General features: G+C 42.5%; 3 protein-coding genes across 6 annotated transcripts; 1 reads left to right on the forward strand and 2 right to left on the reverse strand.

Annotated features, from left to right (window-relative positions):
• Nucleotides 1-4,667: 4,667 nt before the first annotated feature.
• On the reverse strand, nucleotides 4,668-24,543 carry KCTD10 (potassium channel tetramerization domain containing 10). 2 transcript variants are annotated; one of them, XM_040351823.1, is made up of 7 exons: nucleotides 24,211-24,543; nucleotides 20,176-20,389; nucleotides 16,112-16,281; nucleotides 14,225-14,314; nucleotides 11,022-11,074; nucleotides 9,220-9,415; nucleotides 4,668-5,201 (listed from the first exon to the last, which is right to left on the reverse strand). In XM_040351823.1, the coding sequence occupies exons 1-7, from the start codon at nucleotides 24,211-24,213 to the stop codon at nucleotides 4,983-4,985; spliced, it is 945 nt and encodes a 314-aa protein (XP_040207757.1). In that variant the 5' UTR covers nucleotides 24,214-24,543; the 3' UTR covers nucleotides 4,668-4,982. The 2 variants fall into 2 exon arrangements, with proteins under 2 accessions (XP_040207757.1, XP_040207765.1); XM_040351831.1 differs by having other exon boundaries at nucleotides 14,225-14,311; nucleotides 24,211-24,537.
• On the forward strand, nucleotides 24,493-106,632 carry UBE3B (ubiquitin protein ligase E3B). Of its 3 annotated transcripts, XM_040351794.1 has the most exons (29): nucleotides 24,497-24,721; nucleotides 44,979-45,047; nucleotides 48,777-48,885; nucleotides 48,990-49,158; nucleotides 49,277-49,397; nucleotides 54,054-54,113; nucleotides 60,320-60,424; nucleotides 60,544-60,640; nucleotides 61,437-61,522; nucleotides 65,580-65,662; nucleotides 66,965-67,070; nucleotides 67,152-67,272; nucleotides 76,575-76,752; nucleotides 77,744-77,913; nucleotides 86,139-86,306; nucleotides 86,966-87,137; nucleotides 87,372-87,490; nucleotides 88,485-88,599; nucleotides 90,349-90,448; nucleotides 91,990-92,109; nucleotides 96,530-96,706; nucleotides 100,350-100,460; nucleotides 100,544-100,681; nucleotides 101,718-101,783; nucleotides 102,136-102,194; nucleotides 103,653-103,835; nucleotides 104,157-104,268; nucleotides 104,358-104,450; nucleotides 105,051-106,632. In XM_040351794.1, the coding sequence occupies exons 4-29, from the start codon at nucleotides 48,998-49,000 to the stop codon at nucleotides 105,240-105,242; spliced, it is 3,213 nt and encodes a 1,070-aa protein (XP_040207728.1). In that variant the 5' UTR covers nucleotides 24,497-24,721; nucleotides 44,979-45,047; nucleotides 48,777-48,885; nucleotides 48,990-48,997; the 3' UTR covers nucleotides 105,243-106,632. The 3 variants fall into 3 exon arrangements, with proteins under 3 accessions (XP_040207746.1, XP_040207728.1, XP_040207736.1); XM_040351812.1 differs by lacking the exon at nucleotides 48,777-48,885 and having other exon boundaries at nucleotides 24,493-24,721; XM_040351802.1 differs by lacking the exon at nucleotides 44,979-45,047.
• An 8,348-nt stretch (nucleotides 106,633-114,980) lies between these two features.
• On the reverse strand, nucleotides 114,981-236,173 carry MYO1H (myosin IH). The gene is made up of 32 exons (XM_040358597.1): nucleotides 235,718-236,173; nucleotides 220,265-220,426; nucleotides 216,586-216,701; nucleotides 213,820-214,018; nucleotides 213,650-213,730; nucleotides 207,447-207,626; nucleotides 207,267-207,365; nucleotides 204,991-205,104; nucleotides 201,001-201,072; nucleotides 194,003-194,122; nucleotides 190,704-190,771; nucleotides 185,687-185,792; nucleotides 177,890-177,970; nucleotides 164,569-164,660; nucleotides 163,197-163,291; nucleotides 156,254-156,300; nucleotides 154,609-154,689; nucleotides 153,137-153,242; nucleotides 150,041-150,158; nucleotides 138,645-138,758; nucleotides 138,465-138,541; nucleotides 135,143-135,211; nucleotides 134,305-134,389; nucleotides 130,293-130,452; nucleotides 129,471-129,554; nucleotides 129,275-129,368; nucleotides 127,675-127,730; nucleotides 126,977-127,112; nucleotides 121,075-121,145; nucleotides 118,565-118,662; nucleotides 117,210-117,306; nucleotides 114,981-115,629 (listed from the first exon to the last, which is right to left on the reverse strand). The coding sequence occupies exons 1-32, from the start codon at nucleotides 236,171-236,173 to the stop codon at nucleotides 115,606-115,608; spliced, it is 3,558 nt and encodes a 1,185-aa protein (XP_040214531.1). The 3' UTR covers nucleotides 114,981-115,605.
• Nucleotides 236,174-288,358: the final 52,185 nt, after the last annotated feature.

The raw sequence follows: 288,358 nt of genomic DNA on the forward strand, positions 1-288,358 counted from the left end.
AGTTATCAAACACTTTAATGTTGGGGCATGCTAGAAAATATCCCTAACCCACATTTGTGGGGTATAGTGTGCTTTAGTTTGTCACCAGAGCACAACCCCATTTGCTCTCTGGCCACAGGTCCACTACCTTCTGGTTATCCTTGCCCAGAATGGCATTTGCACTTCTGGTCATCCCCAATTCCAGGTGGACAATCATACCCACAAGACCCCAAATGTATCCAGCCCCTGTGGGCAAGCCCCAAAATTGGCTTCCATGACCCACAACACCATCCCCACCCTTAACTTTTGGACCAGCTCCAGTTGGCCAATCACACCTACAACACCCCCTTGTATCTGGCCATCCTTACCGCAGGATGGCCCAGCCCAGGTGACTATTGGACCAACTTTAGTTCACCAATCCTTGTATCTGGCCATCCTTACCAGCCCTATCCTTGACCACCCCACAACACCGCCCTAACATGGCTCTGTGGCCACCATTACCCAGAACACCCGTCAGTTGGCCAGTCATACCTACAACACCCCTTGTCTTTCACTTACCCCAGGACGGCCCAGCCCTGATGACTATTGGACCAGCTCCAGTTAGCCAATCATACCTACAACACCCCTTGTATTTGACCTTCAACACCACTTGACCCCCCTTCCTTGGCCAGCCCTTGTGCCCACTCTTAACCTCAGGACCAGCTCCAGTTCACCCTTACCCAGAATGCCACTTGCACTCAACCCTTCTCTAAGCAGGGTTAACTCACCCTTACCTTCAACACCGATTGACCCCCCCCTTCCTTGGCCTTATTCTTACAGGACCACCCCTTCTGCCCACTTTTAACCTCAGGACCAGCTCCAGTTTATTATAGTGGAAGGGTTCTTTTTCCCAATTGCCGTTTTGAGATCTCTCCACAGGTGCTCTATGGGATTTAGATCTGGACTTATTATTTCATGATGCCATGCACACGGTCAAGATATCCAGGGCCTAAAGCAGGCACTAAAACCCCAAAACATCAGTGAACCTCCACCATGTTTTACTGTATTCTTTTCTTTAAAGGCCTCGTTTCTTTTTCTGAAAACAGTAGAATGATGGGCTTTACCAAAAAGCTGCAATTTTGTTTCATCGGTCCGCGGCTCATAATTATTTGGGATGATGGTATTTCCTTCAAAACACTTCTACATGGTCCACAATTAAATTCAATAAATCATCAATACAAAATAAATGAAAAAAAAAATGTAATTGTAAAATTTTCACTTACCCTCTTAGAGCCCTGGCTGTGTGGTCAATTTTATTTGGGTGCTGCTGTATTATAGGGAGGCCATGCAGGATTTAAAATCATCCCTGTGACACTACTATGGGCCCTAACCCCTTGTGACTGATGCGACACCCCACTCTTTATCATCTGTGTGTACAGCGCGCTGGTGGTGGTTGCCTGCTGCTCTTTGGAACACCTCATTCTTTTTGTAGGCACCCTTTCCACCTCTAAATCGTTTACTGACCCACTGCTCTTCATGGGTTTGTACTCAGAACCCATATCCGACAGCGAGAGCTCACTCATGCTCTTATCTGTCACGATAACAATGTGAAATTACTTCTTGCTGGTGTACACATTTTTTGAACATGGCTTTCAGGTTTTTGCCATCTGGTGACACTATACTTGTTTGATGGTGATCAATTATTGGTGCGACAGTGTAACACGATGATAGATATTGATAGTGCACTGGGGAAACTAAGACAGATGTTGATCCTGCGTTGCAATCAGGATCTGTAGAGGCGTGTGTTTTTGGCACTGAAATAACTATACAATTATAGATCACTCACAGATTGTCTCTAATGAGATCTCTGTGTGAAGACAACGTCGATACACCAACTTGCGACTTTTGTTAATATTTGCGATCTACTGTGATTGTACACAGCGATCACATGGTACAGGGCCAATAAAAGATCACAACTTTGCACGGCCTCAAGCCTGTACGAGAGCACCAAAAGTGGAAGGACGTGTGGGTGCATCCTCCCAGAATGACACTGCTTTCACTTGGCTGCATATCTGCAGTGGCTAGGTGCAAAGTGATTTATAAATCAGCCTCAAAAGAGAACTTTATACAACTTAGAAAATGGGAAGCTATTTGGCACATTTGGCGTGTAATACTTCATAAATATTATTCACCGAGACATTAATTCTATCCCCATTACAACAGAATAATTTGGTTAAAAACATTTTCTCCCCATGACTTGCATATGAGGTACAATATAGGAACTACAGTGCCTTGAAAAAGTATTCATACCCCTTGAAATTTTCCACATTTTGTCATGCTACAACCAAAAATGTAAATGTATTTTATTGGGATTTTACGTGACAGACCAACACAAAGTGGCACATAATTGTGAAGTGGAAGGAAATTTTTTTTTTACAAATAAATATCTGAAACCTGTGGCATGCATTTGTATTCAGCCCCCTTTTACTCCGACAGCCCCAACTAAAATCTAGTGAAACCAAATGCCTTCAGAAGTCACCTAATAAGGTAATAGAGTCCACCTGTGTGCAATTTAATCTCAGTATAAATACAGCTGTCCTGTGAAGCCCTCAGATTTTAGTGAGAGAACCTTAGTGAACAAACAGCATCATGAAGCCCAATGAACACACCAGACAGGTCAGGGATAACGTTGTGAATACATTTAATGCAGGATTAGGTTATAAAAAAAAAATATCCCACGTTTTGAACATCTCACGGAGCACTGTTCCATGCATCATCCGAAAATGGAAAGAGTATGGCTCAACTGCAAACCTACAAAGACAGGACAATCTACCTAAACTGACAGGCCGGGCAAGGAGAGCATTAATCAGAGAAGCAGCCAAGAGGCCCATGGTAACTCTGGAGGAGCTGCAGAGATTCACAGCTCAGGTGGGAGAATCTGTCCACAGGACAACGATTAGTTGTGCACTCCACATATCTGGCCTTTATGGAAGAGTGGTGAGATGAAAGCCATTAGAAATACCATTGGCAGTTTGCGAGAAGCCACGTGGGAGACACAGCAAACATGTGGAATAAGGTGCTCTGGTCAGATGAGACCAAAATGTAACTTTTTGGTCTAAAATAAAAACAAATGCTATCACACTGAACACACCATCCCCCACCTTGCAAACATGTCAGTGGCATCATCTTGTTGGGAGGATGCTTTTCTTTAGAAAGGACAGGGAAGCTGGTCAGAGTTGGGAAGATGGATGGAGCCAAATACAGAGCAATCTTAGAAAACCTGGACTGGGGTGGACCTTATACATACAGCCAGAGCTACAATGGAATGGTTTAGAACATGGGTCTTCAAACTACGGCCCTTCAGTTGTTCAGGAACTATAATTCCCATCATGCCTAGTCATGTCTGTGGATGTCAGTGTGTTATGCCTCGTGGGATGTGTAGTTCTACATCAGCTGGAGGGGCCGTAGTTTGAGGATCCCTGGTTTAGAACTTTAGATCAAAGAATATTCATGTGTTAGAATGGCCAAAGTCCAGACCTAAATCCAATTAAGAATCTGTGGCAAGATTTGAAAATTGCTGTTCACAGACGTTCTCCATTGAATCTGACAGAGCTTGAGCCATTTTCCAAAGAAGAATGGGCACAAATTTCACTTTAGATGTGCAAAGCTGGTAGAGAGATACCCAAAAAGACTTGTAGCTGTGATTGCAGCAAAAGGGTGGTTCTACAAAGTACAGACTCAGGGGGCTGAATACAAATGCAAGCCACATTTTCAACGTCACACTTTTCACATATTTATTTGTAAAAAAAAAAAAAAAAAAAATTTAAAACCATTTATCATTTTCCTTCCACTTCACAATTATGTGCCACTTTGTGTTGGTTTATCACATAAAATCCCAATAAAATACATTTACGGTTTTTGGTTGTAACATGACAAACTGTGGAAATTTTCAAGGGGTATGAATATTTATAAGTATACAAACAAATTCAAGATTAAAACAAAGTCGGTAGTTAAATTTATTAAAGACATGGGGCAATATAAATTATTTAATACACATAAAGAACCGAGGCTACGTAAAAACAGGAAGGAAAATATACAGATTATTAGTTTTGACATAAAAAGAAAGTCAAATACTTAAGGTGCATTGCTTGTGTGGGCGATTAAGATACATCCCAAAATGATTGCTATAAAGCCACAAAAAGGTTCATAGTCGACTTAAAATTCAAAATATTAAAAAGTAACAAAAGGCATCTGTGTACTGTACATGTGTTAAAGTCAGAGATGAACAGTAATGCAGCAGGAACAGCTGAATACAAACTGACTAATAAAAGGGAAACCTCCACAGAGCTAAGTACAATATTGGTTTGCTATACAGTAGAGCTGCACGATTCTGGCCAAAATGAGAATCACGATTACTGTGCTTAGAATGAAGATCACGATTCACACGGCGTAAAATCTTTTACATTTACACACGAAAGACTTGGCAGATTGCCCAGACTTTGACTTTTGGCTGAGAGTAGAGAGGAAATTCTTTGCATACCAAAGTGCAGAGAGAAAATTATTTTCATGTCAAAGATCATAAAACCCTGTGTCAAGAATCGCAACAGAAAAAGATCGCGATAACGACGATTAATCGTGCAGCTCTACTATACAGTATAAAGACAACATGTACCAATAAATATCAAGCAATGCTTTGACAACATAATCAGTCCATTTGAATAAGGTTTTGTCTTTATTTCCACATCTGTAATACCCTATGTTGCCTCTTTATTTGCGGGTTTACAACGTTACTACCAATACCAACTTAGAACTGATGAAATCCCCACACAAGCAAATACTAAAATTCATTGTCCTTTCAATGCGATTTAAATAAATCACCATAAAGTATAACAGTTTTGTCTGGTCTTTAACTTCCAAGCAGGTGACGACCTCAACAGATCTTCTTTTCCCACATGGGTTTGGGCTTAAAGAAAGCAGACAGATCTCTTGTGGACGGAAAAAAAAAATGCAATGAACAACAAGTCCTACTGATGGAGATGCGCTCTATCATCCGGCCTTTTGATGTGGATTCGCCTAACTCTCTCAATGCGATCCCGTTCATCATCATCATCTAGGTGATGGGAACGGCCTGCTGCTCCTCCTGTGGCCTCCAACAGAGCATTATCTGGTCCCCGTCCATCTTGTGCTTCATACAGCAAAATGTTTAGCGTCTCTTCATAGATTCTTGCCTCTGGAAACTCCACCTGAACAATAGCACACAATAACTTATTTGCATCCTTGAAAACTACCACAAAATAAAATGCATTACATAATACAGCGTCCATCAAGATTAACCACTTCGTTACCGAGCCTTTTTTTCAGATTCAGTGTTTACGAGACTAAAACATTTTTTTTTTCTAGAATATTACTTAAAACCCCCAAACATTATATATATATTTTTTTCTAACACCCTAGAGAATAAAATGGCAGTCATTGCAATACTTTTTGTCACACCGTATTTGCGCAGCGGTCTTACAAGCGCACTTTTTTTGGAAAAAATTCACTTTTTTAAATTAAAAAATAACACAACAATAAATTTGGCCCAATTTTTTTATATATTGTGAAAGATAATGTTACGCCGAGTAAAATGATACCCAACATGTCACGCTTAAAAATTGCGCCCGCTCGTGGCATGGCGTCAAACTTTTACCCTTAAAAATCTTGATAGGCGACGTTTAAAAAATTCTACAGGCTGCATTTTTTGAGTTACAGAGTAGGCCTAAGGCTAAAATTATTGCTCTCGCTCTAACGATCGCGGCGATACCTCACTTGTGTGGTTTGAATACCGTTTTCATATGTCGGCGCTACTCGCGTATACGTTCGCTTCTACGCGCGAGCTCGTCGGGACGGGGCGCTTTAAAAAAATTTTTTTTTTGCTTTTCGCATTTATTTTTAATTATTTTACAATTTTTAACACTGAAATAAAAAAAAATAAAAAAATTATCACTTTTATTCCTATTACAAGGAATGTAAACATCCCTTGTAATAGAAAAAAGCATGACAGGTCCTCTTAAATATGAGATCTGGGGTCAAAAAGACCTCAGATCTCATATTTGGGCTTAAATGCAAAAAAAAAAAAAAAATTTGGAAATGTCATTTTTTCAAATGACAAAAAAAAAAAAATTTCTCTTTAAGAGGCTGGGCGGGACTGACGTTTTGACGTCACTTCCGCCCAGCAGAGCTATGGGGGACGGGCGAAGGAGATTTTTCCTTCAGTCTCGTCCCCGCTCAGCTGCCGGATGGTCGCGATCCCCTCCGCCGCTACCGACGGCTCCGGTAAGCGGCGGAGGGCGCGGGACAGCGGCGGGAGGCCCTCTCCCGCCACCGATAACGGCGATCTCGTGGCGAATTCGCCGCGGAGACCGCCGTTATCGTGTACAGGACCGTCGGCACTAAAGATGGATACCTCAGTTGTGGCAGCAGTTGCTGCCGTTACTGAGATATCCATCTTTAAAAACAGGACGTCATTTGACTATGGGCCAGTAACCAAGTGGTTAAAGTGGTATTAAACCCAAAAGTAAACATTATATTACGGCTTGACAATTTTTAAGCCTGGTACTCACTACATTTTTCTTTTTGTGCAATCCAGCGGGTTGCACGAAAAATAAAAAATAAATCTGTCAGCTCCGGTTGGAGATGGTGTACTAATGATCCGACATTAGTGCAGCGATCTCCCCCTCTGAGCCATTGTGTTGTGACCAAGGGACAGCTCCCCCGCAAGAACAATCCGATCAGCGCTCTCTGCCATTAGTAGAGAGCGCGATCAGGGAGTACGTTTTTTTTTTTTTTTTAACTGGCCAAGGTCTCCTGAAATTCAGCCCATGTGTACCCAGCTTTAGATGTGGTGGCTACATTTGTTTTTAGGTTTTCTTTCCCTTATTTTCACCTAGTGATCTGGCCAGTAAATCTTTTTTTTTCTTCCCCCAACACAAGCTCTTCTGCAAATTTATCAGTTAAGAGTGTCAAGACAAAACATTTACCACTGACAGGGGTGCTTCAACTTTTTATTTATTCATGTAAAACCTTTATATTCCAAAAAGAAAACATTGCTGTAACTGCTCAGATTAACAATGCTGCGGTCCATATGTGCCCTCTGTGCTTATTCATCCAGTGTGGGGGCATTCTAATGGGGGGTGGGGTGTTACTGGCCAGATCACCAGATTAAAGAAAGAAAAAACGTATGCATTTACCATACCTAATAATTGGTAAACTGCAATACATTACATTTTTGGTGTTGGGTTGAATACCACTTCAAAATAATAAACAGTTATATGTTTAGGGGAAACATATTACAATACATAAATGGATAATTATAACGTATACGTATACCCAGCTGCTAAAATCTGAACGTATAGGAAATAGCTACAGACATTATGCCAGCCAGCATGGTGATTGCACAATTACAGGTAAAGCACCAAATGGTTGTAACAGTATGCATTTGTATGCAAATTTGTTATATATGCAATAAAATGAAAAAATAATGTAAAGAACAGCACAACACAATTGAGTAAAAGGTCAATACAGTTCTGAGGTTACAATTACTCAATTAATTGGTTTGGATCATACCAGTCGAGCAACGGTTTCCAAAGTAGACTTGGTATCTTCCAGAAGGAGGCAAAGATCAACTGGTAAGTGGCGTGTGTCTTGGATTATTTTGGTAACAGGAGGATCTTTCTAGTGTCTGGCCAAGGATAGCCGGGTTGCTATTAATATGTGTATTATTGGGGGGTTTTGTCTTTGGTGGTATAGATTCAAGATCTAGGGAAAAGAGTGTTGTACCTGCTGAATTTGGAATTGCCAGCCTGAAAATTTTATTGATTGATCAACCCAAACACCTCAATCCAAAAGGGATGAGACCTCTGGGAATGTCCATATGATATGATGGAGTGTGCCTATGGCTCCACATCCCCTCCAGCATAGCGGGGAGGTCTGTGGAGCAAATTTTGAGATTGTGTTTGGGGTTAAATATTAACGCAGCAGCAGCTTCTGAGTCATTTCCCAAAAGGTTAATATTTTTGGTGGCAGTATAAGTTGAGCATAAAGCTTTTTGCCATTTTCAGAAGGGTATGTTTTTCCCCAAATCAATTTCCCATGCATTAATAGGCATGTATTCTGGAGATACTTAAATGTCTCTAGTATGATTGCCACGTTCACACAGACCGTTTTCAGCGAAAGTGCACTAAATCACCAGCTTTTCAGTCCTTTACCCGATTTACGCTTAGGCCTGGTGACAGTATTGAGTCAAACAGGCTCAAATTTCAGTAGGTAATAACATTTGTAAAGTTTATGAAGCAATATTTTAAACCTAAAATTAGATTGAATATTCTTCAAAATGTAAAAGTCAGCAGCTACAAATACTGTAGCTACTGGCTTTTATACACACACACACACACACACACACACACACACACACACACACACACTTACCAGTCAACAGGTATAAAAATTGGCAATTCTTGGCACTACCCTTTCTCTGTATATACATTTTTCAATTTTTCTGTTGGAGGCATGGGACGGGAGGAAGCAGCCAAAATATAAGAATTAAGCCCCGCTTTCATGTATCAGCTCCATGTGAAAAAACACACTAAAAAACACGTAATGGCACTCAAAACGCCACAGGAACATGCCAAATTGCTAGGTAAACAAATGTACCATGGTCTTCTGCAAAAGGCACAGGAGCTACTTTGGCATGTTTGGGCAGCCCATTCAAGTTACTGGCCTGCCCTATGCTGTCGTGGGAAAAAAAACAAAAAAACAATGTGCAGATGTGAATGCAGCTTTAGGGTTTGACTTTGGTCTTTGAGTTTTACAAGGATGTACAGGACAGCTAGCTACAAATAAGCAGGTACAACTTATGCAGGAGGATTTATTTAATTGCTGTATCACTTGAGACATTCACTTCACTGCAAAGCACCAGCTTTTTTTATTCTTTAAAAGTAGTGTTGCAAGTGGTTTGTCTGAACTCCTATTTGGTTTTTTATTCACCCAAGAAATACACACAAAAACAAAGCCAGGAATAATTGCCTATACTGCCATGCAACTTAAAAATACAATTTGCACCGACATCTATTGATTTTATGTTATGTCCTCTCAGATCCGATTGAACCTGTAACTCTGTCCAGAGATGTATTTCTACGGCACTGTTCAATCTGTCCTATCTGTACTCTTTTTTTTTTCAACTTTTGACAAAAATATTAAATGAAAATAAGTTTGCCACTATACCTTGGTTTGCTTCTTCTCTGTTGCATATACAATGGATGTACAGCACACCTCTGCGATTTTTCGACCTTGACCATAGAATGACCAGCAGCATATTTCATCGCCAATTACATCTTTAATAAATAAAACCCTCCCATTAAATCGTAAGGACAACTTATCAAACAGCTCAATGTTCTTCAGCATGTTGTCATCAGAATTGCTGAAAAGATATATAATTTAGAATTAATCATACTGAAGCAGAAGAAAAAAAAAATTATATAATAACCAGTTATCATGCCTTCTTTAACAGAGATGCCTTAAAACACATTTTTAAAAATAGGATAGAGACTATACTGTATAACTGTTGACATTTACCCAAATGACTAGTACACACCATTAGTCCCCCCCCCCCCCATTAAGCTCAGCGTGCTGAAAAAAAAACAAAAAAACACTGAAGAGCTCGGGAAGAGATTCTGTACTAACTATCCAATGTTAGTACATCAATCTCCCCCTCTGAGCTATTACAATCTGACAGGGGGACTTGTCCAGAAAGTTATAAATATAGATGCACCGAAAATTGTGTCATCGGCAGAATGTCGATAAGTGAAAATGTGTCAATAGTGGCACCGAAAACGCACCACATTTTTGCTGCAAATCATTAACTTTGTATTGACACTTCTAGCAATTCGCATATGGCAGTGTGAACTGTCAGTTCAGACTTGAATCGGATTGCATAGGTGTGCTGGATTTGCATTGCACCAGTGTGAACCGAGGCTTAAAGGAGTTGTAAAGGAAAACATTTTTTTGCCTAAAATTAATGTCTGCAAGGTAGACAGACAGAATAGTGTAATGATTCTGTTAAAAAACAAGTAAATTCCTTCATCTATATCACCTCCGGCATTCTAGTTTCTGTTCTCTCATTCACTTCCTGGTTTGCGGCGCTCGTTCATGTAAGAACTACATTTCCCAGTATGCATTGCGGCATGCCCAGTAATTCACACCTCCTTGAAGTCTCTAACTCGTAGAGAGCGTCCTGCCACACAGATGTAGTTCCCAGGAGGGGGTGAGCACGTCACTGACCATCGCAGTAAAGCCTCCCATCACGTGGTCAGTAAAATCAGACAAGCAGGAAGTGAAAAGAACAGAGAAGAAATAGAGCAACTTTTGAGCAAATACGAACAATGAGGAAGTGAAAAGAGGAATGTCTGCAGGTAAAGGATGCTTATTATGAAAAAAATGGTTTTCCTTTACAACCCCTTTAAGGTGCCAATAAATTCATACTAAAAATTTAAATTGATGACATTAAAAAGGGGTTGTGAAGGTTTGTTTTTTATTTTCTAAATAGGTTCCTTTAAGCTAGTGCATTGTTGGTTCACTTACCTTTTCTTTCGATTTCCCTTCTAAATCTTTCTTTGTCTGAATTTCTCACTTTCTGTTCCTCCTCAGTAAGCTGTTCTGGCTGACTAACCCCCATGGATGATGGGGGCAAGCTTACTGAGGAGAAACAGGAAGTGAGAAATTCAAACAAAGGAAAAAAAAACATTTAGAAGGGAAATCGAAGGAAAAAGGTAAGTGAACCAATGATGCACTAGCTTAAAGGAACCTATTTAGAAAATAAAAAACAAACCTTTACAACCCCTTTCAATAAAAAGTTGAATACAAGTATATATAAAAATATATATATATAATTTTTTTTTTTTTAAAACACATTTTCAGTTTCGGAACCAAAAACTTTCATTCGGTGCACCTCTATTGGGATATTACAGATTACATGCATTTTAAACAGTTTTAACAAGGACCCATACTGGGAATAGGACCAACCATACCTGGTGTACGAGTACTTGTTATTGCTTCTGTTGTAGAGCAACTTGACTGCTGGCTGTGGGAAGTAAAACAAAAATCAGGTCACTGGCTTTATCAATGTAGCTATTTTACAAAATGAAAAATGAATTAAAAGCAAATTAAAATGTTATATAAAAACTTACTGAACAATCTTAAAAGAGAAGTATAGTTTTTTTTTTTGCCCATCATACTTACCTAGGTGGATGCAGCATCAGTCTGATGCGGCATCTGTCCCCCGCTGCCTCTTCACTGAGAACCGAGCCACTGGACATCCCTACTCACCTCCCCGAGTAGAAAGCTGCTGCCTGTCAATCAGAAGCTCTCCTGCTCTGCTCCTCCTATGCTGTTATCAGTCCAGGCACCTGGCGGATGCAGAATTCGGAAGTCGGAATGACGCTGTGCCTGGACTGATTGATCCTGGTGATGTCAGCAGACAGCGGACTTCAGACCGCTCTCTGCTGAAAACGGGTGACAGGAGTTCAAAACTAATTGCATTCCTGTGACCCATAGGAGAAGCCCAGCCAAACGAGCTTAGGCTAGGACTTCTCCTCCAAGTAAGAACAATCTTAAAAGGAGTTGTAAAAGGCAGAAGTTTTTCCTATCTTAATGCATTCTAATAATTATTTTTTCCCTACTGTATATACTGACCAGTACATCGCCACCCACTCAAAGGGCTTCCAGGTGCCTAACAATAGAATCTTAAACTACTTCAACCCCATAGGACATACCTGTATGTCCTCAGGTTGAAGTGGTTATAGAGGGACAAAGGCTGCAGCCATCATCCCAGTACCAACATTTTCAGTTGGAAATGGGCGTTACTTTAGAAGTGATCACTTCTACAGGGCACAAAAGGGGGCCCTCCAACATTTATTGGGCTCTCCGAGATCTGAGAGCCCAGTACCCCCACCGCTCAAATCCCTGGTGCACTGAAAAGGGGAGAAATCTACATCTGTACCACCTGCCTTCTGTGGTGTAAGAAACTGGCAATGACAAAGAGAATAGTCACTTCTAGTTTTAGCTTGATGTTTACAAGCCATCGCTGACTTGTAAAGCACGTGATCGATCCAATCTGATCAAATTTCTGAGGGCAGGGCAGAGGAGAGATCCAAGACACCCCAGATCCTTCCATAAAGAGAACCTGTCATGGCCCATGCCATCACAAGGGATGTTGTTAATTACAGCAATAAAAAGTCATAGCTTGTACCTCAAAGTGCAGGGGGAAGGAAAATCCTCAGCGGTCTCTGCTGCAAAATCAGAGTCCTCAATACTTTCCTCCAAAATATCCTCAAGGTTCAGTTTCAGGAGGAATGGAGGATGTATTGTGTCTAGGGCTTTTGTTGGAATTGCAGAGTTCTCCAAAAGAACACAGACATAGACTTCTTCTGCTTCACGCAAACCGAAAGAAACTCTAGGATGACATGGACGCCACCACCCATTCTAGGACAAACCATCACCCCTAGCACCAAAGTCAAATGTCTAGAAGTCACCTTTGACTCTGACATGACAATGGACGCACAAATAGGATCAGTAGTCAGCGGATCTCACCATCTTCTCCGCCTGCTACGAAGACTCATCCCGGAAGAGGATACAGCAGTAGTAGTTGGAACAATTATCAACTCCAGGCTCGACTATGCAGGCTCGACTATGCAAACTCCCTCTACCTCGGACTCCCTAAATACCAGATTTCTTGTCTACAAGTCGTCCAGAACACGGCAGCCAGACTGATAACGGAAAAAAAAAACCTGGGAATCAATCACCCTGTCCCTGAGGACCCTTCATTGGCTACCCGTAAAGAACCGAGTCACATTCAAGGCCCTCTGCCTCACTCACAAATGTACACAAGGAATAGCCCCTCAATATTTATGCGAGAAAATAAAATACTACAACCCCAATCGCGTTCTTCGATCAACCAACCAAAATCTACTTCAAATCCTCAAGTCCCGCTACAAGTCAAAAGGAGAACGAAGATTCGCAGTCCAAGGACCACGGCTGTGGAACGCGCTACCACCTAACATCCAAATGGAAGAAAATCATCGGGCCTTCAGAAAAAAAAAAAAAAAAAAAAAAACTCAAGACCCACCTCTTTTGAAGGATCAGGACGACAATGGATACCAAGCGCCTTGAGGCGATTCAGTTCGCATTTGTAGCGCTATACAAGTTATTCACTCACAGGGTGGATAGGCTGGGTTGTGAAATCACAATATCTACCTTGTCTATTAAAAAAAACATTTAGCATGTGCTAAAAAAAAATACAAGGCTTTCACCGAATGGCAACAATGTACAGCGAACACTACCCTGTGGTTACTATGGAGAATTGCAACCACGTGGCCCTGGATCTGGATGACTGCTGCTATTAAAGCGGCGTTCCACCCAAAAGTGGAACTTCCTCTTTAAGTACTCCTTACCCACTTACATGCCACATTTGGCGTGTAATTTTTTATTTTTTTTTGGGGGGGGGGGGGGGGGGGGAGTGGGGGCTTCGGTAGGAGTGAGACTTCCTGTCCCACTTCCACCCAGGGACCGCCTAGGCGACTCCTCCTCTCGCCTTAGGCGATCTCCTGGGACACTCGACAGGTCCCAGGAGATTGCCTGTCCACTTCTAGAGCGCAGCGCGACTCGCGCATGCGCAGTGAGTGCCCGGCCGCAAAGCCAAAAGCCGTCACGGCCAGGTGCCCACACTGTGAATGGAGGCGCTGGCGGAGGTATGCTTAAACTGGTCTAAGCTAGGCCAATGTACCTATGCAATAAAATTCACACCTAAACTTCAGCTTTAATTTTAAGAAATAAAACCGTCATCTGAGATGTGCTTACCACAAAAGCCCCTTATGTAAAACACCTTTCCAACCACAAATGTCAATTTTGAAACATCTTGGTAGAACTGGATCTGACTTTAAAACCAAGAATATTTGCCAGGAAACATTAATGAACAAATGGTTCATTACATTAGCTTATAAATGACTCCCCTACAAAAAAAGGTAACAATGCCTAACAAGTGGTATACAAATACAGGTGTTGATAGCAACTACGAAGATGTTTTTCCCTTTCAAAATACCCACCTGACCATTATCATACATAACCATGTTTATACAGTATAATGAAATTTAAATCTATTACATCAAGACAAAAAAGGGTAAACTCCGTTTTTATTTTTATTTTACTTTCATATTACAGTATACAAATTTCTTACCTTATTGGATGTGGCAATAAGCTTCTGCTCCTCTTTTGAAGATGTGATTACGGGAACTTTGCAAAAAGGTTCATAAACATCTTTATTCTGCTGAGATAAAAACACAGTTATAAAAGAATGGAATTAAAACATAACAAGAAGAACCAAACTGCACATGCATCATTGCACACTCCCAATAGTGACCCAAGATCAGTACCGATTATGAAATAGATGGATTGCCCTCCAAATGTTTACAATTATCTTTTGTTCACGTCCTACTACTAGGTCTACCACAGTGAAGTGACATACTACTCACCTTCAGGTAGGTAAACCATAAGACACTCTCCTTCTTCCACAATTCAGCACCAATAGTGTTCTAACATCCAGGGCCAAGGAGCATCATGGGCAAGGGAGTGGGGATTCAGCAGCACAAGGGTAGGTGCCACTGGCCTGAAGAAGTCTGACCAGACCAAACACAATCCCACTAAAGGATTTTTAATCTTCTATGACAGCCAAAGAGGTCAGTGGGGAGTAAACAGAAGTGGGGGCAGGATTTTACATACATCAGTTAGACCCCATACACACTATTCAATTTTTGTTGTCAGATTTCCTTTAGATTTACCAAATCCATGTAGTGCAAGGGCCTGCCTGATTGCATACAAATTGAAACTCTTAAGGTTTGACCTCATTATATGGTTTTGGTAAATCTGACAGAAAAAAAACAAATACAGAAAATAGTTTGGTGTGTACACAGCTTAAGGTTCACAAAATAAATGTTTCCGTTTGGTGGTTAATGGTGAAGCATATCTATGGTAAAAGAGTATATATGGTCAACATTTTAAATCATATATTCATTTCCACATTGGATTACAATGATCTCTAGCCTACTCATATTAATTTGAATGATCTTAAAGTTTGTGAAGATCCCCACACATTTTCTTTTTTTAATTCTGCAACACGTATTCACTATGCCCAGTGAGCAGACACTGCTGTGGCACACATTTTACAAAGCCTGCCTTCTGAGCTAGAGGTGCTGAGAGAAGGCGTTTCAAGAGGCAGAGGCAGTAAAGGAAGGACTGCTTGCAGTCAACAAGGTACCATGGGATATGTAGTGCTTAAATATTGAATTGAAACAGTATAGGAGAAGTTGCAAAGCGTGCAGGGAATCCAGAAGTTGTGGAAAGAAATGGCCAGCAGAAAGGCAAAACTCACAATATAAAAGTCTTTAAATAATGTCACAAAAGAAACACACTTACCATAAACCATGGCATTTTAAAACTAGACTATGAATGCAAATACATTTAAGCTGGCCATAGATGTATAGAATTTCAAACAAAAATTCTAAGCCAAAAAATAAATAAACTATGTAAATTTCGTACAAAAAAAAGAAAAGTCAGAACATTCACATTGTGTTTGAAAGATTTTGTTTGCTTTTAAAGTGGTATTAACCCCCCCCCCCCCCCCCCAAAAAAAAAAAAACAACAACAACAATTGGGCCCCTTGCAGGGTTATGCAATAATGTGCTAGTATGCACCGTTAGTGTCACACTCCCCGACGCTTTCATCTTTGCTTGGTCTTACTTCCGGGTTCAGAGGCTTTGACTGTATGAATAGCCAGGGCCATGACAACTTCACTCCCGCACATGTGGGCAGGAGCCCCAACATTTTGACAAATGTATGAATAGAAAAATGAACAAACTTTCTTTATATTGTGCATTCTTTTACTAAGAATTTTCATTCAAAATTCTATGCATCTTTACATAAAATGATGTTCGAGAACAGAAGAAAACAAAAAAAACAGGTGTTGCTCCCTGAGCGATTTACTAGAACATGCTTCATCCTGTAAAATTCATATAAAAATAGTATTGCTTCTTGCTACTCAATGCTGAGATCTCTACACAAACGCTACCTGGAGAGATGCTTGACATTCATCTGCCAGTCCTTGCACCAAGTAATACTTTGCTTCTGCCAAGAGTTCCTCAATCTCCCTCCGACTCTCTGGAAGAGGAACAGCTCCATCACGCAGGTAGTTTAATATGGTCCCAAAATGTTTGCCACACCGATCAATTAAAATCCAACCTGCACAAAACACAACAAATATTTATGGGTGGACATCCTATCATTCGTCAGCTCCTTTAATTACAGAAATAAATAAAAGCTGACATAATGGGGTTTGACAAAAGCTGGAGAGTGCAAAATCTGTCTCACTTTTGCATAGAAACCAATCAGCTTCTAACCTCAGCTTGTTTAATTAGGCTTTGGCAATAAAACCTGGAAGTTGATTGGTTTCTATGCAGAAGTGAGCCTGATTTTTCACTTTCTAGCTTTAGTAAATAAACCCCAATTTGGCTTCCAATTCCCTTGTAACAGCATTATAAATAGTTTATAAAAGTATTCAAATTGATCAAATTTTATAATAGGCGTGGAAATGCTCATACACCACAAAAATGACTGTAGTATGTCACCACATAGCTGTCCTCTACCCACTGCCTTACCAGCCTTGAAGTGCTGTTAAAGGCTCACTTTCTTTTCTCCGGAAAAATAAAGGGGGGGTTATACTTACCTTCTCTGCACAAGACTATTGCACAGAGCAGACTTACCGCCTCCTCTGGAGACCCCTGCCAGCGCTGTCCACTTCATCTCTCCTGAGTGCACCCCCATAGCAAGTCGTGTGCTATGGTGGCACATGTGCAGGCTTGCCCCTGAGCTCAGCTACGTACATCTACAGTCACACACATAGTGTGGCTCAGCCATGCCCCCAGCTCCCTCCACACTGGATTTGACCGACAACTGCAGGAAGCATTGCTCTTGCTTGGTCTTGTGAAAACAGGGAGTGTGAACAGCGCCGTTGCAGATGGGTACAGTGCTTGATCAAGAGAAGAAATGCATGGAGGTTAAAAAAAAAAAAAAACTTTTGACTTTAGAACCACTTTAAAGAATTTTGCCCCAATTCAACCAAACCGATTAATCATAAACATAAAAATTAAAGGCAATAACAGAAAAGTATAACAGCACTGAAACAGTCACCCTTCTGCACAGTCATTAGTTGCAACAGCTCCGGAACACAAATGGAAAACTTGGATTTAGCATCTTGTAAAACCCCTATGAGCTATTTTGTTGCTGATCTAAAAGCAGTAGATACCATTTTGTGAATGGAGTTAGTTTTCACTAAAGCTTTTTGTATCACATAGCAGACCTTTTTGTCCCCTATGTGATTGATATAAACTGATTCGTCTTCCATCTATTGAAGCCAATGGAGCGCAGGTAGCGCTCCACTGCTTTAGGTATTTTTGTTTAAGCCAATAGAAACCGTACCGACAGGTGCAAAAATGCTGAAATACACATAAAGAATACTTGATTCAAGCATTTCCAGGGATCCATTGAAGTCTATAGGGCCAAAAATGCACAAATCTGCCTAAAAATAGCTCATGTAGCTTTTGGAGCTTTAGGCTTCAAGCCACAGGAACATGAACATGATACAGTGCCTTGCGTAAGTATTCGGCCCCCTTGAACATTTTGCGACCTTTTGCCACATTTCAGGCTTCAAAAAAAGATATAAAACTATTTTTTTTTTTTTGAAGAATCAACACAATCATGAAGTGGAATGAAATTTATTGGATATTTCAAACTTCAACAAATAAAAAAACTGAAAAATTGGGCGTGCAAAATTATTCAGCCCCTTTACTTTCAGTGCAGCAAACTCTCCAGAAGTTCAGTGAGGATCTCTGAATGATCCAATGTTGACCTAAATAACTAATGATGATAAATAGAATCCACCTTTGTGTAATCAAGTCTCTGTATAAATGCACCTGCACTGTGATAGTCTCAGAGGTCCGTTTAAAGCGCAGAGAGCATCATGAAGAACAAGGAACACACTAGGCAGGTCCGAGATACTGTTGTGGAGAAGGTTAAAGCCGGATTTGGATACAAAAAGATTTCCCAAGCTTTAAACATCCCAAGGAGCACTGTGCAAGCGATAATATTGAAATGGAAGGAATATCAGACCACTGCAAATCTACGAAGACCTGGCCGTCCCTCTAAACTTTCAGCTCATACAAGGAGAAGACTGATCAGAGATGCAGCCAAGAGGCCCATGATCACTCTGGATGAACTGCAGAGATCTACAGCTGAGGTGGGAGACTGTCCATAGGACAACAATCATATACTGTATACTGCACAAATCTGGCCTTTATGGAAGAGTGGCAAGAAGAAAGCCATTTCTTAAATATATCCATAAAAAGTGTTGTTTAAAGTTTGCCACAAGCCACCTGGGAGACACACCAAACATGTGGAAGAAGGTGCTCTGGTCAGATGAAACCAAAATCGAACTTTTTGGCAACAATGCAAAACGTTATGTTTGGCGTAAAAGAAACACAGCTCATCACCCTGAACACACCATCCCCACTGTGAAACATGGTGGTGGCAGCATCATGGTTTGGGCCTGCTTTTCTTCAGCAGGGACAGGGAAGATGGTTAAAATTGATGGGAAGATGGATGGAGCCAAATACAGGACCATTCTGGAAGAAAACCTGATGGAGTCTGCAAAAGACCTGAGACTGGGACGGAGATTTGTCTTCCAACAAGACAATGATCCAAAACATAAAGCAAAATCTACAATGGAATGGTTCACAAATAAACATATCCAGGTGTTAGAATGGCCAAGTCAAATTCCAGACCTGAATCCAATCGAGAATCTGTGGAAAGAACTGAAAACTGCTGTTCACAAACGCTCTCCATCCAACCTCACTGAGGTCGAGCTATTTTACAAGGAGGAATGGGCAAAAATTTCAGTCTCTCGATGTGCAAAACTGATAGAGACATACCCCAAGCGACTTACAGCTGTAATCGCAGCAAAAAGTGGCGCTACAAAGTATTAACTTAAAGGGTCACTAAAGGATTTTTTTTTTTTTTAGCTAAATAGCTTCCTTTACCTTACTGCAGTACTGGTTTCATGTCCTCATTGTTCGTTTTTGCTTTGAAGTAGCTGCTGTGATCTCCACACTTCCTGGTTGCCTGTTTCCTTATAACCATGGTACTGGGAGATTTTCACGGTGGTCTAAGCTGTCATTACTGTGTGTCTAAAACTCTTCAGAACCAATCAGATTCATTTTAAAAACAAAACACTGCCCTGGATTTGTTTGTTTTTGTTCTGTGAGTCTTCCCGACTCACCTCTCACCCGGAACTTCATGCATGTACCTTTAAAACCGAAAGTGAAACTAGAGGCACATTATATGATAGATTAAATTCAATTTTTAATCATTTTTAAAAGGAATCAGTTAACTTTTATGTCTCTATACCCAATAAACAGTCATTTCAGCAAAGAATTTTTTTTCCTTTAGTGACCCTTTAAGGTGGCTGAATAATTTTGCACGCCCAATTTTTCTGTTTTTTATTTGTTAAAAAAGTTTGAAATATCCAATAAATTTCATTCCACTTCATGATTGTGTCCCACTTGTTGATTCTTCAAAAAAAATTACAGTTTTAGATCTTTATGTTTGAAGCCTGAAATGTGGCAAAAGGTCGCAAAGTTCAAGGGGGCCGAATACTTTCGCAAGGCACTGTATTTGAACAGTCATTGTAATACATGGGATTTTGGATGTTCAGCATTTTGAGCTTGAAGATGCAAAAAAATCACAGGTGAAAAATGGGGCCTAAGGTCTGTATGTGCAATGATAAAACAATACAATGGAACCTTGAATTACGAGCATAATTTGTTCCAGAAGAATGCTTATAATCCAAAAGCACTTGTATATCAAAGCGAGTTTCCCCATAGAAGTCAATGGGAACTTAGATAATTAGTTCCGCAGTGACTTCTAGGGTATGCAGTACCTCATGTGGCCAGAGGTGGGGCGCCGACGGAAAAAAACAAAGAAACTGTTTATTACAAAATACCTTTATCATAATCATCCACTGACAAAGCACTATGGAACACACTGACAATAGCAAGGCAAATGGGATTCATGCTTTCATACCTTCACTGTCTGTTAATACTTCCATTCTCCCACTGAACATTGCTTTCAGCATTGTGTCTTGCTTGGTGAGTGTCTGCATGGTGGTGTAGTACAGCGCACCACCCACATTCAGCTTCACATACTTTGAGCTGGTGCTGGCACATTTAAATGAAGTGGTCCTAGTTGTAGCTGCTGGTACCACGGTACTCACCACACTCTCTCCTGACATTTCTTCCTGCAAGAAAGGGGACAGAATTCAAATAAAAGATAAAAAAAACTGGCAACAAAATACAAAAGATAAAGTTCATAAATTGTGCAGAGATAAATTAAAGCTTTGCGTGATCACCGACGCGATTCATCACCAGTGCAAGATGGACTCTTAGCAAAGTTTCAGGACTCTATTACAGAGTCAGATGCGCTCAATATGGTGTATCATCAGACATCACATATCATTCAGGGACAGACACGTTCAGTGCTTCCAGTATGTCTTAACGGACGTAGGAAAAATTATTTCCACAAAAGCCTCAAGTTCGCACCCCCCCCCCCCCGGAGGATTTGCTGTTGTGTTCAGTTAGTCTTGTGATTCACACCACTATGCAAACAACAAAACCAGGCAGTTGACAAGCCTATTTTCCTCTTCAATACAGTTCATGTTAATGCATTAAAGGGGTTGTAAAGGTTCTTTTTTTTTCACCTTAATGCATCCTATGCATTAAGGTGAAAAAACACCTGGCAAGCCCTGCCCCCCCCCCCCCCCCCCCCCCCGTTTTATTTACCTCAGCCCATTCACCTCAATCAAATCCAATGATGCAGGGGCCGACTCATACACTTGGCGTCTATGGCGTTTATTCAGCATGAAATGGAGTTATGTAGCATGAAGCTGTATATTCTGCAATACTTACATTTTTGGTAAACTCATTCAATGAATCCAAGCACTGGCAATGTTATTGTTTTAATCAAATAAAATACATTTAAAATCTCCAACTATGTGTGATTAACTCATTAACCTAAAATCTGTTCTGCCATCGTTTTACTAACCCGACAGCTTATTATTCTAAATAGGAAACCTTCATTTTGGTTGCAAATATTAAAGATTTGAACTACCAGCAAGAATAAGTCCTTAGATTTAAAGAGAACTGTATTTGCTGGCGTATAAGACTACCCTTTATAATTAAAAATAATGGCCAAAAAGCAGGGGTCGTCTTATACGTCGGGTCAGCTGCTCGAATGCCTGCTGGATGTGCGGTAATACTGTATGTAGCTTCGGCTACATACAGTATATACTGCTTAGCCAATCCCGGAGAGCGATGTATTCAAATGAATACAGAGCCTGCTCGGACTGGAGTAACAACCTCTGCCAATTCGAGCAGGCTACATACAGCAGGGTTTGACAAATTTGCTTGGAATCTAGGAGCCAGCTAAAAAAGTTAGGAGCCAGAAAACGCACCCCGTCACGACGAGCTTGCGCGCAGAAGCAAACACATACGTGAGCAGCGCCCGCATATGTAAACGGTATTCAAACCACACATGTGAGGTATCGCCGCGATCGTTAGAGCCAGAGCAATAATTCTAGCCCTAGACCTCCTCTGTAACTCAAAACATGCAACCTGTAGAATTTTTTAAACGTCGCCTATGAAGATATTAAAGGGTAAAAGTTTGTTGGCATTCCACGAGCGGACGCAATTTTGAAGCGTGACATGTTGGGTATGAATTTACTCGGCGTAACATTATCTTTCATAATATTAAAAAAAATGGGGATAACTTTACTGTTGTCATTATTTTTTAATTTAAAAAAAGATTTTTATTCCCAAAAAAGTGCGCTTGTAAGAATTGCTGACAAAAACTGACACTTACCTGCTCCAGCGATGCTCCTCTCCCCCCCTCCCCGGCCGGCATCTTCATTGTCACTGTGGGCACCCGGCCGTGACAGCTTTCAGCTTCACGGCCGGGCACCCACTGCGCATGCGCGAGCGGCCCGGCGCTGTTTGATTGGACAGGCGATCGCCTGGGACCTGTCACGTGTCCCAGGCGATCGCCTACAGGGAGGGGCTGCCAAAAGGCGATATGACGTATCGCCTTAGCAGCCCCTCGGCGGAAGGAGGGAGTGGGACAGGAAGTCCCCTTCTCCTGAAGCCCCCACTCCCCCCCCCAACAAATTACATGCCAAATGTGGCATGTAAGGGGGAGAGGAGTGGGTTAAGAGGAAGTTCCATTTTTGGGTGGAACTCCTCTTTAACTTGCAATGCCAACGGCCACCACCAGATGGCGCCAGATCACAGAAGGAAGAGCTTGGAACTTCACAAGGCCGCGGCCTCAATTACCGGCCGTCGCAACGGCGGGGGTACAAGGAGACACAGGATCCTGTGCCTCCGAGCGCCCCCGCCGCGCGATCTCGGCGGGCCCCGCGACGGCCGGTAATTGAGGCCGCGGCTTCGTGGCCTTGTAGGCCGCGGCCTCAATTACCGGCAGGCGCCAGGTCACAATTTCTTGTCGCAATTGCGACCTGGCGCCCGGATATTGTCGACCCCTGACATACAGTAGCCTGCTCGGATTGGCTTTGAGAGTCAGAGAGGTGTGGGCTGAAGTTACAACCTCTGCCAATCCAAGCAGGCTTTGTATTCATTAATAGAATACATTGCTCGCCGTGATTGGCTCCAGCAAAAAAGAAGAAGAAAATGGCTCCAGAAGAAAGAAATATGAAGCCTCGAAAGGGGGGTCGTCTTATACGATGAGTACAGGCAAAAAAAAATGTTACTTGCCTACACCTATACACTTATCTGTAAAGGCTGTACACACGATCGGATTTTCTGACAGGTATTGTGATGGGAGGCTGTTGCCAGAAAATCCAACCGTTTTATAAATCGGACAATTGTCGGATTTTCCGATCGTGTGTACAGACCGTCGGACAAAAATCCAAAGTACAAACACACACGTTTATAAGCAATGTTCACCATAACACAACATTAGCAGAAGTTGCCCAAAATGTGGCGCTAAAGAGCTGAAAAATCATGTAGTTTCGGGTTTGTTGGCTGACAATTCTTTGCCGTTTGTATACAATACAAGTTCAAGGGCAACGCCCTTCGGACAAAAGTGCTACACTTTGTCCGCGGAAAATCCGATTGTGTGAACCATGCTTAAAGCGGAGCTCCACCCTAAAGTGGAACTTCCGCTCATTGGATTCCTCTCCCCCTCCGGTGCCACAATTGGCACCTTTCGGGGGGACAGGTATCCTTTCCCACTTCGGCTGCCGGGCTAATAGGAGAGAGGAGCGGGGCCTCGCGCATGCGCAGTAGGGTTCCCGGCGTGAAGCCGAAAGGCAACACTGCCAGGTTCCCTTACCCACAATTGCGGCGGCAGTGTAGCCTTTCGGCTTCACGCCGGGAACCTTACTGCCGACGGCGCTGGACTCCAGGACAGGTAAGTGTCCATTTATTAAAAGCCATCAGCTGCAGTATGTGTAGCTGCTGGCTTTTAATATTTTTTTTTCCCCCCAGACCTCCTCTTTAAGGATGAGCTCAGCCGTGTTCGCAGCTCCACATGCCCGAGCCCGCCAGGAAGCTGACACGACGCAGTGCTAATCACAGAGACATTTCCTGATCTGTGCAGCCAGGGATCAGGAAACGTCTCACTGCCTGTTATTAGCGTCGCACAGTGTCAGCTTCCTGGTGGAGCTGCGAACACGCCAAACCCATCCTTACTTATCTGCATGGGCAATAAATGTGAACTAACCTTTTAGTGGGGATTTGGCTAGAAGGGAAAGGAAGGTAGTGGGGAGCATAGTAAATGTGACCATATACTATACAATCGCCTTTAGATTTACCATGGACTATGTAGTACAAGGGCCTGCCTGATTGGATGGCTTAGGTGCCCGTGTTATATGATTCTGCACTCAGCCCACTATATCACTATGGATTGTTTATCTCATCTGCTCCTGCATCTCCCATGGCTTACAGGAGGTCTATCTGGTGACCCACGCCTCAGGGAAACACGCCGGCTATCCTCCTAACCACCTAGCCCTGTCACCACAAATACATTATTAAAGGGCTCTATACTCACCATCAACCCCGATAAACTTCCCTCAGGCCAAAATTCGGGAGCCACCCAGTCCAGCTCAAACACTTCCGCCCGTCACTGACGCACTTCCGCTACGTTCATCCCCTCAGCCCCCTGGGACCTGCAAACTTCCCCTTTCCTGCTTAGAATAATGGCATGACGCTGGAACAAGGACAGGCCGGCAAACACGCATAAACCAAATGATTAGAGGGCCAAAGACATGTCGGAGACGCCCGTTCAATCAGATACACATCACTAGTCACCTAAGCGATGTTAGTCACGAATAAAGTTTCTTTGACTAGAAGCTGCGCCCACAACAATGATGGCTTCTACTTCACTTCCGGTTGGTGGTACTGGGGTCCGTGCCAGTTCAGCTTTTGTGTTCTTTGACGTATTTCCGCCCTCACTTTGTGCACTGGCGAAAACAGTCCGATGAGAGGCAGCTGGAGTTGTTGTCTGCAGCCGGGAGTGGCTCTTGTTTTGGGAGATCTAGGACATTTTGTGCCCCTCTAAGGTTAGAAACCCCCCTGTGACCCTTAACCCTGCCCTTTCCAGAGCTCTTTATTAAGCCTGAGCTATGCAGTACAGGACAGATAAACCGTGCTCGTCTGATGCTATAGTGGAATAGGGATTAGACAGCTCAGGTGGTCTTCAATAAACATATTAAAGTAGGGAATTCATTACATGCTGGTGCAGGGAATGTCTTTGGGAACTGATCAGACACTTGTACTGTAGTACTCAGGGCTGAGGGCAATGTTTTCTACACTGTCTGTACAGGAGATAGTGGAAGGGAATTCCTGATTGAGGTTATATGAATAGGTGAAAAGAGAACCCTATAGTCTGACTATATACATTATAACCTGATTATATACATTATTACCTGACTATACACATTATAACCTGACTATACACATTATAACCTGACTATACACATTATAATCTGACTATACGCATTATAATCTGACTATACGCATTATAACCTGACTATACACATTATAATCTGACTATACACATTATAACCTGACTATACACATTATAATCTGACTATACGCATTATAACCTGATTATACGCATTATAATCTGACAATACGCATTATAACCTGACTATACACATTATAACCTGATTATACGCATTATAATCTGACAATACGCATTATAATCTGACTATACACATTATAACCTGATTATATGCATTATAACCTGACTATACACATAATAACCTGACTATACACATAATAACCTGACTATACACATAATAACCTGACTATACACATTATAACCTGACTATACACATAATAACCTGACTATACACATAATAACCTGACTATACACATTATAATCTGACTATACACATTATAATCTGACTATACACATTATAATCTGACTATACACATTATAATCTGACTATACACATTATAACCTGATTATACACATTATACACATTATAACCTGATTATACGCATTATAATCTGACTATACGCATTATAATCTGACTATACACATTATAACCTGACTATACACATAATAACCTGACTATACACATTATAATCTGACTATATACATTATAATCTGACTATATGCATTATAATCTGACTATACGCATTATAATCCGACTATACGCATTATAATCCTACTATACGCATTATAACCTGACTATACGCATTATAACCTGACTATGCGCATTATAACCTGACTATGAATGAATGAATGACTTGTATAGCGCTGCACATGCGAACTGAATCGCCTCAGGGCGCTTTTTCCAGCCAGAGTCTGCTTGGCTGGTGCGGTCATTTTACCCCGTAGGATCTCGACACGCTTCGGACACACAGTCATACATACAGATATATATACGGGGCCAATTTTTTTGGTCCAATTTACCTACCAGCATGTCTTTGGAGTGTGGGAGGAAACCCACGCAGGCACAGGGAGAACATGCAAACTCCAAGCAGATGGTGTCGTGGTCGGGATTCGAACCAGCGACCCTTTTGCTGCTAGGCGAAAGTGCTACTCACTGCACCACTGTGCTGCCCTATACGCATTATAACCTGACTATACGCATTATAACCTGACTATACGCATTATAACCTGACTATACGCATTATAACCTGACTATACGCATTATAATCTGACTATACACATTGTAACCTGACTATACGCATTATAACCTGACTATACACATTGTAACCTGACTATTTACACATTATAACCTGACTATACGCATTATAACCTGACTATACACATTATAACCTGACTATACGCATTATAACCTGACTATACGCATTATAACCTGACTATTTACACATTATAATCTGACTGTATACCTTATAACCTGACTATACCTTCTTTTGCTCTAGCAACAGCTTTATAGTATGTGGGCCTGTCTGGTTACAGAAGGAATGAATTGTCTATAATTCTATCATTTTTGGGTTTGTTTTGATGAAGTAAAAACAGTTGACGCGTTTCAGCCTATAAAGGCCTTAGTCTTTGTTTCGATGATATCAGTTCAGTTTGAGACTCTTCTGAGATCATTCACAATCCACTGACAGGTACATTTGCAGTTGACCTCCTCCAGACAGGTTTTACATTCCCATAGACTTGTAAGGGGATGCAAAACCCATATGAGGCCAGCAATAGCCCGCTGATACAGTCCCTAAGTTCAGACATTGCACCGCATTGCTGTGCAGAACACAGGCGATGTCTGCAAATTGTATGGCTGAATTCACATCGCATTCGGACCAATCTCATACAGGACCCTTTTTTTTCATCTGCACCAGAACACCCATGCAACGCGATTCCTGTCCTGTCCAAATTCACAGTTCGCACTGCAAACCAATCTGGAGGTGTCAATAACTTTATATTGACACTCCCAGTGGTTCGCATAGGGCAGTGTGAACCGCTATTCAGGAGCGATTAGTGTTGCCACCTGTCCAGGATTCACCCGGACAGTCTGGGTTTCAGTCCACCTGAAACCCGGACACACCATACAGACTGGGTCCCCAAGTATCCAAATCTGTTGCCGTTTGGGGGAAGGTTTGGCATCACTGAAGGGTGGGGGCGATGATTTCAGCAACTCCCCAAGGTAATACATAAAATCTGGCTTGTTAGTGGGCCCTGAGGATAGGGTTGATGACCATCACTTTAACTGACAATTGCACCCAAACAAAATCGACGTCCTTTTTTTCCCACAAATATAGGTTTCTTTTGGTGGTATTTGATCGCCTCCTGCGGTTTTTACTTTTTGCGCTATAAACAAAAAAAGACCGTCACTTAAAAAAAAAATAAAAAAAATAAAAAATGTTTTAAACTTTCTGCTATAATACATATCCCAATATTTTTATATATATATATATATATATATATATATATATATATATATATATATATATATATATATATATATATATATATATAATTTCCCAAGGCGTCTTTCAGGACAGCACCTTGAGATATCATGATCCTCCCACTCCATCAGGAAACACCTTCTTTCATCCTTTTAAAAGGAGGCCCCTCCTTGCACTCCTCAGTTTTTGTGTTTCCTCCTCCGGAGGGAGCATCTTCTTGGGAAGGGTCTGATGTCTCAGGTGCTGCCTGAAAAACGGACTCTTTCCTCTTACCTTTTTTTTATCTTTTCAGGGACTGTCCGCTCTCCCGTACCACCCGCGCGGCGGTGATGGTAGTCGGGCTCCTCTCTCTCCCGGTGCTCAGTGGAGCCAGCCTTCGGCGATCGAGAGGTGCCTCGTTTTGCGGGGCGCCGCCATTTTGGCGTAGCCTGGTCGCCGGAGAGGCACGTCATTTCCGGCGCGCCAGGAGGAGGGGTAGGGCGGACGCTGGAGCCTACTTCCGCTTCCTGGTCCGGCGCAGCGGCGCTATTGGAGTCCGGGAAGCGCCGTGGATGCCACAGAGAGCGCTGATTCCTGCGATGGATACTGCAGATGCATCAGCGGTGGAGACAGGCACGGGCACCAGCAGGACCTCGGCGGGAAGCAGCAACGTAAGTCTGTTTTTCCCTAGGGGTGAGGGTTCTCTCCTTTTGGGATTTCTCTCTCGGTCTCTTCACTTTTTTTCCCTCCAGTGGCATGGGGGCCTGTCAGGGCACGGGTGGACACCTTTTGCTTCCTAAGTGCACCTAGGTGAGGGGGGTCCTGTTTGTTTATTGAGACCGGGTCTCATGCTGGATTCCCCTATTTTTTCTCTTCTCTCCCTGTTCCTTTTTTAGGTCAAACCTGAAAAAAAGAGATGCCCTTCTTGTAGGGAGAAAATGGGGGAAAGTTGGAAGAAGCCATGGTGTAAGGCATGTATTGCAGCCTTAGTACAGAAGGAGTCAGCCTCAGTCAGAGAGGAATTGATGGCTTCTGTTAAAGATGAGCTTTTGGCCACCTTTCAGACCATGAGAGAGTCGATAGCTCCTGTCACCATTTCTCAGCCCTCCACATCACAGTCTTCTCAGGAGGCAGGATGGGCTCCTAGGCCCTCTGATAACAAGGGGTCCAGGGATAGTCAGCCTCAGGCCCTCTCTAATGAGGACTCAGAAAATGAGGAAGAAATAGAGCCTCCCTCAAAATTTAAGTTGTCCCTGGAGGATGTGGATGGCCTCCTCAGGGCTATTTATGCCACTTTAGGTCTCAGCGAAGAGAAGAGGGACTTAAGCCTGCATGATCGGGTGTATGCCGGTCTCTGCGAGCCCAAGGGGCGTACATTTCCAGTTCACTCGGTTATTTCCGAAACAATCTTGCGGGAATGGCAGGACCCAGAAAAGAAACCATTTTTTTCTAAATCCCACAAAAGGCGGTTTTCCTTTGGAGAAGATCCATCAGTCGTGTGGAACAAAGTTCCTAAACTCGACGCAGCTTTTTCCCAGGTGTCAAGGTCCACAGATTTATCCTTTGAGGATATGGGAATCCTGAGGGACCCGATGGATAAGCGTATGGATCTTCTCCTTAAAAAAGCCTGGCAGTCTATTATGGTTATCCTCAAGCCTGCCATGGCTACCACCTGTGTGGCACGCAACTTAGAGTTCTGGTTAGATAAACTCAAAGCTCATATTGAGGCAGACTCCCCAAAACAGGACATTTTGGATTCTTTTTCTACCATTTCTGCAGCTGTAGCCTATATGGCAGATGCCTCGGCCGAGGCGATCAAAATGTCCGCTAGATCCGCTGCTTTAACCAATTCAGCCAGAAGGGCTTTATGGCTCAAGACCTGGCCTGGTGACACAGCCTCTAAAAGCAAGCTGTGCGGAATCCCGTTTTCAGGGGATCTTCTCTTCGGTCCTGAACTGGATAGTATCCTGGACAGGACGGCAGACAAGAAGAAGGCCTTCCCGGTCAAGAACAAGAACCCCCCTCCCAAGCGTTTTTTTCGGGCCTTTAAGCAGCAGGATAAGGGGAAAAGACCGCAAGGAAAAAGGAATTGGGCAGCGCAGAAGGGCAAAGGAAAGGGAGTCCTTTTCCATCCTCCTGCGCCGGCCAATAAGCCGCAATGACTCGACCCTGAGGGTAGGCGGGAGGTTACAGGGGTTCCTCCCGCAGTGGTCAGCTGTATCAAACAACCAGTACATACTGACCACTCTAGCTCAGGGGTACGCTATAGAATTCTCAGAAGCCCCGCCAAAGAGATTTCTGGTCACTCAGGCCCCAAGGGATCCAGTGAAGTATGTAGCGTTAAAGTCCTCGTTGTTGGAACTTCAACAGCAGGGGGTGTTGGTCCGGGTTCCCCTAGCAGAACAGGGCAGAGGGTTCTATTCCCATGTCTTCCTAGTAAGGAAACCTACGGGAAAGTTCAGGCTGATATTAAACTTAAAACCCTTAAATAGGTGTGTCAGGTACAGGAGATTCAAAATGGATTCAATATTCTCAATCAGGAATCTTCTGACGCCAGATTGCTTCATGGCGTTGATAGACCTGAGGGATGCGTACCTTCACTTACCTATCTCCCCTCAGTCCCAGACGTTTCTCAGACTGGCGGTAGAGATAGGGGGTCAAGTTCAGCACTTCCAGTACAGGGCCCTCCCCTTCGGGCTGTCATCATCACCTCGGATTTTTACGAAGGTGCTGGCCGAGGCCTTAGCCCTGTTGCGTCTACAAGGAATAGCAGTCATCCCTTACTTGGACGACCTCCTCTTCTTTGCTCCCTCAGAGGAGAAGTTGTTGAGGGATCTTTCTCTGGCGCGAACCCACTTGGAAGCCCTAGGATGGATTTTAAACCTTCAGAAATCCGCCCTGGTTCCTTCTCAGAGGATTCGTTTTCTGGGATACCAGGTGGATTCGCGGAACCAGAGAATTTTTCTCCCCCCAGAAAAAGCATCCAAGGTCTTGTACACTGTTCGGTTGCTTCAGTCCCATCAGTCTTTGACGGTCAGACAGGTTATGGCATCCCTAGGAATTTTGACCTCCACCGTGCCGGCGGTCCAATGGGCGAGGATGCATTTCAGGCCCCTGCAGGCTTTTCTTTTAAAGACATGGGATCGGAAAACCAGTTCTCTGGACACCTGGGTAAAAATTCCAGCCCGGGTAGTAAGATCCCTTTACTGGTGGAAAAACCAGCGAGTGCTTGCAGAGGGTCTGGAGTGGTCCTTCCCCGTGGGACTAAGGCTCACCACGGATGCCAGCGCCTGGGGATGGGGAGCTCACCTAGAAGAGAAATTTTCACAGGGAAGGTGGTCAAGGGAGGAAGCCCTGCGTTCCTCAAACTGGAGGGAACTAAGGACGGTGGCCCTGGCACTAGTGGAGTTTGCTCCATTTCTCAGGGGCCATCATGTTCAGGTCCTGACGGACAATGCTACAACAGTAGCATACTTGAACAGGCAGGGGGGTACAAGAAGCCTTTCGCTTCTGTCCCTGGCCACAGAGATTCTCTCCTGGGTAGAGAGCAATTTGCTCTCCTTGACAGCCCTACACCTAAAGGGGTCCCTGAATACGGTGGCAGACTTTTTAAGCAAACACCAGATTCGGGAGTCGGACATTGGTGGTGAGGTTTTTTAGATCTCTTTTGAGGTCTAGACCACCAAGGTTAAAGGGTTTCCCGAAGTGGGAACTCTCAGTGGTTTTGAGATCTTTGGCAAGCAAGCCTTTTGAACCCTTAGGGGAAGCTTCAGTTAGGAACCTTACCTTCAAAACTTTATTTTTAATCGCTATTACCTCAGCACGTAGGATCAGCGAATTGCAGGCCCTGTCAGTGAAGGAGCCTTATTTATGTTTATTTTCAGATAGGGTAGTGCTTAAAACTGACCCTAAGTTTTTGCCTAAAGTGGCTTCTAACAATAATCGTGTACAGGACATCGTACTTCCCACTTTTTGTTCTAACCCTTCGGGTGAAAAATAATTATTTTTCCATATGTTGGATGTCAGACGGGTCTTGTTATATTATTTAGAAATAACAAGCCCATTTAGGCGTTCGGATTCCTTATTTGTCATTTTTGGGGGTAACAAAAGGGGTCAGCAGGCATCTAGGGGAACACTAGCTAGATGGCTGAAGCTGGCTATTAGGGAGGCTTATTTACAGGCAGGCCTGACTCCGCCAGAGGGTATCCGTGCCCATTCGACCAGAGCTCTCGCAACTTCCTGGGCAGAAAGAGCTGGTGCCACGCCGGAGCAAATCTGCAGGGCAGCGACGTGGTCAAGTTTCCACACGTTCGTGCGACACTATAGGTTGGACCTTGCCTAAGCTAGTGATCAGGCTTTTGGCAGGAAGGTCCTACAAGCTGTCGTCCCGCCCTAAGGTAGTAAGTCTCTGTTGTCCTCTCAAGGTGCTGTCCTGAAAGACGCCTCGGGAAAATTCAAGTTAGGCTTACCGGTAACTTGTTTTCCAGAAGTCTTTCAGGACAGCAACGACCCGCCCTATTGTTTGTGATGTACTATGCTGTGACTAACATATATGCTTGTGTGTTCCAGCCAGGGCCGGAGGTTTCTCTATAACAACTGAGGAGTGCAAGGAGGGGCCTCCTTTTAAAAGGATGAAAGAAGGTGTTTCCTGATGGAGTGGGAGGATCATGATATCTCAAGGTGCTGTCCTGAAAGACTTCTGGAAAACAAGTTACCGGTAAGCCTAACTTGAATTTTACTCATCAGCCGATATATATTCTTCTACATATTTTTGGTAAAAAAAATCACATATATTGATTGGTTTGCGCAAAAGTTATCGCGTCTACAAACTACGGGATAGATGTAGGGACTTTCTTTTATTATTGTTCTTTCTTGTAATGGCGGCGATTTGCGTTTTTTAGCGGGACTGCAACATTCCGGCGGACAAATCTGACCCCAAATGACACTTTTTGGGGACCAGTGACATTATTACATTGATCAGTGCTATAAAAATGCACTGATCAATGTACAAATTACACTGGCAGGGAAGGGGTTAACACTAGGGGGCGATGAAGGGGTTAAATGTGTTCCTTGGGTGTGTTCTAACTGTAGGGGGGGTGGGCTGCCAGGGACATGACAGAGATCACTTTCCTGATGACTGGGAACAGAAGATCTCTGACATATAGTTAGGCAGAACGGGGAATCAGAAAGGCGCACCAGCCTCGTGTACTAACGTTTGACAGTTTTAATGGAATAACATAATAATGAAAACTACTCACAAACAAAGAATGATAAAAGGCTTGTCAAACGATAATTAAAATACCCCTCGACCCACACTCCGGAATGTAGGGGGGGTGGGCGGGGTGCGTTGCTGCTGGCTTACGCGTTTCGAGGTAACAGAGACCTCTTCCTCAGAGCCCAGCAGTGCATGCCCTTCCACACACACCAATTAAATAGAAATACATGTAGGCCCAGGCACCGCCCACCACCGACCACGGAAACACCCCCAGGGGCCGTCCAGACTCCACCCCTTCACACAAATAAAAAATGAATGATGAAAATAAATAGAAATAGTAGTAGTAATAGTAATAGTACCACTATTGTAGGTGAAACAGGGGGATGAAAGTGCATAATAAAAGTAGTAATAGTAGTAATACCAATAATGCTAATAATGATGCTAAAAGAAAGGCTGCTCATAAAAATGAATATAAATAGAAAATGAATATAAATACAAAATGGTAATTATTTTATTTTATTTATTACTATTTATTTGGGAAGCGCGCATATACCACCGGTCGGTGGTGCCAAAGCGCTTTGTGACAAAATAGCCCGGATGTTCTGGCGTGGGGAGCATAATTAAAAGAGAAGGGAGAAAAAAAAAAAAAAAAAGAAATCAGCGAAGAAAAATTGGCCTAGGATTGAAATGCTTGGCAGAATAGCCAGGTCTTCAGCTTCTCCCTGAACGCATATAGGCTTCGGGAGATGCGAATGTTAAGCGGGATTTGGTTCCAGAGAGTCGCCCCCGCGGAGCCAATCCGTTTTCCTCCTATAGAAATTAGCCTGTCAGTATTGCCAATGAGTAGAGCTTTGTCGGCTGAGCGAAGACAGCGTCTAGGTATATAGTGTGGAGTCAGATCTGATAGGAACTGTGGGCCCAGCTGGTGGTAATGATAGACCATCACTATTTGTAGTGACGGTAGAGAGCTGATACAATGCACAAGGTGGAGAAGGTGCACTGTAAAGACACTCGGGCTCCGCAAATATGGCGGTGATTGAGCCCTTGTGTCTACAGCATGCCCTCTGACGGTTCGTCAGAGAAGCGGGCGACGGCTGATGACGCGGCATGACGGCGCGCCAGCCTGTGGAGTGCAGACGTGTCTGTTTGCGCTCCATTGCACAGCAGCATATGTTGATTGAATCGCCCCTCGCCTGGCAGCTTCGGCAGCGGTGACGGCTCTCCAGCAGGAGTGACGTTCGTCCATCGGCCCCATAGATCCTTTATGATCTTGGTGTAAGCCATCCATGTTTGTCCTTGTCCATCTCTTTTCTTCCACCTCCTTCTCCTGCGAGTTCTGTGAGTCTCCCCTCACATTCCCCTCTCACCACTTCAACATATCTTTCTCCTTTGCTATCTGCGATCACTACATGTACTCAAATGCTAGGACTGTGAAGTGTAGGGGGTGCAATAGTGGTCCTCATCGTCGGATCTACAGTGCACCTTCTCCACCTTGTGCATTGTATCAGCTCTCTACCGTCACTACAAATAGTGATGGTCTATCATTACCATTTTGTATTTATATTCATTTTCTATTTATATTCATTTTTATGAGCAGCCTTTCTTTTAGCATCATTATTAGCATTATTGGTATTACTACTATTACTACTTTTATTATGCACTTGCATCCCCCTGTTTCACCTACAATAGTGGTACTATTACTATTACTACTACTATTTCTATTTATTTTCATCATTCATTTTTTATTTGTGTGAAGGGGTGGAGTCTGGACGGCCCCTGGGGGTGTTTCCGTGGTCGGTGGTGGGCGGTGCCTGGGCCTACATGTATTTCAATTTAATTGGTGTGTGTGGAAGGGCATGCACTGCTGGGCTCTGAGGAAGAGGTCTCTGTTACCTCGAAACGCGTAAGCCAGCAGCAACGCAAAGCCGCCCACCCCCCCTACATTCCGGAGTGTGGGTCGAGGGGTATTTTAATTATCATTTGACAAGCCTTTTATCATTCTTTGTTTGTGAGTAGTTTTCATTATTATGTTATTCCATTAAAACTGTCAAACTTTAGTACACGAGGCTGGTGCGCCTTTCTTTCTCCCTTTTTGTCTTCTACCAGGATTTCCCCATCCATGAAGGGCAGCAAGGCCTCAGTCACTACGGTTTTTTTGACTTTCAAGGAGATCTGTATGTAGATATTTGATCAATCATCAAGGATCCCACTTGTGCGCAGGAGTTTGTGTTTCTTGTTTGTAGAACGGGGAATCACCTTGTTTACATAGGCAGTTCCCTGTTCTGCCTCTGTACACAGCGATTGTGGGTCCCCGGCGGACATTGCTCCTCCTTGCACAGACCAACGTACGCATACGGCAGTTTGCGCAGAAGAGTCAACCTGCTACATAGTATAATGACGGCGGCTGGTTGGCAGAGGTCAAAGTGGTTGTAAACACGCAGTGAAGTGACTGGCATCAGATGATACACAGGGATGAAAGAAATCCTTCTACATAAGTTGTACCTGTTTATCTGTGGTCTTCTCTTCTCTACACTTGTTCAAAGTCCCAAAATTTTAGAACTTGTCTGAACTGTCCAAAATAAGGGGCAAAGAGCTGAAATTACACTCTGCAGAGTTCAGTGAGGAGAGCTCTGAGAGCTGATTGGAGGGAAGGGACACGTTTGCATCAGGAACAGAGCTGAGGCTGTCAATCAGCTGGATCTCCCTCCCCTGTCACCTTTTTTCTCTTGGTGTCAGGGACCAACCAGTAAGTCTGTTATTTTTCAACCACCTTTAGCAAAACAAGCAATCTAAAAAAAGTGTCAGTTAGGAGGTTGAGACAAACCATTTACCATTGGCAAGGGTGCATAAAGCGGAACTAAATACATTGGTTTAACAGTTTAAAAACAGCGCTGATAATGTAACTGTCACATTGGTTGTGCTCTCAACCAAACTGTCAAATGACTGGTGTCATAACTGATCACATGTGCAGCACTATGGCAGTTGAAGATCAAACAGAAGCAGCTTCCCTGGCTAAAAATGATAGGGGGGTTTCATTATGCTTTAAGTGATCAGCGTTTATTTACGTAAAACCTTTATTTAAAAAAACTGTTTGCTGTAACTGCTTATAAAGTGTTAATTGGAGTTCAGCTTCAATCTAAGTCTGCGAGTCTAACACCCCCTCCCCCAGATTGATAATGCTGCTGTCTTAAACCCTTGTGTTTTTTCACCTTAATGCTTCCTATGCATTAAGGTGAAAACAATTCTGACACTGAGCAGCCCCCCCGTTTTACTCACCTGAGCCCGTTCGTTCTCTCGGCGGAATCACACTCTACCTCGCTTCCCGGGGGTTCTGGGCTCTTGATTGGATAGATTGATAGCAGCGCAGCCATTGGCTCCTGTCAAATACAGGTATTTGCTCTCACTTCTGACGAAAGAGCGCTGCAGATTCTGCGGCGAACTACGCCATGTCCGGCCCCCCGCTGTCTTCTGCGAGACACACAGGTCCCAGAAGACAGCAGGCACCAATCAGAATGTGCAGCACGACTCGCGCATGAGCCGCAAGGCTTCACTTCCTGATTCCCTTATCGAAGATGGCGCCCCCTTCACCCCGAGGGTCGGGTCAGGTGAGGACATCGCAGGCGCCCTGGACAGGCAAGTGTCCTTATAATAAAAATCAGAAGCTGCAGTATTTGTAGCTGCTGACTTAAAATTTTTGTTTTTTGCAGGCGGAACTCTGCTTTAGGGCCGAATGCCGAGCAACATCGGCCAGTTCAATTAAAACCTCTGAACTCTTGCTTGTGTATATGGCAGCAGGTCTGACAGAAGGCGGCTGTTCAGCTGGCTTCTGTCAGACGGGCATTCTGGGGAAAAAAAGCAGCCGACCAGCTCCTGATCAGCGCTCTCAGACAATGGCTGAAAGCACTGACCCGAGTGTTTTGGCGGAGGCTTATCCCCCTGTCAGAACACAATCACTCAGCAGGGGAGATCGCTGTACTAACATCAGATTGTTAGTACAAGGGCCCCGACCTGAGCTATCAGCTGTCACTGATAGTGTGTACTAGGCTTTAGTCAGAGGCTGCTGCAGGGGAAAGGAGGGAGTGCTGACAGTAACTGGGATCACTCTCTCACTGCTCTCGGAATTCCCAGCTGTTGGTAAGCGATCCCTCCTCCTCCTTACAGCTGCCACTCACTGACACAAGTGTACATGTGACCAGGGATGGACTGGCCATTGGGACTACAGGGAGTTTCCCGGTGGGCCGATGGCTCAGTGGGCCGGCTTCAGTGACAGCTGCCTGGGAGTTTCTCACTTCTGCCTAATCTTGTCCCATAAGGGGGGGGGGCACCAAACTGATTCTTTGCCCCTGGGTGAAATAATGTCTAGCTTCCCCACTGGTACTGCCTATAAGAGTACCAGTACCAGCCGTTCTACTCTAATAAAGAGTGGCTAGTGAAGAGGGAGAGGGTGCTTGGGTGGCCGGGGGGGTGCGGGAGTTGTCCGACCGCTGTGGGAGAGACCTGTCATAGTGGGCCAGTCTGGATGAAGTCCAGGGCAAAATTTTTGTCCCAGTCCAGCCCTGCATGTGACTGGACCAGAGCAGACTGAAAATAGGTCAGTATATACACTTTGGGCTTGATTCAGAGAAAGTTACGCCGACGTATCAGTAGATACGCCGTCGTAACTCTGAATCTACGCCGTCGTAAATTTAAGCGTATTCTGGAAACCAGATACGCTTAAATTAGGCTAAGATACGAGCGGCGTAGGAGACTCCTACGCCGTCGTATCTTAGGGTGCATATTTACGCTGGACGCTAGGTGGCGCTTCTGTTGATTTCAGCGTAGAATATGCAAATGAGCTGGATACGCCGATTCAGAAACGTACGTGCGCCCGGCGGAGTTTTTTACGTCGTTTGCGTAAGGCTTTTTCCGGCGTAATGTTACTCCTGCTATATGAGCCATAGCCAATGTTAAAGCGGGGGTTCACCCTAAAAGAATTATATACAATTACATCCAGCATACTTCGGATATGTAAAGTATGCTGGACTTTTTTTTTTTTTCGGGGCACATACTGTTTAAAAGTTATTTTTCATCCGACTTCCGGGTTCTCTCTGCTGCGGGGGAATAGGCGTTCCTAGGCAGCAGTGTAGATGATTGATGTGCTGTTATGGCGCGTCACCCTTTCCGAAAATATCCGAGCTGGACTCGGCTCTGTACGGCGCCTGCGCAGTCAGCTCTACACGGCAGGCGCCGTACAGAGCCGAGTCCAGCTCGGATATTTTCGGAAAGGGTGACGCGCCATAACAGCACATCAATCATCTACACCGCTGCCTAGGAACGCCTATTCCCTGCGGTAGAGAGAACCCAAACAGAACTTTTAAACGGTATGTGCCCTGAAAAAAAAAAAAAGTCCAGCATACTTTACATATCCAAAGTATGCTGGATGTAATGGTGAATAGATGTTTCTCTTTCGTTCATAGACGGACACAGCATCCTTTGACCTTAGGGTTATGCTTCTTCCTACCAGGAGATTTAGGCAGAATTCTACAGCACTTAAGGTGTTAAAAACTTTCCTTCATGCCGCTCCTCCCAGGGGGCGTGGCTCCCCCAGGCATAACCCCCACTCTGCTTTAGCAGCCTCAGTTTGTTTCTGCCTAACCGTCAGGAGAGTCAGGCTCTCTCTGGAGTCCTGGACTCTGGAGTTTTTTCTTGCAAATTTTTTTGCATTTTGCGAGTTTTTTCCTCGCTTTTTTATTTTATTTTTATTTTTGAATCCTGCGATTCTTCTATCAACAGCCGACTGGGTGACAGGCTGGGTCCTCGACCCTTGTAGTCCCCCCAGGTTCGGCCTTCGAGCGTGTGCCGGCCCTCAGCTCCGCTTTGGGACGTCCACGACAGGCCCCATTGCTCCAGGGGCGGCCGGGGAACTTCGGTTCTAGGGCACACATATGACCGGTCTCTATGGCCTTGTCACAGTGTGTCTGGCTGACAGCCATGCCGTTCGCGGACGTTGGTTCTGTCTGGGATACCTCCAGCCAGGTAGTCGCAGGACAGGTAAGTAGTGGCCCCTTACTCAGGTAAGTGGTCTGGCTGGAATGTTTTCCCTTGGGAGGTCGACTGAGGGTTTTCCCCTGCTTTCCTCTCTCCCTTATTCCTCTCCCTCCTTTCCCCTTTGGGTGACGGCTGTGCAGGGGGTTTTTTCCCTGGGGCTCATATTTTTTTTTTTTTTTTTTTTTTTTTCACTCGGGTATGGCTGGGGCTGTTCTGTGTCACTGCAGGGGACTGTGGTGGACATTCTGGGCATTTTTGTGTGTGCTGTGTGCTGTTTTGGTGTACTGTCATTTTTGGGTACACTGTCTTTTTTAAAACTGCGCAACGGCGGCCATTTTGCCGGAGCCGCGCTTGTATTATTCGGCGGCCATTTTCTTGTGGCCGGCGCCATTTTCAGCACTAGTTCGGCCTCTAGTGGCCGTTTCGGCGGGGAAAAAAGACCGCGAATCATCTGAGGGGACAGACGCAGCGCTGCAGCTTCTCCTCAGCACACACTTGCCTTCACAGACCGCGCTGTACCAGGGGGTGGTGAGTCTCAGGGGGCCCCATACTGTGCTCTAGCGGCCGGGAGGTGACCTGTGGGGGACTTTTTTCCTGCCCTTGGCAGTAGGGGTGAAATGGCAACGGCAATATGGAGCCTGAATCAGGCCCCTCATTTCTTACAATGCCGGAATTAACCCTTAAGCGCCCCTCCCCCTGCCACATCTGTTGAATCGGTGTCGGCTGTCCTGGAGTCTTTTCTCACCAGGTTTGAAGCAGCCAGTGCTCGGTTGGGGGGTAAAAAAGCGCCCCCCCCCGGAGGCTGTTTCTGGGGATATCTCTGACGCAGAATCTGATGCTTCTGGTTCTGTCATGTCAGAGGATGCGGGCTTAACCCACATGGACAGCGAGGATGACTCTGCTGCGGAGTCTGCTGATAAGGAATTTGTTGGAGCTCTTATTACTGCGGTGCGTGAGGCTCTTCATTTAGAGGATTTGGCGGAGACACCAGCGGTGTCAGTCCTTTTGGATTCCGCAAACCACCGCGTACCGCTAAGGTATTCCCCTGTGTTCCTTATTTAGACAATATGTTGTATAAGGAATGGGATACACCGCAAAAGGCTTTTACGGTTCCTAAAAGCTTTGCTACCGTTACCCCCTGGAGGAGGACTTTTTTAAAAAAGTGGGTCACTCCTCCGTCGGTGGACCCTCCTGTGTCCAGACTGAGTAAGGCTACTACGTTGCCTGTGGAGGGGGCTCCTGCTTTCAAGGACCCCGCTAATAGGAGAGTGGAGGCCGTGGCCCGCTCCCTGTTCTCGGTGGTGGGTTCGGTGGTAAGGCCGGCTCTGGCCGGAGCCCTGGTAGCTCAGACGCTGACTGAAAGGGCGAAGCTCCTGCTGCAGGACCTGGAGGTCCAGGGTGCTTCCGAGTCCTCTAGGGACCTGGCTGAACAGTTGATTCAGGGTCAGAAGTTTCTCTGCGAGGCGGATATGGATTAGATTCCTTTGCTTTCCAGGGCTTCTGTCTACGCAGTGGTTCTGCGCCGCCTTATATGGCTGAAGTGCTGGTCGGCTGACCAGTACTCAAAAAAGGCCTTGGTAGATTTGCCCTTTAAGGGCGGACGGCTTTTGGGGGCATCCCTGGATGACATCATTAAGGATGCCACTGGAGGTAAGAGCACCTTGCTCCCTCAGTCGGGGAAGGGTAGGGAACCTCGCCGCAAGCAAGGTCCTACTTTTACTACCCCCTAAACGTTTTTTTTCGTGCGCCAGCGCGGCTGGAAAAGGTCCGCAAGGTGCAAAAGCCCTTGCTGCCGGGCGTAAGCGCCCCTGGTTCAAAAAACCGAACAAGCCTGCGGACAAGCCTGCTTCCGCATGAAGGTCTGCCCCCGCCCGGGTCTCGGGTGGGGGGACGGCTTCACGACTTCGTGGATCGGTGGAATTCTCTTCTATCCGACCGTTGGGTTTGCGAGGTGGTCGCCTCGGGGTACAAGATAGAGTTCCTTTCTTGTCCCCCAAACAGACTTTTTTCCATCCAACCTCCAGCTTCCTCCGGATCGTCGGCTAGCCCTGTCCGGGGCTGTCCAGGATCTTCTGGACAGGGGGGTGGTTGTGCCGGTCCCCTCGCTGGAACGGTTTCGGGGGTTCTACTCCAATCTGTTCGTGGTCCCCAAGAAGGGAGGGGTTCGCCCTATCCTGGACCTAAAGGCCCTCAACTCCTTTGTCAAGGTGCAGCGATTCAGGATGGAGTCGGTCCGTTCTATCATGGCGTCCCTCCACCAGGGGGACTTCATGGCGTCCTTAGACATCATGGACGCATACCTGCATGTTCCCGTTTGCACAAGCCACCAAAGGTATCTGCGCTTTGCGATCGGGGAGGACCACTATCAATTCGTGGCCCTCCCGTTCGGGCTGGCGTCGGCACCACGGGTGTTCACCAAGGTGCTCGCCCCGATCCTGGCCTTGCTACGGCAGCGAGGGATCGCTATCGTGGGATACCTGGACGACCTTCTCCTGAGAGCTTCTTCAGGCTCAGAGTTAGAGGAGGACGTGTCCATCACGTGTCGGACTCTGCAGGAGTTCGGCTGGTTTCTGAATCTCAGAAAATCAGTGTTGGTTCCGTCCCAGAGGCTGGAACCCCTGGGGCTGGTTTTGGATTCGGGGGAGACAAAAGTGTTCCTCCCATCGCAAAACCTGCTGACCCTGCAATCTGCAGTGAGACAGTTGTTGACCCAGAAGTGGTCATCTCTTCGCTTCTGCATGCGGGTTCTGGGTCTGATGGTGGCCTCCTTCGAGGCAGTTCTGTATGCCCAATCCACACCAGGGTACTACAGAAGGAGATTCTGTCACGATGGGACAGGGTCCCATCTTCTCTGGATCACCAGATTCGGTTGAGCCATCTGGCCAAGTCTTCCCTGGCATGGTGGCTGACGTCTCCGGTGCTTCGGTCCGGGAAGTCTTTTCTTCCGTGCCGCTGGACAGTGGTCACGACGGATGCCAGCCTCTTCGGCTGGGGGGGCGTCTGGGGCACCCAGTCAGCCCAGGGGCGCTGGACTCGGGAGGAGTCCCGCCTGCCGATCAATATCCTGGAGCTCCGAGCAATCAAGCTGTGCCTTGTCAGGTGGTCGCTGGAGCTACAGGGCCGTCCTGTCAGGATCCAGTCCGACAACGCCACGGCCGTGGCGTACATCAATCATCAGGGCGGCACAAGGAGCTCGGCCGCGGCGACGGAGGTCGCTCACATACTTCGGTGGGCCGAAAGGTCCGTTCCGGCCCTGTCGGCGGTATACATTCCGGGAGTTCTGAATTGGCAAGCCGACTCCCTAAGTCGCATGACTCTGGATCAAGGGGAGTGGTCTCTCCACCCGGAGGTGTTTCAGATCCTGTGCCAAAAATGGGGCACTCCAGACGTGGACCTTCTGGCGTCCCGTCTCAATCGGAAGGTACCACGGTTTGTGGCTAGGTCAAGGGACCCGTGGGCAGACGCGTCAGACGCGTTAGTGGCTCCCTGGGTCAATATCACCTGATTTACGCCTTCCCTCCTCTAAGGCTCCTACCCCGCCTGCTGCGCAGGGTGGAAGCCGAAGGTATTCCAACGATCCTGATTGCCCCGGATTGGCCGCGTCGCTCTTGGTACGCGGACCTGGTACGTCTGGTGACAGACGCCCCCTGGCGTCTGCCTCTGAGGGAAGATCTCCTGTCTCAGGGCCCGATCTTCCATCCTGCTTTACGGTCACTGGCTTTAACGGCGTGGCTGTTGAAAACCAGGTACTGAAGGACCGGGGCCTGTCGGGCCCGGTAATCTCTACCATGCTGCGTGCACGGAAGTCCACTTCTCGAAAAATTTACCATCGTACATGGAAAGCATACATCTCTATGTGTGAGGAGATGAAGTGGCACCCCCGTACTTACGTGGTGTCCCGGATCCTGCTGTTCCTACAGCGGGGAGTGGACCAGGCTCTTGCCTTGAGCACGATCAAGAGTCAGATTTCTGCTCAGGCTGTTTATTTTCAGCGTCCCTTGGCAGCGAATTCTTTGGTTCGCACGTTTGTGCAGGGGGTCCGGCATGTGGCCCCCCCGGTGCGCCCTCCGCTACCTTCTTGGGACTTGAACTTGGTCCTCTCGGCGCTTCAGCGTGCCCCCTTTGAGGACATTCGGGAGATCCCCTTGCTGACTTTGTCGCAGAAGGTGGTCTTTCTGGTAGCTATTACCTCTATCAGACGAGTGTCTGAACTGGCGGCCTTGTATTGCAAGGCCCCCTACTTGGTCATCCATCAGGATAAGGCGGTGCTGCGCCCGCAGCCCTCTTTTCTTCCGAAGGTCGTTTCGGCCTTTCACATTAACGAGGACATTGTTGTTCCATCATTATGTCCTCAGCCGAAGAACCCGAAGGAGGCCTCTTTACATTCTCTGGATGTGGTTCGGGCCCTTCGAGTTTACTTGTCGGCGACAGCTCCGTTCCGGAAGTCGGACTCGCTGTTCGTGTCTGTGTCCGGTCCCAGTAAGGGCCTGGCAGTCTCGTCGGCCACCATTTCCAGGTGGATCCGACAGGTTGTGCTTCAGGCCTACGCCCTGAAGGGGCGGGCGCCTCCCTTTCGGGTCATGGCGCATTCGACCAGGGCGATCGGGGCCTCCTGGGCTTCCGACACCAAGCCTCTGTGTTACAGGTGTGTAAGGCAGCGACCTGGTCGTCGTTCCACACTTTTTCAAAGTTTTATAAGGTGGATGTGAGTGCATCTTCTGATGCCTCCTTCGGCCGCAGGGTGTTACAGGCGGCAGTTTAAGGTTGGAGTTCCTCCGTTGAGTAACTCCGGTTTTGTTTGGGGTGTAACCTGTTTTTGCTGTGTTATTTTCCCACCCCTCGAATTTTTTTGACACTGCTTGGGGACGTCCCTAAGGTCAAAGGATGCTGTGTCCGTCTATGAACGAAAGAGAAAAAAGGATTTTTGTACTCACCGTAAAATCCATTTCTCTGAGTTCATAGACGGACACAGCACCCACCCCTCCTTTGTTTGTACTGCTTGTTACGAACTGAGGCTGCTAAAGCAGAGTGGGGGTTATGCCTGGGGGAGCCACGCCCCCTGGGAGGAGCGGCATGAAGGAAAGTTTTTAACACCTTAAGTGCTGTAGAATTCTGCCTAAATCTCCTGGTAGGAAGAAGCATAACCCTAAGGTCAAAGGATGCTGTGTCCGTCTATGAACTCAGAGAAATGGATTTTACGGTGAGTACAAAAATCCTTTTTTTTTAGGGTGAACCTCCGCTTTAAGTATGGACGTCGGGACAGCGTCGAATTTTGCGTTGTTTGCGTAAGTCGTTCGCAAATAGGGCTTTGCGTAAATTACATTTACGTCGAAAGCATTGACTATTTACGACGTGATTAGGAGAATGCGCACTGGGATACGTTCACGGCCGGCGCATGCGCCGTTCGTGAGAAACTTAGTTTACGTGGGGTCATGTTTTATTTACGTAAAACATGCCCACCTCTTGACAATTTAAATTCGGCGTGCTTACGCCGGCAGATTTACGCTACGCCGCCGCAACTTACGGAGCAAGTGCTTTGTGAATACTACACTTGCCTCTCTAAATTGCGGCGGCGTAGCGTAAATAACATATGCCACGCCCGCACAAATTTACGTCGCCCTACCTGAATCTAGCCCTTTGTTAACACAGGTGAGGCCGGCCATGCACGGAGCAAATTATCTTATGCTGCGTACACACGATCAGAAATTCCGACAACAAATGTTCGATGTGAGCTTTTGGTCGGATATTCCGACCGTGTGTAGGCCCCATCAGACTTTTGCTGTCGGTAATTCTGATCGTGTGTACGCGGCATAAGCGTACTCACCTAGCCAGCGGATCCAGCATTGAGCTGCTCTCTGCAGCTGCTGCACAGGTTTGGCGCCACCATGTTGCCTGTGACAGCTTCCGTCTCCTTTGTGTGCAGGCACCGCTAGGCCCGCCTCCCTCCTCCTTAATGGGACTGAATTTCCGACAACAAATGTTTGAGAGCTGGTTCTCAATTTTTCCGACAACAAAAGTTCTTGTCGGAAATTCCGATCGTGTGTATGCAATTCTGACGCTGACCTGATTGGAAAGCTTGTGTGAAACAAGAATCAAGGATACTTTTCTATGTACGGTATAAGAAGCTGGCACAGTTTATGTTTCCCCAATTGGAAGACAAGTGATATTATAGACATTATTTTTTCACTTTTTTTTTTGGTTTATTGTAGAACTTGAGTCTGAAGACAGATGGCAGGATGTGGATTACAAGCCAGATAATTCTCAATTAAAAGAATACGGTAAGCTCTTCTATAGCACATCCTTTGGGTGTTTTTGATTGTTTGTGCATAACAAAAGAGCTTTTCGTTTTTGTTATGACATTTTTAATTTTGTCTTCTATTAGAAAGTGGTCTTATACGCTGTATTTATTGGCATATAACACTCACTTTTTTACCCTGAAAATAGAGGGTAAACTGTGCCTGCGTGTTAAAGTTGGGGTGCGTGCTTTACGCCTGTGCGTGTTATACGCCGATAAATACGGTATTTATTTTGTGGGCATTGTAACACAATAGCATAAATGTAGTTTGGTGAATTCCGATATACAAAACTTTTGCTGCTCTTTCTTAATTTTGAGATTTGATTCTTTTAATTGTTTGCTTCAGGAACATGCCATAGTATTTTAAGAGAAGAGGAATCTCTTGATAGAACATGAATTAATGGGTCCTTTACTAATTGCAAGGGTTCCAGGCCATTAGGCAGTAAAGCATCCTTACTCTGTTATTTCCAGGTGACATTCCAGTGAGGATTCATTGACATATATGCATTTTTTTATTATGTTTCCAGAAAAATTACAGAAGCTTTTATTTTCCTTTTATTTTTTACTGTACTGAGGTCCGGTACCTTTTTGATGCGTTTTACTATGTTCCAGTACGATCCAGGGCAGGAAAAGTGCAGCATGCTTGACTTTGTTTAACTGGAACTGACGGCACTGGTATGAACTACTCAAAATCCTCAAACTACGGCCCTCCGGCTGTTGTGGAACTTCACATCCCATGAGGCATTGTAAAACTCTGACATTCACAGACATGATGGTAATTGTAGTTCCTGAACTACGCCGTTGGAAACCGTATAACCTACCGTGTTTATCTGCCTATAGCACGCACCGGCGTATAGCGCGCAGCCCTAATCTAGAAGGAAAATTCCTGGGAAAAAAATGAATTACTTACAGTTTTGGTGTCTTGCCCGGCGTCCATCGGCGGCCTTGTTCGGTCCCAAGTCCGTGCGCGGGGTCCGTCTGCGGCTTCCTCGCGGCGTCCATCCAGGTGTTCGTCTGCGGCTTCCTCGCGGCGTCTGTCCAGGTGTCTGTCTGCGGCTTCCTCGCGGGGTTCGTCCAGGTGTCCGTCTGCGGGGTCCGTCCAGTCCTCCATCCGCACGTTGCCCCGGGTTGCGGCGGTATTCGTTTTTGAATTAGGCCCCCGGATTTCCTGTTTGTTCGGCTCCTCTCGCGTGGCTGCGGGCAGAGCCGAGCCTACCCGAGTGTGCAGTACACTCGGCTCGGCGCCTAATTCAAAAAACAAACACCGCTGCAACAGTATCGGCGTATATCGCGCACCCACGATTTCCCCCTGATTTTAAGGGGAAAAAAGTGCGCTATATACGCCGATAAATACGGTACTTTCCATGCATTTTTTTTTATGCAGAAAAATACATACTGGACTGCATGTATGTGAACTGGCCCCGAATGTGGTGAAAGCTCACTTTGGAAAAACTGCCCGGTAACATGCAAGGAAAATAATAGAAATAGTATTTTTGCTTGCTTATGACCTTACCTTCACCTCATTCACTAATCTAAGGGATAATTCCCTTGCAAAAATGAACAGCCTATCTACCTGTAGTAAATCAACTCCCATGTCAGTATCCAAGTTTGCGCCAAACACTGTTAAAGTGGATGTAAGCCTTCACATATGCCCAGTGAAGTGAATAGCCTCAGATGATACACAGAGATGAAACGGCTTTCTACACTGTTTAGAAAGTAAAAATCTTGTTAGAAATTATTCTTCCTGTTCCAGCACTGGGTGTGGAGTCTTGGTATACACTGTGTGACAGCTGATTGGAGGAAAGGCACACCCCCTCCACATAGGCAGAGGAAGGAAGAAACATGCAGAGCTGTACTGTGAATAGACACGCTCTCTGCTAATCTATCTCTATGCACCCACCCGACACAAATTTCCAGCCGCTGTTATCTTGTGTGTGTCGGAGAGCTTGTCAGAAGTCACTCGTACTGATAACAGAGGAATGGAGCAGCAGAAAGACATGGGACTTAGAGCTTTGGAGAGAGATAATTAAACACTGCAGATATATGGGCCCAGGTCAAATTTCATGAATGGGGTTTACATCCACTTTATGGTATTTTTGGAGTGAACATGTAATCACTGAGGTAAACTGCTATTTTCCGTTTAATGTAACTCCATCGCTTTTTTTTTTAAAGCACTCTACAAAAAATAGTGTCTTGTAGTGACATGGGGGCCAGTGGGTGGGGTTCAGTTGGGTTATTGAATGTTCTTAAAACATAATCTTGGTAACATGCTGGCAGGGGAATCGACTGGGTGGGTTGGCATTTTCCAGTCCAGGTTTACATCTTTGCTGTGTAGCTGGGAAAATGGTGGGCCAGTAAAAAGCCTCAACGTCCAACATGGTAAATTCCCGACTTGCGTTGCCTCATGCCTAAAAAAAATTCTGCAGTAGCGAGTGACAGCTGAAGAAATTGGGTATCCTAGGAAGGACCAGGCCTTGTTCTGAGGGAGGGTCTATGTTTGTTTAAGCTGGAAAAAATCCCATTAAAGGTTTGGCGTTTGACCTGGCTCTCATTCCATGGCAGACTTTGTGAGGGGGGAACCTGAATTATTCCTCTCTGGAAGACTGTTATTGTGGTGGGGTGGAGAAGACTATGGATCATTTCTTGCTTCAGTGTCCCTTCAATACTCTCTAGGATTTTGATTTTGAGATATCTTTCTTAGTTGGCTTAGTATTTTTTTACTTCATGTGGAATCCACGGCATCAGGTACACAGTTGGAAAAATTTAATTTATGTCAAGGTGGTGGTTCACGGTATTCTGTGAGAGGGTGGAAAAATCTTGGGTCTTGATAAAAATAGATGGTAGCAGGAGGCCGGGACAAAGACATGGAAGAAAGGTTGTTTATTTGTAGCTGTCTCCTGTTGATCTTGGGGTGTGTGGCTTTTCTTTTCTGTCCTTTCTCACACCTTAGATTTTGGTAATGGTAAGTCTAAGACCTCGTACACACGATAGGTTAACCAGAGGACAACGGTCTGATGGACCGTTTTCATCGGTCAAAACCGATCGTGTGTGGGCCCCATAGGTTATTTGACCATTGGTTAAAAAAAAGCCAACTTTCTTTAAATTTAACCGATGGATTCCTAATCGATGGGAAAAAAAACGATCGTTAGTAGGCACAACCATCGGTTAAAAACCCACGCATGCTCAGAATCAAGTCGACGCATGCTTGGAGGCATTGAACTTCGTTTTTTTCAGCATGTCGTTGTGTTTTACGTCACCGCGTTCGGACACGATGGTTTTTTTAACCGATGGTGTGTAGGCGCGACGGACCATCAGTCAGCTTCATCGGTTAACCGATGACAACGGTCCATCAGACCGTTCTCATCGGATGGACTGATCGTGTGTACGAGGCTTAAGATTCCGAAAAAAAGCTGCATGCATGTATATGTTGGATGTTTGAGTTTTGGTTTTGAGGTAGGTTTTGTTGGTTTTTCTTTATAATAATGATATTAGCAAAGATAATAATAAAAGTAATCTGAGTTTGTATATTCTTTTATTATGTTTCTTTTGGGAAAATAGCAGTTTTTTATTTTTTTGTGTTCATTCTTTGCTGATGTAAGTTATGTATTTTTTGAATACAGTGTATGTATATTTTATTTATGTTGTATATATGTAAAAATGTTCATATGAGAGCCGCGCGTTTGCAATATTTTAATAAGACAAACCTTTCCAGTGGGAGGCCAGGCATCTAACACAAGCAGACATATATTGGATGCTGAAGATACTTTGGTGGATGTAGCTCTTCAGGAAAATAAAGGTGGGAGTCACCATCCGTCAGACAGGTAAGTATTAATAATATCTTTTAAAAATATGACAACTGAGTTGATTCAATCAGGTAGTAACATTGTTTTATTAAATGTTATGTGTTTTTTTTTTTCTCCCACAGTTTTAAACATGTTTGGGGCATCTCAGGCTACAAAGGATCAATTTTTAGACAAGGCAAGGCAGGCACGTGAAGAAAGAAAAGGCCTCAAAGAACGAGAGAAGGCTGCAATAAGAATCCAAGCTCTTATTAGACGATTCCTGTGCAGATGTCGGCTGCAGAGGGAAATCAGGTACTACTATTCTTTCTCATCAAAGAAGTCCTATGATAAGCCAGTGTGTAATATGGAGTTTATTATTACATTTACTAAGTCTTTCTGTTCTGTTTGTTTTCTTTTCTGCTGAACACAGACAAGAAGTGGATGTATTTTTAGAAGGCCTAGAAAATGGAACAGTCAAGACCAATGCTCTTTCTATTTTTCGAACAGCTCGTAAACTGTTGGTAATATTCCGTAAACAGGCGGACAGAATGGTAGGTGTTTTGGTTGCTTTAGAAGTGTATCTTTTTTTTTTTTGGTTATAACTCTCTCTCTGTTGAGATAGATATATATATAGGGCCAGATTCACAGAGACTTACGCCGACGTATCTGTTGATACGCCGTCGTAAGTCCAAATGTGCGCCGTCGTATCTATGCGCTGATTCTCTAAATCAAGGGACGCTTCCGTTGATTTACGCGTCGAATATGTAAATGACCTAGATTCAGGAACGTACTTGCGCCCGTCACAGTAAGCTACGCTGTTTATGTAAGGCGTACGTCCGGCGTAAAGATAAACCACCAAATAGCTGGTCCAAGTCGTGTAGGGTATGGACGTCGGAACTGCCGTCGGATTTTACGTCGTTTGCGTAAGTGGTACGTGAATGGGGCTGGGAGTAGGTTACGTTCACGTCGAAAGCATTAAGCCGACGTATCTTAGGGAGTATATGCAACGTGATTCTGAGCATGCGCGCGCATGCGCCGTTCGTTCGAGAAGTCATTTACATGGGGTCACGGCTAAGTTTAAAACAACACGCCCACTACCTTCCTAATTTGAATTAGGCGAGCTTACGCCGGCCCATTTACGCTACGCCAACGTAACTTAGGGAGCAAGTGCTTTGTGAATACTGGCCTTGCCTCTCTATTTTACGTTGGCGTAGCGCAAATGAGCTGCGCCCGCTCAAATGTACGCCGCTCTACCTGAATCTGGCCCATATAGTAGAAAGATAGATCTATTAGGAACAGAATGCAGAATAAAAAAATAAAGTAATAATTCTATCCACTATATCCCTGAATTGTAAGTAAATGTGTGTAATAGTGATCTCCCACGCTCAAAATAACAAACAAAATTACAAACAGTGCTGCTACTTGCAACCATAAATATGAAAAACCAGTGAAAATTAAATATATATACCAAAGCGCATATTGTATATAGCAAAATTCACAGTAGCGCAACAATAACACCTAGTTATTTCAGTGTTTAATACAAACATGTAATTCTCGAAAAAAAAAAAAAATATATATATATAAATATATATATATATATATATATATATATATATATATATATATATATATATATATATATATATATATATATATATATATATATATATATATATATATATATATATATATATATATATATATATATATATATATATATATATATATATATATAAAAATAAAATTAAAATAAAAGATAATAAAATTTAAATGTCATAAAAATAAAAAAAACATGATATACGGATATTGAGCCTCTGCCTTCTACATGAGAATACGACATTTATCTTCCGCTTATATCGGTGTCCTTGATTGTTGGGGTCAAGTTATCGGTCAGATTTAGGACCAGCTGTACCAGTCGAGTTGACTGATTTAGAAGCCTTTGCGACTTGGGAGGCATATGCCTCTCCAGGTCACCGTTATCTGGTAAGCCTCCTCCTAGCATTGGTGGTGGTTTTTTTGATACTTCTGTTTCCATCTAGACTAGAGCAGTGGTCTCAAAGTACCGGCCCGCGGGCCATTTGCGGCCCGCGGACCAGTTATAAATGGCCCTCAGGCAGGGTGGAAGTGAGGGGAGCAAAAAAAAAAAAAAATTTTTTTTTTTTTTGAGCTGGTGGTGAGCCGTTGGTATTACAAGTTATTACCACCAGATGTGAGCTGGCGCCATCTGGTGGTGGCCGTTGGTATTACAAGTTAAGCATTACAAGTTAAACAACAATTCTAATGTCATTTTACACTATTTTCACTGCCATATTCTTCCCTCTAATTAGAACCCCCAAACATTATATATATTTTTTATCCTAACACCCTAGAGAATAAAATGGCGATCGTTGCAATACTTTCTGTTACGCCGTATTTGCGTATTTACAAGCGCACTTTTTTGGGAAAAAATTACACTTTTTTTAATTAAAAAATAAGACAACAGTAAAGTTATCCCCATTTTTTTTAATATTATGAAAGATAATGTTACGCCGAGTAAATTCATACCCAACATGTCACGCTTCAAAATTGTGTCCGCTTGTGGAATGCCGACAAACTTTTTTACCCTTTAAAATCTTCATAGGCGACGTTTAAAAAAATCTACAGGTTGCATATTTTAAGTTACGGAGGAGCTAGAATTATTGCTCTCACTCTACCAATCGCGGCGATACCTCACATGTGTGGTTTGAACACCGTTTACATATGCGGGCGCTGCTCACGTATGTGTTCGCTTCTGCGCGCAAGCTCGTCGGGACGGGGTGCGTTTTCTGGCTCCTAACTTTTTTAGCTGGCTCCTAGATTCCAAGCAAATTTTTCAAACCCTGACTTACACCAGTGCTGGTGGTAATAATGCGCTCGCTGACACCAGTGCTGGGGGTTAATAATGTGTTCGCTGACACCAGTACTGTTGTTTTTGAAGTTTGAAAGTTTGCATGCGGCCCCCCATGGCATATGAAAACTTGTCTTGTGGCCCTCAGGTAATTTGAGTTTGAGACCCCTGCTCTAGAGGGTCACACCTGAGCTGGAGTCTTCTGATCTTTGAATACATCTATATTTTTTTGGACTTTGTTCACTAGTTTGTTTACTTATTACTTTGTTCACTTTGTTTACTTATTACGCATAATATGATTTTTACTGTTTGAGGTGTCATCTGTCATCTTTTCTGCACTCTGTGTAATTTTTGACATAGAGTTAATTCTCTGGTTATATTAAGTGTTTATTCAATCACTGTTATATATTCACTTATGTATATTTAAATAGCGCTACACTACCATTTTTTCCCGTCATATGACATCCTCCCAGAACAAGAGGGCTCCCGCCTGCCCATCATTTGACAATACGGCGGGCGGGAAGTGGTTAAAACCCTAGATCAAGCCCTCACAAAGCTTCTCACAGGTTCATTGGGAGTCTGCTATCTGACACACAAACTGCATGTCTCCTGCATCAACAATCACATTCATATATCATGCGTAATGTAATGAAAGAAAATCGCATAGCATGATACCACGTAAGTATTTATTGTAAATATAAAATTGAACATTCACATTTTAGAAGATCATCTTAGGCGTGACTTCTACATGAGAATACAACATTTATCGATCAGCAGCATTTCCTCACATTTCCTCACATTTCCTCACAGATAATCAGGGCACTGATTACCAGTGCAGCCCCATCAGTGATGCCAATCATTGATGCCTGTCAGTGCTGCCTTTCAGTTCCCATCAGTGCAGCCTCATCAGCGCACATCAATGAAGGAGAAAAATGTTTTATTTACAAAATTTTAAAACAAAGAAAAATTGAAAATTTTCGGTCTTTTTTTCATTTGTTTAGCAAAAAATAAAAACCCAGTGGTGATTAAGTACCACCAAAAGAAAGCTCTATCTGTCTCAAAAAAATAATAAAAATTGGATACAGAGTTGCACGACTGCGCAATTGTCATTCAAAGTGTGACAACGCTGAAAGCTGAAAATTGGCCTTGTCAGGAATGGGGTAAAAGTGCCCGGTAGGCTAGTGGTTAAAGATTATTGTAAACTGGGGGGCATGGCCTGACCACAGGAATAGATGGACTCTAAGGGGCAGATTCACGTACAGCCGCGCAATTTTGTGCGGGCGTAACGTATCTGATTTACGTTACGCCTCCGCAACTTACACGGGCAAGTGCTGTATTCTCAAAGCACTTGCTCCGTAAGTTGCGGCGGCGTAGCGTAAATCACCCGGCGGAATTCAAATTCGGCGGGTAGGGGGCGTGTATCATTTAAATCAAGCGCGTCCCCACGCCAAACGAACTGCGCATGCGCCGTCCGTAAAATATCCCAGTGTGCATTGCTCCAAATGACGTCGCAAGGACGTCATTGGTTTCGACGTGAACGTAAATGACGTCCAGCCCCATTCACGGACGACTTACGCAAACCACGTAACTTTTTAAAATTTCGACGCGGGTACGACGGCCATACTTAACATTGGCTGCGCCTCATATAGCAGGGGCAACTTTACGCCGGGAAAAGCCTAACGTAAACGTCGTAACTTTACTGCGTCGGCCGCGCATACGTTCGGGAATTCACGTATCTAGCTAATTTGCATACTCGACGCGGAATTCGACGGAAGCACCACCTAGCGGTTAAAAAAAAAATGCAGTTAAGATCCGACGGCGTAAGAGTGTCGGATCTAATGGATATCTATGCGTAACTGATTCTAAGAATCAGACGCATAGATACGACGGCTCGGATTCGGACTTACGACGGCGTACAAGGCACTACGCCGTCGTAAGTCCGATGAGAATCCGGGCCTATGTGCTGCTGCTTCCAAACCCCTGCCTCAGCCTACATAATATCCTGCACCCTGTATACCTCCTATGGCACTCCCAACCTCTGTAACACCACTTTTCACCATCCAAAATTTTGAAAATTGGGCAGAGCAAGTAGCAGAGCATGACAAAAATCATGGCCCAATTCTAGCAACCACAAGGCAATGCCACAGCAATGTGCACCAACTCTTGCTGTAGATAAACAGGACTCCAGCCCAAAACAAGAGAACAATTGTGGTAAATGGTGCTTCTTAGTAAGAATGATGAATTCTTTTCATGCTGATGCTAATATTTTATTATGTTTATTTACACGTTTGTACTCCTCATCAGAATCTGTAATCTTACAAATTTTTTGTAATTTTTACAGAGATTTGAAAAACTTTGTCGTTGTATTCTTAACAGTATGGAGTGTGAGAATGAGCCCAAGGTATGTATTCTATGCATTGATACTATTGTGACCCTTTGTAGCTGATTTATTGGAACTTGAGAAAATAAAACGTGTAGAAATATGGAGTTTTTAAAAATGACAACCAGTCGTATTTCAATTTTCATTTTATTGAAAAATGAAACAAGAATCTGGTTTGGTTGCTATAGGCAACAACTTTAGTTTTGTGTTTCTTTTTTGTTATCTGATTTAAATAAACCATTATTTATGTACGAGATTAAAGTATATCTATATCCAAAACCTTTTTTTTTTTTTTTAGAGGAAAAGATTAGAATCCTGTAATTTTACTTCTATCCAGGACACTTTCAGCACATTGTTAGTTTGGCACGCAGCTGTGCTCATTTTCACATTTTCACACTTTGCACATTTATTGCGCTCATCACTTTCATTATCAGTCACTTATGTATTCACCCATTTACAATTAGATTGAGCAGCATTATTTGCACATTTATCCTCCCTTTTATCATTATTTGAGTTCATTTGGAGGCGCGAGAGCTCTCAACATATTTTATCCAGGACACTGTTAGAGAGTTTTCCCCTCACTTTCTCTTTTGGAGACGGCCTTTTATCAGAGAAGTGAGGGAAAATCTTCAACAGACAATTAAAGACTGTCTAGAGCAGGGGTCCTCAAACTATGGCCCTCCAGTTGTTCAGGAACTACAATTCCCATCATGCCTAGTCATGTCTGTGAATGTCAGAGTTTCGCAATGCCTCATGGGAGGTGTAGTTCCGCAACAGCTGGAGGGCCGTAGTTTGAAGATCCCTGGTCTAGAGGTTCTAACATTCCCCTAAAAAAGCATTTTTACTTCTGTCTGTGTTGCTGTCAGGAAGATTTCCCTTCACTTCATGTCCTGGGGACAACCTTTTTACTGGAAAGGAACTTAGGGAATCTCATCAACAGAGTCACCATTGACATGAATTCTAATCCTTTCCCACTCTATTCCAAACTAAAAAAATAATTGAGCTATAGATGCACTTTAAATACACTGGTACTAAGAGAAATATGGAGGCGTCCATTATTTATTTTATTTTTTATTCGCTAAACTGGTTAAAGCATGCAGCAACGAGATGCAGGTTAAAGTCCAAACTTTACATCTGTATAATGTTCTGGGTCAGCTTCTAATGTTACTAAAAAAAAATATATATATATATATGTGTGTGTGTATATATATATGTGTGTATATATATATATATATATATATATATATATATATATATATATATATATACACACACAGCCCTCAAAATTTCTACTAGCATTTGGCGAGTGGATTTAAGCTGGGGGTGAGTGATGACAGGGCTGCATGACCAATCTCCCTCCAATCTGTGCCTACACTTAGAGTCGCGATGAGATTGGCGGCCGAAGAGGAAAGGTGCATGCTCGGGAAAAGTAGTCTGGAAAAGTAGCCGCGCACTGGCAGAGCAGTACACAGGTGCTCTCCTTACAATTCTCATTAAGCCATGGGACCTAACAGTATGACCTCTCTGAGCCTGCCCCCCTCCCCCGGGCCCCGACCAATGTGGCTGGAGAGCAGAAAGTAATGAGTGAGGTGGAGGATTGCAAAAATTACCACTCCAGTGCAGCGCTCACTGAAAGTTGCCCTGACATGAGAGCAGCAGCCTTCTAGTTTGTGCAGTTTTCTTCTCCTTGTGCTCTATGTAAGTGTCCAACAGTTCAGCCTGAGCACTGTGAACAGACTGGTCTCAATGTGTGCTGTGCGCTGTCAGTGTGCGCTGTCCTATGGTGTCAATGGCTGTGCAGTTGTGTGGATCTCAGCGCTGGATTGTACTCCCTCCCGCTGTGCTGCAGCTCCTCTCCTCTCTGCCAGCCTGAATAAAAGGGGGAAGTGGGGACATGCAAGCGTGGAGCCACACACACAGGCTCCCGATGATGAGATGAATGGGAGAGAGAGGATGGATGGGAGTTGCAGAGGAGACAGCAAGAGAATGGGGAAGAGACCCAGTTCTAGTGCCCTGTCCCTCTGGTCTGCCCCCAGTGCCCTGTCCCTCTGGTCTGCCCCTATTTTGTTAAACTTGTTGTTGGTAATATTTAATTTTGTAACTTGATTCTGCATAAAACATTGTCATTCCATGAGATAATCTACGAGGGCATGTTTACAGGTGCAATTAGGCGCAGGGCAGTGTATGAATTAGGTGGTGCAACTGGTGGCGAGTAACTCTTGAGGCCTGGCTAGTAGCTCAGGACTTGAAATTTTGAGCCCTGTGTATATATATATATATATATATATATATATATATCTATATATATATATATATATATATATATATATCTGTGGGTGTAAATACAAGCACGTATGCCCGTATGGCATTTAAATGTAAATGCATTTTTCCGGGGAGGATATTCATTTATTGTGGCCATTGGAATACATTTACACACATGTGCATATTTATGCGCATTTAGACACATATACCGGTATACCTGTTTTTTCTGCTTAAAAACTGCTCTCAAAATGTGTATTTGTCGTGTTTTTTTCTGCCTGTACACTATCCTCTTCAAATATGCATGTAAACGCATGGACACATAGACTAACATAGAGGTGTTTTTTCAGCCATAAAAAAGCTAAACTCCTGTAAGCGGCATTGTTTTAGGCTCCGTTAGCATGACGTCTACATTGTTAGTGTTAGGATGTCCCCCAAATGTACACACACATAAGAGACTGAACAATGTATTACCTTTATCCCCTTACAGAAACTATTTTATCAGATTTTGAATTATTAGAAGAGAAATATTGTTTTTCATAAAGTGGTACTAGTTAAATTATTATTAAAAACACATCAGTTGTAGCTTTTCATTTTAGTGCCAGAGGACAGAACATTCAACTCCTAAATGAACTTTGATGCTTGTTTTTATATCTATATACTAGCTGAATACCCGGCGTTGCCCGGTCTTCCTATCTTAACCTTTTGGGGAGGAAAATCATAGTAATATAAATATACCCATCTTTTATATAAGGGTGTAGGTAAGGGTTAATTTAACTGTCATATATTTTTATTTGGCATATAAGTAATATGTGTACCAGGTATTATTGAAATATCTCCAGGCGTACAGAAGTTATGTGGGAACATACATTTCCCATTGATTTGCATGGGACTTTAAACAAAAACCCCGACCCTCACAAATGGGGGTAGTTAAAGCGGGGGTTCACCCTATCGACGGGAAAAAAAATTTTATTTTTTTTTTTACCTTAAAATCAGGCATTGTAGCGCGAGCTACAGTATGCCTGTCCCGAATTTTTTCCCCCCATACTCACCTTGTAGTCGTCCATCGAAGATACCGGGGAATGGGCGTGCCTCTGGAGACGGAGGATGATTGACGGCCGGCTCTGGCGCGTCACGCTTCTCCGGAAATAGGCTTGGTCTTCACGACGCGTGCGCATAGCCTGTGCGCAGGCGCCGTGAAGAGCCGAGACCTACTCCGGCTGTCTTCGGGGAGAGTGACGTGCCAGGGCCGGCCGTCAATCATCCTCCCTCTCCATAGGCACGCCCATTCCCCGCGGGAGCCGAAATCTACGATGGACGACTACAAGGTGAGTACGGGGTTAAAAAAATCGGGACAGGCATACTGTAGCTCGCGCTACAATGCCTGTCTCGATAGTAAAATCATGGGATTGTGGGTGAACTACCGCTTTAAGGGATAAATTAACTATCCTATAGTTTAAGTGGACATATAAGTAACATGTGACCAAGTGTTATCGAAATATCTACAGCCGTTTGGAAGTTATGAAGTAACATGTATTTCCCATAGAGTTGAATGGGACTTTAAAGGAAAACCCCGACCATGGCAAATGGGGGTGGGTAAGGGTTAAACCACCTATCCTATGTTTGTTGCTGACATATAAGTAACATGTGTGCCAAGTTTCATGTTAATATCTTTAGCCGTTTGGACGTGATGCTGGAACATACATACACACGTTGAGTTTTATATCTATAGATATTTTAATGTCTTCTTTTTTTATGACGTATGCCTGCTGTACATATCAAAGTTATTCACTTAGCTGATATACAGCAATATGTTTCCTTGTTAATTTTATTTAATGCTAGATCTAAATATTATATATAATATTTAGATCTAACATTCAAAAAAATTAACCAATGGTAAAGGGATACTCATCTTGCCCTTTTTCTATCCATAGGGTACCTTTTTCTATCAGGGGTGCCCCTTGTCCCGTTACTTTTTGTTTTGGCTCTAGAATCGCTCGCAATAAAAATACGCAATTCTACTGACATACAAGGCAATCATGAACATAAATGTATCCTTTTCGCGGATGATATCTTAATGATGATCGCGTCGCCGATCACCACCATACCTAACTTATATGCAATACTCAAACCATTCACAGCAATCTCAGGTCTTAAAATAAACCACGATAAGTCTCAGGCCATGAACGTCTCGCTAACGGAAAGTACGCTCTTGACACTCAAACACTCCTTCAATTTCATTTGGCACACGGAGTCACTTCCATATTTAGGAATAAACCTCACCCCGACATTGCGCACTCTGTACTCCAAAAATTATCCTGCATTATTCCAATGTTTGACAGCTGACTTGGCCAGATGGCTAATTCACCCGCCGTCGTGGTTTGGCAGACTACACTCAGTAAAGATGAATGTACTTCCGAAAATATTGTATTTGTTCCGAATGCTACCAGTATCGATTGTCCGTTCGGAACTGCTGGCCTTCCAGAATAAACTTATATCTTTTATCCGGGGTGATAAGAGGCCTAGGGTGAATAAGCACACTCTATTTACCCCTTTTAAAGGAAAGGTGGACTGGGTACCCCAGATTTGCAAAAATACTATTACGCAGCACAGCTGGCTCAACTAGCCAGGTCTCACTCTACCAAGCCCCATCCTATATGGAAGCAGATGGAGGAATATGCATGTAAGGAAAGGCTGATATCGCATATTTTATGGTTATCGCCTAATGACCGGCCCCAATTCTATGCCCGACGCTATCCTCATCCCTGAACATTTGGGATAGATTGACAAAATCATACAAGTTTAAATCCCAGCATACTCCATTAGCCCCTATTTTTGGAAATTCAAATTTCACCCTGGGCCTCACCCCCAGAACATTTGCTTGGTGGACCATCAAAGGGCTTTTACGAATAGCTGATTTGTGCGACCATAAAGGTATACTGGCAAGACAAGTTTTAATGGAGAAATATCAAATGCCGCCCTCAGAATATTTCCCATGTGCTTAGATCTTGCACTTCTTGGGCACTTTGTTGCGAGGTTCTGATATAGCTACTATGTTCCCGATGGAGTACCTGTGTCAGATCTTCAAAAAATCTGAGGACATATCTCTGAAATTTATACTATCTTGACTAATTCCTCTATTAAACAGGCTTATATGGTAAAATGGGAGGCAGACCTCCAGGAGACGATTGATCTGGATGAATGGCATAGTATGGCTCAAGGGGCCTCAAAGTCGTTTATAAATACATAAATTATTGAAGCCAATTATAAAGTGCTTTTGCGATGGTATATGGTTCCTGCTAGGCTAGCAACATATGTGCCGGAAGCTTCCCCACTGTGTTTGCGCGGATGCGGACAGCAAGGAACCATGCACCATGTGTGGTGGCAGTGCCCTAAGGTACGGCGCTTCTGGATTAGAGTGTACAATTTTATCTACTCCCTCACCCAGGTCAATCTAGTGAAATCCCAGAGACAGGCTCTGCTGGGTAGTACGGTGGAGACGGCATCAAAATCTCAGAGACGTCTCATATAATTTATATTTATTTCAGCAAAAATTATTATTGCAAAGTCCTGGAAAACGGCAGCCTTACCATTTGCACAACTTAAGAATAAACTTTCCTGGATTATGCTAAATGAACGTATGTCTGCAATATTACAAGATAAAATGCAGATGTTTAAGAAAGTGTGGGACCCCTGGGTGGAATACCTGATGGGGGATCCAAGAACTTTACCCGATTAGAGCTGTCTCTGGCTGGTGGGTATTGGAGCACGGGGTCACTTTCCTCTCTTCTACTCTCTACTTCCTCTACTTACTTTCTTACTTTCCTCTTTTCCTCTCCCCCCCCCCTTTTTGTTTTCTTTTTTCTCAAAGAAAAATTAACAAGAAAACATACAGTTAAGTGAATAACTTATATACCGATATATCTTGTTAAAGAGACAGTTATTGTTCACCATTATTTGTCTTACAGGTGTGGTTTGTGTCTCTTGCACTGTCCAAAGACCTTACTCTTTTGTGGATAAAACAAATTAAAGACATCTTATGGATATGCTGTGAGTTTCTGAAGACATTAAAAGTGAGTCTTCTTGTCCTGAAATATATTTTGTATACATTGCAAAGCTACAAAAGGGAGTTTTTGATATGTGAGAGTATTTATCTATGAGATAATAATAGATTTTCTTAATCTTCACTCAGCCGGACATCATGCAGGACTCCAAGCTGATCACTGTCTACCTCACCATGCTTGTCAACTTCACAGACACCTCTACCTGGAAGATATTTAGAGGGAAAGGTGTGTTTTCAGTTTTTAACAATGCTGCCATTTTAGTGCACATGTAGTACTGTATATTCTCTGGTAAATACTGTATATCAACACACACCAAGTTATTTTTGGCATAAAGCTATAATAATCTCATAAAAAAAGCCCAGTTCCAGCTCTGTGGCTTAAAAATGCAGAAGGTGCCCTCTCTGCTAGGAGTAGGTGACGGGGGAGTGCGTACCTTTTGGTTTTCAGGTCTACTCACAGCATGAACTATTCACAACATATGAACAAATCAGGTTGGTAATTAGGTGACCATTGCCCCAAGCTGTGGTAAATATTCATATGCAACATTTTATATTTACCTAGACTAAAACAAAACATGAAAAACTATATGTTTTAGTCCTAAACATAGTAATTTAACAAGGTATAAAAGGTTATGTTATGGCCTAAGTGAGCCATGGAGGTAAAGGATGGGCCCTGTAGATAAAATGTGCATCAGAGGTGAAAGCTGTGACCACTATTGTCTGCCTGTTTAAAATTCTCAGGTAGAACAAGCCTCCTAATAGTGGCCAGGATTACTATGAACCCCCTTATGTCAAAGTGTGCGTATAGTTGGGGGCCCGCCCATTAGCACCTTTACGGGCTATAGTGATACTATAATATATAAGGGGCAAGTTCATCCAAACTATTTAGCAGAATATTCTGTTCACCTGCGAGGTTCACATTTCCATATAGTAAAACTGTGTCAGTGGCTAAGAAAACTCAAGGATTTGTTATTAAGATTATTTTTTTATTATCAGTGGTAATACATCTGTATTTATTTCAGGGGAAAGCTTGAGACCAGCAATGAACCATATCTGTGCAAACATAATGGGTCACCTCAATCAGAAAGGCTTTTACTCAGTGTTACAGGTAATTAACCACAGCATAGACCAGTGTTTCTCAACTGCATAAAATGATGCACCTCCTGTTTGCTAAAACTGTAACTGTTATTATGTGTGGAATTCTTCACAAAGTAAGGTTACAAACTTCAAGATCTTAATGTTTTTTAAGATCTTGAAGTTTGTAACCTTACTTTAACGTTAAGAAAGATATTTTTCACCATATGACATCTGCAGCTAGAACAATAATAGCATGTAAATTGAGAGAAAATAAGAGCCCAAACGTTGAAGACTGGATATGTGAAATGAACGAAATACAATATATGGAAAAACAAATAAGAGAAGAAGGATATATTAACAGTCAAATGCCAGTAATATGGCAAAATGGGATGAATTCAGGTTCTCAAAAGGAATGGAAGAATATTTATGAAATATAAATTGGGAAAAATTTGAAGGGGAACCATAAAGGAGAAGGAAAAAGACTAAAATCAAGTATGGGGAAAGAGAGAATAGAGGGGAATGATTTTTATTTATTTATTTTCGGTTGTATGTGGTTGAATGGGGATTAGGATGTTTTAACGATAATGAGATTTTTTTGTAGATTGATCAGGATTCTGTATATCAAATAATAAGCAAGTACAGATATATAATGTAATAGAATCCTGTTTAAATGTTAAAACTTTTTTTAAAAACTTAAAAAATAAATAAAAAAATAATAAAGACAAATTGAAAACAAACTTCAAGATCTATCAGAATGATAGTAGTGAGCTGGAAATAATTGAAATTAAATGTGGATCGGAATATAATGATTTTAAATTTTGACCATAGGTACACTTTACCACATTAGCTATAAGAACAAAATCCACTTTATGAAACAGTTCTGAAATGAATAATAATTCCTACAAAACATATCACTTAGATAAACATCCTTCTAGCGCTAATTAAAACAGCTAAAACAGTAATCTGATCACATTAATATAGTACTGTGGTCATCAACCCTGTTCTCAGGGCCCACTAACAGGCCAGGTTTGCAAGATAACTGAATTACATCACAGGTGATATCATTTGCTGCTCAATGATTGTAGCATTCTAGTCTGCATCTCTCAAAGGTAATACATAAAACCTGGCCTGTTAGTGGGCCCTGAGGACAGGGTTGATGACCATTGATATATAGTACATTATTATTTTGCCCTGACCCCGCTATTTCATGCCTTCTATAAAGTGTTTGTTGCCCTAAAAAAAAAAAAAATGGATCTTGTCCAGTGCTGGTACTGTGCAACTTTGCCCCCCCCCCCCCCCTGTATCACCTAAAACATCTGGCTGATTTTGCCTGGTTCTGCCCTCTCCTCTGTATGATGATTATAATATAACCGTGCTCCGTGCTCCAAACAGTTAAAAAAAAGTGCTTCAGAAAACATGCTGTGCCGTGTGTCACACTCCCCTCTTGGAGCACAGAGCACTGTTAGGATTTTCATATTATAATCATTGGACTGTTTGTATTGGTATTCACAACTCTTAATTGCAAGCGCTGTATTTTTTTATGTACCTACCGTATTTATCGGCGTATACCGCGCACTTTTTCCCCCTTAAAATAAGGGTAAAATCGTGGGTGCGCGATATACGCCGATACCCGCTTCCCACGCTCAGTTTGAATGCCTGCGCCGACGTATACCGAGTGCAGTACACTCGGCTACATTCGGCCAGGCTCGGCTTCGCTCGTGCTCACGCATAAACGTCACAGAGCGTGAGCACGAGCGAAGCCGAACCTGGCCGAATGTAGCCGAGTGTACTGCACTCGGTATACGTCGGCGGAGGCGTTCAAACTGAGCGCGGGAAGCGGCGATTCGACGGGGAGACAGCGCGGGAGAAGCCGGGAGGACACCACCGAAGCCGCAGACGGACGCCGGACCCGACGAGGCCGCCGATGGACGCCGCGCAAGACACCAAAACTGTAAGTACTAAAATGATTTTTTTTTACAGGAATTGCGGGTCCACATTAGGGGTGCGCGATATACGGCGGAGCGCGCAATACCCCGATAGATACGGTATTTCACGAGTTGTAGCACTGTACAGCAACTGCATGGTATTTTTTGTTGGTCACATTTTTGTTGCTCGCATAGCACGAGTAATATCACATTTATAAAATCTATAATATAAGCATGCTATCCCCTCTGTTATATAATGCTATATGCCCCTGTGTCTGTGCTGTATGAAAAATATGCAGATTATACCGTATATCTGAGCATCTCCCACCACTCACGTGACTCCTCAGCTCTCTTTCCTGCCCCGGCATCACCGGGAGTGCTCGGCCCCACCCACTATAGGTGTCAGCTGGACAGAGGAGAGAGCTGAGGTGTCCGGTGAGTGCCGGGAGACACTCTGGTATACAGTATAATGGGCATTTTTTTTTATACAGCACTGACACAGGGGCACATAGTGTTATATAACAGAGAGGATAGCATGATTATCAGATAGTGGGTTAACAACCACCTTAATATTTTGTCATCTATAAGAAAAAAATCGGCACAATGGACATAATTTACTTTTAGTGAGCTGTGTCCCTAAGGCTGGGTTCACACTGGTACGACAAACGCTCCGAAATTGGGAGCTCATGACGCATGACGTGTGAAAATCAATGTTTCCCTATGAGAGCCGTCTTAACTGGTCCGACACAAGTCGGTTTGACTTTGAAAATGCTCCCTGTACTACTTTGGTCCGACTTTGGTCCTACTTCAGCCCATTGAATATCATTGAAGTCGGACCAAAGTAGGATCCTTGTCCTTACCATCCGACTTTTGACATCCGACATGTGATTACAGCAGCAGTAAAAGGAATTTATCTCACTCTGGGATTGTTTTGATTGGTCAAAGAACAAGTCGGACTATCACAAAGTCGGATCAAAGTAGTATCCTGTTCATGAAAGTCGGATGGATGTAGGACCGATGTCGCAGAGCAAAGTAGGATGAAAGACCTACTGCTGTCCTGTAGTATAGTGTGAACCCAGCCTTATCCTGCTGTGTCATCCTTGAAGCGTAATCTATGCATGGAGGATGGACAGAAGATTGATATATCTGACCCCTATACTCGCAGATCCTGTTTCATAGAAGCTGTAATAGAATATTCTATGAATGGAGCAGCTGGGCAGAAAGGGCAGGCATAGTTGGGCAGCCCCTTAGTTTTTTTAACCAACGTAATTTTGCAGGGCAGTGGAGGCATTGGAGGAGGAAGATTTCAGCAAAAGAAGGACACAGAATGACAATAGACACATATCACGGTGTCCCTTGTGCTGTTTTTTTTTTGTTTTAGGTAAATTCAGGTTTTAAGTTTGTTATCCAACAGGGTCTGAATATGTTCATTCTATTAAAAGATGACATTTAATCTGCTTATATTTCTTCTTCCTTGGGCCTTCCCAACCTTTTATCAACATGCTAATTACCTTTTTAAATAAAAACTTTACCTTTTGCATTATACATCTTATATTGGACCCAACAACGCCATCACTTTTTTTTTTCTCTATGCAATGCAGGCAGGTTATGGTTTGTGGAAAGAGCCAAACACCCTGCCTCAGTTCCCCTTTTAAGAAATCTCAGCCCTGATGGAAGCAGTGGGCCGACTCTTGAGTAATTTTCATTGATTGGTGTGTGCAAGTCTGGAGTGTTCCTTGACAGACTCTACAAAATGCTGTCGTAGGCAAGGCTCACGTGTGATGCTGAATCCCCATGTTTGAAATTTTAATCCAGTTAATTTAAAGGGGTGGGCCAGGGACAGTCGTGTGATGCTAAATCCCCATGTTAAAAACTAAAATCCAATTAATAAAAAGGGAGGGCCAAGGATAGTCAGGTAGGGTGGCAAAGGGCTGTAGGAAACTCAGCGTGCATTGAAATCAGGCTAAGCATTTTCAAAAAACATTAGCCTGCAAACCTGTGCAAGGCTGAAGATAAAACTGGAGTTCAGCTTCATGCTAGTCATTGTAATTCTAGAGCATAATATTTATTACCATTTGATTATGTGATTGCAAATGTAAGCCATTGTAGATAATTGAAATCGTAGTGTAGAAAACAAAATTATATATGGATTGTTTTTTGCAGATCCTTCTCACAAATGGCCTGGCACGATCACGCCCATCTCTCTCCAAAGCCACGTTAACGGCCTTATTTTCCCTAGCATTGCGGTAAGATTAATGTGTTTTATGTGTTTTTGTTAACTGGAGGTGAAACTGTAGGCATTTGTTAGTACCTTTGAAACAATTCCAACACTTTGCTTTTTTTAAGGCCTTTATTTTTACTCTGAAAGCTAAGAATGTAGAGTTTGGAGAGTTTAGTGGAGTTTGTAAATGCTACTCACCTCTGGACCAGACTGATCCAGTGCTATGCAGACTTAGAACCAGCAGCTAGGGCTCTGTGCACTGACATCATACAATCCATTGACTTAGATACCCGGAAAGAGAAAACAAGTTGGCTACAGATTTTGGAATAAAATTCCAAATCAAATTGCAGCCAATATATTGAGTGGATCAACAGGTAAGTTGTAATATACACAGTTTAATAAACCCCCGTATCCTTCAGCTGTACACTGTCCAGTCCATTTCCTACACCTGTCTTCCAATTGTATTTACACAACCTTGTCAGTCCTGCCGAATCTTTTGATTATTTAGTTTTTGGAGAGGGCAAGATTCTCTTTTATATTTCAAGGTAACCTAAGTTGATGTAATGGTAATAATATTATGAAACATGAATTTTGTTCAGCTATTCATGCAGCACTTTGCCTCTGGGGCAAGAACTTGGTAAGTCCATTATTCCAAAGCTGTCCATAGATGGATTGAAATACGGCCAGTTGAGCAGGGAATGGCTGAATTTCGATCCATTTATGGCATTTTCTTGGCCATGGCTTGTTGGAAAATGTTGCTTTGATCAGAGCATGCAGCGATACTAAAATATAAAAGAGGCAAATGTTGACATTATTTTCCAATCTTATTATCTATCTACTTGTCTATCTACTGTATGTATCCTAATTCCCTTAAAAGACGAGTATGGCAAAAGCTTTTTTGGCCATATTTATCTTGTGAGTCACACTACTGCGCGTACTTTTGCTCTCCTGTGACCCAGAATCAGATGATAGCGGCTATAGCCCGATGTCAGCTGATGTGACGGAGCCACTCCAGGCTCTGGAAAGAATTTGTCCATTTTGCAGGGATACATCCAGCTGCCTGATTCACAGCTGGCTACCCTCTCCAGCCCAGCACTCCAGTAAGCACTGGAGAGGAGCAAAGAGGCGTGCAGTGTCCGACAGTCGCTACTCTCTGCTTTGAGCAAACTGTGAACTGAGCAATCAACGGTCAAGTGATCCCTCAGTTTTCAGTCTTAGAGCCTAAATTGGACAACTGCAGCTACAGAGTAGATGTGTTTTTTTTTTTTACAACCTCAATTTCTCCTTTAATTGTTATAGTAACATATTTATCTTTAATCTTTTCTAGTCCTGTAGTGGTTGCTCAGTTTTCTGACAATCTTCTCCGCTCATTCCTGATCCACATAATGTCAGTTCCAGCTCTGATTGCGCACCTCTCTAGCCTCACTCCAGATGTAAGTCCTACTAACATTCAGGAAAAATATAAATGAATAATAAAGTGATATTTACTTTTGTTACTTTGATTTTCATTATAGCGGATGGCTGTAGTAGAATCGAATGGACTCTTTCATAAATTCATTTTGTTCCTGAGTCGAGAAGAGCAGTGCAGAGATGTATGTGTTTGTCTGGAAGGAAGCCACACGCTGTGCTTGCTAGGTAATGGTCATTCGACATGTGTCAGTAACTGTATTTTTTTAGGGAGCATGCATTACCTCCTACTAGCTTTTTGTTGGTCCATTCTCTCCTCTTCACTTTTACTGTGACTTTTTCACACTCCAAATCTGTGGTCTATCCTCCCCTTGCTAGTGTGCTCTAGGTCGTGTGCTTTTCTGCAGTGTTGGCACTCCTTTACCCACATGGTAATGACAATATATCCATTCCCTTAGCACTCCTTCCTTCTCCATATTCTGTTTTTAGCATCTCCATGCCAGCTCACCAGTGGCGGCTGGTGCTCCATTTTTGGGGGGGGCGCAAACAGAACCCCAGCCCCCCCCCCCCCCCGGCCAACGTCACTCGCAGACAATGGGACCTGCAGACAGACAGACAGATATTCCGATAGATAGATAATTGGATAGACAGACAGATAGATAGAGCTATAGATAGAGAGATAGAGCTATAGATAGAGAGATAGAGCTATAGATAGAGAGATAGATACAGCGATAGATAGATAGATACAGAGATAGATAGATAGATACAGAGATAGATAGATAGATACAGAGATAGATAGATAGATACAGAGATAGATAGATAGATAGATAGATAGATAGATAGATAGATAGATAGATAGATAGATAGATAGATAGATACAGGGATATATAGATAGAGAGATAGATACAGAGATAGATACAGAGATAGATAGATAGATAGATACACACAGAGATAGATACATACAGAGAGAGATAGATAGATAGATAGACACATAGATAGATAGATAGATAGATAGATACATACATACAGAGATAGATAGATAGACAGATAGATAGATACATAGATAGATAGATAGACAGACAGAGAGAGAGGGGGGGGGCATATAGACACACAGAGAGAGAGGGGGGGGCATAGAGACACAGAGAGAGAGAGAGAGGGGGGGGACCAGATAGACAGAGAGAGCGAGAGAGGGGGGGCATAAAGACACACAGAGAGAGAGGTGGGGGGACCAGATAGACACACAGAGATAAGTGATCTGTTAAGCACAGCTGCAGGACACTGTATTCAGAGCCCGGCTGACACACAGACAGGAGATGTGTAAGGCTCTGATGATTGCTGGGTGAAGCACGGCACCCCCCCCCCCCCCTCCCTCCTGTCCACACTCAGTCCGATCACAGTGCAGGCTGAGCATACAGCACAAGCTGCTGCCTGGACATGATGGGGTGGACAGGACAGACAATGAGACAAATAAAGTATTTTAATAAGTTTCCTACCTTAGATTCCTCCTGGAGCCAAAACGAAAGTAACACTGCCCTGGAAAGCACCGCCAATTTCCTTTAGCAGAGAGGAAGCAGCAGGACCCAATTAGAGTGGAGACTGTGGAGACACTGGAGAGTGATTGGCTCGTGGCGCACAGCACATAGCCACAGAGCTTAAAAAAAACCTGCAAATGAAGCGTCTTGCCTGCTTGTATTGGCATGACGCTTCAATGACGCTATAGCAGCGCACTGTGACCGGCGCCCACCCTGAGCATAGTAGTGCTGTTAAAGGGCCTTTTTTTTTTTTTCTTAAAGGGCCAAAAAAAGAAAAAAAAATGTTTTAGTTTTTTTTTTGTTACTGCCTTTGGGGGAGGGGGGCGGCGCCCAGGTGCCCCCTATGGACGGGCCGCCACTGCAGCTCACTGTAACTTAATAGTGGTCTTATCTATGGCCCCTTCTTCCATCAGATCATGGGTGCCTTTTGTGTCCATTGAAGCTTTGCAGCCTTGCGGTCTTCTATTTTCATGCAACCGTGTCTTTCTACTGTGTTGTGCTTAGTGTTTACTCCCATCCTCTATCTAATTTCTGCTGGCCCATGTATTTCTTTGTTCCAGACTTTTTCGGGTTCTCTTCTGTGCCAGCTAGATGTATGCTTTTCCCATCATTCTCTGATATCCCTCTCTGTGCCCTCAGAGCTTCTCTACTCCCGCTAGCAATCTTCTTTGCTGCTTTTTTTTTACATTTTTGCCCCACTATCTCAAATAATACTATATTGCTGCATTTTAGGCCTGAATATTAAATACACCCCCTACAAATGACATGTTTCCTGAAAGCCACGACCCTGGAGAATAAAATGTTAGTTTTTCCAAAAAAGTTTTTTTGCATATTAGGCCAACAGTTTATTGAATGCAAGTTTTTTTTTGTTAAAAAAAAAAAAATGCACTACACAGTTATTTTTAGTGCACACAAATGCAATGTATTACACATTTTTTGTTAAAACGTAAAAGATAAGGTTGTGACAAATAAATAGATGTACAGCATGTGTGCGCCCTTGAAACAGTGACAATCTTTGGTACATAATACCTATTTCACATAGGCAACATTTTAAAAGCTCCTACAGGTCATCAGCTTAGCATTAATCATGGATAATGGCCCTAGAATTATTGCTTTCAGTCTGGCATGCATGGCAATATGTAATATTTGTAGTACAATCTGTGTTTTCACATGTAGGTGAGGGGGAGGAAGTTGTTTATGTAATTGGGTGTGTAGCGCCTGGTTACTTCCAAGTACCGGTGCTTTGTTAAATTTAGAGGGGAATCAGAAAGTTAGGTAGCTCTGATCCAGTTAATCTATTCAAATTGGGTCTCTGTCTCAGATTGGCTGTTCTGTGGGCTTACTCTGTTGTTCCTGGGGTGCTGTTGCCACCCCAGGATGAAAGGTGGCAGCAGTGGAGTCGAGGTTTGGGTGCTTTTCCTCAACAGCCTATCAGGAGGGTTTCTCCTCGCTGTGCATGCTGGGGGAGGGTATTTATGAGACAGACTTCATTGGTCTGGGTTCTTCTTCGAGTGCGGCACCCACTTTTAGGGTGACTGCATCACGGCGCCCCGGAAAAATGGCTTACCAGGTCGGGGTGCGCGTGCCACGTGGTGTTCCGGGACCATGTTGGCCCGGAACATTTAAAGCTCTGGCTGGGTCCCCAATCCTGAGAAGATCCCAAGCGAGATAGCTGTTCGTAGGGAGTCCATCTGAGGAGAGCCAAGAGAGGCTGGCAATCCAATAGGGTCTTGACAATCCACCGGGGATCAAGTGAACCGAATACTGAAAGGATGGACGTTGGTCACCTGTCAGTCGGTCACCTGTAAACTACCTGAAGGAGATCCAGGCCAAAGTCTTAAGGAGGATTAGGATTACCTCCGCTACCTCAATCCTAAGGATGGTCTGTGGCAGAGACTTTTCCTCTAAGTTCCGAGTGATACTCTGGCTGCCAGGTCAGTGAGAGAGGCCTGTCCAGGTACGCTATACCCACTCCGGCTGGAGTGGCAAAGAAGACTAAGTGCTATTTCTCCTTTAACTCTTCTATCACCACAAAGTTTTATTGTTTTTACCCGGCTGGGTAATAAAGAGCACAGAAAAAGACATTGTGAACATTTCGTTAATGCTACATCCACCATACACCCTTAGACGGCGGAGGAGCCATGAGGTAACATGCCACCCAAAACAAGCCAGCAGCTCCTTCGCGGGTAGTGCTACAGGTGCAACTATTTTTTTTAGACATTTTAAAAATACATGTTGCCTCAGTGTTTTCTCTCGCGTGATGTTCTCTGGTCTTCCTCTCGCCCAGCTACTCAGTGACGCACACCATGCTGGTCCTGGAAGCGCTGGGATAGTGGAGCCTGGGGAGTCATGCTGCGGGAAAGGCATGTTTCGGGGGGGTCCATGGAAACAACCCAGCTGCCGAAAATGTATACACTGTTCACAGTAGACATTACTGTAAAACCTTGTGGTGCTGACCTAATGCCCCGTACACACCATCACTTTATGTGATGAAAAAATACGACATTTTCTGTGAAGTAAAAAATGACATTTTTGAAACTTCAATTTTCAAAGACGAAGTTGCCTACACACCATAATTTTTCTCACAATGTTCTAGCAAAGCGAGGTTACGTTCCACCACGTTTTTCCATTGAAGCTCGCTTCATAAGTAGCTTCTGGGCATGCGCGGGTGAAAAAACGTCGTTTTAAACGACGTTTTTTGCTACACACGGTCAATTTCTGTGAAGTAAAAGTTGACGTTTTGAAAAACGACGCATAAAATTGAAGCATGCTTCAATTTTTTTTGGTCGTTTTTTAGAAGACATAAAACGACGTTTTCCCACACACACGGTCAATTAAAGTGACGTTTTTAAAAACGTCATTTTTTTTCATCACATAAAGTGATGGTGTGTACACGGCATAAGACTTACATCGGTGGCAGCAAAAGCATTAAATATTACCCACAACTGTTTGCCTTCTATCCTGCAAATTACATTTAGGGAGGTCAGATCGCTTCCCCAAAACGTCCTATGTTTGACCACACCCTGTAGTTTCTAACATTACATTGTCTAACATTGTTAGTTTCTAACATCTTTTTTTCAGTTCCCATATCTTTCTCCAGTCCCCGCAGCATAATATTCAATTAAGCTCTTATCAGCTAAGTTGTCTATAGGTCAGAAGTAGCCCTGAGTGTGTTTCCCCATGATTTTTATTATGTCCATCCCTGTTTGGTCCTGTACTGGTTTACACTCTGCAGTCTCATGCCCTACGCTTCTGAAACATCTTCCTTCATTTCCCATATTATTCTCCAGCCATCATAATCTCCAAATCCACCACGCTGTTGTCAGCTCATTTGTCTTCAGGTCAAAAACAGCCCTTGTCTATTGTGTGTTTCAGTCATCTGCATCCCATCATTACCTTTTTATTGCTCTCTTAATTATTTTTTTCTGCAGTGACATTTATGCAGTGACATTCAGCTCCCTCCTGCTCATAGCATGGCCATTTGGATCTACTGTGATTGCTCATATGCTACTGTTCTTATGAGACTTTCCTCTGTACACTGTGCTATCAAATCTCACTCCTACTGCTCCTGTTCCTATTATCGGACCACTTAGTGCTCTTTTCTTATATGTCTGTTTTTTACAGTATTGATCTATTATTCTGTACTTCTATAGCCCTGGCTTACAATTGTGACGGGAGTCACTTTGGGCAGAGGGCTTGTGGAACCCAGCTTACCTTAGAGAGGTTGGGAAACTCCTTGTCCAGGGTTTCTGTATGTGTGATGTGTGCTGAATGAATGAATAAAATGGTTCTTTCACTTGGGACAGTAATATTTCTAAACAATATCCCTTAAGGAATATATGAAGATAAATAATTTCACCTCTCAGACTGCTAGATCGTTTGAGGTGGGGTGGGGGGGTTGTTATGTGTTTAAGTGCCTGTATACCATTGTTCTATTGTTTCTGTCTGCCTTGGGAGCAAAATATTATGGGATGTATATGTGGATTGGCTTACATTTTACTTTAGGAGGTAAAGTCTACCCCGCCCTGTGTCATTATGCAAAGGAGGGGGGATGGTCCTCTGTTGCCTCGTACACACGTACGGTTTTCCTGGCAGGAAAACTGGCATGAGAGCTTTTGACCGGGAATCCCGGCCATGTGTATGCTCCATCGCAGTTTTCCCAACAGGAAAACCGACGGGAATCCCTGGCAGGAAAAAAAGAACATGTTCTCTTTTTTTCCCGGCGATTGGAGCATACACATGGCCGGGTTTCCCGACCAAAGCTCTCATGGCAGTTTTCCTGTCGGGAAACCCAGCCGTGTGTAGGGGGAAAAAGTTACCATGCTTTTACTCTGTTTTCCCGGCGGACTTTTTACCGTCGGGAAAACCGATCGTGTGTACAAGGCATGAGTGTATATCTCTTTGTGCCTCTGTTCAAATATACAGTTCTTATTCTGGTTTTAGTCCACAACTGGCATTGCCTAGTTCTTGGGGTAACTATAGCCAGATTCACTGATCTTCTGTTCCAAAGTTTGGGAAGCAATGTCTTGGCAGAGATACCCAGTCAGGGTGTCTGGATTCTGTCCTAGTCATAGATCACTCGTCTCCCGGCTTGGAGCGAGCAGTGGCCCTCACGGTCCAATACCTCGAAGTTCGGCTGGGTCCTAAATCGAGAAAAGTCAGCTTTCCTGCCCACAAGGCAGTTGGAATATCTCGGCATGAGATTAGACACAGAACAAAGAGTGTTTCTACCTCTGAGGAAGGTCAAAGCCATCAAGGAATTAATCCTACTGGTTCTAAGCAAGAAGGAACCGACTATTCGCCTATGTATGAGATTACTAGGCAAGATGGTGGCCACATTCGAGGCGGTACCATACGCCCAGAGCCACACTCGCATCCTGCAGGCAGCCATCCTGTCAGCATGGAGCAGAAGGCCACAGGCCTTGGATATCCCGTTGCCGCTCTCATCAAGAGTCCGACAAAGTCTGTGTTGGTGGTTAGACCCTCAGAATCTACTGAAGGGGAAGTCTTTCAGCCCAGTGGCTTGGAAGATAGTGACCACAGACGCCAGCCTGACGGGCTGGGGAGCAATTTTGGATGGTTGCACTCGCCAAGGTACTTGGGCAACGCCAGAGAAGCAGTTGCCCATCAACATCTTGGAGCTCAGAGCTGCTCGACTAGCCCTCAGGGCTTGGACGTCAAAATTGCAGGGGTTCCCGGTGAGAATTCAATCAGACAATGCCACGGCCGTGGCATACATAAATCACCAAGGGGGAACCAGGAGTCAAGCCGCTCAGAGAGAGGTGAGCTTGATTCTCCTATGGGCAGAGGCTCATGTGCCCTGCATATCGGCAATATTCATTCCAGGAGTGGACAACTTTCAGGCGGACTTCTTAAGCCGCCAGACTCTTTTGCCGGGGGAATGGTCTCTGCATCCACAAATCTTTCAAGCACTCTGCCAAAGATGGGGAGTGCCGGACGTGGATATCATGGCATCGAGACTCAACAAGAAGCTAGACAGGTTCATGTCCCGCTCAAGGGATCCGATGGCCTGCGGAACCGATGCGTTGGTTTGCCCTTGGCATCAGTTCAAACTTCTTTATGCGTTTCCCCCGCTCCAGTTACTACCCCGCCTGCGGCGCAGGATCCGGGTGGAGCACATACCAGTCATCCTGGTAGCTCCAGCATGGCCCAGAAGGGCATGGTACTCACTAATCTTAAAGATGGTAGTGGGAGACCCTTGGACTCTTCCTCTACGGCCAGACCTGCTATCGCAAGGTCCGATCCTCCACCCTGCCTTACGGCATCTAAATTTGACGGCCTGGAAGCTGAATCCCTGATTCTCAGGGGTAGAGGTCTGTCTCAGAAAGTAATCTCTACCCTAATCAGAGCCAGGAAACCGGTCTCTAGGGTGATTTATTACAGGGTCTGGAAGGCCTATGTAGGCTGGTGCGAGTCCAAGCGATGGCTTTCTCGCAAATTTACCATCGATAGAGTATTAAGTTTTCTCCAGCTAGGAGTGGATAAAGGATTGGCATTAAGCATAATCAAAGGACAGATTTCTGCTCTGTCAGTGTGGTTTCAGCGGCCGCTGGCCACCCACTCGCTGGTTAAGACCTTCCTTCAAGGGGTCTTACGTATTAAACCTCCAGTTAAATCCCCGCTTTGCCCGTGGGATTTAAACCTTGTTCTGTCAAGTTTACAGAAACAACCGTTTGAGCCGTTGGCTGAAATTCCTTTGGTTTTACTGACAAGAAAGTTAGTATTTTTGGTCGCCATAGTTTCCGCAAGAAGAGTATCGGAACTGGCGGCCTTATCCTGTAAGGAACCATATCTTATTTTTCATAAGGACAGGGTCGTTCTCCGCCCTCATCCTTCCTACCGAAGGTTGTATCCAGTTTTCATTTGAACCAGGATTTGGTATTACCATCCTTCTTCCCTAAACCTACTTCCAGAAAGGAAGGGTTGCTGCATACCTTGGATATCGTCAGGGCCATGAAGGCCTATCTTAAAGCTACAAAGAAGATCCGGAAAACAGATGTGCTGTTCGTATTACCGGATGGGCCCAAGAAGGGGCAGGCAGCTGCAAAGTCCACCATTTCTAGGTGGATTAAGCAATTAATCACTCAGGCCTACGGCTTGAAAGGGTTGCCTCCTCCAGTATCATTAAAGGCTCATTCTACTAGGGCCATGGGCGCCTCCTGGGCAGCACACCACCAGATCTCTATGGCTCAAGTTTGCAAGGCGGCAACCTGGTCTTCTGTCCACACGTTTACAAAGTTCTACCAGTTGGACGTAAGAAGGAAGTCTGATACAGCCTTTGGGCAGGCAGTGCTGCAGGCTGCAGTTTGAGACCCTCGGAATCCGGGGGCTCCTCTTTTTTGAGTTAAATTTAAAATTTAAGATTATTTTTCTCAACTAAGTTGGATTTATTATGATTTGAGTATTTCTCTAAATTAAATCCTTTTGTCTTGGAGATGTTCTCCCTCCCCTCATTGTGAGCATTGCTTTGGGACATCCCATATAGTAATGAATATGCCGCTCTGTGTCCCGTGATGTACGATAAAGAAAAAGGGATTTTTAATACAGCTTACCTGTAAAATCCTTTTCTTGGAGTACATCACGGGACACAGAGCTCCCACCCCTCTTTTTGGGGACCATTTTGGGAGGCATACTGCTTGCTACAAAACTGAGGTACTCCTCCTATGGGAGGGGGTTATATAGGGAGGGGCATTTCCTGTTTGAGATTGCCAGTGTCAACACCTGAAGGTACTCCATATAACCCCATATAGTAATGAATATGCCGCTCTGTGTCCCGTGATGTACTCCAAGAAAAGGATTTTACAGGTAAGCTGTATTAAAAATCCCTTTATTTTCCTGTCAATATTACTGTCCCTGTGTTCTGCCCCCCAGTAAACATTCTAAATGACAGAACCACAAATCAATGTAACTACATCATAACATTCTTGTCAAACTAAAAAAAATATATTGTTATACCTACACTAATGAAACTAGAAAGTAATTAGTGGAGATCTTTGTGCTTCATTTACATGTGCGGTTGGTGGGGGGGACGGCACAAGATGCATGGTGTAGCTGCATATTTGCCTCCTGCCACCCCCTTCTCTTAAGCCGCAGTAAACAGCGGACGACAGTGTTTACATGCCGCAGTTGTGATGCTTTACGCCCATGGCAATGTTTACCCAACATATAGCCATCAGCAGGCTTGCAACACACTCATTTTTATCAGCACAAATGGGGTTGAAACAGGCGGTGATTAGACATCACATCACTTCCTCACCATATGTCTGGCACTCTGAAGAGCAATCCTAAACCGGATGGTCCTTCTGAGGAATAGGGAGATTTATGTGCACATCTAAATCCACCCTTAGAGAGGAGTTATTTTTTACCTTATTGGCTATCAGCAGGTAGGCAAAGTTTGACTAAAATTGTCCTGCTTTTTTCCTTATTTTTTTTACTTTCCCATCTTATTCAGATCAGTAACGCTTCCAATTTTTATAGGTAACCTCATTCACCTTGGACACCTTACCGAGAAGGTGCTGGAAGAAGAAACGGGTCACTTTGTCAGTGTCCTCACTCAGATGTTATCATACTGTCAGCAGTATGTATCGCAGAAGAAATCTAATCTCACACACTGGCACCCTGTGCTTGGCTGGTTTTCTCAGACTGTTGATTATGGGTATGTTTTATAAAAAGTTTTGAGCTATAATAAAATACCGGTAATAGTTATCTTAAAACACAGACAAGATGTGTATTTTGGGGGTTGTCCTTTTTTTCTTACTAACTTTCTTCTACTTTTATAGGTAGATTCACAAAGAGTTAGGCCGGCTTATCAGTAGATAAGCCGACCTAACTCTGAATCTACGCTGGCGTTTGTTTAAGCGTATGCTCAAACAGAGATACGCTTAAACAAAGCTAAGATAGGCCGGCTTGCGCCGTTCTATCTTAGCTTGCAATGTTTCTGATGGCCGCTAGATGGCGCTTTCATTGCGGCCGGCATAGATTATATAAATGAGGAGATACGCCGATTCCTATGAGGTGGAATAACAATGTTAAAGTATGGCCGCCGTTCCCGCCGAGAGGTTCGAAATTTTTGCGTCGTTTGCGTAAGTCGTCCGCGAATCGGGAGTTACGTCGTTTACGTCCACGTCAAAATCAATAGGCCCGTACGGCGTACTTAGCCGCAATGCGCACTGGGAAATGGAGTCGCCCGGCGCATGCGTAGTGTCAAAAAACGTGAGGTCAAGCCTCATTTCCATACAACACGCCCCCCTCCAAGCAATTTGAATTAGGCGCCCTTACACCCGCTCGTTTTAGGCTACGCCGCCGTAGATTAGCAGGTAAGTAGATTGTGAATCACTACTAGCCTAACTAATTTACGGCGGTGTAGCCTAAACAGGCTAGGCTAGGCCGCCCTAAAGTTAGGCCAATGTGTGTGAATCTACCTATACGTTCCTTATTCTTCCATCCCATTTACCTTCTTGCCACTCTTCCATTCATTCCTCCTGTGACGCTGACTTTTTCTCTTCCTCGGGTCTTTTATTCTGCATCCGTTTAGTCTTTTTGTTTCTTCCTTTCCTTATACAATTCAACTCCATTTTTCCTGTTAAAATCAATGACTTTTAATTGTCTAATGGCACTTAAGTTTTTTTCCTGCATATTTTTTCCAGTCTCAATGAGTCCATGCCTTTACTTACCAAGCAGCTTCAGCACTTGTGGGGTGTCCATATGATCCGCATCTTGTTTCGGGAAGTTCTTAGCAAGAAGCTTGCTGAAAATCATGAGATGTCTATTGTGGCCACTCCAAGCTCATCCCCGCAGAACAATCTGCCCATGAAAAGTATGTTCACTGTTAAAGGAAGGGGGTTCTAGCTTATACTTTATAAATATAACTGTAAGAGGAAGCACTCAGATTTGCATATAGAATATGTAGGCTTTCTTCCTGTTTGAATAGCACTACCTAATGACCCATCTCAGTGCATGGAAAAAAGGCTGGCTGAAAAGAATTGACTCTTAGCCCAGGTTCACACTGGGCTGCAGGAATGAAGCCGTGCAAGTTCAGCTGAACTCGCATGATTTCACTCCAGCTTGTCAGCCCCGATTTCAGTCGCAATTACAGAGACATCTGTGCAGGTTTCTGCACAGATCTCAATGTAAATCACGGGCCGAAATCGCAGAATGTAGTACAGAAACGACTTTTTGAAATCGGTGCAGTACCGCAGATGCGGCGTCGCACTGATTAGGACGCTTCCATTGCTGCCGATTTGAACCAGGGCTTAGGGGTTGATTTATTAAAACTGGAGGGTGCAACATCTGGTGTAAGCTGTGCATGGTAGACAATCGGCTTCTAACTTGAGCTTGTTCAAATAAGCTTTGACAAAATAAAATGTAAGCTGATTGGTTTCTATGCACAGCTGCATCAAATTTTGGAGTCTCCAGTTTTAGTAAATCATCCCCTTAGGCTGGGTTCACACAGTTGTGGTGTATGCACACCAAGATGCACCACAGACCTGCCTGCACTATTTATTGTAATGAAAGGTAGTATGTTACCATGTGTTATGTGCTTTGCAACACACATATGTTGGCAATATTTACACATTAAATACTATATTATTAACCACTTGCCGCCCGCCAATGACAGATTGACGGCGGAAAAGTGGTTGTAGAATCCTGACTGGACGCCATATGACGTCCTCAGGATTCTGAGCCGCTGCGCGCCCCCGGGGCGCGCATCGCGGCGATCGTTGTTGCAGGGTGTCAGTCTGACACCCCGCAACACCGATCTAGGTAAAGTGTCTCTCACGGAGACACTTTACCACGTGATCAGCCGTGGCTGATCACAATGTAAACAGCAAAAGCCGGTAATCGGCTTTTCCTCACTCGCGTCTGTCAGACGCGAGTAGAGGAGAGCAGATCGGCTGCTCCTCTGACAGGGGGGGTTTGTACTGATCGATTATCAGCACAGCCCCCCCCTGAGGATGCCCACTGGACCACCAGGGATTCCACTAGATCACCAGGGATTTAAATCAAAGGTATGCCACCCTAGACCACCAGGGATGACACATAATGGATGCCAATCAGTGCCACTATGGATGCCAATCAGTGCCCACAATGGGCATCACTGATTGGCAGGCATTGTTTGGCACTGAAAAACAGCCTTTGGAATACAGAGTAAAAGTAAATAAATAGTATGAAGAAACTGTTTTAAATTTTTCTACAAATATATAAATATATATTTGAAATAAAAACTATTATTTTTTGGCAATAACTTGGTGTGGGTGAATTTCTCCCAGTCACAGGCTGTCACATCCCTCCAGCCCGAGTCTTAGAACAAGAGGGAATGGAAACCTCCATCATTTTACATGTAATATCCCTCCCCTATTGTGTTTAGCTGGTCAGTGGGCATGAATGAAGAGGGAGGGAGTGGGCTGTGATTTACTAATTTGTATGCGCCCACATGTGTGACGCTATAGTCACATGGGCTGCTCAGATGTGATAGGGAGGAAATGCTCAGCATAGAAACTCACTGAAAACTGAGCATGTGCAGAGTTGCAACTACAGCTGCAAAATCCCTAACTGAATTGGGGATATGAACAGAAGGTGGAGATAGAGAGCAGCAGGAGCAATCAGTTTTTTTGCAGAAAACAAATCTCATAGTGACTAAATGAGTATGAACAGCATGTAGCATTTATGGATAGTTGTTTATGCTGTGGGTTTAGTGACACTTTACAATTTATTGCAGTTGCTTTGTTAAACTGATTGTCACTGCACATTATTATAGCTGTCGCCTAATATTTCACAGGCTTTAATTTTTTTCTCATTGGACACAAATCATTGTTATTGTGGCTAGTAGATCTGGCTTCTACTAGAATTCTCCTAAAATATTCATGTCATATTTGGTACTTAGAATTTTTTTTATTGTTAAACGCCTTATAAGATCCTGTTAGATCCTATTTTGCTAATTATCTTTTCTTTCTCGTACATCACGGGACACAGAGCGGCATATTCATTACTATGTGGGTTATATGGAGTACCTTCAGGTGATGGACACTGGCAATCTCAAACAGGAAGTGCCCCTCCCTATATAACCCCCTCCCATAGGAGGAGTACCTCAGTTTTTTCGCCAGTGTCTTAGGTGTTGGTCATGGTTTAGCTTACCTCCACATCCTTGGGATTAAGGTGGGCTAACCGGTTCTGTCCAAAGGCCTCAGTGCTAAAGTGGTCAGCAACCGGACCCCAAACCATTGGGGTGTAGCCCATAATGCTTTCTGTTCAGAGAGCTGGACCCTGGGCCCAGAACTTAGAAACCTTTGGGGGCCTAATGTTTCTGTTGCCAGGGTGCTATATGGGCCCAGGACAGTGGCTCCTTCATAGGAACCCAGGGCCTGAAGGTCTAGACGCCACCCACGGAGATGGGGGAAGATTGGACCTCTTGCTGTGCAAAAGTCCTGCGGCATGGAGCAGGTAAGTATTGGGGGAGCTTGCGGAACTTGGTTCTTAGCAGGTTCCCTACAGGGGGTGCACAGGGGGACAGACCTGGGTATGCTCTGCATTGGCAAGGAATCACTATGTCTATGACAGGGACAGGATGATTCAATCTTTTTTCCCCAGTAATATGTGACCTCCCTGGTAAGTGTTGCTTAGCTGGGCTGCTGGCGCTAGGTGTGGGATCTCTGTAAGAGGGGAGTTTTTTTCCCATGCTAAAAGGAGGTCTGTGACCTACCTAAAGGGCTTACCTGCCTGGGTGCCTGCGCTGCTCCGTCCTCCTCCATGTGTGATGGCCCCCGCCGACGGGCGCGCGCCCGAGATATAAACGATTTTCGCGCCGTTTCCGTGGTGGGGGCGCGTCCCTGTGGGCGGCGAATTACAAATAAAGGAAGGGGAGGTCCTTCCATTAGCTGCCAAGAGCTCAGTGTCATCCTGAGCTAGAGGAGAGGAGGACACAGAGCGGAGCACGCCGAGGACACCCGGTGGCGAAAGGAAGAATTGCAGATTTTCTAAGGACTGTCAAACCTACAGATAGGTTTTCTTTTTCCTTTTTTCAGCAGATGGCTATTGGCAATACTTAGTGGGAGACAGAGTGGTTTCTTTTCCTCTTCAAAAAAAAAAAAAAAAGAGAAGAAGGGAAAGAACTGCTGATCTCCCTTCTCAGTTTGGGCGTTAGTCTCTATCGCTCCCAAACCGACAGATCCCCTTAGCTACGTCTGTGGCTGGGTGATAGCAGGTGTACCTCGGTATTGTACCATGCCTTCTGGGTCAGAGGGTACAAAGGGTGGGGATTCCCCCGCAAAATCCGAGGGCTCAGACACGGCTATGCCGCTGCTCTCCCCACAGGACATATCAGGGCACGCCTTGATGGGACCTGGGGGATCTGGTGCTGGGGCTGATCCAGGTCAGTCCAACCCCGGCTTTGTCACTGAGAGAGTTCTTGCTGTTTCTTTAGGTGAACTAGAGAAAAGAATGGCAAAAAGGATAGCTAAAGCTATATCGGGTAGAAAGCGGACTAGGTCTCCGTCACCCGAGCAAGAACCCTCAGACACAGAAATCCTTTCCCTGGGGGAATTGGATAGACTTGACGCTTTGGACCAGGGTGGTTCAGAGATCGAGGATCTGGATACTGAGGGGTCTGGTTCAGCCTCCCAAGGGGAGAGTTTGTGGGTTCAGGCCTTAACGGACATGGTCCATGAGGCATTTAAGTTACCCATACCAGAACCTCAAGTATCGGCGGTTTCAGCTTTAGGCTCTTTAAGAACGCCTCAAAGCAACGCAGTTTTTCCGGTCCATCCTCTACTCGAGGAGGTCATGTTTCAGGATTGGATTAAACCAGATAGAGTCTTTTTACCACCTAAAAAATTCTCTGTTTTATATCCTATGGAGGAGAAATTCTCCAAAAGATGGGCGCCCCCGGCGGTGGACGCAGCCATCTCCTATGTGAACAAATCTTTAACTTGTCCGGTGGAAAACGTACAGGTGTTTAAGGATCCGGTTGATAAACGCTTGGAAACATTACTGAAAGCCTCCTTTACTTCAGCAGGGGCGATAGTTCAGCCCGCTGTGGCTGCTATTGGAATTACCCAAGCATTATCAGATAAGACTAAGCAAATGCTTAAACTTATCCCTGCCCAACAGGCAGAGGAATTTTCGGATATACCGAGGGCTATACGCTTTACGGTGGATGCTATCAAGGACTCCATCCAGCAGGCATCACGTTTATCCTTATTTCTAATCCATATGAGAAGGCTCTTATGGTTGAAGAGTTGGGAGGCTGAGCCCCCATGCAAAAAGCTCCTGGTAGGGTTTCCCTTCCATGGAGGACGACTCTTCGGAGAAGATCTGGATAGATATATTCAGACTATATCAAGCGGCAAAAGCACTCTCTTGCCAGTCAAGAAGAAAGCCCGAGGGCCCGCGTTTAAGCGCCAGCCCCCTTCCCGGGACAGGGGCCCTCTAATACCAGACAGTATCGACGGCCTCCTGCAAGATCAGGCTTTAACAATAAGCCACAAGGCCAAGCCACTGGGGGCAAGAAGCATTGGTACCGCAAGCCGGCGAAGCCAGCCCCCAAGTCGGCCTTATGAAGGGGCGCCCCCACCCACGATGGTGGGGGGAAGGCTACGTCTCTTTGCAGAAGTTTGGGAGGCCAGCATTCCCGACTGCTGGGTACGGTCTTCCGTGGCCACAGGCTACAAACTAGAATTTTCAGAATTCCCTCCTCCTCATTACCAGGAGTCAAGAGTACCAGGCGACCCGGTGAAGGGAGCCGCGTGGATGGCGGCATTGAATCATCTGCTGTGCCAGAAGGTGATAGTAGAAGTACCAGTCCAGGAACAGGGCTTGGGGTTCTACTCCAACCTGTTTATCATCCCAAAGCCCAACGGCGATGTCAGGCCAATTTTGGACTTAAAGGGAGTAAATGCGTACCTAAAGGTCCGCTCATTCCGGATGGAAACTATTCAGTCAGCTGTCGCCGTGCTCCAGAAGGACGACTTCATGGCGTCCATAGACATAAAGGATGCTTACCTTCATGTGCCAATTTTTCAGCCACATCAGGTATTTCTACGCTTCTCGGTGGCTCAGCGTCATTTCCAATTTGTGGCACTCCCCTTCGGGTTGGCTACGGCCCCCGGGTATTCACGAAGGTCCTAGCCCCAATCCTAGCCAATCTAAGGACCCAAGGGGTCACGGTCCTGGCTTACCTGGACGACCTCTTGGTCGTAGACCACTCGTTTCCTGGCCTGGAACGAGCAGTCGCCCTCACGGTTCAGTACCTCGAGAGGTTCGGCTGGGTCCTAAATCGAGACAAATCAGCATTTCGGCCCACAAGGCAGCTGGAATATCTCGGCATGAGATTGGATACAGAACAACAGAAGGTGTTCCTACCTCTATTAAAGGTCAAGGCCATCAAAGAGCTAATACAAATAGTTCTGAGCAAGAGAAAGCCAACTGTTCGCCTATGTATGCGGCTACTAGGCAAGATGGTGGCCACCTTTGAGGCGGTACCATATGCTCAGAGCCACACTCGCATCCTGCAGGCAGCCATCCTGTCAGCATGGAGCAAGAGGCCTCAGGCCTTGGAGATTCCTTTGCCACTTTCACCAAGAGTCCGGCAAAGTCTATCTTGGTGGTTAAACCCTCAGAATCTCCTGAAGGGAAAGACGTTCAGTCCTGTGACCTGGAAGATAGTAACCACAGACGCCAGCCTGATCGGCTGGGGAGCAATTTTGGATGGTTGCACTCGCCAGGGCACTTGGGCAGCGGCAGAAAAGCACTTGCCCATCAATATCTTGGAGCTCAGAGCTGCCCGACTAGCCCTCAGGGCTTGGACGTCCAAACTGCAGGGGTTCCCGGTGAGAATACAATCGGACAATGCCACAGCGGTGGCATACATAAATCACCAAGGGGGAACCAAGAGTCAAGCCGCTCAGAAAGAAGTGAGCTTGATTTTCTTGTGGGCAGAAGCCCATGTGCCCTGCATATCGGCTATATTCATTCCCGGAGTGGACAACCTACAGGCGGACTTCTTAAGTCGCCAGACTCTATTGCCGGGGGAGTGGTCTCTGCATCCACAGGTCTTTCAGACACTCTGCCAGAAGTGGGGAGTGCCGGACGTGGATATCATGGCATCGAGACTAAACAAGAAGCTAGACAGGTTCATGTCCCGCACAAGGGATCCCAGAGCCTGCGGAACCGATGCGTTAGTTTGCCCTTGGCATCAGTTCAAACTTCTTTATGCATTTCCCCCGCTCCAGTTACTACCCCGCCTGCTGCGCAGGATCAGGGTGGAGCACATACCAGTCATCCTGGTAGCTCCAGCATGGCCCAGAAGGGCATGGTATTCACTAATCCTGAAGATGGTAGTGGGAGACCCTTGGACTCTTCCTCTACGGCCAGACCTGCTATCGCAAGGTCCGATCCTCCACCCTGCCTTACGGCATCTAAATTTGACGGCCTGGAAGCTGAATCCCTGATTCTCAGGGGTAGAGGTCTGTCTCAGAAAGTAATCTCTACCCTAATCAGAGCCAGGAAACCGGTCTCTAGGGTGATTTATTACAGGGTCTGGAAGGCCTATGTAGGCTGGTGTGAGTCCAAGCGATGGCTTTCTCGCAAGTTTACCATCGATAGAGTATTACGTTTTCTCCAGCTAGGAGTGGATAAAGGACTGGCATTAAGCACAATCAAAGGACAGATTTCAGCTTTGTCAGTGTGGTTTCAGCGGCCGCTGGCCACCCACTCGCTAGTTAAGACCTTCCTTCAAGGGGTCTTGCGTATTAATCCTCCAGTTAAATCCCCGCTTTGTCCGTGGGATTTAAATCTTGTTCTGTCAAGTTTACAGAAACAACCTTTTGAGCCGTTGGCTGAAATTCCTTTGGTTTTACTGACAAGGAAGTTAGTATTTTTGGTCGCCATAGTTTCCGCTAGAAGAGTATCGGAACTGGCAGCCTTATCCTGTAAGGAACCATATCTTATTTTACATAAGGACAAGGTCGTTCTCCGCCCTCATCCTTCCTTCCTACCGAAGGTTATATCCAGTTTTCATCTAAACCAGGATTTGGTATTACCATCCTTCTTCCCTAAACCTACTTCCAGAAAGGAAGGGTTGCTGCATACCTTGGATATTGTCAGGGCCATGAAGGCCTATCTTAAAGCTACAGAGAAGATCCGGAAAACAGATGTGTTGTTCATTTTACCGGATGGGCCCAAGAAGGGGCAGGCAGCTGCAAAATCCACCATCTCGAGATGGATTAAACAGTTAATCACTCAGGCCTACGGCTTGAAAGGGTTGCCTCCTCCGTTATCATTAAAGGCTCATTCTACTAGGGCCATGGGCGCCTCCTGGGCAGCACACCACCAGATCTCTATGGCTCAAGTTTGCAAGGCGGCAACCTGGTCTTCTGTCCACACGTTTACAAAATTCTACCAGTTGGACGTAAGAAGGAATACTGATACAGCCTTTGGGCAGGCAGTGCTGCAGGCTGCAGTTTGAGACCCTCGGATTCCGGGGGCTCCCTTTTGAGTTAAATTTAAAAAAATAAATTTTTCAACTAAGTTGGATTTATTATGATTTGAGTATATCTCTAAATTAAATCCTTTTGTCTTGGGAAGATGTCTCCCTCCCCTCATTGTAAGCATTGCTTTGGGACATCCCACATAGTGTCCCATGATGTACGAGAAAGAAAAAGGGATTTTTAATACAGCTTACCTGTAAAATCCTTTTCTTGGAGTACATCACGGGACACAGAGCTCCCACCCCTCTTATGGGGACCATTTTTGGGAGGCATACTGCTTGCTACAAAACTGAGGTACTCCTCCTATGGGAGGGGGTTATATAGGGAGGGGCACTTCCTGTTTGAGATTGCCAGTGTCCATCACCTGAAGGTACTCCATATAACCCACATAGTAATGAATATGCCGCTCTGTGTCCCGTGATGTACTCCAAGAAAAGGATTTTACAGGTAAGCTGTATTAAAAATCCCTTTTTCCATTTGTGTATGCTTTTTTTCTAAATCAGTAAAACATGCTAAGTACAGTGTCTATTGTATTGCTATAGTGTGTTCTTTCCTGCAGACCTATTTAAACGGGCATTTCAGAAATCTGCCTCTGTCCGCCACATCCTGAAACCCGTTGGAGGCAAAAGAGTAGATTCACAAGAAGTCCAAAAAGTGTGCAATATTTGTGTTCTTTACCAGACTGTACTTACTACTCTCACACAAATCCGGCTACAGATCCTCACTGGTAAGTACCATGTTGCTGGAGTTATCCCAAAACCTTTCCGTTAGGAACCATTATAATCTAGAGTTATAATATTTTTGAAACTGTATCCACACATATGGATAGACTGTTGTATTTTGCATTAAAGGTTTTAGGGACGGCTCACACCACAATTTCTGCATTGCGTATGCGTTTTTGATGAGAACGCACTGCACTGGTGTGAACTAGGGCCATAGAAACACATGTAAACATTGTCCTTGCGTTTTTGATGCAGAATACAAGCAAACTGGACTGCATCTGGTGTGAACCAGCCCTTAGGGTAGTAAGACCACTAGCCATGAGCTGTTGAAAAAAATTGGTTTGCTATCAGTCTGTATATGTAATATATATATATATATATATATATATATATATATGTGTGTGTGTGTGTGTGTGTGTGTGTGTGTGTGTGAATGTATGTATGTATATATATATATATATATATATATATATATATATATATATATATATATATATATATATATATATATATAGGATTTCTTACAGATTGCTTTTATGTATTCATAGGGTTATAGCAAAAAGATGAAGCTATGTGATAACATTTGTACTGTACTTTAAAGAGCATTGCCAGTGTTTTGTGAATTTGAATGGCATACTCTTCTACTCTTCTACTCTATCACTAGGTCTTACTTATCTGGATGATCTGCTACCAAAGCTGTGGGCGTTCATTTGTGAGTTGGGACCACAAGGAGGACTGAAACTCTTTCTCGAGTGTTTAAGTAATGATACGGAGGAGTCCCGCAGACTGTTGGCTATGCTGGTTCTCTTCTGTGATTGTTCCAGACACTTAATTACGTAAGCAATGCTTGTTTATGAATTATGTGTGCAAGAATGTAGAAAATATTAAAAGTGCATTTTAAATCATTTTAAAAATTGTAATAAATGTATTAAAGATAGAAAACAAAAGACAAAATTGTGATTGAGCTTACAATAAATCAATTTGCCAGAGCAAAAAAAAAATGAAAAAAAAAATAAAATCAAAGCCAACTTAATCACAGCCGATTTATAATGTCCTCTTCTGTATAATAGGATTTTGGATGACATTGAGGTTTACGAAGAGCAGATCTCCTTCAAAGTGGAAGAACTTGTTACTATCTCTTCTTTTCTCAACTCCTTCGTATTCAAGATGGTATGGGATGGAATCCTTGGTAAGACTGTCAAATGCTGAATAAAATATTCTCGTGCTATTTTTAAACAATATAATGATGTACAAGGCGGTCCCCTACTTACAAACATCTAATTCACAAATGACTCCTACTTACAAACGGAAGGAGACAACAGGAAGTGAGAGGAAATCTACCCCTAGGAAGGGAAATTCTTTCCTGTAAGAGTTAATATGGGAAAATGGTGTCTCCACTGATGCTTTATCACCAATCCTTGTTCCTTGTTTCCCTAAAAACCCCAAATTTTCAAAATCCAATTGTCATTGGGACAGAAAGTGAGGTGAAATCTTCTGAACAGGGGCACAGACAGAAAAACAAATGTTACAGGGGTGATAACCCTGCTATCCAAAAAGCTTAAATATTTTTTTGGCTGGAGCTACACTTAAAGAATGTACCTGTTCCGACTTACAAACAGATTCAACTTAAAGGGTCACTAAAGGAATATTTTTTTTTAGCTAAATAGCTTCCTTTACCTTACTGCAGTCCTGGTTTCATGCCCTCATTGTTCGTTTTTGCTTTGATGTTGTTGTAATTCCCCTCTGTTCTGGACACTTCCTGGTTGTCTGTTTCCTGATCACCACAGTACTGGGAGATTTCTCACTGTGGTGACTAATCAAGAAGGTGTGATTACTGTTTGTAAAACGAAACTGGATTGGTGCTGAGGGGTTTTAGACAAAGCATTGCTTCCCTCTATTGGCTCTCTGGCTCTGTACATCAGAGAACCAGGAAACAACAGCAAAACCAAAACTAAACTTTAGGTACATTATATGATTGTTTTTTATCTATTTTTAAAAGGAATCAGTTAACTATTATGTCTCTATACCCTGTAAACAGTCATTTCAGCAAAAAAAAAAAAAAATTCCTTTAGTGACCCTTTAAGAACAAACCTACAATCCCTGTCTTGTTTGTAACCCGGGGACTGCCTGTATTTTGAGGCAGTAGTAGTTCTCTATTTATTGTTATTTTTTATTTTTTGCAGAGAATGCAAATGGAGAAACCCTGGAGCTTTTTCATTCAGTGCATGGCTGGCTGATGGTTCTGTATGAAAGAGATTGCCGTAGAAGATTTGCTCCAGAGGAACACTGGCTGCGAAAGTGAGTGTGTGTACATGTGTTAATCCATGGCTGGCACTGATTATACAGGATGCTTTTTTTTTATGAATTAGTATACTGAAGACAACTTGTCATTAGAAAAACAGGGAGGTTGCCATAGCTAGACTCTGCTTCTGTAAATGCATGTTGCCTGGCTGTCATGCTTCTTGCAGATGAGAAGTTCTGACTTTGCTTCAGCTTTTCATATCTGCATACTTGGTCCAGGTCAGTGAATAAAAAAAAAAATACGATTTACCCAAGAGAATCAGTTTAAAAGCCAGTCAGTTGGCATATACAGGAAGGACCAGCAATGACAAACTCATATTTTCTTATGGCTTGGTTGCTTAAAATATCGCTGTGGAAATTCAGTAACTGATTCAGGATTAAGACACATGTTCACCTACTGCACTGAAATAGGATTTTAAGCATTTAACCACTTGCCGCCAAATTGCGTACCTATACGTAATTTTTCTTCTAATGGTTGTACTGGAGTGATGCATGCAGCTGCAGGCATAGTCCCAGTACCATTCTTTTAAAGCTGACAAAAAACATCCAATGCGTAAAAATCAGTATTTTTTGCTAGAAAATTACTTAGAACCCCCAAACATTATATATATATATTTATATATATATTTTTTTTTTAGCAGAGACCCAGAATAAAATGGCGTTCATTGCATGTCACACTGTATGGCGCCATTGGCTCCCAAGTAAACCGGAAGTAATGTCATGACATCGCGTCCGATGTCATGACATTGGCTAAGCAGCCGCTCGGCTGTTATTACAAGCAGCAGGAAGGGACCTCTGCCCCCCCCCCCCCCTGCCGCCGCGCGCCCAGACTCTCCCATTTTAACGGGAGACCTAAGCGACCAGCCAGCACATCCACTGGCCAGAGACCCGAACAAAGCTTGAATCAGCTTTGATCGGGTCTCGGATATGGTAACTCGGACGCGATGTCGTGACATTACTTCCAGTTTACTTGGGAGCCAATGGCGCCATTTTTTTAAAATTTAAAGTATTTAAAAACGACGATCTTGGCGTTTTTGAATACTTTCAAGTGCAGAGAAGTGGTTTGGGGTCTTACAGACCCCAGATCTCTCCATAATAATACCTGACACGTGCCTATTGCTGTCACAAGGGATGTAAGTCATGCCCGCAAGTGTATACCTTGTTAAAACCACTCATGTGAGGTATCGCCGTGATTGCTAGAGCTAAGGAAATAATTCCAGCACTAGACCTCTTCTGTAACTCTAAACAGGTAACTGTTAAAAATGTTGAAAGCATCGCTTATAGAGAAGTACCGTAGTTTGTCACCATTCCACAAGTGTGCGCAATTTTAAAGCATGACATGTTGGGTATCTATTTACTCAACTTAACATCTTTCATATTATACAATGTAGGGCTGACTACTATTTTTTTTCTTTTTCTTTATTCATTAAAGTGTATTTTTTCCCCCAAAAAATGCTTTTGAAAGACTGCTGCCCAAATACAGTGTGACATGCAATGAACGCCATTTTATTATGGGTCTCTGCTAAAAATAAATAAATATATATATAATGTTTGGGGGTTCTAAGTAATTTTCTAGCAAAAAATACTGATTTTAACTTGTAAGCAACAAATGTCAAAAAAAGGCCTGGTCTTCAAGTGGTTAAAAAGTACAGTCAGCCCAGTTGTCTCTTGAAAATCTGCAGTAATGATGTGCACGTGGTTTGCCATTTTAGTCGGTTTCTAATTGATTTAATTTCACTTCTCCAGGGATCTGAAACCTGCTGTGCTTTTCCAAGAACTGGACAAAGAGAGAAAGAGAGCCCAGCTCTTGCTTCAGTACATCCCTCATGTTATCCCGCACAAAAATGTAAGTTTCATTGTCTGCATTCACACTGCTTGGATATAGACACAGCTATCCGAAAGGTAAAGCGTTTTTCACCTTAATTCATTCCCTGCATTTTTCCACTTGCTGTCTTGCTGTGTCGTTGAAATTCCCCCCCCCCCCCTCCCAAATGCTTACCTAAGTCCTGGATCAATCGATATGCCCGTCTTCTGCCTTTCTCTCCCCTCTCCCTGCTCTCATCAGCTTCACTGAGAACAGGGAGAGCCATTGGCTCCAGCTGCTGTCAGCCTAATCCTGTGAGCAGAGAACAGAGGGAAGGGACACTGTGGCCCGGATTCACGTAGATCCGCGCATTTTTACGGCGGCGTATCGTATTTACGCTACGCCGCCGTAAGTCAGAGAGGCAAGTGCTGTATTCACAAAGCACTTGCCTCCTAAGTTACGGCGGCGTAGCGTAAATGGGGCCGGCGTAAGCGCGCCTAATTCAAATGAGGATGAGGGGGCATGTTTTATGTAAACTGTTGGTGACCCGACGTGATTGCCGTTTTTTACGAACGGCGCATGCGCCATCCGTGTACATATCCCAGTGTGCATTGCTCCAAAGTACGCCGCAAGGACATATTGGTTTCGACGTGAACGTAAATTACGTCCAGCCCCATTCACGGACGACTTACGCAAACGACATAACATTTTCAAATTTCGACGCGGGAACGGCGGCCATACTTAACATTGGCTACGCCACCTAGGAGGTAGCTTTATCTTTACGCGGCGTATCTCTTACGGAAACGGCGTATCTTTACTGCGACGGTCAAGCGTACGTTCCTGAATCGGCGTATCTAGTCATTTACATATTCTACCCCGAAATCAACGGAAGCGCCACCTAGCGGCCAGCGGAAAAATTGCACCCTAAGATACGACGGCGCAGGCCGTCGTATCTTAGCTAGGTTTAAGTGTATCTCAGTTTGAGCATACACTTAAACTTACGACGGGCTTAGATTCCGAGTTACGTCGGCGTATCTACTGATACGCCGGCGTAACTCTTTGTGAATCCGGCCCTGTGTGTGTATGTGTGTCAATTGATTCAATGTGTTTCAGCTTGGGATTGAGCCAGCATGTCTGTCAACATAGCAAGCGCTTGCTATGGGGGCAGACAGATGGAGAGGAGCCAAAGTTACCAATACCTTTGCACAGAGCAGATGATTATAGCATGTTTATTATTATTTTTTTTTTTCAATCAAAAAGCTTTTATTGAGCAAAACAACAACGCACAGGGCATATAGACGGCGTACAGTTACAATGCACGACAAGTGATCACAGACAGAATGCAGGTACGGGCATGATAATAATAGGTGACATAGAACATAACAACGTTTATGCCTAGTTGTCCCAGAGTGTGAACACAGTGCAGCAGGGTTAGTTGTCAATTCACCCGCATCCCTCCCATTCTCCCTTGCCCTCCCGTGAGCACAGGGACGCATGTTTATTATTTTAGTCGATTTTTTTTAACTTTAAAACTGCTTTAATGATGCTTCATGGTCTTACGGGTGATTGTTTCTTTCTTGCAGAGAGTACTTTTGTTCAGAAATATAGTAACTAAAGAAAAGGAGAAGCTGGGTTTGGTGGAAACTACCACAGCCTCTCCACATGTTACTCACATCACTATAAGAAGATCACGTATGTTGGAGGTAGGTTCAAACTCAGATAAACAAACCAGTGTTTATTCACCTTCATTTGTCAGTAACAATATCATGTGATCAATCTATGCTAAAGGACCACTGTCTCAAAAATATTGTATTATGATAACTGTATGCTGTTAAAAATATGTCATGATATTATTTAGGTGTACAGTTTAATTTTCTTTCTTGCCCATTGAGTGACACAGAAAGTAATATATTGTCAGGTTATACTGCTGCCTACAGTAGGATTGGACATTGGTAAGCAAAAAAAAAAAAAAATATATATATGTTTGCCAGCACAAGATAACCCCCTCTGCTCTGTTGGAAAAACTCTAACCATGTTTTTTACTAGCTTTCTCTTTTAAATCAAGATTCTTCACAACATCACTGCTTAAGCTCATGTCTCGATGGCAGCTACCTAGATTGGCCTTTCCTTAGCTTTACTTTGGGGTGGGATGCCTGAACCCCACTGGTCTGGACTTTGTGGGTCTAGCTTGGAATGTGATCTTTGGGCTCTTGAGTTCTGCATGTGGCACTTTTCAGACACCAAGTACTGGTAAAAGTTAAGGCGTGGTGTGCTTCCCAGGGCCATGGCACTGCCTCAGAGCTTGCCCTTGCCCTTTGTGAGCAGGTTGTCAAGTTAATCACTGGGAGCTACTGCTGGTTTATCACAGAAGGAGTTAACACTGAGGGTTTGAGTGCTAATTACATCCGCTGGGTGGAGTGTTGCACCTTCCCGCTGCTGCTCCAGTTTGAAAAGGCTATGTGGAACATTTATCCCACAGCCTGCCTACAGTACCTTGATCGTCCCTGGCCATCTGGCCTTACACCTGCTCCCAGCACTTGGGTTCATGAGTACCTAGCGTTAATTTGCTTTTTCTACTCACGGTTCAACATGTGCCAGTTCCACTGTACTAGGCGTCTCCAGCTCACACTCCACTGATCGCTCAAATGTTGCTTGATGCATGCTTACTGATGCAACCAACATTTACATCCTAGAGTTTTGCCCTCTGGGAGAATCTTCCCTAGTCCCGTCATGCAACGTCCCTTCAGCTGCTAAGAATCTGCCTGACATTGGGGGTTATTTACTAAAGGAAAATCCACTTTGCACTGCGAGTGCACTTGGAAGTGCAGTCGCTATAGATCTGAGGGGGACATGCAAGGAAAATGAAAAACAGCATTTTTGCTTGCACATGATTGGATAATAAAATCAGTAGAGCTTTCCCTCATTTCAGAACTTCCCCTTAGATCTACAGCAATCTACAGAGACTGCACTTCCATGTGCACTTTCAGTGCACTTTTAAGTGCACTTGTAGTACAAAGTGGATTTGCCTTTAGTAAATAACCCACCATTGAGTCTCTACAGTCTTTGAGAGATCTGACTTGCTCCTGCCAAGTCGCGATCTACTGCCATCACTTCCAAACTGAAAGAGACTGTTACAACTCTTGTTGAAGCTGTACGCAGCACTTTGATGCTTGAGAATAAGCCTGTCCTGCCACTTCTACCAGCGCTGTCCCCCGTCTAGGATCACTTAGAGCTCATTTAGTCTTCCTTTCTAGAGACTCTAAATACTGTATCCTGACAAGATGTTTGTACCCTCCAATTGCCTCTAATTCTTGTTACCATTTGAGATGAACAAAAGTCTGCGCCTTCTGTGGGTCCGACAGTATCCCATCTTAACAAAGCATCTACCATCCCAGCGAAGAGTGCACCTGTTTTTAAGGACTCAACCGATAAGTGACTGGAGGCCCTCTCTACAACCCTTTTCTACTTGTCAGGTCCTGTGCTGCAACCAGATTTAGCTTTGACTGTGATCTGTCAAACCTTGGCTGACAGGTCTAAGGCTATTAGAAGGGATATGAGCTACAGCATGGATAGGTTGTTTGAGGTTTCCTACATATTTCTTCTGTCGGCACACATGAGGGGGGTTACTTTCGTTAAAGCGCTATATTGCAGAGTCTGCGTCGAAAAAAAGCGCTTGATCCGCTATTCCTAAGAGGCAATGTATTTTTTGGAGATACCCTCATCAAGGACAACACTGGCAGCAAGATTACTCGACTTCCTTAGTCAAAGAAGCCTCACCCTAGCTGGAGGCCAAAAACAGTCCTTTTGTTACTCCATGGACTTAAACTTCCACCTCAAACCTCAAGATCTGGCTCCTATACCATCCACAAACCCTGGAATTAGACACGTGGGCTGCTATGCTGAACCACCCATCTGGAGGGTTATCTGAACTTGATTCAGTCAGAGAATGCCACAGCAGTGACATGCACTAACCAATCAGACCAACCAAACTGTGGCAAGGGAAGTATAACGGATCCTGCCCTTGGCAGAGTTACATGCTCTAGCCTTGTCTGCTGTTTACATTCCAGACATGGAAAATAGGCAGACTTTCTCAGACAGCAGTTCCTGGACCCAAAGGAATTGTTCCTTGCATGCAGAGGTGTTCAAGGACCTGTATTACAGGTGAGGGATGTCAGATGTGTGCCTCCAGGTTTCATAATAGACAGGCTTGTCTCCAGGTTCAGGGATCCTCTAGTGGTAGTAGTGGATACATTGGTGGCTCCCTGTGATCAGTAGTTCCTGAGCTATGTCTTGCCTCCCCTGAAACTCTCTCCTTGTCTGCTTGGCACTTTCAAGATGGAGGGAATTCAACAACGTGCTGAGAAAAATGAAGTTCAATGCTTCCGAGCATGTGTCGACTTGATTCTGAGCATGCGTGGATTTTTAACCGATTGGATTTCCCCACAGACGATGTCCTCTTTGTGCTGCAGGCAGTCCCTAGTTTTGTTGTTATTTGTTAACCTGTTAGAGTTTTGTTTGGTGTTGCCCACTTCTCAGTTAAACTGCTTTTGGTCATCACCACGGTATGACCTCCTGTGTTCCTCAACGGACAAGAAAGAAAATAGGATTTTTGTACATACTTCAAATCCTTCTTTTTTTTTTTTTTTTTTTTGTCCACTGAAGGGCACAGGGTCCCACCCCTCTGTATTTATAATCATGCTCGTGCTTTGCCACAACACTGAGGCATGCTGAGTATAAGAGTGATTATACTGGACTAGCCTAATCTTCATATATAGTCGATAAATATATCATGACTATAGCGCGCACCCGTGATTTTCCCCCTATTTTCAGGGGAAAAAAGTGTATGTTATACGCCGATAAATACGGTATTTGTTTACATATTGGACTTTCACGGCTGCATTCTAATGTTACACTTATTTTTTTATGCCATTTATGTAATATTGGAAGGTTGATTTTAGCGCATTATTACTTTATGAATATAGCACATATGGTGATATCAGTACACTTTTAAAATAGTTGCAGCTTTAATCATTTATTTATCTTTTTAATATGTTTGGTTCATATCAGCGCTTTAGTACCCATTTTTTACACAAACTATTGTAACTACTCCTGGCAGTTGTTGCAACTTCAGGCTGGATGTTGCCAGTCTTCTGGGCAAAAATGCTGTTTTTTTTTTTTGTTTGTTTGTTTTTTTCCTTGGACGTGTTTGGGTATTCATTGCAAAGTGAAACTTTACTTCATTTACTAAGATTTGGAGCAACTGCAGTTGCAAAGTTTTGTAAATCAACCCCACTGTATTTTTAGATGTCGTAATAAGTGTGCCAATTCTTTTTTATAGACTGCATTTTATTCATTACTTGTACCTTTTCAACTGAAATGAAGTGAAATTTTGTGTTTTGTCATGATTTTTTTTTTTCTTGTATCATGCCGCGTACACACGATAATTTTTCGGCATTTAAAAAACGAAGTTTTTAAAAAATGACATTTAAAACGATCGTGTGTGTGGGCTTCACATCATTCAACGTCAAAAAAAAAATCGAACATGCTGCATTTTTTAACAACGTTTTAAACTATGTTGTTTTTTGGGTTGTAAAAAATGATCGTGTGTGGGCTTAAACAACGTTAAAAACCCGCGCATGCTCAGAAGCAAGTTATGAGACGGGAGAGCTTGTTCTGGTAAAACTACCGTTCGTAATGGAGTAAGCACATTCATCACGCTGTAAAAAAGCGTGAATCGTCTTTTACTAACACGGAATCAGCTAAAGCAGCCCAAATGGTGGCGCCATCCGAATGGAACTTACCCTTTATAGTGCCGTTGTACGTGTTGCACGTCACCGCGCTTTGCTAGACCTTTTTTTTTAACGATCGTGTGTGGGCAATGTCGTTTTAATGATGAAGTTGGGAAGAAAAAAAATTTCAAGCCGAAAAATGAGGCATTAGCCTTTCGTTACATATTCTTATATTTTTCTGTTTCAGATGATGACTATAGTTGGATTTAATGCAGAAGTATAGGAGAGGAAAACAATGAATTTCCAGATTCAAAAACATATTTATAGCTTATGTGTGCAGTATGCTGTTTTTAACAATAACTGTTCAAATTTCATAGCTTTATTCATTTTATAGGATGGTTATGACCAGCTGAGGCAGTTGTCACAAAATGCCATGAAAGGTGTCATCAGAGTAAAATTTGTCAATGACCTTGGGGTTGATGAAGCTGGAATAGACCAAGATGGAGTTTTTAAGGAATTTTTGGAAGAAATTATAAAGAAGGTGTTTGATCCAGCACTAAATCTGTTTAAGGTATTTAAATTATACCCAGGTACTCAAGTTTGATGCTATGTACCATACATACTCGAGTATAAGCCGAGGCACCTAATTTTACCACAAAAAAACTGGGAAAAAACGAATTGACTCAAGTATAAGCCTAGGGTGTCCATCTGTATGCCTCACTGTGCCCATGCCTCACCTCACTGTGTCCATGACTAGACTGATGTTTAACATGGGAGTCTATGAAAGGGGTGCCTGGCTTTGAAAAATCGGTGCTCCGCAGCCGTAGGTCCCCCGGACAACAAACTTTGCACACTTGTATTATTGTACAGGATTTATATAGCGCCAACAGTTTGCGCAGCGCTTTACATCAGGGAAGACAGTACAGTCACAATACAAATCAATACAGGAGGGATCAGAGGGCCCTGCTCGTTGGAGCTTACAATCTAGAAGGGAGGGTCAAGTGGAACAAAGGGTAGTTAGCTGTGGGGGATGATCAGATGGACTCAAATGAAAATACAGTTATGTGTGGGAAGGGTAGGCTTCTCTGAAGAGAAGGGTTTTCAGGGATCCTCTTAAAGCTGATAGAGAAGGAGAGAGATGGATAGATTGGGGTAAGGAGTTCCATAGGCATGGAGAGGCTCTAGAAAAGTCCTGGAGACGAGCATGGGAGCAGGTGATGAGTGAGCTAGAGAGTAGGAGGTCTTGAGAAGAACGAAGAGAACGTACAGGTTGGTATTTAGAAACTAGGTCAGTGATGTAGCTGGGGGCAGAGTTGTGGATGGCTTTGTAGGTAATTGTTAGTATTTTGAATTTAATTTGTTGGGTGAGCGGAAGCCAGTGGAGGGATTGACAGAGGGGAGTAGCAGAGACAGAGCGGTTGGTAAGGTGGATTAGTCTGGCAGCAGCATTCATGATGGACTGAAGGGGGGATAGAGTATGCAGAGGTAAGCCAATGAGGAGGGAGTTGCAGTAATCGAGGCGAGAGATGACCAGGGAGTGAATTAAGAGTTTTGTGGTGTCATTGGTTAGAAAGGGGCGTATTTTGGAGATGTTGCGAAGGTTGAGGCGGCAAGATTTGGACAGTGATTGAACGTAAGGCTTAAAGGAGAGTTCAGAGTCCAGGACTACTCCTAGGACCTTGACATGTGGGGATGGGCTGATAGTTGTGCCATCAATTTTGACAGAGAGATCAGGGGAAGAGGCACGTGGGGGAGGAAAAATTATAAGTTTAGTTTTGGATAGGTTGAGTTTGAGGAAGTGGTGCGACATCCAAACTGATATATCTGATAGTAAATTAGTGATCCGTGAGGAGAATGAAGAAGTGAGTTGAGGAGTAGAGAAATAGATTTGAGTGTCATCATCGTAAAGATGGTATTGGAAGCCGTGGGAGGCTATCAGCTGACCCAGGGAGGAGGTGTAGATAGAAAATAGGAGAGGTCCAAGAACAGAACCTTGGGGGACCCCAACAGAGAATGGAAGAGGAGAGGAGGAAGTAGAGTTGTAAGCAACGCTGAAGGTGCGGTTGGATAAGTAGGTGGAGAACCAGCGAAGAGTACAGTCACGGAGACCAAAATTGTGGAGTTTTTTTAGAAGGAGTGGGTGGTCAACCGTATCGAAGGCGGCAGAGAGGTCCAGGAGTAGGAGCACAGAATAGTGTCCCTTAGTTTTGGCTGTTAGTATATTGTTTGTTAGTTTTAGGAGAGCAGTTTCTGTGGAATGTTGAGGACGAAATCGAGACTGAAGGGGATCGTGGAGGTTATTTTGAGCAAGGTGGACGCTCAGTTGGTTGTAGACTAGACGTTCAAGGAGTTTGGATAAAAAGGGGAGCAAGGGGCGTAGGTTGTCAAGATTGGATGGGTCCAGTGAGCGCTTTTTAAGTATGGGGCATGTTTCAAAGAGTTAGGGAAGATGCCAGAAGAGAGGGAGAGATTGAAGATGTGGGTTAGAGAGTGTAGAATCGAGCCAGAGGGTGAACGTAGCATTTGCGAGGGAACAGGATCCAGAGCACAGGTGGTAAGATGGACGTTGGCAAGTAATTTAGCGACCTCGTCTATAGTGGTGGGGTTGAAAGAGGGAAGTAATGACTGTACCTGTAGGCATGAGGCGTGAGGCATGAAGGGTATCTGAACAGTAGAGATCTCGTTGCGAATTGTATCAATCTTCCGCTTGAAGTGATTGGCGATCTCCTGGGCGGTGAGTGAGTTAGTGGGTGGAGGCAATGGAGGACGAAGGAGAGAGTTGAAGGTAGAGAAGAGTTGACAGGGACGGGATGATAAGTTTTTAATAAGGGTGATAAAATAGGTCTGCTTGGCAGTGAAGAGGCTGGAATTGTATATTTGGAGGGCAGATTTATACTGGGCGAAGTCTTGCGCCACAGGCGCTCGAGAGCACGGCTATGTTTTTTCAGACTTCTAGTATCATCTGTTTGCCAGGGTTGAAGGGGACGGGGCCTTATTCTGCGTGTAGTGAGAGGGGCCAGTCTGTCCAGTGATGCTAGAAGTGAAGTGTTGTAGACTGAAGTGGCTAGGTGGGTGCAGGACAAGGGTGCAATTTTGTCATAGAGGTGGTCAGTCTCAGAGTATAGAAGAGAAGGGTTGATATGGTGAAGGTTTCTACGAGTAACTGTTAGGCATTTGGGGGGAGAGGATGTGGAGGAGAGTGAGAGAGTAAATTTAATAAGGTAGTGATCAGAGAGGGGAGAAATGTGTCAAGTTTCAGGTCCAGGGAACTTACGACCGGCTGGTACCGGGTCCCCAAAGTCACCAGAGAATTGACCATTTAACATGGGAGTCTATGGAAGGGGTGCCCTGCTTTGAAAAATTGGTGCTTCTCTGCCTTGGGTCCCCCGGACAACAAACTTTGCACACTTGTAGAGGAAGAGTGGGGTCCTACTACGGCCGGCCGGTACCGGGTCCTCAAAGTCCAAAGATCAGGCGCAAAAAGGTGACTCAATTAAAAGCCGAGGGGGGCATTTTCAGCACAAAAAGATTTGCTGAAAAACTCGGCTTATACTCCAGTATATACGGTATATGTAAAACTCAACAATAAACTTGTGTTTGCTCTCTATTGGCCTGTTAAACAAAGCATTAAAGTGTGTCCTAATTGTACAGTACAGGTCAATATAGTTGTATTCATAGAATTCAGGTCTTATGCAGGCTACTTTCAGGTGATTGGACACTGGCAAAAATTTCAACCCTCCTAACCATTGGATTCCAAACACCCGAAACATTACACTTCTCACCTCCTCCCTGACTCTTTTCCTGAATCAAAAATGGAACCTTAATATCTCTTTGAGGATGAAATGAAGATTAAAGAAAGAAAGGGAAAAAAAAAATTCCCCTGCTAGGCAATGTCATAATGTGCTAGTATGCATTGCATACTAGTACATTATGAGAGATTTACCTTAGAACAAAGCCCTCCAAAACATAACTCTCATGGAGTGGGTAGGGTTATAGGAGCAGGTCCTTAGGGTGGCCCCAGAAAAAGTTTTTGCCAGTGTCCAGTTTCCTAAAAGTAGACTGCGTATAACCCACAGTTTGTGAATACAAAATAAAACCGAATGCAGCCACCATGGGTGGCTCCAAGGGCTGGTAAACTCCAATATAATAAATTTTGCCGGTTTTAAATATACTGAAATCCACCTTTACTACATTTCTTACACCTTTTTTTGCAGACTACATGCACTGGAGATAGATTATACCCATCTCCTACTTCATATATCCATGAAAACTACCTCCAGTTGTTTGAGTTTGTAGGGAAGATGCTGGGAAAGGCAGTGTATGAGGTAAGTTACCATCTGAGATGCCTGTATGAAAAAAAGCATAATAACATCTGTTCAAATGACAATCAAATATGTTCTTATTTTAGGGTATTGTTGTAGATGTCCCCTTTGCGTCATTCTTCTTGAGTCAGCTGCTAGGGCATCATCACAGCATATTTTATAGCTCAGTGGATGAGCTACCTTCACTGGATTCTGAGTTCTATAAGAACCTAACATCCATCAAGGTGAGTACTACATAATACTACCATGCTTTGTGAAGTAGCTGAAACTGATTGTCATTATGTGTATTTAAATGTATTCATACACAGTGGCATAGCTAGCACATCCAACACACGGGGCTGGTCATTCTTTTGACCATGGTATGGGGCAATCCTGTTTTCCGAATCCAGATCCTTTGCCACACCAACCCTACTTTTCAAGTCCAGAGCCTCCTCTACACCCCACTGTCTAGGGCCTCCAGTGTACCCCCCTTCTAATCCAGGGCCTCCTCTGCATCACCCAGTCCAGGGCCTCCCCTGCACCCCCTCCCAGTCCAGGGCCTCCTGTGTACTCTTCTCCTAGTCCAGGGCCTCCTCTGCACCCCCCCCCCCCTCAGCCCAGGGCCTCCTCTGCACCCCCCAGCCCAGGGCCTCCTTCAAGCCCCCCCCCCTTATGCTTTCTACTCATCCTCCAGTGTAGAATGGATCTGCTTCTTACCAAGTTTGCCTGTTCTCTATCCCAGTACACCCTACAGTGGTCTTGGACTCACAGAGGAGCAAGGCAAGCCCGAGCACCACAAGAGGGAGCAGGATCTGCAGTGTTTCTTCCAGTGCACCCAACATAAATACACTAAGATGAACACTGCTTAATTCAGCCTTTATCAAAATCTTTACCTAGGAAGAACCATTGAAATAATTGTTAGGTCTCAGGTAACCGCTGCTAAACATAATTAAATCTACAGCTCATATTTTGCCCCCCGGCCCTTAGAACTAGTGTCCCCACTCGAAAATGTCAGGGTGGGTCTTAAACAGAAAGGGGTGTGACCTTGACAGGAAGGGGTGGGTCATATTTAAATTGGGGGGGGTGCATGAGTTTAGTCAGGCCTAGGGCAGCACAAAACCTAAATACCCTACTGTCTATATCCACATTGTTTTCTCTTAAAACAATTCTCATTATCCATGCTGTAAATACAGGAATCGTAATGAAATAAACCCTAGCCCCTCTTACTTGTGTGCTCTGCTTCCCTCTGAACAAATACTATTGGTATATTGTGTTTTTCAGCGTTATGATGGTGATATTAGTGATCTGGGCCTCACACTTTCATATGATGAAGATGTAATGGGACAGGTGGGTATTTTAAAGTACTTTGATGTATGTGTGTGACTAACCTTCCAAAATGAATAGTACAAAATAAACGGATTGTATAGTGGTCTTGCACTTTATTTCTGACAGGCATTACAAAAAAAAATAAAAAATCCTTTTTTCTTTTTGATTTAGGCAAATCTTGCATATTAATATTCAGTATTCTTATACTGAGCCAGCAGGTGAAGCTCTTGGCTCTGTTTTTCACATGTTTTTCAATCTCTCCTTAACTCATTTTGTAAAATGACTGTTTACCGAATTCAATAGCTCAAGGTGAAATGTACAAACATAAGTAAAAAAGTGTTAATTTTAACTTGAACATGCATGTTTTTCTCAGCTGGTGTGTCATGAACTGGTCCCGGGAGGCAAATCGATTACTGTTATTAATGAGAACAAGTAAGTAAGCACATTTTATCGTAGCACTGACTGCTATGCATGTTGATTTTGGCATAATGTTTCTCTAAATGTATGTTAAACACTCTGACGATAAAAGATAATTATAGGCAACCAGTCGGAATACTTGCCACGATGAGGAAAGGGGGCACCGCTCCAGGTAGGTGTTTTTAAAATGGCATTCTCCTCAAGGTGGAAGCAGCAGGTACAGGCTAAGCATATAGCAATTAGAAGAAAGAGCATCTGGACAGCCACACTCCAATAAAAACGCCTTTACTGTATAAAATAACAAAAGTACAAACCACAGCAAGGTACAAGATAGGTTAACTGGCGCGTTTCACACTCTCAACAGTGCCTAGACATAGTTACTTGCCAGGATGACTGGGTTGCTGGATCTGTTTTTTAGGCCTTTAGTATTGGCGCTAAATGTAGTAGGATAAGGAGTTATTGGGAAGAGCTTATAGGATCTTTCAGTTGACTTTCAGACCAGAAGTGAAGAGTGGGAATGCAGCTACATTAAGTGACAAATATAGACGTTTAAAAATCTTCACTGTTAAAGCCATACTTTTATCATCTTAAAGTGTAACTAAGGGCAATATTTTTTCCATTAGGGATAGAGCAAGGGAGGGGTATAACGACTGTCTGTGTCCCATTGGGGAGAAGTACTTTCACTTCCTGTCCCAAAACAGGAAGTGAGGGAATCCTGTTGTGTCACCAGAACTAGTATCTCTGTTGGAAGATTTCCCCTGTCTTACTGTTCTGGTGTCAAACCAAAATTTGGGAGAATTAGAAAGTGTAAATCTCTCTGACAGGGGCACAGAAAGCAATAAAAACTGGCGTGTTCTAAGCCCTCTCCACCCTATCCAAAACCCCAACATTTTTTGACCTTGGTTAGACAAGAACGAAGATTGAGGCTGCATTTAAACCTGGGCATTTTAATATGCCAGCAGAATTGCTGCAATTCTGCCCACAATTTCAGTACAGTCTTCTAAAATGACAAATCGCACAATGCGAATTTCAGATGCCATTTTTTTTAATGGCACCTCAAAACATGGTGCTGTTCTGCCAAGGTTGTCGTGCAAAACATTTGCGGCAAACTGTATTGCTCGAAAGAAGCTCCTGAACCTTTTTTGGGGCGACAAGCTTCCCACGATGTGGTTTGCCGCGATTGCAGGATTTATTGCATGACAATCGTGGCAGAACCGCATTGCGTTTTTAGGTGACATTAAAATCAATGCTATGTGAAATTCATGTTGTGCGATTTGTCATTTTAGCAGCACATTTTGGAATTGTGGGCAGAATTGCGGCAATTCTGCTCGCGATTCAAAGCGCCCAGGTGTGGGCAGGTGTGATTTTTCTGCCTTTCTAACTACGTAACTGTGATTATTTGAAAGAAAGGGACATACACACCAGAGACTGCACATCAGCAGAGTACTTGATGTTAACAATTTTGTTTTTCAGGATAAGTTACATCCACCTCATGGCTCACTTCCGAATGCACACTCAGATTAAAAACCAAACAGCTGCACTAATAAGCGGCTTTCGTTCCATCATCCGGCCAGAGTGGATACGCATGTTTTCTGCTCCAGAACTGCAGCGCCTTATATCGGGGGACAATGCTGAGATTGACCTGGATGATCTAAAGTAAGTTAAGAACGTATATGTATAATCATGGGCCTAGGTTGACACACTGCTCCTCTATAACCTTAGTCCTCAAGTACCCCCAACAGGCCATTTGTTGGGAATTTATCTTGGATAAAATACAAAGCCATTAACTCTGATTTAAAGCACCTGTGCAAGATAAAGGAAAACCTGCAAACATGGCCTGTTGGGGGTACTTGAGGACCAAGGTTGGGAACCACTGCTCTATAAAATACAGTGAGTGAGTGAGCGTTGTTACCCTAGTATTATCCATTTTAATACCTGATCTTTATTTAATATGATTAACATGTTTTTTGTTGACAGGAAGCACACGGTATACTATGGCGGGTTCCATGGCAGTCACAGAGTCATTATTTGGCTATGGGATATTCTGGCCAATGACTTTACCTCTGACGAAAAAGCCATGTTTCTAAAGGTATGAACGCGTAACACAGATGTATCAGTATTACCCATATTGCTTGTCTATGAATTTATGATGTCGTCTTGTTTTTTATTTTTTTTCAGTTTATCACAAGTTGTTCCCGCCCTCCTCTGCTTGGCTTTGCCTACCTCAAACCACCATTTTCCATTCGCTGTGTAGAAGTATCAGATGATCAGGTGAGAGACTAGTTTAGAGTATCTATACTCCGCCAAGCAAAGATTAAAACTACACAGCTTCTGATATTCTGTAATAATGGTCACCACAGCTTGCACATTGTGCCATTGCATGTTATGCCCTGAAAGCTTCCACACATGTTCCAGTGTCTAGTTAGAGATACAATGGTTCCTACTCACATTGCAGGTACTAGCGCCATATTAATATTTGAAGGTACCGTTACTCTTTCTTTGTTAGAATGGCAGCATTCACATCAGACAAAGCTCTGGCACTCCTTGCTAGTGACGAAGCTTACCCAATCCCTCCTGTTTTTTGCATGCTTATCGGTAACTGAGGTAGGCAACCATAGTGATAGGCCAAATTAGGGATGTTTGGGGGTAGGAGGTAGCAGACAAGTTTGACACTACTTTGAAATATAACAGCTTTCCACATTTTAGAAAAGCTTGGCATTCAGAAGGGGGGAGGGCAATGAAAGCTGCTATGCAGGTATGTGCTGGCACATCTAGGTTCTTTCACTTTGTACCTTCTAGCAGTTTAAATTGTTTGCAGTGCACTCAGAAAAATCTTTATTAAAAATAAAAGGCATCTTTTTCTTTTTTTAGGATACTGGGGACACCTTGGGCAGTGTACTGCGTGGCTTCTTTACTATTAGGAAACGAGAGCCAGGGGGTCGTCTGCCCACTTCTTCGACATGCTTCAACCTTCTAAAACTTCCAAACTACAGCAAGAAAGCGATCCTGAGAGAGAAGCTCCGCTATGCTATCAGCATGAACACTGGCTTTGAATTGTCTTAGCACTAGTTTTTTGGACTTGATTCTTAATATTGTTTTTTTTAACGGAATGGATTCTCCGCCTTGCGGCAGCACAGTGTATTCTGTATTTGCTGTGGTGTAAAGGCATAGGTGTCAGAATCACACTATTTTAAATATGCAGTTTACGTATATTGCATGATTTAAGCCCTCAGGTTGCAGACACTGGAGTTTATCTATGAATGTGTCTGAAAGCAGAACTATATGTGTTGACCCTAGCCACCTAGCCTCCAGATCCTTTCCTACATAGGCCGTACCACAATGGAATAGGGCAGCTGTATTCCTATAGGTTACTATGGCCAGCACAGCTCTTCTTTGGGATGCTTGCTAAATAACTCCCAAAGCATTTCATTTATAAAATGAGCACAAAACTTCCCTATTACAAATCTGTAACTTTCCTCTACAGTGTTGAAGATTAGGATGTATTTTTTAAAGCCCAGATGTAGCCAAAAGGTTTTTTCTTTATTTATTTTGAACTGTGTGAACCCTGGTTAGGTTTTTAATGTTGAAAAAATTGCCCCCTCACTTTTTGTCCTTGTCCACACAGTAAGTGATGCAACTAACCCCAAATGGGATCACAGATTGTAGATTTAAACCAAGTCTACTCTACTAAAGCCAAGTGCATAATTGCACTCTAATCCCTGTCGGAGAGATTCTCCTCACATCCTGTCCTGACACTTCCACACAGGAAGTTAGGAGAAATCCTCTGATAGCAAAGATTCTAACCCTTTTTCAGTCTATCAATGACAAACAAATAAAACTACAATCATAAGCCATAAGAAGAGCTGCCTAGCTGCATCTTGAATTTGTTATTAGATGCAGTGTTTGGCAAAAAGAAAATGTAAAAATCACAAAGATGTTAGCTTGTTGTAAAGCTGGGCTGTCATGTAAGGACTTCTGCATACCTTTCTGACAATGCTGGTGTGCAAGTATTATCCTTTGTAGGAAATACTGTATATATGAACTAAAGCAAAGCAGACATACCCAGAAATCACTGGAAGTGATTAGTTATCAATGGATAGAAAATGGAGGTACTGGGAGTTCTAAGGATGGTACAGGAACTCGTGAAGCTCACGTCAAGGCAAGGAAATAACAAGTGGATGTAACATCATCTTACTGTATATACATTTACTGATAAGTATTATTTTAAACTATTTATTGATATTTCAGTAAATGGAATGGAGCTGGCTCCCTCCTTTCAGTAGTAGTGTGGGCTTTATTTTGTTACTGTAGAAATATGTATTTCTCACTGTTATAAAAATGTTCACAATGTTCATCCATGTAATCGCCACTGCAGAGTAATGCCCATCTATTTTGTCTTATATTTTATTTGCCATTTCAATTTTTTCTTCTATCATCAAGAAAGGCAAGTCTCCCTCTGTCTTTTTTTTTTTATTATTATTTTGTCTTTCTTTAGAAAATTAGCTTAGATATAGTTTTTTTTTTTTTTTAAAGGATCACTAAAGTTAAAACTATTTTTTTTTTTAAATAACAAACATGTAATACTTACCTCCACAGTGCAGCTCGTTTTGCACAGAGTGGCCCTGAACCTGGTCTTCTGGAGTCCCTTGGCGGCTGTCTCTGCTCCCCCTGCAAGGACTCAACACCTTCATGCGAGCGAGCTCCTATGGTGTTGAGTTCTTGCGGGTGCGCTCCTGTGATACAGCCAGCGGCCATAGCCGCCAAATGTATCACTCGGCCCCGCCCCCTGTGCCGTGTCATTGGATGTGATTGCCAATGGCTGCGCTGCTTTCAATCAACCAATGAATAAGCCGGGAAGATGACCGAGAAGCCTGCGCGTTCACGGCGCGGGACTTTCGAGGGGTCAGGTAAGTAAAGGGGGGGTTCGGGGGCCTCTAATCCGCAAATATTTTTATATTTTTTTATATTTATACCTTAATGCATAGAAAACTTGTACCTTTACCACCCCTTTAAGCAACACATAGGGGGTTATTTACGAAAGGCAAATCCACTTTTGCACTACAAATGCAAAGTGCAGTTGCTGTAAATCTGAGGGGTAAATCTGAAATGAGGGGAAACTCTGCTGATTTTATTATCCAATCATGTGTATGCGAAAATACTTGCATATTTTCCTTGCATGTCCCTACTGGATCTACAGCGACTGCACTTCCAAGTGCACTTGTAGCGCAAAATGGATTCGCCTTTTGTAAATAACCCCCAAAGACTGCAAATGACACAATGTTCAACCATTTTTAGCCATTTTGGGCAACAATCCAGGACTATAGAGTGAGTCAGAAACCCACCAGCCACAATTTCTTAGGGGTAACTTTAGCCGTACAGGTTAGGAAACCAAATTCTTGGCTTTGTGCTAGATCACCTCCTCCACTCCTTTACCTATGAATACCTTCATCTATTGTTAACAGTCTGTGATCCTGGAGCTAAAATTATACTTATTTTTGCACTGTCCCTCAAAGGTATTTATTTTACTGAGATATAAAAAGCTCCAGATCACCCACCAGAAATAAAGGTAAAAAAGCTTGTTGTTGGGGTTCCCCTTTGGTTATATAGGTTTAGAGGGTTAAAGCATGAAGTCTGGTAAGAGTTCAAGCCAACTCTGGGTCTTTACTGACCCACAATAGGACTTCCCTTTTAAAGTCTTGATATACTAAACTTAACTGAGCTGTAGAAAATTCACTAGATCGAATGGGACATAGAACTACCCTATCACTCACCTCTTGGTGGAATCTCAGTAGTAGTATATGAGGAATTTTTGTAGGCGAAAGAAGTCTGTAGATCAGTTTGCTAGTATCCTGGACAGCAGTAAAGACTCAGTAAAAACAACTGATGTTATTCTACTCTAATCTTGAGTGTAGATTTAAAATTTCAGCCATTCTGAGATAAAGTGCACCTAGTAGTGTATTGTAGTAAGTGTGCACAAAAAATAGTTGGCAATCTCAGAGCAGAAGAGGAAAGTTTAAGCTGGTCTACCTATTGTAGGCATAATTATAATCAGCATTGTCTTTCTTTGAAAGCCGCCCCAGTGCCTGTAATGGAAAGCATTAGTGTCAGTATATGGCTTTTTTGCTTTCTCCATCCAAAGAAACCTAACCAGCGAGAACTTCGGGTTGCCATCGTTTTTTATTGTTTTTGCTGGATATTTTCTAACCATATATAATGACCTGCTGTACACATCTGGGCTACCATTATAGTCCTGCAAACCGGTGGTTATGCTTTCTAGTCTCCCTGAAAGAATGCCTCCCCTCCTGATGTATTTTTCATCATATCATAGGTAAAATTGGTTTATCATAGAACATAAATATATTCAAAAGGAATAATTTGCAAAACTAACCTGAAGCCAGCCTAATATCAAAAGGTGCTGTTATCTTAGTTTCAGATGTCTTCATTAAGGGTGCTTACCACTAACAGCTGAAGGGCTTAAATCTTCCAGTGCTAGATGTCCAGAAAGCAATGAGCAGCACCCTCTTACTGTGTAAAGAGGAAAGCCCTGCCATCATTATCTGCTTGTAAAAACGCTACAAAAATAAATTATTAGGTGATATACTGTAAAATAAAGCAACAATTTATATGTGCTTCACAAGGTATTTAATGTCCACCTGTTTAAAATAAAGTACTTCTTTGCTATGTTCCCTTTTAATGTGCCTAAATTAATATATTAAGAAAATCTTGTGGTAATTTAAAGAAACACTATCACCTTGTTCATTTGGGAAAAAGCAACATTGTCTTCGTAAGAGCCTCCTTAACCCCCGATACTTACCATATAAAAGAAAGAAGGGGGGGCGCCTCTCTTAAGTGTAGTATTAAAACAGTATCATTTATTGCACAAGGTTACCTGGATCGTGCGAGGAGCCTGTGGGATGCAGTAGATCTGCCAGGACTACATACTTATGACAAGCATGACTCCCACGTATATCTTGTAGGTGTTTTTAATCTTGTGCAATACATAATACTGTTTTATTACTACACTTAAAGAGGTGCCCCCCTGTTTCTGTTATATGTTTTGCAGCGTTGCTGCACACACTCTGAGGATGGCTGCCTCTTTTTAAATCACCCCCTTACCGTGGTTCAACTTTGTTTTTACCTAAAGACTGACAAATCCAGGGATCCCGAAACTACGGCTCTCCAGCTGTTGTGGAACTACACATCCCATGAGGCATTGCAAACCTTTTCATGGCCCTATGGGAGGAGGATGTCGTCTATGGCCTTCAGCACCCCGAATTAGCACTGTGGGTAATATACATAGACGACATCCTCCTCCTGTGGAAGGGAGATGAAAAGTCTTTACACGACTTTATGGCCACTCTCAACGACGAGATGGGTATTGTACTGACTTATGAGACCAGTTGTAGTATGATCCACTTTTTGGATTTGGAGATTTCGGTTGTTGATCATTAGTTGGTTACTAAGACCTTTTGTAAATCAACTGATCGCAACAGATATATCCCTACCGACAGTTGTCACTATAGTTCCTGGCTGAAATCCATACCCTATAGTCAGCTGCTTCGCATTAGAAGAAATTGCACAAATCTGACCGACTTCCAACAACAGGCCGAGATTTTGAAATCTAGATTCATTGAAAAGGGATATGTGCTGTTAATTATAGAAAATAAATTAATAAGATTGTAGTGCACTCATTTCTGAACAACCTAAGTGTGCATCCAACGCCAGATTTAAATGCTCATTTACCACTCTGTTTTCTGTACAGCACAAACAAGTTAAGAGCATCCTTAATCTCCACTGGAAGGTACTTTAAAAATGATCCCCTGCTAGGCCCGGTTTTTCCAGACAAAGTAGGTATCATTTATAGGGGTGCATTGCCCCTCAGGAACAAGACTGCCCCCAATGTGATTAACCCTTCAGTTAAATCAACGTTTTTCCCTAATCTCAAGGGGGTTCTATCCCTTTTGTAAGTGCAATGTGTGTATACACAATACCTGGAGGGGTAGAAAAATGTAAAGCTTTACAACTACAACGACTTCTACTGTTTATCACATGAAACAATTCACAACATGTGCTACTCGCTTTATTGTGTATCTTATAACGTGCCCTTGTAACATGCAGTATGTAGGTCGCACTATTAGAATGCTTTCCATCAGGGTTAATGAACATATTGCAAGTATTCGAAAAGGCTGCATTAACCACAGCATTCCAAGGCACTATTTACATTGCCACAACAGAGACCCCTTTGGCACAAAGTTCCAAGTGATCGACAAATTCACTCCTCACTGGAGGGTAGAATAACATGTTAGAGGCGTCTTGCAGTTGGAGATGTTTTGGATATACCAGCTTCAATGTTTTTCCCCTTATGGGTTAAACATCGACTGGGACATCAACGCCTTCATTAATAAAGCATAATTTATAGTAGATCCCCAGTTTACATCTCTTTGACCATATTTTCTCTCTCCATATTATCACCCCATTGAGGTGTAGACAATGACCCTGCTACAATGTTGCTATGTCATATGTCTGTCTGACATAGACAGATATTTTGCTTCATCCTTTTATTTACTTAGGATGTGAGTACAAATCATGACTGAGTTCCATCATGTTAATACTGATGGTTTTGTGACAATATTTGTTCATTTACATGGTTGTAGTATTGTGCAGTGTAAATAATACTGTGATGTCTTGGATAAAGGGCAAGAATTTTTTTTTTTTAGAGATAAGAAAAAAATGTGTTAGTGTGTATTAAACACAATAAGCTGCTGCAACCAACCATGTAAGATACATCCTGGAGAGCAAATGTTAGAAAAAAATGGCTGCGCTGCGTTGTGAAACTACTAGTAACAAAAGTGATAATGTGTGAATAGTGATCAATTACAAAAAACACCATATGTAATAATTGAGGTCACCTGCACCTCCCTCTCACTTGTACTGGATACTAGAGGAACTCGCTTGGGAGGATCAGAGACCCTGGCTGGGGTATGAGCCATAAGCTATTCTGATCTCTTTCCTATGAGATCAGGAAATTCGGTAAGCGGCAGCGATTTCATTGGTGGAGACACCAGCATCATCACTTTTTTTTCACTGATTGGAGAGAATTTATTAGCACTGGATCAATTGGACTTTATTTGGACTTTAATCTCATTTGAATTTTATATTCAATGTCATATATTTTCTATAATTTATACTTTGATGAGATATTTTCCTGTTTGGGGCCAGTGTGTTCTACCTAGGTTCCACTGACAGACACTGTCTCAATAAGCTTTAGGGTATTATCACTGTACTTCACCTACCCCGTCTTCAGTGTGGAGAGGGAGGTGACCTTAATTGTTACATATGGTGGTTTTTGTAATTGATCACTATTCACACATTTTCACTTTTGTTACTAGTAGTTTCACATCGCAGCGCAGCTATTTTTTCTAACATTGTTGTAGTATTGCTCACCATTTGGTCCTTTCTCTTTTTTTGTATTTCCGTACATATTAGATATTGGGTCTCAGATACTTCAGATATTTTTTACTTTATTATGCATTGCCTTTTTCATTCTGGCTTTCTATAATGAGGTTTGTTCGCTGTGTAATCTCCTTATGCCTGTGTCCCTGGTGGCTGGATACAACTGTTGATGACTATTCTGTCTGATGATACGAGACACTAGGAGGCGTCACTTCATCACTCACCGCCTGGTTGCCACACCCCCCAGACGTTGCGTGCATGGTGGCTAACAGTTTGGAACGGAAGCGCGGGACCTGACGCTGCTTGATGACATCACTGGGTGACAGCGTGATGACGCGGCTGCATATCCCGCGTCCCTCCTTGGATTGGTTTGCCTAGCGGATGGGGGGGGGGGGCGCGGTACCTGCTCTGTCCGGCTGTTGATGACCTCCTGGCTTACGTCCTGGCTCTATGTCTCCATCTGACCCAGCGATACAGAGCTCCTGTTCTCAGAGTCTGCCCAGCGCTCTCCAGCCACCTGGTTCCTGCCAGCGCCATCCATTACATCGGCCCTCATACCACTCTGTGTCCATCACTCCCTGTCATCACTACCAGAGGTGTCAGACAGGAGGTGCAAGAGAAGCCCCCTCTCCAGCTTGATCTTCACCAAGTATGTGATAACAATATACCTATATTTATAAACTCCCTTAGGTACATTAAAAAAAGAGAGTCCCCTTGGAATTTCCTATCAGTTCCACAAATACATTATGGCAAGGCTGTTCAGGACATTTGGATGCTAAGGAAGGCAGTTTGCTGGATTTTAACTCATAACCTGGCATTTGTGGAACCGTTACCTTACATGCCGTGTCACCAGTTGCACTAGTATGTGAATTTTCGATAATATAGGGTGTTAGAAAGAATACCAGGGCTAGCCAAGAACAACAGCTGGTTTTCATCCTACTGGGGCTGGTCCTGTAGTTAAGGGTGGGCACATGGGATTGTCCTGTGAGTGTAAGCCCAAGGAAGGGGGTCAAGTAGGCAGGGGGTGACCTATGTCTTAGCATGGTTACTGGGTGGTGTTATGGGTGGTCAACAGGGTTGAGGGCCAGGGTAGTCAGTCATTGCAGCTGGTCAGTCCTGCAGGAAGGATGGCCAAAAAAAAGGGGTGTTGTGGGTATGATTGGCTAGCTGGAGCTGGTCCAATGGTTAAAGGTGGACAGTGGTTGATGGCTGGGGGGGTCACAATACAAGTGGTGTTCTGAGTAAGAGTGGACAGAAGGCACTAGTGCTGTGGTAAAGGGTGCCAACAGAAGGGATGGTGTTGTGGGTTAGGGGAGCCAATTGGGTCTTGCCCAGAGGGAGCCATATACAATTGAGGTGGGGAGGATTAGCCAACTGGAGCTGATGTTAAGACGATGGCCAGAAGTTCAAATGGCAGGTAAGGGAAGGCAGTTGACCTGTGGTAAGAGTGACCACAGAGCAAATGGGGTGGTGCTGTGGTAAAGATGACAAGCTAGAGGGTGAGGCTTTGTGTAAGGATGGTAGCAGAGCAATGGTAGATGAGGCTGTTGTTTTCAGGTAAGGCAATTGTTGACACTGGCTAAATTATGCATTATGTCTTATATCAGGACATTGCTCCTTCTGACCGATAGAGATGGGGATTTGTTTACAGTTTTTCTCCTCTTTAGTATTCATCACAGTGCATCAAAGACAATAAACCCTCTCCCTGTTTATTTTCCATTTAATACTTATACTGTGCCTTTTTATTAGGTATATGAGCACAGGAAAAACAAAAATCTATGAACAATTGAGATTCTATTCAAAGTATGAAAATGCTTAAATGAACTGCTTCCCACCCGACCTATTGAAAAATGACAGCCGAGCGGGAGCTCTGCCATTCTGGGTGGACATCACATGATGCACATCACGTGCATTCTGTCACCCACTGTGTCCACCAATGTGCATTAGTACAGCAGTGTACCGAACCGCTGCTTGTACCATGTGATCACTGTGACCAATCACAGCAGGTCACATAATCTTTGGCTGGCTTCCATTTATACCATCCATTGTGTATTATTGTGTTGATCTCTGTGATTGGTCACAGTGATCAAATGGTACAGACAGCATCAACCACAGCCTAGCTGTACCATGTGATTAGCTGTCAGTGATTCATAGCTAATCACAATAGTACACACTGAATGAATAGATTTCATTCTGAAAAATGGTTGCTTATAACATAATGATTATCACTGTAATAAACATAGTGTGTAAAAAAAAAAAAATCTTGATCACCTCATAAGAGTAGTATAGTGTTACTAAAAAAAAAAAAAAAAAAATCATAAAAAAAGAAAATATATAATAAAAAATACTTAAAAAAAATTGGGAAAAAAAAGTAGTATTTTTTTTACATACTGTCACCAGTCGGTGTCCCTGATCACCGCCACATGAGTTATTTGACGACGCCGTACTGCACTGGTGATTGTATGTAAAGGAAAAAGTTAAACTTTTTTGGAATTTCTTAATTTTCCAAAAAATTGTGACAAAACTTCAAAAAACTCACCATGCCTTTTTCAAAATACCTTAAACTGTCTACTTTTCAAAAAGGGGTCTTTTCGTGGGTATTCGTACTGTCCTGGCATTTTCAGGCCTCAAGAAGTGAGATAGGCCGTCAGTACATCAGGACTGAACCATTTTCAGATATACTGTACGTATATGCACTATAGTTTGTGGACTCTATAGCTGTCCTACAGACTAAATAATATACACTAATTTGGGTCATTTGCACCAAAGAAATGTAGCTGTATGCAACCTGGCCTTAATCTATGAAGAAAGAATACTTATTTGCAAACTTTTATAACAGAAATGAAGAAAAACACGTTTTCTCTTTCATTCATTGACGGACACAGCAACTTAAAGGGGTTGTAAACAAAATTTTATTTTATTTTTTTAAATAACAAACATGTTATACTTACCTCCACTGTTCAGCTCGTTTTGCACAGAGTTCTGCCTAGTCCTCTCCTGAAGGTGGCGATATAATCTAAGATCAAGATTACGTTTCTGTGTCCATCAATGAACTTCAGAGAAAAGGATTTTACGGTGAGTACAAAAATCAATTTTTTTTCAAATTTTTTGTTGTTTTTTGTTTATTTAGCAAACAAATTTAAAAGCTCAATGTGATTAAATACAATCAAAAGAAAGCTCTATTTGTGTGAAAAATTATAACATTTTCATTTGAGTACAGTGTTGCATGACCATGCAATTGTCATTCAAGGTGTGACAGTGCTAAAAGCTGAAAATTTGCCTGGTCAGGAACGGAAGGTACCTGGTATTGAAGTGATAAACACAAGGTGTATATATTCTGCACTTGGCTGAGAGGTTTAAATTTTTTTATTGAATACACATTATCAATTTGTAACCTGTGTACAAATAATTTATTAACAAAAATACATTTGCATGCACAAATGGCTAATTTATGGTTGTAGGAAATTTGTGAATAAGTCAGAATTTTTCACAGATTATTTTGAGTCCCATTGTAGTTTACACTCAGGAAATTATTCTGCATTTGGTTAGATGAAGACAGAATTGGATGCATAGTACAAATAGTCTGGTATTTCAGTGTACATAAAACATCTTGTCCTACAATTATCAGCTTTGTTAATAATTAGGGAAGAGGAGAAGAAAGCAAGACTCCAAAGCTTTGTGGGTAATATAGCACTTAATACATTTCTGTGCAAAGGACATCTCATTGTGTCCAGTTATTCCAGATAGATGGACATTATTATAAACAGATTCTGTTGGAACTGATATACCAGCAGCTGAGAGTGGACAGCAAATCTTCACAGAGGATAGCATAAAATGCACAACACAGTTGTGATCATTCCATTACTGTGAAATTATTTGAAACACATAGTGCCTCAAAGGCACCTTTGTTTGTTGTGTAGTCCCATAACTGTATTCGATGGATGTATTCCTTTATTGATCCAGATTTTCCCCATTAGGATTTTAATCGGGGAGACACCTAAATAAAGAGGGGAAAAATCAGCTTAATTTCAGCATAGAGTTCTTTGCATGATAACCTATGTACATATCACATTTTATAAGTTCATATTATGAAAGATTTTGTCAAGTGCATGTTTATTTTTCTCATCCCTTTGTCCATATGCCTCTCTAGTTTGTCACCTCTCCTTTCTGATTTTTTGGTTAGCATTCCTGTCTGATAGATTGTAACAAAAAATAAGCAGTTCTTATATATATTTGATGATCATGGCTATTAAGTAATGCCTTATTTGGCTAAAAGCATGGGGAAACCACAGTGGAGAACTGCCATCTTTAATAGACCCATTTACTGGACATCAGTTAGTAGCCAGATAACAATTTACCTTTTGTTCTTGTATGGCATATACTCAGCATTGTACATTGCAATGGCAGAACTGGAAGTGAAACAAATGCAGCATTTTGCCAAATGTGATGGATAAAATAACACATTTGTTCTCCTTCATAGGAAACCTACTGTATGCAGTGTACACATTTTTTAAATATTTAGTGCTAAAAGGTCTAATGCCGCATACACACAATGATTTTTCGGCATGAAAAAAAAACGACGTTTTTAAAAATGATCGTGTGTGGGCTTCACATCGTTTTTCGGCTTCTGAAAAACGACAAAAAAAATAATTCGAACATGCTGCATTTTTTAACGTCGTTTTAAAAAATGTCGTTTTTCGGGTAGTAAAAAATTATCGTGTGTGGGCTAAAACGACGTAAAAAAACCCGGGCATGCTCAGAAGCAAGTTATGAGACGGGAGCGCTCGTTCAGGTAAAACTACCGTTCCTAATGTAGTAAGCACATTCATCACGCTGAAACAGACAGAAAAGCGCAAATCGTCTTTTACTAACACGGAATCAGCTAAAGCAGCCCAAAGGCGAATAGAACTTCCCCTTTAGAGTGCCCTCGTACGTGTTGTACGTCACCACACTTTTTTCATAATTTTTTTTAAACGATGGTGTGTGGGCAACGTTGTTTTTAATGATGAATGATTTTTTTTTAATGCCGAAAAATCATTGTGTGTACGCGGCATTAGAATCAGAATCTGCATTAGCAATATACAGCAAAGGAGGCAGAAATAATGTAACCTCTAATGAGCAAGATATGAGGGCTGCCAATGCTCATTTACATCTGAAAAAGCTAGTTGCTTGGTTGACTCTGGCTTTAACACATCTACAGTAGGAGATACAAATGGTCAATCCAAATACAGTTGGCTGCTAAACCTCGAGCACCCTATTGTACATGGGAATACCTTAACCAATTCCCCCGTAGGACCTTATCACAATAGTGAGTTTACCACATAAACAAAAACATAACAGCTTTACCAGACTTTGCAAACTCTATAATAAAATATGGCAGGGCTGATTTTTAATAACATTCAATATGTGGGTAACCCTATTTATTTTAAATGATCAAATTCTAAAATATTAGCATACTGTTCGTTGTTGGTTGACACTCATTTCTTCAAACTGAAAACATCAGATGTATTGCTTTTAAATATTTGCATGGTGGAATATGCTAAATATGACTTGTGACGCCTGTTAAAAAAAACCTACCACTGTCAGATGTCCATTCTTGGCTTTGTACACCTGTGACTCGGTTCCTGATGTAAAATCGATAGACCCTTTCCGGTCTTGGAATTGAAATGTCATGCTAGAAGAAAACAATGCATTAGGATACTATCTAGTATAGTTATTCTGCGCTTACAAAACTAATAACGTGATTAATATTGTATGTAATATAATATTGTATGTGATAACAAAAAGTGAAAATGGTGAAAAAAGTAAATATGTATGTGAATTCTGCTATCTCCAAGAATTAAATACTCAATTCACAAATATGTATAGAAAATAAGATTGCGCAAACATTAAACACATTATTGAATAATCATATAATCATGTGAGTAGGTCAATCAATGTGAATCAAATAATATTGTGTTAAAAAGTCCCAAACTTGAAGTGAAGTAATAATGAATGCAATTTTTGATGCAGCACTCATAAATCTGCAATAGCAACTGGTCGGTACTTTGTATCCAAGAGGAGAAGTAAGCTAAAAAGCCAGATGGCCTCTTACCAGACAGGATGGACCCCAAATTATAGGGATCAAGCTCGCCTGATATGCACAGTAATCAGCTGTTATATTCCACCTGGACCGCTCCAGACACTAGCCACTCTCCTTACTTACGTTTTTTTTTTTTACTGTTAATTTTACTTAATTTTATTTATTTTGACACTTTAAAAAAATACAAATAATTTGATCACTTTTATTCCTATTACAAGGAATGTAAACATCCCTTGAAATAGGAATATGACGTGACAGGACCTCTTTACAGTAAGATATGGGGTCAATACACATTTCACCACTAGGCTGGGAGGCCTAAAAAATAAAAAAAAAAGATCACCGATTCGCAGCCGAGGCAGCACCATTTTTTTGAATGCAGTGGTCGGGCGTGACGTCATAACATCGCGCCCAGCCTCCAACGATCATAGAGACTCCGGCAACCATCTGGTCTGCCGGAAATCTCTGTGATCAGCATCCGGGGCCAGCGGATCCGTTCTCCGACTTACCGATCGCAGCGGTGAGTTGGGAGAAGCACCGGAGGGCAGCGGGAGGCGGGGGACGTCCCCTTCGGCTGCCCGTAAGAATGATCAAGCAGTGGAACAGCTGCTATGATCGTTCTTATGGTGCAGGGAGTTGCCAGAATCATTCAGATATACCACCACAAAGGCGAGGACATCATATGAAGTCCTCTGGGCGCCAAGTGGTTAATGTTTGCGCAAACTTCTTTTCTATATTAGGATGAATGAACAATACCTTCCTAGGAGCTGTCCATACAATACAAGTTTGTGAATAATTTATAGAAAGTAACCTATATGGCAGATAATAGAAACAAATTTAACTCATGCTTTACCTTCCATGGCCTATCTTGATTGCATCCTGCTTAGAAGCCAGCATGACCAGCTTAGTGGCAACTTCAAAAATATGATCACACTGTAATACAGCATCTCCCTGTAATGAAAAAAGGGCTGCTACTAGTGAAACGTGGAAGAAAAACTATATTGAGTTACCATAATATTTAAAAGATTTAGCCATACCTTGTTGTATCCCTCTCCCATTACCCTTCCTTCTATGTTGTATCTACCTCTCTACCCTGCTTCTGTCCTTGATAGCTTTCCTTGTTTTCCACACACTACCATGGCTGGCAATGTGGCTGCTTGTTCTGCTCCTTATGCCGCGTACACACGATCATTTTTCGGGTTGTAAAAAACAAAGTTTTTTAAAAATGTCATTTAAAACGAGTGTGTGGGCTTCAGAGCATTTTTCAGGTTCTGAAAAACGGGCACATTTTTTTTCGGACATGCTCTATTTTTTCACAACGTTTTAAACTATGCCGTTTTTTGGGTTGTAAAAAACTATCGTGTGTGGGCTTCAGCGACGTGAAAAACCTGCGCATGCTCAGAAGCAAGTTATGAGACGGGAGCGCTCGTTCTGGTAAAACTACCGTTCGTAATGGAGTAAGCACATTCATCACGCTGTAACAGACAGAAAAGCGCAAATCGTCTTTTACTAACACGAAATCAGCTAAAGCAGCCCCAAGGGTGGCGTCATCCGAATGGAACTTCCCCTTTATAGTGCCGTCGTACGTGTTGTGCGTCACCGCGCTTTGCTAGAGCATTTTTTTAAAATAATTGTGTGTAGGCAAGGCCGTTTTAATGATGAAGTTGAAAAAAACATTGGGGTGGATTCAAGAAGCAATTGCGCCTGTGTAACCATAGGTTACACAGCGCAATTGCTTACTTGCCCCGGCGTAATGAGTGCTCCTAATTCAGGAACCTTGTTACGCCGACTGCAGCCTAAGATCTGCGCGGCATAAGGCTCTTATGCCCGCATATCTTAGGCTGCATTCTTGCGATGGCCGCCAGGTGGCGTTCCCGTTGTGCTCAGCGTATAGTATGCAAATTGCATACTAACACCGATTCACAACGTTGCGCGAGCCCTGCGTATGCAATTTACGTCGTTTCCTTACGACGGTTTTTGCGTAAGGCTGCCCCTGCTATTAGCAGGGGCAGCCTGCTATTAGCAGGGGCAGCCAATGTTACGTATACCCGTCGTTCCCGCGTTGCGAAATTAGAATTTTACGTAGTTTGCGTAAGTGAATCGTGAATGGCGCTGGACGCCATTCACGTTCACTTTGAAGCAAATGACGTCCTTGCGACGTCATTTGCCGCAATGCACGTCGGGAAAGTTTCCAGACGGAGCATGCGCTCTACGATCGGCGCGGGAACGCGCCTAATTTAAATGATTCCCGCCCCCTACGGGATCATTTAAATTGCGCGCACTTGCGCCGGGCATTTTGCCGGCGCGCCCGCGCAATTTACGGAGCTTCAGCAAAAAGGTTGCCCTGCGCCTCCGTAAAAATAGCGCAATTCTAGCTGAATCCGGGCCATTGTTTTTTCTACAGCCTGAAAAACGTTGTTTTTTTACAACCCGAAAAATGATCGTGTGTACGCGACATTACTGACAGTAACAGTGTCACTCCTGTCAGAAGGAGCAGTGACCATAGCTGCTGAAGGGAGAATTCAGCTTTATCCCTTCTCCGGTCTGTAGGAGGGCGATAGAGAGCCGGCACTGAGAACTCACCTCAGTATCAGTGCAGCGCAGCTGAGGAATGAAAGCACACTGCTCTTCTTCCTCTCTCTCCTTGTATTGTGACATATCACATGACCAGAGTGTGAAAAAAAGGAGAAGTTGCCTTCAATCCCTGGTTGGGTACAATGTTAAAATGAGTACAAGGGAAGGGTAGGAGGGGAAAGACTTTGTCTCGGACCTCCACTCTCCTCCTCAGATCCCCTCAGGAAAAAGATTTGACTTAAAAAGATTTTTTGCCCAACAATCAAGTTTTATATGGGAAACTTTTATTGGTACTTCACCAGTGAAGATAATTATTACTGTGCCACAAATCTTGGCTGAAAGAGTTCGAGACAGTCCCACATTTTAAGGACTTGCATCTGGAAAGGTCACCGATTCTGAAAATCATCCACTCCCAGGCCGCGTACACACGGCCGAGAAACTCGACGGGCAAAACACATCGTTTTGCTCGTCGAGTTCCTTGTGAAGCCGCCGAGGATCTCGGCGAGCCAAATTTTCCCATTGCCGTCAAGGAAATAGGGAACATGTTCTCTTTTTGGCCCAACGAGATCCTCGTCGGTTTCCTCGTCGAAGAGTGTACACACGACGGTTTCCTCGGAAAAAAAAAAAAACTCAGCAAGCTTCTTGCTGGTTTTTGCCGAGAAACTTGGCCGTGTGTACGAGGCCCCAGAGTAAATGCCTCTCTACTGGGAGGTTCCATTTCTAGTACACTATTGGAGAGTTCCATCCCTATAAGGTCCCATGAGATGATTATTATTCATTCCCTCTTACCTTCTGCTTATTGTCTTCTGGAGATACATGAATTATTAGAAATCCATCACTCATGTCACTGACAGAAATTTCTGAAATGTAATAAACAAAATTAACCATATACAATTGTAGAGACCCTGTCCTATGCAGTTGTGTCTCTCTAAATTTAGTGTGTGTTGTGGCTGAGTCATAACCGGTTTGAGCTGTTTATTACCTTTACTGGGTGCTATAGTTTTCCATAATCTTGTTGGGTTGACTGCTTTAGCCTATTGCTGGGAGGAAATTCCAGGAATAAGTGTGGGAAGGATTTTAATAGAGAAAACACATAAATGAGAGATACTCAGGCTGCACACCCCGATAAATTGCAAAATGGGATGGTTCCCCCAAGGGGTTTTTAAGCAGCAATGTTAAATGGGTCAAAAAACTGTGACTGATTATAAAAAGTCTTTACTTTAACAAGGTGAAATTCAATGTCATGTTCCAATTAAAATATGAGCTCTGGTTATACGATACAATACATATTCCACAAAACAGCGACAAAGTGGAACAGAACATTACGTTACAGAATATCAGCCACATTGGCACCCCTTTGACATTCTGGAATGTAATGTTCTGCTCCACTATGTGAACATCTCTATTTTGTGGAATATGTATTGTATCGTATAACCAAAGCTCATATAATAATTGGAACATGACATTGTATTTCACCTTGTTAAAACAAAGACTTTTTATAATCAGTCACTGTTTTTTAATCCATTTAACATTGATGCTTAAAAACCCCTTGTGGGATCCATCCCATTTTGTAAATGTGGGAAGGATTAACCACAAGGTCATGAATATTTATCTGACTCAGCCAAACCCTGATGATGTTGTTCAGTGTTATGGGGCGATGATATAAATTTGGAAGCACCTTTCCAGTACTCTTTCTCCTAAGTCTTCTCATTTGGAGGGGACCTGTGTGAAGAATTAAGCCAGCCATAGACAGTTTGAATCTTGGCTAGTTCAGCACAAACCAGCCGGGGGCAGGGTTCAGGAGAAAAATCGGTCTTGAGACCCCATAAAGCCACACCGATGAGCCTGCACTGATGGCCACTGATAAGCTGCACTGATGGGCACTAATGAGGTTGCACTGATAAGGCTGCACTGTATCAGGAACCAACATACGGAGACAGTTAATGCAGTAAAAAAAAAAATCACACCCTAATAAAATGGTAAAAATGGTAAAAGTAGTCAAAACATAGCCAGGGTAGCCAAATTGGGTAGTCAGAACAAGCCAGGAAATCGGGGATCCAGAGATCAGCGTAGTCAGAGGCAGCAGACAGAATCAGGAACCAGAAGGGATGTCAGCCAGGCAAGTCTTCAACAGGAACACAGCAGAGAGTCTCTAGATATGTTAGACCAAGGAGAAGGCAATTGATGAAATGGACCAGGGAGTTTAAAAAGCCAGAAGGGGCTGGCTGTGGGCTTGATTGATGAGCAGGAGATGATCACCAAGTGAGCCAATGTGGAACGATGAGTTCTTGCAATAAACTGACAGCTGAGCAACCTGAGCACAAAGAAGAAAGAACTGAGAGCCCAGCCCTGAGACACTGATATTCTGCACTTATGGGCACCGATATGCTGCACTGATGGGCACTGATGAGGCTGACTTAAAGCCACTGATGGGACTGCCCTGATGGGCACTTATAGGCTGCACTGATAAGATGCACTGATGGGACTGCACTGATGAGGCCGACTTGTAGGCACTCAAAGGACTGCACTGATGGGCATTGATAGGCTGCACTGATAGGATGTACTGACGGGCACTGATAGGGCTGCACTGATGGCCATTAATAAGGCTGACTGATGCACTGCACAAAATATACAAGTAAGCACTTGGTATCCACTTTAACCACTTCCAGACCTTAGGTGTTTTTCAGATTCGGTGTTTGCAAGACTAAAACATTTTTTTCTGCTAGAAAATTACTTAAAACCCCCAAACATTATATATATTTTTTTTTCTAACACCCTAGAGAATAAAATAGTGGTCATTCCAATACTTTTTGTCACACCGTATTTGCGCAGCGGTCTTACAAGCGCACTTTTTTTGGAAAAAATTCACTTTTTTGAATTAAAAAATAAGACAACAATAAATTTGGCCCAATTGTTTTATATATTTTGAAAGATAATGTTACGCCGAGTAAAATGATGCCCAACATGTCACGCTTAAAAATTGCGCCCGCTCGTGGCATGGCGTCAAACTTTTACCCTTAAAAATCTTGATAGGCGACGTTTAAAAAATTCTACAGGTTGCATTTTTTGAGTTACAGAGTAGGCCTAAGGCTAAAATTATTGCTCTCGCTCTAACGATCGCGGCGATACCTCACTTGTGTGGTTTGAATACCGTTTTCATATGTCGGCGCTACTCGCGTATGCGTTCGCTTCTACGCGCGAGCTCGTCGGGACGGGGCGCTTTAAAAAAATTTTTTTTTGCTTTTCGCATTTCTTTTTATTTATTTTAGAATTTTTAACACTGAAAAAAAAAAAAAAAAATTATCACTTTTATTCCTATTACAAGGAATGTAAACATCCCTTGTAATAGAAAAAAGCATGACAGGTCCTCTTAAATATGAGATCTGGGGTCAAAAAGACCTCAGATCTCATATTTAGGCTTAAATGCAAAAAATAGAAAAAAAATAAAAAATGTCATTTTTTCAAATGACCAAAAAAAAAATTTGTCTCTTTAAGAGGCTGGGCGGGACTGACGTTTTGACGTCACTTCCGCCCAGCCGAGCTATGGGGACGGGCGAAGGAGATTTTTCCTTCAGTCCCGTCCCCGCTCACCAGCCGACAGCATCCGATCGCCTCCGCCGCTACCGACGGCTCCGGTAAGCGGCGGAGGGCACGGGAGAGTGGCGGGAGGGGGGGGGGGCCCCTCTCCCGCCACCGATAACGGCGATCTCGCGGTGAATCCGCCGCGGAGACCGCCATTATCGGATTCCAGACCGCGCACACTAAAGATGGATACCTCGGTTGTGACAGCAGCTGCTGCCGTTACCGAGATATCCGTCTTTAAAAATAGGACGTACATCGTCGTGCGCAGGTCTGGAAGTGGTTAAATGTACAGAGAGGAAGAGTTTGAGCTCTAAGAGGAAAAGGTGGAGCCTAAAGAGAAAGGGATGTGGTTTACAGATGACAGGATGGGTCTTAAACAGGAATAAGTGTGACCTTGACAGGAAAGGGTGGAACATATTTAAATTAGGGGGTGCACATGTTTATTCAGACCTAGGGCAGCACAAAACCTAAATACACCACTGCCTATAACCGTGGTTGCAGGAAAGAAAATCGCTCTGTCTATGGCCGGCTTTACTGTCTTTTTTTTTAGTTTTTGACCTTTTTTATAAAGTATATGCCCAGACAAAACTTTTTTATGATTTTGGATGGGGGATGGGGGATGGGGGGGGGGGGTTAGAACACCTGTCAGGTCTTTGCTGCTATCCAGGTCTTCTTTAGAGAGCTTAAGCCATAAGTGGTTGCAAACCTCAGACATGAAATATAAAGCATGTCCCTCTATAGTGTGTGCTGGTCTCAACTAAGTGCACCAAGTCTGTCCGTTGCTTTGTCTCTCTCCTATCAGCATGAATCACTTCTAAAAAGTTTTCCTGACACAAGGAAAAAAAGGTGACAGCGGAGGGAGCTCCAGCTGATTGACAGCCTCAGCTCGGTTTCTGTATGCTGTGTGAAGTGGGAGTGTCCCATGTCTCAGATCATCTCTCACAGCTCTCCTTACTGAGCTCTGCAGAGAGTAACTTCAGCACTCCGCCCCTTTTTCCTGACAGCTCAGACAAGCTTTCTATATTCTGCATTTTGAATGGGATGTAGAGAAAAGACGACTGCAGATAAATGGGTAGAACTATGAAGGAGGATTTGTTTCATCTGTATTACTTTGAAGGCCAGTCACTTCATTGGGTAAATGTAGGGGTTGACAACCACTTTAAATTACTCTCCTGCTGACAGTGTTTTAAAAAGTAGCAAGTGGGGGGGGGACTCTTTAGCAATAAAAATAGCTTTTTTTTATAGTGGTGATAGTAGTGGATGTATATTCTCTTAATTAATGTAGCGCAACATTAAAAAGTTCTCAATTCAGCCCTCCAATAGCAAAAAAATACACTAAAGCCCTGTACAAACGATCGGATATCTGATGGAATCTAATCCAATGGATTTTTTCGTCGGATATCCGATGAAGCTGACTTTCATCAGTCTTGCCTACACACCATCGGTCAAAAATGCGACCTTGTCCAACGCGGTGACGTAAAACACTACGACGTGCTGAGAAAAATGAAGTTCAATGCTTCCGAGCATGCGCGACTTGATTCTGAGCATGCATGGATTTTTGACCGATGGACTTCCACACAGACGATCGTTTTTTTCTATCGTTTTTTTATCCATAGGAAAATTTTAAAACATGTTCTATTTTTTTTCACCGGTGGAAAACAAACCAATGGGGCCCACACACGATCGGTTTGTCTGATGAAAACGGTCCATCGGTCTGTTTTCATCAGACAAACCGATCGTGTGTACAGGGCTTTACAGGATATAAAAAAAGCAAGGATTTCAATATATAACTTGTGCGGCTCATCACTTCACTTGCCCTGACAGTCGCGAGTATGAAGTCATGGGCTCAGCTCCTCCCCACTAAGAGGATCGGAGGAAGAAGGTTCCTACCAATGACAATTGGTTTACATGTCATACGTCACAGGAGGAAGATGGAAGATTGGTGCCTGTCACTAATTGCACTGCAGTGTTTAATATTTCACCGATATGAAGGACAGAATTGAGAACTTTTGGGTTTTTGTTTTTTTAGATTGTTTTTTATGAGCTCAGATGCACAAGTATTTTAATGTTGCGCTACACTAATTGAGAGAATATAGATTCTTAGGAGGTGTTGTGGAGTCATTGTACAGTATTTAGCGAGCAACAATTCACATATTAAGTGAGATTTTCAATTTTTTTTTACTGTTTGGCTATTTTGCACATTTATTTTTTATGTAGTTTGCGCTGATTCGATTTGCTATGTATTTTGGTAGTAGTGGATGGTTAAGGTAGTACGTGATGCTTTTCTTTAGTAGAGTAAGGGAACGCCAGCTCCTATAAGATTTATTTTCTTTGTTTGCAGTTGCAAATTTTCTCTTACTTCCTTGTGTGCTGAAAGCATTTCTGACCTGAGTCTATCCAAAACTCAAAAAAAGGTTTCTGACTCGACAGACTGATAGAAGAAATGTTCTCAGTGCTGTGAGCAAAATGTATCCTTTATGCCACGTACACACGATCCGAAAATCGGACGACAGATCGTCCGACTTTTTCCGTTTACTAGTCGCAAGTAGAAATTGAATAGGTTACTAAAGTCACGAAAATTCTCTTACGACAGAAAAAAAATCGGAAGTGATGTCATGTGTTGTAATGTATTTGTACGATCTGGTATCGTACGAGGAAAATTTTCGTGCATGTCCGATAAAATAATATCGGATGAACTGTCATGATCAGCTCACGGAAACCCTGTACTAATGATCCGATTATCGGACGATTCTTCCTCGGACGACATTTTTCTTACAATATTCGGATCGTGTGTACGTGGCCTTAGACTGGGTTCACACCGCAGCACGGAATGGCTCACAGCAGGGGTCCGGTGCATCCCTGTTTACTGTTTCAGGTCCGATTTCAGCCCAAATGTTTGGCTGAATTCAGACCTGAAATGGACCAAAAGGCGCACCAGAGCCACTGTGGAGATGTGTGAACTGGCTCCATAGAGAGTCGGTCACAATCTCCTGACATGCAAATTGGATGAGGGGAAATCCGCATCCAATTCGCAATAGTGTGAACCCAGCCTTACTCTCTTTATTTTATATTTGCAAAAAATAACAGAGTGACAAATTGTTTTTATTACCTTTTATGTTTGAGTATTCAATCATCTGCTTGATTTTGACTTGTTCAGTCACATACAGTTTTGTCTGTGTCAACAGGAGCTGTCGAGTTCGAGCCTTAAATCCATGCCTGTCATACTTGATTGCTGAAATGCCATACTGATCACATGTGGAAAAAAATATTGCAAAAATATTGCAAAAATCATCTGTTTCTGTCTGCACAAAGGTCTAAATTCATGTTAAACATTATTGGCCTACTTTACAAACTAAGAATGTTAGATTGCCTACAGTGTGCGGTAGAACACTTGTATTTTATTTTTATAATAGAAGATATATTGTCTCAAAAATGCATTATGTCACTACCATTGCAGTTTAGATCCCAGTGAATTTTTACACCAGTTGTGATCACAATGGTTTAATAAATTAGGTGGACAAAAAGCAGCTAAAAAAAGTACAAAAAATCAGTAACCCATACCAACCAATAATTAGATAAGCATTGAATTTTTGTTATTTGTTCAATTACTTTGCATCTGTGTCTACGTTTTTATATGCAAGGTTAGCTTGACTGTCCCCTAGTTATTTTAAATGCACATTTTAAGCCCATATTTTAACGTTTTACATTGAAACAGTTTATACAATACATGCACATATTTGCATTTTGTATAGAAACATACATGAAAAGAGAAGCCCTGCTGCATGAGCATTGTACAAGACTCCTTACCTTAATCTTGTCATAGCTCATGTTCAGAAGTAGTTTTGGATTGAGATCCTGCTCACCTATAAAATTAAATCACAACATAAGATCACATATGATTCAATCGATACAAATCTGGTGTTGCAATAAAATAAAATAAAACTTTTAAAGAACAAACTGACATGTAAAGTTTCTAGAAAACTGTTTAAATTCACACCTATAAAGCCAAAGAGATAATTAAAAGGGTTAAACAAGCAAACATCAGATTAAAGCTGAATGCCAGCTTTATCTTCCATCTGGCACAGCTGTACAGACTCCACCCAAGTACCTTATATACTCGAGTGTAAGCCGAGGCACCCAATTTTGTCACAAAAAAATGGGAAAACGTATTAACTCGAGTATTATGCTGCGTACACACGATAGGTTAGTCTGATGAAAACGGTCTGATGGACCGTTTTCATCAGACCAAACCGATCGTGTGTGGGCCCCATCCGTTATTTATCCATAGGTTAAAAAAATAGGAACTTGTTTTAAAATTATCTGATGGATAAAAAACCTATAGAAAAAAACGATCATCTGTGGGTACGTCCATCGGTTAAAAATCCACACATGCTCAGAATCAAGTCGACACATGCTTGGAAGCATTGAACTTCATTTTTTTCAGCACGTCGTTGTGTTTTACGTCACCGCGTTCTGAGACGATCGTTTTTTTAACTGATGTTGTGTAGGCACGACTGATCATCAGTCAGCTTCATCGGATAACTGATGGAAAAATCCATCAGACCGTTTTCATCAGACTAACCTATCGTGTGTACAGGGCATAAGTCTAGGGTAGGAAATGCAGCAGCTACAGTAAGTGGAAAAGAGGGTCAACAATGCCTATTTGCAGCCTCACTGTGCCCATTGCATGCCTCACTGTGCCCATTTGCATGCATCACTGTGCCCATTTGCATGCCTCACTTAGGAGAGTGCACTCTTGTAAAACCCCCTCTGCAGACCGCTGGCACCATGTAACTATGCATCCTACTTATTTCATCCAGCTACAATGACAAATGAGCCGTCCTGTCTGTAAACCTATGCAGCATATTGAGGATCACAGAGCCGTTGGTATTCTCCTTCTGCTATGTCAGTCACAGACTATGGCTCCAGGACTCCCAATGCACTGAACATATTAAGACTCAGAACAGTGCATTGTGTCATCTGCATACCTAATCATGCCTGTATCATTCAGTCAGACGGCATTTTCGTCCGATGTTTGGATCGTGTGTACGGGCCATTAGCCTGATTTTTCTCCACATTGTGAACTTCTCACAGTGTGTATTAGACACTGGAGAAAATCAGCTAGAGTCCAGCTTATTTTCAGGGTGCAGGACATCTTGTAGCTCTTTCCTTCCCAACCTTACTGTCCCTTGCTTGCCCCTTGCATTAATTGGATTTCAATTTATTCAGTCATGGAGGCTCAACATTACATGTGGGCGTTACCTAAGGCAGTCTACATGCAAATACAATCTACAAACTCCCAATCCTCCAGACTAACATCCACCCATCAAAGAATTTTGACATTTGCATTACTCCTTCCAAGGGCCAGCTCACTGCTTGCATCAAGGTCTTATTATACCACACTCACATAGCCGGGTCTCTTCGAAGGGTTGGCTGACACTTTGTTGATAGCCCTCTTTTTTTCCCCGGAAGAGGTCACTGGCTACAAGTTTCTGCTGCATCTTTATGTACAGAAAAAAAATTATAAATCGGTACAAATACTACTGAAATCCAGATCTTTCTTTCAAGTCCTGTAAATAAATATATTAACACAAATAATGTACCTGCTCAATTTTCTTTGCAGTAACGGACCTGCAGTATTTTCTCACCAAATTTCTCATGCACAGCTTATAAAGCTTTTCTGAAACCTGAAAGACAGAATGGGGGACATTTATCACTTCTGTCTCACAGTCAGTCAGAAAATGGAGCAGTGAAATCGATTTAAGACAGACATTAGACAGAAATATGATAATTAGACAGCTACATTCATAAATTCATCTCACAGCTAATCTAAAGTATCACTGCTACAAAATAAAATGTGCCCCTAGCTACTTAATTGTGCAGGTTTTATTATTGAAAATCTGTCTCATCCATTGGTAAATCAGTTTCATTTTCTGACTAGAATTACAGGTGAGGAGGTAACAAATACACATATAAACTGTTGCATACACTGTGCTAACTGATAGACAGCCTGATTTACATCTACATCCAATTTCCTTGATAAATATCCCTCAGTCCTATTTGCAAATGTTAAGAACATTTAAAAATGGCAGTTGCCACCACAAAACACAAAAGAAACGGAAGCATTCTACAATAAAATCTTACTCATCTTTTTAACAAACAGCTCAGCAAATATTCCCTGAAGACCCAGATCTCAATACACACTAGTACTCAGCATAGCATTTACTTCGCTTTGCACTATCCTCCATAAAACATATGAAGCTTGCAGTGTGTCTTCACATTGATGCTTCCTTCTTTTTCCAAATGCTTTCCACCCTTCCTTCCCCAGCAGATCATCTCACCCAACTCAGCATTTATGATTCAGAAAAACTTCAATATTTTTTTAAGATATTGTTCAATTTATTATAATCAAACACTAACTATACCTTTTCCATAGCGGATGGGGGAGCCAGCCAATTTTTGTCCAAGACATTTTTAGGCACATGGTCTCTAAGTCTGCAGAGGTAGCTGTAATACATTAGGCGGAGGTAGTTTCTATTCTCATCACTGGGAGACTGATTTCGGTTGATAAATCCAACAATATACCTGAATATGAAATATAACATGGGGAATCTTTATACAAGGAGCAGCAACAAGTTTTTTTGATTGTCAAGCGTTAGGCAATAATATGGCAACAGCCTATGCTACACAAATTTTAAAAACACAATATATTTTTTCTTCTGTAGATCCTGATATTACGTATGAAAAATGCATAAGTGACATTAAAATGATGGTTCTCAGATACTGAAACAACTTGTAAGGGAGTGCCATACCATTTTTCACTTTGGCCACTAGGTGGTGGTTTCCCCATAAATAGTGGGTTACCATAGAGTGTTGGAGGAGTTCAGACAGAGAATATGCGAGAACAGGAGTGCGACTCAAGGGCTAGTCCCCATGGGACTCAGTGGGGCCAGTTCTACATAGAGGTAGTGCTTCCAGTAGTTAATATTCTCTAGCTGGGAAATGTCTGGAGAGGTCCTGGTGCCCTGGATAGGAAGGAGATGGGGACAGGACATAGATGGGGCAACCTGGAAAAGCACCAAAATTGGTAAGAAGCTGTATACCCTGAAGTTGTCTACCTTGAATTTGCAAACATAAAGTCTTAAAAATCTATTGGACTTGCCTCTTCTTACTACCATGCCACTCCTGCCATAGTATTTAGTGCTGCTCCTATATTGAGCTTCCCCTGTAATCCGTGTTTCTGAGCCTCTTGATAGGGAAGTTTTACAAATTGTTGAAAAATCTTCCTGAGAGCATGCCCAAGCCATTCCAGAGATCATTTGAGTAAGATTCACAGAAGATACCAGTGCTCATGTGCCTCAAAACAGGCACTCTCCCCAACCATTGTCCTCAAGCAGAGATCTACCAGTCTATGGCTTCCCTAACTAATGAACATTCATAAAAAAAAATCCTTCAGGCTCAGTTCACACCGTCGCCGCTTCTGTCGCACAGCAGGGGTCCGGTGCATGCTGGTTCACCGTTTCAGGTCTGATTTCAGCCTGAATTTTGGGCTGAAATCGAACCTGAAACGCACCAAAAAAGGCACACGTTTTTCCGGCACACCGCACCGGACCCGCTGACTCCATAGAGTCACATTCTCCTGCTATGCGAATTGGATGCAGAGAAACGCAGTAGCAAGATTCACTAACCAAAGCACTGGGTTACTGAGAGCTGACCTAGGTCATCTATAGATGTGCTTACATCTATAATAAGGCTTACCTATAGGTACTGTAAATATCTCCTAAACATGCACCATTTAGGGGATATTAACTGTAGATGCAGCCGGTGACGTCACTGGTGCATGCACTCTGAACAAACAGCATACCCATGCCGTTACATCAGAGTCCTGTTCCGTAAACGGTGGCTACTGCACGCAATGCGTTCGAGTGAAATCATTGCAGCTCCGGCCACTCACGCAGTTGGCGTCTGCGAACACTATAGGAAGACCAGGTGAAAATGGAAGCGCCTTCAGCTGTAACAGCATGCCGCTGGAGGGCTTAATTCTAAGGTACGTTTTTTTAAAAGCCAGCGGTTTACTACCGCTTTAAAGTGTACGTGTTGTGTCGCACCCTAGGCATGTGCTGGGGTGCATATCATTTGTGTGTGCAGCCATATGGTTAGGAAGCATGCCCACTTTTTAACTCATTTCTACCTGGCATAGGTTGGTCTCCTTAGATTGACTGAGCTGATTTAATCAAGGCCTCATCTGAGCACCAATACAGAAACACCGCCAAAAGACCCAAGTCTGTCTTAACCAATACCACCCAGTAGCCCATTCCAGCTTTCAACCTCCCAGAGCTGGAGCCTCAGAGATTACATTTTTGCCAGACTATTTGTATTGAGCCCTAGATGATTCACACTGGCATTGACAGGGCTGGCACTTACTCACTATCTATGGTACACCCTAGTCACTACTCTTGGTATCTCTAATGACTACCTAGGCACTTGGACTGCCTACTCTCACTAGAAGGGTTTCTGACCTTAGTTATGTTGACATCTAGTAGCCAACTTAGGGAATTAAACAGGGCTCTCTACATATGTAAACCTTAAAGAGGATTTTGTTGCTCAAATTAAGAGTCCGTCCTGTCCACCCCTTTTCCAGTCCGCTTTCCGAATTTTAGCTTTTTTACCCATTTTTCTCAAAAAGGGTTCAGTCCCACTTCCAATGCACGTCATTTGCCTGGGCGAATGACATGTACTGTGCCTGTTGTGCTTCTTGGGATATGTATGTCACATATCTCAAGAGGCCTAATGCCCTGTACACACGATCGGTCAATACGATGAGAACGGTCTGATGGATTTTTCCATCAGTTAACCGATGAAGCTGACTGATGGTCAGTCGTGCCTACACACCATCGGTTAAAAAAAAGATCGCGTTAGAACGAGGTGACGTAAAACACAACGACGTGCTGAAAAAAATGAAGTTCAATATTTCCAAGCATGCGTCGACTTGATTCTGAGCATGCGTGGATTTTTAACCGATGGAAGTGCCTACAAACGATCGTTTAGTTTAATATTTCATTCGCAGAGGAGGAGGGAAAGGCTTAGCAGTGCATCATCGTGAGGCCTACCAGTTAAACTTTGAAGAGTGAGTATGTGAACTCTGGAGAAACCACAACAAGATTGGCAAAGGTTAAAAAAACAACAAAGAGAGAGTGGAATGGTAAATATCTGCTTTAACCCTTTCACTGCCAGGTCTGTACGGCATACAGACCTACAGCATTTCTTCCAGTTGGCCAAGTCTGTCCAGGTAAGGCCATGCAGACCTATATTTCTTTTCTGCTATAAGCTCATGGTCACTTCAGACACTGCTGAACAAACTGATATCTCTTCACTGTGCCCTGTAACCCACCACTCCACCTGCCTTTGTCATCTAAATTTCCCTTCTATCCCCCTCTTACTCTCCCCTTACCTACCGCTTAACCCCACTACTCTGATTCCCTCCCCCAGTACCGATCCCCCCTTGCAAACCCGATTCTCTTGCGGCTGCCCTGTAGGTGTCAGCTTCCCTCCTCAACCTCCCGCTGGCTTTCCAATCTGCTGACAGAAGTATCGATCCCCCCCCAGTGCCCCCCACCTCCCTGATGTTCAGAAACCATCCCTGAAGCTTCTAACCAGTTGTTCCTCATCCCACTCCCACTGGCTGCAGTGCTGACAGATCTGTCAGCATGACGCAGCCACTGACAGATCTGAGCGGAAGGTGGCTGGTAAACACTTGTGTTTAAACCCCCCCACGACTTTCTTACCCCCTTTTAGTGCCCCACAGCTCCCCGATGTACAGGCGGCCTCACTGCTCTCTGGCAGCGAGGCCGCCTCTACATTGGAATCCATGGCAGCGAGGCCGCCTACCCCATATGAATCCATGCAATCTTGCGCCCTGCGTTATGGGTCACCACTGGCCTGTTGACCACTGGAGTAGGGTCCTTTAACTACTAGTCATATAGAGGCATTTTTTTTACTCTCACTGACATAGGGGCATTGGTACTTCCACTGACACTGGTGTTGTCTGTTGGGCATGTTGTACCTTCACTGAGCACCAACATGGAGGCATTTTTTACTTCCACTGAACACCAACATAGAGACAGTTTTACTTCCATTTATCATTGATTTAGGGACAATTTTACTCTCACTGACCTTCTAAGCCAGGACATATTGTTTTCCTCCTTACCATTGACATAGGCATTTGTACTCCCATTTAGTATCTAGTGTACATATTGACATTTTTACTTTTACTGACCTCTGATGCTGGGGTTTTTTTTTTTTCCTTCTGCTGACCACAGTCCATTTCCAAATACTGTGATGGACAGTGAACTGGCTCTTTTAAAAAAACAAGTTTAGGGACCACTGGCCTACATGATAAAATAGTATTCATATCCTATATAATGTATTCTTGCTTACTTCCTGATTGTCTGAGCTGCCCATGCACGCTTCTTGGCAGCCCGGCGGGCTAAAACACCTCTCCAGCATGATTCAAGCTTGACAGCTGTAAAATATGATGTGCACAGTTAGTATAATCTGTTGTACCCATGAATCTAATCTGACATATTGTACAGTATCATGCACTGACAACAGTGAGAAAGATATCAGTTGTTACAGGTCATGGTCAACACTCAAAGCACAACTTGTTACCATTAGTATAGTACATAAATATAGTACTCATGGATTTATTTAACATTTTAAACTCCTAAACTTGCATTCTCAAATGGTACTGACAGGCTCCAAACATACAAAGAAGCCATCAAATGATGCCTGCACATACCTGTAAATGTATTCTTTAGCAGCCTGGCTGACCCTAATTTTGTACTGCTGCTAGAATACATATTTTCAGACATACAGTATTATTATATATTTTTTTCTTTTACCATTTTTAACAGATGAGGCTACTTGAAATAGAGGACAATAGTGCTAAGAATTGTTTTAGGAGTCAGGGATTCTAAATACCTTCATAAATATGGCATCACTGTTTTTTTTTTAAAAAAAAATACATATAGTAAATTACAGTTAGGACAGGATGCATGAATAATGATATTCAGATGATGATAACCAATAATACTACTTGGCTTATACATAACAGGGATTACTTTTTTCAAGATCTTTTTCCCAACTTTGAACATTAGTGACTGAAGGGTGGGAAACTTATTTCCCCCCTGTCCTTATCTCCTTGTTATAGAGCCGAGTATCCTTTGAATAGACATTTCAGTGGAGTAAGGAAATAAGAGCAGAAATCCATGGGTACCTGCTTTCTTCTTTTTCAGAAAAGCTCTTTTTCCTAAGCACCCTTTGTATTTGGCTTGGATTTTTGAAACTAAAATTAGAGAAAAGATACACACATAATATACATGAAAAACATCATGGGACTAGAATATATTGCAATCACTGAGACAACATTGTATCTACAATGACAAAGCTGTCACATTAAATAAGACACCCAACTTTATAAAACACAACAATCAAGTAAAAAACTTCTACTCATTTACAAAACCAGCCAGCTTTTTTTTTCTCAGAACCTGGAGTAGCATTGCGAGAAGGAACAGTAAAACACAACCATGGTACAAAACTGCAAAACAGGAAGAAGAGCTTTTATATGTACATATATAGAAGAGCTTTTATATGTACATATATAGAAGAGCTTTTATATTTACATATATAGAAGAGCTTTTATATGTACATATATAGAAGAGCTTTTATATTTACATATATAGAAGAGCTTTTATACTGTATGTACATATATAGAAGAGCTTTTATATGTACATATATGGGCATATATGGCTGTACTTACAGTTCCTTGAAAAAGTATTCATAGCCCTTGACTTTTTCCACATTTTTTCATGTTACAACCAAAAACGTAAATGTATTTTTTGGGGGATTTTATGTGATAGATTAACACAAATTGTGAAGTGGAAGGAAAATGATAAATGGTTTAATTTTTTTTTTACAAATAAATATCTGAAAGGTGTGGCATGCATTTGTATTCAGCCCCCTTCCCCAAAAAATCTAACAACAACCATAATATTAATAATATTTATATCACTACAAAATTCCTTTTAAAATATGTTTGGCATACTGTAACTACATCAGTATCACCAGCAAAGCAGCTTCATTATTATCCTATTAAAGAAGATGAGAATGTGCGCTGCATTTCGTCATTTCATCAATTGCCACGTCACGAATGTTAATTCTAGATTACGAACAGTAGTTTACAAGACCAAATTCTTCCCGGTCGTTCCTTGATTCCCAATCATGCGTGTTTGTACTTTCGACTTTTGTGTGATGATTTCTGTACTGACCATCCAAAAATAAGATGTTTTATAGCCTGCACATCCAGCTCTGATGTAAAAGTGAAATCGGCTGTCGAAAGCACCATACTAACATTCTGACAATCCGCAGATAGCTCATCTTATGAATTTTCCCACCTGATTTTCGTATTGTGTATACAGGTCTTAAGAACGCAGGCTGTCAACTAGTCTGAGTCATTCACTTGTATGTAAAATTGTCAGATAGAGGTATTAAGCTGTGTAAGCAACATGCCAATTGCCAAGGAGCCCATAGAGTTTTAAAAAGGAGCTTAAGGCTCACCTGCGGGCTCAAAATGAGAATACTAAATGTTATTAGGCAATATTTCTTTCTGATTTACAAAAAAGTTATTTTTTCAATTTTTTTACCTAAATAAATACAGACACAAAATATATACAAAACCAGTAAACATTCCCTTTAGCACATATTGACAACTTTATTTACATCAAGTGGATCTCTTTTACATATGTTTTATCTTTCAGAGGACAGGCTAGGAGATCTGGAGGAAAAACTTGCACGCAATTGGGACTAATGCCGCGTACACACCATCACTTTATGTGATGAAAAAAAACGACACTTTCTGTGAAGTAAAAAATGAAGTTTTTGAAACTTCAATTTTCAAAGACGAAGTTGCCTACACACCATCGTTTTCTCACAATGATCTTGCAAAGTGAGGTTATGTTCCACCACGTTTTACCATTGAAGCTCGCTTCATAAGTAGCTTCTGGGCATGCGTGGATGAAAAAACGTCTTAGAAAACGACGTTTTTTGCTACACACAGTCAATTTCTGTGAAGTAAAAAGTGCACTTTTGAAAAACGACACATAAAATTGAAGCATGCTTCAGTTTTTTTTGGTCGTTTTTTACAAGACATAAAACGACGTTTTCCCCCCCACACAGTCAATTAAAGTGACGTTTTTAAAAACGTCATTTTTTTTCATCACATAAAGTGATGGTGTGTACGCGGCATTACACCTACCGTACCTTTAAAATTCTTCCTCCTAAGGTGATTTTTAGCAGTTAAATCTTCAATCAAGAAGGGCTGTCCTCCCTGCCTTTCCCTAAAGCCTCGTACACACGGTCTGATTGTTGAACGACCGGGCGTCTGATTTTTGTCAAAAGGGCATGTGTCAAATTTTGTCTAGCATACCAACTATCCACAAATTGCCGTTTGACAAACACGCACGTAGTGACGTACTATGAGTGTATAAAGAGGAAGTTAATTTCTCAATGCGCCACCCTTTGGGCCCCTTCTGCTAATTTCGTGTTAGTAGAAGTTTGGTGAACATTGATTCGTGATTTTCAGATCATACAAAACAAATGCCTTTTAAAATACGATTGGCATAACTACATGCAAAGCAGCTTTATTATTATCCCATTAAAGAAGATGCAAATTTTTAAATTTCATCAATTGCTGCATCACGAATGTTAATTCTAGATTACGAACTGTAGACCAAACTTTTCCCAGTCATTCCTTGATTCCGAGCATGCGTGTTTGTACTTTCAACTTTTGTGTGGTGGATTTCTGCACTGACCATCCAAAAATCAAACAACAATTTTATAGCCTGCACATCCAGCTTTTGTCTGATGTAAAAGTCAAATCATCTTTCGAATGCACCGTATGAACGATCCGAAAATCCGCAGACAACTCGTCTTCAGACTTTTCCCTTCTGTTTTTGGAACCGTGTGTACCCCATACACGCTATTCGATTTTCTGCAGATTTATGGGGTCTATAAGTTTAAATTTGTATGCAATCAGGCAGGCCTTGCACTACATGGTTTTGGTAAACCTTAAGACAAAAATCTGCAAAAAATCGAATAGTGTATATGAGGCTTTAGTCACGACCATCCTTTGTTGAGGGTATCGTCGCTGACTATGGTGGGTGGACAGAGTGATTCAGGACACTCATTAAAAAAGTTTATTACAAAAATGTATTTATGTGCTTTTAGACCCAATAAAAGGCTGCGATTTTTCAAAGATGTTTTTGTGTTTGTTGTTTCATTTATTTAACCTTTTTATTGCAGGAGGTTTTTAATATTTTTATTAAAGGGGTATTTATGGTGTCTGCGATCCCATGAGCTGGAACTATTTTTGTTATAGCTGTAACTGCCTCCTGGTAATGTCCAGACTTAGCAACAGCAGTATGGCAGTAACAGATGTCACTATGCAGCCATTCATATCATTTATATACATCTGTAGGTAATAGCCTTGTTACGATTTGTTTACTTTTACATTTAGTGACAGCAATCTCTCGTTAAATTACCCAGCTGATGCTTTTTCTGTTCAAATGCATCCACAGTGGCAAATAAGGTGCGAGGAAAACGTATAAACAACTTGGTTCTGAAAAAAAAATACAGCACATTTAGCACAAGGGATATACCTTGATATATGAATCCTAAAATGTATTTTTAAAGTTATATGCACAAATAGTTTTGGGGCTCACCTTCCAAGTTTGTACTCATTGGGTTGGTAGCCAATGTACTTCACCAATTTCTCTACACCTTCATGGGCAGATCCAGCCCAACTAGGCCAGGTATATGGACACAGTGATTTATACCTAGGTACATGTAAACGACACTCATTAGTAGGAGGTATTGTTGTTTGCAAATATTTCAGCACTGCTAATGGAACAAAACACATTTTATGTAAACTGGAACCCAAGAACAAAAAAATTATATTTTGTATTTGACAATCCTGTAGATTCATGGTGAATCCTGTGAGCTTTAAATTTCTGGGTCCTGGTGAATTTTTGTGCAAATTGGCATGAGCCATTTATATATATATATATATATATATATATATATATATATATATATATATATATATATATGAATAAATATAATGTACCTTTGCAGTGTGGTCAGTAAAAAGGGCCAATAAGGATTTTGGATTAGCCAGCCCCCCTCACTATAAACGTGGGGCTCATAGCAGCCATAATGTCAGTGTGTTGGAAGTTGTAGGGTAAACTGACAAACTGCATAGTAATAGATGAATTAGGATCATTAGAAAATGATGCTTTACAGCTATATGCACAGTGGATGTTTTTACAGCTGCTTCTAGGGGCATCTGGCGTTTTTTTTTTTTTTTCCTCCAAACTCCCCTGCACGTTAGCCTATGTGTCCATGCTTACATAGGTTTTTAACAGCATTTAGCAGCAGGGGCTTTTGGAAGCAAAAAAAAAAGAGGACCAGTGCATCCAGGAGCAGCAGAGTTGTGGCAGAAAAAGAGTTTGATGCTTGTAAATGCATGTAAACGCGTGTTAACGCTAGGCACGTTTATCGCTTCAGCGATTTAGTGTTCATAGCATCTCCCCGCAGGAAAAGAAGTCCCAAGGGAGGGGGCGAGCACGCTGACTAACCCCCAGCCAGAATGGCTCGAATGATGGGGGCAAGCTTACTGAGGAGAAACAGGAAGTGAGAAATTCAGACAGAAAAAAAAACATTTAGAAGGGAAATCGAAAGAAAAGGTAAGTGAACCAACAATGCACTAGCTTAAAGGAACCTATTTAGAAAATAAAAAACAAACTGATATAAATTATATATTCAAAATACTAACAACAACAACATACAAGGCCATTCACAATTCTGCCACGAGGTACATTACCAATCTTGTCCCCAAATATCACCCAAACTGTCCACTCTACTTCTTCTAAGACCTCCTGCTCTCTAGCTTTCTCCTCCTCCTATGCTCATCTCTAGAACTTCTCCAAAGCCTCTCCCATCCTCTGGAACTGTCTACCGCAATCTGTCCAGCTATTTCCTACTCTGGCCACCTTTAGCCACTACTCTGGCACATATACCCCCTTCCTGCCCAGGTGAAATTTCAGCTTTCAGCACTGTCACGCTTTGAATGACAATTGCGCAGTTGTGCAACGTGGCTCCCAAACAAAATTGACGTCCTTTTTTCCCCACAAATAGAACTTTCTTTTGGTGGTATTTGATCACCTCTGCGGTTTTCATTTTTTGCGCTATAAACAAAAATAGAGCGACAATTTTGCTATAATAAATATCCAATTAAAAAAAAGATTAGTCTCAGTTTAGTCCTATACGTATTCTTCTACATATTTTTGGTAAATAAGCGTATAGTGATTGGTTTGCGCAAACGTTATAGCGTCTACAAAATAGGGGATAGAATTATGACATTTTTTTTTTTTTTTACTAGTAATGGCGGCGATCTGCGATTTTTGTCAGGACTGCGATATTGTGGCGGACACATCGGACACTTTTGACACATTTTTGGGACCATTCACATTTATACTGCGAACAATGATATAAATATGCACTGATTACTATATAAATGTGACTGACAGGGAAGGGGTTAACACTAGGGGGCGAGGAAGGGGTTAATGTATTCCCTAATTAGTGATTCTTACTGTGGGGGGAGGGTGGTGACTGGGGGAGGTAACCGATGGTTGTCCCTATGTACAAGGGACACACCATCAGTCTCCTCTCCCTGACAGGACGTGGAGCTCTGTGTTCACACACAGAGCTCCACGTCCCTGTCTCCGTGACTGCCGATCGCGGGTGCCTGGCGGACATCGCGGTCGCCAGGCACAAACAGAAGCAAACACTGCAATGGCAATATTCTGGCCCCAGTAGAATGAAAGATGGTATCTTAAATGAAATACATTTGTCCATATTGACACATTAAAAAGAGAATTGTTTACATAGTTGGAAATTAAATCCAACAAGCTCACTTTATGCTATAATATGTGTGTACAATCTTTGTAGTCTCTTTTTGACTTAAAGTGGAGGTTCACCCTAAAAACTAATTTTTAACATTAGACTAAGCATAGTAATGGCATTTACTTTCGGCAGTGTTTTTTTTTTTTTTCTCCATACATACCTTTATATTCTGATGTGGTCCAGGGCTTCCGAGTTCTGATTACTCTGGGACTGGGCGTTCCTATCCCTGCCACAGGGTTTTTTTTTTTTTTTTTCTTTTTTTCTTCTTCTTTTCCCTCCACTTCAGACTCAACCTCATAGAGTGTGCATTATATGCTCATGTTCTGCGTACCAGCCCATTGCATCTCTATATTGGTTTTGCATCATAAGTGTCGCTTCTTTTTGTGTGGGAATTTGCTTTTTCTTCCTTTTTTTTGTTTTTTTAAAATATGAATATATATTATAGTTATTTATTTAATATCACTCCTCATGCTTAAGAGGCACAAAATAACTATAATTTCGATTATCCCCCCCTAGTCCTTCCCCCCCATCCCCCCTATCTCACCTTAAACAATCTCTTATATCTCTAGTTCTCTCTAATTTTCTTCTAATGTATCTTTTAAGTATCTACCCTTAATTTTTCTGTGTAACTCCACGATTTCTTGAAAGTCCTCCATTTATCTCATTTCGTGATTTGTAAGATGTTGTTACCCTCTATAGCATGGGTGCTCAACCTGTGGCTCTCCAGCTGTTGCGGAACTACAAGTCCCATCATGCCTCTGCCTTCGAGAGTCATGCTTGTAACTGTCAGCGGCTTCCAATGCCTCATGGGAATTGTAGTTCTGCAACAGCTGGAGAGCCACAGGTTGAGCACCCATGCTCTATAGCCTCTTTTAGTTCTTCCATTTTGTAAGTTTCTTCAACCGCATCTATCCACTCCCAAATTAAGGGGCACTCCACCTCTTGCCACTTCCTTGGGATAAGTCTCTTAGCGGCGTTGAGTAGATGCGGTACAAGCGTTTTCCTGTAGCTTTTTATACCTTCCTCCCCCCCATGGAATAGGATGACCCATGGGTCCATCTTGATCTTTTTCCCTGTGATCTCTTCCACACAGGCCAACATTTTTTCACAATACCTCTTAACCTTGGGGCATCCCCACCAGAGGTGTGCCATATTTCCTGGTGATCTACATCCCCTCCAGCACTCTCCTGTCTGTTCTTCTTTAAAATTTTTTAGCTTATCCGGAGTCATGTACCATCCGGATATGCATTTAAAACACATCTCCGCAGTACGGCTATCTACCGCAGAAGAGTGTGTCAGAGCCAACATTTTATCTATTGTACCCCCATCCCGCTGTGTTCCCAGTTCCCTTTCCCATTTTTTAATGAATGGGGGTATGTTCTGCTCATCCATCTTCAATAGAATCCTGTATAACTTTGAGGTAGTTCCTTTAGATCTTTCCGTGGAACATATTTTTTCTAATTCTGTTAACTGGTCTCCCACTCTCAGTGGGCCTGGGAGATCCTGGATAAAATGTTTAAGCTGCTGGTACCTCCATTCATTAATTTCCATTAAATTATTTTTAAATTTTAACTCCTGTAGTGTTATTATGTGGCCGTCCTTCATTATATCCCTTAATTGTGCAGTGTCCTGTTTGATCCAATTACCCCCAACTTGTGTTTTACCTGGTGCAAAATAATCGTTATTTTTTAGTGCTATAAAAGGTGAATTATATTCCTTCTGAGTTTTTTTATAAACATTATCCCATATTTTAAGTGCATTTTTTGTTATTTCATGTGCGTTTTTATCTAGTGTCCTAAATTGGGGAGGGTTCCAAATTATCTTGTCCAACCTCGCCTGTGCTAACTCATTTTCTAGACTTACCCACTTTTTTCTTTGTTGGCTCTGGCCCACTCCACCACCCTTGTTATTACCACTGCATCGTAGTATCCTTTAACATCCGGTACCGCTAAACCCCCCTTTTTTTTTGGTTGTTTTAGGGTCTGGAGTGATATCCTATGTTTCTTATTTCTCCATATATAATTCATAATTATTTTTTTTAGTGCGGAGAATAGTGTTCTCGGGAGGGCTATGGGAATCATCTGAAATTTATATAAGATTTTAGGTAAAATAACCATTTTGCAATAATTGATTTGTCCTATCCATGATATTGCTCTATTTTCCACTCTTTTTGTTTCTATCTTAATTTCATTTAATAGGGGGATGAAGTTTATCTTATACATTTTTTTAGTAGAATTTGCTAACAATATCCCTAGGTATTTAAGTTCTTTGACCCAGGCGAAATGGTACTTCACTTTCAAGAATTGCTCTTCCAATTTACTTATGTTTATACTCATAATCTCCGTTTTGGTGAGGTTTATTTTGAAATTCGAAATTTCCCCGTAATCTCTACATAGGTTTAATAGGTTTGGGATTGATGTTTTGGGTTTATCCAAATAGAAGAGGACGTCGTCTGCAAAGGCAGAAAGTTTGTATTTCTCCTCTCCTATTTTAACCCCTTTTATTTCTTGGCAGTTACGGATCCTGGCCAGAAGAGGCTCCAATGAAAGCACAAACAGGAGTGGCGACAGAGGGCACCCCTGCCTTGTACCGTTTTTCATTGAGAAAGTTTGAGATAAACTGCCATTTATCTTTATTTTGGCCCGTGGGAGACAAATAAAGGGCTGCAATCCAATCTATCATTCTCTGTCCAAACCCCATGTCCTTCAGAGTAAGCAACATAAATCCCCAGTCTACTCTGTCGAACGCTTTTTCTGCGTCGATCGACAGAAGTAGACCTGGGGACCCTACTGCCTTCATTCTCCGGAGTATCAAGAGTGTTTTTACTCCATTGTCTCTACCCTCTCTACCTTGAACAAAACCTGTTTGGTCTGGATGTACCAATTTTGTAATTTCCTGTCTAACTCTTCCGGCCAGTACCTTTGCGTACAATTTTATATCTGTGTTCAGAAGAGATATCAGCCGGTACCCTGAACAGCTTCCCATGTCTTTACCTTCCTTTGGAATAACAGTGATGGTTGCCTCTGATGCTTCTTTACTTAATTTATACTCTCTTCCAAGACCATTAAAATACTGGCATAATTTTGGGAGGAGGATCTCCTTGTATTTTTTGTAATACATCACAGTGAAGCCGTTTGGGCCCGGGCTTTTACCGGCTTCTAAACTTGTTAATGCTAGTTTAATTTCATTTTCTGTGATAGGCCTGTCCATCCCTTCTGACCAATTTTCGATATTCCTGCTTCTTTTAAAAATGTTGTGATCTTATTTTCTTTTTCCCCTTTTTGCCAGTTCTTTTGTTCTACCGAGTATAATTTTTCATAGTATAATCTGAATGTTTCTGCAATATCTTTTGTTGTATGTGAGACCTCGCCTTTTTTGTTTTTAATTTTATCTATATAATTCCTTGATTTCTTTTTTTGTACCATCCAAGCTAGATGTTTGCTTGTTTTATTCCCCCACCTGTATCTTTCCCTTGCTATTAAGTTAAATTCCCTTTTTGTATCCTGATCTAAGAGTTCTTTAAGTTCATTTCGCTTGTTTACTAGGTTTAGATATAGGTCTTGTTGCTTTCCCATTTTCTTGTGTTTTTGTTCAAGATTAAAAATCTCCCCTATGAGTTTTTCCCTTTTACTACTCTCTTCTTTCTTCCTCCTTGCTCCTTCAGAGATCAAGATCCCTCTTATCACCGCCTTATGGGCGTCCCATAGTGTTGCTTTAGAAATTCCATCTATCTCATTTGTTTTAAAATACTCTTCTAATTCTTTTTTAACCCTCAGAAAACTTTTCTCTTTGATTATTAGCTCCTCATTAAGTCTCCAGTTTTGATAGGGCTTTTGATTCCCTGAGATATTTATGGATATGCTAATGGGGGCGTGATCCGAGATCGTCATGGTTTCTATTCTTGTCTCGACCACCATTGCCAGCATTCTATGATCTATCAGTATGTGGTCGATCCGAGAGTAGCTCCCGTGGCCAGGGGAATAAAACATGTAATCTCGTTGGCCTGGGTTAAAGATCCTCCATGTATCCACTAATTGATTTCTATATAAGCTTTCCTTAACCTTTCTTAGTTGTATGTCTTGGGTTTCTGATGTCTGGTGAGTCTTATCTACTTTCGGGTCCATGCAAAAGTTTAGGTCACCTCCCAATATTAACTTTCCCCTCCTAAAATCTTTTAATTTCCCTAGTATTTCCAGCAGGTATTTCATCGGGGAGGTATTTGGGGCATATATATTTACAAGGATGTATTCCTCCTCCTCCAGTTTTCCCCTTAAAAAGAGGAATCTCCCTTCCGGGTCTGTCATTCTATCTGTTAGAACAAACCTAGTCCCCTTCGCTATTCCGATTGCTATCCCTCTAGCTCTTTTGGAAATGGTATCTCCATAGTACCATCTGGGAAAGTCGGGGGAGTATATCTTTGTGTTTGATCCCAATGTAAGATGGGTTTCTTGTAAGAAGGCAATGTCTGTCCTATACCTTTTCAGCTCCTTTAATATCTTATGTCTCTTGGTTGGGCTGTTAAGGCCTTTTACATTATAGGACAGACATTTAATCATGTTTTGGTGAGATAGGGTTTCTTCCCTCCCTCCTTCCTGTCCCCCCCCCCTCCCTCCAACCCACCCATCCCTCCCCCCCTCCCATCCCCTCCCCTCCCTCCTCCCTCCTACCCCCCCTATCCGGCCTATTAAAGACCTCTGAACCATCTTCCATGTCCAACCCCCTCCCGGTTTTCCACCCGGGAGGGGGGGAGGGGACAAGACCCAAGCCAGAAGTCAGAGGAAAGACCAAACCAGAGGCGAAAGAAGAAGAAACAAAAAAAAAAAAAAAAAAGGGATAACCGGGGACATCAAACGTAGCCCAGAAAAGGAAAAAGGGCAACTGGAGAGAGCTAAGGAAAAGAGGGAGGGGGGGAGTTTCCATTCTCCTCCCCTCTCCCTCCCACCTCCGCCTCCCCTCCTACCCCCAGCCTGGTAGGTCAGGGACCTGAATATCCAATTTCCTACAAAATTCATTTAAGTCCTCGGGAAATCTTAGTGTCGCAGATCTCCCCTCTTTTGTTCCAATTAGGCAAGCAGGGAAACCCCAATTATACTTAATATTCAGGTCTATCATCTGTTTTAAGAGCGGTTTTAACAACCATCTCCTTGCCAGGGTTTCTGGGGCTACATCGGTGAATATCTGCAGCTCCGTCCCTTCAAACACTATCGGGGGTTGTCCCCTCAGCTTATTCCAAATTGCTTCTTTATCTTCATAGAATCGGAACCTTATTATGACATCTCTTATTCGCTCGGGGGTCACTCTTTTCGGATTTCCAACTCGATGAACCCTTTCGATCCTAATTGGATTGTCTATTGTTCTTTCCAATAGTGGATTAAATATCGTCTGTGTTATTATCCTGAGGTCCTCGCCCCTCTTCTCTGGTATAGACCTTATCCTTAAGTTTTGTCTCCGGCTTCTGTTTTCCTGATCCTCCAATTTGTAGAGAATATGCCTCTGTTGAAATTGAATCTGATCCATCTGGGCTTTTAGTGTATTTGATTCCTGTTCTTGTTTCTCTATTTGTTCCTCTGCTGTTTCTATTCTGGAGAGCATGTGGCCAAAATCGGTCCCTAAGTTCTGTATTTCACTTTTTATCACGTTTTCCAATCTTAACAGCATCTCTGCCATTTCTCCTTTTGAGGGGGACTGAGTGTCTGTGCTTCGCTCATCCATCCTGCTGCTTTCCAGTACACTTCCTGTGGGCCCCTCCTCTCTTAGTTCTATAGATGTTTCTCTGGAGATATCACTCTGGGGTTTCTTATTTTCGGCCTTTTTAACTTTATTCCCTTGTTGCTGCTTTATTGCACCCTGGACTCCAGGGACACGCGGGCTTTCCCCTCTGGTTCCAAATTGCCTTATTGAGCTTGTTGCTGTTGTGTTACTTGGAGTAGTTGGGGGTCCCCCTTTTGTTGATCTACTCGTCATTCTGCTCATGTTAGTCTCCTTCTTTCTAATTCTCTTCCCCAGCTTGACCTCTTATTCCCAACAAATTAATACAGAAACCAATATAAAGGGAGAGACCGATATGAAGTGCTAGCCTGGGTTGGGCCGGAGGTTTACTTTGTAGGGATTTGCTATTTTAATTTTATTTTCTCCCCCTCTACCCCCTTTTGGCTCTTACCCTACTAATATTATCTCAGTTTTCAGCGGTTCTGACAGTTTGAACAACGCTTATCAATGTACCAATATACCAAATATTTATGTGCACAGAGGGCAAGATAAGAGAGAGGGGAAAAGAGGGTCACCTTCTAACCCTTTATTTATGGGGCTTATGGCAAGAAACAAAATTTAAGCTTCAGATTTCTTCAAAGTTCTTTCTCCTTTTTATCCCCCACTCTCTTCTCTTTTTAATCCAGGAAAAGCATACAGACAGTCAGTTCTTCGGATCGTCTGAATATCTAGATATTTAAAGCCCGGGATTAGAAATGCTCTTGGGGTGAACGTGAGCAGTGACCCCTTTTCGGAGCAAAAGGGTAACAAAGGACTCCCTAAGTATATGGTCTCATCGTTAAAGAAAAACAAATGAAATATTGATTCCAGTGTCCACGCTTTTAAGTTGCACAGATCATATCCTACATTTGTGGATCCACTTGACTCATATCAACGTTTTATATGTATTTTCCTAATTTTAGCCAAGGATCCCTTTTATTTAATATTTACTTTCCCACGCAATATATCCAGAGGGTTTATTTATCCTCAGTCTTCTTTTGTTTTAGGGAATATTGTTGTTCCCCCTTTGTTTCCCCCTTTTTTTTTTCCTCTCTCCCCTCTCTTCACCCCTTCCCCTGTTATGTGCTTATCCACGTTTTTTTTTAATTATTGCCTGGTCAGTTACAACAAATAGTATTTGTATATGCAAGGGATATGAATAGACGGAGTTCCCTTATTTACCATTCAGTTATAGGGCTTTGAAGAGGGGGACAGGGTAACTTCAGGGGTCTTTCCCTTTTCCTGCTGTTTAACGTCCAGGGAAACAAGGGGACACCAAAAAAAAAATAAAGGACAAAACCACGGGTGCCTAAGGATTCCCCGAGGGAAAGGGGGCATATAATTTCCCCGCAATCAAAGAAAATTAAATAAATAAAAAATTAGAAAATACAAATGGGCAGGCCCATCCTTCAAGCAGAATGTGCAGGTAGAGTTTTGAATACAAAATGTATATGCCAATTTTACCTATTCTGGGTATTTCAAATGCGATATAAATAGTCCCACCCAGTCAAATAGTATAAAAAAGTGCTGTAGCAATCAGTTATCCATGGTAACACATCTTATCCACCCTTTTATACAGGTTCACTTAGCATAGACAGCTGGTTATCTCCATTAGCCTCGCTTATTGATCTTCCGTTCTCATGTGTTAAATTGTTCTGTGTCATACCATACATTGCAGCTCTAATTTAACTTCTTAGTGCAAAATACATCTCTCTTCACCATAAGTCTACAATAGATTACTGTTTTCAGACCGTCTGATTCTTCTTAAGCAAATTAAATCCTAGTATCGAATGTACCTCTAGGTCTGGATCAGCTGAGGAGAGGGGTGCAGATGGTATCCATCTGGGCTCAGCGTGCACGCTGGCTCAACATACTCACATCAGTGTGGGCTAGAGTCCTGGCTGGAGCCGGTGTAGTCGGCGGGTACCGTCCTCCCGCTACTTACCCCGCGTCCTGTGTCCGTTTTCCGGTGCTGCGGCGCGACACTTCACCGCCCGCAGCCCTTAGCACAGCGGGAAACGAGCGGGTCCGATGGTCCAATGGAGAGCCGATGGGCAGCACGTGCAGCGTAAGGAAGCTGCCGTCTCTCCCCCTCATTCAGCACGGTCCGTCCTTCCTCCTAGCAGTCCCATAGCTCTTCACTCCCCCACCCGTGAGCACATCGCGTCCTCACGTCCTCACGTGGACGCGCATTCGACAAGGGTGAGGATTTGACCTCAGGGTTCTGATGACTGCGGGACTGGGCGTTCCTATCCTTCGGTTCGATGATTGACGGCTTGTGGAACAGGTGACCTGTCGCACAACGCGCGTCACCAGATTTCCGGAAATAGCCAAGCTGCGAGTCGGCACTATACGGGGCCTGCGCCCGCCGTGTAGAGCTGACTGCGCAGGCGCCGTATAGTGCCGACTCGCAGCTCGGCTATTTCCCGACATCTGGTGACGCGCGTTGTGCGACAGGTCACCTGTTTCACAAGCCGTCAATCATCGAACCGAAGGATAGGAACGCCCAGTCCCGCAGTCATCGGAACCCGATGAAAATTGCAGTATGGGTACCTACCTAAATTATCCATTTAATTTGTATCCAATCAGGTAGGCCCTTGCACTATATAGTTGTTGGTGGATCTAAAGTATTGGCATAGTCAGATTGCAATGTGTGTGGTGAGCTTAATTTGTTTAGTCAGTTGGTTTGTCACTTTGCCTAATTACCATCCTGGACAATTTAAACTAAACATGCAAAAATGTACAAATAGAGGTTACTTTTAAAAAAACGACATACTGTAAAAAAATAGAAAAGATAACTCTTTACAAAAGATAACATCCATGAGTAAAGTTATATGTATGGGCTGATTGCAAACTAATGCCGCGTACACACGATCGGTCAATCCGATTAGAAAGGTCTGATGGACCGTTTTCAGCAGACCAAACCGATCGTGTGTGGGCCCCATCGGTTATTTATCCATCGGTTAAAAAATGTGAAACTTGTTTTAAAATTAACCGATGGATACCTGACCGATAGAAAAAAAAACGATCGTTTGTAGGCACGTCCATCGGTTAAAAATCCACGCATGCTCAGAATCAAGTCGACGCATGCTTGGAAGCATTGAACTTCATTTTTTTCAGCACAATCAGCACGTTCTGACACGATCGCTTTTTTAACCGATGGTGTGTAGGCACGACTGATCATCAGTCAGCTTCATCGGTTAGCTGATGGAAAAAAATCCATCAGACCGTTCTCTTCGGATTGACCGATCGTGTGTACAGGGCATAACTGTTTATCGGTAAAAAGCAGTAGTATACAATGTACTTTTTAATGCAGTTGGATGTACCATTAAAATTCAGTCTGTGAATTAAATAAATTAGAAAACGTAATCTTAAATACATCAGTGTTTTCAGTGTAGAGAATTACCTCTGTAAGAAGTTTTCGTATTTTCTACGGTAGGCAAATCCTGCTCTTCTCACCCTTAAATACTCCATTAAACCCAGATATTTCACTTGGTGACGAACCACGATATCATCAAATTTTCCTGTGATACACATGAATACATTTATATAACAGTGTTTTACAAACAGTAAATAGCAAGTATAGAATTTTTAAAATAGGGCCTCCTTCACAAAGGTATACCTAAGCGTACACCCATAGGAGGGTTGTGTTTGCCCACACGGGATGTACAGGTGTTCTGTTTATCTGTGTGCCGGCAGTCCCATTCATGTCAATTGGGATGCAGCACTGCACAGACATAGCCACTTCTCCCAATCTGACATCCGTGTTGGTGCTGGTGCATGTCCCTGAACTCACACGGTCAGCGTTTGGGGGCAACTACCCATACTCACACGGATGTCATATTGGAAGCAGGGGCTGTGCCCATGCAGCCATGGTGTTCCAACTGACATGAAGAGGACTGCCTTCACGCAGAGGCATGGAACACCTGTGCATCCCATATGGGCAAACACGGTCCTCACATAGGTGTATGTTTAGGCTGCATTCACACCTGAGCGTTTTGTTGCCTGAAGCGCGACGCTCAAAAATGCTAGAGGGGAAAAAATACATTATTCTCTATGGAGATGGTTCACATCTTCACTCCAAAACGCTTGACGCCGAACGCCCGAAGCTCAAACAAGTTCCGGACCCTTTTTTGTCACATGAATGGGGCAGTTTGGGCGTTTTTGAGCGTTTGTATTTCCCATAGAAAGTAATGGAAAACGCCCGATTTAAGCATCTAGCGCGACAACGAGCGTTTCTACGGGCGTTTTGTCGCCTAATCTGCTCAAGTGAAATAGAGGAAATGACAGAAAAATGACAGAAACACAATATTTCCATTGGATTTAGATCAAGACTTTGACTAGACTAATCCACAGCCCTTTATTTCTCCTTTTTTGAGTCATTCCTTGCTGCTTTTTCTAGAGCGTTTCACATCATTATCATGCTGAAAGATATACTGTATTTTTTATTTCAACTTAAACTTTCGGACAGGTGGCCTCACATTCTTTCATATGATAGACAATCCATAGCTGAAGCAGTAAATCAGCCTCAAATCATTGCATTTCCACCACTATGCTTCAAAGTTGGTTTTAGGTTCTTTTCCTGAAATGCTGACATCAGTTTGCACCAAACATGTCTCCTGTTACAGTGACCAAACAAATCTATCTTTGATTCATCAATCCACAGCACACTGTTCCAGAAGACCTGGTCTATGCCTATACACTCACCAGCCACTTTATTAGGTACACTTGTTTAAATGCTTGGTAACACAAATTGCTAATCGGCCAATCACATGGCAGAAACGCAATGCATTTAGGCATCTAGAAGTGGTAAAGTCAACTTGCTGAAGTTCAAACCGAGCATCAGAATGGGGAAAAAGGGGGATTTAAGTTACTTTGAATGTGGCATGGTTGTTGGTGGGACGGGCTGGTCTGAGTATTTCAAAAACTCCTGATCTATTGGGATTTTCATGCAAAACCATCTCTAGGGTACAGAGAATGGTCTGAAAAAGAGAAAATATTGAGTGAGCGGCAGTTGTCTGCCTTGTTGATGTCAGAGGAGAATGGGCAGACTGGTTCGAAATGATAAAAAGGCAACAGTAACTCAAAAAAACACTTGTTAAAACCAAGGTATAAAAAGTAGAATCTCTGAATGCACAACACATCGAACATTGAAGCAGAAGGGCTACAGCAGCAAAAAACAACACCATGCACCACTCCTGTCAGCAAAGAACAGGAAACTGCGGCTACAATTCGCAATGTTGCCTGGTCTACTTGGTCTCGATTTCAGCTGCGACATTCAGATGGTAGGGTCAGAATTTGGCATAAACAACATAAAAGCATGGATCTATTCTGCCTTGTCTCAACAGTTCAGGCTGGTGGTGGTGGTGTAATGGTGTAGGGCAAATTTTCTTGGCACGCTTTGGGTCCCTTAGTACCAATTGAACTACCTGAGTATTGTTGCTGACCATGTCCATCCCTTTATGACTACAGTGTACCCATTTTCTGATAACTACTTCCAGCAGGATAATGCACCATGTCACAAAGATCAAACCATCTCAAACTGGTTTCTTGAACATGATAATGAGGTCACTGTACTCCAATGGCCTCCACAGTCACCAGATATCATCCAATAGAGCACATTTGAGATATGGTGGAAAGGGAGATTCACATCATGGATGTGCAGCCAACAAATCTGCAGCAACTGCGTGATGCTATCATGCCAATATGGACCAAAATCTCTGAGGAATGTTTCTAACACCTTGTTGAATCTATGCTACAAAGAATTAAAGCCGTTCTGAAGGAAAAAATGTTGTCCAACCTAGTACTAATAAAGTGGCTAGTGAGTGCATGTTCATTGGGAAACTGTAATCTTGCTTTACTGTTCTTTTTGGGCAGTGAAAGTTTATTCCTGGGACCTGCATTTTACCATGCAGATAAGATTGTTGCAATCCCCTTATGACTGTAAATTCATGCACATTGACACCAACTGTTGCAAGAGTTACCTGCAAGTTCTGTGAAGAAATGTTGGGGTTCCTAGCATCAAAAGGGGTCACCTTGAGTTGAATTTTCTGGGCTTACCAGTACTTGACAAATTAGCTGTACTTTGAAACCTATGCCACTTGTAGAATTTTTTCCTTACAGAGGATAATGGTTTTAAGTAAATTAATAAAAGCAGAATATTGTAAACATCCTTCTATCTGCTACTTTTGCTACACAGCTTGGTCTGCTAAAGGAAGTTTAAAAATAACAGACTTATGGCGCGTACACACGCGCGGAATTTCGGACAACAAATGTTCGATGGGAGTTTTTTGTCGGATATGCCGACCGTGTGTAGGCCCCATCGGAGACTTTTTCTGTTGGAATTTCCGACAACAAAAATGTTAATGATCCGACATCAGACATCTGAATCCTGATTTTCTGCCATGGGTCACTGTTTTTTGCTCATCACTGCCCTCTGCACTGCTTTATTGAATAAACCCTCAAGTGTAACACTGCCTCATTTTTTAAATACTCTTCTTACCTGGTTGTTTGTCATTATTTGGTTTGATACATCTAATGTACGCTGGTTCCTTGGACATCAAGATTTCTATAAGGCTTGACAAGCTATTTTTAAACTGAGTGGTTACCTGAAAGGATGGGCAAGGAAATTAATTATTTCCATAGTGTATTTGCAAATTATAAACACATTGTAACCCAAGGTAAAAGTTTAAAGGGAACGTTTTGTGCATAGTACAGATATACAGGCTTCTTCAGGAAGGTAGGGCAATGAGTAACAAGAGTGTGTAAAGTGCAGTAAAGCCCTGTACACACGGGCCAGAATCTCGTCAGGAAAAAAAAGTTGTTTTCCCTGACGAGATTCTTGGCAAGAATCTCTTGCCGCCCGAGTGTACATGCTCTCCTTTCAAAAGAACCACGGTTCTCTTGAAAGGCAAGAACGTGGTGACGTCATCGGGTACGACGAGCATGCGCTCGTCACATTCGATGCCATCGCCGCCATCTTGCTGCACCCTACCTATGCCTAGGAAGCTACCGTGCATGTGTCAAAGTCATTTCGAGCAAGCGCGGGTTTCCACGGCGACAGGTAAGTATACACACTCTCGGGTTTCTCGGCAGGAAAACTGCAGAGAATCTCACAACGAGAAAAATAGAGAACATGTTCTCTATTTTTCTCGTCTAGATTCTGGGCAGTTTTCTTGTCGAGAAACCCGAAAGCCTCGTACACACGCTCTGTATACTCGGCAAAAAAGCTCTGCCAGCAGTTTTCTTGCTGGTTCTTGCCGAGTAAACTGAGCGTGTGTACGAGGCTTTACCCATAATAACCAGTAGCTCAATTAGCAACCATCCCTATGACAAACCAATTACAGTAAATTAAAACTGGATATGTTGCTATTGGATACTGAATGTGTTGAATTATTATTACTCTTTGCACTGCCTTCGTGAATCAGCTGGTGAGAACAAGCCCTTCTAAGTGTGAATGCTGAGTTGTAAATTCTTGATGTTTCAAGGTTTTTATTTTATGCTTACAAATCGACTTTTTACTTCAGCAATTCATTTGTTTGGTACTAATACAGTTACAATGTACCTTCTGCCTTTCTATTATATATGTAACCTATACTGTGGAGGTTGCGTACAGTTCAAAACCAATGTTGGAACCTCTTTTATTTGTGTTTGTGAAAAACCTTTTATAAGAATATTGCAACACAAAAACACAGTAATTTAACATGTTGCCTGCAATGTGGCATGCTATAAAAAGTAGAATATATTATTTTGGTTGGCAGGATAAGTGGAAAAGGCATAATTATCTATATTGCGCAGGGAAAGGTAGAGAAGCAACAATTCCCCAATTGACAATGGTTTTATGGTAATGTTAATAAACTTGCTTAGATCATGTATAGTCTGGTCTCAGTTTAGCTATGAAGATCTGGCCATCCCTGTTTCTTGATCTCCGCTCTCTTTATCCCTTACAAATAGGTGGTTGTTTATTTGACTTACAGTTTCAGGACGCTTTCTGTTGTCCAGTTCTGATGCATGAAAACAATCCCTTAGGATATAATTTTTGGATTTGATAACCACCTAAAATACAAGGCAGTTGGTAAAAATTCTACAAACAAATGTATTTTTTCAATGGGTAAAGGTACGTGTTATGCTTTTGAATGGCATACAAAAGAAAGGAAAACATTAACTATGGTTTTCATTTAGATAATTTGTGTAGCATTGATAGCAACTCACACGGGATCACTTCTGGTCTACTCTGCATCCCACAAAAAGCTCTCAACCCCCCCCCCCCCCTCGGTGTGCTCTCTTGGTCCTGCAGGTGTATTCACCCAGTGCTCCCATCTTGGTCTGAGGTCCCCTACTGTTGTGAGACTGTCAATCTGAAGCCCTTACTATATGTTGAACCTGATTTTTACTGTTACAATGTGAGTTGCCGTTTGTCTTTTCACCACGGTAAATCAGTTAATATACTACACTCAGATTGCGCACTGCTCTCCTTCTTATCTGTTTGCCTAGAGATACTTCAGTCTCTTCAGAGGTGCTGCATCTGGTGCATTAAGATCAGCGAAAAGTTATCCTGAACACTCTAATTGGACTCTATGAACTTTTTGCTGTTCTGCATAGACCTTTATGCACAACACTTATTGTGCCATTTATACCCCATTACTACTGTTCCAATATACAGCTCATGTCCCAACTTCCTGCATTAAAGGAGTTGTAAAGGTTTGTTTTTTTATTTTCTAAATAGGTTCCTTTAAGCTAGTGCATTGTTGGTTCACTTACCTTTTCCTGCGATTTCCCTTCTAAATGTATTTTTTCTTTGTGTTCTTTGTCTGAATTTCTCACTTCCTGTTCCTCCTCAGTAAGCTGTTCTGGCTGACTAACCACCGCTCGCATGATGGGGGTAAGTTTACTGAGTAGAAACAGGAAGTGAGAAATTCAGACAAAGAAAAAAAACATTTAGAAGGAAAATTGAAGGAAAAGGTAAGTGGAAAAACAATGCACTAGCTTAAAGGAACCTATTTAGAAAATAAAAAAACGAACCTTTACAACCCCTTTAAACATATGGTTTCCCCCCCTCCTGCCACCTAAGCCTTACTATTGGCAATCACTATGATAAGCCATATTGGCCAATAGTGAGCCTTAACAAAGGGAAAGAACAGGCTGTTGACTCAGATAGGTGTCAATATTTGTGTACTAGAATATCCCAAATAATTTTACATGACCACTGAAGAGAAAGTCAACTGAGCTTAGAATTAGGTCCCTGGATGTGCCTGTCATCTGGTGGCAGCGGTGGTTCGGTCAGATTTTAAAGGGTCAGTAATTTAAAAGTTATTATTCCACAAGTTGCTGAGCTCTAAAACAGAGATCCCCCTGCCAGAATTCATTCTTTGCCCATTCAATCCCACTCTACTGTAAAATATGTAAATCAAGGAAAGACAGAAATACCCCCCATAATGGGCATGGCAGATGCATGAAGCTAGGCAATCAAATAATGAAATGTCAGCACCACCGTTTCCAAGAAGTATGGGAAGATGGTGGGAGATTTAAACTTCCAGCATCTAATTAAAACTGAAAAATCAGTGGACCGGCATGATCATTTGTAATGCATAGACAAGTTCTAAGACCATATAAAATTTACCTCCTTAATGTTCCGGTACAAGAGGTCATTATTCTTCTCCAAAAATCCTAAACAAGAAATTCAAAATGTTGTGTTAGAGCTGCAAATCTGAAAGTTTGATTATCAGAGGGATTAGCAAGTGTTATCATGCAATTTATATACACATACAACATACAACAATTATATGCGCTACAACAATTTTTATTTATCATATTGTTATTAGTAGCTATGCATCTAGGTGGTAGTATCATGTTTATTTAATTGTTTTCGCGTGTAAAATTACATTTTTATGGTGTAATTTCCTGTCTCTGTGGCCCAGATCCACAAAAGGGATACGCAGGCGTATCTGCTGATACGCCGTCGTATCCCTGTTTCTATCTATGCGGCTGATTCATAGAATCAGTTATGGATAGATATCCCTAAGATCTGACATGTGTAATGGACTTACACTGTCGGATCTTAGGATGCAGTACCGCGGCCGCCGCTGGGGGGCATTTCTCGTCGAAATCCAGCGTCGGGTATGCAAATTAGCACTTACGGAGATCCACAAAGCTTTTTCCCTTCGTTAAGTCTCCGTAAGTGTTAGTTTGCCGTCGCAAAGATAGGGCTGCTTTTACAAAGTGTAAAGTTAGTACACCATGTAAAAGTATACCTGTCTTTCCCGCGTCGCTGTCAAATTTCTTTTTACATTTTTTTTTTCCCGCCGCATCTCTTTTTTACCCGTCGCGATTCACAAAACTCGGCGCAACGTAACGTAACGCAAAGCACGTCGGGAAAATATCGTCGGGAGCATGCGCAGAATGTCCGGCGCGGGAGCGCGCCTAATTTAAATGGGACTTGCCCCATTTGAATTGGCCCGCCTTGCACCGGACGGATTTAAGTTACACCGCTGCAAATTTCCAGGTAAGTGCTTTGTGGATCGGGCACTAACTTGTGTAATTTGCGGCGGTGTAACTTAAATCACAAAAGTTACGTTGCGCCCGCTGGTTGTGGATCTGGCCCTGTGTTCCTGTTTTCCAATAAAAACAAGAAGGGCTTAGCCATGTGTCCAGCATCATCTGAACTGGTAGGGTTCATACAGTATATGCATCAGTGTCCAACAAGTTTTGGGTTTAGCTAAAGGCAAAGTATTAAATACTGCTGCTGATACAGATTTAGCTCAAAGTTACAACAAAACAGTCTCTTCAAAAAAAAAATGGCAGAAAGAATATATGATGGCAACTAACAGTATTTCATCAAAATATTAATTCGCTAATCTGTTAAACCAGAACTACCAGTCCTGGAAATTGAAAATTAAGGTGCCGAGAGAGGGTACATGGAAGAGTATAAAAGAGCCCAGACAAAATCCACCTATAGATGAGGGGAGAAGTGAGAAATAATACCGCTCTAAAAACTGCTGATCCCTTGGCTTTGCTTCCGTCCTACTGAACCAAAAGGTGCTGGCTATGCACAGGTACATTGGATAGAAGAAGGTCCTGGACTGCCGCACTCCTTAAAACGATGTCTTTATTTGTACAAATAAAATCCAAAAACAACCAAAGCAATACAGTCAAAACGTGGTGAACAGCAAGAAAGAGGTGGCTGACATGTTCCACATCATGTGATGCTTACTCATAGCTTTGGATTTTATTTGTACAAATAAAAACATCATTTTAAGGAGTGCGGCAGTCCAGGACCTTCTTCTATCCAATATAGATGAGGGGGAAAATCAAAAAGGTCAAAGTTCTAAAACTCTGAGCACAGAGTAAACTTAAATTGTGCACAGTGTGAAACAGAAATATGGGAGGAGTTACAGAAAGTATATGACAGCATTCTTAGAAATAAATTGTGCTTAAAGAGGAATTTTAGTTTAATTTTATTTTTAAGTCGGCAACTTCAAATACTATAGTTGCTGAAATTTAAAAATCAAGGGCCAGATTCACATACTTTTGCGGCGGTGTAACGTAACCCGTTTACGTTACACCGCCGCAAGTTTCCAGTTTTAGTGCCCGATCCACAAAGCACTTACCTGGAAACTTGCGGCGGTGTATCATAAATACGTCCGTCGCAAGGCGGGCCAATTCAAATGGGCGTGTGCCATTTAAATTAGGCGCGCTCCCGCGCCAGACCTACTGCGCATGCTCCGTTTCTTAACTCCCGCCGTGCTTTGCGCGAAGTGACGTCATTTTTTCGAACGGCGACGCGCATAGCGTACTTCCGTATTCCCGGACGTGTTACGCAAACGGCGTGAAATTTAAAATTTAGTCGCCGTAACTCCTAATTTGCATACCCGACGCTGGTTTACAACGCAAACTTCCCCCAGCGGCGGCCGCGGTACTGCATCCTAAGTTCCGACAGTGTAAAACAATTACACCTGTCGGATCTTAGGGATATCTATGCGTAACTGATTCTATGAATCAGTCACATAGATACTCTGAGAGATACGACGGAGTATCTGAGAATCTGGCCCTCAGTACTTACCAGTGCCTGGGGTCCAGCGCTGTCTTCCAAAAGCTGGTTCTTCTTACTGTTGCGTTTCACTAGTTCACTGGTGCTGCCAACTTGGATACGGTAGCCAGCTGTGGCTTCCTAAAAAACTACAGCTGCCTCCCCACTGTGCATGCACAAGCTCATGCAACACTTTCTGAATCATCCTGTGGCCTCCTGGGACATGTGATGTGTCCCAGGAGGCTGCAGGAGGAGAGGGGAAAGGGTAAGGGATGCCATCTATGTCTAGCTGAAGATTGCGGAAGTGGGAGTGGGTACCTAAAAAAGTAATCACTGACCTCCTCCCAAAAAAATAAGACCTGTAACTCAATTACAGACTGGGGAGAGGGGGCAAACCAGGGGGACTTTATTTTTGAGTGAATTTCTGCTTTACCCTGACACGATTTGCCAGACTAGCACATGCAGGACTATATTAGATGTACCTTAGAAATGGTAAAACTCCTGCAAGCTATAGAAGAAGAAACAAAAGATTTAACCACTAGAGTAAAAAGTAGTAAAACTCTGCATTTTTGGCTATAAAATTACTTGAAACCCCCAGAACATTATATATTTCTTGAAAGCAAAGAACCTGTAGAATAAAAGTAAAGTTGTATTTTTTTAGCTGCACGTCGGTTCCTTTAAGCGGGATAGCAGGTGCATCGCGGAGATGCCAATGCTCGCGAGTGGTCGCAGGCATGACAGGCAGAACAGGGATGTGTGTGTGTAAACACACATATCCCTGTTCCGTGAGGATAATAGCTAGGAACCATTATCTATCATTTCCTCTAGGTCAGTCCCATCCCCCTACAGTTAGAAACACACTAGGGAACACAATTAACCCCTTGATCACCCTATAGTGTTAACCCCTTCCCTGCCATTTTTATAGTAATCAGTGCACTGATCGCTGTATAAATGCCAATGGTCCCAATCGGTGTTGAGGAGAGAGAGAACCTGACATGACGCCGGTTTGTTGACAGTGATTGCTCCATCTAATTGGAAGGAGCGATCACGAGGTAAAGGGCTGCTGGGATTGGCCCTTTACCCCAATTTGTGACACGCCGGGTCCTGAGAACCCAGTGGTTACGGACATTCCAGGGAGCGTGCAGGAGAGTGGTTCTGAGAGGATGTCTTTGTATGCCCTCTCAGAATTATCTGAACGCGATATAACCACCATTCGGCTATGGCCTGGTCGGTAAATGGTTAAAATGATGTGTACCACAAAAAAATTCAATACCAAAAATCTAAATGTATATCTACATTTTAAAAGCCTTTACAGTCCATCAGCTTACATACACGAGTGGACCCTGTGCTTGCCTTTGCGGGTGTGCACAGGGCAGTGGGGGTTACATTTACATTTTTTTAAATACATTTTTTTAAACTTTTTTGTGTTTAACTTTATTGCTATCGCAAGGGGTTAGCAAACCCCTATGTGATAGCACTGAGTAGGTGACATGTGCTTGTTATGGAGACATTGGGCATACCTCTCAACAGTCCCGGATTGGGCGGGACTCTCCCACATTCAAAAAATTTTAAAAAAAAATGTTTTTTTAATTTTGAGGCTCCCCACTGCCACATACATGTATGAATGTAAATGCAGGTGTTGGGGGCACCTACACATGAAAAGGTTGATTGCGATACACGTTACATATCTCCGCACATTCTGGAGTGGAAGCAATAATTTTAGTACTAGAGCTCCAGTGCAACTCTAAAGAGATGACCTGTAGGGACTTTTATAGCATAGGCTATGGAAAATATAGGGTACTGAAGTCTGTTGCCATTTCATCGGTGAACACAATATTACGTTTTGACATAATAAGTATCTACAGTAAAACCTTGGTTTGCGAGCATAATTTGTTCCAGAAACATGCTTGTAATCCAAAGCACTTGTATATCAAAGCATTTTTTACAGGGTATAAAAGAGAAGAGAGGCACCTCTAAGTGTAGCAATAAGTTGCTAAATGTTGCACCTTCATTAAATGTAACCATATTGCTACACTTAGAGGCCCCTCTCTTCTTTTTCATACTCAGTTGTGACATGACACTACTCTTATATCAAGACAGCGCTTGTATATGAGGGCAAAATGTATTAAAACATTTCGCTTGTCTTGCAAAACGCTCTCAAATCAAGTTACTCTCAAACCAAGGTTTTACTTTATTTACTTAGCACAACCTCATCTTTTATATTTTACCAAAAATAATTTGAGCAATATATTTGTGTGCCCTAAAATTAACTATATACAGTGTGTATATATATATATATATATATATATATATATATATATATATATACACACACACACACACACCCATCTCAGAAAAATGAGTACACCTCTCACATGTCTGTAAATGCTTTATTATATCTCTTCAACACTGAAGAAATGACACTTTGCTACAATGTAAAGTAGTGAGTGTACAGCTTGTATAACAGTGTAAATTTGCTGTCCCCTCAAAATAACTCAACACACAGCCATTAATGTCTAAACCGCTGGCAACAAAAGTGAGTACACCCATAAGTGAAAATCTCAAAACTGGGCCCAATTAGCCATTTTCCCTCTCCAGTGTCATTGGACTCGTTAGTGTTACAAGGTCTCAGGTGTGAATGGGGAGCAGGTGTGCTAAATTTGGTGTTATCGCTCTCACTCTCTCATACTGGACACTGGAAGTTCAACATAGCACCTCATCGCAAAGAACTCTGTAAGGGATCTGAAAAAAGAATTGTTGCTCTACATAAAAATGGCATAGGCTATAAGAAGATTGCAAAGGCCCTGAAACTGAGCTGCAGCACAGTGGCACGTGCTCAGCGTCATATCCAGAGGTTGTCTTGGGGAAATAGAAGTATGAGTGCTGCCAGCATTGCTGCAGGGGTAGAAGGGATGGGGGGGGGGGGTTGGGTCAGCATTTCAGTGCTCAGACCATACGCTGCACACTGCATCAAATTGGCCTGCATGGCTGTCATCCCAGAAAGAAGCCTTTTCTAAAGATAATGCACAAGAAAGCCTGGAAACAGTTTGCTGAAGGCAAGCAGACTAAGGACATGGATTACCGGAACCATGTCACGTGGTTCCGATGAGACTAAGATAAACTTATTTGGTTTAGATGGTGTCAAGCATGTGTGGCAGCAACAAGGTCAGGGGTACAATGACAAGTGTGTCTTACCTACAGTCAAGCATGGTGGTGGTAGTGTCATGGGGTTGCATGAGTGCTGCCGGCACTGGGGAACTACAGTTCATTGAGGGTACCATGAATGCCAACATGTACTGTGATATACTGAAGCAGAGTATGATCCCTTCTCTTTGGAGACTGGCCCGCAGGGCAGTATTCCAACATGATAACGACCAGGGGTCAAGTCCTGGGGGAAAAAGTGTGGGAACTCCCACCCACGATCCACTCCCCCACCAAGAATAAAAAAATGATACGCTCATATGCATAATTACTAAACCGCATGTTTTTTGTTTTTTCTTCATTGCGGAGGACTGCCACAGGTTATCGCGGGATTTAGAAAGAAGCAAATTCTTTCTAAATCCCGCGATAACTCGCGGCAGACCTCCGCAATGTCTCCTGGGAACAATGACAAAAGCTCCCAGGAGACATTGCGGCATCGAGGAAGTGACGGAATACCCACACACTACACGATGAATCCATATACAGGAAGCGGCCAGTAACATAAAAGCATTACCAAGGTTCACCTGCCCCTGACAGTGACTCGAGCTGGGCATCGCCGCTTAGTGAAGGATTGGCTCGGGCGGCTCAGCTACTCTAGTCCTGCAAAGGGAACTGAGTTACTGCTGTGAAAAAAGTGCAGGAACTCCGTTCCCACGCGTTCCCGCAGGACTTGAGCCCTGATAACGACAGCAAACACACCTCCAAGACTACCACTGCCTTGCTAAAGAAGCTGAGGGTAAAGGTGATGGACTGGCCAAACATGTCTCCAGACCTAAACCCTATTGAGCATCTGTGGGGCATCCTCAAACAGAAGGTGGATGAGAGCAAGGTCTCTAACATCAAACAGCTCTGTGATGTTGTCATGAAGGAGGGGAAGTGGATTCCAGTGGTAACCTGTGAAGCTCTGGTGAACTCCATGCCCAAGACGATTAAGGCAGTGCTGCAAAATAATGGTGACCACACAAAATATTGACACTTTGGGCCCAATTTGGACATTTTCACTTAGGGGGCGTACTCACTTTTGTCGCCAGCGGTTTAGACATTAATGGCTGTGTGTTGAGTTATTTTGAGGGGACAGCAAATTTAAACTGTTGTGTGTATATATAAATTTAAACTGTTATACAAGCCGTACACTCACTACTTTGTACATTGTAGCAAAGTGTAATTTCTTCAGTATTGTCACATGAAAAGATATAATAAAATATTTACAAAAATGTGAGGGGTATACTCACTTTTGTGAGATACTTTATACTGTATGTATATGTATATATATGTTTTGGGGGTTAAAATGAAACAAATGTTAGAATTCTAGCTGATCATAAAAATATTTACTTACCCACAGCGCAGTATGTGACCTCCCCTGCATAGTGAAGAAGTTGAAAGTCTACCCAGTCAATAGACTTCCTTGCCCCAGGGCCTGCAAGCTTGCGGCTGTAAAAAACACAGCAGAGGATATGGAAAAGAGGTTTTTACTCAGCATAAATACTGTACATCAGGGCCGTCTTAATAGCATCATGGGCCCCTGGGCAAAGTAATGCTCTGGGGCCCCTACAATGATGACAGTGCAGGTAAACAGACATCAAGTAAGTAGGAGGCAGACAGCCTCCCCTGTGTATTCATCACTCTCAGTGCCATCATGGGGCCCCCATTTTCGGGGCAGCGTGGGCTCAAGGACCAGCTGCTTTGGGGAAAGTGCAGGGGCCCCCCATGCAGCTGGGGCCCCTGGGCAGTTCCCAAGAGTGCCCTCTCATTAAGACAGCCCTGCTGTACGTTCACTGCCCTGTACCAAGTACAGGAATTTGACAGAGCTAGCAATAAGATCACTACTGGTATCAGCCACAGGCCTACCACCTAGATTGAAAACCATCAATATGTGAGGTAAGTAGCCACAAAACAGCACTTACATAATCTTAAACTTTAGTTTAGATTTCAGAAGGACCAGTTAAAGCAGATCTATACTCAAAAATGAAGATTTGGTATCTTATATGGAACATCTAGAAATGTTTATTGTGACTAAGTGGTACCCTGAAAAATCGTACTATTCCCTGGTAACATTGCCTAGGCACACCTTTGTGCTTTATGTTTTATGTGTACAACAAATGTTTTATTATTTACTAATACACATTGTTTAACAATAATATATATAAGAACGTTATCAGCTTTGAAATATTAAAGCGGTGGTTCACCCTTAGAGGGCATTTTTTAGCCTTAGATGGATGCTCGTTTTTACTAGGGGAATCGGCTATTTGTTTTAAAATATGAGCATTACTTACCTGTTTACGAGATGCATCCTCTCCGTCGCTTCCGGGTATGGGCTGCGGGAATGGGCGTTCCTTCTTGATTGACAGTCTTCCGAGAGGCTTCCGACGGTCGCATCCATCGCGTCACGATTTTCCGAAAGAAGCCGAACGTCGGTGCGCAGGCGCAGTATAGAGCCGCACCGACGTTTGGCTTCTTTCGGCTACGAGTGACGCGATGGATGCGACCGTCGGAAGCCTCTCGGAAGACTGTCAATCAAGAAGGAACGCCCGCTCCCGAAGACCCATACCCGGAAGCGACGGAAGAAGATGCAGCTCGAAAACGGGTAAGTACGGATCATATTTTAATACAAATAGCCGATTCCCCTAGACCGAACGAGCAGGAAGCTAAGGGGAAAAAAAAAAAAAAAAAAGAAATGGTTGAACTCCCGCTTTAACGTTAACACTTACGTTAAGAAATGAGGATGATCCCCAACCTTCTCTTCCAACTTTGCTAGAAAGCTGAGATCTGTGGCTTCACCAGGACGCAAACACTCCTCATCCTGCAGTGGGAAAATCACAAAATGAACAAAGAAAATAGAATTTGGGTTTTATCTGTATGAACTAAAGACTTGCCTGGTAGTAATGATGTGAGTATTTGATCAAAAATCAAGGGTGTATTAGAGTTCAAGTGCCTGGAAAACCTTTATATTCAAGATTATTATAAATATTAAGCTGTACATATACTGTACTAAGAGAATAAACTAAATGCGTCATTGAAAAAAAAAAAAAACCTTAAAGTGGAATTCCACTCAAAAATTGAACTTCTGCTTTTTGGATCCCCCTACGGTGTCACATTTTGCACCTTTCGGGGGGGGGGGGAGCAGATATCTGTCTAATACAGGTATTTGCTCCCGCATTGATTGCCGCAGTATCCGCAGTGATCTATGTCCAGCCCCTCCTCCATCCCCCCGTTGTCTTCTGGGAGACACATGTCCCAAAAGACAGCAGGGACCAGTGAGATTGTGCAGCCCGACTCACGCATGCACAGTAGGGAATCAGGAAGTGAAGCCGCAAGGCATCACTTCCTGATTCCCTTACCGAAGATGGCGGCGCCTCCACCGGAGAGCCGAGGGACAGATCAGCTTCGGGTGCCGACATTGCGGGCACCCTGGACAGGTAAGTGTCCATATATTAAAAGTCAGCAGCATTTGTAAATTTATTTTATTTTGTATTTTTGCTTAAAGTGGAGGTTCACCCGAAAAGTTAATTTTTAAGATTAGATTGATGCTCATTTTGTCAAGGAGAATTGGGTATTTATTTTTAAATCAAAGCAGTACTTACCGTTTTAGAGAGCGATCTTCTCCGCCGCTTCCGGGTATGGGCTGCGGGACTGGGCGTTTCTATTTGATTGACAGGCTTCCGACAGGCATCCGACGGTCGCATACATCGCGTCACGATTTTCTGAAAGTAGCCTACTCTCTAAAACGGTAAGTACTGCTCGGATTTTAAAAAAACGACCCAATTTCCCTTGACAAAATGAGCATCAATCTAATCTTAAAAAATTTTTTCGGGTGAACTCCCGCTTTAACTGCAGGAATTATATTTATTGCCAACTTACATTGGTCAAGCTACTTACCATTTTCTGATACCTATAAGGCTGCTAGGGATGCTGAAAACCACTGTAGTAGCCCACGCTACATACAGTGAAAGCCACAATCTTCTGGGTCCTGCTGGAATGGCTTCCCCACTGCACACTGAAAACATAAGGTTGCTCATTTAGCGCCTCCGCCATTTAGAGCAATGTTTGTTGCTGCTGCCGCTGCCAGTGGAGCAGGCGATTTGATGACCTGGCCCAGCCCATTGGTGAGTATAGGGTCCTACGATTTGACCCCGATGATGACTCACCTACCTGCCTTTTTATGCTACGTACATTAATTTGATTTACTACTTTTATTATAGATATAGCAAAGCATTTACCCCTGAAGAGCGAGCGCGGTCTCACGAAACGTCGTTGAGAGACATTTGCCCCCTATGCCACAGTGTTTAAGTTTTGGGCTGGCTATACGACAGGAAAAATGATTTCCTACCGGCAGACTTCATTCAACATACAGTCATGGCCAAAAATATTGGCACCCCTGCATTTCTGTCAGATAATGCACCACTTCGCCATGAAATTGTTGCAATTATAAATGTTTAAGCATTCCCGTATTTATTTCTTTTGTTTGTATTGGTATAGCACAAAAAAGCGGAGAAACAAAAAGCCAAATCTGACACATTGTTAAAGGTATAGAAAAGGAAAATAGTTTTTCCTTTAAAATAACAAACATGTTATACTTACCTCCACTTTGCAGTTCGTTTTGCACAGAGTAGCCCCATCCACGTCTTCTGGGGTCCCTCGGTGGCTGTCTCTGGTCCTCACCACAATTACTGACCACAGTCATGCGAGAGAGCTCGCATGGTGGTGAGTAATTGCGGGTGGGCTCCCGTGAAACAGCGAGTGGCCATAGGCGCTCACTGTATCCCTCGGGGGGCCGCATCACTGGATGTGATTGACAGCAGCGCCAGCCAATGGCTGCACTGCTCTCAATCCATCCGCTCTAGCCAATCAGCGGCCAGGCTGAGCGGCGAAGAGGATCACGGGACCGCGCGCGGGACTTTCAAGGGGTCAGGTAAGTATAACGGGGGCTCGGGGGGGCCGCAGCATCAGATGTTTTTTCACCTTAATGCATAGATTGCATTAAGTTGAAAAATGTTTTTTTTCTTTACAACTCCTTTAAGTTTGTTGTCTCACTAGTTAAACTGTGCGCAGGCACGTGGGTGGCTCTTAGAAGAGCCTTTGTCTCGTCGGGCGTAATGCGGAGGACGTGACGTGAGTGAGGTGGGAGGTGCCGGACGGCTCCATGGCGGCAGGAGATACACGCCGCTCCAAGTCTCCGTCAGCACCGCTCGTGGCCCCGCAGTCTACAGCGTGAGAGGCCGGGACCTGCGAGGAGCGAGCGGGTGCCCCATCCCTGCCCGAGCGCAGACATACTCAGGGGATCTTTACCTGAGAGGCGCCGGTAAACGGGGTCCAGCTGGACACGCTGCGCCGGAGGACTGAAGCCACCGTATGCTTAGCACTGGGGGTCAGCAGCCTGAGAGGAAATATGCAGTGCTGGGTCTGCAGAAGTTCATCAGAGAGACGCCACCGGGCAGCGTCCCAGGAGGAAAACCAAAGGGACTGGTGAGGCGCTCTGTAGAGCCGAGTCTGAGCGGGTCCCCCCCCCCCGTGATCCCCCCCTCCCGTTTTGCTATGACACTGCTCTCATGAAGTTCTGATATCTTTGCACAATAAGGCACTCTTCTGTGTAAAGATGGTAAAGAACTATCTTTTTTACTGGCTATGAAGTCTGTGTTTGCGGCATATGAAGGGAATATGAATATAAAACGTTATTGAAAACATATCTAAATTCATAATTCACACCGGGACAAGGTGAAGTAATTGAAGGAAAATTTGAGGGGAATGATAGCCGGTTTATTTGAGCCCCCCACCTGTTGAAATATCTCTACACTGCTTGATTAGCCTGGGATTTATGTATGAATTTGGCTCCTGTTGTTGCTGCCTTTACTGCCATTATTGCCTCTACTGAACTGCTCTGTCTGGCCCCGGCCGGTTTGTGGGGTTAATGAAGCGGTCAAAAATATATTAATTTCTCAGGACTGTCATCGGTACAAAACGCATATGTGAATGCGTGAAGCCGGTAAAATTCCAGTTTTGATGATTGAGGAATAGGGGAAAGATCACTTAGACCCTTCCTGACATAAAGTGTTTACCTTGTTCGCTGGAACAATTAGGACGTTTTGGGCTGATGAAACACAAGAGATAATTCAGCAAAAATACTGAAAGTTCTCACCTTATAAGAAGGAAAGCTGGTAGCCCAAGTAACTCTGCTTACAGCAGCAAACGTCTTCTCTCGTGTCGATCAGCCCCTTACCTCTTTTCTTTAGTTCGGGGCTCTCGTCTGCCCGTGGCCCTCTCTTTAATAAAATATTCTTTCCGGGCATAAGAAGTAGTTAAGGGAGGACAGAAGTATCCATCGGTGAAGAAAAATTTGGAACCGATAAGGGCGCTAATTACATAAAAACAAAAAAAAAATAAAAAAAAAAAACATTTTCAAACTGGGGAAGAGAATTCGACCCCTCAATAAAATGAATAGATCAACGAGGGGTGGCACTACAAAACCAACTAAGAATAACTCGGGGAACAGCTCCATACAGCAATACATGACGCAGGAAGGGAGCCTTAAAAGCCCAGGACTCGTAAAAAAAACTGACAAGAAGAAAACTGAAAAAAAAAAGGGGTAGGAACAGGCAGTGTGGAGAGCTCTAGAGGTGAAACGACACTAGAAAGTGAGCAAGAGCAAGAGCAAAATAATGCAGAGGAATTAATCCAAGATACACAGCCCCCCACAAAGGCAGAGATGAACGCAATGCTGTTGAGGATGGAAAATGTCATGGAAAATATCATAAGGACAGAAATTAACAAGGTAAGAATAGACCTTGGAGGGCTTCGTGAAAGAGTGGAAGAGACGGAAAAGAGAATAGAGGAGCAGGATCAGGAAATAAACTCCCTGAAAAAGCAAGTAAAGGCTCTGACTGAAAATCAGAGATTGGCGGCATATAGGATTGAGGACCAGGAGAATCGCAATAGGCGACAGAACCTTAGAATCAGAGGGTTGACAGAACTTAGAAGCATCATGAACACAATTTTTAACCCTCTGCTAGAGAGATCGGTAGAATCTAAGCCCCTTAAGATTGAGAGAGTGCACCGAGTGGGGAACCCCCAACAGATGGAAAGATACGGCCCAAGGGATGTGGTCGTGAGGTTCAGGAATTACATCGATAAAGCAGAAATATGGAGCAGGCTTAGGGGAAAACCCCCCCTGAGATTTAGAGACACTGACTTACAAATATTTTCCGATCTGGCAAAAGAAACACTGGCAAGGAGGAGATGCTTGAAACCCCTCTTGGAGCTGATGCGGGCACAAAATATTAAGTACCAATGGGGATTCCCGGCGTGCCTCATAGGTATAAAGGGGGGCAAAACAGCACGACTTAGGTACCCGGAGGAACTGAACGTATTCTGCCTTAAAATGGAATTAACAATTCCTGAACTCCCTGATTGGGTGGAATAGATGGGCTCTGCTAGCATGGAACTTTGAGAGGCGGGACGGTGAGGGGGGGAGGGGGTGGGGAGGGAGTGGGGAGCCAAGGGAGAGCCCCGAACACCACCACGAAAGAGGAGCCAAGGATGAAGGCGAGGAGTCTTCTACCAGCGGCTCCCAGGCCAAGAGTGGGCCAGGGCGGGGGAGGGAGGGAGGGGGGGTTGGGGAGGGGGGGAAGGGGGGGGGGGGGAAATGGGAGGTGGGGGAAGGGGGGGGTAACGGGAGGGGGACCATCTGCACGACTCCACAGGAATTCTTCTCAAACGCAAAAAAAAAAAAAGATTGATAAATGGCAGATATTAAGTTCTTATCATATAATGTAAAAGGATTAAACTCCCATATTAAGAGATATAAAATTCTTGCCGAACTTACGCAGTATAAAGTAGACATAGTCTACCTACAAGAGACCCATATTACCTTAGAGTCTAATATCAAGCTATATTCATCTGATTATCCCGTCTGGTATTATGGAGACACAGTCTCATCGAGATCTCGGGGGGTCGCCATAGGATTTGCAAGAGGAGTTAGATACACAGTGGTGGACAGATTGAACGATCCGGAAGGGAGGTTCTTGTTCTTGAAAATAAAACTAGGAGAGGAGGACTACACTCTGGCAAATGTATATGCACCCAATGTGAACTCGGCTAAATACATTAGTAAAATACTCAGAAAATTAAAAGATTTTGAAAAGGGACATGTGGTGTTAATGGGGGACTTTAACTTTTGCATGTGCCCGAGCCTCGACAGTACGTCCCATGCTCAGGGGAATAACGGTGAGCACCTTAAGCTACTGAAAAAACAAATGATACAAAACCAAATGGTGGATGTCTGGCGAATCCTCAACCCCAAGACAAGAGACTATACGTTTTTTTTCCCCTGTGCATGGGACGTACTCGAGGATCGACTACATCCTCGTAGATCATAGACTTTTGGAGAGGGTGGTCGAAGCAAGTTGTGAGATCATAACGCTATCAGACCACGCCCCTATAACCATGAAAATAAGTACATCCATACAAAAATGCATCCCTCCTGAATGGAGATTGGATGAAGGTCTGTTGAGGGACGAGGATGTGGTCGAGAGAGTACAGAAAGAACTGGAATGGTATTTCCAGGAGAATGACAAGGAGGGAATCACAGGAGCAACCCTGTGGGACGCCCACAAAGCGTATATAAGAGGGATTTTTATTGCTGAGGGGGCAAAGAAAAATAAAACAAGAATGAGTAAACTAAAAACATTAAAAGAGGAGATATATAGGCTGGAACAGGAACATAAATTACAGGGCCACAAGAGGGAAACACTCCGTAAGTTAACTATAACAAGGGATGAATACAAAGCCCTTGCCGGGCAAGACACCAAGAATTTCATAGACAGGGTAGAGAGAGAAAGATACGTCTGGGGAAATAAACCTAGTAAAAATTTGGCCAGAATGGTAAGAAAAAAGAAAACCAGGAATTTTATCGAAAAAATTAGGAATGGGAATGGGGACTTAGTGTATGCGACAAACAAAATAGCAGAATCCTTTAGAAGCTATTATGAAAAACTATACGACGTCCAACAGAAGATCAGGGACCCAGCCGAAAAAAAGGATAAGATCAGGGAAGTATTACAGCAAACCAATCTACCGAAGATAGAAGAGCATGAGATAGAAAGAATGGAGGAAAGTATAACCGAGCAGGAAATAAGGGAGGTCTTAAGGAATGCTCCCAATGGGAAAAGTCCTGGACCAGACGGCTTCACGTCTGCCTACATACAAAGGTTTAGTACCATCTTAGTCCCTAGACTATGTCAATATTTCAATGGGTTGGGGCTAGACTATGAGATGAGTAGAGAGGCATTATCAGCTACGATCACTGTCATTAAAAAAGAGGGAAAGGACAATACGAATTGTTCAGGGTTCCGACCTATCTCACTCCTGAATGCAGATACCAAACTGTATGCAAAAATTCTGGCCGAACGAATGAAGGGGGTAATGACAGCCATTGTCCACCCGGACCAGGTTGGTTTCATACCTGGTAGGGAGGGAAAGGACAATGGAGTTAGGGCACTTCTTCTCATGGAGCAGATCAAAGAAAGAGGGACCCCCGGTCTACTCCTGTCAGTAGACGCTGAGAAAGCGTTTGACAGGGTAGACTGGGGGTTCATGATAAAAACACTAGAATTTATAGGAATAGGCCCAAGGATGATCAAATGGATCAAAACGCTCTATTTCCACCCATGTGCTAGGATCAAGATCAACGGATCTTTATCCGCACCCTTTGAGATGCGAAATGGAACCAGACAGGGCTGTCCCCTGTCCCCCCTTCTTTTTGTCTTATCATTGGAACCCCTGCTTGCAATGGTTCGACAAAATCCAGAAATATATGGAATAGAAGTTGGAGAAGATGAGCACAAATTATCCGCCTTCGCAGACGATATTCTATTCTATATAAGTAGCCCAAGAGTCACCCTCCCGAAGTTAATAGCTACCTTAAAACAATATGGTGAGGTATCAAACTTCAAAATGAATACAGAAAAGACGGAGATCCTGAATATCAACATTCTTAAAGAAGAAGAACAATATCTGCGGAAGAAATATAATTTCAAATGGCAAAAAGAAATAAAATACCTGGGAATAAAACTGGCAAATACCATCAAGAAAATATATAGAATAAACTTTATCCCCCTGCTCAACAAAATAAAAAGTGAAATTAAAAACATATATAATAGACCAATTTCGTGGTTCGGGAGGATAAATGTGGTAAAAATGGTTCTCATCCCAAAAATTCTATACAAGTTTCAAATGGTCCCAATTTACCTACCACCGTCATTCATCAAAATAATTAACTCCCTCATAATGAACTATATTTGGAATAATAAAAAACACAGGGTGTCTGCTCAAACCCTAAAACGGGCCAAGAAAAAGGGAGGATTAGCTGTACCCGACATCAGATTGTATTATAACGCTTCGGTTCTCTCACTGGTTATAGAATGGGCTAAAGAGTCCCAGGACAAAAGATGGATAAACATTGAATGCACATTAGCGAGGGCACAGTTAGGGAGATTAATTTGGAATCCACCACAATATAGATCTTTACACACTTCAACACACACAATTACACATAATGCATGGAGGATCTGGGATAGACTTCACAAACAATTAAAAACAGAATTCAATTCACCCTTTATAGATTTAAAAGAAAACGAATATTTCACCCCAGGGACAAAAGAAGTAGGGGGAAATTGGATCACAAATAGAACACAGCTAAAAGATATAACACTAGATGGTAAAATTAGGACACTTCACGATATTAAATATAGGATTGGAATTAGGGCGCTCGACGAGTGGAGATATTTGCAGTTAGTGTCATTCGTCAAACGCCTACCACACCCTTTGAGGTCACAAGAGGAGTACACTATATTGGAACAATTGTGTAGCATCGAAAGCTCAAAAGGAAATATATCTAAAATCTATAATTACTTGCAGAAAACGGAAGAGTTGGACACGCTAAAATACATCCAAAATTGGGAAACAGACTTAGGGGTCCCAAGGGGGAAAACGACCATAGGAAGAATCTTGAATATGACTCACACCTCGGCAGTAGATGTAAGAACTGCCGAGATGAACTTCAAATGTTTGACGAGGTGGTACGCTACCCCAGATAAAATGGCCAAATTCAGAGGGGGTGAGTCAGAGAAATGCTGGAGAGGCTGTGAGTTAAGAGGAACGATGGCACACCTTTGGTGGGACTGCCTGAAAATTAAAGCTTATTGGAAAAAAATCTTGGCCCTGACAAAGGTAATAACAAAAAAAGAAGTGGAAGATAACCCATGGGTAGTTCTCTTTCATGGGGGGGAGGTTCCAGAGAAGGAGTATAAGGGTTCCCTGACCCCTCATTTGTTGAACGCAGCGAAAAGATTGATCCCCCTTAAATGGAGAGACGCGAAAAGCCCGCAAATGTGGGAGTGGATCGACTCCGTAGAGGACACTTATAGGAGAGAGAAATTAAAATACGGAAGTTTTAAACACGAGGTAGAGGAAAAGGATATATGGGCTCCCTGGTTGGAATTTAAAAAGACCTGGAGGTTCGCAGAAAACCTGAGAGAGGAATAGGAACACATTGTCAATTAATGGGAATGAATTCTTATAGTGGAGTCGTGGGATGGTCAAGGGTGGGGTGTGGGAAGGGGGGGAGGGTAGGAGGGGGGAATTAGTTGGGGAGGGGGGAGAAGGGGTGCTGGGTATCTCTTTGTCACGCGGATAAAACCTGTTAAAATTCCGTACTTAATACAAAAGAGAGTCTCCCAAACGGAGGAAAAATAAATAAATAAATAAATATAAATAAATATATAATAAAAATAATAACAAGTATAAAAACTTGTATAAGAAATACACCACAAATGATGCTAAACCAGATGTAGAGACGGAATTATAAATAAAATCATGAGCAAGTCTCTCGCTGCGGTGAAGTCTGAAGTGGCAAAAAAAAAAGAAAAAAAAAAAAAAAAAAACTGTGCGCAGGCTAATGGCCCGTACACACATTCCAAAAATCGGACAACAGATCGTTCATTTTTGTTTGCATGCTAGTCGCATATCGAAAAAGTTACCAAAATTCTCATACGACAGAATAAAAAAAAAAAATTGGAAGTGATGTCATGTGTTGCAATGTATTTGTATTGTATTTTCGGACGACAGCTGTACTGTCATACAATCTGGTATCATACAAGAACATTTTTTGTGTTTGTCCGATCAGATAATCTCGGATGAACTGTCATGATCAGGTCTCGAAAGCTCTGTACTAACGATCCGATTATCATACAATCGCTTTGAAAGCGGTATTTTTTGTAAGATTTTCGGATCGTGTGTACAGGCCATAAGGCCGAGAGTGCAGTCTTCACAGGGGGCCCACTTGAAGGGTAAATAAACATTTAGCTCACCTAAATTAGTTCAACTTTTAGTGCTTGCAGGAACTGTATCAGTGTTAATTTAGTCGACTAAAACATTTTAGTCGACTAACTTAATACCATTTTAGTCGACTAAAAACAATTGAGATGACTAAAATGGGACTAAAACTAAAATGTCATTTTAGTCAAAAGACTAAGACTAAAACAAAATTTTAATTTGACATCAAAATTAACACTGGTCTGAAGTGCATGTTCATTCCTTAATAAATAAATAATAACATATTAGATTTTTCACTCCAGCAGTATATAATGAGTTTGGAAATTGTAGAGAAATGCTTAAATAATGCATTACAATTTAACTACATCCATTCGATTTCAGATGACTAAAATTAGTTTTAGGTTGACTAAACTAATTTTAGTCTACTAAAATGTGCTGGAGATTTTAGTCGACTAAAAATGTACTGGAGATTTTAGTCGACTAAAAGGTAGGACTTTTTAGTTGACTAAAATGTCCTTGATAATTAGTTGACTAAATACGACTAAAACTAAATCAATTGCAGGAGACTAAAATAGGACTAAAACTAAAATTCCATTTTAGCCCTAAGACTAATGCCCTGTACACACGATTGGTCCATCCGATGAGAACGGTCTGATGGACCGTTTTCATCGGTTAACCGATGAAGCTGACTGATGGTCAGTCGTGCCTACACACCATCGGATAAAAAAACGATCGTGTCAGAACGCGGAGACGTAAAACACAACGACGTGCTGAAAAAAATGAAGCTTCCAAGCATGCGTCGACTTGATTCTGAGCATGCGTGGATTTTTAACCGATGGTTGTGCCTACAATCGATCGTTTTTTTTTCTATCGGTTAGGTATCCATCGGTTAAATTTAAAACAAGATTGAATTTTTTTAACCTATGGATAAATAACCGATGGGGCCCACACACGATCGGTTTGATCTGATGAAAACAGTCCATCAGAAGCGGACACGTGTGTACGCGGCATAAGACTAAAACTGAATCGAAATTTGCTGCCAAAATTAACACTGAACTGTACTTATTCTTTATTTACATTATAAATATGTGCCATGAGGAGGAACCACGGTAGCTGGCAACGGTAGAACAAGTATTTGACTCATCCATCAGTCAAATACTTGCAGCGGCTGTGGATTGGAGATGTAATTACTTTTTGGGCTTGTTTTACAGGTGGGCTATTCTATAAATCTGGCCCTATGTTGACAGGGTTACTTTAAAACTAAATCCATATTTTGACTGCTATGAGGGCAAAAGTTTGGAGTTCTTCCCAGAGGTAGCCCAAGCAATCATGGACACCCCCCCTAGGGGTGCATCCCCACAAAACCCTGACTGGCAGAAGCATGCAGCTAAAAACAGTGCTTACATGGCTCAATGTGGTCACTGTTGTAAGCAGCAGTGAAGACTGACAATGCTGGTCAGGAAGAGGAATGCTGGCTTGTCAAATGAGTGCATTGAATACACCTAATTATAAAGGTATGTATGTATATTTTATGTACTAAAAATAGGGTACAGGTTAGGACTGGGAAATGGAGTTGGGCTTTGAAGTGATACTAAACCCAGGACCCTGCATTTACTATATATGTTCTCCCACAATACACAGAAGATGGAAATGCAGTTATTTTAGTAAATATAAATGGATAAATACCTTTTCTCATAAGCAGTATACAGGCATACCCCGCTTTTAACCCTCCTGGCGGTAACCCCCGAGCGTGACTCGGGGTTGATTTTTTCGACCAAAATCGGTCACGCTCGGGGTAGGTATGCAGAGCCTGCAGCGTGCGCTGGCTTACCTTCTCCTGGATCCAGCGATGTCACCGCGCTGTGTGAGCGAGCGGGACCTCGCTCGATTCACACAGCGTCCTCCTGTGCCGTCGATCTCCGTTCCCTGTGACGTTACGACGCACGGGAGCGGAGATCGGTGCCAAATTAAAAAAAGTAAACAAACACTATACATACAGTGTACTGTAATGTTATAGATTACAGTACTGTATGTAAAAAAACACACCCCCCTTGTCCCTAGTGGTCTGCCCAGTGTCATGCATGTCATTTTATATAATAAAAACGTTTCTTTCTGCCTGCAAACTGTAGATTGTCCATAGCAACCAAAAGTGTCCCTTCATGTCAAAAATGGTTTTAGATCAGCTAGAAAACAGCGATAATAAATTATAATCACTTGCAGAATTGTGCGATAGCGATTTGTGGGGAAAATTTGTCATAAAAAAAAAAAAATAATGACAGCAACAATTCTGCAACTGAGCAAATTTCAGTGATTTTGAGTTGATTCCATTATTGAATAATTTGTATTAGAATTATATTATTATTTGTTATAATTATTTATAATTATTTATTATATTATAATTTATAATTTTGTTTTTAAAAAAAATGTCATACCCGGGATGCCTATTAGATTCTTGTTTGGTCAGATTTGAGTGAGTTATTCCTAAAAATTACAGACCTACAGTATAAAACGCCAAATTTCCTTGCAAATAATTGTACCGCTTTCAGCATGTTTTTTCTGAAAGAATCATACCGCCAGGGAGGTTAAGTACACAATGGGGTTTATTTACTAAAGCTGGAAAGTGCAAAATCAGACTCACTTCTGCATAGAAACCAATGAGCTTCCAGGTTTTATTACCAAAGCTTAATTGAACAAGCTGGGGTTAGAAGCTTGTATACTTATCTGATCTAGAACACGCATGCATACTGTAAATTCAGAGTTTCTGATCTGCATACTGGTTGCTCAGAATTTACAGAATCTCTTGTACCAGCATGACAGCAGCACTGGGCCAGATTCAGAAAGCATTTACGTTGGCGTATCTCCAGATACGCCACCGTAATTTCAAATGTGCGCCGTCGCATCTTTGCGCCAATTCACAAAGCGAGATACGTCCAAAAACATGGCTTTAGCCATCCAACGTAACTTGCCTACGCCGGCGTATCGTGGGTGCATAGTTACGCTGGACGCATTCGGCGTTCCCATTATAAATATGCAAATTACCTAGATACGCCGATTCACAAACGTACTTGCGCCCGGCGTATTAATATACGCTGTTTACGTAAGGCATACGACCGGCGTAACCTTACCCCTCATAAAGCAGGGGTAAGTCATGTTAAGGTATGGACGTCGGAACGACCGTCGAAATTTATGTTGTTTACGTAAGTCGTACGTGAATAGGGCTGTGCGTAAGTTACATTTACGTCGTAGGCAGTGTACGACGTATCTTAGGCATTCTAGCCGACGTGATTTTGAGCATGCGCACTGGGATACGTCCACGGACGGCGCATTCGCCGTTCATTCGGCCCCTCATTTACATGGGGTCACGGCTCATTGTAATACAACACGCCCACTGCCTTGATAATTTGAATTAGGCGGGCTTACGCGGGCCCATTTACGCTACACCGCCGTAACTTAGGGTGCAAGTTCTTTCTGAATACGGTACTCGCCTCTCTAAGTTACGGCGACGTAGCGTATATGAGATGCGCTACGCCTGCCGAAAGTTACGCCATTCTTTCTGAATCTGGCCCTAAGTGTCTAGCATTTTCAACAATCGCTGCCTACACATTCTTTCCTATACATAAAAGCACATTTCATTTTAAAATACCATTTATACAATTCCATGAATGTATCATCTTTGTAAATAACAGCTAATAAATGCTAATTTACCATTATAGCAATTATTCCTTTGTGTTTTTCTTCGATTAAATCACAAATAATCCTGTTGTCAAAATATTGGACTGGCTCCCACTAATCAGGAAAGAAAAAATATTATGAGTTTATAATAATAATGTAATATGAATATGCTCATAAACATGAAAGTATGGTCAGAAATGCAGACATGATTAAGTCTGTTTACATAAAGCCCATGTAGATGACATTTGCTGCTCATGTGATTGAGTCACTGCTTCTATCAGCAATTCTTCTCTTCTCAATCTGATCGAGGGATTATAGAAGGAAGGTCCTCCCACATCACTAAGGAAGTGATTAGAATGCATGTGTCAGTTTTAAGAGAACAGGGGAAAAAATGTATAAAAAAACAAAACAAAATAAAAACTTTACAAAACAAAATTAGCAAAAAACAAAACTAGGATTAATAATTTGGACATATAGAAAATTAAACCCACCCCACTTATGTACTTCAATGTAATAACCTATCTGTAACTAACTGTGATGGAGCCAAACCTGGAATGTTTAACCATTTGCCTCAGAACTCTATGGCCTCGTACACACGATCGAGTTTCTCGGGAAAAAAACAGCAAGAAACTTGCTGGGAGATATTTTTTTGCCGAGGAAACCGGTCATGTGTATATTTTCATCGGGGAAACTGTCGAGAAACTCGACGAGCCAAAAAGAGAGCAAGTTCTCTATTTCCTTGACGGGAATGGAGAAAATTGGCTTGTCGAGTTCCTCGACAGCCTAACAAGGAACTCGACGAGGAAAACGATGTGTGTTTCGCCCGTCGAGTTCCTCGGTTGTGTTTACAAGGCTTATGGGCCAGATTCAGAGAGAACTTACGCCGTCGTATCTGTTGATACGCCGCGTAAGTTCTAGGATGCGCCGTCGTATCTATGCGCCGTATTCTTGAAACCAGATACGCCTGAATTCTGGCTCCATCCGACCGACGTAAGTCTCCTACGCCATCGTATCTTGGGTGCATATTTACGCTGGCCGCTAGGGGCGCTTCCGTTGATTTATGCGTCGAATATGTAAATTACCTATATACGCCGATTCATGAACGTACTTGCGCCCGTCGCAGTAAGCTACGCCGTTTACGTAAGGCGTACGTCCGGCGTAAGTTTACCCCTCATAAAGCAGGGGTAAGTCATGTTAAGGTATAGGCGCGGGAACAGCGTTGTATTTTACGTCGTTTACGTAAGTCGTACGTGAATGGGGCTGGGCGTAAGTTACGTTCACGTCGTATGCATTGAGCCGTCGTATCTTAGGGAGTATATGCAACGTGATTCTGAGCATGCGCCGTTCGATCGGCCATTCATTTACATGGGGTCACGGTTAATTTCAATACATCACGCCCACTACCTGCCTACTTTCAATTAGGCGGGCTTGCACCGGCCCATTTACGTTACGCCGGTGCAAATATGGGAGCGAGTGCTTTGTGAATACTTAGTTTGCCTCTCAATGTTACATCGGCGTAGCGCATATGAGATGCGCTACGCGGGCCCAAAGATACGCCGATGTACCTGAATCTGGCCCTATAAATTTACCTGAGCATCCCCTATGTTGATAAACCACATGTTCTCTTTGTAAGAATTTATTTACTGATTTTACCCAGGAGTAGGTTAGGGGCCATGGAGATCCATTTCCATCAACTTCCATGCTATATACAGCAGTCTCAACTAGTTTTCTATCACCTTACCTTTTTTTTAACCCCTTCCCCCCACTAATCTTGACTGCTGCACTCTACACACTGTGTTTTATGTTACTTAAAGGGGTTGTAAGGGTACAGTTTTTTTTTCCTAAATAGCTTCCTTTACCTTAGTGCAATCCTCCTTCACTTACCTCATCCTTCGATTTTGCTTTTAAATGTCCTTATTTCTTCTGAGAAATCCTCACTTCCTGTTCTTCTGTCTGTAACTCCACACAGTAATGCAAGGCTTTCTCCCTGGTGTGGAGTGTCGTGCTCGCCCCCTCCCTTAGACTACTGGAGAGTCAGGACGCCCACTACCACACAGCTCCTTTCTCTATCTGCAACATAGAGAGCGTCCTGACTCTCCAGTAGTCCAAGGGAGGGGGCAAGCACGACACTCCACACCAGGGAGAAAGCCTTGCATTACTGTGTGGAGTTACAGACAGAAGAACAGGAAGTGAGGATTTCTCAGAAGAAATAAGGACATTTAAAAGCAAAATGGAAGGATGAGGTAAGTGAAGGAGGACTGCACTAAGGTAAAGGAAGCTATTTAGGAAAAAAAAATATTGTATCTTTACAACCCCTTTCCTAACCCCTGCACTCTATGCATACTGATGTATGTTATATAGCCCTGACCAAAGTTTGTATTGTATGTATATGTATTATGTAAAATGTTTATAAATGTAATTAAAAAAAAGAGTGAAAACAAAGTTTTCATTGTCTGAACAGTTTCTGTTTTTTTTTTATTAGCTAAATTTCATAAGTTTCATTAACCACTTGCCCTCTGGAAGATTTACTCCCCTTCATGAAGAGGCCATTTTTTGCGATACAGCGATGCGTTATTTTAACTGACAATTGCATGGTCGTGTGATGCTGTTCCCAAACAAAATTGATACCTTTTTTTTAGGGCTGCGGAAATTAACGATTAATTGTTCGATTAATCGTTAATTTCTTTGATCGACTAAAATTATTTTGATCGACGAACCGCGGAGTGAGCTCCGCGGTCTCGCCGATAGGAAAGGCCGCGGCTTCGGCCTAGCTCCGGAGCCATCTTGGTCCACCCGGCGGCAACCAAGTAGCGGCGCGCTGACGTCATCATCACCCGCCCGCCCTGCTTGTATTATGTTCCCGCGCACACGTGTCCATCAGCCTCTCTGCCGACGGGTCTGCCTGATGTAGGTAAGAGAGGACAACAAACCATTCTTTATATTAAAGCATGGGGGCATATGTGTTTATGTAAAGCATGGGGGCAGATGTGTATAAGACTATAAGCATGGGGGCAGATGTGTATAAGCATGGGGCAGATATGTATAAGCATGGGGCAGATGTGTATAAGCATGGGGCAGATGTGTATAAGCATGGGGGCAGATGTGTGTGTATAAAAGCATGGGGGCAGATGTGTGTGTATAAAAGCATGGGGGCAGATGTGTGTATATAAAAGCATGGGGGCAGATGTGTGTGTATATAAAAGCATGGGGGCAGATGTGTGTATATAAAAGCATGGGGGCAGATGTGTGTATATAAAAGCATGGGGGCAGATGTGTGTATATAAAAGCATGGGGGCAGATGTGTGTATATAAAAGCATGGGGGCAGATGTGTGTATATAAAAGCATGGGGGCAGATGCTGTAATATACACATCTGCCCCCATACTGCAAGAATATACACATCTGCCCCCATACTACAAGAATATACACATCTGCCCCCATACTGCAAGAATATACACATCTGCCCCCATACTGCAAGAATATACACATCTGCCCCCATGCTGTAATGTACACATGGGGGCAGATGTGTATATTCTTGCAGTATGGGAGGCAGATGTGTATATTACAGTATGGGGGGGCAGATGTGTATATTACAGTATGGGGGGCAGATGTGTATATTACAGTATGGGGGGCAGATGTGTATATTACAGTATGGGGGGCAGATGTGTATATTCTTGCAGTATGGGGGGGATATATGGATATTACAGTATGGGGGGGGGGAGATGTGGATATTACGGTTTGGGGGCAGATGTGGATATTACGGTATGGGGGGGGGAAGTCATTGATTGTGGAAACTAACTAGTGTCGAGTGATTGTATATAGTGTATACCACATTTACCACTGACTAATGCAGAGTTGCAATGCAAGGAGATCAGCTAAAAGTAGTTGTATCTGTATGTGCGTTAATTAATCAAAATTAGTCGATTAATCGATTAAAAAAAAAAAACGATTAATCGAACACAAAAATTTTAATCAGTAGCAGCCCTACTTTTTTTCCCACAAATAGAGCTTTCTTTTGATGGTATTTAATCAACACTGCAGTTTTTATTTTTTGCGCTATAAACAAAAAAGACCCACCATTTTGAAAACCAAAAAATTTATTTTTTACTTTGTGCTATAAAATATATCCAATAATTATTTTTTTTTTTTTAAATCGAATTTCTTCAATAATTTAGGCCAATATGTATTCTGCTACATATTTTTGACAGAAAAAAAAAATCCCATTACCCCGGATCGATACCCTTCTTTGAGGTCAAACAACGTCTATTGAGTTCTATGGTTCACAAAAATATTTACTTTTATAAATTTACGATCCTAATTTACTTGACTTTTTTTTAAATGGATCTTTTCTGATCAGTTTTACATTTTTTTAATGAGTGTATGTTGTTGTGCTTAGTGCCCTTAGTAGTGTCAATAATTATTTTGTTAAACTATAAAGTGAAAACAAAATCTGAAACATTCCGCCTTGGTGTCCTTGGTAAATAATATTGGTGACTACACAAATATAAGTGAAATGTGAAACAAAATGTGTACTTTGAAAAAGATCGCAAGAAAATTGCATAATCGCAAAATCACAATAAAATCACATAAAACTGAAAAAGTCCTTTAAAGTGCAATATGTGTATGTAATTCATAAGTGAGTCCATAAAATTACCAAACTTAAGTGCAAAGTCTGAAATCTTCCTTCTTAGTGAACAGTATTGGTGGATCATATAGATATCAATTGCATAAAATCAAACACTGGTTCCTCGATGTATTCTAATAACAGTGCAAATAAATGTGAAACACAATGTGATTGATTTACTAAAACTGGAGAGTGCAAATTCTGCAGTAGCTGTGTATGGTAACCAGTGACGATCCTGACCTCCCTGGGGCCCTAAGCAAAATGACATGTCACATTAAAGTTGAGAAGCAGGGGGGGCACTGCCGACAGTGACATGTCACATTAAAGATTACAGTTGAGAAGCGGGGGGAGGGGGTGTTCTACTGTCGGAAATTACATCTTACATTAAATTGAGAAGCGGGGGGTGCTGACTTCTTACCTCTTCTCCCATGCAGCCAGCAAACTGAGAAGCGGGGTGAGGGGCCGAAAATGACTTCTCACCAGGCTAAGCCTATAGTAATTTGGGGAGTCCTCTGCAACTTTGTGGGGCCCTAAGCGGCTTGCATAGTGAGCCTATAGGGCGGATCGGCCCTGATGGTAACCAATCAGCTTCTAACCTGAGCTTGTTCAATTAACTTTGACAATAAAACCTGGAAGCTGATTGGTTTCTATGCAAAGCTGCATCAGATTTTGCTCTCTCCAGTTTTAGTAAATTAACCTCATTGTGTACTGTAAAAAAAATTGCAACAAAATGGCATAATCGCAAAAACACAAAGTCGCAACATAAATCGCATAAACTGAAAAAAATCCCTAAAAGTGCAGCATGTATAAGCAATTCATAGGGGAGTCCATATAATTGGGATAATAATCCATAATCAAAAAAGTGCTGGTGCTTCGGTAATCCGCAGATGACCCCCAGATAAATTGTTTTTTGCAGGGGTTTCTTGAGGCCTGAATATTATTTCAAGGGTTACTCTCAGGTAAAAGATTGATAAAAGCTGGTTTAGGGGCGTGTGGGTGTGTCCAATGCACTCTGGGCAGGGAAGGAGTTTGTGGGCATATTTGGTGGAGAAGAGAGACACCTAGGTGCTGCCATAGAAACTTGGGCAAGGGGAAGGGATTGTATTTGCTGAGCAGGGGAAGAAATTGTGGGCAGCCTGGGCAAGGTAGAAGAATGCAGGTGTTTACAGGCAGCAACCTGGGCAGGGAGAGGAGCTGGTGTCTCTTTCTGAGTTTGGAAACCATGGTTCTCTACAACAGCTCTCTCTAAAGCCTCGTACACACGGCCGAGAAACTCGACGGGCGAAACACATCGAGTTCCAGGTCGAGTTCCTTGTTAGGCTTGTCGAGGAACTCGACAAGCTTGCTTTGTGTACACACAGTCAAGCCAAAATCTCCTCGTTCTCAAACGCGGTGACATACAACTGCAGGGGAAGTTCGATTCCACTGGCCCAACTCTTGGGGCTGCTTTTGCTAATCTCATGTGTTTGTGTGTTAAATAAAAGTTTGGTAAGAGACGATTTGCACTTTTCAGTCTGTTACAGCTTTAAAAATGTGTTATCTCTATTACAAATGCTACTTTTACTCCCGTCTCATACTTTAATCTGAGCAAGCGTGGGTTCCTTAGCATACAGACGTCCGAGTTTCTCGTCGAAAACCAGCCCGTCGAGGATCTCGACGAGCCAAATCAGACTCCCATCGAGGAAATAGAGAACTTGCTCTCTTTTTGGCTCAACGAGGTTCTCGACAGTTTCCTCGATGAAAATGTACACACGACCGGTTTCCTCTGCAAAAAAATATCTCCCAGCAAGGTTTTTGCTGATTTTTGCCGAGAAACTCTGTCGTGTGTACGAGGCCTCACCTGGTTGCCATAAAATGTTTGTGAGGTATGAGCTTGTATATTGTCATGGAAACGTCAGTAGAGGGTAGTTTGTGGCTGTTGCCATAGCAACCTTGGCAGGGGATCAGCATTTTGGTGTTGCCCTAAAAGGGAAAGAGGAGCTTGTGGGATGAGCCATGGCAACCTGGAAAAGGGAGGTTGTGCATTCTTTTCAAGTACGCTTTCAGGTGGTTCAAAATCAGAACTAAAAGCATGCTTGGCACAAAAGAACATACTGCATTAGAATGTTTTCAATTAAATCATAATTCTGAAAAAAATAGCATGAAGGAGAGTTAGCAGTTCTTTGGATTTATGCTTAAGGCCCCTTTCACATGTCCGTTCCGCCTGTCCGTTCATTACAAGTCCGTTAACGGACTTGTAATGAATCCCTATGGGAACGCGTCCGTTAGCGGATGGAGCATCGGCTAGCGTCCGCGTCCGCCGGGATCCGGTTTTCGGACGGAAGAAAACCCTATTTTTCTTCCGTCCGGCGGAACGGAACTGATGCAGACGGACAGACGGTCCATCTGCATCCGGTTCCCCATAGGGCAGAGCGGAGCTGAGATAGGGCGGTCCCTGCACTGTGTGCGGGGACCGCCCTATCCGCCGAGAGCTCAGCGGGGATTCCCGCTGAGCCGACGGAGCGGACAGGACAAACTGAAAGGAAGTCTGAAAGGACCCTTAGAGCTCATTCTGATGATCCATGTGCTGAGCTACTGTTCACTGCATCTGCATCCGCCCTGGAGCTGTGTGCAGGCAGTCTATAAAAGTGGATATTGGAGGAGTGGCTGCACGTACACAGCCAAATGTCAAAAGTTTACATGCGTGCAGGAGCATGTGCATGGATCTGAACCAGGGGTGGACTGACAACTCATGGGGCCCCTGGGCAATAGGAGATTATGGGGCCCCCAGGCAATAGGAGATTATGGGGCCACACATTATACGCACATACACAGTATACATACACACACATATATACACAGTATAGAAAGGTACTGGAGAGGCGGGGCAGCTATAATCTTGGGATTTTAAAAAAAACACAGATTTTTACATACTGTCCCTGGTTTTACTGAGGCTGGCAACCCTGATGGGGCCCCCTAGTGGCATGGGGCCCTCGGGCAGTGCCCGAGAGCCCAAATGGTCTGTCCGCCCCTGATCTGAACACAGACAGTGTGATTTAGAAATCATGCTTCCACCTCAGCCACATGTCAGATTTTGACCGTGCAGAGAAACAAAACAATGGCTCAGCACCTAAGATGGGTGTCACCACCTATCTGAATGAGCCCTAAAACACCAGTATACAGGGAACATCTTGTTTTTTTTAGAAATGAGTCAATGATTTGCAATACCTCAATTCCCTCTGTTTCATATTCCTCTTGCTCTGTCTTGAGTGTCATAGAAATGAAGAGTTGCTGAAGTTTCTCATTACAATAGTTAATGCAAAACTGTTCAAAGCTACAAACAAAGATACAAAATTACTGTTTGATTAGAAATCAAAAAAAAGTTTCCAAAAAAGCTTTACGAAGACCAAAATTCTACAATGGTTCTGTGAGACATTTTACTATCCTAACTTAGGTAAACTATATCTAAAGCCAAATTTCCGTTTTCTTTTTGGCTAGAGTAGGGAAAATGTGAAACAAAGAATGTTTTATGTAAAAGTTTTCTAGAAGTATGGAAAGGTGCAGTGTTCAAACTGATTACTGAGAATCTTGAATGTTAACATGCAGTCGCACCTCTCTAGGACCTCACATGTAAGGCCTCGTACAAACACGCTCGGTTTTCTCGGCAAGAACCAGCAAGAAAACTTTCTTCCCGAGTAAACCGAACGTGTTTACGAGGCTTTCAGGTTTCTCGTCTGGAAATCTGCCCAGAATCTCGACAAGAAAAATAGAGATCCTGCTTTCTATTTTCTCATCGAGATTTTTGTCGGCCTGTTTCCCGACGAGAAACCCGAGCGGCTGTATACTTACCTGTCGCTGTGGAAACCCGCGCATGCTCTAAATGACTTTGACGCATGCACGGTAGCTTTCACGGCATAGGTAGGGTGAAGCTCGTCGTACGCGATGACGTTACCGCATTCTTGCCTTTCAAAAGAACCGCTGTTCTTTTGAAAGAAGTGTGTGTACACTCGGGCGGCAAGAGATTCTTGCCAAGAATCTCGTCAGGAATTTTTTTTTTTTTCCTGACAAGATTCTTGCCCGTGTGTATGAGGCCTAACTGTTATAGATGTACATTTTTTTGGATTGCAGCACAATGCTCAGTTCTACAGTCTAAGGCTTTGTTCACATCTATGCAGGTGTGACGGTGCGTGCGTGGGCTATCCTAAGAACCCTATTACAAGAGCTGTTCAGTCAGGGTCACCTGTCAGTCCAAAGACTTGAATAAAAGCTCCCTGTAAGTCTAGGGGCAGGCAGACGTAAACAGACATGCATCCATTTACATTTGCTTACCTCCAAGACCATGTAGGTCCAGAAAAAAAAATGAAAAAGGTCTGCGTGCTTTTTCAGTTTTTTTTGGATCTAAATGTGAAGGATTGGAGGTAGTCTGATGTACAGTGCCTTGAAAAAGTATTCATACCCCTTGAAATTTTCCACATTTTGTCATGTTACAACTTAAATGTAAATGTATTTTATTGGGATTTTGTGTGATAGACCAACACAAAGTGGCACATAATTGTGAAGTGGAAGGAAAATGATAAATGGTTGTCCAAATTTTTTACAAATAAATATGTGAAAAGTGTGGCGTGCATTTGTATTCAGCCCCCTGAGTCAATACTTTGTAAAACCACCTTTCGCTGCAATTACAGCTGCAAATCTTTTAGGGGATGTCTCTACCAGCTTTGTACATCTAGAGAGTGACATTTATGCCCATTCTTCTTTGCAAAATAGCTCAAGCTCTGTCAGATTGGATGGAGAGCGTCTGAACAGCAATTGTCATGTCTTGGCACAGATTTTCAATTGAATTTATTATTATACAGGATTGATATAGCGCCAACAGTTTACGCAGCGCTTTTCAATATAAAAAGGAAACAATACAGTTATAATACAATAAAATACAAGAGGATTAAGAGGGCCCTGCTCAGAAGAGCTTACAATCTAATAGGGTGGGTCAGGTGGTACAAAAGGTTGTAAATGTGGGGAATGAGCAGATGGAAGTGGTAAAAGATTAGTTGGAGACGTGATAGGTTTCCCTGAAGAGATGAGTTTTCAGGGATCGCCTGAAGGTAGCAAGAGTATGGGATAGCCGGACAGGTTGAGGTAGTGAGTTCCAGAGGATTTAAAGCGGGAGTTCACCCATAAAACATTTTTTTCAAAGAATCCCCTTAGATGGATCCTCGTTTTGTCTAGGGGAATCGGCTAGTTGTTTTAAAATATGAGCTGTACTTACCGTTTTCCAGATGCATCTTCTCCGTCGCTTCCGGGTATAGGTCTTCGGGAGCGGGCGTTCCTTCTTGATTGACAGTCTTCCGAGAGGCTTCCGACGGTCGCATCCATCGCGTCACTAGTATCCGAAAGAAGCAGAACGTCGGTGCGGCTCTATACTGCGCCTGTGCACCGACGTTCGGCTTCTTTCGGAAAATCGTGACGCGATGGATGCGACCGTCGGAAGCCTCTCGGAAGACTGTCAATCAAAATAGGAACGCCCAGTCCCGCAGCCCATACCCGGAAGCGGCGGAGAAGATGCATCTCGTAAACGGTAAGTACAGCTCATATTTTAAAACAACTAGCCGATTCCCCTAAACAAAATGAGCATGAAGCTAAGGGAAAAAATTGTTATGTACGGGTGAACCCCCGCTTTAAGTCTGGACTTTGACTGGGCCATTCTAGCACATGCATATGCTTTGATCTAAACCATTCCATTGTAGCTCTGGCTGTATGTTTAGGGTCGTTGTCCTGCTGGAAGGTGAACCTCTGCCCCAGTCTCAAATCTTTTGCAGACTCTAATGCCGCGTACACATGATCGGTTTGTCTGATGAAAACGGTCCGTTTTCATCAGACGAACCGATCGTTCGTGGGCCCCATCGGTTTTTTATCCATCGGTGAAAAAACTAGGAACTTATTTTTGATCGTCTGTGGGTACGTCCATCGGTTAAAAACCTGTGCATGCTCAGAATCAAGTCGACGCATGCTCGGAAGCATTGAACTTCATTTTTCTCAGCACATCATTGTGTTTTACGTCACCGCGTTCTGAAACGATCGTTTTTTTAACCGATGGTGTGTAGGCACGACTGATGAAAGTCAGCTTCATCGGATATCTGATGAAAAAATCCATCAGACCGTTTTCATCGGATGAAACGATTGTGTGTACAGGGCATAACAGATTTTCTTCGAAGGTTGCCCTGTATTTGGCCCCATCCATCTTCCCATCAACTCTGACCAGCTTCCCTGTCCCTGCTGAAGAAAGGCATACCCACAACATGATGCTGCCACTACCATGTTTTATGGTGGGGGTGGTGTGTAGTGTTAGTTCTCTGCAACACATAGCATTTTTCTTTTAGACCAAAAAGTTTAATTTTGGTCTCATCGGACCAGAGAATGTTTGCTGTGTATCCCAAATGGCAAACTGCAAACAGGACTTCTTATGTGTGTCTTTCAACAATGGCTTTCTTCTTGCCACTCTTTCATACAGGCCAGATTTGTGGAGTGCACGACTAATAGTTGTCCTGTGGACAGATTCTCCCACCTGAGCTGTGGATCTCTGCAGCTCCTCTAGAGCTACCATGGGTCACTTGGCTGCTTCTCTGATTAATTCTTTCCTTGCCCGACCTGTCAGTTTAGGTGGACCACCATAACTTGGTAGATTGGCAGTTGTGCCATACTCTTTACATTTTCGGATGATGGATTGAACAGTGTTCTGTGAGAGGTTCAAAGCTTGGGATATATTTTTATACCCTAACCCTGCTTTAAACTTCTCCACAACTTTATCCCTGACCGGTCTGGTGTGTTCCTTGGCCTTCATGATGCTGTTTGTTCACTAAGGTTCTCTAACAAACCTCCGAGGGCTTCACAGAACTGAGATTAAATTACACACAGGTTGACTCTATTTACTAAATTAGGTGACTTCTAAAGGCAATTGTTTACACTAGATATTAGAGTAAACAGGGCTGAATACAAATGCACACTTTTCACATATTTATTTGTAAAAAAAGTTCGAAACCCATTTATCATTTGCCTTCCACTTTACAATTATGTGCCACTTTGTGTTGGTCTATCACCTAAAAACCCAATACATTTAAATTGTTGGTTGCAACATGACAAAATGTGGAAAATATCAAGGGGTATGAACAGGGCTGGACTGGGACAGAAATTTGGCCCTGGACTTCATCCACACTGGCCCACTTTGACAGGTCTCTCCCATGGCGGCCGGACAACTCCCGCACCCCCCCCCCTGGCCACCCGCACCCCCTCTCCCCCTTCACTAGCCACTAGCTGTTCTACTTTATTAGAGTAGAACGGCTGGTACTGGTACTCTTATAGGCAGTACCAGTGGGGAAGATAGACATTATTTCACCCGGGGCAAAGAATCAGTTCGGTGCCCCCTTATGGGACAAGATTAGGCAGAAGTGAGAAACTCCCAGGCCATAGCTGTTGAGTCAGCTGTCTGTCCCCTCCCCCCATGCTCCTCTGTCATCCCCCCTGCTTCTTTGTTCCCCCAGGTGAGCGCTGCGGGGAGGGAGAGACAGGAGTGGAGGGGGGCAGCAGTCCGCTGTCACTGAAGCCGGCCCACTGAGCCATCGGCCCACCGGGAAACTCCCTGTGGTCCCAATGGCCAGTCTATCCTTGGGTATGAATATTTTTCCATACCCCTTGATATTTTCCACAAAGCACTGTAAATGGAAGCAAGTCCATTTACTTTCAGTTGCCAATAGGTCAAATACGGGTCCAGAAAGCTCTGGTTTTTATATATGGATCTTAAAAATTTAATGGACGCAGATGCAACAAAAGTGACATTCGCCCCATTCTGCTCCAAACCAGCAGGGAGCCTGTTTATGGATCCCCTGCTTAGCATAACAGACAGCATCTGTGTGAAAGAGGCCATAGATGGAAATGCTGCTCCCCAAATATAACACACAACTAGTAAGCATTGTCACCCCAGGATAGAAAGTGTGTTGCTAGCAGAATAACCTGATGGAAAAACAAGAAAAGAAAAGCCTGACAAAAGAAGATTATTGGAACCACCGTATTTAAAGCTGAGGTATAGGTATGATTTTTTTTCCCTTTTTCGCTCTAGCTCTTCTAATATCATTATTGCTCATTATTGTCCCTTGTGTGGCCTTATACTTGCCACTCATCACATCATATTATCTGGGCAGAATAAAGTAATTTATGGGCAGTGTTAAAGTTATCCAAGAGTGGAGAGTGTTACCTGTTTGATTCAAATACTTCAAAGCCATAAATATCTAAAAGTCCAATAACAGTTTTCTTAGGTGGCTCCTGTTAAACAGTACAAGTTTAAAGACGTTAGTATTACAGTCAGTCTTTATTACAGATTAACAAACAAACAGAATAATGAAAACTTCTCACATGTATTCATGAAAATAAGGGGCTTTTGACATGCATTGGCTAAGTCCCTGGTGCTCAACGGGCCACATGGTCTGATACAGTAGTTCTGAAGCACAGGGTTGTTTATATTCACACAGGAGCCATTGTCTGCTATCCTGTAGCCTTAGGCTCCTTTCACACAGGCGGACTCCGTCGCTACGGAGTCCACCAGCTCCCGCCAGCTCAGCGGGGGGTCTGTCCGCTGATCTCCACTGAGCCGGCGGATGACAAGCCCCTCTCTGCTTACTGAGCGGGGAGGGGCTTGTGCAGCGCTGCTGTCTCCTATGGAGCGATCTGATGAAAACGAACAGCATGTCCAATTTCATCAGATCTTACCTGATCCGATCCGCCATGGACGGATGGGGATGTATCGCCATACGTCTGATTTTGGCGGATCGGATCGGGTCGGATGTCAGCGGACATGTCTCTGCTGACATCCGACGCTCCATAGGACTGCATGTAGCGGCCGTTCAGGTCCGCCGTCAAAACTGACAGGTGGAACTGAACGATCCGATCGTGTGAAAGGGGCCTCCTTAGTATAAACAAAACCACAGACTTGTCAGTACAGGAGCTTTTACAGATAGGGACTTGCTCATGTATAACTAATCACAAGTGAAGAAGTTGGCACTCGGAATGGCATCCAACAATGGTTATCCTTTATTGCAAAAACATCAAAAACAACCAACGCATTTCGTCCATCATGCCTTACTCATGGCCGAAGTAAAATTACATTACAAACATTCAAATAGTAAATTAAGTGGTGAGTTAATCAGGTGAGTTAAAATGCAAAACCTGAAATGGAATAAAATCAAATAGACAAAACATTAAAAAGACTAGGCCAGTGCGTAAAGCCTCAGAGCATATAGCAGTGGTTATCTCCAACAGTTTTTTCAAAATCAAAATAGAGGGCAGGTTTCCTGAACAATATTTGTGACCAAAGCTGTCTTAATGCAGGGACGGCACTGCCCAGGGGCCCCAAGTGCATAGGGGGCCCATGGTAATCTTGCATTACATTGTACTTGCCAGCTATTCTGGATTTGCTGGGACAGTCACACTTTTATTCAGTTATCTCAGGATAGTCGAGTCCCAGGCAGCATCCTGGAACCTGTACTGTGCCTTCATGATCCCAGTATTGTGCCCTACTAACCCCCCTGTACTATGCCCTTTGTGTTGATTAGTCTCTGATTTATGGCATGTTTTCTTATTGCTTAAAATCGATTTTTATTGAAAGTACTAATAAATATACATTTAATTCTAATAACTATTTATACTTTAATTCTTGAGAGTAGGTGCATAAAATTGGGGCAGTCTCATAGGGGTTGCAATGCATTATTTTTCCCAGGGGCCCATAATACTATTAAGGCGGCCCTGTTTGTGACATTAGATAATGAATAGCCCAGTCGAATAGATCGGATGAGTATGGGAACTCCCTTTAGTGGAGCAGTATATAAATGTATTGGATATTAAAAAAAAAGGCAACTTATACAAAACTGTACAGTGGAACCTCGGTTTAAGAGTAACTTGGTTTGAGAGCATTTTGATTTCCAAGCAACTTTTGTTTTAAAATTCTGACTCGGTGTTGACTCACAAGACAAGCAGAACTCAAGCTAAATAGGCTTGCAGTACCTCATTTGGCCTGAGGTACGGGGGCACAGAAGCCGAACATTGGCCTGCAGTACCTCATTTGGCCTGAGGTACGGGGGCGCAGAAGCCGAACATTGGCCTGCAGTACCTCATTTGGCCTGAGGTACGGGGGCGCAGGAAACGAGCCGAAGTGTCCTCGGGCCGTTTCGGCCGTCTCTGGCCCCCCCCCACCTCTGGCATTCGGAATTGCATGCCATTCAAGTCAATGCGGAACAAATTATTTTAGTTTCCATTGACTTCAATGGGAAAACTCGCTTTGATATGCGAGTACTTTGAATTACGAGCATACTCCTGAAATGGATTATGCTCGTAATCCGAGGTTCAACTGTATATAAAAAGGAAAATATCCACATCCTAACTAAAATTCATACCCTGAGGGATGCAAGTTTGCATTTTATGTATCCAATACACCTCACACTCAAAAAGTCTATGATATCTATCCCCTCTTCTATCTGCAGGCAGCACTCTCTCTATGCCGCAGAAAGAAAAGGTGGACATATCTCCTTTATGTATGTCTCTACAGTGTTTAGACACGTTAGAGAAATTTTTGGCATTGTGGTTCAGTGAATAGGAGGTGATGAACAGTAATGTTCAAAAATACACGATTGCAAAGTCTTATAGTGCAGCCTACATACCAGGGCTGGACTGGGGCAAAAATTTGGCCCTGGACTTCATCCAGACTGGCCCACTTTGACAGGTCTCTCCCATGGCGGCCGGACAACTCCCCCCCCCCCCCCCCGGCCACCCAAGCCCCCTCTCCCCCTTCACTAGCCACTAGCCATTCTACTTTATTAGAGTAGAATGGCTGGTACTGGTACTCTTACAGGCAGTACCAGTGGGGAAGCTAGACATTATTTTACCCGGGGCAAAGAATCAGTTTGGTGCCCCCCCCCTTATTGGACAAGATTAGGCAGAAGTGAGAAACTCCCAGGCTATAGCTGTTGAGTCAGCTGTCTGTCCCCTCCCCCATGCTCCTCTGTAGTCCCCCCTGCTTCTTTGTCCTCCCAGGTGAGCACTGCAGGGAGAGGAGGTGAGCACTGCGGGAAGGGAGAGACCGAGAAGCAGAGGGGGGCGGCGGTCCGCTGTCACTGAAGCCGGCCCACTGAGCCATCGGCCCACCGGGAAACTCCCTGTAGTCCCAATGGCCAGTCCATTCCTGCTACATACTGTACTTTGCAAGCCCCACATTGTGTTAAATACTTTGGCACTATTTACTAAAAAAAAATATGAAAAAAATATATTAATAAAAATAAAAAAATGCTTAGTTTAATGCCACTCTGACCAATAGTTTAACTCACTATTGTAATATCTGCAGAAAGGTGAAAAAGGCAAATATGTTATAGATTCTGCAAATTGATAAAAAAAAAAAAAAAGGGATCTAATTTCCACCCCTAACCTGGTGTAATTCATTGTATTTTTGAACTGCACATGCTTTACTAGATTATAAACAAGAAGATTATAAAAAGAAAATTAGTTTACCTTATTTGCAAGTGACCCATTGATTTTGTTGACAAGCCAGTTAAAGGATCTTCCATACATAGCTTTGGCAAGGGCATCTCTGGCATAATATGCCAATTCTAAATTGAGAGGACTCAGAACCTGCATATAAAAACATGTGCAGAATTGAATAACCTAATTTTAGTAAAAAAAAACAAAAACACGATTGTCAAATTTCAGTAGCCTCAGCCTTGGCTGTAATAAAAAAATAAATACAATTACGCTACATTAGCACGGGTGATTAGTCCGGTGAAAATTTCAGCAGCAGCAGGAACTTTCTGATTCCTGCTTCTGCTGTGAGCAGCTAGCTGTGGCCACCAAGCCTGTATAATGACAGGTCACTGGTGGCCACAACTATTTGCAGCTGTCTGCACTTTGGCAACATATGAACAAGAAACAAGCCTATTCAAAATGCACAGTGTGTAAGATGATATAAAACAGACATTGAAACCAATATTATATCAAAAATATAAATCAAAAGTCCAAAGTAGTGAAGTGGGTAATGATTTTGAAAAGTGAAGGAAAGTGCACTGAAAATATCTTCTTCCACCAAAAGGGGACACCCAGGTAGTGAGATGTAGTCTCCTTACCGAATCCCCTGACCGTTGGAACATCGGTCAGTAAGGCACAGAGATGATTATAGTCTTCCCAATCAGACTTTCTCCAGCAGGTGGCTGAAAGGGCAGGTCCTCAGCAACAGTCCCCAGCACATGGGATATGAAGGCTCATAAATAGTGGAAAAATGAACAAAAACACTCCATAGTGAAGTACTGTAGAATCGCGGGTTTAATAAAAGTTGGGTTGCACTTACAATTAAGTTGAGTAAAAATGGCATGGAATAGACGGAAAGCGGCGTTTTCATCCGATCGAATCCTGTCAGCTGATCTCTGTGTGTGTGTATATCTCTTTCGTATACGTGATGACGCTCCACGCAAAATACGGCCGTTCCTACATACGTTTCGTCGTTAATGACGTCGTCGGGGATAGGCCAATGGTGTATGCGTCATCTCAAGGGCCTTATATAGTGCATAGACACCATCTTAACTAGTGGCAATAACTAAGGGCAAAAGGAAAGGACATGGAACACACTGGAGGGGGTCTAAGTAAAGTAAATAGATGCTGATGGAAAGTGGATTGAAAGCAGATGACTGCCATCTTGTGGTAAAAAAGGAGAAGAGTCACACAACATTAGGAGCCAGTATTAGGAAATGAAGGGAAAAACACTGCATTAAACATATTAATGGAATAAAAAATATATATAAAAAATATATATAATAAATATATAAATATATATAAAATTTCCCTATATATATATATATATATATATATATATATATATATATATATATATATAAATATATATATGACAAATAAAACCAATATAAAAGAAGATTGAATTAACAATCAGATACAGCAATAAAGTTATATTCTCAATATAAGTTATAAAAGTCATAACAATTCCCTATTACAATTAGTCAAAAAAAAGGAATTGAGTGAAAAATAAAATAAAAAGTAATAAAAAATAACAATAAAAATTTGAATTAGAACAATGGGGGGAAACTACGCATTACTGAGAAAGCAATTAATATCCCACTCTACGTTCAACCCAAAAGGGACAAAACTCTTCATATTAAAAATCCACTGTGTCTCTAACCTGGATATGGAACGCACTTTATTCGTACCCCTCCAAGGGGCATTTAACTTTTCAATGGGGAGAAAGAGGGTCCCGTTAATTTGTTTATTATGGTATTTCGCATAGTGCTTTGACAAATTGTGTTTGGGAAAACCTCGTCTAACGTTACCAACGTGGTAACGTTAGACGAGGTTTTCCCACACAATTTGTAATGCGTAGTTTCCCCCCATTGTTCTAATTCAAATTTTTATTGTTGTTTTTTATTATTTTTTTATTTTATTTTTCACTCAATTCCTTTATTTTGACTAATTCTAATAGGGAATTGTTATGGCTTTTATAACTTGTATTGAGAATATAACTTTATTGCTGTATCTGATTGTTAATTCAATCTTCTTTTATATGGGTTGTATTTGTCTTATATATATATATATATATATATATATATATATATATATATATAGGGAAATTTTATATATATTTATATATATTTTTTTATATATTTTTTATTCCATTAATACGTGTAATGCAGTGTTTTTCCCTTCCTTTCCTAATGCTGGCTCCTAATGTTGTGTGACTCTTCTCCTTTTTTACCACAAGATGGCAGTCATCTGCTTTCAATCCACTTTCCATCAGCGTCTATTTACTTTACTTAAACGCCCTCCAGTGTGTTCCATGTCCTTTCCTTTTGCCCTTAGTTATTGCCACTAGTTAAGATGGTGTCTATGCACTATATAAGGCCCTTGTGATGACGCATACACCATTGGCCTATCCCCGACGACGTCATTTACGACGAAACGTACGTAGGAACGGCCGGATTTTGCGTGGAACGTCATCACGTATACGAAAGAGATACACACACACATGGAGACCAGCTGACAGGATTCGATCGGATGAAAACGCTGCTTTCCGTCTATTCCATGCCATTTTAACTCAACTTAATTGTAAGTGCAACCCAACTTTTATTAAACCCGCGATTCTACAGTACTTCACTATGGAGTGTTTTTGTTCATTTTTCCACTATTTATGAGCCTTCATATCCCATGTGCTGGGGACTGTTGGTGAGGACCTGCCCTTTCATCCACCTGCTGGAGAAAGTCTGAGTGAGTGAGTGAGTGAGTGAGAAACTTATATAGCGCAGCACATGCGAACTAAATCGCCTCTGGGCGCTCGTTTGTCCATTTCTCTTTAAAAGAGATGGGTTTTGATCATTCTCCTAAAGGTCAGGTGATTCTCCTCCAACCGAATGCTGGTTGGTAAAGCGTTCCATAGTCTGGGGCCCTGGAGCGCAAATCTTCGTTCTCCCTTGGACTTGTATCTGGCTTTGGGTATCTGGAGTAGATTTTGATTGGTGGATCGCAAAACGCGATTGGTGTTGTGAGCTTTTAGTTTTTCGCATAAATATTGGGGGGCATTTCCTTGAACAAATTTGTGCGTCAGACAGAGTGCTTTGAAAGTAATTCTGTCTTTTACTGGCAACCAATGAAGGGATCTCAGTGAAGGTGAGATTGATTCCCATGGTTTTTTCCCAGTCACCAGTCTAGCAGCCGTATTTTGAACGACTTGCAGACGGGTGATTTGGTACTTAGGGAGTCCGAGGTAAAGGGCATTTGCATAGTCCAGTCTGGAGTTCACAATTGTTCCCACCACGACTGCTATGTCTTCTTTGGGAATGAATGGAATAAGTCTACGTAGTAGGCGCAGCAGATGGTGCGATCCGCTGACTACTGACCCTATTTGTGCGTCCATTGTCATGTAAGTGTCGAAGATGACTCCGAGACTTTTGACTTTGGTGCTAGGGGCGATGATTTGGCCCAGAATGGGCGGGGGTGTGCAAGTTGTTGCCAGTTGATTCTTTCGATTGGCTTGAAACAGGAGAAGTTCTGTTTTCGATCCGTTGAGTTTAAGATAACTCTTTGTCATCCAGTTTTCTATCAAAGAGAGGGAATTCTCTAAACCGAGATGATGATCCTTTTTGTTGCAGATTCGAAAGTACAGTTGTGTATCATCTGCATAAGAGTGGTAAAGTAGCTTTTGGCTACTGATGATTTCAAAGAGAGGGCGGAGGTAGATGTTGAATAGTACCGGCGACAGGGGGGATCCTTGCGGGACCCCGCATGACACTGTGCGTTTTTCAGAAGTGAAAGGTCCCAATTTCACTATTTGTGATCGGTTTTCCAAAAAGGAGGAGAACCAGGATAGATCACATTCCGCGACTCTGGCAACTTCAGCTAGCCGAGTTAGTAGTAGTTTGTGGTCTACCGTGTCGAAAGCTGCGCTTAGGTCCAACAGTACCAGAAGACAAGATTCTCCTTCGTCTGCGGCCTCGAGAACATCATCCCATATTTTAAGCAGTGCTGTTTCTGTCCCGTGACCTGGACGGAAACCCGATTGAAAAGGATCGAGCAAATTATGGGAATCTAGATGCTGTTGCAGCTGTTGTGCCACTACTTTCTCCATTACCTTGGAGAAGACGTTTAGGCCTGTTATGGGGCGACGGTGTTTTGGGTCTTTGGGGTCAAGGGAGGGTTTCTTTAAAATGGGTTTTATTATGCCCTGTTTCAATTGGGAGGGCACCCTGCCTTCCTTGAAGGACTGGTTTATAAGCTGCGTGATAGAAGGTGCCAGGATATTGGCACATTCCTTCAGCAGTTTGGTGGGGCTGATATCATTAGGCGCTGTGCTGTCTCGCAGAGTACCGATGATATTGTTGGTCGCCTCAATGGGGATGGGTTTAAGCGTGAACTTTGTTGCTTGCGGTGAGTTTATGTGGGTATTGGGCGAGTGATTGAGGGGGGTTTAATGGGAGTACGGTTTCGCTGCATGCTTTCACGGATATCTTCAATTTTGTTAACAAAGTAATCCGATAATTCATTGCAAAATTCTTGGGAATCGGAATTGGGGGCTTCAAGACAGACTGGATTCATGGTCTGGGTGACCAGTTTGGCGATTTAGGGCATTGGTGATGGCATTGGAAAAATTTATTTTTTTGGCTTTAAAGATTTCTTTGTGATATTTTTTTGTTATTGCCTTGTAAATGGCGTGGTTTTCCTCTGAAGAGCTTCTTTTCCAGGCGGCTTCCGCTCTTCTGCGCTCTTGCTTCAGCAATGACAGCTGGTCGTTAAACCAGCTGGCGTTGTTTTTTCGGATGCAGGTTTTGCGTTTTGGCGCTACCAAGTCAGCTGACTGTAGTAGAGCTGTGTTGATGGCATCCAGAGTTTCTGTGGCAGTTTGATGTAATTGGATTGTTTTTATTTTTTTCCCTAATGTAGTTTTGAAGAGTTCCGAATGGAGTTTCTTCAGAGATCTGGTCCAGTGCGTTGTCACCGGTTTTAATCTTTTTGTTAAGGGGGCGTTTTTGGTAATTATGAATTTAATTACATGGTGGTCAGTCCATGGTAACGGCTCATTTTTCAGATTGTTTATTTCCAGGTCTTGTCTGAAAATAAGATCGAGCGTATGACCTGACGCATGTGTGGGCCCACTTACTAGTTGTTGCAGCCCTAATCGTTCCAAATGGTCGATGCAGGCGTCAGCAACTGGATCCTGTGTGGAGTTGGCCCAGAGGTTGAAATCCCCGAGCAGCAGAAGATGTTTGCTGTTTAGGGTATAAGTGGAAATGAACTCTGTCAAAGGTGAGAGAAACTGCGATTTTGGACCTGGTGGTCTATAGCAGAGTAGAATATGGACGGTTTCCTGGGGATTGGTTTGCAGTTGCAGAGTGAGAGTTTCCATGAATTGGAGTGGGTTTTGAAGGGCTGGTTTGGTGATCGCGAGGTGAGTCTTGTGGATAACCGCCAGGCCTCCTCCTCTTTGCCCCACTCTGTTTTCAGTTATAATACGATAGTTTTCAGGCACCAGTTCTCCCAGAATGGTGTTACAGTCGGCTGTGAGCCAGCTTTCTGTGATAAAGAGGCAGTCTAAATCGTATTGTATGATGAAATCATGGATTTCTAGTCAGTGTTTTACTGCCGATCTTCTGATTGGGAAGACTATAATCATCCCTGTGCCTTACTTGTCCCTCTCTTTCTCCGATGTAAGTACTACAGAGGGAGGTCATGTGACTGCCCGGCAGACTACAGAGGGAGATCTTGGCCCCTCCCTCTGTAGTACATACATCAGAGGAAGAGAGCAATGGGCGGTCACGTGACCGATGATTAGCGAGGAGAAATAAGGTATTTAGAAAAATTATTTTAAAAAAAATGACATACACGGTATACTACATGTTATCCTAGCAGAGGGGCTGGCAGTGATTGTGAGCACTACCTTTACAACCTCTTTAACCTGTGCATTAACTGAAACTTTGTTAAACTCTCAATTTGTAGCTAAAATCTCACAATATTTGAGCATAAAACAATCACGAAAACACAAAATACAAACATATAGTTAGTAAAGGGTCAAGGCCTGGGTTTAAATGCCTTTTATTTACCAATGTTATTATCTATATTTTTCTAGAGGCTTTCAGGGTTAATCATCATAGGCCCCTTTCACACGGGGCAGATCTGCTCAGCGGACTCCGCTAGCTCAGCGGGGGAACGCTCCGTTGTTTCCTGCTGAGCAGGAGGAATGACAGGTCCGTCTTTTTTTTTTTAAAGGTAAATTTTTGACAGGTCCCTCTTTACTCACTGTGCAGGGATGGACCTGTCAGAGCCCTGCTGTTCTCTATGGGAAGATCGAATGAAAATGGACAGCATGTCCATTTTTCATCTGATTCCATCTGATCCACTAGACGGATGGCAAACGTATCGCCATCCATCTGTTTTCAGCGGATCTTGTCGTATCGGATAGCAGGCGGGTGACACGCAGAAACATCTCCGCTGACATCCGCCTGCCCATACAGGTCAATTTGTGGCCTGCTCAGATCCGCCTGAAAAACGGACAGGCACATCTTTGCGGGCCGATTGCGTGAAAGGGGCCATAAGATAAATGACATTGTGGTTGATTTACTAAAACTGGAGAGTGTAAAATCAGGTGCAGCTCTGCATAGAAATCAATCAGCTTCCATTTTTTTTTTTTTTTTGTCAAAGCTTAAAGTGGAAGTAAACCCATCCATAAAGCAGTTTCATTTCCCAGTTTGGTTGTGGTCTCAACCAAACTGTCAAACCATCCAATGGCTGGTGTCATAGCTGATCACATGTGCAGCATTTTAGCAGTTGTAGATTAAACAGAGGCAAAGATGGCAGCTTCCTTGCCTGAAAACAATAGGAGGGTCTACTTACACTTTAATTGAAAAAGTTGAAGGTGGAAGCAGCACCAGATTTTGCACCCTCCCATTTTAGTAAATCAACCCCTTTGTTAAATGTTGTTTACCCACACTATTTTTGTATTTATCACACAAAAAAAGACATACCTGTTCTGACCTTGCCTCAATCTTTTTATGTGTTAATGCTTCTTGTAAAATAGACAGGGGAACCCCAAGAAGCTGTGTAAAGAAACCCAATAAAGTGTTATGTAATACAAGATGCTTTTGTTTTTTTTAGAGACACCATTAGCACAGTCACCTTACAAATGCATAATGCATGTTGTTGTTTATTACATACATTCCATGCAATTATTGGAAATCTCAGTTAAGCAAAAATTATGTTAGAATGTAATCTGTACTAAACATTGGAATAGTAATAATGAGATACAAGCACAGATACTGTATGAGGTGTGTTGTAGATTACTTTTGCAGCCTTCGAAGGAAGTTGGTACATTGGACTGATGAATAAATACTGATGCGCTCGTATTAACTCATGTACAATGTGAATCGTACATATACAATCAAGCAAAAAAAACCTGGTGCAGAAACTCTTAAAATATGTGAGTAGATCATGAAAAAGTCCTGATGATTGAATCAGCCAGTCTGCAGTGATCCTTCCCTAATTGCCAAGCTCTCACTTCAATGCGATCAGGTTACAACAACCTCCAGCAGCGATCAGATGTTTCCAGTTTCATTCAGTCACATGCAAAAGAGGAGGAAAGGAAACATAGCGCAATATTGTACCATATAGATGTGGATTAGACATTTGCACAGAATTTTTTTCGTTTTTTTTTTGTTCTGTTTCGTATCGTTCCGTAGGTTTGTTTCCGTTCGTTTTCCGTAAGACGCCCGTTTTCCTGTTCGTTCCCGTTCTTTTTTCGTACGATGAGATTTTTTCGTATTCCGATCGTTTCGTATTTTTTTTACTGTTTTATTTTCGTACATGCGGGATGGTTCGTTATTCTGTTTAATTCATGTTCGTTACTTGTTAGACAATAATTTTCGTGAATTTTCGTCAATGATTTGCATTCTGTGTTTTGGATTCCTTTTTCTGTTCGTGTTTTCGGTCGTGTGTTCGTGTGACATCTATGACAATTTGTTGTGGATGTCATGTGGGCATGCGACTGAAGATACGAACAGAAAAAGGATTTTCGTCATTTTGTACTTTTGTAAATATATCGCGGGATTCGCGGCACTTTCAACACGCGGCTCATCCATATTAACGATTGTTAAGCCCCATACACTTGGTCAGACTTTTTTAACAACAAACATAAAAACAATCGTTTTCCGTTCGTTCTCCGAAAATGTGTTAGTTTTTAAACTCCATCAGAAAACCATTTTTGGGTTCAAAAGTCTGGCCAACTGATCTCCCTTCAGATGAAAATCCACAGAAAAGTTTATTTGGCTTTACTGTACTACTCAGCACAAAAGAGAAGCTGCTAACTGCACTCACTGCCCATTCAAAAAAACGAAAATTACATCTGTGGCAAGGGATTTGCATTCTGTGTTTTGGGTCCCTTTTTCTTTTGGTGTTTTCGGTCGTGTGTTCATGAGACATCTGTGGCAAAAGATTTGCATTCTGTTGAATCCAAAATACGAACAGAAAAAAGGAATTCAAAATACAGGGTGTATGTCTTTTGTTGTGGATGTCATATGAGCATACGACTGAGGGTGCGAACATAGAAGGGATTCAAACAAGATACAGAGTGCAAATCTTTTGTTGTGGATGTCATGTGAACATACGGCTGAGGATACGAACAGAGAGGGGATTCAAACAGGATACAGAATGCAAATCTTTTGTTGTAGGTGTCATGTGGACATGCAGCTGAGGATACGAGCAGAGAGGGGATTCAAACAAGATACAGAGTGCAAATCTTTTGTTGTGGATGTCATGTGGACATGCAGCTGAGGATACGAGCAGAGAGGGGATTCAAACAAGATACAGAATGCAAATCTTTTGTTGTAGGTGTCATGTGGACATGCGGCTGAGGATATGAGCAGAGAGGGGATTCAAACAGGATACAGAATGCAAATCTTTTGTTATAGATGTAATTTTCGTTCTTTTGCCGTTTTCGTTTTGTCGTATTTTCGTCAGATCGTTCGTTCGTATTTGCGGTTGTTCGTTATGCGACTCATTCGTAATCCCGTCGTTTTCGTATTTTGGTGCTTTAATTTTTTCGTATGTACACATTATTCTGCGGGTACGAAAATGAACATTTTCGTACGAAAATAACATTCGTACGAACGGGAATGCACATATCTAATGTGGATAAAGGCTGCACTTAGTGCACTCACGTATCCTCGCTTATGTTATAGACAGGGTATGTTGTCGCTCAGTTTAAGTGAACTCCTCACTCGGGATAGACATCCGATGGTCTGTCACTGTAGGCTCCTCCCCCACATGTATCGTCACTCGTCACGTGACTTAGTCATGGGTATTAGTCAGCAGCCCGAGGACGCAATATACCTTGCGAAACGCGTAGAGGCTGCTGACATCTACTGGACCATGGCGCTGATAGCAAGATAGGTGTAGGGGGAACACGAGAGGAACGACTTTTATCCTTCATATATTTGCATACACGGCTGAGGAGAAGCTTGGTGCCGGCATATGGGCACAATAAAATGTGAGTGCAATACCTGCTTTTACATTTTAACAAATAAATATTTTTTTACATACTACACTATGAGGGGCACTCTTTCTCTGTGAGCTTTTGTAGAAAAAGAGAGACCATACTAGTATACCCAAGGCACCTGGCAGTTATTGGAAACGCATAAGAGGAGTGGTTATCCCGGGAATGAACCAGAGGCATTTATTAAATGAGATCTGGTGAGTGGCCATTTTGTACGGTGATGGGACTATCACAGAAGTGGTGATATCACCTTGTGTTTTAACGTCTAACAGGAGAAGCAATAATCATTTTATGAGCAATTGGTCATCATATTGGGACTCTAAAGGGAAGAGGATCAACCTAGAAATCCTCCACATAATTGTCATTTTCTTCACATATACATTATATATTTTGTTGTGGTTATTGCAAAAGTTGTTTGTTTTTGTGGTAAGGATTCCCTAAATTTGATATAGAGGAATGTACGTTTTTAAGAGCACTATTCAATACGTATATGGCACAGATATTGCACAGATATGTATGTGTTTTCTACATTTTTCTGAGTAGAATATTTGTATATAAGCACTTGGTACACATTTATATATCCACATATATTCGGTGGTTTGTCAATAGAGGTGATAGGTATTGGGGCTAATAATTGTAAATAGTACCCATAAGTAGGTGGATTTAGATTAACCACCAGGGTAGCGCAATCCACACACCACACTCAATTCCACGTTCCACTCTGGAATACACGCCAACTGCTTGCCAGAAACACCAGCATCCTGTATTGGGTAGCAGCCAGAACGCATACTTAACCTAGGCTCTGGGAAGATGCAAATACTGTAGGCAGGGCAGCCTGAAAGCAGTTGAAGTGGCTCATTTTATCTGAAGTGCCGATAGAACAATTCTCTATTACAGAATAACTACATTTATTATATTGATTGTTGTGTTAATAGAACAATATTCATATTTATAATAGTATAGATAAATAAATAGGCACATGAACGGGTATGAGGACGGTGCACCTTCTGGATTAATAGGCAGTTGTTCAGCATATTATGATTATGTCAGAAGGTCAGTGCTAAAATCATAACTCAGTACTTGCACAATATGAATTAATCAGTAATGGAAGATCAACTAATAAAATAAACAAATGTAGTATATATGCTTACAAACAAAATGAAACAAGAGCAGAGGGTAATTAGTCTCATAAATTGATGATCGGAATAAATTATAAAAAGGCTAAGATAAGCCACTAACTAACCAAAAAAAAAAAAAAAATTGAAAATGTTTTAAAAAGCTTGAAATCCCTTTGTTGCCCTTTGGCTTTTCTAAGCATGTTTTGGTTGTTTTATTATTTTTAATAATTAAAAAAGGCAATGCACAAGGTTATTGGCCCTATTTTTATTTTTTATTTTTATTATCCCGAACACTTATTTAAAAGAATAAATTCTAGGTAAATACAATGTATTGCATGCACTGTGAATACCTTAGAAATCCATCGAATCTGTGTGCCGTCCTTGATTATGGCATGCCCATGGCTGTCCTCCTCATACTTTACGTTACCTAAGTGCAGGACACTGGCCACTAATCCAAAAAGATTCTAGAATAGGAAGCAAAAGAGAAAAAAAATACATTTATCATGGCTTAGTTGCATTGAAATAAATGTGTTCTGAACTAGCGGAATTTAATAAATTTGGACATTAGATATATCTATCTCTATTCTATATCTAGACAACACATTACATTTGCCACTTTCTCTTATTTGGTGAATTGTATAGTTCAGTTGTAGGATTAAATATACAGTGGAAAGAAAGTCTACACACCCTTTAAAAATGCCAGTTTTTTGAGATGTAAAATAATCAGATCATGAAAAAGCACTTCAGAATTTTTCCATCTTTAATGGGTACAACATCTCCATAAGAGCCACTGCAACTGGGCAGTCCGGTTTCCCCACTTAATTCACACACAGCCAGGCACACAATATTTTCTTCTCAATTTCTGGTGCAATAAAACAGTCTAGGGGTATATTTTGTACTGTATTTGATGAGTAAAACGTGGATAGGTATGGGGGGGGGGGGGGTGGGATACCCAAGAACTGAAGTAACTGAGAACACTTCTCACTATGCTGGCAGGGAACTTCCTCAAAGTCACTACTTGCTAAGCGAAGGGCTTTTGACTTGTCTCTGTGTAACTGGTAGCTATATACAGTCTCTAGGGCACAGGACTCATGGGCCAGTACTCAAAAGCCTCAGGGTCATCAGCTGTCAACCTTCTGAATGATTTTAGAGGATAGGCCCCCAGCCTTAGCTAAGGCTGGGACCTTAAAGTGGAGGTTCACCCTATAAAAAAATTCTAACACTGCATCCAGCCCAGTTGATTGACATGCCAAACGATGGCGCACACAACGCGTCACGACTTCCTGAAGGAAGCTTGGGTCGGCTCGGCTCTATTCGGCGCCTGCGCACCGGTCAGTGTCATTTTATATGCACAACTGGGCTGGATGCAGTGTTAGAATTTTTTTATAGGGTGAACCTCCACTTTAATGAAGTCCACACAGCTTCTCTGTAAAATGCCTAGAGGGACAGAGCCTCTCAGGCGGGGGACTCCTCTGACAGAGCTCGCCCAGGATCCAAAGACCTGTTCTGTTGCTTCAGATTTATTAAGGGCTGTATGACTACCTTCTGGATTGCCAGGGTTTCCATAAATATTTAAGCTGTTCTCCCATTCTTCCTCCCACTGTAATTCTAGAATATTCCAGAATGCAGGGGGAAGCAGACAGGCAATTAACCTGTGTAACACGGAGCAGGATAGAGCAATCAACCCCTGCTCCTCTGCAATCTGCACTAACTAGAAGGGTGCTAAAAATATGACCTATACTCTGTGCAGTTCGATTAAAGACAAACTGAAAACTTTAAAGGGGAAAAAATAAATAAAAAAGCTTAAAATAATGTAGTTGCACAAATATGCACACTCTTAAACTAGTACTTTGTTGAAGCACCTTTTCATTTTATGACAGCATTCAGTCTTATGGCGTGGGAGTTCACTGTCGCCGGCTGGTGAGAAGACTGCTCTGGTACTTGCTCAAGCTTAATCACTGTCGTCTCCAGTAAAAAGATGGATGGTCCCTTAGTGGCAATTGTCACAACTGGTTCCCCATCCGGCGCAACCTTCACAACTTGGTTGGACTCCAATCCTGTAGTCCCAACCCTAAGCTGCTTCTCCTGCTCCTGTATAGGCCTTAGGCAGCCTAGCAGCCAGGTGTCCCCAGGATAGGCCTTAGGATTCCAGCCTAGCAGCACGGGACAACATAACACACATCCACCCAGACAGCCGTCCAGGTGGCACAGAACCCCAACCACCTGACTCCACCCAAATAAATAGGCTTTTCCAGCAGGCCAAGGGACTAAAGAAACCCCTGCCTATTGGCTTAGACACCCCATCCATTCATGATCTGTCCTTGCTATGCCCTTGTCGATCTAATGTCACCAACCACAATTCCACCTAGTAACAGAAGAGAAAAGTGCAGCAACTCCAGAATTAGTGAGAAGTCAGTGGATCTCCTAACAATTAGCCAGGACAATAAATTTGTTAGCAACCCTGCCTAAACACCAGAGTGCTACATCTACAACATGAAGAATGATTCAGAATACAATGTTGCCTTTTTGTTTACTGCATCATTGGAAAGAAAGTATTGTGTGTTGTGCATTTTTTAGTACATTTATTAGTGCATAAGTGGGCATACCATGGGTATAGGCTTCTTACCTCTATGTCAGCTTCTGTGAACTCAATAATGGTAAATGCCCTGCGGACTAGCTTCCAGTTGGCTTTGTCACTGATAGAACTTACTTTGGCACACTCTCCCTGGGGGAAAAAGCACAAACATTTCCTGTGATATTTAAAATAAATACCGCTTTACAAAACGCCTGCAGATTCTGTCCTTACCTGAATAAGGTAACTGTAAAGCTCTGGGTTACGCTCTAGACCCAGCCAACGTATAAGATGATCCTCACCTCCCTCTAATAACTGGTAGAAGATGTGAAAATTCCTCTCCCCATTATTCTGATGGACCACCCGAGACTTCTCTATTAAATAACTAAGTATGTGACCTCCAGCTGGTGCTCCCTGGAAATTAAGATACAACACAATGCTTACAAATTCCAAAAAAGTCTTTGCTAATGACAATATTGGTTCAATATACCTAATCCAAGAACAGCAGCAAACTCGGTACAATCAGATTGCACAATATCTGTACAAAATATTAACAACAGCTCTGTAGAGTAAAGATCTACCTAACAATCTGTTTCAATAATATCTATTCAGGCAGGCCCACTCATTGCATTGATGATAAAACTAAAGTGCATTGCAGATTGGAATATTTGTTGCCTATTTTAGGAATTACCTAGATCAAACAACATTTTAGTCCAGTTTCAAACTGAATTGTAACACCACTATGCAATAAACATCTACATTTAAAAAAAATATAAACATTGGTATGAACATATCACATACAAGTACAATAAATTTATAATACTCTCCCAATCCTTCATTACTTAGAGACTCCTGATTATCTTTGCCATACATTTTGAACATTTCATATGTATTCACAATACATATTAAAGTGCACTTGTATCCAGATTATGGACACTAAAGTATTTACAGTACATATTCACATATTTTAAATAGGGATCAAAATATTACTAAACCCAGTAATAAGAAAGTAGTTCATCAGCCCCCCCCCCCCTGCAGTGCCCACAACTTATAAATCATATTTTTTACATAAAAAAACTGCCACTACATACCTTTTTTGGCTGATCTGTATACCATGGTCACGTGATAAACTGCAGGGTCTGCCCAAGTGCTGGGTGTTCAGGTAGAAGGAGATTTCCACTATAGCCATGGTGTTATGGGAGGTCGGAGCAGCCATCAATATTGATGTGACATGCCACCCACCATGTTCTTTTTTAGTTGCTGGACATGGAGAAGGAGGGAGGCACTGGGCTGTCATTTAGGATCTGTATACACACCCACATCTGTGATGTCAATATCATGGGACCTGAAAAGCTCAACTCAAACAGGAAATATTTTCTCCAGCAATAGAGACCAAACTGATCATGTGCAGCTTTACTACTCTGACTGTTTATTATATGGCCTTGCCAAGGGAAACTCTGCAGGAGGGGGAGGATCTGTGAATACAGGATCAAAGAGCCTTTTTACACAATGTAGAAGATTAACCCCTTAAAGCAGAGGTCCACCTGAATTTTTTTTTTTTAAAAGCCAGCAGCTACAAATACTGCAGCGGCTGACTTTTAAAAAATGAACACTTACCTGTCCAGCGCGCCCGCGATGTCGGCAGACGAGACTGAGCAATCGCTCGGTCCTCGGATGCTGCCGCTGCCATGCTCGGTGACGGAATCAGGAAGTGAAGCCTTGCAGCGCGCCATCACTGGTCCCCACTCTCTCCTGGGAACAGTGTGTACGAGGCCTTAGACTGCAGATGGTGCGGCAGTGAAGGAGGGTCATATGACTCAGAAAAGTTTAGGTCCACTTAGAGTATTTTTGCCTTTAAAAACCCTTTTATTTTATGTTGCTTACAGCAGAGGTCGTCAACCCCTGGTCCCCGGCCCACTACCAGGCCGCGGCCCTTCTGCAGACGGGCCGTGGGTGCAGGCTGCCGGCATGAGAGCGCTGGGTGGATGGAAGAAACGAGCGAGCGAGCGGGCAGGCAGAGATGATATCTCTCTCCGCCCCCTGACCTCAAAGCCAGTGCTCTGTCTTAGTGTCGGAGGTGCCGCAGGGAGCAGAGAGATAACATCATCTCATACTGCCCGCCCCGCATCACCGCTCTCCTGCGGCTCCACGCTGTGTGAAAACATTTCCTTGTTCAGCGGAGCAGATTGCCTGTACCCCCCCCCCCCCGAACAGCTAATCAGGAATGGCAGAAGGGTGGAGCCAGAGAGTGATAGCCGAAGGAGTCCCGGACTCTCCCTCTGCCAGGTGAGACCGGCTGCAGCATGAGGAGGGAGACACCCTGCTACATCCAGAGGGGCGATCCCACAGAGATGTGACGTCATCAGTGACAGATGAGCTGTGTGTGGGAGTACAGGGGAAGTGTGCTGGGACTTGTAGTTCACCCCATCAGCTGTCTGCCTGACATACCATAAGGGGCGCTCCACTCACTCCGCATCTGGTGACAGGCAACGTGGCAAGTGACTATCCACATCTGGTGGCAGGCGACAGTGGCAGGTGACACACTCAGGGCTCCCACTGATTCTATGGTGAGTTGAATTATTTAATTTATTACTACAATGTAATAATATAAATAATGCGCTTCAATCATCCTTACACCCTATCAAGCATGGTGTCGTGATGATTGAAGCGCTAACACCAGCCATTGCCCGCGAAAAATCGTGACCCCCCCCCCCCCGGTCCTTGGCACAATTGTCTTCCACGCAGCCAGTCCCGGTGCCAAAAAGGTTGGGGACCACTGGCTTACAGTATGTCTGTTTTTTGATATATGTTCTGAAAATATTTTTTTCATTCTTATCTTTTCGTTTCATTAATACATAATACAAAACTTGTTAAGCTGAATCTCTGAATGCTCGAACAAGAAATTAAAGAGCTTTGCCTCTGTGAAGAAGCTTCCATAGTGTAAAATGTATTACATTCATGCCTGGGCATAAGAACAAACAATACAGACATTAATTTTCTAAAGTTCATAATTGCAACAGCAGATGCTGTGAACAGTGTATGTTTTTGTTAAAACACACAGTGTTAACTATCATGTGTGTGTTAAGGGTTAACCTATCATTTAACCTGCCCCAGTGATGATCACTCTCAGGGCGATTTCACACTGCGTTTTACCTCTCTGGCATCCGTCCATTCCTGACTGCAGTGGGGGGGCAGTGTGGTGCACAATTCAGCATATTACACACAGCTCACTTTTTGGTTTTGTTTTTGTACAAACTTTATTTGAAATGTACAAAAGTACACTTCATTCACTTAATTTGTGTCGCTGCACAACAATGCGATGCATGATGCTGCTCTATAGTGCCATGCGATTCTGTACAGTGCACTAGGATAAAATGCAACCTGTCTGCATTTTAGCACAGCTCTGTACTGTGTTGCAGGGTTAATGGGACACGCAGAAAACAGTTGTTTTCTGAATTTTCTTGAGGTGACAGGCATTTTACAATGCAGTAAAATGCCTGTCACCATACTATGTGTGAGTTCACCCTCAGTCTTTTGGTGCTTAAAGTGAATGTAAACCCACTCTTACAACTTGCACCTACAGGTAAGCCTAGATATGCACTGAGAAGCGCTTCTGGGGCCTTAATCTCAGGTAAGTCATTCATAATGAGCTAGTACGCTCAGCATACGAGCTCATTATGCCTTTCTCTTGCAGGTTTTTTTTTTAGAGGAAAAGAAAATCGGCTTTACTTCCTCTTTAAGCTGTTGTCCCATAAGCTAATGAAAATCTTTGCGCAGGGTGGGGCTCAGTGTTTAATCCAAAAAGGGGTAATTTGGGGGGTATTTTTACTTTCCTGGCTTGTTAGGCCTCGTACACACGACGGGACCTGTCCGATGAAAACGGTCCGCGGACCGTTTTCATCGGACATGTCCGCTGGGATCATTTGGTCTGATGGCTGTACACACCATCAGACCAAATTCCCCGCAGACAGGATACGCGGTGACGTGGCCGCGCCTTGGCCGCGATGATGACGCGGTGACGTGCGCGACCCTGGAAGGTCAATGCTTCCACGCATGCGTCGAATCACTTCGATGCATGCAGGGGGATTCCGGCCCAGCGGACATGTCCGATGAGTCGTACTGACCATCGGACATGTCCGACGGACATGGTTCCAGCGGACATGTTTCTTAGCATGCTAAGAAACATTAGTCCGCTGGAAACCTGTCCGCTAGGCCGGGAATCCGGTCCAGTCGGCCGTACAGACGACCGAACATGTCCGCGGAAACTGGTCCGCAGACCAGTTTCAGCAAACATGTTCGGTCGTGTGTACGAGGCCTAAGTGTCTCAAGAAATGAGATAGGCCATCAGTACATCAGGAGTGATCAATTTTTAATGATTGCCACCATAGCTTGTAGACGCTATAACTTTCACAAAGACCAAATAATATACACTGATTTGGGCTATTTTTACCAAAGATATGCAGCAGTATAACTTTTGGAGAAAATTTAAGAAGAAAAATTACTACAGTAATTTGCAAAATGTTATAACCAAAATGAAGAAAAATATTTTTTTTTTAGGGCTGTTACTGATCAAAATTTTTCTGTTCGATTAATCGTTTTGTTTTTTTTATCGATTAATCGACTAATTTCGATTAATTATAACGTACATACAGATCCAACTACTTTTAGCTGATCTCCTTGCAGGCTGATTCCCAGTGCAGCTACCAACAACTGGAAAAATGGATAGCAGGATACAAAAAACACACATGTAGATGTCCCATGAAGGGAACTATCACAACTCCCAGTGGAAGGTTGTAGAATCCCAGGTTGATAGAGGGAAGTGATAGTGGGAAGTGTAACAGCCCTTGCGTGTGGCAGATAGTAAGGTCCCGTCGGCATGCAGATATGAAGGCACAGCAAAGGAGCCCTTCAGATGGACACGGCAAGCCCCGCCAGTGTCCGTGACATTACTGGATCTCCGACGGAACTCCCTGAAGGCCTAGAAGCCAGCGGAGAGGCGAGAAACAAACAAAAGAATTTTAATCGATCAAAAAAATTTTGATTGATCAAAAAAAATTAAAGATTAATCGATTAATTAAAAGTTAATTTGCACAGCCCTAATTTTTTTACAATATGTTTGGCCTTTGCAAAAACTAAAAAAAACAGTGGTCCAAAGACCTCGACTGTGGAACGCATTACCAACCGATATCCGAACGGAAGAGAATCACCTGGCCTTTAGGAAAGAACTCAAGACCCATCTTTTCTGAAGGCTAAATAGACGGAAATGGATACCAAGCGCCTTGAGGCGTTTAGTTGGCAATTGTAGCGCTATACAAGTTATTCACTCACTCATTCAAATACCACCAAAAGAAAGCTCTATTTGTGTGAAAAAAAAAGGACAAAAAATGTATATGGGTATAGTGTTGACTGAGTAATTGTCATTCAAAATGTGCGAGTGCTGAAAGCTAAAAATTGGCCTGGTTAGGAATAGCCCATTTGTTGTTCTGTCCTCAGATCCAGGACATTGTGACAGGATTTGTCTCCAAAATTTATTTGTAGTTAGTGCAAAAACAAAACGCAGATCCCAGAAACTAGCTATTAAGATTACATCTTTATTACTGAAGTGTCTCTTTAAAGCGGTGGTTTCCCCTTAAAAACAACTTTTTTTTATTCCACTGCCCCCCCACATTACAATCGAATTAAGGCTCTTATTATTTTTTTCCTGCTGTACATACGTTTTGCCCAAAAACGAGCTCTCCCCCCGTTGCGTAAGCCGCGTCACGATTGGCGAAAGGAGCCGAACGGCGATGCGCATGCGCAGTATAGCGCCGACTCGCCGTTCGGCTCCTTTCGCCAACCGTGACGCGGCTTACGCGACAGGGGAGAGCTCGTTTTTGGGCAAAACGTCAATCAACAGCATGTGAGGAACGCCCACTCCCGCGGGACTCGCAACCCGGATGCACGGGTGAATTTGCTGTACTAAGGTATGTACAGCAGGAAAAAAATAATAAGAGCCTTAATTCGATTGTAATGTGGGTGGGCAGTGGAATAAAAAAAAGTTGTTTTTAAGGGGGAACCACCGCTTTAATTAAGGTTACATTCCCACTATTAAAGGGTAATGCATAGTAAAAGGTGCATTATCACAATGCAAATTAACACAGTACAGTAAATGCCACCCTACCACATATGCACAGCAAACAAAGGAACATCTATGCTATAGCTCTATGTGTATACCTTGTGTAATGTGGTATGGCGTGTTGACAAAAATGTTGCAGATGCCTGCTTAAGAGGCGGACTGAAATTAATGGGCTGCTAATGCAATGTTCAATAATGCATGCAAACAAAACAAAATGCATTGACACCTGCATTAAAGCCCTGCCTTACTGTGAATAGGCTATTATATTTTTCCCAGTGCATGAAGTGTACTGAAAACAAAGAATAGAAGCATATATATATACCTTGAAGTCAAACTGTACATCCATATACTTTCCAAATCTGCTTGAGTTGTCATTACGAAGAGTTTTGGCATTTCCAAAAGCCTGAGAAATATCAAATTTAAATATTAGTGTTTCACTTTTACTATGAAATTTAAACAAACTAAAGTAAATTTTATGAGTTGTCTATCCACCTCCAGAACGGGATTGGAGAGAAGGAGTCGATCTCTAATTGTTTGAAGCTTTTCTGTAGTTGGACATGCCATTGCCAAGTACTGGAGGATTTTCTTTGATGTTTCAGTTTTTCCAGATCCACTCTCTCCAGAGATGAGGATAAAATGATTGTTTCGCTCCGTACACATTACCCTATATGCATTATCTGCAATAGCATAGCTAAAAAAAGGCAGAAAACAGAAATGTATAAAAGTTCTCAAAGCCAATTAATACAGACACGCCATTCAACATTGCTTTCAAAATTGTAATTCAATTTCATGCCTGGTGATGCCTTTATTAGTTAGAACCCTTCTTCTAATACTGGTTTCCTTTTTTAAAGCCCAACTCAAGCCAAAGCATTTTATTAATTTTATTAAATAGAGTTGCTGTTTGTTTCTCTCACTTCCTGTATATTTTATTTATAGGCCATACTGTACCATACACATGAAGAAAAGTGGGGCCATAAGGTCAAAAAGCAAACCTATATAAAATGAACAAATGTTAACCTCTTACACGCATGTGCCCAAGGGTAAAAAAAAAAACTTTATTAATTCAAAAGTATAAAAAAAATGCAATGAACAAAAATCAAAGAAATAAGTAGGACCAAGTCTTTTATAATGCTCCAACCTCGCTTGCTCATCCAGCCCGGCCGCTGGATGATGACGTCACAAGGCCCGATACTTGATCGTGCACGTGCCCCATTGAAGTCCTGAGCAACAGGACAGAAGGCCGCAGTTGCGGCCATCACTATGCCTAGATGCAAGATCTACAGGGTGGGCCATTTATATGGATACACCTTAATAAAATGGGAATGGTTGGTGATATTAACTTCCTGTTTGTGGCACATTAGTATATGTGAGGGGGGAAACTTTTCAAGATGGGTGGTGACCATGGCGGCCATTTTGAAGTCAGCCATTTTGAATCCAACTTTTGTTTTTTCAATAGGAAGAGGGTCACGTGACACATCAAACTTATTAGGAATTTCACAAGAACAATGGTGTGCTTGGTTTTAACGTAACTTTATTCTTTCATGAGTTATTTACAAGTTTCTGACCACTTATAAAATGTGTTCAATCTGCTCTCCAGTGACATGCGGCGAGTGCTACGCTGTGGGCTCTTGCTGAGTGAAGCTAGGACAGCCACTGATGTTTCTTCATTAGACCCCTTTCACACTGGATACGCCTATAGCGGTAAATTAGTTTCTTCCTATTGAAAAAACAAATGTTGGATTCAAAATGGCCGACTTCAAAATGGCCGCCATGGTCACAACCCATCTTGAAAAGTTTCCCCCCTCACATATACTATTGTGCCACAAACAGGAAGTTAATATCACCAACCATTCCCAATTTATTAAGGTGTATCCATATAAATGGCTCACCCTGTAGATCTTGCATCTAGGCATAGTGATGGCCGCAACTGCGGCCTTCTGTCCTGTTCATCAGGGCTTCAATGGGGCATGTGCACGATCAGGTATCGGGCCTTGTGACGTCATCATCCAGCGGCTGGACTGGATGAGCAAGCAAGGTTGGAGCATTATAAAAGGCTTGGTCCTACTTACTTGTTTGACACATGGCGGTGGATGCATGTGGCTGAACCTCTCCATCCAGGTATTGCACAGTTAACTAATGGCTTATATCTGTGCATGTATTCGTACACACATATTGAATGAACTCTTCTTCTTATTGCAAGACTTCTTTTTTGGAATATAATTTTATTCTATACTTTTTATCTATATATATATATATATATATATATATATATATATATATATATATATATATATATATATATATATATATATGTATATCTTATCCAGAAGTTTTCCTGGTTTGAATACATTTGTCTTGATACAACTACTGCTCCTATCTGCTGGATCTTGAATCTAGTTGTTGTTGGCAAGTTATGCTCACATCTTGTTTGCTATCCCTATATGCCATCTAGTGTCTGTTTGCGATATTACATGTCTGTGTTGGATATTAGTAATTTTTCTTATATCCAATTATAGATATTATAACTGTGTTTTTCTGCTGTTAATTCTGTTGAGAGTAAATGAGTTGGATCCAATTATTCAATACTTTAACATTCAGCCGTCTACCATCGGTCCTACCGTCCATTAAATATCTGTGATTCCTTTGAATTATATTTTTCCCTATTGGAAATAGTAGGACTGCTATGTACTGTATGCTTTATCTGTTCACTTAATAATTATCATTGGGTTTGACCAATAGTTGGACTTACAATAACTTACACGATTATATTATACTATACTATTTGGCATTGATAGAGATCCTTTGGAGATGCTCCAATGCTCACCCAGCCAGGGATGTTTGACCTTGATGCCTCCTCTGTTTGTTAGTCCAGCCCCTAAGGTAGATATCCTTCTTGCCAATGTTTTTAACAATTATAGAATGTATGAGATAATAATATTAATATTCGCTATTGTTCTCCTGATTTTCCTTCCAGCCAATCCTGGCTCAGGAAGCGGATCCCAAGAAGAGAGGCAGGGGAAGTTGTGCCCCGTGAAGCCAAAGAAGGAGGAGACGCAGGGTGAAGCCACTGCTCGCCACCCGGAGGAAGCCCGTGACCTAGATGCTTACTACTGCTTTAAGATCTGTGATAAAACTATCAAAATTGTAACAAAAAAGGACTCTTATACAAGCTGAAACAAATATGTACAAGGCTCTAAAAAGCAAAACAAAAAAGACTGGTAACATGATATCTTAATAGTTACTGTAACATTTTCATACATGTGTGGTGGCAGCTCAATGAAATTCACTCCTTGGTATATTTCCATTTGCCTCTCAGTATATAGATCAAGTTCCTTGTATGGGTTCACAGACACCAGTAAGGTCCCAATGTATGTCTAAGAATCACAAAATAAAAAAAAAACATGTAAAAATATTGTATGCAGAGTAATATTAAAAGATTAGTCTAAAGTCAAAACATTTAACCAAGACACTGAATTATAATTTACAGTATTATTTATAAAGTATGATCACAATTAATAGTTAAAATGTATGTCATGGCAAAATTAAAAACCAATCTTTGTAATGCATGCACACTTCCCCAAGTGCAAGTAGAGAAACTAGCTGTAATTGTTTATGTATTTACAGTATTCTTTAGGCAACTGTTGTGTTGAAACTTTTATTTAACCTCCCTGGCGGTATGATTCTGTCAGAAAAAACATGCTAAAAGCGGTACCATTATTTGCAAGGAAATTTGGCGTTTTATATTGTAGGTCTGTAATTTTTAGAAATAACTCACTTAAATCTGACCAAACAAGCTTCTAATAGGCATCCCAGGTATGACATTTTTTTAAAAACAAAATTATAAATTATAATATAATAAATAATTATAAATAATTATAACAAATAATAATATAATTATAATAAAAATTATTCAATAATGTAATCAAATCAAAATCACTGAAATTTGCTCAGTTGCAGAATTGTTGCTGTCATTATTTTTTTTTTTTTATGACGAATTTCCCCACAAATCGCTATCGCACAATTCTGCAAGTGATTATAATTTATTATCGCTGTTTTTTAGCTGATCTAAAACTATTTTTGACATAAAGGGACACTTTTGGTTGCTATGGACAATCTACAGTTTGCAGGGAGAAAGAAACGTTTTTATTATATAAAATGACATGCATGACACAGGACAGACCACTAGGGACAAGGGGGGTGTGTTTTTTTTACATACAGTACTGTAATCTATAAGATTACAGTATACTGTATGTAAGGTGTTTGTTTACTTTTTTGAATTTGGCGCCGTTCTCCGTCCCCGTGCGTCGTAACGTCGCAGGGAACGGAGATCGGCGTCACACGGAGGCACTGTGTGAATCGAGCGAGGTCCCGCTCGCTCACACAGCGCGGTGGCATCGCTGGATCCAGGGACAAGGTAAGTAACTTGTGCCTGTGGATCTAGCGAGGCAAGCCCGAGTCTGACTCGGGGTTTCCGCTCGCAGCAGGAAAATCTAACCCCGAGTCAGACTCGGGAAGACCGCCAGGCAGGTTAAGGACAGAGTCACTTGCTTGAGCACAAATTAAAGCATAGGGGGTCATTTACGAAAGGCAAATCCACTTGGCACTACAAATGCAAACTACAAGTGCAGTCACTGTAAATCTGAGGGGTAGATCTGAAATGAGGGGAAGCTCTGCTAATTTTATCATCCAGTCATGTGCAAGCCCAAATGCTGTTTTTTTTTCCTTGCATGTCCCCCTCGAATCTACTGCGACTAAACTTCCAAGTGCACTTTGCACTTGTAGTACAAAGTGGATTTGCCTTTAGTGCCCATAGTGTTCCATCTTCCAACTTCCATCTCTGACTTGTACCGCTTAGTAGATATTTCTTGTATATGCAGCCGATTAAATCACCGGCGCATGCGCACTGAAGGAATGGCCGCCCAGGCTGTTCCTTCAAAGTCCTGCTCCCCCAGGCATGCACGTATTCCGGTAAGTTTAACATAATGTGCTAGAATGCAATGCTTACTAGCACATTATGGCATTACCTTTCAGGTCAGAAAAAAAAATCACTCAGAGGTTTACTACCGCTTTAAAGAAACAGTCAACAATCTATTGGTTTAACTAGATGGACTTTTTTTAACCTGATGTAACTAAATGTGTTTAACTACTTGACGACCTGCCGCCGTCGTTTTACAGCGGCAGGTTGGCTCCCCTGCGCGAGAGCCCGTAGCTCGCGCCCCCCGCTCGCCCCCGACTCCCGTGCGTGTGCCCGGTGGGCACGATCGTCGCTGGGCACACGCGATCGATCGTTACAGAGCGGGGATCGGGAGCTGATTTTCTGTTCATACAATGTATGAACAGAATATCGGTAATTTCCCCTAGTGAGGCCACCCCCTACAGTTAGAACACACCCAGGGACATACTTAACCCCTTCCCCGCCCCCTAGTGTTAACCCCTTCACTGCCAGTGGCATTTTTATAGTAATCCAATGCATTTTTATAGCATTGATCGCTATAAAAATGCCAATGGTCCCAAAAATGTGTCAAAAGTGTCCGAAGTGTCCGTCATAATGTCGCAGTACCGAAAAAAAAGACTGATTACCGCCATTACTAGTAAAAAAAAAATATTTATAAAAATGCCATAAAAATACCCCCAATTTTGTAAACGCTATAACTTTTGCGCAAACCAATCAATAAACGCTTATTGCGATTTTTTTAACGAAAAATATGTAGACGAATACGTATCGGCCTAAACTGAGGGAATTTTTTTTTTTTTATATATTTTTGGGAGATATTTATTATAGCAAAAAGTAAAAAACCTTCTGGGTGCAGCCCCTCTAATACTCACCTGAGCCCCCTCTCGATTCAACATGTGCATGAAAGCTTCAGCTGTTCTGGAACTCCCTCTCCTCATTGGCTGAGACAGCAACCAAAGCCATTGATTTCCACTGCTGTCAGACACAACCAGTGAGCCAACGGGAGAGTGGGGGTGGGACCTAGCCACAGCTCTATGCGTCTTATAGACACATACAGCAGGGCTCGGGAGCGAGAATGCACCAGTGCTTTTATAGCAAGTAACTTGCTATTGGGGACACTGGTCAAGGTGGAGTAGCCAGGAGCACCAGCGGGGAACCCGAAAAGAAGAGGATCAGGGTTGCTCTGTGCAAAACCACTGGTAAGGGCAGGTAAGTATGACATGTTTGTTAGTACCATTTTAATAACATTTTAACATCTCCAAACTGAAACTGAAGGGTGCTTTAAAGGCTTCAGTAAAGCTGCTCATAATCTGCCTAAAAGGAGAAGTCCAGCCTGAGCTTTGCACTCCTGTGACCCGTTTTCAGCAGAGAGCAGTCTGAAGTCCGCTCTCCGCTGACGTCACTGCCATCAGTCGAGGCAGCGCGTCATCCCGACTTCCAAGTCTGGATCTGCCAGCTGCCTTGATTGATGGCAGTCTCAGCGTCTCAGCGAGTCGATGAGATGATGAGACGGCCGCTCCCTCCACAGCTCAGAGCTCCAATGAGCGCGGAGAAGTAGAGCAGAAGCGATGATGACTGACTGCTCGGGGAGGAGTGAGAACCGAGCCATTGGTGGTGTTCGGTGGCTCGGTTCTCAGTGCAGAGATGCCAGGGGACAACTGCAGGATCGTTCTGACGCTGCATCCACCTAGGTAAGTATGACTAGTAAAAAAATAAAATTCTCTTGTAAGGGTTTGTGAAAAACAATGCTCCTATCTAAGCTGAAGTCTACAGTAAAATCAAGGTTTCAAAAACGCTACCTGGTGGCTGATATTGATTACTGTCAGTCTAATGTTTACAAACAAGGAAAAAATGTCTACTACGGTAGACAAAAAATGTATGTTTGTATAGTAAAGTAAATTAACGATACTGCATTTACAACACAGTTCTCCTACTGGTGTTATGATACCACTGAGGTCAACAAAATATTAAATCCAGAATTACATAAATAAGATTCTCCTGGAATCTCTTGCGCAGGTTGTCCATAAAAGCGGTTTCACTGGTGTGTGAATCTAGCAGCACAAAATCTTGCACGCCAACTTTTTCCCGAGCAGATAGTGAGCCTTCAATGTGCGTATCTGCTCCATTTTTTTTAGCACTTTCAATCTAGGAAAAGACAAAAAAAAAAAATCAGTTCTGGAAGTCACACACTCTGAGAATATGTCATCTTCAAACTGGATTAATGGATTCTATCAGGATCAATCACTCTCTAAATCAGTGGTTCCCAACTCCTGTCCTTTAGGACTCACTAACAGGCCAGGTTTGCAAGATAACTGGAATACATCACGGGTGATATCATTTGCTGCTCAGTGATCACAGTATTCTAGTCTGCATCTCTCCAAGGTAATGCATAAAATCTGGCCTGTTAGTGGGTCCTGACTCTGAGGACAGGAGTTGAGAACCACTGCTCTAGATTGTTAAAGTTCTTGAGACTCCAGCCAGGGGCAATACTACCCCACAAGGTTCCCAGCTTTTATAAAATGTAAATAAAAATGATTTTGGTTCCAACAGTTTATTACATACTTAGAGCTTGCTCCCTTTACATTATTTTAATAGTGTAAATTTGCTGTCCCCTCAAAAGAACACAACACACATCCATTAATGTCTAAACCGCTGGCAACAAAAGTGAGTACATCCCTAAGTGAAAATGACAAAATTGGGCCCAATTAGCCATTTTCCCTCCCATGTAACTTGTTGGTGTTACAAGGTCTCAGGTGTGAATGGGGAGCAGGTGTGTTCAATTTGGTGTTATCGCTCTCTCTCATACTGGTCACTGGAAGTTCAACATGGCACCTCATGGCAAAGAACTCTCTGAGAATCTGAAAAAAATTATTGTTGCTCTACATAAAGATGGCATAGTCTTTTATGCCACGTACACACGATGGGTTCATCCGATGAAAACAAACTGATGGATTTTTTCATCAAATATCCGATGAAGCTGACTTTCATCAGCACAGCTGCACAGTGGGAGGTGAGCAGCGGCCGTGACCTGTGTTAACAGAGCTCCAGCAGGCATATTCCTTCTCTACAAAAACAGCATTTGGTAGTGGTGGCTGGTGGCTGTGCATAGTGTCACCAGCCCGGGGGGGGGGGGATTTCCACCCTGCCCCCTCTGCCAGCCCTCCCCTGCTTATGGTTAATTCTAAACTGATGAACACTAAAGCACTGTACACACGATCGGATTTCCCCTTCGTAGACTTGGCTGCAGGGCAGTATTCCAACATGATAACGACCCCAAACACACCTCCAAGACGACCACTGCCTTGCAAAAGAAGCTGAGGGTAAAGGTGATGGACTGGCCAAGCATGTCTCCAGATCTAAACTCTATTGAGCATCTGTGGGGCATCCTCAAATGAAAGGCGGGGGAGCGCAAGGTCTCTGACATCCACCAGCTCTGTGATGTCGTCATGGAGGAGTGGAAGAGGACTCCAGTGGCAACCTGTGAAGCTCTGGTGAACTCCATGCCCAAGAGGGTTAAGGCAGTGCTGGAAAATAATGGGGCCACACAAAATATTGACACTTTGGGCCAATTTGGACATTTTCACTTAGGGGTGTACTCATATTTGTTGCCAGCTGTTCAGACATTCATGAGTGTGGGTTGAGTTATTTTGAGGGGAAAGCAAATTTACACTGTTATACAGGCTGTACACTCACTACATTACATTGTAGCAAAGTGTTGTCATATGAAAAGGTATAATAAAATATTTACAAAAATGTGAGGGGTGTACTCACTTTTGTGAGATACTGTACAACTAAAGCAGGTTTTATACACAACTTTTCGACATAAAACTGTAATTTGATCTCTTGAACAAAAAGCTGTCATTTAACCAAGAGCAGGAGAGTATGAGAATTTGTAGTAGTTTTATCATATTCTTAAAACAGCTATGCAGATACATTGATAAACACTATTGATAAGGATTGACCCCTGACACAACCTCAGGGCTTAACCCCATTCTGCCGTTTGACCCAAATCGTGAAAGTCTACAGAGAACTGAGAGAGAGCTCTGTTTCTTTTAGTGTTCCAGCGTAGAGAGGAAGGGGCTGGATTTTTTATTGGTCTTTTATAAACAACATGACATCACACACATGAGCACATTTGATTGGCTTAGTCCATATATAGTCCCTTATTACACGCCCCTGTGACGTCTGTTCTTGGCATACTGCACACGTTTCAAAAGTGTTTAATTAGCACAAACAGTCCACGTGTCATACAGGGATCCCCATTGAATCTCACAGGGGCTTCATTCTTCAGTCGATGGGGTGGGCCTGAAGGAGGGAGTTTAGGAGTGCAGTAGAAGGGGCCAGCTGTCTTCACTTAGGCCCCATTCACACCTGAGCGTTTTCTCGCCTGAACCACGACGCTCAAAAACGCTAGAGGGGAAAAAATACATTATTCCCTATGGAGATGGTTCACATCTCCACTCCAAAACGCCTGACGCCGAACGCCTGAAGCTCAAACAGAAGATAAAAAAAATCTACAAACATAGCAACAAGTGATGAAAAGATGATCATTTTTCCTATTGGTTAAAATAAAAAACGTCAAAGTACAAAAACGTCGGACGACGCTGTATGTAAACGCGCAAATAAGCATGAATACACGCGACAAAACGCCGGAAAAAAACGACCGAACGACCTACGCTCAGGTGTGAATGCAGCCTTAATCATTTCCTGAGCTGAGATTTTAACCCTATAATGTCTTTTAAGGAAAGTAACAGCACTGTTGTATGTTTTCACACATACATATGTATCCATCTCTCTCTCTCTCTCTCTATATATATATATAAATATATATATATATATATATAAATATATATATATATATATATATATATATATATATATATATATCTTATATAGATCAAGAAATAAAAGGAAAGAAAACAATATAATGAAAGAAAACCAACCTTTCAGGCCCCATACTCACGACCAAACATGTTTGCTGAAACTGGCCCGCGGACCAGTTTCAGCATACATGTTTGGTCGTGTGTAGTTACGAGCGTACAGAATTTCACCGTACATTTGCCCGCCGGGCCGTTTTTCAGCAGACATTTATTTCCAAACTTGTTTTAAAACCGTCCGCTCAAATCCTGTCCGAACGTACATGTTTGGTGGTGAGTACACAAAACCAACGTACAAAAACCCCGCGCATGCTCAGACTAAATGAGGCCACGGGAGCGCTCGTTCAGGTAAAACTCACGTTTGTTTGGGATATGGCACATTCGTCAATAGAAAGATTAATTCTAGCAATAGAACACTGAAGCAAAACACACAATAACCAACGCTTGATGCCGTCGTTTTATTCATTCTTCTCTTGCTATAACTAATCAGTTATTTAGCTCATGTTATTTCAACTGAGTTGTTCCATACTGAAAAGTGACATTTGTTAGCTGTGATGTAGTAAGATTTTTGCAAACTTTTATTGGCCCGACGTATCATATTTTTAGTGGTCCTCCACATTTCAAATTTTTTGCTTTTAATGTTTAATGGTTATCTTTCCCACTTTCTTTAGGTGTTTATAGTTATGTCACCATTTAGAATATTTTAATAGGAAATAGTTTTGATTTAGCTTTTGTTTGTATATTTAACAGGATTTTTTTGAAGGTTGTTTAAATTGTCTACCATGTTGGCACACAAAATGACCCCCCCCCCCCCACATGAGTTAGTGAATATTTTAGATTAAACATTTTATTTGTTTGTAATGTTTGATGCCTAAAATAATACCCACAGTATTACAAACAATAGGCACGTTTTTCAAATCAACAAAAAGGCTTTTATTTTAGCAAATGATAAAAAGGAACAAAAACAGAATGGCAGCACTTGAACAGCTAGCAACATACATGCAAACTTGCATTTTAAACATGGTGAAGGATAAACTAGCCAACCTCAGGAAGCACACAAAATAAAATCTGAAGCAGCAGCACATAACCAAAGGAACCCAAGCTGTGGTAGTCCAAACAAGATGCCATTTGTGGGGGATCAAATGGAAGGCAGGGCATCAACGTCTCCTCTTCCTTGCAACCTTCCTTCCAGGCTGCCTTCCAGCGGGTCTTCCCTGGGCCCTTGCAGGTGGGGATGATGTGGCAGCAGGAGAATGGTGTTCAGCAAGCCGGGCCGGGTCACATAGCCCAGTGTCTGGGGTCAGCAGCTCCCTCTGCATCCACCAAAGGGCCTGGTTGATCACGCCCTTTGCCAGTTGCCTCTGCTCCTCCGTGCCTTGATTCAGGTCATGTGCCACGGAGGCACTGTAGGCCTCAGTGGGGTTGAGGGGGGCCCTCATGATGGCACTCGCCTCCTGAATCATTTTCAGGCTGGCTTCCTCCACTGCCCCCAATTTCTTCTTACGGCCTGGTGGCCTAATATAAAGGGGAGGAGCCTGGCTGGTGGTGCTTGTCCTGGGGAGCTGCTGAACGCCACTGGGCCCGGCCTCCTCCTGGCTGCCACTGACCCCTTCGTCCTGGCTGACAGTGAGGAGAGGATCTGCCACCTCCTGGCTGGTCTCTTCTTCCTGTGTAAAAAAAAGGGACATGTTGTAATATATTTAGGAATATACTCACTCACATTTTCATGCTTGAATCTTTTTTTTTGCCTTGAATTTAAACTTGAAAACAGACTCACCCTCTGACCCCTGCAGTTGTCATCCCTGACACCTATTTGTTTGCCCACGATTTTAGATTTTTACTTCCCAGCTTGTATTTTATTAACCAATATCAAGTCAAGAATCAAACAATAATTAAGATTATTACATAAATAGTTATGAAACTACTATACCTCATCATCGTAGAGGCGCAGATCTGCCTCTCTGTCAGCCAGGCCCTCTTCATCCGACTCTGCAGGGCTGTGGTGATCTGGGGAAGTCCCGCTGGGAGGTAGCGTGGAGGGAAGGTTGGGATTCAGACTTGACATTGATGGCCTGCCTTCCAGTTGATCCCGCAAAAATGACATTTGGTTGTAATACCACAGCTTGGGTTCCTTTGGTGGTCTTGCTGCTGCTCCAGATCTTAGCTGCTTTTGGTGAGCTTTGTACGCTCTCCTATATGTGCCCCTGAGGTTGGCAAGTTTATCCTTCACCATGTTGGCACTGCATTCTGGCACCCATGTTCTCATGTATGCTGCTAGCTGTTCAAGTGCTGCCGCTCGTACGTCCTTATTGTGGTAATGGTCCTGCTTTGAATCCCACAGGATGGGCATTTCCCTAAATTTATCCAGCAAATGCTGGATAATGTCTTGGCTCTGCAGGAGATCCATTGTGAAGTTATGATTTACTTTTTTTTATTCTAGATTGAAAAAATGAAAAGAAACCAAAAACACAATTAAAAAAAGCCTCAGCATTTACATTGATAGAATATGTTGTTTAAAAAGTAGTACCTATATAGAAATACAAACACAGTGTCTCTTGTTTAGAAAATGCTGGCCAGCTCTGCCCCATTGGTTGGTTTTAGCTAACATTTTTTTTATACATGCCGCCCCTTTGGTTACATTGCAGGAAATAATATAAATCTACAACCATACACAATTATTACAAATGACAGCATTCATCAAGGCACTATTGCATGTGTAGATATCCTGCCCCTCAGCATTGATTACATGAAAGAAACTTCCTAATGACCTCTGTCCAACCAACACAGAACAATACTTGGCCTGATCTGAATACACCCTACATAATTGATAATGAGTCACAGCATTTTTGACCTCTCTATTTTGTGATGTCTACAAAAGCATTTGGGTACGAAAATCACATTCTGGTATCCAAGAGACATAATAGCTTAATAAAACTGTGCAACCAACAGACCAAACCCCCATCCCATTGCTCTACATTTTAGAGCCCGCTGCTGATCCCATGTTTAAATTTCTTACCTGCCTCTCTCACAATCCTCGTTTCTTCCGCTCGCTGAATTAACACGTAACCTACGTAATCACGTCAAGCGCCTTTTATCCACTCCGCGTATGTATGAAACGCCGCCCTCGTCACCTTTGCCATGCCCCTAATCAATTGAAAAAGTAAATATGGCGTTAACTGTGTAGGTTCTGGAATCGCGCGAATATTCTCCGCGTAACCTACGTCAATACGTTGTTGGCATTCGCGACACTCCGCATATGCAATAATCCCCGCCCTCATCTCCGCCCCTGACGGGACATTTCCTCGTTTCCACGCCCCTAATCTCTGTGGGAAGGAAAGATGGCGATGTCACACGAGCGGGCACGGAGCTCTCATGGCGCAAGTGAAGGGACAGAGGCAGGACCGTCCCGATCCAGGCCTAAAAGATATAAAGCCACTAATATGGCGTTCGAAGAAATGGTGGAGTTGGTTTACATCATGAGGAGGAAGGATTATGATGGTGAATGTGGGCCCTACAAAACACCGAACCGTAGGAAGTCACACATAATGGACAAGGTGGCAAGGAGAATGAGGAGAATGTTTGGTGTCACCAGGTCAAAGGAGCAACTACGGAAGCGTTGGTCCGATTTAAAATTGAGGGAGCCACATCACATGAAGAAGATACTCAAAATTCTGCGTAAAAGTAAGTCCATATTATTTAAGGGGGGGGGGAATGTCTGCAATAATGTGTTGACATGTATTTTTTCACATCTGCCTCCTTGGCCTGCTTGTACTTTTGAACACGTGTAGATACTGTATTGTGTTTATGTCAAATAACAACCTTAAACAAATTTTGAGAAATAGTAAACACGCGTAATATGACATTGTTTAGCAAAAATGTGACGTTACTCCAGGAACAACACACCTGGACATGGCTGACTGGCCCCAAACTTGGTTTTCCAACATTGTTGAATAGCAAAATCACAGAAATTAAATTGAGTGAATGTGACAGGCAAACAAGATTCATTCTCCAAAATGCAAATAAAGCTGATGTTTTAACATCTGGAAATGCAAAGCACCTGTGTCTCAATAATCAAAGTATATTTATTTGGAGGGTCGACGAGAATTAATGTTTTGGGGGGACATCCATTTGTGTCACTTCTTTGCAAAAAAGGGGCAGGATCAGAGCTTGGCCTAGAACTACGCCAAAAATGGAGGATTTCTGAAAGAATAAACAACCAAAAATCATCATAAATGTATCGTCTATGCAATGTGTGCGATTTATGATATACAATATCTGTGTGCTGATGAGTATACCTTTTGTTTTTTATTATTTCTTATAGGGGAAAGAAGACGCCAGCAATTGGAGGAGGCAGAGAGGGCCAGACACCCGGAAAATCAAACACCTCCACATGTTGAGCAGGAGGGGAAGGAAGAGAGGAGGCTGGGGAAGGAAGAGAGGAGGATGTGGAAGGAGAAGAGGATGTGGAAGGAGAAGAGGATGTGGAAGGAGAAGAGGATGTGGAAGGAGAAGAGGATGTGGAAGGAGAAGAGGATGTGGAAGGAGAAGAGGAAGGAAGAAAGGAGGAAGGAAGAGAGGAGGAAGAAGTTATTTTGGACTTAGAATTTATATCAGATGAAGGGCAAGTGGCGGAAGAACAATTTGGCGAATTGCAAGAAGGTGGATTGATGGATGAAGGAGGAGTCGAAGATGATGGGGAGGTGGTGGAAGAAGGAGGAGTGATAGAAGATGATGGGGAGGTGGTGGAAGAAGGAGGAGTGATAGAAGATGAAGAAATTGGGGATGTGGAAATTATCAGGCCATCAGGTCAGTGTCACCCCTATATTAATAGGGCCAAACATATGCAGATAGGCTGGAAATTATTTACATATTTTGAATGCCAATTTGTTTATTTTTAGGGGATGAAGATGGAGTAGCCCATTTTTCACGTGCAAGTGCTTCTATAATTGTACAGCAACTAATGGAGTGCAGCACGGAAATGGACATTATGCGGGAAAGGATGCTAGTCATGGAGCAGAATGTGCGAAATGTCATTTCAGAGTGTAGCACGGAAATGGAGAACATGCGACAAAGGATGCTAGTCATCGAACAAAATTACAAAAATATCATTGACATGATGGGCCGTGTCAAAGACTGAACCACAGAAGCCCATCCCCCGCCCATCCCCCGCCCACAAAACCCTTTTTAATTTTTGTACTTTATAATACGCCAAAATTTCTAAATGCACACACAGTGTGCCAATATGTGCTATCTGCCATCACAGACTATCTATTGTCTGTGCTTTGTGGGTACAAACCCCTCCTCGATCCTCAAGTAGTTGAGAGGAAGGGTTTGCTCCCACAAAACACAGACATTGATCACCCATGATGTCAGATAGCACATGTGGCCATTTGTCTGTTTAACCAATGACATTTGGCGAGTTTTCACTGAATGTGTGCATTTAGAAATTTTGGCGTGTTCCAGTGTGAAAGCACACCATCCATATGACTGACTGCTGTTCTTTTTTTTAATTTTTGTTTGGTGTTGATCTTTTTTGGTTTGTAAATGTTTCCAGTTTCAGATCACAAAACGAACAAGAAATCTCACCTAAAGAAAGAAGTTAACTAATTTTAGTAAAAAAAATAAAATTTTTTGTGTTGTGTTAAAATCTTGTTGAAAAAATTAGACACAAACAAATACAAAGCCAAAAAATTTTTGCGTATAGTTTCAGTGAAATTATTCTTACATTGTGTTTCGATCATTATTATTGCTAATCACTGTCAATAAAGACAAAAAAAGAAATAATTAAAAGCCAATATTTTGTCTCAAGAATTTGCAGGAAATGTTTTCTGCCTAAAAATAAACATTTCTTGTTAAAAAATGACTAAAATAAAAAAAAAATAATGAGACATCAAAAGCAGAAAAATGAGTGGCTTCTTATTTCTAGACTGAATACCCAGTTAGTAGATGAGTGAATAATGTGCAAATGTGGTTAGTTAATACATCTGAGTAAGTAAATTTGGCACTAGAAGTGCACTATTTTTGGAGATAACCTGGAAGACAGAAAAATAGAGAAAAAGCAGTAATGACAAACAACTGTATAAAGTCCAATGGTCTAATTATTTATTAGTTGTGAGAATATTCCTTTCTTTGGGGGCCGAATTAGAAAGAAATATGATCTGGCATAGCAATGGCCCCCCGACCCATGAAGTACTCAACATATTTGTCGCGTACCTCACGAGCAGATTGGGGGGCCAAGCCAGCGCGACCAGTGTCCAGGCCAGGAATGTTCTCTGAGGGTAGTCCTGCCTCAGAGCCCATGGAGGCTAGGTACGTCTGGGAGTGCCTGCGTAGAAAATTGTGCAAAATGCAGCAGGCAAATATAATGGTGTTCAATTTATATTCCGCCAAATGTATCGATGTCAGGAACAGGCGGAACCGGTTGCTGAGGATCCCAAAGGCATTCTCGACTACCCTCCGAGCCCTGGACAACCGAAAATTGAACACACTCCTCTCTAAGGTGAGGGTCCTCTGGGGAAAAGGCCGCATTAGGTGAGGTCCAAGGCCGAAAGCCTCGTCCGCTAGGAACACAAACGGAAGTCCTTCCACATTATCTTCATCTGGTGGCAATGCCAGACCACCAGTTTGGAGACGATCATAGAAATCAGTCCGTGCGAACACTCCCCCATCTGACATCCGGCCGTTCTTCCCCACGTCCACATATAGAAACTCATACTGTGCCGACACCACCGCCATCAACACGATACTATGATAACCCTTGTAATTATAATAGTAGGACCCCGAGTGGGGTGGGGGCACAATGCGGACGTGTTTCCCATCTATTGCTCCACCGCAGTTAGGAAAATCCCACCGCTCGGCAAATTGGGAAGCCACAGACTGCCATTCCTGTGGTGTGGAGGGTAGCTGTGGGGACAAACAAAAAAAGAGATTTAGTACTTTGGCACATAAACATTGCAAACATAATCATACAAGCATCCTTGTGCAACTTTACATTTTTTAAATAGCATTTGCAAATTATGAAGGGAGAATTTCGGGGCACAAATATATAGGCCCACTTAATTAATAAGAGACTCCACAGCCCTCTGATGGGGACAAAAACACTTTGAAGGGGGGGTGGGGGGTGTTTAAACTGTTTTTAGAAAAAAAAAAAAAAAAAAAAAAAGTGGCATGGTGGGGGTTGGCCCGAAGATAGCATGCTGGACAGGTTAATATTGGGTAAGATCAAAATATGCAGGTAGGCCAAAATATAAATAACATGTAAAAGCTGATATCAACATGCATAGTGAGAAAAGGGAACGTTAGTTAAACACACAGCATATCTGGGAAATAAAATAAAAAGTTAGTTTGCCACATTATTAAAGACACATTGTGAGGTTAAAATGAGGAAACTTACCTTCATATACTCCTCGTGCATAACTTTAATGATGGCAGCACACGTGTCCGGTATGATGACCCCAAGCGCCTGCGGAGAGATGCCTGTTGAGAACTTGAGGTCCTGCAGGCTCCTCCCAGTCGCCAGGTACCGCAACGTGGCAATAAGCCTCTGCTCGGCCGTGATGGCTTGGCGCATCACAGTGTCCTGCCTCGTGATATAGGGGGACAGAAGTTCCAGCAGACTGTTGAATACGGGGTCCGTCATGCGGAGAAAATTCCTATAGTCATTAGGATTATTCTCCTGGAGTTCCCTAAGCAGAGGCATATGTGAGAACTGGTCACGCTGGCGCAACCAATTCTTGGTCCAGAAACGCCTCCGCCCCCTGTTTCTGGCCAAAGTACTGGAATAATGAACATATCCAGCAGCCATCCCATAAACAGCACCAACTCGCGAAAATTGACGCTGCTGCTCCATCATGGCTTCAAACCGGCCGGCTGGTCAGTCAAGAACACACTCCAACAGAAAGCACAATCAAATCCAGCGGTACCTGCAAAGAACGCACGACACACAGATACGAACGCACAGTACGAATCTGCTAAGCAGAACGAACTGCACGCCTGTACCCGAATGCCAACTACGTACCCACAAGCACACGCACTGAACGAGAAAATACTACCTGCTAAAGCCTGGAGACCGAGAAGCGCGAATCAGCTCTAACCAAACCTTCACTAACACGAGCAAAGCCGTAACTAGCAAAAGCGGAACAGAGGGCGTCGCCATTGACTTTGGCCTTTCCCTTTATAGTGACGTCAAACGTGGATTACGTGCACGCGTTCAGGTCCGCAGGGAAATATCGTCCGCTGGTGTGTACAAGCCAGCGGGCCAAATGAAAAAACAGCCTTGTACGCCGGAAACAGCCCGTCGGACATTTCGAACGGACATGTTTGCTCGTGAGTACTCGGCCTCAGTGGTTCTAATAAAAGAGATAGTATAACACAAAAATATTCATTTTAGTAACTTCCATCACACTATAGAACCCTTATGTGTGAGCTAGGCAAGCTACACATACTAGCATGTAGCAGCAATTAATTATTATTATTATACAGAATTTATATAGTACAAAAGTTTTCTAAATGAAGGGAGACAGAGCAGTTACAGTATATTTTGATACAAGAGGACCCTACCCATGGTAGTTTACAAGCTAAATGAGAAGGCCAGTCGTACAAAAGGTAATAACTGTAATGCCGCGAACAAAACCGTGGATTTTTTTCAGACAGAATGTTGGCTCAAACTTGTGTTGCATACACAAGGTCACACAAATGTTGTCTGAAATTCCGAACGTCAAGAACGCGGTGAAGTACAACACTAAGATGAGCTGAGAAAAATGAAGTTCAATGATTGCGAGCATGCGTCAAATTGATTCCGAGCATGCGTATTATTTTTGTGTGTCGGAATTGCATACAGGCAATCGGAATTTCCGACAAAACCTTTTGTTGTCGGAAAAATTGAGAACCAGCTCTCAAACATTTGTTGTCGGAAATTCCGACAGCAAATGTCTGATGGAGCGTACACACGGTCGGAAAATTAGACAAAAAGCTCACATTGAACATTTGTTGTCTATTTGTGTGTACGCAGCATAAGAGATGAGGTGATAGGAAAGGTGAAAGTACTGTTTTTAGGTGGAGGTGGTAAAGTGTTCTCTGAATAAATGCTTTTCAGGAGTTGCCTAAAGGTGGACAGAGTAGGAGATAGACAGACAGTAGTCAGTTTGAGGGGATGGGAGAGGCTCTGGAGAAGAACCAGAAGTGACCTTGAGAGAAAGTTACCAGGAAACCAGAGAGCAGGAGATCTTGGGAGAAATGAAGTGTACAGTCTGATCAGCAGTATATAGCAGTCTTGGGACTTCTGTCAGTGCCTGGTTAAAGCTTGTAGGAGGTGTTTTTATACTGCACTGGCTGTCCTAAAGGATACAGGACCCCTGACCCTCTGTCTGGACAGTGATAATTGGCCCTGTGCTGATCACGTGCACTCTCCCAAGAAAAAAAATCTTTCTAGCAAGACACAAAAAACTGAGCATGTGCTGCCTGACTTTCATGTGTCTTATCCAGACATGTTTTGGGGGGCAATGCAAGAAGAGGAGGATCTGTGCATACAGGATCAAACAGCCTTTTTACACAATGCAAAGGATTAGATGGGCAGATTTGTATGGGTACATGGTCAAAGCTTGGTCCCGAACATAGATAGGGGAGCAAGTGTGTCCAGGGAGGAAGAAAGTGAGGTATTGTAGATAAAAGTGGCAAAGTCAGGCCAGGACAGGGTGATATTTGGTTGTAAAGGCAGTCGGTAGCAGAATAGAAAAGAGAAAGGTTAAAGTGGTGAAGGTTTCTACGGGTAACTGTTTGCTTGTTACAGAAGTTTGGAGACAGGGAGTGAGTGAAGCTGATAAGGCTAGGCTATGGTCAGAAAAAGGGAAAAGGGGTGTTAGAGAAGTCGCAAGAAGTGCCAAGATGAGAAAATACATGGCTGTTACTGTCAGAGTGAGTTGCATTAGGTAAAAAAAAAAAGAGGTTAGGTTGAGGGGTAGGTTTTTAACATTGTCGTCAAGTCCAGGAGGCTAATACATCACTGAAAAGCACAGAGGACCAGAGGGAAGAGATGAATACATTGAGCATTAAAACAGAGGGGGGACAGAGAGGGAGATATTAGAAAGAATTACAACTCCATCTCCTTTTCATCCACTGGGTCTGGGTGAGTGAGTCCAGTGGAGTCACAGGGGAGGGCTGGCAGGGGGGGCTTTGATTGAGCAGGGAAGAGAACCTCTTTACACAATAGTCCACAGCATGCACCCCTAAATCAAGTTTCCCAGAACACCCCTTACATCAGATCTGATGTATATGGGGTCTGTGCGGACTCTGATGTAAGGGGAGGCTCTGTGCGGACTCTGATGTAAGGGGGGCCTCTGTGCGGACTCTGATGTAAGGGGGACCTCTGTGCGGACTCTGATGTAAGGGGGGCCTCTGTGCGGACTCTGATGTAAGGGGGGCCTCTGTGCGGACTCTGATGTAAGGGGGGCCTCTGTGCGGACTCTGATGTAAGGGGGGCCTCTGTGCGGACTCTGATGTAAGGGGGGCCTCTGTGCGGACTCTGATGTAAGGGGGGCCTCTGTGCGGACTCTGATGTAAGGGGGGCCTCTGTGCGGACTCTGATGTAAGGGGGGCCTCTGTGCGGACTCTGATGTAAGGGGGGTCTCTGTGCGTACTCTGATGTAAGGGGGGCCTGAAATAAAGTTGATAACTTGGCTTATATTTAAATAGCACACTTACTGCTATTAAATCGATCGTGAGACAGATTCGTGAATAAAAAACGTGTGTTTAATGTACACACTTAACATAAGTACAAAAACAGTTTAAATGTATCAAATAGCTTCAAATAAGAGTTCAAAAAAATAAGAATTTCAAATGAATGAGATGTGTGTTCCAAGACTTGCTTCTGTATGCTTGCAAAATAAATGTCTGTCAATGTGAGCTTCTTCTTGGTGGCTGAATAGGAGAAAGCTGCCCAAACTAAAAAACCTTCAGTTTATATATCAGACATTTCTTTGTCTGAATTTCGCGCTCAGAAATATACCCTCCCAAAGGGTGTGACTTATAATGAAAACCTGATACAACATCTGGTTTACATCTATCTCAACCTTTACATAGGAAATGGCTCCTGAGAACCTAGTCTAAATATTCTGTAGATCTCAAGAGGAAATGGCTTGTTTAGGTAAGAAAAGGGGGTTGATATGCAGACATATCTCACAGCACAGTCTGTATACAGGATGTGGCCTAGCTAATCAATCACTGAGAAACAGCCATATGAATTACCTCAATAGGAGAACACATTCCAATCAAATACAATTCTTTACTTACAACATTAAACACTTCAAATGAACATATATATATTTCATATTCAAACTTATACGTTTTTGGAGTTTCAAATATCGAATCCAGCGAATTACACAAGAAAATTAATAGCTCAAACAGTCTCACATTCATTCATATTAACAAGAATATATATATTCTTTATAAAATCCTTCCGGAAGGGATTTTAGAATATAACATTCCCCTCTGAAATATGAATAATGATCATATTTCCTAATCATTTATACACCCATTTATGTCACAAACACTCTGACTTTGATCTAATAACTCCAAATGCATTGTCACCTGTCATCGAGTTTGCAACTCCAAAACCTAATCTCCTTTTAAGCTTATTTTGCAACATATCATCACCTTTCTTGATTTCATTTCTGATTTGCTTATACAATTTTTTCATTCTAAACATTAAAAATAATTGATATATAATGCATAACATAATAATAATAAAAATAATAACTATAGGATGTGATAAAATATTTCCTGCTGCGGAAGTAATTGAAGTTTTTCCCCAAATAGATATACTATTTTTAAATTGATGCCACCAGCTGGAACCTGTTAAAGTGGACCATTGATGAACTACCTCTTGCAAATTCCCTTGCTCATGTTTAAACGATATCTCTGCATTCCTGAGTTCTTTAGCTAGAGCCATTAATAAACCTTGATCCTTTTGAATTACGTTAACCCATTCTCTCCACGGAAACTCATCTATTTGAGACAAATTATATAGTGTTGAACTAACACTAACATTTCTCAATGATAAATGAGATAAATTAGTTCTTATACCATTTACATTTATGGCCCTTAAATCACCTTCTACACAATACAATCCCCGTTTTAGGTTTTCTGTGTTTGTGCAAGAGGAAAAGAAAGTCTGAACCCTTTCTGTATCTTTCATGATCTGAAAACAAACTTTCCTTTTATCTACAAGAGTAGTTAATTCAGAAGAAGCTTCAAATGTTTCTATTCTTGCAGAACATAATGTATGATTATGATAACAAGAATGAAATATCCTTTTATCTTGATTAGGTAAACAAATAACTTTAGACTGAAATTGTAAACATGATGACAAATCTAATTGTTCTAATTCCAAATTATCCTTGTTAAGCGCAAAATCTGTATACTGCAATTTATAAAATAATAATTGAGTATCACTAATTGGTAATCCCAAAACAGTAATTGGAACCAAAATTTGTTCTCTCCCTGCTATAGGAATCATAGAAGAACTGTAACATACATCCTGACTACATCCTAACCATTTATTTACCCATAAATCAGTATGATTTCTTGCATATGCATATTCTCTGGGTAAATTCTGCAATATACCAAGAGGGGTAACTCCACTCTGAAAAGCTTGTGCAATTATTTTAAAATTAGTGGAATATTCTGTTTGAATTTCTAAACATAATCTGGCAATATGTGAATGTTCTTCACTAGTCATTAAATTGAGAGTAATATTCTGAAGATGTAGTATGGATGGACCCATTACATTGGCTGTTTTAATAACCATATCTTCTAATATCTGATTTAAGTTTCTTTGGATCTTAAAACCTTTACTTCCCACTAAACCTGCTGACTCAAGATCAAATTTTAACGTGTTAATATCCATACTATTTGCAATGCTGCCAATTATACCTATGCCCCCTAGGGCTCCTTCGACAATACCACGTCTATTTCTGTTATGACTATTGATTCCAAACCATCTTTCAATACCCAATTCCATATTAACCAAATGTCTTTGACATTGTGGAAACCTTGTAGAAATTTTCCATTCTGAAATATTAAAATTCCACAATATAATGACGAATGTTCCCTCTCTCAATAGAGCTCTGGATTGTAAATGGTTAATCTGGAAAGGATTAGCAAAAACACTGTTTTTACCAACACATGGAGTTTTCCCTGGGGACATGACAATTATACTTGCATTAGCACATTTCAAGGGATAGCCTTCTATTAATATGCAGCACTCATATATACCAGTATCATTTAAAGATACACCTGATTGATGATAAATAAATTTATCATTGATCCAATTCACATTACCAAAAATTCCTTTGTGAATTATATTAGTTGTACTGTGGAAAAAACTACCCAGAAATTCACCATTTCTTTTCCAAGTTAACAATGAATTTTGAGGTAAATATATTTGAGTACTACACATCAAATTCAATCCATCTTCATCTTCAATGACTTTTAAAGACTGTGGTGACACTTTTATCTCTGGAACAATAATATCTACCACAGTAATGCTAATTTTGACTCGTAACTGAGTAGATTTTCTTATTACTCTAAAATCCCATTTTCTTACAATGTCTCCCTTTTTATCTCCAATTATTTTTAAATGTTTTGGATTTAATATTTGTACAAAACTTTGAAAAAGGTAATAATCCTGTTCTAACGGATAAAATATTTTCCCAGAGCTTATCACATCATTATTGACATCTCCAGACCAAATTGTTGAATCATTACCTTTTACAGATAATGTCCAAAAAGCTCTTTTCAGTATATTACATTCAAAAATCTTGGTTAAATTATTAACCCTATAAAATCCTTGCATTTTAACAAAACTTGTTTTCGACTCTATTTTAACTTCGATTTCCACCTCATTACTATGAATGAAATATAATTCCATACAATGCTCATACCCCTGTCCTACAGCTATATACCCAATCAAATCATCAGCTGTATTGACATTGGTATATCTAAACCTATCCAATTTGTTATCTACATTAATATCATTGTCCACATTTCTTTTGCTTCTTAATACTGTAATGTCTTTGAGAAAATTGTCAATCCTGTTAACCTCTACATGGCTGGAACAGTTTGTGATATATTTTACCACTGATAAAAATGTCAATAGGGAAAAAAAATGAATCCCTTGACGATGACGATGATGATCAACTTTCTTTCTTTAAGATTTTTCATCTCTTTTGTAGTCATCTTTCCTTCTTTGATCAATTTTTGTAAAAATCATTCCTAGAAAAAAGAAAAGCAGTATCATTTATCTCAAAATATAAATTTTTATCTCATAAACTAACATTATCATCTCATAATATACCATTTTCACTAATCAATGTATATCCATATTTTTGTTGTCTACGTGCATATTCCACTGAATTGAGAGGTCTTTGAACTTACACCATTAATCATCATGTTTTCTCTATTGCCCCTCTGTGCATCGTAGACAAAAAAAAAATTCATTGAAAAACCAAATGACATTTTCCTTCCTGTCATAAAATTCACAGTGTTTCAGAAGATGCTATACTTCTGACACTACTCAAAAAAAACAAAATTAAATTACACTGTCTGTTATGTATTCCATTTTGTCCCACTAGAACTTTACTATAAGAAAATCAAACAATTATTCTTTTACCAAAGTGACCTAAACTCTCATGAATGAATTTAGTGAATTCCCTGAAGGTGTTGAGGTATAACAAGACACAAAAACCCATTGAAAGTCATGACGCAACATCAACGTTCTCATGAACCATAGAAGATGTCGAATCAACCTGTAGAGGAACAAAAATTCCTTTTTCTGTTCTTCAGCAAATTAGGGTATCTGTGTGTTTGTTTTCCTTGCAACAATTATACCAATTCAGGTTGAATCACCATTTCACCATGTAAAACCTACTTCCTTTGCTAAAGTCTCTTAAATAGAAACCTCAAAATACTAATAAAGATAGTATAAATATATATATATATATATATATATATATATATATATACATATATTGTGCGTATGTGTATGTGTTTCAAACTGGATCAACTTCCTTGTGTGTGTGATTTTTCAAAAGTGTGTGTGTGTGATTCCTATCAGGCTGTCAGCACGTCTGCATGTCTCCCTTTGGCCCCCACCTTTTCTTACAAAGGAGAGCTTTGGAAGCAAAACCCCGCGAAATTTAAATCACAAGGATGTATGTCACTTACTCCAAAATTACTAAGGATGGACTGTGAAGAGCTGAGATAGGAATAATATATATTGTACTCAATGTTTGAAACAAATAAAACTACATACATACACATATATAAATTTCTTCCTTATTAATACGTATTCTTTTATCATTAAAATCAATTCCCTTCATGTCTTAAAAAGACTTCAATATGATCTGTTACATTTACTGCACAATGCACATCCACTACACTATACAAGTAAAGAAACAATAAATTCTGTCTCTTTTTCTAAACCAATTAATATTCCTTAAAATTTCACTTCACTTTTCATGAGCTAGACGTTACATATATTCCACTTAAAATCTCTTCTTTCAGAATTGTCTGCAATTCTGCCAGAAAAATAAAATATTCAACTTTCTGATTCCCAACATGAAATCTGTCGAACTTATGTCAAAACCTTATTCAATAAACCTTATGCAATACCAAAAATCATAGCCAAAAAGTCATAACCAAAAATCATAAATTCCATGCCTCTCACTAAGGAACATGCCTATTGTTACCTCCCAGCGTGATATTAGAAGTAACAAATGACTTATTGTACTTTAAATAATATTGTTTTTCTTGTCTAACTTGAAAATTATACCTCCTATGATTACTCCATCTTACAGAGTAAACTTCATAACGCCTTGGAGAAGTTTTGAAATTATGTGACTTCCTGTCACTCACTGACCAACAATATTTTGCCATATGACCTTTCCTGCGACATAAAGAACATTTGAAAACTTGCTTTCTCTGTGCATATGACGATGGATAAACACATTGCTTCTTAGAATGAACAAACGTAACACATTCCTTGTCACTATTGCCTGAAATGCTTTCAAAAACATTCACTGTGTTTTTAGTAATGTCTGCTGCAATAATATTTTCCTGTTTCCCTGCATGTGGTATCTCCTCCATTTTATCTGAGGACTGAGCAAATTCTGTTAATACCATATCTGACTGCGTTCCTATTTCACTCTGCTCAACATAATTACATACAGTTCCACAATTTAAACAACTAGCTGCAGTAGATACATTCTCATGTGTTTGCATATTGCCTGCATTACCCGAAGTGTCCTCTGAATGTATTTCTGTTACCTCAGAAATCATTGAATTAAAATCTGTAACTAGTTTCATTACATTACTTAATTTCCTTTTAATTTTAGCTAACGAGAATCTCTCTGCATCAATAGCCAGATTAGATTCTAAACATTGCAAATATAACGACTTCCATAAAACAGAATAACAAATCTGTTTCGATAAACCTTGACATTCATCAGCTGAACATTTAAAACATTCCATGATTTTACTCACCGAATAAGAAGTCTTCCGTGTTCTACGAATCTCCAGGTCATTCACGATAAATCGATACTTCTAGGCTCTCGTCAAACTCTTTCCGTAGTCTCTCTCAGTACTAACATGTTCCCCCTTTCGATATAAGGGACAGTTGTAAAAAAACTGCGACAAAATGAGCGACTGGCTGATTGTTGACTTCTAGGTTCTCGTCAAACGTTTCAAAAATTACTCAATACTCTACTTCTCTGCCCTCCGATAGCACTTTGAGAAAGTGGTATAATATTTGAAAATCGTTCAAAGCCTGGCTGGCTTAGCCAATGAAATAAAGTTGATAACTTGGCTTATATTTAAATAGCACACTTACTGCTATTAAATCGATCGTTAAACAGATTCGTGAATAAAAAACGTGTGTTTAATGTACACACTTAACATAAGTACAAAAACAGTTTAAATGTATCAAATAGCTTCAAATAAGAGTTCAAAAAAATAAGAATTTCAAATGAATGAGATGTGTGTTCCAAGACTTGCTTCTGTATGCTTGCAAAATAAATGTCTGTCAATGTGAGCTTCTTCTTGGTGGCTGAATAGGAGAAAGCTGCCCAAACTAAAAAACCTTCAGTTTATATATCAAAGACATTTCTTTGTCTGAATTTCATGCTCAGAAATATACCCTCCCAAAGGGTGTGACTTATAATGAAAACCTGATACAACATCTGGTTTACATCTATCTCAACCTTTACATAGGAAATGGCTCCTGAGAACCTAGTCTAAATATTCTGTAGATCTCAAGAGGAAATGGCTTGTTTAGGTAAGAAAAGGGGGTTGATATGCAGACATATCTCACAGCACAGTCTGTATACAGGATGTGGCCTAGCTAATCAATCACTGAGAAACAGCCATATGAATTACCTCAATAGGAGAACACATTCCAATCAAATACAATTCTTTACTTACAACATTAAACACTTCAAATGAACATATATATATTTCATATTCAAACTTATACGTTTTTGGAGTTTCAAATATCGAATCCAGCGAATTACACAAGAAAATTAATAGCTCAAACAGTCTCACATTCATTCATATTAACAAGAATATATATATTCTTTATAAAATCCTTCCGGAAGGGATTTTAGAATATAACAGGGCCTCTGTGCGGACTCTGATTTAAGGGGAGGCTCTGTGCGAACTCTGATGTAAGGGGAGGCTCTGTGTGCGTACTCTGATGTAAGGGGAAGCTCTGTGCGGGCTCTTGTGATCATGAAAAATCTTAGACTGTTTTCCTCAATCCATCACTTTTTCACACTCTATGGGCCACTTGACTGGACTTGCCCCCCAGGCCTAAGGCTGCCAGCCCTCCCCTGAGTGGAGACCACCATGGGAGAGGGCAGCTGGAGAGACAGAGTCAGATTTCTGCAGCCATATTTTAGTAACAGCAAGTAGGCTGAAGTTAGAGAAGAAGTTATAGATACAAAGGTGAGTTTGTTGCAGACAGAGCAGGCATTCCAGAGGGAACATAAAAAGGTGGGGCTGGCATGCTGAAGCGGGAGAATTTGAATTAAAGTGTGATGCCGCGTACACACGACCGTTTTTCGGGTTCTAAAAAATTACGTTTTTTTTTATGTCATTAAAAAAGATCGTGTGTGGGCTCCAGAGCATTTTTCACGATCTAAAAAATGGGCATTAAAAATTTCGAACGTGCTCTATTTTTTCACGACGTTTTTAACGTTGTCGTTTTTCAGGTTGTAAAAAATGGTCGCGTGTGGGCTTTAACGACGTGAAAAACCCGCGCATGCTCAGAAGCAAGTTATGAGACGGGAGCGCTCGTTCTGGTAAAACTAGCGTTCGTAATGGAGTAAGCACATTCATCACGCAGTAACAGACTAAAAAGCGCGAATCATCTTTTACTAACACAAAATCAGCTTCCCCTTTATAGTGCCGTCGTACGTGTTGTACGTCACCGCGCTTTGCTAGAGCATTTTTTTTTCACGATCATGTGTAGGCAACGTTTTAATGATCGGGTGAAAAAAAACGTTGTTTTTTCTAGACACTTAAAAAAGTCATTTTTTAGAACCCGAAAAACGATCGTGTGTACGCGGCATGAGGGTTGCAGCTGCTGCTAGTGGAAAGACGAAGAAAGGTGCCAGTTTTGAGGGTGAGAGTAAGATGGTATGTGCAGTCGTATCAATCTTATCGCTAGAACATGCTACTTATATAGTTCATACCTAGGAAGTCTTTTGTTTCATCAATGTAGTGATCTATGATAAAACCAATAATTTAATCTGGAAAAGATTACATAACAAAAATGGCTGAATATTTGATAGGCTAGCCTGTCACTGCTATACACTTGTCCAATTTTCTTATATTTTGTATGTTTTTGGTGCTTTTGTATTGCCTGTTTGATGTGTTTTTATGCTTTATGCAATTTTGCTTTGGACAATGATTATCATCAATATATTCTGGAACAGGAACCCTGTTGTTATGACAAAATTGTGTCAAAATTATGTCTTAAATGCATGTAAATGCTTCTGATGTAATCCCATTAACCCTTACAATATCCTATTAACCATTAAAGCTTATGTTGGAAGCGGTGCAGGCTTTTAACCACTTGCTTACTGTGTACATATACCCCCTCCCTGCCCAGGTGAAATTTCAACTTCCGGCACTGCGTCGCTTTAACTGACAATTGCGCGGCCGTGCGACGTGGCTCCCAAACAAAATTGACGTCCTTTTTTTTTCCACAAATAGAGCTTTTTTTTGGTGGCATTTGATCGCCTGTGCGGTTTTAAATTTTTGTGTTATAAACAAAAAAAGAGCGTAAATTTGGAAAAAAAAAAAACAATATTTTTTACTTTTTGCTATAATAAATATCCCATTTTTAAAAAAGAAAAATAAATGTTCTCAGTTCAGGCCGATACGTATTCTTCTACATATTTTTGGTCAAAAAAAAATCGCAATAAGCGTATAGTGACTGGTTTGCGCAAAAGTTATAGTGACTACAAAATAGGGGACATAATTATGATTTTTTTTATTATTTGTTTTACTAGTAATGGCGGCGATCTGCGATTTTTTTTATTGGGACTGCGACATTATGGCGGACACATCGGACACTTTGACACATTTTTGGGACCATTCACATTTATACAGTGAACAGTGCTATAAATATGCACTGATTACTGTATAAATGTGACTGGCAGGGAAGGGGTTAACACTAGGGGGCGAGGAAGGGGTTAAATGTGTAGTCTAGTGAGTGATTGTAACTGTAGGGGCAGGAGACTGACTGGGGAGGTGACCAATCTGTGTCCCTATGTACAAGGGACACAGCATCGGTCTCCTCTCCCTGACAGGACGTGGATCTGTGTGTTTACACACAGAGATCCACGGTCTTGCTCAGTTACTGGGCAATCACGGGTGCTCGGCGGCCATTGCGGCCGCCGGACACGCGCATTGTGTTCCCAGTAACGTGGCGGGTGTGCACCCCCTAGCGGCTTTAAAAGACGAGGACGTCATATGACGTCCTGTCAGAACAACTGAGCTACTATGCTGCCGTCAATTGACGGCGGCTGGTAGATAAGTGGTTAAAGGTGTTGTAAAGGTTTGTTTTTTATTTTCTAAATAGGTTCCTTTAAGCTAGTGCATTGTTGGTTCACTGAACTTTTCCTTAAATTTCCCTTCTAAATGTTTTTTTTCTTTGTTTTCTTTGTCGGAATTTCTCACTTCCTGTTCCTCCTCAGTAAGCTGTTCAGTAAGCTTTTCTGGCTGATTAACCACCGCTCGGATGATGGTGGAAAGTTTACTGAGGAGAAATAGGAAGTGAGAAATTCAGACAAAGAAAAAAAACATTTAGAAGGGAAATCAAAGGAAAAGGTAAGTGAACCAACAATCTTAAAGGAACCTACCGTATTTATCGGCGTATACCGCGCACTTTTTTGCCCTGAAAATCAGGGCAAAATCGTGGGTGCGCGATATACGCCGATACCCGAGCCGAGTTTGAACCACTGCGCCGGCATATACCGAGCGCAGTACACTCGGATATAGTCGGGCAGGCTTGGCTCCTCTTGCGGTCACGTCCTGGACGTACAGGACGTGACCGCGAGAGGAGCCGAGCCTGCCCGACTATACCCGAGTGTCCTGCGCTCGGTATATGCCGGCGCAGTGGTTCAAACTGAGCACGGGAAGCAGGGATCGAGTGGGGAGGACACCGCAGAAGGACACCGGACCCGACGAGGAGGACACCACCGAAGCCGCAGACGGACACCGGACCCGACGAGGCCGCCGATGGACGCCGCACAAGACACCAAAACTGTAAGTACTCAAATGTTTTTTTTTACAGGAATGCGGGTCCACTTTAGGGGTGCACGCTATACGCCAGAGCGCGCAATACCCCGATAAATACGGTATTTATAAAATAAAAAATTAACCTTTACAACCCCTTTAAATACACTCCCAGCTGCTATAGCAGCCAGGACTGTGTTTACACCTGTCGAGCTGACTGTAGGCTTTTAGGTGAAAGCCACCCATCCATTTTCACACACTCCTGACGTGGGCACTACCCCTGTATGACCCTTCCTTCCGGTCATGAGTCCCAGGCTCCTCTGTCCCACCGGTGTCTTCCCTCTGATCAATAAAGATGGCGGCGGCATGTATTACATCACTTTTGGGTTCCGCGCTGTCTTTCTCCTGGCTGCTGTGACCTGAAGCACCATGCAGGGTCATAATTTTACCCCTTCCTCACCCCCCAGTGTTAACACCTTCCCTGCCAGTCACATTTATACAGTAATTAATGCATATTTATAGCACTAATCGCTGTATAAATGTGGTAAATGTGAATGGTCCCAAAAATGTGTCAAAAGTGTCCGACGTGTCCGCCATAAGGTCGCAGTCCCAATAAAAATTGCAGATCGCCGCCATTACTAGTAAAAAAAAAATAATAAAAAAAGAAAAAATTCTGTCCCCTATTTTGTAGGCGCTATAACTTTTGCGCAAACAATACGTATCGGCCTAAACTGAGGGGAAAAAAATGTTTTATATATATTTTTGGGGGATATTTATTATAGCAAAAAGTAAAAAATATTGTTTTTTTTTTCAAAATTGTCGCTCTTTTTTTGTTTATAGCGCAAAAAATAAAAACTGCAGAGGTGCTCAAATACCACCAAATGAAAGCTCTATTTGTGGGGAAAAAAATACGTAAATTTTGTTTGGGAGCCACGTCGCACGACCGCGCAATTGTTAGTTAAAGCGACGCAGTGCCGGAAGCTGAAATTGGCTACCACCATGTCTGACTGTTGGTATGATGTTCTTGTTATGAAATACTGTATTCGTTTTATGCCAGATGTAACAGGATGCACACCTTCCAAAAAGTTACATTTTTGTGTCATCAGTCCACAGAATATTTGCCTAAAAGTCTTGGGGATAATCCAGATGTTTTTTGGTAAATGTGAGATGCCCTTTTGTGTTCTTTTTGGTGAGCAGTGGCTTTGGCCTTGGAACTCTCCCATGGATATCATTTTTGCCCAATCTCTTTCTTATTGTTGAATCATGAACACTGATCTAACCTGAGGCAAGTGAGGCCTGCAGTTCTTTTATGACCTCCTGGGTGAGTCGTCGTCAAGCTCTTGGAGTAATTTTTGTAGGCCAGCCACTTCTAGGAAGGTTCACCACTGTTTCAAGTTATCTCCTTTTGTGGATAATAGCTCTCCCTGTGGTTCAATGGAGTTCTAAAGCCTTATGCCGCGTACACACGATTGGAAATTCCGACAAGAAAACCGTAGATTTTTTTCCGACTAAATTTTGGCTCAAACTTGTGTTGCATACAAACGGTCACACAAAATTCCGACCGACCAGAACGCGGTGACGTACAACACTACAACGAGCCGAGAAAAATTAAGTTCAATGATTCCGAGCATGTGTCGAATTGATTCCGAGCATGCGTGTTTTTTTGCGCGTCGGAATTGCATACAGACGATTGGAATTTCCGAAAATAAATTTTCCAGACGGAAAATTTGAGAACCAGCTCTCAAATTTTTGCTGTTGGAAATTCCGACAGAAAAAGTCAGATGGGGCCTACACACGGTCGGAATTATGACCAAAAGCTCACATCAAACTTTTCTTGTCGGAAATTCCGACTGTGTGTACGCGGCATTAGAAATAGCTTTGAAACCCTTCCTAGACCGATACAGTTTCTAATCTGTTCTTTTAGCTTGTGGCATGATGTGTGGCCTTTTCTGATCTGTTAGCATGCTTCACTTTGTCAGACAGCTTCTATTTATGTGATTTCTTGATTTAACAGGTCTGGCAGTAATCAGGCCTAGGTGGGGCAAATTAAAATCAACTCAGCTTTCCAAAATATTGTGGTTCATTCATCACAGTTCATTCATGATTTTGCATGGGAGGGGGCAATTACCTTTTTACATAGGGTCAGGCAGGTTTGAACAGCTTTTTTCCCTTAATAAATGAAATAATAGTTTAAAAACTGCATCTTTGATTTACTCGGGCTATCATTGTGTAATATAAAAATGTGTTTGATGATCTGAATCATTTAAGTGTGAGAAATATGCAAAAAAATAAATAAAAAATCAGGAAGTGGGCGAATAAATGTTCACAGCACTGTATATACATTTTTTAATAAATTTACAAAGATTTGAAACAAACATCTTTTTTAAAAATTATGAATTTAATCCATTTTGGAATAAGGCTGTAACATAACAAAATGTGGAAGAAGGGAAGCACTGTAAATACAGTGCCTTGCGAAAGTATTCGGCCCCCTTGAACTTTGCGACCTTTTGCCACATTTCAGGCTTCAAACATAGATACTGTAAAAACTGTTATTTTTTTTTTAAGAATCAACAAGTGGGACACAATCATGAAGTGGAATGAAATTTATTGGATATTTCAAACTTTTTTAACAAATAAAAAACTGAAAAATTGGGCGTTCAAAATTATTCAGCCCCCTTAAGTTAATACTTTGTAGCGCCACCTTTTGCTGCTATTACAGCTGTAAGTCGCTTGGGGTATGTCTCTATCAGTTTTGCACATCGAGAGAAATTTTTGCCCATTCCTCCTTGCAAAACCGCTCGAGCTCAGTAAGGTTGGATGGAGAGCGTTTGTGAACAGCAGTTTTCAGTTCTTTCCACAGATTCTCGATTGGATTCAGGTCTGGACTTTGACTTGGCCATTCTAACACCTGGATATGTTTATTTGTGAACCATTCCATTGTAGATTTTGCTTTATGTTTTGGATCATTGTTTTGTTGGAAGACAAATCTCCGTCCCAGTCTCAGGTCTTTTGCAGACTCCATCAGGTTTTCTTCCAGAATTGTCCTGTATTTGGCTCCATCCATCTTCCCATCAATTTTAACCATCTTCCCTGTCCCTGCTGAAGAAAGGCAGGCCCAAACCATGATGCTGCCACCACCATGTTTGACAGTGGGGATGGTGTGTTCAGGGTGATGAGCTGTGTTGCTTTTACGCCAAACATAACGTTTTGCATTGTTGCCAAAAAGTTTGATTTTGGTTTCATCTGACCAGACACCTTCTTCCACATGTTTGGTGTGTCTCCCAGGTGGCTTGTGGCCAGGGGCGGACTGACAACTCATGGGGCCCCTGGGCAATAGAAGATTATGGGGCCCCTCTGGCTTACAGATGGCCACCACGCCAGGAGGTAGTGCAGAGGCGGGCAGCTAAAATCTTGGGATATTCACATTAAAAGCATGTCATTTTCGGACATATCAGGGACAGATCTAAAAAAAACACAGATTTTTACATACTGTCCCTGGTTTTACTGAGCCTGGCAACCCGGATGGGGCCCCCTAGTGGCATGGGGCCCTCGGGCAATGCCCGAGTGACTCAATGGTCAGTCCGCCCCTGCTTGTGGCAAAAATAAATATTTTCCTTGCATGTGATTGAGCCTGAACTGACCATGGCCTGTTTATCGACCATGTTTCTGGCTGCCACCTGGACTGATGCTTTACCTGCATACTGACCACATCTCTGCCTTCTACCTGAACTGACGCTGGCCTGTTTATCAGCCAAGTTTCTGGCTGCCAGTTGGACTGATCCTTTACTTGCATACTGACCATTTGCCAGCCTGTCACCTAAACTGACACTGGCCTGTTAATTTACCACATTTTTGCCTGCTGCCTGGACAGATCATTTGGCTATTTTGCTGAGCATGTCTCTGCCTGCTAGCTGTACTGACCCAGACCTGTTTATCAACCATGTTTCTGCCTGCTGCCTGGACAAATCCTTGGCTTGTTTGCTGACCAGGTCTCTGCCTGCCACCAATCCTGACCCATCTGCACATGCCATTCACAACGTATCTGTGAGACACCCGAAGCACCCATCCTCTGCAGACAACTGGGCTACTGGAGCAACAGGTACTCTTTTGTTCAGCCTCCTGTACTGCCTGTCTACTGTCTACTGAACATAACATTGTGCTATGGGGGGGGGGGGTGTTGGGGCATGTACCAGTAGGTTGGGCCTGCTTGGGTTTTAGGAACTGGGACTACTGTAGGTGAAGGTGAAGCTACACTAGGTTACAATTCCCTGACCATTAGTATAGAGGCAACTGCTACAGTACATTGTTTCCTGTTCGTATGCTGCAAGTAAGGCTGAAAGAACACATAGGGGTTGATTTACTAAAGGGAAATCCACTCTGCACTTGAAAGTGCACTTGTAAGTGCAGTTGCTGTAGATCGCTATAGATCTGAGATGAAGCTCTGAAATTAGGGGAAGCCCTGCTGATTTTATCATCCAATCATGTGCAAGCAAAAATGCTGTTTTTTTTTTTCCTTGCACGTCCCCCTGAGATCTATAGTGACTGCAATTGAAAGTGCATTTTCAGTGCACTTGTAGTGCAAAGTGGATTTGCCTTTTGTAAATAACCCTCATAGTGAATATATGCAAAGGCTTCCCTAATCATAGATTCTCTGAGCATTATGCTTTGTGTCACGGTAAAGATCCGAGTAGAACATAATTTACGGTCATTAACCACTTCAATACAGTGCTTCTAAACCCCCTTCTTACCCAGACCAATTTTCAGCTTTCGGTGCTCTCACACTTTGAATGACAATTACTCAGTCATGCAGCACTGTACCCAAATAAAAATTGCGTCCTTTTTTTCACACAAATAGAGCTTTCTTTTGGTGGTATTTAATCACCCGTGGGTTTTTTATTTTTTGCGCTATAAACAAAAAAAGACCGTAAATTTTGTGAAAAATTGCCTTTTTCTTTGTTTTTGTCATAAAATTAAGCAAATTAGTAATTTTTCTTCATACATTTTGACCAAAATTTATACTGCTACATATCTTTGGTAAAAAATAACCCAAATTGGTGTATATTATTTGGTCTTTGTGAAAGTTATAGAGTCTACAAACTATGGTGCCAATCCCTGAAAAATGATCAATCTGATCACACTTGAAGTACTGACGGCCTATCTAATTTCTTGAGATACTAACAAGTCAGAAAAGTACAAATACCCCCCAAATTACCCCATTTTAGAAAGTAGACATTCCAAGGTATTAAAAAGGTAGCATGGCGATTTTTTTTAAGTTGTAATTTTTTCCCACAATTCTTTGCAAAATGAAGAATTTTTTTTTTTTTTTTTACAAAATTGACATATTAACTGGCTATTTCTCTCACAGAGCATATGCATACAACAAATTACACCCCAAAATACATTCTGCTGTTCCTCCTGAGTATGGGGATATCAAATGTGTGGGACTTTTACACAGCCTGGCCACATACAAAGGCCCAACATTGAAGTAGCGCCATCAGGCGATCTACGAGCATAAATTGCACATCTCATTTCTCAACCACCTATTACACTTTTGAAGGCCCTGGAGCACCAGGACAATGGAATTGCCCACAAAATTACCCCATTTTGGAAAGCAGACACCCCAACGTATAATCTAGGAGGCATAATGAGTCTTTTGAGCGGTTATTTTTTTCCAGAAGTTTTGGGAAAATGTGCAAAAAAAATGAAAACGCATTTTATTTACACAAAGTTGTCTATTTATAAAGATATTTCGAACACATAGCATATGCATAGCAAAAATGACACCCCAAAATACATTCTGCAACTCCTCCTGAGTATGGGGATACCAAATGTGTGGGACTTTTACACAGCCTGGCCCCATACAAAGGCCCAACATTGAAGTAGCACCATCAGGCGATCTACGAGCATAAATTGCACATCTCATTTCTCAACCACCTATTACACTTTTGAAGGCCCTGGAGCACCAGGACAATGGAATTGCCCAACAAATGACACCATTTTGGAAAGCAGACACCCCAACGTATAATCTATGAGGCATAATGAGTCTTTTGAGCGGTTATTTTTTTTCCAGAAGTTTTGGGAAAACGTGGAAAAAAAAATAAAACTCATTTTTTTTACACAAAGTTGTCCATTTATAAGATATTTCCAACACATAGCATGTACATAGCAAAAATTACACCCTAAAATACATTCTGCTACTCGTTCTGAGTATGGGGATACCACATGTGTGAGACTGTTACACAGCTTGGCCACATACAGATGCCCAACATCCAAGTAGCACCATCAGGCATTCTAGGAGCATACATTACATATATAATTTCCTGGCAACCTATCATTTTTGAAGGCTCTTCATATTTCTAACACATAGCATGTACATAGCTAGAATTACAATCCAAAATAAATTATATTGCGGAAAGGGTAAAAAAAAGTCTTACCTGTGCTTTTAGTAGTGTCCACAGAAGAGAGCACTGGTCCAGGCAGCAGTCAGGGATGTGCTTAGCGACAGCTATAGTGATTCTCCAGGCAGCATATTTCCAGGCAGCATATTTCCAGGTAGCAGTGGTCTGGCTCATTCATGCCGCAGGCAAATATGATGGCAGGCATGATGGCAGTAAGTCAGCAGCAGGCTGAGGGCTGCAATTGGGTAAGACCTGTGCACAGGGGCACAGGGGTAGAGGCTTCGACCCACCCAAATCTCTATGAAGCCTCCGGACTCCAGACCCTAATCTGGAAATTACGAAACCCGGAGAAAACAAAAAAAATGTTTTCTCCATCCGGAAAAACTATTCTGGAGCCCCTCACATATGTGAGACCCCTGTGTACTACAATAGCAGGGCAACAGATCAGTCCAAGTGGAAGGCAAAAGCATAGTCCATAAAACAAGCCAGGGTCAGTTCACGTGAAATCAGTCCAAACGGTAGGCAGAGGCATTGTCAAAAAACAGGCCAGGGTCAGTTTACGTGGAAGCAGTCCAAGCGGTAGGCAAAAGCATAGTCCATAAAACAAGCCAGGGTCAGTTCACGTGAAATCAGTCCAAACGGTAGGCAGAGGCATTGTCAAAAAACAGGCCAGGGTCAATTTACGTATAAGCAGTCCAAACGGTAGGCAGAGGCATAGTCAAAAAACAGGCCAGGGTCAGTTCACGTGGAAGGCAGTAGGATGAAAATGGTCAGAAAATGGTGAGATGGGGGAAATGGTTAAAAATATAGACTAATATTTTAGGGATTCATGATAATTTTCGAAGCATTCTCCAATGCAAAGGCCAGGTTGGGAGGGACATCGGGGACAATGGTAGCTGGTATCTTTTCGAAATCCTTTTTTGCCGCACACGCGACATCTTTTTTGCCGTCTTCGGCCTTCTTCGGATGGTGGGATGTTGTAAGGGTAGTGGCGTCCATGAAGTCCGCTAACAACATCAGAGCAAAGGGTTTCAGAGGGGGGTCTTTTTGGATAGATGAGGGCCATGACTACTTCTTCTGTGAAGTGTAGGAAGGGGGCAGGGTTTTCAGTGGATTTGGAGTAGACTACATAAGAGTTATAAATGGCCAAATGGATAAGGTAAATTGCTACCTTCTTGTACCAGAATCGGGACCTCCTTATTGATAGATAGGGCTGAATCATTTGATCGTTGAAATCCACCCCCCCCATGTACAAATTATATTCTTGGACACATGTTGGCTTTTCAATGGGACCTTGTCTTCGTTGAACAACAACAGCAGTGTCATTATGAATGGTGGACAGCATGTGCACGTCTCTGCTGTCCTTCCACCTCAAGCCCAGCACTTTGTTGCACCTCAGTGTTGCTCTTTGCCCCCTTCGCAGCTTTTTGCTTACAATGGATTGTGGGAAGCCCTTCCTATTTTTTCTGGAGGTTCCGCAGGCCAGGGTTTTTTCAACATATAAGTGTCGGAAAAGGGGCAGGCTCGTATAAAAATTGTCAAGGTAAAGATGATATCCTTTTCTCAGGAGTGGGTAAGCCAGGTCCCATACAATTTTTCCAGCTGTGCCTATGTAGGCCGGGCACTCAGGGGGCTGGAGCTGGGAATCTTTTCCTTCATATATGCGGAACGCATACAAATATCCCGTGGCTCTCTCACACAGTTTGTAAAACTTGACACCATATTTAGCCTTTTTACTAGGAATATATTGCTTTATTCCTAGACGGCCACAAAAGGGTACCAGGGATTCATCCACACATATGTGTTTATCGGGGACATAGAGTTCTGCAAATTGTTGGGAAAGGAAATTTAGGGGGCGAATCTTATACAACTTATCGGAATCTGGATGATTACGGGGAGGGCACTGGGTATTGTCATTGATATGAAAGAATCTCATTATCATTTCATATCCGGACCTGGGCATTGTGGCAGAATACATGGGCTGGTGGTAGATGGGTTTGGTGGACCAATAGGAATGTCCTTGAATTTTTTTGTTAAGCCCCATGTTTATCGTAAGGCCAATAAACAATTTGAACTCCTCCAAATTTACTTCTCTCCACTCAAATGGACGGGCATAAGATGATTGGGGGTTGTTGGCAATAAACTGCTGGGCATACAAATTTGTCTGGTTGATAAGGAACTGCAGAAAAGTGTCGGGCAAAAAAAGATGAAGAAAATCAATTTCTAAAAAATTTTGGGTGTTGGCCTGCACACCTGGCTGTGCTGTGAAAGGGGGAATAATTGTTGATCCAGATCCGGAAGGCAGCCATGTTGGATTGGCAAGAACATCTGGCATAAATGTAGTGGCCCTGGCTCCTGGGGGACGTGACACTCCAGGAGTTGGGGGGGTTGAATTTCTTGCGCTGGTACTTGGATGTGATGTGGCAGCATTGGTACTGGGCCTGGGCATTTGTTCGCGAGGGGTTTCGCTGGCGGCATCGCTGGTACTGGACCTTTGTTCCCGGGGCCTATTGCTGGCGGCAGCGCTGGTACTGGGCCTATTGCTGGCGGCAGCGCTGGTACTGGGCCTATTGCTGGCGGCAGCGCTGGTACTGGGCCTATTGCTGGCGGCTGCCTGGTTTTCAGAGGGCCTTGCCCTTTTAGGGGGGACCCATTCTTCATCTGAGTCATTGCTGTGTTCAATCGGTTCAAATGACGAATTTGATTCGGAATCAGAAATGGAATCTGATGAGAGCTCCCCGGTGCTCTCATCGGTCATTGAGATGATCTGGAACGCCTCCTCACCAGAATACAATCTTTTGGACATTTTGGCGGGTAGCTGTATACGATGGGTGGCAGGTGACGGTCACTGATGGGTGATGGTGTGACGGGAGATGGTCACTGATGGGGTGACAGGCCACGGACGGTGACGGGTGATGGGTGACAAGCCACAGACGGTGACGGCGATGGTCACAGATGGGTGACAGACGATGGTCACTAATGGGGTGATAGGGTCACGGACGGTGATGGGTGATGGTCACAGATGGGTGACAAGCGACAGACGGTGACAGGTGATGGTCACAGATGGGTGACAAGCGACAGACGGTGACGGCGATGGTCACTGATGGGTGCACCGCTGATGGTCACTGATGGGTGACGGTGATAGGGCAGGTCACTGATGTGTGACGGGTGCACCGCTGATGGGTGATGGGAGATAGAGCACAGTCACTGATGGGTGACGGGTGATGGGTGACAGGTGCACCGCTGATGGTCACAGATGGGTGACAGGGCAGGTCACTGATGGGTGACGGGTCACTGATAGGTGACGGGTGACAGGACGGGTCACTGATGGGTGACGGGTGACAGGACGGGTCACTGATGGGTGACGGGTGACAGGACGGGTCACTGATGGGTGACGGGTGACAGGACGGGTCACCGATGGGTGACGCGACGCATACACCGCTTCTTCCTATTTTGTGATCAGCCGTGAATTCATCACGGCCGATCACAGGGTTAACAGCGCATCCGCGCCGCTGTTCACCCCTGTCGGTGACGAGCGGTGTCTCGGTGACACGCCGCCACCGACAGTACAGGGATGCGCGCACGCGATCGCGCGCATTCCCTATTTAAATGACATGACGTCATATGACGTCCTGTCAGAACAATGGAGTCCTCCGCCCGCCGTCATTTGACGGCGCGCGGTGGACAAGTGGTTAATAAATGTAGTCCTAACTGGAGGGGCAGTCATATGAGGAGAGAGATTTCCAAAATGGAAACCTGGTGGATTTATTCTTTATAGCGGAGGTCCACCCTAAAAAAAAAAAAAAAATAACATTAAAACACTTTAATTTTTTTTTTAAACTTTTGAAAAAAATAAAACATTTTACTTACCAAAAATTGCTGGTGCGAGGCAGTCTTCCTAATCTGACACTTCCTTCTCTGCGGAGCTCCTCGGTCTCGTCTTCGCGTTGCCTCCTGGGAAATGGGGCGCACTGCCCGTTTCCCTTAGTTAGGATGGCAGTGCCGACACCCGATCCGAAGGACGGATTGGCCTCAGGGGGCCAACATTGCGGCTCCCTTGACAGGTTAGTGTCCTTTTTAAAAGTCTGCATCATCCGAGGAGTGTTTAGTCAGACAGAACAGCTTACTGAACACCTTACTGAGGAGGAACAGGAAGTGAGAAATTCAGACAAAGAAAACAAAGAAAAAAAGAACATTTAGAAGTGAAACCAAAGGAAAAGGTAAGTAAACCAACAATGCACTGGCTTAAAGGAACCTATTTAGAAAATAGAAAACAAACCTTTACAATCCCTTTTACATCATGTGGGATGTTAATGCCTTTATCAATAATAGTTTATGTATTTTCTTTCCTCTTTTTTGGTGATTAATTGAACAATTAGGTTTTTTCGTTTTTAGGTTTTTAAAATGTATTTATTGATGTAGTAATAATAATTTGGTTATTTAAAAATGAAATCATGTTTATTGATGTAATTATGAATATTTGGTTTGTTTGTTTATTTTTTATGTAATGTTAATATGAAGTGCTATTGTAATTGTATATTGTTGGCATATTTATGGTTTCTAACCACAAGATGGCGCTAATGTCCTCCTCTTGGGTGTATTGTATTACAGTAAAACCTTGGATTGCAAGCATAATTCGTTCCAGAAACATGCTTGTAATCCAAAGCACTTGTATATGAAAGCGAAGTTTCCCATAAGAAATAATGGAAACTCAAATGATTCATTCCACAACCACATTCCACTTCAGTTTATAGTCCATATAAAAATATTATAGCAATATGACCAGGTTGTGTAACCATAAAATGTCCATCCACAAATGGAAGCCTCCACAAGGGGATTAGAAGCAAAATCCAGCAGGAGCTAGAGTATAAAAGAGAAGAGAGGCGCCTCTAAGTGTAGCAATATGTTGCTAAATGTTTTACCTTCATTGAATGCAACCATATTGCTACACTTAGAGGAGCCTCTCTTCTCTTTTATACTCAGTTGTGACATGACGCTACTTGTATATCAAGACATTGCTTGTATATCAAGTCAAAATGTATTTAAACATTTTGCTTGTCTTGCAAAACGCTCTCAAACCAAGTTAATCTCAAACCAAGGTTTTACTGTATAAGGTTCTAGTGATAAGGGTAATATCTTTAGAAATACAGCCATTTGTGTTTTTTACCATTAAATGCTTGTTTTATAATATAATTTTTTATATTTACATTATACATTTTGGCCTTTTTTTTTCTATATTTGGCTTCGGGGAGTATGCCGAGGACGCCTGGACATCACTTCCAGCTTTTTACTCTTTTACTATTATTATGGAGGTTAGCTCCGGGTCCTGCGTCATTTCCGGTCCTCAATAAAACAACAGTCTCCTGGTTGCGGCATCATTTTTGTTGGAACAGATTTTGAGGCCTGGAGTGCAATTAGGGGAGGGTGGTCCCCTCTAGCTCTCACACTATATATGTAGTTAGGTCAATATATATATATATATATATATATATATATATATATATATATATATATATATATATATTTATTTATTTGGACACAGGCACTGTTTTTTTTCAGGTATTTATCAAAACATATTCAAGCCAAAGTTGTATAATGGACTGCACACTCTCAGGTTTAATTTGAGGATATGTACATCCAAATCGGAGGAAGGGTTTAGGAATTATAGCTCTCAAGAACAGCTATCCCCCTTTTTCAAGGAACCAAAAGTAATTGGACAATTAAATCAAACGCTGTTTAATGGCCAGGTGTGGGTTACTCCTTCGTTATTCCTTCATCAATAAAGCAGGTAAAAGGTCTGAAGTTAATTCTAAGTGTGGTATTTGCATTTGGAATCTATTGCTGTGAACCTACATCATGGGTTCAAAGGAGCTGTCCATGCAAGTGAAACATGCCATTGTAAGATTTCAGAAATGAAACAAATTCATCAGAGAGATAGCAGAAACATTAGGAGTGGCCACAAATCAACAGTTTGGTACATGGTACTGAGGAAAAGAGGAATGCACTGGTAAGCTCATCAACATAAAAAGGCCTGGACGTCCACGGAAGACAACAGTGGTGGATGATCGCAGGATCACTTCTGTGGTAAAGATTCACAACATCCAGACAAGTGAAGAACACTCTCCAGGAGGTGTGCGCATCATTGTCAAAGTCTACAATCAAGAGAAGACTTCACAAGAGCAAATACAGAGGGTTCACCACAAGGTGCAAATTCTTTATAACCCTGAAGAATTAAAAAGCCAAATTAGACTTTGCCAAAAAAAATCTAAAAAAGCCTAGTTCTGGAAAAGCATTCTTTGGACGGATGAAGCTAAGATTAATCTGTACCAAAATGATGGGAAGAAAAAAGTGTGGAAAAGGCTTGGAACAGTTCATGATCCAAAGCACACAACGTCATCTGTAAAACATGGTGGAGGCAGTGTGATGGCATGGGCATGCATGGCTTTCAATGGCACTGGGTAATTGGTGTTTATTGATGATGTGACAAAAGAAAGAAGCAGCCGGATTAATTCTGCAGTGTTTAGATTAATACTGTCAGCCCAGATTCAGCCAAATGCAGCAAAGTTGATTGTATTGCGCTTCACAGTACAGATGAACAATGATCCAAAACACACTGCAAAAGCAACCCAGGAGCTTTTGAAGGAAAATAAGTGGAATATTCTGTAATAGTCAATTTAATCACCTGATTGCAACCAAATTGAGCATGCATTCACTTGCTGAAGGCAAAACTAAAGGCAAAAAGACCCACAAACAAAGAACAACTGAAGACAGATGCAGTTAGAGCCTGGAAAGGCATCAGGAAGGAGGAAACCAAGTCTTTGGTAATGTCCATTGGTTTCCAGACTTCCAGAAGTCATTGCCAGTAAAGGATTCTCAACAAAATATAAAAAAATAAACATTTATTTATGATTATATTAATTTGTCCAATTACATTTAAGCCCCTGAAAATGGGAGAATGGTGTATAAAAATGGTTGCAGTTCCTTAAATTTGTACTTGATATTTATGTTCAACCCCTTGAATTAGAGCTATAAGTTGGCACTTCAAATTCAATTGGATTGTTTCGTTTTAATTTTATTCTGGTGGCATACAGAGCCAAAAGTATGACAATTGTGCCTGTTTCCAAATATATATGGACCTAACTGTATGTGTGACGATGCTCATTAGCCACGCCCCTCATGATGTCCAATATGATGAAACGCGTTGGGTGGAGTCTGGATACGTGACGTTGCTGCACATTCGGACCACTGCCATTTTGTTGGTTAGAAACTTTTGTTGAATTGTGCTGACATACTTGATTTTTACTCCTAATGTGTGAGTATTCTGGATACTTTATAATAAATACATAAGTGTTTTTACATACTACACTATGAGGTGGTCTTTCTTCTCAGTTTGGCACATCTATATGGTCATTTAACCTGTGAAGAGACACTCTCAGAAGGGACAACAGGATTTGAGCCTTAATCTTTGTGCAACCTATGGTGAACAGGAACAAGCCTGATGGGTGTTTGAGCACTGCTATCAGGTCACCTGTGGCCAGGTGACAAATGCACCCCGATGGAGACAGGGGTGCACCGCAAGGTAGTGAACCCAATAGCAGACTGCTGCAGATGGACAGGAAACGTGAACCCAAGATTCCCCAGGGCCTCCAAAGATGTGATAGATACTCAGGAAATTAGATGCATAATTAATGCCTCCAGAAAGCCTTAAAATGAAGTGAAGTGAACAGCCTCAGATGATACACAGGGATGAAACATATCTTCCTACATAAGTTTTACATGCATACCTGCTGTCTTCAGCTTTATATACTGTTTAACACTGTTCAACACTGCAGTGAAGCATATAATGACAAGACAGCTGATTGGAGGAAAGGCACACACGCTTTCAGAGCCGATTGTTGAATAGTTCAGGGCTCTGCTAAATCTATTTATAGCATCCTCCCCAACACAAAACTCTGGCTGCTTTCATCTCAGTTGACAGAGAACTTGTCAGGAGTTATCAGGCTGATAACAGAAGAATGGAGCAGGAGACAGCTACAGGACCTAGTGCTTTGAAGAGAAATAACAAAACACTGCAGATATGTGTGCCCAGCTCACATTTCTCCTCTAAGTGGCTAGGCTCCAAAAAAGTCTCACACATGTGGTATCCCCATATTCGGGAGGAATAATACAATTTTATTTGGGGTGTAATTCTAAGTATGCTTATGCTGTGTGTTAGAAATATTTTAGTTGATAACAGTGGGTAAAAAAAATATATACGGTATATTTTTTTCTGCTTTTTCCAAAAACTTGTGGCAAAACAAGTCACATTTTTAAAAGATTCATTATGCCTCTTAGAAAATACTTTGGGTGTTTTCTTTCAAAAATGTGGTAATTTTTTGGGTGTTTCCATTGTCCTGGTGCTCCAGGGCCTCTAAATGTGTCATAGCTAGTCAGGAAATCAGATGCATAATTATGGATTTTGAGACTCTGTATGTAACTAGGCTGTTTGGTATAATATCTGCTAGGAAACCACTGCTAAAGAAAGGCAACAAGCAGAAGAGACTTGGTTGGGCTAAAGAACACAAGGAATGGACATTAGACCAGTGGAAATCTGTGCTTTGGTCTGATGAGTCCAAACTTGAGATCTTTGGTTCCAACCCCCGTGTCTTTGTGCGACTCAGAAAAGGTGAACGGATGGACTCTACATGCCTGATTCCCACCGTGAAGCATGGAGGAGGAGGTGTGATGGTGTGGGGGTGCTTTGCTGGTGACACAGTTGGGGGTTTATTCAAAATTGAAGGCATACTGAACAAGCATGGCTACCACAGCATCTTGCAGCGGCATGCTATTCCATCCGGTTTGCGTTTAGTTGGACCATCATTTATTTTTCAACAGGACAATGACACCAAACACACCTCCAGGCTGTGTAAGGGCTATTTGACCAAGGAGGAGAGTGATGGGGTGCTGCGCCAGGTGACTACCTCTTGAAGCTCATCAAGAGAATGCCAAGAGTGTGCCAAGCAGTAATCAAAGCAAAAGGTGGCTACTTTGAAGAACCTAGAATATGAAATATATTTTCAGTTGTTTCAAACTTTTTTGTTATGTATAATTCCACATGTGTTAATTCATAGTTTTGATGCCTTCAGTGTGAATCTACAATTGTCATAGTCATGAAAATAAAGAAAACTCTTTGAATGAGAAGGTGTGTCCAAACTTTTGGTCTGTACTGTATATCATAGTTTGTAGACTCTAACTTTCACACAGACTAAATAATATACAGTAAAACATTGGTTTGAGAGTAACTTGGTTTGAGAGCGTTTTGCAAGACAAGCTAAATGTTTTAATACATTTTGCCTTGATATACAAGCGATGTCTTGATATAAGAGTAGGGTCATGTCACAACTGAGTATAAAAGAGAAGAGAGGCGCCTCCAAGTGTAGCAATATGGTTACATTTAATGAAGGTACAACATTTAGCAACATATTGCTACACTTAGAGGTGCCTCACTTCTCTTTTATACCCTGTAAAAAAATGCTTTGATATACAAGTGCTTTGGATTACAAGCATGTTTCTGGAATGAATTATGCTTGCAAACCAAGGTTTTACTATATACTGAATGCTCTATGCTTTATCCTATGTTTTGTATTCAACAACATCTGTTTCATAAGTCTACAATAAATAATAAACTGAGCAAGGTGATTTTCACCAATGTCTTATCTCATAACCATTAAAGCCCAGCGCCAGCCAAAACTTTCCTTTATGCTTTGGATAGAGTGGAAAATAGGTGGAACATCTCTCAGATTTTTTTTATTTATTTTTTATTACTCGTGTTCCTATTACTTCTATGTCATTCCTAATGGCTTCGAGAATTTTTCCCACAAATGTAGCTGTGACACGTAAACTGGCTTTTATATCACTAAAGTTTTGTTACATTGCCCCCTAGATGGCGCTTCATTCATGCATTTAAAGAATGCACATAACTATTTGCAGTACATGAATAAGTGTGAAAGGGTCTTTACTTGAATGTTTATACTGTATCTATTTAATGCCTGTAACAGAGACTTTACTTCATATGTAACTGCCTTGCAACTGTAGCGCCTATGTACTTTATAGTACTGGTGTTAGTCAAATTTAGGTATAGATCAGAGTATAGTTAGACTCTGATCCTGATTGTTAGGTGTGAGAATAGGGCCTCTGTCTCCGCTTGGCTGTGCTGTGGGTCATTCTGCAGTATTGGGGTGTTCTTCCAACCCTGGTACTGCAGGTGGCAGCAGTGGAGTCGAGGTTTGGGTCCTCTTCCCAGCAGCCAATCGCGAGGGTTTATCCTCGCTGTGCATGCTGGGGAGGGGTATTTATGGGACAGACGCCATTGTTTCTGGGTCTTCTTCGTCTAGTGTGACACCCACATTTAGGGTGGCCACATCACGGAGCCCCAGCACTATGGCCTACCTGACTGGGGCGTGCGTGCCACGCGGTGTTCCTGGTTCTGGGGCCATGCTGGCCCGGAGCATCTGAACCAGCGATGGGGATCCAGTGAGCGACTGGGTTCCCTCTTTTGAAGATCCCAAGCTGTGTGCTGTTCGGTGGGGAGTCGGTCTGAGGAGCGCCATTGAGAGGCTGGTGGTCCAATAGGGCCTGGACGAGACCACCGGGCATCACAGGTAGCCAGACACTGCAGGACAGATCACCTGTCAGTCGGTACCTGGGCGACAAGTTGAAGGAGATCCAGATGTAACTCAACCAAGGAGGCATATCTCCAAGAATTCTACCCAGAGGGGACCTGCTGCAGAGGTATCTTCTGAGGCTCATTGAGAGGGGTCTGTGGCAGAGACTTTCTCCCAAGTTCAAGTTCGCCAAGGAGGGTCTGTGGCAGAGACTTATTCCTATAATTGTCCGAGTGATACTCCGGCTGCCAGGTCAGTGAGAGAGGCCTGTCCGGGTACACTGAACCCACTTCGGCGGGAGTGGCGCAGAGAAGTGTTACGTTTGGGAGCAGGACTGTTTCCTATTATTACGCCTGAATCTGCTATCCTTCCTCCTTTCAACTTTACTTTCCTCACCACAAGTTTTATTGTTTTTACCCGGCTGGGTAATAAAGAGCACAGCAAAAGAGCACCTGTCGTGGACATTCCTTTACTTCTGTTTATGCACATAGCAGCACTCACCCCTAGAGAATTCGGAGGAGCCACGAGGTAACACGCCGCCCAAAAATCCAGCAGCTCCAATAGGGGTAATGCTACACAACAATGACCAATTGCTTTGCATAACAATTTTAACTCTGAATTTGGATGCTTACAGCTACTGAACAAAGTGGATATTTCTATATGCCGCACTTATCTGACATTCTGACCAATACAGGCACTCATTCCTTTTACATTTTAATTCATATGTGCTTGTGATCTTAAGTAATTTAATTGAACATATTTTCCTTATTTTATACAGCATCACAGACTATGTTTAAGATGCATCAAGTGTAAACGTACAGTAGGGTAGGGCACAGTTGGAAAGTTGTAATTCCAACTATAGCCACTAGATGCCCCCATAGCTGTAAGTCTGTGGAGGCTGACTTACAGAGTTTAAGCAGAACTAAACTCTCCAAATTAACATGAACTATTTATCATTCTTATGCTGCTAGCATTAGTAAATAGATAGGACAGTATATTTTATTTTCTTGTTTTAAACTTTTTCTGGCTTCCTGGTTTCTGACCTAGGCCAAAATGATGTCATACATCTCAGAAGTTTTCATGGTCATATTTTTTTCATCTGGGGTTTTCTAATCTAAGCACACACTCCTTCCTGCATGTCTGAGCTCAGGGCAGATGGATTCCAGGAAATACATGCTACATGAATCATCTGCCCTTACTCAAGATTGTCATGACTAGAGGTTTGTTTTTCAAAGTGATTTCTGAACAAAATAAAACATGCAGACATGGATGGATGGGTGAGTTTGCTTTGAATACGGTATTAAAAATGAATAAAATAGCATTTTAGGTTTGTAGTGCTCAAATACAGTTTAATTACACTTTAAAGCATAACTAACATCCGCAATACTTACTTCTGCCTAATAATCTGATGCCCGTGAGGTCCCTCGTCGGTGCCAGCATCTCCTTGCTGGCTTCTTCCGAGTCTTAATTGGCCAGTGCGGGATGACACCACTTCTGCACATGAGCAGACATTCAGTCATCCCGGCACACAGACACTGTGCCAGAATGTAAACTAACCTACACATGCAGCTCAGTGTACATTTAAAGAAGACTGCAAGCAGGCAGGTAGGCTTATTTTATTGCAGAAGAGACATTGCATGTGTCTTCTGTAATAAAAAGCCTGACTGCTCACATTTTCTTTGTTAACACTTTAGTTCCATTTAGGTGCCAGCCCTAAACCCTGCTGGTAGAAGGGAAACCTGGATAACAATATAATCAGCAGGCTGGGTTTGTTTCTATGAGGAAAGGGTGATAGATTACTGTTGGTGGACCATGCCAGATCAATGTGTAAGCAGTTGGTCCTCGGTTGTTTAGATTTCCTTTAGCCTGGAGTGGTCAAAGGACTTTTTGGGACTACTCACATCCCCTTCTTTGGGAGTGCTGGACTCTGGGACTGTCAGAAAGGCACTGGCACCAGTACAGCTGAATCTTCCAGATGTCCATGGGTGAGTAGGTGCAGATGTGCGGGTACAAACCAAAAAAAGGAAACATAAAGGGCACAGAATTATGTGTGGTAACACACAGTAATATTCCCAAACACTCTGTTTACCTAGTATAGGTAGCGTCACTCTAGTTTAAAAAACTGTATATATATATATATATATATATATATATATATATATATATATATATATATATATATATATTGTGAGATTGGGGGATCAGACTCCAAGGGTAGATGCGTTTTTCAGTGAGACGCCAATCCAATACTGAGTTTTTAAGGGCTGGTAGCCCACTTTTATTTAAAAGTAAGGTTCAAAGAAAACAAAAGTAGCCCTCGCAGGGGGGTTTTCATCATTTCTGTGTCTTGCAAAAATCACCAGTCCGCACACAGCGTTTAATTCGCACACAGCGACTTATCTGCACACAGCCTCCTGCAGAGATGCGTCCACTCTGTCTTCTCTCACAGAGCTTTTGGGAGTCACCTGACTCCTTAGCACAGACCTCTTGTCTGTGGGGTGGGGCCCTGAATGCTGCTCAGATCAGCCTTTAAAAACCCAAAACACAGCTTACCACTTAACATGTGTTTCTTTACAGAATCTGGCGTAAAACAGCCATTTCTCACCCAGCACAAGGTCCCATCCTCACAATATATATATATATATATAAAAGAAGGGGTTATATCCCAACCAAGACAGCGGGAAACCAGAGGACCAAATGGGCGACACAGCATACAGTGTAGAGATATTAGTAAAAATATTACATTTATTAATGAGTAAAATTCAATAAACTCCTCAATGGGAGATAATATTTAAAGCACATAAATGTGACATATATCCCATGGCCACTGCACCAAATAGCCAAAGGATATGACAACAGTGCAAGACAAAGAACAAAAAACAATTAAAACATGTAAACAATCGTCCTGGCACCAGATATCTATGCACCGCTGTTCATGCCACAACTAGTACGTCGTTTGCAGTAGTATATTATAAAAAGTGTAAACCTATGGCATGAACATCCGTGCAGAGGTCCCTGGGGGGCTCAGGCCTACAGAATGCAGATGAAACAGTACAACTGCAAACAACGCACTAGTCGTGGCATGAACAACGGTGCATAGATATCTGGCGTCCAGACGATTATTTACATGTTTTAATTGTTTTTTGTTCTTTGTCTTGCGCTGTGTTTTGCCATATCCTTTGGCTATTTGACACAGTGGCCATGGAATAAATGTCAGGTTTATGTGCAGATGTGCGGGTGCCTATGTGCCTGTGCATAACCGCGAGCGAACACACTTTTGAGCCGTCGCTAATGTTGGCACCAATTACACTATTTAAACTGCAGTAGTGCTATCAGCCGTTGCTGTCTGATCTGCAGCTATTACCTTTGTTTCTGCATCTGTTCCTGTATTTACTCCTGTTATTGACTCGGCTTGCCTTGACCTTGCTTGAAAGTTTCCTGCCCCGACCTTGGCCTGTCTCTGGATTTTCTGTTTCCTGCTAATTTGCCTGATTCTACATTGCCGACCTCTGCTTGTACCCTGACGATTATCTGCCTGTTGTCTATGCCTGTATCTGATTGTCTGTTGCTGAACACGCTTGTCTGACTTTGCATCCAGTAATTATCCAGCCAAGCTCTGCATGCTACATGGTTCCTGCTGGTTCTTCACCTGCTGAGTGTTACCTATCCTTCTGCACCAGCCATCCGCCACCTGCTGTATGCTGCCATCCGCTGTTCCAGTGGTCTGACCTGATCCTGGCAATGCACCTGCTGCTGCGGCTTACGGAAGACCTTACAGGCACTCATACCGTTGCAACATCAGTGGTCTCAGAGCCGGGGCTGTACAAGAGTCTTCCCTCTACACATCAGGCTCTGCCACAAGGTACGTGACAGGGACACTCCTCCTGTGAGTAATTTGCTTCTTTTCTCTCCTTCATGCCACATCTCTCTGAATTAGGCTGTACTGTAACTTACGCTGAGTGCCGCCACCATCAAGGGATGGCTTAAAGGGTCACTAAAGGAAATTTTTTTTTTAGCTAAATAGCTTCCTTTACCTTACTGCAGTCCTGGTTTCATGTCCTCATTGTTCGTTTTTGCTTTGATGTTGCTGTAATTCTCCTCTGTTCTGGACACTTCCTGGTTGTCTGTTTCCTCATCACCACAGTACTGGGAGATTTCTCTCTGTGGTGACTAATCAAGGAGGTGTGATTACTGTGTGTCAGCACCAATCCAGTTTCGTTTTACAAAGCATCACTGCCCTCTATTGGCTCTTTGTCTATGTACATCAGAGAACCAGGAAACAACAGCAAAAATGAAACTAAACTGTAGGTACATTATATGACTGTTTTTTATCTATTTTTAATCATTTTTAAAAAGAATCAGTTAACTATTATGTCTCTATACCCTGTAAACAGTCATTTCAGAATTTTTTTTTTTCCTTTAGTGACCCTTTAATTATGTTATCTCTGCTTATTTTGATTCAGTAAACTTTTAAAAGGCATTGCTAGTATGGACGCCTCCTTCATCTAACCTTTATAAAGGGACATCTCCTAGAAATGAAACCTGTGCTCAAGGGGCAGGATGGGATCCACTAATGTAAGGCCTGAAGTAGGAGCTTTATGTTCCATCCCCTTCTCAGGAAACACTCTCTTTGGTAAAACGCTGGAAGAGGTAATTCGCCGGGTGACTGGAGGGAAGTCGGGTCTTCCCCATGATCGGAAGCGCCATCCACAGTCATTTTGGACGAATAGAAGACCCCGGGATCAGTTCAAGGAGGCCAGGCAGAGAGTTTTCACGCTTTTCATGGTGATCTCATGGCAATCGAAAGCTCCTTAAACTCCGAAATTCACATCCAAGTCCTTTTGAAGGGGGCCCGCCCAGGGACCGCCAGTAGGGGCAAGACTGACCATCTACAGCGATACCTGGACGGAGAGAATAACATTCCTAGGTCCAGGAAGTAGTTTGGATTGGCCTTCATCTTCAGTTCCAAAGTGCTCCTTCAAGAAGATTCTTTGTTGCAAATGAAAATTCCCACTTCAGCAGAGAATCGGCCATCGCTAAAAGCGTACGCCACAGAGTTACACGTTCTTCATGCAATTGTGCAGGAGGAAGAGCAGGGTTTGCGGGGTATGCTCTCCTCTTTTTCTCGTCCTGAAAGTATTGGGAAAAGGGCGTCTGGTCCTAGATTTAAGAAACCTGAACGCTTTTCTGAAGCCACAGCCATTCCTGATGGCGTCTCTCAAGACTATTTCAGCAGTAATCCATCAGGGCAACTGGATGGTCCCGGTGGACCTTGAAAATGCATACTTCCATACCCCAGTGGCCGATGTTCATCAACGCTTTCTAAGATTTTTCATTCCAAAATATTTTTATTGATTTTCAAGATATTACACAAACAACAAAAAACAATGACAAAAAAACCCCATACACAAACAAACACAACCATCCTGAATACATGTTAATAGCTTAGATGTTAATAAAAATTATAATTATTATAAGTATTTCTACGCAGGTGTCTTCCCTTCGGGCTCAGCTTGGCTCCAAGGACTTTTACAAACGTTCTAGTAACGGTAATTGCATATATTCGACAAAGAGGAATAAGAATATTCCACTACTTGGATGATGTCCTGATTCTTGCTCAGTCCAAGGATCTTTTGCTGTGGCACCGAGATCAGGTTCTTGCCACCTTAACACGGTTCGGTTGGATGATAAATACAGCAAAAAGCCAGCTCACTCCGTGCCAAACCTTTGTTTATTTAGGTATTTCTTTCGACACACTCCAATACAAAGTGCTTCTTCCACAAGATAAGTTGTGTGTCAGCAGAGGCCTTGAAGATGGAAGCCTCTCCTACGGTTACGGTACACAAGGGGATGAGTTTTTTAGGGAGCCTGACGGCCTGAATCCCAGCAGTGCCATGGGCGCAATGGCACACAAGGAGATTCCAATTTGGTCTTCTCAGCCAATGGAGTCGTGGTTCGCTACATCAGAAGATACACATTCCGGTATTTATTCGCAACAATCTGCAGTGGTGGAGCAGAAGAGACAACTTAGCCCGGGTCAAACCCATCAACCCTGGAGGGTGGGTCATGATCACTGTCAGGGATCTGCCACCTAAGGCCCCGTACACACGGTCGGACCGAACCGATGAGAATGAACCGAAGTTCAGTTTCATCGGACCAAACCGACCGTGTGTATAGGCCATCGGTCTGTTTTCCTTCGGTCCAAAATTTTAAAACATGCTTCAAAACCGAACCGATGGACCGCTGCCCCATCGAACCAAACCCATGGTTAGTACAGAAAAGCATCGGTTCAAAACCCGCGCATGCTCAGAATCAAGTCGACGCATGCTTGGAAGCATTGAACTTCGTTTTATTCAGCACGTCGTGTGTTTGACGTCACCGCGTTCTGACCCGATCGGATTTTGGACTGACGTACACATATCAGGCCGTACGGCCACTTCAAAGGTGAACCGATGAAAACGGTCCGACGGACCAGTCACATCGGTTTGGTCCGACCGTGTGTACAAGGCCTACGGGTTAATAGTGCAGACTGATTTCAATGATTGGCAACAGGCTGCCTTATTTAAACCCCTCAGCAGAACTGTGTCTTTGCTGTCCGATCTGCAGCTTATCCTGAGACCTGATCCTGAACCTGCACCTGATATCATACTGACCTGGCTCTCTGACTCCGCTGCCATCTCAAGTCCTGACCTTTGGCTTCCTTGACCCTGGTCTGTTTACCTGTCTGCCAGATCCTCTGTTGCCAAATCCAGCCTGAACTCTGACCATTCCTTGACAGTTGCTTTTGCCTTAACAGATCCTCCGTGTATTACCTGGCTTGTCTGAATCCTCTCTTGCTGTCGTCTGCACTTGCATGCGCCTGTTGCTCTCTGCGTACCTGCATCCAGTGACCTGCATCCTGCTGACCAGCATCCAGATAACCAGTAACTAGCTAACCAGCATCCGCTGACCTGCATCTGCTGACCTGCAACCGGTGACCTGCATCCGCTGACATGCATCCAGCTGACCTGCACCTACAGCGCTCCAGCCAGCTCCAGCCTTTCACATTGACCTTCATCTCCAATCTCAGAGAACTCTGCAGGCACTCATACCTCACTGTGCTCCTACGGTTACTGTCTTAACCCCAGTGATCCCAGAACCAGGGCGGTACGAGAGGTCTCACTCTGCATGTCAGGCTCATTCCCAAGGTACGTGTCAATCACGTTGGATGCGAGTCTCCAGGGTTGAGGTGCTCATTGCAAGGGACTGCATGCTCAAGGCAGATGGCTCCCTCAGGTCCCTTGTTCATCAAACCTGCTGGAATTTGCAGCGGCCAGAGAAGCTCTAAAGGTTTTTCTTCCCATTATTATTATTCAGCTATTTATGAAACAGGGAGGAACAAGAAGTCTACACCTCCTCCAGATATCATCAGAGATCTTCGAGTTTGCCGATCTCACAGCTGCATATCTCCCTGGGGTGCAGAACACCTTGGCGGCAAGGAGTCGCAATTTCACCAATAACACGGAGTGGAGGTTGAACCCGAAATATCTCAGGGAGATCTTCAATCAAGGAGAATACCCGAGGTGGACCTCATGGCAACACCGGACAATTGTCAGGTTCCCCGGTTCTTCTCCAGGTTCTTCTGTCAGCAGGCTCTGGCACAGGATGCTCTCTCCCAGGAATGGAATTTCAAACAGGTGTACATATTCCCTCCGACGGCTCTAATCCTCCGGTCATTACTGAAGAGCATGGAAGAGAAGGTCTTGGCAATAGTAATTGCTCCTTTCTGGCCGAAGAGGTCATGGTTCCCCCTCCTTTGTCACCTGGCGGCATGCCCACCAGTCAAATTGTCTCAGAATCAGGACCTGCTTCTTCAGCACGACCAGTTTCATCCCAATCCACCCCGCCTAGCCTTGACTGCATGGCTTTTGAAAGGGACAGGTTAAACAGTCTGAATCTGTCTGAATCAGTGGTGTCAACCCTACTAACAGCAAGGAAATTCTACTAAAGCCACCTATCACCAAGTCTGGAGGAAATTCGAGACTTTTTCCACTCAACAGGTGTTTTCATTTCAGACCCTCTCTGTGGCGAATGTGCTGTAATTTCTTCAGTCCGGTCTGGATGCAGGCCTCAGTTACAATACCATTAAGGTACAGATTTCAGCACTGGCAGCATTTACTGATGTCCCTTGAGTTAGAGATCAACTTGTTATCAGGTTTCTCAGTGCGGCCATTGAAATTCGGCCCCCAATTCGTTCCATGTTTCCAAGGTGGGACTTACCGCTGGTACTGAAAGGGTTGCTAAAGTCGCCATTTTTCCTTGGACTCGGCCAGCTCAATATATTTTCTAACCTTGAAGATGGTGTTCCTGACGGCAGTGGTTTCGGCTAGACGAGTTTCCGATATTGTCGGATTTTCTTGTAAGGAGCCGTATTGCACGTTTTTTCCAGAGAGAGTTGTGTTACGTTCTTCTCCAAATTTCCTCCCGAAAATCTCTTTGGAGTTCCACTTTAATTGGCAGTCAGTACTTCCAGTCTTTCCACTTCCACCTATGGACCCAGAGGGGTCAGTTATTGCACAAGTTAGACCTGAAGACCATGTTGTAGACATATTTGGAGAGAACAGAAACATTCCGAAAGTCTGAAGCTCTTTTTATATATCCATATGGCCCCAGGAGGGGCATGCCGGCCTCCCCAAGGGTCATTTCATCATGGGTGGTGAAAACAATGACGGCATATTCACTGGAAGGCCTCTCCCCTTTGTGCACATTCGATCAGAGCAGTCTCGTCCTCCTGGGAATCCTGGTGCAACGTATTAGCGGACGTGGTCTGTAAAGCGTCGAGCTGGAGTTCTCCGAACGCGTTTTTATTAAGCATTACAAGCTAAATGTAGCATCTTTCCAATTAGGTCTCATTGGAACTTCTATAATGTCTTCTGCTGTGTCTAGATGTTAATAAACTTACTTTTGGCAGCACCTGGTGTCTGAGTTTTTCATTTCCCTTTCCTTTGTGTGTACTAGTTAGGTCCTGAGATTGTGCTGGCATGAGGCTGAGCCAGGAAAATGAAAAATCGTTATCCATACTTACCGTACTTTTCCTTTCCTGGCTTTCCAGCACACACCCTCCCTGGACTGTCGCAAGCTATTTACAAGAACACCTGCACCAGGTACTGCCTGTCTTTTATCTATCTATACAAGGGTGTCCTATACGAGGTCAACAAATGGGATTGACCCGAGATTATGCTGTCCTGAGGCAGAGCCAGGAAAAGAAAATTATGGTAAGTATCGATAACAATTTTCCATTATTTTGTCTAGGGCAGCCTTTTTCAAACAGGGTGCCTTGAGGTTTCTTCAAGGGTAAAGCAATAAGAAGTATTCAGCGCTGAAAAAAAATGTATACAACAAAAAACACAAGATGGCCTCTCACCTCACACATTCGACCCTACAAAGGTCACAGGGCATAAATCACAATAAAAGGATCCTGATCTCACACGTCAGAAGGATGGCTGATGAATCAGTGAGCATCAAAATGACATCAAATCCTGCAGTTTCGCTCCACCATATAAATAAACAGAAAAGGCAATCTAGTGCTCTCTGGTATGGCAGTTTAATGGGGTTAAAAACATTTAAAATAACTCACATGCTGAAGCACTCAAACCGCGAGTGCCAACAGATACAGCGTGCAGCATAACCATGTAAACACACACAGGCAGTGGTGATCGCGTGTGACATCCTACGTGGCTCCTCCCCCCGTACGCGTTACGTCCTATGGGCGGGACTTCATCAGCATGGGGCAGGAAGACACGCAGACGTCCCGCTGTTGATGGCTTATATGGTGTCATGACAACCGTTCAGCTACCAATCGGACCCTCAGAAGGATACGGCCAATCAAGGTTGACGTATCACACAAGATGAACATCTCTATTAACAGAAAGGGTGCCCGATCACTGATTATCGGATATCAAGATTAGATTAAAAGAGGCGCATATTATCAAATGCCTACAGACTGGTCAGTTACTGTATAGATAAGTAAACAATTAAAATATAAAAAACAGGGGAAGAGAAACCTCCACCAATATATTATATTCATACTCAATATTTCTAGAAGCAAAAATTTGTATAAATACTACACCTCTATTAAAAAAAAAAGGGGGAACATCAAGTTAACCCTTTCATTATGAAATTAGAATGAGGACATCATCCACGAGCACCATTAATACAATATAAATACAATACAAAATCCTGAAAAATATATGTTAATTAAAACAAATATCTAAAAATATATATATATATGTAAAATTATACATAATAAAAAATAAATAATAAAGAATGTAAATCCTTAAAATTAAAACAAAAGACAAAAAGGAAATAAAATAAATAAAATATAATTTTATCTATTAGAAATAAAACAATTTAGGTCAAAATCCACATTTAAGCCTGCAGGTGACATAACCTTAGTTTTGAATATGCAGAATGATTCACGGCTAAGTTGGCAAATAAAATGTCCACCCCTCCAATGTTTAGATACTTTCTCGATCTCCCAAAACTTTAAACTTTTGGGGTCTCGTTGGTGACATTTTCTAAATGTCGGGAGACGCTATGCGTTTTCACTCCTCTTTTAATGTTACTAATGTGTTCACCCACACGTGGATTTAAGATGGTCATGGATTTTAGTATCCAACATTTGAGAAGATTGTAGCCAAGCACTGGCCCATCCTGAAGTGTGACCGGATTCTAGGCCCTGCTCTCCCTGACCACCCTCAATTCATTTATAGAAAGGCACCCTCACTTTGGGACAGCTTAGCCCCTGGGTCATTGATCCATCTATTATTGCTCAGCCCAAGCTTTTTAGTTTTCTGTCAGGTTTTTATGCTTGTGGTCGATGTGCGACTTATAAGCATGCTAAAAACAATATTAACCTCTTCCGGCCCGCGCTATAGCCAAATGACGGCTTCAGCGCGGACCTCAAAATCCAAGAGGATGTCATTTGACGTCCTCCTCTTTGTTCGTTCCCCGCGCGCGCTCCCGAGCGCGCTGCGGGGAAATTCTGTGTTGGCCGTGTCCCCTGGACACAGCCAATTACAGATCGCCGCAAACGGCCAATCAGAGTGGCCGTTTGCGATGCGATCTGTGTGGCCAATGAGAGATGATCTCAAATGTAAACATATGAGATCATCTCTCATTGCCGCCTCTCCCTCCTCACACAGACAGCGCGTGTGAGGAGAGAGAAGGTCTGATTACTGTGATTACTGTGAATTACTGTGAAAAGTGCCCGTTTACAGTGCCCATCCCAGTGCCCATCCCAGTGCCCATCCCAGTGCCATCCCAGTGCCATCCCAGTGCCATCCCAGTGCCATCCGTGTTGAACATACAGTGCCATCCCTTTGCCACCTCATCAGTGCCAATCAGTGCCCACCTGTGCCGCCAATCAGTTGCTACCTGTGCCGCCAATCAGTTGCTACCTGTGCCGCCAATCAGTTCCCACCTGTGCCGCCAATCAGTTCCCACCTGTGCCGCCACATCAGTGCCCACCTGTGCCGCCACATCAGTGCCCACCTGTGCCGCCACATCAGTGCCCACCTGTGCCGCCACATCAGTGCCCACCTGTGCCGCCAATCAGTTCCTACCTGTGCCGCCACATCAGTGCCCACCTGTGCCGCCACATCAGTGCCCACCTGTGCCACCACATCAGTGCCCACCTGTGCCGCCACAACAGTGCCCACCTGTGCCGCCACATCAGTGCCCACCTGTGCCGCCAATCAGTTCCTACCTGTGCCGCCAATCAGTTCCTACCTGTGCCGCCAATCAGTGCAGATCTGTGCCGCCACATCAGTGCCCACCTGTGCCGCCACATCAGTGCCCACCTGTGCCGCCACATCAGTGCCCACCTGTGCCGCCACATCAGTGCCCACCTGTGCCGCCAAATCAGTTCCTACCTGTGCCGCCAATCAGTGCACATCTGTGCCGCCAATTAGTGCACATCTGTGCCGCCACATCAGTGCCCACCTGTGCCGCCACATCAGTGCCCACCTGTGCCGCCACATCAGTGCCCACCTGTGCCGCCACATCAGTGCCCACCTGTGCCAATCAGTGCCCATTTGTGCAGCATTATCAGTGCACATCTGTTCAGCATTATTAGTGCACATCTGTGCAGCATTATCAGTGCCTACCTGTGCTGCCAATCAGTGCCCACCTGTTCCGCCACATCAGTGCCCACCTGTGCCGCCACATCAGTGCCCACCTGTGCCGCCACATCAGTGCCACCTCAGTGCCCACCTGTGCCAATCAGTGCCCATCTGTGTAGCATAAGTGCACATCTGTGCAGCATTATCAGTGCACATCTGTGCCGTCTCATCAGTGCCCATCTGCTCCGCCAATCAGTGCCCATCTGCTCCACCTCATCAGTGCCGATCTTCTCCACCTCATCAGTGCCCATCAGTGAAGGCTTAGCACACACCTGTGCAGTTGCATCAGCAACCATGTCCAAAAGGTCCAAAAGGTCCTATTCCCTTCAGGAGGCATTCCAAATCATTTCTGCCCCCGACGAGAGCAACGGGGAGCTCTCTCTTTCAGAGTCCCTTTCCAATTCAAATTCCGAGTTGGACGTCAATTATGAGCCCGCCCTCAGTAGCGGAACACTGAGTGACTCAGAGGAGGAAGATAGCCGGCCGGCTAAACGAAGGCGTTCTAGTGAGGAGGCAGTGCCATCCACCAGCACCGCAGTGCCATCCGCCAGCACTGCAGGGCCATCCGCCAGCACTGCAGGGCCATCCGCCAGCACTGCAGGGCCATCCGCCAGCACCGCAGTGCCTCGGCAACAAACTTCCAGGACCCATGCCAGCCTTCCCTATGCCCTTCAGAACCCCTTGTGGCTTCCTCCTAATTCAGGAGAAGCCAACATTCCCCCTTTCACGGCCCAGCCAGGAATCCAAGTGGACACAGAGAATTTTTCACCAATCAATTATTTTAACCTCATGTTTACAGAGGACATGCTATCCGAAATTGTGGCCCAGTGCAACCTATTTGCACAGCAATTTATTGAAAATAATCCCACGTCATACCATGCCCGTCCCTTCCAGTGGAGAGACCTTACGGTGGAGGAGTTTAAAAAATTTTTAGGCCTAACATTTTGTATGGGACTCAACCCAAAAAACACTTACCGTGCCTTTTGGTCCAAAAACCCGATCTACCACATGCCCATCTTCTCCAGCGTAATGCCCAGATCCCGATACTTTGCCATAATGAGATTCCTACATTTCAACGACAATACCCAGAGCCATCCCCGAAATCATCCAGAACATGACAGACTTTTCAAAATTCGGCCCTTACTGAATTATTTTTCAGAAAAATTCCCCCAATTATATACCCCGGACCAACACATCTGTGTGGATGAATCGCTTGTTAAATTTAGTGGCAGACTACAAATAAAGCAATTCATCCCCAGCAAAAGAGCCCGCTATGGCGTGAAGGTCTACAAATTGTGTGACCGAGTCACAGGATACCTGTATGCCTACAGAGTATACGAAGGCAAGGACACCCAGCTCAATCCCCCTAATTGCCCAGACTACTTGGGATCAAGTGGCAAAATTGTTTGGGAACTCATTAACCCCCTATTGGAAAAAGGCTATCATCTATACGTAGATAATTTCTACACCTCTCTTCCCCTGTTCCACAACCTGCACCGGAAGCAGACCCCGGCTTGTGGCACCATCCGAAACAACAGGAAAGGCTTTCCTCAAAGCCTGGTGAACACAAAGCTGAAAAGAGGAGAATCAGCAAGTCTGCGTAACAATGCGGTTCTGGCGGTGAAGTGGAAGGACAGAAGAGACGTGTACATGCTATCTTCCATCCATAATGATACCGTCGTTGAAACCCGCAGAAGGCGTGGCACCACCATCCGAAAGCCCACTTGCATCCAGGACTATAATTTGTTTATGGGGGGGGTCGACTTCAACGACCAGATGCTTAAACCCTATCTTGCTACAAGAAGAACGTACCATTGGTACAAAAAAGTTGCCATTTATTTTTTTCAATTGGCCATATACAATTCTTATGTAATTTACAGCAACTCCACCCAAAACCCCAAACAGTTCCTTGGCTACCAAGAGGACCTTATCACTGCCCTTATTTTCCCGAACGGCCCACCCCAAACCATCCGATCTGATGTTTTAAGTCGTCTCGCCGAACGTCATTTTCCCGATAAAATCCCTCCCACAGAAACAGGCCGACGACGTAAAAAAAAATGCAAGGTATGCGCCAGTGATGGAGTCAGACGAGACACATCTTTCCATTGTGTGGATTGTCCTTCCCAACCAGGCCTCTGTATAATTGACTGTTTTCGCCGTTACCACACCAAACTAAAGTATTAATCCTCCGTTCCTGCCTTCACACACCTTCACACCCCTTATGCCACCGCCTGCTCTGTAACTGACCCCGGCTTGTTTTTTGACCACGATTCTGCCTAACGATTTTGTAATGCCTCTGCCCGATTTGGAATTGACCCTGGACTGTTTTTTCGACCATTCTTCTGCCTAACGATTCTGTACTGCCTCTGCCTGATCTGGAACTGACCTCGGACTGTTTGACCATGTTTTTGCCTGCCTCATGGACTGATCTTGTACCCTGCTACTGAACTAGTGGGAACACAGGGGTCTCACATATGTGAGGGGCGCCAGAAAAGTTTTTCTGGATGAAGAAAACTTTTTTGTTTTCTCATCCTAGATTAGGGTCTGGTTGCCCGGAGGCTTCAAAGAGATTTGGGTGGGAGAAGCCTCTACCCCTGTCCCCATTCTGTCCTGAACGAGGCCCTACTTCTGACTGCTGCCTGTAGGACCTATGCCATCATGCCTCTGCCTGTTGCATGAACTGACCACCTGCACTAACCCTGACGGGACAGTATCCCTGCCTGGACGTTGCTGACCAAGTCCCTGCCTGCTGCCTGGACCAGTGCTATCCTGCTGTAGAACTGCACTACTATTACCACAGGTAATCTTTTGTTTACGCTTTGCTCAGCATAATGTATTTTGAGGTGTAATTCTTGGTATGTGCATACTATGTGTCTCTGGAACACCTGACGGTGTTCCTTGCATGTTGGATCTCTGTATGTGGTCAGGCTATGTAGAAGTCTCACACATGTGGTATTGTTGTACTCAGGAGGAGTAGCAGAATGTATTTTGGGGTGTAATTTTTGCTATCTAAATGCTATGTGTTGGAAATATCTTAGAAACATACAACTTTGTGTAAAAAAAATGCGTTTTCATTTTTCTTCCACATGTTCCAAAAACTTCTGGAAAAAAATGAACCATTCAAAAGACTCATTATGCCTCATAGATTATACGTTGGGGTGTTCGCTTTCCAAAATGGGGTCATTTTGTGGGTAATTCCATTGTCCTGGTGTTCCAGGGCCTTCAAAAGTGTAATAGGTAGTCAACTAGTTAGATGTGCAATGTATGCTCCTAAAACCCCTGATGGCGCTTCCTGCATGTTGGGCCTCCGTATGTGGCCAGGCAGTGAAAAAGTCTCACACATGGGGTATCATTTTACTCAGGAGGAGTAGCAGAATGTATTTTGGGGTGTAATTTTTGCTATGTACATGCTATGTGTTGGAAATATCTTATCAATGGACAACTTTGTGTAAAAAAAATGCGTTTTCATTTTTTTTCCACATTTTCCAAAAACTGCTGGAAAAAAATAAACCGTTCAAAAGACTCATTATGCCTCATAGATTATACGTTGGGGTATTAGCTTTCCAAAATGGGGTCACTTTGTGGGTAATTCCATTGTCCTGGTGTTCCAGGGCCTTCAAAAGTGTAATAGGTAGTCAACTAGTTAGATGTGCAATTTATGCTCCTAAAACCCCTGATGGCGCTTCCTGCATGTTGGGCCTCCGTATGTGGCCAGGCAGTGAAAAAGTCTCACACATGGGGTATCGTTTTACTCAGGAGGAGTAGCAGAATGTATTTTGGGGTGTCATTTGTGGTATGTACATGCTATGTGTTGGAAATATCTTATCAATGGACAACTTTGTGTAAAAAAAATGCGTTTTCATTTTTTTTCCACATTTTCCAAAAACTGCTGGAAAAAAATAAACCGTTCAAAAGACTCATTATGCCTCATAGATTATACTTTGGGGTATTAGCTTTCCAAAATGGGGTCACTTTGTGGGTAATTCCATTGTCCTGGTGTTCCAGGGCCTTCAAAAGTGTAATAGGTAGTCAACTAGTTAGATGTGCAATTTATGCTCCTAAAACCCCTGATGGCGCTTCCTGCATGTTGAGCCTCCGTATGTGGCCAGGCAGTGAAAAAGTCTCACACATGGGGTATCGTTTTACTCAGGAGGAGTAGCAGAATGTATTTTGGGGTGTCATTTGTGGTATGTACATGCTATGTGTTGGAAATATCTTATCAATGGACAACTTTGTGTAAAAAAAATGCGTTTTCATTTTTTTTCCACATTTTCCAAAAACTGCTGGAAAAAAATAAACCGTTCAAAAGACTCATTATGCCTCATAGATTATACGTTGGGGTATTAGCTTTCCAAAATGGGGTCACTTTGTGGGTAATTCCATTGTCCTGGTGTTCCAGGGCCTTCAAAAGTGTAATAGGTAGTCAACTAGTTAGATGTGCAATTTATGCTCCTAAAACCCCTGATGGCGCTTCCTGCATGTTGGGCCTCCGTATGTGGCCAGGCAGTGAAAAAGTCTCACACATGGGGTATCGTTTTACTCAGGAGGAGTAGCAGAATGTATTTTGGGGTGTCATTTGTGGTATGTACATGCTATGTGTTGGAAATATCTTATCAATGGACAACTTTGTGTAAAAAAAAATGCGTTTTCATTTTTTTTCCACATTTTCCAAAAACTGCTGGAAAAAAATAAACCGTTCAAAAGACTCATTATGCCTCATAGATTATACGTTGGGGTATTAGCTTTCCAAAATGGGGTCACTTTGTGGGTAATTCCATTGTCATGGTGTTCCAGGGCCTTCAAAAGTGTAATAGGTAGTCAACTAGTTAGATGTGCAATTTATGCTCCTAAAACCCCTGATGGCGCTTCCTGCATGTTGGGCCTCCGTATGTGGCCAGGCAGTGAAAAAGTCTCACACATGGGGTATCGTTTTACTCAGGAGGAGTAGCAGAATGTATTTTGGGGTGTCATTTGTGGTATGTACATGCTATGTGTTGGAAATATCTTATCAATGGACAACTTTGTGTAAAAAAAATGCGTTTTAATTTTTTTTCCACATTTTCCAAAAACTGCTGGAAAAAAATAAACCGTTCAAAAGACTCATTATGCCTCATAGATTATACGTTGGGGTATTAGCTTTCCAAAATGGGGTCACTTTGTGGGTAATTCCATTGTCCTGGTGTTCCAGGGCCTTCAAAAGTGTAATAGGTAGTCAACTAGTTAGATGTGCAATTTATGCTCCTAAAACCCCTGATGGCGCTTCCTGCATGTTGGGCCTCCGTATGTGGCCAGGCAGTGAAAAAGTCTCACACATGGGGTATCGTTTTACTCAGGAGGAGTAGCAGAATGTATTTTGGGGTGTCATTTGTGGTATGTACATGCTATGTGTTGGAAATATCTTATCAATGGACAACTTTGTGTAAAAAAAATGCGTTTTCATTTTTTTTCCACATTTTCCAAAAACTGCTGGAAAAAAATAAACCGTTCAAAAGACTCATTATGCCTCATAGATTATACGTTGGGGTATTAGCTTTCCAAAATGGGGTCACTTTGTTGGTAATTCCATTGTCCTGGTGTTCCAGGGCCTTCAAAAGTGTAATAGGTAGTCAACTAGTTAGATGTGCAATTTATGCTCCTAAAACCCCTGATGGCGCTTCCTGCATGTTGGGCCTCTGTATGTGGCCAGGCAGTGAAAAAGTCTCACACATGGTGTATCGTTTTACTCAGGAGGAGTAGCAGAATGTATTTTGGGGTGTCATTTGTGGTATGCACATGCCATGTGAGAGAAATAAGCTATTACAATGACAATTTTGAGAAATTTTTTTAATGAAAAATAAAAATCTTAATTTTGCAAAGTATTGTGGGAAAAAAACACAACTTCAAATAACTCACCATGCCTCTTAATAAATACCTTGGAATGTCTACTTTCCAAAAAGGGGTTATTTTGGGGGCATTTGTACTTTCCTGGCTTGTTAGGGTCCCAAGAAATGAGATAGGCCTTCAGTACATCAGGTGTGATCAGATGTGACAATTTTTTATGATTTGCACTATAGCTTGTAGACTCTAAAACTTTCACACAGACCAAATAATTTCCAAAAATTTTGGGTTATTTTTATCAAAGACATGTAGCAGTATAAATTGTGGCCAAAATTTATGAAGAAATATTAATAATTTGCAAAATGTTATCACAGAAACTAAGAAAAAATCATTTTTTTTCCAAATTTTCGGTCTTTTTTCATTAATAGCGCAAAAAATAAAAAACCCAGAGGTGATCAAATACCACCAAAAGAAAGCTCTATTTGTGGGAAAAAAAGGACAAAAAAATAATTTGGGTACAGTGTTGCATGACTGAGTAATTGTCATTCAAAGTGTGACAGCGCTGAAAGCTGAAAATTGCTCTGGGCAGGAGGGGTGTTTAAGTGCCCAGTAAGCAAGTGGTTAAAAACTTAAAACCTTTAGTTCTTCAGTTACGCACATTCAGCATCCAATTAAACAACTTATCACATGCACTACTGTTGGTGTGGTGTATATGCTGGAATGTGATTGCGGCCTATAGTACGTGGGGCATACTTCTTGTGCGCTCCACGTTCGTGTGGGTGAACACATTAGTAACATTAAAAGAGGAGTGAAAACGCATAGCGTCTCGCGACATTTTAGAAAATGTCATCAACGAGACCCCAAAGGTTTAAAGTTTTGGGGGATCAAGAAAGTATCTAAACATTGGAGGGGTGGACATTTTATTTGCCAACTTTGCCGTCGTGAATCATTCTGGATATTCGAAACTAAGGTTATGTCACCTGCAGGCTTAAATGTGGATTTTGATTTAAATTGTTTTATTTCTAATAGATAAAATTATATTTTATTTCCTTTTTTTCTTTGGTTTAATTTTAAGAATTTACATTCTTTATTCTTTATTTTTTATTATGTATAATTGTATATTTATATATTTGTATTAATTAACATATATTTTTCAGGGTTTTGTATTGTATTTATATTGTAATCGTGTAATCGGTGATCGTGGATGACGTCTTCATTCTAATTTCATAATGAAAGGGTTAACTTGATGTTCCCCTTTCATTTTTTAATAGAGGTGTAGTATTTATACAATATTTTGCTTCTAGAAATATTGAGTATGAATATGATATATTGGTGGAGGTTTCTCTTCCCGTTTTTTATATTTTTATTTTTTACTTGGAGGGAAGAGTGGGAGGGAGTCCTATTAGGTTGGTGATTCTGGGGCTGGGAGTTCACTTGGGTCAGGAAGCAGGAAGGAGAAAAGAGGGCAGCAGAACTTGCCCCTCCTTCTCCCTCTCAGTGGGGGAGAAGGGGAAGAAGGAAGCTAGGCTGGGAAGAGGCCTCCTTAGGCCTGGACACACACATGTGACATGACAAAACATTGCTGGGTCCCCAAGGGAGGGAAGGAGAGCGGAGGTAAAGCGGTCTAAGAACCTTGCCCTAAGTGCAGCCGTTTCCCAATGCCGACCAATATTAAATATATGGCTACTGATTAAATCTATTGCTCAGCCATTGTATGAAGAGTCATGCCTTTAATGTGCTGATTGTATCTGATTGTGCTTTGTTCATTAAAGAAGTTACATTATAATACGACCTTGGAATGCATTCATTCAGCCTTCATCTTAGTATGCAAAGAGTGTGAGGTTTTATTGGTGTCCCCTGGCTGTCTGGCCTGTTGAAGGTGCCCAGTGTGAGGGGGATAAAGCACACAGGGGGGTGGATCGGGGTCGGTCTCCCCCCACCACCAACACATCAGGGGGAGTTGTCGGGAAAAGTCCTGTACTGCCCAGAAGGTTAGTGTTACATTGGGGGTGGGGTCGGCTGCTTGCTATGGCCACACGCAACACTCACAACCAGGTAGGCAGGCGTTAAAAAAAATGAAGGGGGTGAAGATCAACTTGAACTTTTGCTGATATGGGCTGGTACAAACTAGCCCTGATTGTATTTTAAAGAAGAACTCAAGGCATCTTATATAATCTCCAATTAAAGCGGGGGTTCACCCTATAAACCCCCAAAAAAAAAAAAGTTTTCTTCTACCATAAAATCAGGCATTGTAGCGCGAGCTACAGTATGCCTGTCCCGATTTTTTTATCCCCGTACTCACCGTGTACTCGTACATCGAAGATACCGACTCCCCTCGGGGAATGGGCGTGCCTATGGAGACGGAGGATGATTGACGGCCGGCTCTGGCGCGTCACGCTTCTCCGGAAATAGCCGAAATAGGCTTGGCTCTTCACGGCGCCTGCGCATAGCCTGTGCGCAGGCGCCGTGAAGAGCCGAGACCTACTCCGGCTGTCTTCGGGGAGAGTGACGTGCCAGGGCCGGCCGTCAATCATCCTCCCTCTCCATAGGCACGCCCATTCCCCGCGGGAGCCGAAATCTATAATGTACGAGTACACAGTGAGTACGGGGGTAAAAAAATCGGGACAGGCATACTGTAGCTCGCGCTACAATGCCTGTCTCGATGGTAAAATCGTGTCACTGAGGGTGAACTACCGCTTTAATGTTTGTGGCTTAAAAGTGAGGACAATTAGACTTTCATATATAAGACTGCACACTATCGTCCACACTAAGAAAATTACCTATAAACAATGATTAGGGTGTAATAGGTTTAATCTTAATTCTCATACTATCAGAACTGATAATTTAACATTATAAAGCTGCAAAACCCTGAAAACAGGAACATACTTTTTCATAATACCAGAAAATATTCTATATAACCCCACAACAGTGTTGAATTTACCCACTGGTGCACTACTTATTCGAATTGGAATTGGATTAATAAATATCAGCATATTTTTTGAACTGATCACTGCCACATTCCTTAAAGTATTTACATATTTTTTTTTATTTGCTATTACTGACAAAAGAAGGTATATATTAAAAACTTAAATGTCTGAATGGAGTAGTAAATTAAGTAGTAAAAGTAAATGAAATAGTGAACCTCGACTACTATTTTGGTGCATATCCTATCTGATTAAAATAAAATAAAAAATTCTACCATTAGGTAAAAATAATAACAGCTAAGCATAATTTCAACTTCCAAAATCCATATTGGTGTGACTGACTGCTGTTTTTCTATTGTTTCCTTAGGAGTAGGACCAATCATAGCCCACTCAAAGTTCTGAGTATGTGTAGCATGTGTGATCTTTCAGAGGTAAGACAATTATTGGATAACTACTCTCTATTATGTATGGCCAGCTAAAAGTATCATCTTACAAAGGGCAGCCATTAACACAAAAGGATCGTCGGACTTGAAGACACTTTCTGACTGCCTTTCGTCATGTGTTTCAGCCAGCCTTTCCGTGAACACAAAAGATCAGTTCACCTATTGCCAGAAACAATACCAAAGACTATACAGACATCCTACATGGTTTTGGTCAGAACCAGCTGGTGATCACAATGAAACACAGCAGAAAGTGATATATACAGTATGCAAGCCACTTTATAGAAAGTAATCCTATAGGAAAAAAAAAGTAACTAATGTCACTTTGTTGCTTCTTTTTTCCTATCATGACAGCTAACATTCAATAAAAGACTGCAAGCAACATTTAATAAAGTATCCAATATATCTGTAGTGGCTTGAGGACAATTACATAAATTGTTGCAAACACTACGAGTAGCTTTTCCCCCACAAATTAACTTTTTTTTTTAAAGCTTAGTGAAACTTTACACAAAGCAATCCGTTTGTGCCTATCTGAGAACTCTATGTAAACCTACAAACATGTGAGCTGTAACCTAGGAATTTCATATGCGGGCCTGATGGTTGTATTTGATGGCAGGTAGTATGTCATAGCTGTGTGGAGCTAGAAATATGTCATTATATGAAATTGCATTCAACTATAATGATAAATTGTTGTTACTATGCTCAGATTTCAACCTTTAAAGCCCCTTAAACACGGACGGTTTTCCTGCCAGGAAAACTGCCAAGAGAGCTTTTGGCCGGGTAAAACCGGACGTGTATGCTTCCTCGCAGTTTTCCTCACAGGAAAACAGCTGGGAATCCCGTTGGAAAAATAGAGAACCGGCTCTCTATTTTTCCGTCTGGATTTCTCTGTGTTTTTTTTTTCCGCCAGATTTACTAATACTTTTCATGGGAAACACTGCGAGGCAGTGCCGATGGAGCATACACAAGGCCAGGATTCCCAGCCAAAGCTCTCATGGCAGTTTTCCTGACGGGTTCTCGGCTTTCCCCTCGGTTTTCCCGGCTGACTTTTTACCACCAGGAAAAGCGATCGTGTGTACAGGGCTTCAGAGTTATACTGAGGGCCCAATGCTGAGATGTGTTTTGGGGTTTTCTCTTTTTTGAGGGAGTGAGGCCTGGTACCAGACTATCCCCCGATTGTTGTATGTGTTTGCCTTATGTATGTTATTTAAAAATTCAATAAAATAATTTTACAAAAAAAAAAAAAAAAATAGATCTATAGCTTATAAGCTTATAATAGTGAGAAGTATAGCTATATATACACACAGGTATATACAATAAACAAATATATATTGAATAAGTACTTTGTATACAGTAAATATGTGTATTATAATGTCATAAAATATAGTATTACAGTACAATTAAAACTAATGTTAATGTTATTAAACTAACTTATTATACAATCTAGTGGTCCGAAACACTGGGAACTTTCACTAGTAGAAAAAGAGGCAAATCATTCATTCCTTGCAGTTCAGAATGCAGGACGGGTTTTCTGACTGGCCTCTTGAAAACCTACTTTGCTGCCAAAGCCTGCCTTTGATTCTTGTTTTGGAATGTCAAACCATCAGATCAGCTTTTCAGATTCATAACCCCCTCCCTCGTTCCATTACAAAAGCTCCCCCACAACAATTACCATGCTTGTGACGGATAACATTTTTTGTACTCCGTATAAAACGTTTTAACGCTGTACAATCCATTACACATATATTGCTGAATTCCCTTTGAGTAATTATTCATTAGAAAACATTTAATGTCGCTGTGGATTTCACACTGGGCAGTCTGTGGACAAAGACTCTGGGTAAGCTCATTCTGTAGGATCAAGACTGCTTCTTTTTCCCTAACTCTTGCTGTCTAATCTGGGAAAGTCCAAGATGAAGAGCCCGCCCTTCACAAGGTGGGGAGGGAGGGCTAAATTGTGCAGTTAACGGTCAAAGCACCCCCTGTGTGATCTGACACTCATTTCAAGATGATGGGAAACAATAGAGAATTGTTAAGAGCCTTCCCTTCTTATTTGCTGAAGACATAGGCCAAGAGAGAGACAGTTCAATACATGGGACAAGCTATTCCACCTGCCAATGATTTTCCCTCCCTCTCGCAGCTCCCACTCTTCCACTGAACCTCTCCTCTACCAAGTTTAACGAAAAGAGACAGGTGAAAACATTCATTAAAAGAACACCCTTCCGGGCGCCTAAGTGATTCAATTTACTGCTGCCTTCTGCTGTTTTGAAAACTTGTACAATAAGCATTCCTTGCTTGGGAACTTTTTACTACATTGGCATGTACCTCTTGTTTACGAGACACAGGCTAAACAGTAGTCAGGCCTATATACTACATATATCTTAACAACAACTTGTGAAATAGCTAAAAAAGGAATACCATCTTATATACTGAATATCTTGCCAGGTCTACAGTATAAATTTATATCAAAGCCATTTTCAGTGGAATCATCACTGCATATGATAGGGTAGGTAAAGGATGCCATTACACCCATATTTACCAACAGTCTGAGGGAGGTGCTAAATTTTTCATACATAAAACTTACCCTAGCTGCTTGTCGGATCATACTGCATGGCAATACAGAGAGTAAGGCCTCGTACACACGACCGGTTTCCTCGGCAGAATCCATCAAGAAACTTGGTGGGAGATTTTTTTTGCCTAGGAAACCGGTCGTGTGTACATTTTTCAGCGAGGAAACTGTCGAGGAACTCGACGAGCCAAAAAGAGAGCATGTTCTCTTTTTCCTCGATGGGATAGGAGAAAATTGGCTTGTCGAGTTCCTCGACAAGCCTATCAAGAACTCGACGAGGAAAACGATGCGTTTCGCCCGCCGAGTTCCTCGGTCGTGTGTACGAGGCCTTAGAGCAGAGTGTTGCACCCTAGATAGTAAAATTATAGGCGCTACCTTTCATTGGCTAATTGACTAATATTTGCATTTCAAACTTTCAAAAACGGTTTACTGAAAAAGAAATGTTTTGCTCCTCAAAATATTTTCAGTTAGCCAGTGAAATACATTGCCTACCTTTTTTCTTATCTAATAAGCAGATTTCAATACATTGTCAAAATGTTACTTTCCTAATACAGATAGTGAAAGAGTGACAACCGATACTTTATATGGGTGATAATAAACCTACAATGTTTTATTTGGTAGGCCTAAAAGAATTGTCATAGCTAGTCATGAATTTATTGTTACAAAACCACACATCAGACCTGTAGCATGTCTCACACAGCACAACAATTGTGTTGCTGTTTCCTAATCTCCACTGTATATGGAGAGTGAATGATCTTATTAGCAGAGCCTTGGCATTTTGTGCAGTCAGCGGACACACATGGAATAGTGGATGTGCATGTCATGTGAAAATCTCTTTTGAGTCTGACAATTTACTGCCAAATGATCAGATTTTATCCTATATGGAAACCTGAATAGGGATAGAGGGGTATAGAAAAAAAGATTTACTATGCTCATTAGTTGTAACTTCTGTCCATGTTCTACCACAGTAGTAGGAGTTTTACCACTTTGGATAAGTACTATACATATGCTTGCCTACTAAAATCAGTATTTCATAGAAACTTCAGTAACTCATTTGTTACTGCATTAACACATTTTAAAAGGATACATTCTAATATATTGTAACCTACCAACCTTACATAGTCATATTAAATTAGATCTATCTTTGACAATATGTTATATATATATTACAATGTGTTAAATAAGCAGTTTACCATATAACATATATCAAACACAATAAAAAATGTTGTTTCAATGATTTCTAATGACTAGCAGTAAATACCAGTACAGATGAGGCATTTTTTTTGGATGTTTTCATATAAAGGGAACAAGTTGTTAAAGTACATTGTTTTGCCATCCTTGCAAATCTTTGTTCTTTTTTAAACACCCAGTTAGCAAATTAGTACATCCTTGACTTCTTCTTTATCAAACTTTTATCAGATTAGATGCATGATATGCGTGCATTTAAAGTATATATATACACACATAAATATATATATATACATATATACACACACAAGCATTTTGCAATTTTGAATAGCAAAATAAAGTACACCAAGATTACCTGCTTCTCCATCTTCAAAGTAATTATTGAATTGTGGCTTCTTTGGAAAAATTGTTTGGTCTGTAATGTCCAGTATTGCACTCACTGCATAATATGTAAGTTGTGCTCTCAGATCCTTTAATAATTCACACTGAAAGACAGAGGCTCAGCACAGTGGCTACATCCTTCTATAAAACTAGCCTGACTGCTATGTAGATAAGGAGCAGTAACTCTAGATTCTTCTCGATTGAGTTTCAGCCACTCTCAAGCCTTCATTAGGCCTGTTTCATTAGAGAGTAATTACTCTAGCTTGGAAAGACAGGGAGAAACAGAGAAGGCTAGCAGTTTAAGTCCGAAGTAGAACATTTTCAAAGACCTAAATATTCTGCCTTATTTCCAATAGCACAAAAATTGTATACATACACACACACACATATATATATACACATACATATATACACACACACACAGTATCTCACAAAAGTGAGTACACCCCTCCCATTTTTGTAAATATTTTATTAACTCTTTTCAAGTGACAACACTGAAGAAATGACACTTTGCTAAAATGTAAAGTAGTGAGTGTACAGCTTGTATAAATTTCCTGCTCACTGGAAGTTCAACATGGCACCTCATAGCAAAGAGTCTCTGAGGAACTTAAAAAAAAAAAGAACTGTTCTACATAAAGATGGCCTAGGCTATAAGAAGACAGACAAGACTCTGAAACTGAGCTGCAGCACAGTGGCCAAGACCATACAGCGGTTTAACAGGACAGGTTCCACTCAGAACAGGCCTCGCCATGGTCGACCAAAGAGGTTGAGTGCACGTGCGCAGTGTCATATGCAGAGATTATCTTTGGGAAATAGACATATGAGTGCTGCCAGAATGTCTGCAAAGGTTAAAGTGGTGGGGGTCAGCCAGCTCAGACCATACGCTGCACACTGCATCAAATTGGTCTGCATGGCTATCGTCCTTCTAAAGGTGATGCACAAGAAAGCCAGCAAACAGTTTTCTGAAGACAACTAGACTAAGGACATGGATTACTGGAACCATGTCCTGTGGTCTGATGAGACTAAGATAAACTTATTTGGTTCAGATGGTGTCAAGCGTATGTAGCGGCAACTGGTTGAGAAGTACAAAGACAAGTGTGTCTTGCCTACAGTCAAGCATGGTGGTGGGAGTGTCATGGTCTGGGGCTGCATGAGTGCTGTTGGCACTGGGGAGCTGCAGTTCATTGAGGGAACCATTAATGCCAACATGTACTGTGACATACTGAAGCAGAGCATGATCCCCTCCCTTCAGAGACTGGGCCACAGGGCAGTATTCCAACATGATAACAACCCCAAACACACCTTCAAGACAACCACTGCCTTGCTAAAGAAGCTGAGGGTAAAGGTGATGGACTGGCCAAGCATGTCTCCAGACCTTGAGCATCTGTGGGGCATCCTCAAATGGAAAGTGGTGGATGCAAGGTCTCTAACATCCATCAGCTCCGTGATGTCATCATGGAGGTGTGGAAGAGGACTCCAGTGGCAACCTGTGAAGCTCTGGTAAACTCCATGCCCAAGAGCGTTAAAGCAGTGCTGGAAAATAATGGTGGCCACACAAATATTGACACTTTAGGTCCAATTTGGACATTTTCACCTAGGGGTGTACTCACTTTTGTTGCCAGTGGTTTAAACATTAATGGCTGTGTGTTTGGGGACAGCAAATTTACACCATTATACAAGCTGTACACTCACTACTTTACATTGTAGCAAAGTGTAATTTCTTCAGTGTTGTCACATGAAAAGATATAATAAAATATTTACAAAAATGTGAGGGGTGTACTCACTTTTGTGACATACTATATATACCCATAAAGTCTTTATCTGCACATGTGTGTACAAGGCATTTCCAGAAATGTCACGTTCCGGAAATACATGACACTCTAGAACAC

This window comes from Rana temporaria, chromosome 1 (genome assembly GCF_905171775.1).
Source record: "Rana temporaria chromosome 1, aRanTem1.1, whole genome shotgun sequence".
In the NCBI taxonomy this organism is placed as follows: domain Eukaryota; kingdom Metazoa; phylum Chordata; class Amphibia; order Anura; family Ranidae; genus Rana; species Rana temporaria.

Excerpts from the sequence above, each read along its gene's own strand:
- KCTD10 (XM_040351823.1), bottom strand. Across the intron at positions 9,416-11,021 it reads AACAAGTACTCGTACACCAG|CAATTCTGATGACAACATGC; the intron begins GTATGGTTGGTC and ends ATATCTTTTCAG. Across the intron at positions 5,202-9,219 it reads CAGAGAAGAAGCAAACCAAG|GTGGAGTTTCCAGAGGCAAG; the intron begins GTATAGTGGCAA and ends GCTATTGTTCAG.
- UBE3B (XM_040351812.1), top strand. The coding sequence starts at position 48,998 with ATGTTTGGGGCATCTCAGGCTACAAAGGATCAATTTTTAGACAAGGCA. Across the intron at positions 61,523-65,579 it reads GCTTTTACTCAGTGTTACAG|ATCCTTCTCACAAATGGCCT; the intron begins GTAATTAACCAC and ends TGTTTTTTGCAG. Across the intron at positions 90,449-91,989 it reads ATGTTATCCCGCACAAAAAT|AGAGTACTTTTGTTCAGAAA; the intron begins GTAAGTTTCATT and ends TCTTTCTTGCAG.
- MYO1H (XM_040358597.1), bottom strand. The coding sequence starts at position 236,173 with ATGGAATTGGGTATTGAAAGATGGTTTGGAATCAATAGTCATAACAGA. Across the intron at positions 177,971-185,686 it reads ATGAAACAGAGGGAATTGAG|TGGGAGCCAGTCCAATATTT; the intron begins GTATTGCAAATC and ends TTTCCTGATTAG. Across the intron at positions 138,759-150,040 it reads TACGAAAACTTCTTACAGAG|GTATAAATCACTGTGTCCAT; the intron begins GTAATTCTCTAC and ends ACATGTACCTAG.